This window comes from Cygnus olor, chromosome 17 (assembly GCF_009769625.2).
Source record: "Cygnus olor isolate bCygOlo1 chromosome 17, bCygOlo1.pri.v2, whole genome shotgun sequence".
Classification (NCBI taxonomy): Eukaryota; Metazoa; Chordata; class Aves; order Anseriformes; family Anatidae; genus Cygnus; species Cygnus olor.
Genome location: NC_049185.1, coordinates 13,239,470 through 13,463,856, shown reverse-complemented (window position 1 = coordinate 13,463,856; position 224,387 = coordinate 13,239,470). Strand labels below are relative to the sequence as shown.

The 224,387-nt window shown below is 49.6% G+C and overlaps 13 protein-coding genes across 49 annotated transcripts; 6 read left to right on the top strand and 7 right to left on the bottom strand.

Moving 5' to 3' along the window:
* Positions 1 to 602: 602 nt before the first annotated feature.
* On the bottom strand, positions 603 to 13,613 carry TRAFD1 (TRAF-type zinc finger domain containing 1). The gene is given in 15 exon segments (XM_040577580.1): positions 603 to 1,348; positions 1,706 to 1,778; positions 2,168 to 2,478; positions 2,773 to 2,905; positions 3,864 to 3,925; positions 3,928 to 4,078; positions 4,276 to 4,346; positions 5,192 to 5,455; positions 6,775 to 7,189; positions 8,157 to 8,210; positions 8,284 to 8,419; positions 9,523 to 9,586; positions 9,868 to 10,033; positions 12,690 to 12,755; positions 13,533 to 13,613. Coding segments are annotated over 14 exon segments (1,986 nt in total). The 3' UTR covers positions 603 to 1,348; positions 1,706 to 1,766.
* NAA25 (N-alpha-acetyltransferase 25, NatB auxiliary subunit) lies at positions 13,567 to 43,771 on the top strand. Its single transcript, XM_040576844.1, has 24 exons — positions 13,567 to 13,669; positions 16,653 to 16,738; positions 17,663 to 17,801; positions 19,254 to 19,372; positions 21,651 to 21,725; positions 22,522 to 22,629; positions 23,071 to 23,149; positions 23,584 to 23,695; positions 24,886 to 24,975; positions 25,336 to 25,505; positions 26,267 to 26,379; positions 28,126 to 28,333; positions 29,134 to 29,223; positions 29,989 to 30,169; positions 30,806 to 30,905; positions 35,215 to 35,366; positions 35,663 to 35,788; positions 36,079 to 36,322; positions 36,545 to 36,668; positions 37,035 to 37,100; positions 37,563 to 37,660; positions 37,898 to 38,008; positions 38,461 to 38,607; positions 40,552 to 43,771. The coding sequence occupies exons 1-24, from the start codon at positions 13,612 to 13,614 to the stop codon at positions 40,672 to 40,674; spliced, it is 2,919 nt and encodes a 972-aa protein (XP_040432778.1). The 5' UTR covers positions 13,567 to 13,611; the 3' UTR covers positions 40,675 to 43,771.
* A 495-nt stretch (positions 43,772 to 44,266) lies between these two features.
* Positions 44,267 to 49,474, top strand: ERP29 (endoplasmic reticulum protein 29). Its single transcript, XM_040576860.1, has 3 exons — positions 44,267 to 44,443; positions 46,246 to 46,384; positions 47,600 to 49,474. The coding sequence occupies exons 1-3, from the start codon at positions 44,321 to 44,323 to the stop codon at positions 48,100 to 48,102; spliced, it is 765 nt and encodes a 254-aa protein (XP_040432794.1). The 5' UTR covers positions 44,267 to 44,320; the 3' UTR covers positions 48,103 to 49,474.
* Positions 49,475 to 49,920: 446 nt separating this feature from the next.
* Positions 49,921 to 61,779, top strand: TMEM116 (transmembrane protein 116). Of its 2 annotated transcripts, XM_040576855.1 has the most exons (11): positions 49,921 to 50,060; positions 50,187 to 50,233; positions 50,354 to 50,417; positions 53,398 to 53,529; positions 57,298 to 57,402; positions 58,937 to 58,986; positions 59,419 to 59,502; positions 59,582 to 59,720; positions 60,275 to 60,419; positions 60,534 to 60,607; positions 61,154 to 61,779. In XM_040576855.1, the coding sequence occupies exons 1-11, from the start codon at positions 50,013 to 50,015 to the stop codon at positions 61,352 to 61,354; spliced, it is 1,089 nt and encodes a 362-aa protein (XP_040432789.1). In that variant the 5' UTR covers positions 49,921 to 50,012; the 3' UTR covers positions 61,355 to 61,779. The 2 variants fall into 2 exon arrangements, with proteins under 2 accessions (XP_040432789.1, XP_040432790.1); XM_040576856.1 differs by lacking the exon at positions 53,398 to 53,529.
* Positions 61,780 to 62,372: 593 nt separating this feature from the next.
* LOC121079488 (disintegrin and metalloproteinase domain-containing protein 20-like) lies at positions 62,373 to 64,706 on the bottom strand. The gene has a single exon (XM_040576847.1). It carries the CDS (start codon positions 64,704 to 64,706, stop codon positions 62,373 to 62,375), a length of 2,334 nt encoding a protein of 777 aa, XP_040432781.1.
* Positions 64,707 to 65,393: 687 nt separating this feature from the next.
* Positions 65,394 to 71,940, bottom strand: LOC121079487 (disintegrin and metalloproteinase domain-containing protein 21-like). Of its 2 annotated transcripts, XM_040576846.1 has the most exons (4): positions 71,802 to 71,940; positions 68,667 to 68,765; positions 68,282 to 68,461; positions 65,394 to 67,698 (listed from the first exon to the last, which is right to left on the bottom strand). In XM_040576846.1, exons 2-4 carry the CDS (start codon positions 68,681 to 68,683, stop codon positions 65,394 to 65,396), a joined length of 2,502 nt encoding a protein of 833 aa, XP_040432780.1. In that variant the 5' UTR covers positions 68,684 to 68,765; positions 71,802 to 71,940. The 2 variants fall into 2 exon arrangements, with proteins under 2 accessions (XP_040432780.1, XP_040432779.1); XM_040576845.1 differs by lacking the exon at positions 71,802 to 71,940 and having other exon boundaries at positions 68,282 to 68,749.
* MAPKAPK5 (MAPK activated protein kinase 5) lies at positions 68,803 to 91,439 on the bottom strand. Of its 4 annotated transcripts, none has more exons than XM_040576852.1 (14): positions 91,206 to 91,439; positions 87,875 to 87,948; positions 86,599 to 86,674; positions 85,406 to 85,503; positions 83,817 to 83,925; positions 81,107 to 81,196; positions 80,379 to 80,474; positions 79,075 to 79,155; positions 77,392 to 77,579; positions 75,038 to 75,158; positions 74,223 to 74,353; positions 73,459 to 73,574; positions 72,964 to 73,068; positions 68,803 to 72,269 (listed from the first exon to the last, which is right to left on the bottom strand). In XM_040576852.1, the coding sequence occupies exons 1-14, from the start codon at positions 91,239 to 91,241 to the stop codon at positions 72,175 to 72,177; spliced, it is 1,416 nt and encodes a 471-aa protein (XP_040432786.1). In that variant the 5' UTR covers positions 91,242 to 91,439; the 3' UTR covers positions 68,803 to 72,174. The 4 variants fall into 4 exon arrangements, with proteins under 4 accessions (XP_040432786.1, XP_040432785.1, XP_040432787.1 ...); XM_040576851.1 differs by having other exon boundaries at positions 73,453 to 73,574; positions 91,206 to 91,367; XM_040576853.1 differs by lacking the exon at positions 81,107 to 81,196 and having other exon boundaries at positions 73,453 to 73,574; positions 91,206 to 91,367.
* A 623-nt stretch (positions 91,440 to 92,062) lies between these two features.
* Positions 92,063 to 101,160, bottom strand: ALDH2 (aldehyde dehydrogenase 2 family member). Of its 2 annotated transcripts, none has more exons than XM_040576471.1 (13): positions 100,948 to 101,160; positions 100,060 to 100,164; positions 98,949 to 99,089; positions 98,642 to 98,721; positions 98,036 to 98,147; positions 97,025 to 97,153; positions 96,375 to 96,488; positions 95,902 to 96,004; positions 95,039 to 95,223; positions 94,520 to 94,684; positions 94,035 to 94,192; positions 93,403 to 93,517; positions 92,063 to 92,443 (listed from the first exon to the last, which is right to left on the bottom strand). In XM_040576471.1, exons 1-13 carry the CDS (start codon positions 101,080 to 101,082, stop codon positions 92,411 to 92,413), a joined length of 1,575 nt encoding a protein of 524 aa, XP_040432405.1. In that variant the 5' UTR covers positions 101,083 to 101,160; the 3' UTR covers positions 92,063 to 92,410. The 2 variants fall into 2 exon arrangements, with proteins under 2 accessions (XP_040432405.1, XP_040432407.1); XM_040576473.1 differs by lacking the exon at positions 100,948 to 101,160 and adding an exon at positions 100,686 to 100,704.
* A 420-nt stretch (positions 101,161 to 101,580) lies between these two features.
* Positions 101,581 to 114,828, bottom strand: ACAD10 (acyl-CoA dehydrogenase family member 10). Of its 7 annotated transcripts, none has more exons than XM_040576466.1 (15): positions 114,614 to 114,828; positions 113,158 to 113,335; positions 112,489 to 112,637; positions 111,510 to 111,708; positions 111,060 to 111,214; positions 110,130 to 110,289; positions 109,586 to 109,727; positions 109,176 to 109,244; positions 108,217 to 108,398; positions 107,487 to 107,637; positions 106,537 to 106,682; positions 105,867 to 106,040; positions 104,920 to 105,275; positions 102,856 to 102,933; positions 101,581 to 102,577 (listed from the first exon to the last, which is right to left on the bottom strand). In XM_040576466.1, the coding sequence occupies exons 1-14, from the start codon at positions 114,695 to 114,697 to the stop codon at positions 102,868 to 102,870; spliced, it is 2,211 nt and encodes a 736-aa protein (XP_040432400.1). In that variant the 5' UTR covers positions 114,698 to 114,828; the 3' UTR covers positions 101,581 to 102,577; positions 102,856 to 102,867. The 7 variants fall into 7 exon arrangements, with proteins under 7 accessions (XP_040432400.1, XP_040432397.1, XP_040432399.1 ...); XM_040576463.1 differs by having other exon boundaries at positions 101,582 to 102,577; positions 111,060 to 111,218; positions 111,514 to 111,708; positions 114,614 to 114,827; XM_040576465.1 differs by having other exon boundaries at positions 101,582 to 102,577; positions 102,864 to 102,933; positions 111,060 to 111,218; positions 111,514 to 111,708; positions 114,614 to 114,827.
* On the top strand, positions 114,715 to 130,014 carry LOC121079356 (BRCA1 associated protein). The gene is made up of 12 exons (XM_040576470.1): positions 114,715 to 114,922; positions 115,031 to 115,177; positions 115,725 to 115,926; positions 116,660 to 116,849; positions 118,223 to 118,336; positions 118,819 to 118,967; positions 121,133 to 121,208; positions 121,819 to 121,957; positions 122,464 to 122,573; positions 124,243 to 124,332; positions 126,244 to 126,347; positions 127,619 to 130,014. Exons 1-12 carry the CDS (start codon positions 114,841 to 114,843, stop codon positions 127,977 to 127,979), a joined length of 1,764 nt encoding a protein of 587 aa, XP_040432404.1. The 5' UTR covers positions 114,715 to 114,840; the 3' UTR covers positions 127,980 to 130,014.
* A 9,527-nt stretch (positions 130,015 to 139,541) lies between these two features.
* On the top strand, positions 139,542 to 195,126 carry ATXN2 (ataxin 2). 17 transcript variants are annotated; one of them, XM_040577609.1, is made up of 25 exons: positions 139,544 to 139,792; positions 146,671 to 146,707; positions 148,112 to 148,171; positions 148,849 to 148,920; positions 149,147 to 149,297; positions 156,376 to 156,500; positions 157,758 to 157,849; positions 160,333 to 160,530; positions 161,049 to 161,227; positions 162,753 to 162,962; positions 165,025 to 165,207; positions 166,733 to 166,921; positions 167,687 to 167,794; positions 168,539 to 168,609; positions 169,326 to 169,633; positions 170,120 to 170,183; positions 170,284 to 170,436; positions 171,750 to 171,816; positions 173,826 to 174,010; positions 174,568 to 174,700; positions 179,058 to 179,111; positions 184,361 to 184,506; positions 185,402 to 185,629; positions 189,022 to 189,190; positions 190,085 to 195,126. In XM_040577609.1, the coding sequence occupies exons 1-25, from the start codon at positions 139,614 to 139,616 to the stop codon at positions 190,111 to 190,113; spliced, it is 3,390 nt and encodes a 1,129-aa protein (XP_040433543.1). In that variant the 5' UTR covers positions 139,544 to 139,613; the 3' UTR covers positions 190,114 to 195,126. The 17 variants fall into 17 exon arrangements, with proteins under 17 accessions (XP_040433553.1, XP_040433546.1, XP_040433543.1 ...); XM_040577611.1 differs by having other exon boundaries at positions 139,545 to 139,792; positions 171,750 to 171,810; XM_040577619.1 differs by lacking the exon at positions 189,022 to 189,190 and having other exon boundaries at positions 139,542 to 139,792.
* Positions 191,733 to 218,886, bottom strand: SH2B3 (SH2B adaptor protein 3). Of its 7 annotated transcripts, none has more exons than XM_040577627.1 (8): positions 218,141 to 218,886; positions 209,459 to 210,241; positions 197,922 to 198,023; positions 197,572 to 197,663; positions 197,353 to 197,444; positions 196,910 to 197,124; positions 196,364 to 196,581; positions 191,733 to 196,059 (listed from the first exon to the last, which is right to left on the bottom strand). In XM_040577627.1, exons 2-8 carry the CDS (start codon positions 210,212 to 210,214, stop codon positions 195,663 to 195,665), a joined length of 1,872 nt encoding a protein of 623 aa, XP_040433561.1. In that variant the 5' UTR covers positions 210,215 to 210,241; positions 218,141 to 218,886; the 3' UTR covers positions 191,733 to 195,662. The 7 variants fall into 7 exon arrangements, with proteins under 7 accessions (XP_040433561.1, XP_040433566.1, XP_040433564.1 ...); XM_040577632.1 differs by having other exon boundaries at positions 196,364 to 196,535; positions 218,141 to 218,884; XM_040577630.1 differs by lacking the exon at positions 218,141 to 218,886 and adding an exon at positions 217,448 to 218,132.
* An 83-nt stretch (positions 218,887 to 218,969) lies between these two features.
* On the top strand, positions 218,970 to 224,109 carry PHETA1 (PH domain containing endocytic trafficking adaptor 1). Of its 3 annotated transcripts, none has more exons than XM_040577636.1 (2): positions 218,970 to 221,357; positions 222,338 to 224,109. In XM_040577636.1, exon 2 carries the CDS (start codon positions 222,349 to 222,351, stop codon positions 223,126 to 223,128), a length of 780 nt encoding a protein of 259 aa, XP_040433570.1. In that variant the 5' UTR covers positions 218,970 to 221,357; positions 222,338 to 222,348; the 3' UTR covers positions 223,129 to 224,109. The 3 variants fall into 3 exon arrangements, with proteins under 3 accessions (XP_040433570.1, XP_040433569.1, XP_040433568.1); XM_040577635.1 differs by lacking the exon at positions 218,970 to 221,357 and adding an exon at positions 221,373 to 221,920; XM_040577634.1 differs by lacking the exon at positions 218,970 to 221,357 and adding an exon at positions 221,373 to 222,166.
* Positions 224,110 to 224,387: the final 278 nt, after the last annotated feature.

Here is a 224,387-nt window from a genome sequence, read left to right as displayed (position 1 = left end):
TATCTTGCCAGTTTTCCCCAGAAATGCCATGCAAGGTTGGTTACCACTGTTTTTTAATACCTTTATTCTGCCTTTCTTGTATAAATAAACACTTACATTTTGGTGGAAGCATCCGTAAGATGTCTTTATTTTAGAAGCAGGCTCACCTCAGCGATCGTTAGCCTTGTTCCATGCTGCAGCTTGTGTGACACCGCTGGCAGCAGAGCTCTGGCCCTCAGCGTGCAGTGAGGCCTCTAATGCCAGCCTTGCCCTAGAAGAGTGTCTGGCTAATTAGCCCTGCTAATACCCATCTGCTGTCCCCAGTTTAATAGCCTGAGGCTGATGCCCACAGTCATTATCTACGCCCTGCCTGCTCCAGCCTGTGCACTACTCCTTCCCTTACGCTGTGCCAAAGCACAGGGGATGCTAACAGCTCTCATAAAGCACGTTGACAAAGACCTAGTGCAGGTAATAACGGAACACAAATTAGCGAAGCCTGCGCACCGTGATTCTGAATAGGCTATCATTAAGCCTGCAGCGATAAAACTTACCATCACAGAGCATTTGCACACCCTTCTGCCGTGTAACAAGCACTTTATGCAACAGATTTTACTGCACAACAGTTCAGGATATCATTAGATAAATTTATTACAAGGAGTTTAAAAAGCACTGACAAATACAGCATTAAAAAGCATTTCACTGCGCCAGCCCGGGATCAGAGCTCACCCACCACAGAACTCGGGGTTCCCCCAGCACGTCCCAGGCCCTCCGGTAACAAACCGGGACATGCAGCTGAGGGCGCAGCCCCCACCACAGCACAAGGCCCCAGCACGAAGCTGCTGTGCGCCATCCCCCCGCGCCTTTCGGACAAGGGCCTCTCAGCCCTAAGCCCCCCTCGTCCCCTACCGCATCCTGGCTGGGAGCTCGCTGTGCGTGGTCTTCGTGGAGCGCTGCTGTCTGCGGAATAACTAGCACACGAGCAGCAGGAAACATGCTTACAGAAAGGGCGAAGAAATTCTCCTTCAGACGGTGTTGCGGAAAAGCCATATGGAAACACGGACGATGGGGTTCCCTAGGCAGAAGCCCGTAGCAAACACGCAGCTTGGGCTGTTGCTTAGTGTAGATCACAGAAGTAAAAACCTGTAGTATACTCTCACAAATTAAAAATACATATAAAATGATCACTGCCCATAAAAATTTAAATTCATATAAAGTCTTCAGTGACATGGCAATGTAGCAATTACTTGCGCTCAGATAAATAAGTACTATAGTGCATAGTAAGAGTGCGTAGAGTGCTAGGCATGGTTTTCATATATGCGGTAGATCACTCCTCCTCCAGATAACCAAACTCAGGGCTTTGGGGCTTTGCCTAAAGGAGAGGTGAAAAAAAAAAATGCTATTTTCAAAGAGTACTGAATAAAAAGCAATGGATAAAACCCTCACTGCAGCAGAAAGGACTGCGAGTAGCTCCTCAGCCTGGCACAATCCCCACAGCAGGAGGCAGGTGGATGGCTCCCCTCCGCACCAACCTGGGGGATAACCACCAGGAAACATCCTCTCTTCCTAACCAGTCCCACCCAACGGGATGAGCCAAGCATGCCGCAAGCAAATCACCAGCACGTTAACACATCTGTACACTGAAAGACTGAGAGCTGGCTGCTGAGGTACTCTGAAACAGAAGCATCGAGAGCACGGAGCAGAGCACCGCTCGCCCTGGCTGCCTTACCTTTACATTCCTGCTCCTCAAGCCGCCTGGCACATCCGACAGCCCCAGACTCCTCCCTCCTTCATTTCTGATGCTGCAGAGGAAGAACAGGGACACTTTCAGACAAAGCAAGCCTACTGACTTGTGCTCTCACTGCCAAATAAGCACAGTCTCTCCCCACCAGGGAGTCTAGAAGCTCTAGGGAAAAGCCCTTAATTCTCCTGAATCTTAACAGTTATTTCCGTAGCGGAAGACCCAAACCCTCTATACAATTGCCTTTAAGACCTCAGTGATACACACGCACTGCAAGAAAAAACTAACAAAAACATAAGAAAAACCATAGGTGGTTCAGGCTACTTCTAAAGCAAGCTGGATTAAGCAGCAAAGAAAGCAGGCACTGAGCCGTGAAGGCATCACAACATTCCCGTATTTATGGCAGCTGCTTGAAGCAGTTTTCAGCACCTCAGCAAACAAAGGCGTTACCTGGGGCGGGGCTGGAGAAGTACCGGAGAAGCCGGACGTGAAGGCTTCCGAATGGAAGTTCAGGCTCGGTCTCACGCGTGGCGCTGTCCCGCCAGGTTCGCCCGCACCTCTGCTCTTCTGCCTCCCCTCGTTCCCGGCCACCTTCCTCGGCTTCCCCCTCGCGTTCAGAGCCTCGCTGGCTCTCACCGTTCCCGACGAGGTCGGTGGCGCGTTCCTGGCATTTGCCGCGTTACTCAGCGACCTGGTCCCTCGCGCAGGGTAACTGAGCCTCTGCTGCCTGAAGCCTTCTATGCACCGAGGAGAAACATCTCCTGAGAGGACACCAACAGAGCGCTTTAGGAACAGGAAATGCAACATTCATTCAGATAGCAAAATAAGACCTAACTTCCAGTCCAGCAGCTTAAGGCTCTATAACCAAGAGCTGCGAGGATACTGAATTTCAGAGATTTAATCCTTCCTGCATAAAACTAGAACAATGGGAGGTGATTGAAGACTTTAACACTTTGGAGACAGAAAAAGATAACGTCTACTCAGCTTGGAACACAAACAGCGTTCCTGCAAGTATAAAGCAAAGCAACATGCATAAAAATCTGTGTCACCCACACCTTGATGCCTGATTCGCCTCCGAACCAGCTCTGGCGATTCCCTTCTCTCTCTGTTGTCTTGAGGAGAGGCCGACTGCTGCGATGGAAAGCTGTCCGCTGGGCTGGCTGTGGCTGGGCGCAAGTCACATTGATCCTGGAGCAAACCACAGGGATTTAAATGACGGCTCGTTCAAATTTATTCTTGTAAAAACATCGCAAAGCACCACCCTCCAAAAGCACTAAGGCTATCAGGGGGTTGGCTTTAGGAAGAGGCATACACTGGCTCGTTGCGTGAGAGAAGGTGTGGGTGTCATACAGCGTAGGAAAAGCTGCTCGCTACCATCGGACCTAAGGCAAAATGCACCTGGCAGCATCAGCCAGCCCTGCTGAACAGAACCGCCCCGCAACGCGGGGCCTCGCTGCCAACCGACCGGTGACCATATGGTCTGTTATTGGGCGTTCTGAATAAGCACTAAAGCACCGAGCGGCCTACTTGGCACCTGTCCATCATTCTTAAAAAGCAGCAGCAGTTCCAGCAGTACCAAGAGCTGGTATTCTTTCCGGAGTAGAAGTATCGGGCAGCAACGTACGGAAGAAGCAGAATACCCTGAACAGCAATCTGCGGCGCCCACCACTTCATAAAGGCACCGCTTTTCTCTCAGGCCCAGCTTCAGATACATTCCTGCTTTCACCCTTACTCTCTCTTTACATCTTACCCTCCAAGGCATTTCTCCACTTCCCAGACTTGCAGTCTGCGTCGTCTCCTTCCTCTCTTACCTACGCAGGGTGTAGGCTTGCACGCCTCTCCCCCTTAGCTTCGATTCACACGTCCTGGTTTCAGCCTAACTTTTACACACAAGCCAAACATTTATACTGTGCAATTTCAGGGCCTTTTCTTCAGTTTCCATATGAGCTTTCAAAGCGATTGTTCCTTTTTCAGTAAGAGCCCCAGCATACCACAACAGATCAGACGGAACCAAGAGGCTTCAGGAAGACCTGATACAGGGGACAGTTGCACTGATTCCTGAAACGTCCCACCCCCAAAGGCACAGCACTTGGAATACTTCTTGAACGACTACACGCAGCAGAACAGATCAAGTTCTGTTTGTTACCTGATGATGGAAGAGGATCTCCTCTTCTAGCTGGATGCCACAAAACTCACAGGGAATGATGAGTTTGCTTCTGCCTGGACAGCTTGGTGCTGGGGCAAATAAACAGACCTACAGCTTTTGGAACCGAGATCTTGCAGCCCGTCGCATTTCCGTGGGTTTGGAGAGGAACTTCTTTTACTGAACGAGGCAAAGGCACTTGCTGGGTTACAACCTGTCTGTTAGGCAATTAAAACAGAGAAGTTAGCTACCACGTTTAGCATATACGGGTTTTAAAAAGCATGCTATGCAAAGATAAAATTGCTAGGCTCCTGACAGTATCTCCGAGTGAACACTGCGCCCTTGTTCGGTCACAGTAACAGACAAAAGGCTTAACTGCAAGTCCCTGGGTACAGCACAAAGAGAAGTACTACACCTGATGAAGAATCAGATCTTCAGCAGGGTAGAGCTCCTCACAAAACTCACACGGCAACATGATCTCGTCACCTGCAAAGTAACGACAGTTATATCCTCTACCACAAAAAAGTCAGCTGCAATCGGATCAACTCAACTTCAGAATCCCTACGCAACAGATCTCCGTTGTGCCACAGGACGGCAGCCAGAGCAAATGCTAAGGAAAACGTTACTCTAGTTCCACTTGCTGAATTTCACGAGCAAGTTTCACATCACCCAGAGTCAGAACAATCTTTTGGGGTCAGAAATACGTCAAATGGTTTGGTACAAAAGCGTATTACCACCTCGGGTAAATCCTTTAGCACCATTTTTCCTTTCAAAATAAATCAGCACTTCAGGACTCACCCAGGTCTCCCTTCCCTGTCACCTAAAATTGCTATAAATCTCTCACCGCTTTCTGTTTCTAAAAATCACCCGAGAACAACATCAAGTTGGGTACAAAAGCGCTTCACTTGGAACTGAAGGCACTTCTGCATCCCTGGAATAGCATCACCCCCTTTCCCTTTACTGTTCCAAACTGTTCTGATTTGAAAAGAATTTCTGGGTGAACATAGCAAGACCAAAGATCCAGTATAGCTTTTATTTCTTCTTTTCTTTATTTCTTCCCTTGCTGTCTTTAGTTTCTTTCAAAGAGGCATTACTATTTTTGAGGAAGCAGAAGACAAAATCTAGGGAAGAAAAAAAGTCTAGAATATGGTCTTCATGGAGCATCTAATCTCCTACGCATTAGATATCTAAAAATGACTTAGAGGGAGTCTCAAAGACTCGTTTTGATGTTTTAAAGACGTCAATAGACAATCTTTGACACTCTGAACCCAAGAACTCTCTCTCCCCTCCCTCAAACTTTAAGGGAAAAAACAAACAGCATTTATACTTACTTTTTACGTGGTTTGAAGTGCTAAGAGACAATAAAGAGTCACAAGAAAAGATCTTTGAGTTGTCTGTTTCATCAGGGCAGGCAGATGGCACAGACTCTTTGGTGTAGTAGTGCTCCCAGAAGTCACTGTGAATTTCCGCGGCAGCATCGTCGTGAGGATTCTCATTTTGTAGGCTAAGGGCCAGCATGTAGTCTAAATTGGCGTTCCGCTCTCCACAAAGTGAGTTAGTGTTTTTATTTCTCTCCCACTGCTCCAGTTCATGCTCTTCAAAATATAAATATCATAAATTTTAGAGAACGTTAAGCCTGCAACAAGCAGTTCACTTAAGTACGTTAGACCAGTTCAACCAAGAGCGTTTCGCACGTGGACACTCAAGGAGTTCAGTGCTTCAAAGCCTAGGACACCCCTTGTATCAGCTGGGAGGAAAAAGGAAAACAGCCATCCTATTTTTGTTTGTAACAAGCAGATAAAGGGGGGAAAAAGAAAGCTGTTCCTCTTACATCAAAAGCTCAGGTAAGGCCTGAGCCCAGGCGTGATGGGAGCTAAATGAGGTCACGGGGAAAGCTCCGTAACCTACCCTCAGTTGTAACGCTGCGGTCCGGGCCTTTTCTTCAAGATACGGGTGGGGAAACTAACTCCTTGTAATACTGCATTTGACAGTAGGGGGGACTATACATGCACAAAATAAAAATCCCCAAAATGTTTCCTGCTAGTAAAGTTACGCTGAAAACAGCAGTGTTCAGAACAGCACCCAAGACGGAGCTGACGGTGTCCAAAGACAGGCTACGCTCCTCCCCTACACCACCACATTTCCAATATCGCTGGCATTTCACTCGTCCTGATTACACCAGAATTTTACACAAAGCTTACACGTGCATAAAAATCCTAACTGTGAGCACAGCTTGGGATTCAACACAAGTTGACAAGCTACAGCGCTCCACGCCTTTAGCTTCATGAACTAAGCCCAGAAGTTATTTCTACAAGCCAGGCAGTCCTCTACAGCCGACTGTAATTTAGTGTTCTGCAGTGTTAAACCCGCCGAGCGGCCCACAACACAAAGCAGAGCACACATTCAGCAGAGAGCTCGTGGAAAGGGCATGTCTGAAACGTGACAGGCCCCTCGGCACGTGGAGGTAGGAGATTAGAGGCTTAGGAGCGAGCAGAGGCGTTTCTACCAGTCTCAGCTACGTCCAGACAGGCTGTTACTGCAGAGACGCTGCGCACTAGGTGTGTGAACCCGCACACAGATCTTACCTACCCTTCTACTTAACTGAAGAAGAGGCAGCTGCTAAATAAAAATTGACTGAATTTGCAGTGAGCAAACAACTCCAATTTCATTTTTCAAGCTAGATACTTTCTGAGCAATAGAAGAGGCAGCGCATTGGGCTTTCGCACCAGGTATCTCAGCACTCCTCCGTCCAGGAGGCTTATACATTTGCAGTTCTGTTCCACAGCAAAACAGTAGCGGTCACATTGCCTCCGCAGCTTCCATTACTAAGTATTTCTCATAAATCAGTTACAAAACCTTTACTTGGGTCAGCTGTCAAATTAGAAGCAAACGGTTACTCCCATCTACACCTTACCTTGACTTTGACTTCTTTGTACTGCTGAAACATTTCTTCTCCTAATGTCCTTAATTGTTTTGTCTCCTACACAGCTGCTATAAATCTGCCTTTCTAGCACCCTGGGCATTCTCCACAAAGGCCCGGGGTAGTTATCTGATCTTAGCTGGTTTCTAATGTCTCGAAGGGCGCGCAAGTGCGCGTCCGCATCCTCGTCCTCAAAGCGAGGCACTGTTCTGCTTACTCTTGCTTGTTTCACCTCTTTCCCACAGACTCGAGGGTGCTCTTTCAGATCTTTTACCATTACGTTAAGACCACACCCACTACATATCTCAGTCCTAGCTCCACAGTAACTTTCATGATCCTGAAGCTTATTGAAAGTTAGCTGGATGTCACAATGCTGGCAGACTGCAGGACGCAAAGGGCACGCTGATGCCTAAAAAAAGAAAGAGAGATTATTCTTCACACATGGAAAACTGAGGCAGAGCTGGGGGAGGTTCTCAGTTCGCTGGAGAGCTGAGCAGCCCATTGTTTCTTTATCCAGATACAAAGCTACACCGAAGAGCAGCCTGAAATAAGATACTTCGTGAGAATAAAAGAACAGCACGTTGTATAACCTGTGTACTCATAAAGATGCCAGCTGAAGCACTCCAAATATTCAGAATATTGTCTAAATCTGTAATGCTTGAACAGCAGATTCACACAGTGCTTCTTGAAGCTAGAGTTAGATGTGGTATTGACAACCAGCACGAGCCACATTTCACTGAGCACAGCTAAAAAAAATGTGTTATTGTGTTATATCGGGGAGCAGATTTACAGCACGTTTACTACACGCACACTTGCGGGATGAACTACTTCCAGTCCTCTGGACTGGACACATCTTCAAAGAAAGTAATTCTTTCCTCACCAATAAGCAGACCTGCAGGACACTTCCAGAATTATCTTTAAATAAGCCCAAAGGAAGGTAAAATACCAAAAATAACAAGATTGACTGCAGCAGCAGAGAACTGGATTCAGTAACTCAAAAATAGCACTGGTTTTTAAAAGTCTGTTTGGATACAGCAACATATTAAAACTCACACAGTGACAGCAATAGAGACAGAAATGCATAACGTTAATGGGATAAAAAAAAAAGAGTTAGTTGTACCCTGTACTTCTGAAGTATTACACCATTTTTCATCTCAGTCACTAACAAGGACAAAAATACCACTTTGATACGAAGGCTTGAGCCGTTTCCCACCAAATTCTTTTAAAGCATATGAATTTAGAAAGCATGGTTAAATAAAAGTGATGCATAAATCGCAGGTTGGAATCCAGGTCTTTGCTGACAGAAAGACTCAAGAATCAGTGCTCGGAAATACCAGAGAATCTTCCAAGTGGCCGTAATTATAAAGTGCACCAACCTCATGATCCTCCAAGAGGCTTTTTTCTACCTTCATGCTACACTTGCAGGTAACCTGCAATAAACAGATCTCATTACATTAACTGCCGCAGAAATCAGCAACTTTAGGGGAGAACTGCGTTCGTCACCTGCACGTGTTCCGATTCGATGTGGTTCTTCATTTCAGACTTGGGGATCGATTCACTGCAGTAGCGGCACACTTCGAGGTTTCTGCTACAGTGGATTTCATGAATGGTGAAATTAGGAACAGGAATATCCTTTTTGCTATGAGAAGAATCACACAGGTTAGGTTTCAGAAAACACACTGACAACAATTTTAAGCTTTTATTCAAAAAGCTTTCGTACGATTTTTTCTTTATACGATTTCATAGTTTATAGAACCAAGCTACTAAAAAGAAAGATGAGCCCAACCAGACTTCCAGGTTCCTACGTAATCAGGATATGAATGTATTTAACATGCAAAGGTCACAACTTATCTTACGCGTGAAAATTCATGGCACATTAGTTTCTTTACGTGAAAGATAAATTTTACAGCATATAGAAGCTACCACCGCGTTTGAGTTAATAGATTTATCTGAGAAAATAAAAGTTTCTTCCTGACAAGAAAGGCATAGCTTCTCATAGCTCGGCAATGAGAAGTCCAACACTGAAAAAAATTCAGTAACTGATTCTGTTGTGCTGGATCTTTACCTTTACAGCCTACTGCTTTGTACCTTCCCCTGCCACAAGGACAAAACGCTACATCTGATCACTCTTCTCCCCTGCCAGGCCCCAAGAAGCAAGCAGCCTGGCAAAGCAACAAAGTCCAGCAGCGGTGCCTAAGCTGCACATAACTTCTGGCAACCAAACCAGATGGACACTGCAAGAAGCTGTGCAGATTCCAATGTCCTCTTCGGAAAAAAAACGCGATGTTTATTTGCTGGCAAAGAGATGATACAACTGCAAAGTTGCATACAGATGATACAAGTTGCAAAGATGCAACTTCTGAAATGACACCGTTATCAATAAATGTATTACCAACGCTGGAGCTTCTAAGGAAAGATAACTTATCAAAGCGGAACAACTGCCGCTTCACATACACCTACTGATTTTTTTTTTATTTTTTTTTAACATCTTTGCTTCTGAGCCACACAACTGTTTAGAAACCTTCAGGCCGCGCACTTCACGAACGCCTCACTGCCAACCAAGCCTCCCTTTTTATCCGAACGCCTCGGTTTCTGCCCAGGCGCGTCAGGAGGGCGAGTAACGGCTGGGCAAACCGCTCCGTAACGCGTTAACGCCTGAAGAGAGAACCCGAACCCCGGCACTCTCCCAGGCTGGGCTGACCGCTGCCTCCCGGCACCCCGCCGCCCGGTTCCGTTTCTTACCAGTTGCGCACAGCCGGGTTTCCCCCTCCGGCACCGCAGCCGTGGCCATTTTGGGGGGCGAGAGCTGAAGGAGAGGCTCGGTCAGCGGCCCCCACACAACCCAGCGGCCCCACACGACCGCCACCGCGCCCCGGGGCCGCCGCCGCGCCCGCTCCCCTCAGGCCCCGGCGCCCCCCGTAGCCCCCGGTGCCCCCACAGCCGCCGGCCCCGAGCCCGCCCGGTGCTGGGGGCTTCGTCCCCGCTCCCCAAGGCGCCTCAGCGGCCCCCGACGGCTCCTTGCCCTCAGCGGGGGGCGAGACCCCGACCCCCCCAGCCCCTCAGGGCCCGGCGCCCCCCGCCCCTCACCCGGCTCCTCCGCCAGCCGCCTCTGCCGGGCCCGGCCCCGCGCTTCCGACCGGCCCCGCCGCGCCCGCCTCCCACCTTCCCATTGGCTGGCGGCAAGCCCCCGCCGCCAGCTGATTGGTTTAATTGGGTGCCGGTCACTACTCGAACGGCCCTCGGTGCTGATTGGCTGGCGTAGACGTCACCGGGCTGAGGGCTCCGCCCCCCGTGGGGATTTGAAGTTTGGCCCCGCCCCGCCGGGCCCCGGCCTGAGGGGATTTGGGGGGGGGGAGCGGGGAGCCTCACCCCACCTCACCTCACCGCCCGCGGGCCTCGCGCCTCGAGCAATCCGGCTCTGTGTATAAATAAATATATATAAACATATGTATAAGCAAAATACATGTTTACACACGTGCCCCTTCCAAAACCAGCTCGCTCTTGTACCAAAGCCAGCCCCACCACGGCTCCCCAGCCACCTCAGTGGTGGTGCAGGAGGGTTCACTGCTTCCAGAGGTTTTGCCTTCCTAAACCAAACCCTGGCTCCTCTCACGTCTAATATCTGCTGCGGAGCCGTTCCTGCGGCCTCTCCTGGCGCCTCTCCAAACCGAGCGCCTCATTCTTGAGCAAAATGCATAAAAACCGGACCTGTCCCCGATGGGCCAAAGGGCTGTAAAACGGCCGGTGGTACCTCACCTAACCAATCGCAGCACCGTAGCATATTCTGAATTCCAGGATCAAACGCTGAGCAAAAGAAATCAAACTCCTTGACAGGTCTTCATGTTAAACTTCAGGAAAATTGCAGGTAACCAAGCATGACCGTGTAACAGGCTACGGAGCAAAATACAGCACAGCACTTAAAAGGGTGCAGTGACAATTTTGAAAAAGGCTACACTATAAAATTCATAACCTTCACTACTTTGAAGCTCTGATTTTTCACTTTGACGCCTTTTTAGGTGCCAATAACCCATAACAATGTATTTTCTCGGTTTTTGATTCTATTCCCTCCTGTACTGGGTTTGGGAGGGAATCTATACCTCACAAGGGAAGCTAACTGCATTTAAGATTCATCAAGAGAGTGTTTTCAAAGCATATCCTGAAGCAAACCAATGCCTTTGTCTCAAGGCACAAGGAAGACGAGCAGACCACATGAACACCACACATGTTTGGGCGCTGAAGTTCCGCATTTTGTCAGAAGGCATCTAGAAGTGTTTTTTCCACATGAAGTTATCGAGGGAAATCCCTCTCCCACACAGCACACAAGGTGCGATGTCTGGAAGGTAAGCACACAGCTGAACTTTGGAGGCACAAGGTCTGGGGAAGCCAGGAAAGGATCTTGTGGATGGGTGCCTGGGGGAAAGCACCATGGGAGCCACCCCGCCAGCACAAGTTAATCCCCTGCAAGACTTGTCTTCAATAAGGAAGTGAAGCAACCTCTGGTCAAACCCAGCTTTAACTTAAAAATGCTTGCTAACAAGTGCTGCTAATTGTGTAATCATCTAAAAGGAATCCAACTTCTCCAAACAAGTGCAACCACTGACAAACTTCCCTGCTCCTGCTTGCAGCCCTCATCTGATGAGGCACTGTCTTGAAAACAAAAGGTCACCGAGGCATTATAAGCCCTTGAAATAAAGGAACTGGCCTGTGCAGATTTCTGTGTATTATTTGTTTTTTTCCCCAAGTAAAACATCTGTTTTCTGAAAAGTGCATTAAACTAAGCAAGTCCACATCACGGACTCTACCAAAATTCCCCAGATTGGATGAATTTCTCACAGAGTGTCATTCCTATGACTTGATTGTGAATGTTTGACTTCCGATTATCAGTCTCTTGACTAAATGGTGAATTTCTCTATTAATTCCATTAAAAATTAGCAGGAAAGAATGTTGGTAAACACTTAGAGCATCCTAATCTCCTACATCATGTTCCCCTCAGTGGAAAAGTTGGACTCCTCTGGGAAACTGAGTTTATGGTTTCAAAAAAAATTACCTCCCATATTTACAAAGGAAAAGTCTAACACCTTTACTATGGTCTCGAGATATGCCAGTGTTCTTAAAACTTCAAGAAAAACAAAACGCATCAGTTTTGGCACTGTCTCGCAGGTATACCACGTCTGTGCCAGGCTCTTCAGGGAGCCTGGCAGAGGCCATCAGGAGAGCGCAGTCCCCCAGGCTCTGTGTTAGGGGACATGGGACGTGCTGGGAGGGTGCAGCACGCAGCTGCAGATGGCACAAATTTCAGCACTGACAAGCAGATGCAAGTTAATCACATTAATAACCCAGCCAGGATCAGGCATTCCTCCCTGAGTAATGCCTCACCTTGCCTTTTCTGAAACCTAAAGCAAACACGAGCCTGAGCTCACAAAAGAACGGTGCTGAGTTTCTGTGAGTAACAGTAGGAAGAAAGGGAGCTGGTGATCTGTGCTGGAAAAGGTCTCTGCAAAAGCGAGCTTTGCAATCTACAGGCAGTTACTACAAAGGAACGAAAAAGAAGCAAACAGTCACTATAATTTTTTAGAGAAATGATAATTACATCAAGTAAAAATTACAAAATGAGTTTCGCAAGAAACTAAGGATTGAACATTAAATTGAACAGAACAATAACTCCTGACAGTAGTTCCACTTGTATACACTGTCACTGCATCCATCAAGAAATGGGTGCTCACGCAAAGCTAACCGTATATTTTTGCATCCACAAATACTACCTAATGAGCACAGATGCAGAGAGTTTATCTAATTCAGTGTTTGTTCTCAGCTGTCAGTCAAACTTCTAATAGGTAAGGGAAAAAAGATTACCTAGAAGATGACATCCATCTTTACACTCCTTTCTCCTTAAGTGAAAGAACACATACTTTGTCTTCACCGCATTCAAGATGCAGGCAGATAGAAGATGAGTAATGACTAACAGAGTCAATCACCTGTAAATACCACAGAGAGTTTAAGTTATGAAGCCAAATTATAACTCAACTTACACGATGTTTTACAGGTTTTTGGTGTCCAGTTGGTATCTATCAGTCCTGTTCTTCAAGCACTAGTTAGACGCATCTTGCAATACAATATTAAATTATTCCCATAGATTCCTACTAAAGGAAAAGTATGCCTGCTATCTTAGGAATTGCTGACTTCTTGCCAAGACGCATGCTAGGGTCTGTGCATAGCGTGGCCAAGTGCTGCTCACAAAGGACACACGTGCTGCTTGTTCTCAGCTTCTCCCACCAACACTCGGCCTGGCAGGGAGCAACTTGAAGCCATGAGGTGTGCAGAAAGCGTGCAAAAAGCGCCGCTGAGTGCAGCAGGACCAGCCGGGGCACATGAACTAAATAAAATGAACTAAATAAAATCCAGCCTGACCCCCCGCTCCCACAGAGGCGCGCAGTTCAGGTGAATTTTCACTCACGTCACCAGGCAGCCTCCACGAGCCCTACCTACACGCCCCAAAACCAAACGGCACGGCAATTTTGCGACCAAAAAAAAAAAAAAAAAACCCAAAGCGTGGCAAAAAACCCACAGGCAACGGAGAGCGGGCGGCTGCAGGGGGGCACGCCAGGGCGGTCCCGGGGGAGCCACCCGCCTCTGCCCAGTCGTGCTGGCCGCAGGGAAGGGAAGGGAGGGGAAGGGAAAGCAACGACGAGGCACCCCCGGCGGCTCGGGAGCCCCCTGAGGAGCCGCCGTGTGGCGGCGCTGCGTGCGGGCACCCATCGGGCCCGGCCCGGCCCCTTCCCCCCGCCCCCGGCCCGGCGCGGCGGCTGCGCACTGCGGTTCTGCGCTCTCATCATGGCGGCGCGGGGCCATGTGCAGGACCCCAACGACCGGCGCCTGCGGCCCATCTACGGTACGGACCCCGCCGCCCCTTCCCCTGACGGCTCCCGGCGGTGCGAGGAGGCCTCGCGGGGCAGCCAGCGGGCCTCCGGGCAGCCTCTTCTCTTCCCTTCCCTTCCTTTCCCCGCCGCCCCCCTCGGCGGAGCCCCGCGGCCCAGGGAGGGTCGCGGCTCTCCCGGGGGGTTTGGGGGGGCTGCAGCGGGGGTCCCGGCTCGCTGCGGGGCAGGGCTGGGTCTCACCGCTTTTTTTTTTTGGGGGGGGGGAGCCCCGCGGTCCCTTCGCCTCCCGCTGAAGGGGAGCGGGAGGTGAGCGGGGCCCGAGCTCCGTCCTGGCGCGTCGGGCTGCTTCGGCAGCTGGAAATTAATTCTTTCTTCAGACACAACCGGGCGGATGCGTCGAGGTTGTGTGTTGGGGTGTAGCGGCACGGGCTGTCTGTATTACTACAAAAATCAATTTGAAGACGAGAGTGAGGTAGCTGCAAGGAGACGGTATTGTTAGGAAACCTCTTGTGCTGAGCCGTCCCTGAATGTTCCCAAGGTTGCTGCATGCAGTTGGGATTGCTTAAGAAATCGTAGGCAAGTTTCTGTTTATGCAGATGTAGGGAAAGAAAAGAAAAAACGATTCCCCAGGCTACGGTGTCATTCCTTCAAAAATACAAGAATGGATAGAGATTTCAGAAAATGTTCTTCCCCCCCAGTATCAGAAGAAAACTCTCCCTATAAACACACGGAGAGCTGCCCTTATTTTGGGATGAGCGTGCCTTGGGATCGTCCTTTGCTGCCCGGCACTGCTCTCGCAGTGAGAACCTTTCAATTTAGATTCCCATCTGTGTTGGGTCCCAGTGAAATCAAGGAAGGCTGAATGATTGCACTTTTAGTCAAACAAAATTGTTGTTTTAAAGTTTGTCGCGTGATTATGGTTGCAGTTGTGCAGTGTATTTAACGTTTTTTTCCCTAACTTTCTTGTACGTGCTGTGATTACACAAGTAATTGCACACTAATAAATACGGCAACGTCTGAAATGTTCTTAAAATAAAAATGTGTTAAATTTAACTGAGATTAAAGCAGGTGATGTTGAGATGTATTTCACTGTATGGACTTCACAGAGCGTGGCTTTTACTGAGAGAGCTTTAGAAGTGCTTTCTCCTAGGTCTGGAAAGCATTAAGTGCACCGTAGGATTGCAGTTCAGATTGGAATCATTCGTACGTGATTTCACAAAAGTCATAAACCGGAGATACACAGCATGAGGTTAAAAGTCTGATTCTTTACTTTAAAAAGTGCTTTTAAGGTTGCGCCTTGTGCCTTGATTGCTTGGGGTTCCTTGACAGGTATGTTTATCTTTCATCTTAATTTGTCTGCCTTCACCTGGAGGTTCATGTGTTGCGTTTGCAACCATCGAACGTGTCCACCTACAGACCTGCAACCAATATGGACTTAAATATTTTCCTTTACTTTGAATTTCTTTGGAAGTTGCCAGCTCCTTTGGCTTCCAACAAACTTACTTGTTGTTAGCAAAACACAGTCTTTTTATTCTGCTGCAGTTTAGAGAGGTTTGTGGTTTATTTGATTTACTTCAGAAGACCTAAAGCAGAGATCTTATCGGTTCAGCTCGTTGTTAGACAACTCCAGCACAGGCAACGCAGGCTGGTGGGTAATTTGTGTAAGTGAGCCATGCAACACAGATCCTTAAATCAAGACATCTCTGCCTGTGTATGGAGAGATCACCAGGATGCTCTGTTGCAGAGTTTTTAAAACTTTCTCACTGAGAAGTCTGTGCTGAAGTTTTAATGTTAAAAGGTGACGCACGGGCTTCAGTGAGTTAAAATGGCCAACTAACCCATGCGAAGGCAGAATATTAGGGTTTCAAACCATCTGTATATTTTACATCAACATTTTCTTTTGGTTAGTGTGGGCAGGCTGCCTCATTTGAGGTTTTGTCTGGATGGTCTCAGGAGTCCAATTAGCTCTACTTCAAATTTGTGCCACTTGGCTATGGAAGCAAATGTTAAAGCTGCTGGATATGTAAATCTCATTAGTGTAGATGCACATTTCGTACAATGTACCAAGGCGTTACTAAAGGCCACCTCTTGACTTAGTGAGAGCTCTCTCATAAGAACCACAGTCTTGAAGAAAGAGGTGTGTGATGTAACTTCAATGGTCTAGCATTATCTCTGCTCATAACCTGTCAGGGGAGAGGCCAGAACAGCGTGAGCAGACCCGTCCCTGTTGGCACGTCAGGTGCAGCTCAGCTTTTCTGAAGGTTTAGGTTAGCACGTGTGAATTTTGGAAGGAGGGGAAGCACGGAGGGTACATGTTCTAATCGAAAATTGCTGGTTTGTCATTGTCTGAAACATGATAACGTGCTGTAGATGGAGCTGAAATTTATAATACAAAGCTGAAAGAAGAAGGAAGTGGTCCTGAGGCAGAGCTTTTCTACAGCTGAAGCGTTACTGGGTAGTGGGATGTCCTCGCTCCACTTTTTTGGTTTTAAAACTTCTCTGGTTAAAGCACGGTGATACTCTGTTAGGGGACAGGCTCGTTCTGCTGAAATACAGACCATGTGGACAAGTAGGTCTTCTCACAGCACTTTGATAGATTGCGAATGTATGATTCCTAACCTGCTGTGTGTTAGAAGTCATTCAGAGTCTCCCAAAGGCGCACCAAATTAATTTCTGCTTTTACTGAAGCAAAGAGCGTAAGCTCCCTCGCTCGTGAAGAGCTATTGCAGCACAACTCGTTCTATTGTACAGCTCTTTTGTTGGTGTAATGAGCTACGTGGAGTAATTACAAAAGCTTGTTTGTGTGAATGACTAGAGATGAATACTCGGGCTACAAAGTGACATGTTTCCTGAATGTTTGGCTTAGTAGTAATTGTGCAAGGAAAATGGGTTTTGCACTACCGGCCTGACAGCACATACCCTGCGATAAAGTGAGAGGTAGACTTCCCGAATGGTCCGGTGGTCTGTTATAATTCTGTGTATGTTCTTCTTACGCAGATTATCTTGATAATGGCAATAATAAAATGGCAATCCAGCAAGCAGATAAACTGCTCAAAAAACACAAGGATCTTCACTGCGCAAAGGTAAGCGGGATTGGTGTTCGCTGAGCTCGTTTGCTGAGTGTGGTTTGAGACCCGGAGCGTTTCGCTGGCCTTTTCTTGCAGTGCCTGTGAGCTTCTAGAGACCACAGTGCGTTCCGAACCCTCAGGAACACAGAATTCTCTCAATTTTGTGTTTGAAAAATCATACAGATCCTCCTAGGGAGGTGCCTCTGATGACTGGTGTATGTGGCTACACCCGTGCTGATTGTCTAGAGCCCTGCCAGAGCCACTGCAAGCAACCAGGGCAGATGAGCTGTGCCTTAAAATGCCTCTTTTAGACATGAGGTTGAGGTGCTGCTTTGCAGTAGTTTGGAGCAAAGCTTTCACTTGGAAGGAGTATTCCTTAGTGAATCCTAGCAAGGAGGTTTCTGAGGCATCCACTCTTCTGTCTCGGTTGCTGCCCTCCTTGTGCCCCTGTTGAAGGGAAAGGAGTTTGGTTCCTCGCTTTCCTGAACATTTGAGTATCTTTCTACCTTTCTCTTTTCCCTGTGGATTTTCCTCTGCAGTTCATACCACTTCTACATTTTGGAAGCTTCCCAAGCTGAAGTGAGTGTCATTGACCTGAATCTCGTTTCTGTCACTTGTCTCTGGGCAGTTATTAAAAGGAAAAAAATGAAAATTGGCAGGACTGGTCAGTTTTCAGCCTGCAGGTAGGAGAATCTGAGCTGCAGCTGATGCCTTAGTGGCCTGCATGCGTGTTAAGAAATGCAAAGCCACACTATTTGATGCAGCTTGCATTTGGAAATTTTCCTGCGCAGCCATATGGATTAGAAGCTCCATAAAAACTTGAGTTCTGTAGAAGTAATTAGGTGCTTGGGCAAACCCTCTCCTCACGAGGAATGAGAGGATTTTCACTGGTAACTGCCAACTGTGTTTTTAACAGCTGTCTCTGTGTTGTATCAATAGGTTCTAAAGGCAATTGGCTTGCAGAGAACTGGCAAGCAGGATGAAGCGTATGCTCTGGCACAAGAAGTAGCAGCACTTGAGCCCACAGATGACAATTCCTTGCAAGCACTAACAATTCTTTACCGGGAAATGCATAGACGTAAGCTTTTTCCTTTGCCTCTCTTAAAAATCATAGTTATTTACATTTTTCTAAAGTGTATGTGACCCACAGTTTTTTGAGAAATGTGCAAAGTCCAGAGTTCAAGTATGGGCATATTATTAAGAGGTTCAGGGAATGTAAATGATGCCTGTTACAACTCTTTGTCATTGTATGTCATAGAGATGACAAATCCTACAGGCTATGATTTGGAGTGTGCTTAATGCTGTTAGGCTGTAGTTGAGGGGTTCAGGTCCTGAGAAGCTGTGTAACAGAAGGGAAATCCTGGCCTCTCGTTTGAATGCAGATCCTCATAGCAGTATGTTATTTTAAATCAGTAAATTGTGGATGACTGAGTAAAACTGCATGTCCTCTTCTGAGAGAAGCCAGAGCTCACATGCTGCTTATCTGCATCTCTAAACAGTTGTTGTTTCTGGCAGCTTCTTGTGGGTCTTGGTGGTGGTAGCAATGTTTACTGTTGAATCACTGGAGCAAATAACAACGGGGTGAAACAACTTTTGTAGAAATAGATGTGTTGTATCAATCTGCAACCATTTTTTGATGTATAGCAACTGCTTACGCCCTTCTACTGTATTTCTTTCTGTGTAGTTAAAGTGTTACGTTTTAAACACTACGAAATTTTTGTGTGCTGTGACCTCAAAATAGAGAAAACCTGGAAAATGTCAAAAGCCTTCCTGTGATTCTAAGCAGCTCGCTTAAACACTAAGCTCAGGTCTTTAACTTCGAGGTTTATAACTCAGAAAGGGAAAAGTGGTTGTTAAGTACTTCCACTTCTGGTCGTGTAAGAAAATCGAAATTAGATATCTTACATATGTACATCAGTGATATGTAAACCATGTGAAAACAATGAAAGACAAACTATATTTTGGTTTTTAATACTACACTGAGATGTGATTGTTTTTCATCCTTCTGTTTTTTTCTTAAAGTTTTACATATCATAGTATCATAAGTATTGTGTCATGATAGGCCTATTGTTAAGAAGTATGGTGTGAAGTATTTCACTTGTTAAAGGTATTAAAACAGGCAATTGAGAAAGAACAGGATATGACTAACATGGACGAACCTGTGATAAGAGTAAATAATTGGATATTAGGCTCTGAAAATGCTTTGTGTTTTGATACATAATTCACGTGGAGGCATCGTTCTGCCAGGACTGGAAGTCTTGATTTAGTTTAATGGTCCAAAATAGATAAACTTGCTTAAGGCAAGACTTAGAAGTATTTCTGATCAGTTGTTGCTGTTAAACTATTTTTGTTTCTTTGAGCACTTCCCCTGTTTGTAGTGCATGGGGTCTTCCGGGAGAGAGTACAATTTCTGTGGTCGATGAGCATAATTAGATTACTCTTCAGAGTATCACTGATGCTAATTTTAGGTAGCCATGCTTTAAATTTAATCCCAAATGTGTCTCAACTCAAACCTGTGGTTTTGGTTTAGCGGAGCTGGTAACTAAACTGTATGAGGCAGCTGTGAAGAAGGTCCCCAACAGCGAAGAGTATCACTCTCATCTCTTCATGGCCTATGCCAGGGTTGGAGAATACAAGAAGATGCAACAGGTACGATCAACGATTTGTGTTCTGGTTGTTCTGAGGTGTCACTTGAAGTCTTTATCGTACTGGTAAGGCTTCTTCAAGTTGCATGTAATCATCCAGAAAGCTAAGGCTGAGCTAGTGCAGGAGTTAGTCCCCTAGTTTTTACGGAAGGGGTGAGAAAGCCGTTATCTTAGGGAAAAGATTACATGAAGACGAACGCTTCCTTTTCCTCACAAGAGGTGTGATTAATTGTGCCTTTCGCGTGCATATCTGAACTGGCAGGATATGCTGACAATTTGGGGATGGGAGGTTTTTGTCAATTCGGGTTGCGCAGTATGGTAGTTACCTATGAGGCAGCGTATTATGAAGGAGTTAGGGAGTAGGTACAAGAAGATCTAGCGAGATAGCCTGATCCATGTTTTCAAACTTGATTTCTTCCTTAATTTGCTGCCCTGTTTAGGAAGAACTATCTTGCCCATGCTTTTGCCTCTGAAATCCTACATAAAAGTAGGCTTGTATAGGTCATAACTCAGTGAAGAGAAACTTAAAAGTGCTTTCTTTAAGTACACCGTCTCAGCTGGCAGAACGTTGTCGTACTGGTTAGCTTTGTTTTCAGCCCTTCCAAATTAGGTGCCTGGAGAATGCCTATAAATGGAAGATTCTTTTCAGAGCATGTGCGCTCACTCTTCTGTATAAAAAAGCACAGAGCCAAGTAAATGACTCTTAAACTCCCTGTTGCTCCCACTCTGTTAAGGTGACTTGAATTTTTGTACAAGAGTGGTTTAAATACCTCAAATGATATATTGAGCAGTAGTGGTGTTCTCCGTTCTAAGAATGCTGCTTGAGATCAAAGTATAGACAGGGACAAAGTTATTGATGTAAGTGAAATTTGCCAAGGTTCTTCCTGCTTGATATATATTGTGTAGCTGAATATCCAAAAAGTCAAGGTTAATTTAAACCATATTCTAGCTCCTCTCCAAGTGGAGCTACGTTATATCTGATAGTCCACTTATCCGTAACCAGAAATTTTCAGAGATGCTGTGATAAATGCCTGTATGAAGTTAGTTTTGGTCTCAATTTTTTGCTTGTTTCAGTTTGTTTTTATGTGTAGGCTTTAAATATTCTTTTACTGATCAGCCTGAGTTATAGTAGCTCAAATAAGAACTTTATATATGTTGGTTATAGCAAACCTAATACTAATAATGTCTTGTGTTTTTTTTTGGGGGGGGGGAGTGTTTCCAAAAATCTGAGCAAATTATACTATGATTTTTTTCTGATTAAAAACTAATTGTAGGTATTCCTGTCCATATATTCTGTTTTAAAGGCTTTATTAGCTTCAAGCGGAACATGTACTCTCCTTTCCTTATATTTTAAGGTTCAGAATTTCCTAGGAGCCTGAGATCACTGATATATCAGCACTAGGCTGTGTAAGACTGAATATCACCAGAGCCTTGCTTTAGCTGTAGTAAGGGATGTAGCACAGGGATGCTAACTGGTTGGAGAGTGAAAATAACCCTCAGTTGCCTGTGTTCTGGGTATTTCAGCTGAAAATAATGGGAAGTGCAAACTGAGAATACAGTCAGAAAATGAGCAGAGAAGTCCTACGGAAGGAATAGTATACTATTATGTATAATTTCTTACGATTAATTTTGTTGGGGAAAAAGCATTGTCTGTCATTCTATACAGACACTGGAAATCTGTGAGAGAAATGCTAGAACAACTGTTTCTATGCTAGGCTAGAAAATCTTGAATGCTTTAGTTCTGCTTTGATGCAGCCAAGCTTTCAGCTTGACCTTTGTGTAAGCGCTGCTCTGCGTGTACAGGTCACCTCGTATCTCCGGTATCTCAGTGCGTGTGTGTCTGAAACGAGTGAAGGGCAGTTGCTTACCTGAGGAAGGCGTGTGATTTTTAGTGTGCCTTTTAGCACTAACCGAGCGTGCTAGTGACAATCCACGCTGGAAACATCTCCCTTGCTCTTAAAGAATAAGTCTTCGGCTTCCTGATGCAGTTACCATTTCTAATTAAAGCTGTCATCTGTTCAGGCAGTCAGACGTGCACATGCTCACTGCTGTTCCTTGTCAGACTTGCACAAAGTATTTGATCTTCGAAATGGTTTCACCTTCTTTCTTCTTCTTCAGCAGTAAGTTAGGTATTGGAAGGGCTTATGGGTTAATAAAAATCCTCTGCTCTAGCTGCTAATTCTGAGTTATTTCTTGCCGTCATTGCTGCTTAACTTGTGTTGTCTGTCATGAGAGTTCGTAAACAGATGTGGTTTAGGATTATTCCATCTTCTATTTTTCAGGCTGGAATGGCACTTTATAAGATTGTACCCAAAAATCCTTACTATTTCTGGTCCGTGATGAGCCTGATCATGCAGGTAAGTACAGTGTTGCAAATGAGTTCGACTTTCACTGCAGGTATAGTGCAAACATAGAAATGCTTTGAGTGAAAATATAGAGATATTTTAAGTAAAATGTCTGTTTTAACCATTTTTGTATGATGCTGAGAGGATGGAACCCTCCTGAAACCACATTACTGAAATGGTCAAAAACAAATGCAGTGTTTTTTAATGCAGCTTAACTGGTCTGTATAAACATGGTTATACAATTTGAGTTCTTCTCTTATCTGGACTAGTACCCTACTGTCCCTTAAGTTAGAAAGGTAACGAATAGCATCTGTACCCCCGTAGACAGAACTGTTCTTCCCTGTCGCTAGGCTATAAAGGTTCTAGGAGTTCTGGGCTTAGCACGTCTTTCAGACCGCAGAAAGCATGCAGTAACAGCAGCTCAGCTGTGCTGCTGTTAGGTTGGTCGACTGCTGCTTGAATCTGCTGACAAAGTGTTGGCCAAGCAAAAAAAAAAAAAAAAAAAAAATAAGCACAGAGGCGTTAGTTACATTCTCTAAAATACCATACCATGGAAAATAAAAGTGTGTTCGTGCTACATGTTATTTGCTGGGCATCTTGCTTGTCTGGATTCTCTATACAATGTAATTGAGAGCGAGGGTTTCAGGATGCTTGTTTAAGGCAGAGAGAGCAGGGTTGCTCTCTGCAGGTTGTAGGTGGTTGTTCTGAAGGCGTGGGTTGGGGGTATGGGGTTAAAGCATCTGATTTACCTTCTTTCCTCTTCTAGTGGGGCAGTTGGAACTGTTACAGTATTTCTTCCTCTCTTTAGTCTATTTCAGCGCAGGATGAAAACCTCTCGAAGACGATGTTTTTGCCACTAGCTGAAAGAATGGTGGAAAAAATGGTGAAAGAAGATAAGATCGAAGCTGAGGCTGAAGTAAGGCTTGCAGATATTTTCAGCTTGACTTGAATGTTATTGAGACAAGGAATGCAGCGTTAAAGGAAGCTGATTATTTTAACGATTCTCTGAGATGATAATCAGTAGTGTTCTGGAAGTAATGCGAATGTGGTGGGACAGAAGGAAAACAGAGCAGAGGGCTGGGAGAGATGCGTAAGAGTGTGGCCAAGGAATTTTTTTGGCATTTGATTTGACAGATGAAGTACTTGTTTTTGCTCCCTGGGAGGCCCCAAGAGAAACTTTAGGACTGAGAATGGAAAAAAGACCTAAATTCCTGAGTGTTCCACCCTCTGGGATGCTAAAGATAGCTTTGCAGTCCTTGCTATCTCCTAATGACAGTAACAGGAGTCACTTTATTTCTTGGCATACCTGTATTTGTTTTACTAGCAAATTTCATTGCATTCTGAGCTTTCTTTTAAGGTCGAACTTTACTACATGATTCTGGAACGTTTGGAGAAGTATCAGGAAGCCTTAGATGTTGTGAGAGGAAAACTAGGAGGTAACTTTTTCTGTCAATTAATTATCACAGTTGTGTGGTGGAACAGTAGTTCTTTTTGCTTCGGGTTTGTCCACTGGCTACAAAAAAGCTGTAAGCAAGCCTGACTCTTAGCATCAGTTTCAAACATTGAAGCAAACTCTGGAGGTGATCTTCTGCAGTTTGCCTTTACCGAACTGCTTATGGTACCTAAGTGTTATATTCAGTGACGAATTTTATCCTACGTTCTTATGGACTCTTTCTGGTGATTAAAATGCTTTTGCAGTTTTAAGGAATTGGGATGTGAAGATTCCCATAGGAAATCTGGCCTTACTCTGAGGGCCTTTCTTCTGTTGCATTACTGCTTTGTATCCTTGGCTGTAAGAAGATGCTTTATTCAGAAAGTAGAGAAGGAAATGCATTGATTAATTAAATTTGCCCTTCTGTTTTTAATTTAGAGAAGTTAACAAGTGAGCTCCAAAGCCGCGAAAATAAGTGTATGGCAATGTACAAGAAGCTGTGTAGGTGGCCAGAGTGCAACGCGCTGTCGAGAAGGCTGCTGCTGAAAAAGTGAGATGATGATTTTGCAATCCTACTGTGAGAGCTGAAGGAAAAATCCTGGCTGGCTGTGAATTGCGTTGTTTAGTGGTTCTTATAAATGGTTGTTAAAGCAGAAGAATATCAGGTTCTCAGAGCATTTCCAAACATTCACACTCCAAAGCCTGAGGAAGAAGGCAACAAAAGAGAATGCTAAAGGACAGTGGTGAAGGTCGCAGGGAGAGTCTGTGTCAGTAGCGTAGTTGCTTCTCTTTGACTGAAGGCTGAGTTCAGTGACATGTTCATGCAGTAAACTTGTGTTTCCCTTCTTATTTCTGAAGGCTGTGCTGGCTGTCCAGCTCTTTTTTTTTTTTTTATGGTGGGAGAGGAGAACAACTGCATTTGTGTCTAATTTTCTGGTACTTCATTTCTCTCACTTGGCCAGACTTTATCCTGGGACTTGCATGCAATGCTTTGAACAGATGCATCAGAAGAGAGCATGCTAATAGACCAAATCTGTCTCTTGGAACTGTCAGGAGAGATTTGTCGTTTGGTCTTTGTATTTAGCTATGTCCTAAGCTTAACTACAAGTTAAATACAGAGTCTTGGAGATTAGAAGGTCCTGTATCCACTGTCCAAAGAGACAGCAAAATGCTTCTTCCCGAGAAGTTGTTCTTGGTACTACTGTTTGATAGATATACTTGCAGAAGGCAGAACTGGAGGAAAATAAGAGTCTGTTTTATGCGACACTTGAAAGTAGTAAGGGGAGAAACCATCTCGCCACACTGACAATGAGTAGAACTAGTTAGTATAAGGACATTTTATTTGCAGCTTTACCTCTTTGTACGTGACATCTCCTATTCTGTGCTCTGGAATTGTTCTGAACACAGGGAGGTGAAACTTATGGTTTAGCATTTTGTGGAGATATTCATGAGCTGAGTCCTCTGGTTGGAATGTAAATATTAAGCTGACAATTTGTAACTTGTCTCAATTCTTTATGGAAATTGTCTCCTTTAATACATTTCAAGAAACTCAGGATAATGGCATTCTTCTCAGATGTGAGACCTTTTAAAGGAGAAGTGATTCTTAGTACGCTTGTGTTTTTTGTAATATAAATATGATATTCCTTAAATTCAGTTTTTGCAAGGAATGCAGTTTTAGAAGTGAATTACTGTTTTGGCAGTTCCCTAAACTTTTTGTTCTGTGCCTGCTTTTTGTTTCAGCTCAGATGATTGGCAGTTCTATATAACTTACTTTGATTCAGTGTTTCAACTCATAGATGAATCCTGGGCACCTCCGCTGGAAGAAGAACAGTAAGTTAACAGTTCTGCAGTGGATTTGTTTTTCCTTTGTGATACAGAGAACTTCTTGCCTTCATGTACTGAGTATAGTGTTGTCCCCGTCTTTGGGTGACTTCCTGGCGTCCGGCTCCAAATGATGTCTTCTCCCTGTTTTATTTTGGAGGCTGGCAATAGTCTGTTGGAAACAGTTGTATAAAGTGTTTTGTATGCTATAGAGCTCTTCCAGTTTGTATTTTTCACGGTGATTGAATTAGAGAATCCATCGTGCCAGATTTCCTTAAGAGTGTTCTGGGAATATGCTGAGCACGTGTTTTCAGTGCCCTAGGAATGGGGAAAGAAATCAAGGAATCTTTTGCTTCTGTAATTGCGCAGGTCTTTGGAAGGAGAGGTACACCATTCTATAGAGCAAGCTGTGAAATTTATAGAAGAGAGGATAACAGAAGAATCCAAGAGTGCTCGGCCACTTCGGGGACCATATTTAGCTAAACTGGAGCTGATTAGACGTTTGCGTTGCAGAGGTTGTAATGATGAATATAAACTAGGTAAGAGCCACTAACTGGATGATGAATTAATCTTTGGGGGAGAACTCAAGCTCTTTGTATTCAGTGTGAATTTAATTCAGTAACGTGGTATTAAAATCTCTGCTGGTTTCAGTATGTAAAGAGTTTTGAAAGCATTAGAAGACAAGGCTTGAAGAAAGGAAGGTAGTTCAGACTACTCCAGGCTTGTAAAAGCAATCAGGGAAACATTTAAAAGGACCTACTGGATTTTAAGAGCATATGATCCATTACGTTTTGATGAAAAGTGCATTCCTGATGCACTGCTTTTGTAGAAAGTCATTCTGTTTAGCTGTAATAATCTCTGGGTGTTCGTTCTTTTTTTTTTTTTTTTTCCCGATAATACCAGGATTTGTTTTCTTAACAACTTGCATTTAAAAATTGCAGTTAAGGAGTCGGTGAAGGAGAGAGTATGATTACAGCAACATCTGTGCTTACTGGTTCCTTCTGTATTTTCATCCAAAAATAACTGACTAGATAAGCAGAGACACTGTATGCATGCCCGTTATGCTGAGCTCTTATCGGCCAAAGTAGCTTGAATGAAGCTCTTAGGATTTTGTCTCTCTCTCCTTGGTTATCAAAGACATTGAGCCTCTGGTTAAAATCCACAGTAGTGTGCGGCTATTTATTCTGTAACTCAGTTTGTGATTTCAAAGAAAAAAATGAGTTAAAGATTTCTCACAGTGATTTCATAGGTTCAGCTTTTAATGGAGCATATTAAAAAGATGAACTGGCCTTTTTCCTAGGTGATCCAGAAGAACTAATGTTCCAATACTTCAAAAAATTTGGGGACAAACCCTGCTGTTTTACTGATCTCAAAGTATTTGTGGATCTCCTCCCATCCAGCCAATACACGAAAGTAAGTAAAGACTAAGATGGTGGCAGGAACTGCAGCGCTTGTTTGCCCTCTTGTACCTTTCTCTTGAGACACCTCTGGGTCATATTAAGAGAGAGAAAAGCTGAATTTGGGTCTGTTTGGAATAGCGAATAGGAGAGATGTATTTGCTGTTACACAAAGCATCCTTCTCCTTTCCCTTCCTACCAACGCCATGCTTTTCCTGTTAAAGTTGTATGTTGAATTGGAAAGATCCACTTTCTGATCGATGCAGGTAGGGTGCTACTTAGGTGTCTTGCTTGGCTCTGCTGCAGTGCTGAAGAATTGGCACACTGATGCTGATCAAGGGGAGACCGAGGGACCTATTGCAACTTATCCAGAATCTTTCTGAAACAAGCTCCCTTTAATTGAAAAGCCCATTTGTGCAGAGTCATGAGCAGCTCGTTTAATGACTTCAGCAGCTGGGAATCCCGTCACCCTTTCCCATTGTTTCTCTAAGCCATTGTATAAAACTTAGCGCTGGCTAAGGCTAGACAGCTGTTGATAAAATGTTTGTAAACAAAGTGCAGAGAGTGTTGTTGGTTTCCATAGCTTATTAAAATATTTTTTTGACTGGTAATGTAAGCTCTTCCTACAGCCTTACTAATAAGGAGAAAGATGGCCTTGGCCTGTATGTGTTACTGCTGATATTTTAAGTCAGAAGGTGTGTTCTTACCCCACTGGCAACAGATGCGGTCAGGAGTATAATTAACTCACAGTTCTGGAAGTGAGGGTACCATTGCAAGGTAACCTGTGAGTCTGGAAGCATTGAACGAGTGTTGTTTTTTTTTAAGAGTTCTTAACAAAGTTACAGTTCAGTAGCTGAGAATGTGGTGATCTTGCTGGGCCAATATGCAGATACTCCAAAAATAATTGCCGTAATATCAATCTTGAATTTCTGGAGGCATGAATTGAAGTATGCAATGTAGTGATTTGCTTGCCCTTGCCCACCTCAGTAAAATCTCAAACTGAAAATATTTTCAACAAAATCTTCTTCAAAATCTATGGGAAAACTAGAATTTTTGTGCATGGCCATCTGTTGCTTTTACCTAGATGTCATGAATGTTTTGTTCTATTTCTGTTTTCCCCAGAATTTGCAGTTCTTGCGTTTCAAGACCAAATGTAGTAAGGCTGAATTCATTGGCTTTAACTCATTTTTAAGTCTGTTAATACTACTGAATTTTAAAGCAAGGAAAAAAAAACCTGTTCACTTCTCGTTGTGAGAAGCCTGCTGTCTCCCATTAAATAAAGTTCTAAACAAGAGGCTGCTTTTCTTACAACTTAATTTGAAAAAGTCATTAGTCAAAGATGATGACCTCACTGGGCGCACTGCATTGCTTCAGAGTTGAGAGAAAATATAGCTAGTACACAACCACCATTTCCTGTAAGCGTGCTGTAAAGCCTTTTGGTAACTATTTTAATTGCATAGGTTATTAGTGTGAGCGTTAACAAGTGCTTGAGATCCCTGTGTGTCAATGTATTGGAAACTTTCCTGAGATTTTTTTTTTTTCCCCTCTGCTTGATGAAACTCACTAGGCTGTTAAGCAAAACCCTAACGTGCTCGTCACCTCCTCCACGCAGGTCCCCAGAAAACCACTGATGGCAGTGTGATGTCAGGGTTTATACCGACACTTCCACCTCATTTCTTTTCTTGGTTTGAGGGAGGAAATGTCTTCTGTTCATGCAGTCCCAGAGGCCCTGCAGAATTTAACAACTGTGTTTCTCTTTCAGTTCATCAGTCAATTGCTGGAAGTAATCCCCCTGTCAGCGACAGCAGAGAGCGAAGTTGCACTGCCAGCTGATATCAAAGCCCTCCAGCAGCACTTGTGTGTGGTGCAGCTCACCAGGTTGCTCGGGATCTATCACGCCATGGATAAGAAGGAAAAGCTGACTGCGGTCCGCGAGTTGATGTTAAGATACCGCCATGGATTGGAGTTCGGTGAGGAAAAAATCTTGAAACTAGTGGTTGCAGTTCGCTCGCAACTCTTTGTGAGTAAAAATTCAGTTTTTCCAGGGGAACAGAACAACACAAGCTCTGGCCTGTATCGCTGGTGTATAGCAGCCATCGTGCAGCTAGATAGTACTGTGCTCTCCTTTCTGGCTACAACCGTGGTGTACCTCAATAAATATATTTCCTTTTAATTTTCTTTCTTTTCAATTGTAAAGAAAATGAGGCATTCCTGTGTAGCTCAGATGGTCCATTTGTATGCTTGCAAACTTGCGTGTGCCTTTAAGCAAAGCCAGGTTTTATCACTGGTGTATGTAGGACAAAAACATAGGCGTTAATATTTATTTTTAAATCTTGCAGTCGTAGAAGTCCTTTCTTATTCCATCAAGTGTCAACGTATGAGGTGGCCAGAATTATTTTTCAAAGTCATGAGCAGAAATTTCATCATTACCAGAAAAAATAACAGAGTTTGTTTGAAGAGCTGTTTTCTTTCAGTGCTTCTATCTGGAGTTTGAATCCAAGAACAAAAGAGCTACAATGGGAGACAAAAAAATGTGCTGGTTTCGCATTTCAAGCAGAATGAATTGGAAAAAATGTATGGAGAGATATAGCATGTGTACAGCTGTTTCAGTTATAAAATCCGGAGTTTTCTTTAGAAATTAAGCAGTGGTTATCATCTGCCAGATGGCTGTGTCACTTGATAATGCTGGCAACGTGAGAAACAGCTGACAGCACTGTAGTGACAAATATTTTAACTATGCAACTCAGGGTGACTTTGTTTTTCTTTTTAGGGAAAACATGTTTGAAAACTGAGTTGCAGTTTTCAGATTATTACTGTCTGCTTGCAGTTCACCTGCTGCTTGATCTGTGGCTAGAGGAAGGTATGTTTGTAAAATTGCTTAATGCTACCTGGGATGGTTGTGGTAGGGAGACTTGGGTCCCTGTGCCCGGTGTGTACCTGGCGTGCCTTGTTAGTCCCGTAGCTTTCTGTATTTTTTTTCACTCGGAGGTATTTCAGGAGCTTCCTTGTTCAGCTGGCATTTGAGCTTAATATCACTGACCTCTAAAGGAATTTTTTTGATTAATTTGTGTAGGTCCTGGCAGAGCTTTGCTGCTGACTCCTGCAGCTCAGTGCTGTCCCCAGGAGTTTGTTCTGAGTTTCCCACGTAGATACTTGTTTTTTCTGTCCCTTTGCACGAGTTATGCTGACAGCTCCCTTCTGATACCGGAGATGTTTTGGGAGTATTTCTTTCCCTCCCTGACATACTTTGTCTTCTGGATCCCTGGCTTCTAGACGTTTGCTGGGATGTGCTGCTCTGTCTTCAGTATTCCTGTATGCCACATCTGCTCTGCCCGTTAATTCCAGAGTCTGTCCCCAGCGTGTGAGGGTTGTGCTCTGCAGGTTTGAGCTGGATATTCCCTGTGCAGAGTTACTTTTCCACCTTTCTTTCAGAGAACAGCTATGATGCTGGGGTGGGTGCTATGTTGTAAGGGCAGCAACATGACAGATGAATGTCATCCCCATGTTTAAATGTTGAGAGAAGTGTAAAATGAGGAAAGAAGCTTTGATGCCAAGGTGAATTGTGCTGTCAGTGTTACGTGTTCCTCCCTGATCATACCTGCATGTGTTTTATCTTTGTCACCAGGTGAAGAAACAGCTGTGTGGCAGTGCCTCACTTTCTTAGAAGAAGGGTTATCTCATAGTCCTTCTAATGCTCAGTTTAAATTGCTGCTAATTCGAATCTACTGCAGGCTTGGTGCATTTGAACCTGTTGCGGAGCTCTACTCCAGCCTTGATGCAAAACACATACAGCACGACACCATCGGGTGGGTAGTATATACTGAGAATAATTGGTGGTGGTCATTTCCACTAACAAGTCCTGAGATCTCCCGTTGTCTATGCTGCTGAAAGTTAGCAGATTGTCAGATTTTTACAGTGTTCTGTAAAAGTATTCTGGAATTATGTGAGACACATCTACCACGGTGTGGTCCGCCTCTAGTGGAGTATCTTTCCTGGGTGATTTTGGTCAGTTCTGTATCTTGAGAATATTAACTAAACAATCTGAAACTTGTGAAATGTGTATATCTTGATGTCAGTTGTAGCCAGGTGTTCCTGCTTGTGTCATTGCTCAGCAAAGTGTGGGAGTGCTAGTTAAAGCAAACACACCAAATGTCCTCGCCTTGGTTAGTGTGTTTGTGGGTATCTAAATAAGTAAAATTTGTGCTCACTTAAGCTGGATGGAGGAAGTCTTTTTTTGTTTGTGTTAGGAAAAAATAAATTCCTTTCTTTACTGTTAAAAGCTTAAATCCTAACACGAACGTTGTGAATGCTCCCCTGTTAAAGTCTCCAGAGTCTTTAATAAAGCTGAAGTAGGCTGCAGGTCTCTGTTCAGAGCTGGATTTGAAATTAAGGATTCCCCAGCACGTGTGCTGATGTTTGACTTGCGTTGTGTTGTGTTGCAGCTATCTTCTGACACGCTATGCAGAGTCGCTGGGCCATTATGCTGCTGCATCCCAATCCTGCAATTTTGCACTCAGGTTTTTCCACTCCAACCAGAAAGATGTAAGTTGAATGAAACTTCTGCATCCTTGTAACAGAGCGGTTATGTTGAGAATGCCTTAACAGAAGCCTGTGTCCTATGTAAGGGCTTACAGAACTGTAGTGGGTAGTAACACAGGAATAGTTCATGCAACTTTGTGTTTTTACAAGAATTTGTAATGTACTGTTTGATGGAGTTTTTCTTTAGCTTTCTATTTATACAAGCCAATTTGAATACTTCTCAAAAAAAAAAAAAGGTATGATTACTTTTAAATGAATGGATTGTTATTTAAGAAAGTAAGTGAAATGTAATGTGGTAAATAAGTGCCAGAAGTCATATGACAGCAGGACTTTGGAAAGTCGTACAGTAGCCTCGGAGATGGTGGGTCAGGATGTTGATGGCATATGTGCGAGTCCTTTGTATCACACTCACCGAAGCAGAATGTCTTAGGGATGACTGTCCTGGGCACACAGCGGTGTTGGAGGGACGCACATTGTCATAAAACGTAGTGAAAGTGCAAGGAACAAGGTGGGAGAATTTCAGAGGGGAAGAACTGACTTTTGAACCGACAACTCTAACTGCATTATTTTCAAGTGGTAGGATCAAATTGCAAAGCCTGGTCTTGTATTAACGGGAGCGACCTGCTTTGTTCAATTTACCCCCAGAAAGTGGTGTGGATTAAAAGAAAGTGGTCTTGAATGAGAACCTTGGTACTGGAATGGAGGAGACAAGGGAGGAGAGTAGCTGAATTCCTCCAGGAGATCAGGTGCTTCCTAAGATGCGTGCCATGAGCTAGGCATCTGTCATACTCGTAGCTTGCTGCTTAGTAGCTGTGCTTGTCATTAGTCTTGCTTGAAAAGAACACTGTGAGCTACATTGACAAGAAAAATCAATTCTGTTTCAGCATTCCCATGGAATCATGAAAAACAGGCTGGGTAGGGGAACAATGAAATAACTCACTTCTGAAATCTCAGTGGAAATGCATCGGGCAAATAGAACCAGCTATAGTCCAGAATAGTGGTAGGGAACTACATGCACAAGGCTAGTCCACCTCCCTAAACCTTGCAAGGCAGTCCCGTTCTGAGGAGTGGGAATATGTCCATGTATTTATGTCATACGGTCTGATCCTCTGTGAGAAGTAGGTGAAGAAAATACTCAGTTTATGTTGTAAGAAACAAAGGTGTGATCCAATTGTAACTCTTCCAGTTACAGAGCCTTTGCAGCAGCTTAGCCAGTGGTCACACAACTTGCTTTTGCACCGTCGCAGCGGTAGGTAACATACAAGAGCTGTCTGTACTGAATAGTAAAGATGCCTAAAGATGCTTAGGCAGTAATCCCTCAGAACAGTATCCTTGTGCTGCCGCAGCCCGGGTTATTCCTAGGTACAAATTACCAGTTGCCATTTACCTGTGCCTGAAAGGTAGCTGCTGAGTTACTGTGACCTGTCTGACACAAATTTCACTGTAGGGAGGGGGATGCACATGGATCATGAGGTTGGAGCTTGCTCTCGTCTGCTTCCCTCACTTGCTGATTGTTTAAGCACTGATTCTACTTGCTAAGATTCTTGGGGTTCCTGGGTGCGATGTGTTGTGCTGGAGTGAAGCTCTGGATCCAACCAGCTTTCTCCTAAATGTCTGTTGTTAGTACTGGCAGCTTTTTTTTTAATGAGGAGTGACTTGTTCAGTCTCATTTAACATCCACCGAGTGACTTTTTGACGAAAAGTATACCTGGAACCAACTGTCCAAATAAAATGTTTCACTGCAGTGTGCCAGGTGAAAAAAGTGAACTGAAAAAACTACCAGATGTGATTTGTCTGCTTGGGAGCGCTGTGTTGTAAAGCAGCAAGGAATCATCTCTCCAGGGAAAACCCTCTGAGTGAAGTAGAAGAAGGTTATTCTTTTTGGCATGAATGGTGAAGATGCTAGCGGAGCACAAGCTGACTGACTCCAGCAGCTCAGCATACATACGCTGAAAGACCCACTGAGCCACGTGCCAAGTGCTGTCGCCAGGAAAATGCTACTCAACAAACAACTGAGAAATGCTGAAAAAGCGGTGCCTGAATTGTTCGACCTGCCTCGCTACCACACCTTAAAAGGCTGAAATTGCAAGAGCAGGGAAAATGACGCAATAAGCATCATATAATGCTTCATGCTACACGACAGGGATGCGTCTCTGGAATCCACTCGTGTCGTGTCTCTTCTTGGAGACAGTATTGCAACCGGAGGACTGTGAGCCATTGTTGTTCTTGAGGAGCCGAATCTCTCGTGTTCTGGACGATTCCAGAATTCAGAATCATCTTTTTAGTGGGAAACTCATCAAAAGCCATGTTCATTTGCAAATAGCAAGTGTCCGTAGAAACAACCATGAGGTACAAATTTCAGAAGGAGAATGCTCAGTGCAGGGCACTGCTCATCTAAGATGATGGCGTGTCAAGAACAGAGAGGAAAAAACAGGGTCTGTACCGTAAGATGTGTCTCTGGTATCACAAGGTCAAAATATGCCACCAGTTTCCGTGCTCCAGGGGTTCTGCTGGGGTTGCCACTTCACCCTCAGGGTCCTGATAATCACCTTCCCATTCAAGTCCCGTAACAGTATCTAACTGCAGTGTTAACGGAGGACTATCCTTTCAAGGTTACCTTCTTACCTGAGTTCGGCTGCTGCCTGCCCCTCTCTAGGGTGTTTATGCTAGCTGGAGTGTCTGCTACAAGGTAGAGAGCGTGTCCCGTGTGTTCTGTGCATGGGGCTCTGCTTAGAACAGGAAGGATGGGGTATGAACAAATCTGATAGAAAAAAAATATAGCTACTGATTCAAAGTGATTTGCTTTGTATAAGTAGGTTTTCCTTCTGACTTGGTGAACTTAACGGTCTGAAGTGAATCCTGTTTAAGAGTGGGTCACGTAAGTAGCAGCCATCTAAGCTGCTGTGCAATCCTGACATAATATTTCTGCTCTGGGAGAGGATGCCAAGGACAGGGAGGAGAGAGAAGACGGTATTGCTATATTTGGCCAGTGCTAAAAAGGCAATTTCATCCTTCTCAAGATAGTCCTCCTTTAAATATGCAGAATCACAAGTAATCTCTCTAATTTTCTTGTGTCCGTCCGTCTTTAATTTCTCCAGATACTGCAGGCAAACAGAGCACCAACGTGTCCTATGGGGATTTAAAAACCACGTCGATGCAGTTGAATTAGCTACCATAGCGCAATCCCGTAGCCTGACAATGAACTCTGCAAGGCTGTATATCAGAGGGTATGTTGCTGAATATTTGGCATATTTTTTTCATACAGTACAAGTAACCAAATTGCTTAGGAAAAAGACAGAGCTACCTAGAGGACATTTTGTATTTTGGAGGGAGGAAAAAAAAAAAGGTGGTTTTTATTTGAGTGTGCTAGCTTCTAGTCTGTGAGCCTTTCCGACAGGTTGAGTCTGCTAGTACAGTACAGATTTCCATTATCCAGGGGTCTTTTTGGTGCCTCTCATCTTCGGTGCATTCCATAGTCATATTCAGAAGAAAATATTTGATTTGCCAGAATTTCTCACTTGTGGAGTAATTCTGATTTAAAAAGACAGCCATCTGTCTTGACTGGGAGCATAAATTGTTCACTCTGTCTGTGTGGTTAGAAATTTTCGTTGAAATATGGTGCTTGTTTGGGGCTCCTTCATCACATAAATCTCCTTCTGGAGATTGCTTGGACTTATGTGAAATATTAGTTGCGTGCCTCGTATAGCTGCATTTCATCAGAAGGGAAGCAATCTATCTTATGGACCCTGATAGTTTCCTTTGGTGCTTAGACTGTATTGTAATATGTATGTGCTTCGTGATGTTATTTTGTGATATTGTATTAAAAATCTAATAAAAAAGAAACAAAAAAAATGTGTGAGTAATTTTTTTAATCTGTGTTGTGGTAATGTGTGATGCACATCCAAGTCAATTCCAGGAAATCTGGGATGTATTTATTTTGTCTGAAAGTACTTCTTAAAATGAAATAATGATTTGAAAAATGCATCTTTCTTTAAAAAATAAAAAATAAAAGAGCCTTCTAAAATCATTTTTCCCCATCTATAAGTATCTTTCAGTTTGTGGCTACAGGAACCTGATCTTGTTCAGTGTTGGTCTGGTTACCAAATGACACTACCTAGTGGAGTGGCTGAGCATTATTAAATTAAAGCAGCAAAACTACAGGCTTCTCCCAGGGTCTGAGTATCTGCCAGATTCTGTACCTCGGGGTTAATGAAAGCCATAGAAATGCAATTTCTTGGCAGTGACCTTGTTAAACTCTTGTCTTGAATTTATAGAAGTAACTAATACAGAGCTGGTGTGTGTTTTCTTGTAGACCTCAGAATATATCATTCAAGCCTACAAGTACGGCGCGTTTGAGAAGATCCCGGAATTCATTGCATTTAGAAACCGGCTGAATTCCTCCCTTCACTTTGCGCAAGTTCGCACAGAACGGATGTTGTTAGACCTCTTACTTGAAGCAAATATGTAAGTACAGCAGCAGTGAGTGTAATACCTTGCACAGGGAAAAATGAAGATCGATGCATAAGTAAACGTTGGCCAGATGAGACCTTAGTAAGTTGTGCTTGCGGCTCTTTGGCAGAAAGTGAAAGCTACTCTCATAGTTGCTGTCTCGTTGAGCATCCTTCTCTGTACGGTGTGTAAGTAACATTGCTGACATCTGAAGAGTTGAGATTCTCTCAGTGAAGAGAATGCGGTGTGTTAGCTGTTATTTTTGTTTCCAGTGATCAGATGTTTGATTTCACGTTACTTGCCCTTACCAGATCAACCAGTTTAGAAGAAAGTATCAAGTCCATGAGTCTGAGTCCAGAAGAGGATGACATTCCGTGGAAAGATTTGCGTGACAACAGAGACCTGACAGTCTTGTTTAATTGGGATCCAAAAGACAGGTGAGTAGAAATATTCTCAACTGCAGTCTCGCACCTTTTCCTACAGCATATGGTGAAGGAGATCCTTTCAGGGCAACACCCGTACTTAAATGTTCTCTAGGCTGGCTAACTGCAAACTTAACCTTCATTCATCGCTTCTAGCAGTGCTGCCTTTTTACATATTAATACAATTTTCTGAATTTCTGACCACTTCTTCCTCTTAATGCATTATTCAGTAACTTTGGGATAGGCTTTTGTACCTGAGTGCAAACTTTTGCATTTTCCTGAAAACGTTTGGTGCCTTTCTCTAGGGACATTTCTGAAGAACATAGGAAACTCTCACTGGAAGAAGAAACCATGTGGTTGCGAATCCGGTCTTTAACTTTAAGGCTAGTAAGCGGACTCCCAACTCTTAGTCACACTATTCAACCAAAGAACTCTGAAAAGACTGCAGAGAACGGCGTCTCATCCAAGATTGATACAATTCGATCTCTGCTTCAGCAGCTGGAAGCGGCAGTGGATTCAGGGAAGAAGTTTCTAGAACAAAAAATTCAGGTACCCATTAAGGAAAAAGCTATCCTCAAATATTAAATGAACGTGAATGCAAGCAGAGAAACTGAATGCATCTGGTAACGTCCAGCAGGCTGCAGAATGCACTTAACTGACCCTGAGTTTGTAGTGTATGAATCTGACTGAGAGATGTGCCAGAGGCAAACACTGTGTTCTGGATAAGGAAAAGCTGCAACACCTTTATCTTTTTCTTTGCTTCTTGCCTAGTATCCTGTCCTTGGCCCTCCTCCTACCCGAATGGCTGGCTTCTTCAGTAATGGCAGCTGTCAATGCCAGACTAGCTTGTTTTATCTTGTTAGTGATATTTATGAACTAGATACCAATGGCTTAGGTAAGTGTTTGAGGGGCAGGGGTGTAACCAGATTGTCACGATGTGTGGTGGGAGGGTGTGATATGTCTCCGCTTGGTTTGAAAACTGTTAGGCATTGGATCATGTGGACCCAAACTGTTACTTGCGTGTTAATTTTTGAATGACACTTATCTTGGAGATGACACCTTAATTTAAAGTTTTATTGGACTCTTCGTTTTTGTACAGTGTATGTTGATATAATACAAGATATTCTTTGAAAGCAGTTGCATTGGCTTTTCACTGCTGACACTTACATTTAAATGCCTCTTGGTTTTCTGAAAGCAGAAAATGCAGAACTTGTAGTTTAGAATTACTTTTATTCATTTATTTGTTTTTATTTTCTTTCAGAAGATTCAGCAGAAATCCAGGAGAGGATAGGGAATAGTTTCAAATCTTTAATAGAACGACTAACAGGTAAGTAGTAACCCGAGAATAAGTAGTGGTAGTTACTGCTTCATGTTAAAAGGTCCTGAGTGTGCCGCAAATATGTAAAAATGCGTTAATGCATCTGCAGACCCTTTTGAAATGTGCTTGAAAGCAAGGCTGAGCATCCCCGTGGCTTGTTTGATCGTGAAGTTGTTGCATGCCAGAGATGTCATTATGCTCTGTCACTTCATTACCTTACAGCTTAGTCTTAGCAACTGTTGTCTCCCTGGTACTTGGTCCAAGCGTGGTGTGGAGATACCATTTGTAACGAAATACAGTTTAGAGGAAACTTTACAGCTAGACCTACTTGAGAGGCTTTGGCAAAATTTATCACTATCCGTGCAAAGCTATCAGAGGACTGATAACTACACTGAGATGCGTGCTGCACAGAAAATGAGCATTTAAGTTCATCTGCATGTCCTGAATAAGGCTTCTCTTTTTTCTTTTCAGACTTGTTCAATAAATGTAAAGGTGACTTGATTGAAGTCAGAGATGGCACCTTGAAAACTCAGCCAAACCTGTTAGAAAACTTAGTCTTCTTTGTTGAGGTATTATTTTTCTTTGTTGGAAAATGGAAATTTTGGAGTACTTCAGAGTGGAAATGTTGGGACTAAAACAGTGAAAGTTCTTTGGTGTCAGTCAGTCATGAAAGTGGAGCTCTTGTGTATTCTAACCACTCTTATTCTAACTACTCTGAGTCTTTTCACTAGGTACAGTAAAATAAGTTTAGAAGCCACTTTCTAAAGTAAATGCAACTCGTAACATACTTGTACCTCTTTTTCCAGACGATCTCCATCACCCTGTGGGTATCAAGTTACTGTGACAGTGTCCTCCGACCTTTTAAATCCAACCTGCAAAAAAAGAAGAAGAAAAAAAAAGAAAGCAGTGTAGCTATGGTAGACAACATGCCTTTTTCTCTTCTGCCCCCATCCCTCAATCCAGTAATTTACACTGAAAGAAAAATCAGGATAGATGACATTAACTGTTTTGCATAAACTTTTTGCCTTGTAGAGTCTGATGTAGGTTAAGAGTTTAAGTAGTTTACTGATTTTTTAAAAATTCCTTTTCTGTTTAAAATCAAATAGCAAGTGTGCCACATCTCTGACATCACGAGAGCTTTTTAATTAAAAATACAGCTTAAATTATCACAGGCCTTCCTTCCTGAATGTGCTACAGTAAGGTAGTTAACTAGTAGCGTTTCTCTGGGTAGGTAGGTTTAGGCTTAGCAATGTTGTGGGGGAGGAGTAAAATGAGGTAGGTGTTACAAAGTGAGTTGTAATACAGAATAGTCATTTGAAGAGGCATTGACATATGTTTATAAATTAAAAGGATGTATTTGTTTTTATAGCCACCTGTATTTACACACTTTCTGGACTATGTTACCGAACTACAGACGTTAACTTCCAATGTAATAGATCACATCAAAGGGCTTGAAATAATTCTGACTGCACTAAAACTTGAAGAGTTGTCCCTCAAGGACACTCTGCTTTTACAGGTAAGAACTGGCATTGCTCTGGAGTGCTCTGTATACTTGTGTGACAGATAGAAACCTGTTAGGATTGACTTAATGACTGTTAACCAGATATGAGGGACCACATTGAGTTTTGGAGTGGTAAATTAGTTTTTTATAGTTTGTCATCCGGCAAAGTGACTTTTCCTCCGCTGATCAACTCTTGCTCCCTATGCAGAATAATCTTAACAAATGGGATTTAAGCGCAGGGGTTTTTAATTAGTTTCATTTTATATGATAGTGAAGAAAATCATAAGTTTTTAACATTATTTTTGTCTGTGATGTGACTTACTCTGTTCATCTGTCTTTTAGTATGCCATAAGGGATGCAAAATACTTATTCCGGGAAACTTTTGAGATTCGTGTACTGCAGATTAGTCACTTCCCTGGTAACATTTAGTTGATCTTTATGGAAAAATGAGTGGCAACTTTTTTTCCCACTTCTGGCTATGTAGGGAAAACCAAAAGCAGGGGAAATAGGCAGTGTGCGTGCCAAGCCACATGCCAAATTTAAACATATGAAACATAGGCCTAGCGAGAAAGATTGGCTTCTTATGATGATTTCCCTTGTCTTGTTACAGACTGATGTAGAAGTATCTTAAGTATATATAAAAATAAAAAATATATAAAATATATATACTTAAAAACAAACAAACAAAAGCTGATAAAGCAAGGAAATTCCTTAGACTGTACTTCTTGTAAATTTGAATAAAAAATAAAAAGTACATGTTCTTAATATCAAAAGTTTCAGCTTTAGAGGGCTAGGTTGTTTTCAGGTAATTGTTGAGATCTTTGTGATTATTCTGGTTCTTTGAGTCAGCAAATTCCTCCATATTCCCTTCCTCATGCAAGGCATCAAATTGCTACACAAGGCAGACTCGCAAAATCCACAGATTAGATTCATGTAGATTTGAACAGAAGCACCTGTGGGAGTCTGACTTTTCCTGTGTTTATTCATGGTTCCTGTTCCATTTGGTTTTTGATGTTGTCACAGTAAACCCAGGTACAGGCCATCTGTGTAGCTCTTATCAAAGCCAGAGCTGTGTTTGCAGCCCTGTGTGTTCAGAAAGCACTTTCAAAAAGTACTTGGGTTCAAGAGTTAGTGAAAATTCTGCTGTGATTCAGGAATGGAGTGTTACTGGCGATGTGCCTGCCAAAACTTGCTGCTGATGTGAGACTTTTCATGCATCAGAAGGCACTCGGCTTTCCTGATTACTGCCTGTAAAAGGGTCTGCAAAAGACATCCTGGTAGCAAGTCACCTCTTGACAGAACAGCCGTTCTGGCTGCTGCCCTGAGTACCAAGATTTGCTCCTTCTGCATACAGAAACACCATCGTTCGTGCTAGGTCAGTGTTGACTAACTTTGCTGCCCACGCAGGAGCAGTGCAAGCAATGTCTCGTGATGGTGCCCCTCCCAAAAGCCCCTTAGTTTGGGGTAATAGAAAACTGCATGTGGAAGGGAATTTAATCCCTTTGGGAAGGACAGGGTACACCAGTGCTGCTGAATGGGTGATACGTGAATCCAGTGCGACTCGCCATGCTTCTGGAATTTGGTGTAAGAGCGTTAGGTGGTCAGCATCCATTTGCTGTGTGATTTCAGCTCTCTGTATAAGGAATTCTCTACTTTAATACATACTGACTCAAAGTGCTATATGCACCCTGAATTTCAGCCATAAATTTCATGAGATTGTTTCCAGAGCTGTTGAAGAAATGATAACGTTACCAGACCTGTCTGGGGAATCCCAGTATCTGCAGGAATTACTGGTGCTGACCAGGTGCTGCTTACTCTTTCCTGATGATATTCCCTTTGTAAACTTACTGTGATCCTAATGAAATTCTTACTGGTGTTTGCTGAGGTGGTATGGGATGTTTAATCGTAGAATTCAAACAATTGCTGTTGAGTGAATGGTTTCTCTTTTGCATTTTGCAGGAAGAAAAAAAGTTTACAAAGACTGTGCAAGGAAAGGTCCAGAGCAGTTACCATCACTCAGTTCAGGAAATTGGAGAGCTGCTGAAAAAGAGACTTGACACTATTAAAAAACTAAAGATTTGAGAAATCCTTGACAGACTCCACAGGGGAGTGACACCAGAGTCCCAGACAGAAGCAACATCCGATATACCATCACTTTAATCCAGAACTTCCTCATAATGCATGAAGGACTTAAAATCATAAAACAGTTTTTTTAGGTATTACAGATGTATTCAGCTGACTTAAATTATTGTATATAAACAAGAAGCAGGGACCCTTCTTGGGGTTTGACCACTTTTTATACATGTTCATAAGCATATTACAACAGGAGAAAATTTAACTTTCTTCCCTTTTGATCTCTAGAAGCAACTGGAGATGGTCTTTAGAAGCAGCAATAGAAATCCAGTGTAAAGTATATATCTCAAAGGAGTTGTATTTTCATCACCATACAGTGTTTATAATTTTTGTATGGTCCTTGCCTTAGAAATGCAGAAATCGTAGATGCCCGCATTCAGCCACCCCCAATGAAACGAGCCAGTTTCGGAGCTGCCTATTTTGTCCACAAGCCGGCTGGTCCTACCGAATTCGGGGTGTTGGTCCAGCAGGGAGGTGCGAGGCCGAGCTGGGGGAACACCCCCTGCACGCAGCCGTCCCGCATTGCCCAGCCCTCTGCTGTAGGGTGGGAGTGAGCCGCGCCTGTGGCGAGGCACCTTGTGCTAAGGGCCGAGCGTGGAGCCAGCTGCTGGAGGAAAGGGGTGGGTTTGTGTTCAGAAGAACTGCAAAGCTGATGAGGAGCAAACTTGGCCGTTAAGTTCTAGAAAGAGATGGGAATTAGTGTTTCAGGAAAAAAAAAAAGACAAAACCAGAGACCGTGTATATAATAGGTGCAGTGAAGTCTGACACTGCGTTCTAATTTCATGTCAATTTAATGTAAAGCAGCAATCATCATGACTTCTAAAGAAGTGTATTTAGATTACTGAAACTTTAAGACTTAAATATTTTCATAGAAATTAAATCCTGTTGGCTTTGGTTTTAAGTTGGCAGAGGTAACTTTTGCTTCCGCTGTGGTATGAGGCTGAGAATACTTTTTATAACTGTATGCTTGCTTTTTGCAGTTGATCTTTGATTATTCGAGTACTAGCTCATTAGGCATTCTCTTAGAAAGTGCAATTGCATCATCTGCTCCTTCTGAATCTGCATTTCTGCTGTTTGTGTTTTTTTTTTTCATTTTAAAGGAGCAATGCAGCCTAAAACTGGTAAGCAAAAAAGTACACGTTGCACCTACAATCTGAGGGACAGGTCGGACTTCAACAGATTCCTCATCTTCTGATCTAAAGCAGCTAGTAACTGAAGTCTATATTTAAAGTTCTAAGAGAGCTGACAATCCTACTTTTGTCATCTCTTCCGAATACGTTTTGTTAGAAATGCTAGAATGTTGACGAGAGTATTTTTTTAAAATAAATCCCCTGTGTAAAAAAAAAATTCACATTGCTGCTCTTGCTGGATTTAGTTTTGCTTTTGCCCCATCCTGAAAGGGAAAGAAGGCCGTCTGCAGGTCGTCGAAATTGTAAGGGATGTCCTGGTGGTTTAACGGCGATGTCTGGTAAGTGCTCTGGGCTGGAGGAATGCCAAAACGTGTTAAGTCTGTTTTTAGAGTAATCCTTTTCCTGAACAAACTGAACTGTCTTATACGTTGTATAGAAATACCATTTTTGAAAGAAGGGTGTGTTCCTTAAAGCAAGACTGATGACTGACACTGATGCTTTGAAATGTGTAGGGTATGTGCTGAGATTATGCAACTCACGGAGAAGCACTGAGCCAGAAATCTGCACTGCCCGTTTTCGTTAAAGGAGACATTGCCATTGCTGATATTCCTGTCCCATCCCCTCCCCATGGCAGTGCAAACGTAGGTAGGGCTTCTTGCAAACACCAGCACTGAACGCAGTTGGCACAGCATCCTCGTCCAGAGGCTGACTTACGCTGGAGTTTCCTTGCACTGCTGCTGCGACAGGTTGAACTCGACCAGTTGTATCAATAAGCAACAGCGACAAAAGTGAAGCAGGGTTAACAAAACCAAGCTTTTAAAACCCTGTGGGCCGGAAAGCAGAACTTGCTTTAAAAAAAAAAAAAAAGTTTTCTGCATCAGCTCCCTTAAAAGCAGAATTGAAACTGCTGGGGGGAGGTGAGGGAGGGGATGTGTGTTGTCTGAGAAGAGATGACAGCGGGGCTCAGCTCTGGTGGCTGCTCCCTCAGACCTTCCACAAGCCAGCACGGGGGGAATGCTGACTGCGTGTGTTGCCTGCTGTCCTGCTTCCAGGTCTGGCCACAGGTGAATGATAAACTTGTCAAATACAACTTGGATTACTCAGTGTTTTATAAACCAGACGCCATCTCGTCGCACGCTGTAACTCCTCTCTGGGAGGAGTCGGTGGGGGTGCAAAAATGACTGTGTACCGATTATCTGGGGGCTTGCTTGAGGGAGAGGGAGAACTCCTCTCTCCTTATAAATTGTGTACAGTTAAATATATTATATATTTCTTACAAAAGAGCATTTCCCTTCCAGAATGTGTCCCACTGGGACTTGGTAAGAAGTTCAAGCTATAAACCATTGCTGCTGTTCACCCTTTTCCACTCTTGGGGTTTGTTTTTTGTTTGGTTTGGTTTGGTTTTGATGATGAATTGAAAAACATACTTAGAAAAAGCTACCAAGACTACTGTTTACAGACTGAAAAAAAATACTGCTTTTATACTACTGGGATCATGAGCCACGATCCTTTTACAGATTTCCTCACCTCTTTGCTTTAAGTTGGTATCTAATGTAGATGAAGGTCAGAAATCTCTTACCCTGCTTTGTCTACATACCGAAGAAAATGTACAATGCCTGTTCGTGTTCCCCATCATTTTTGTACTTTTTACCAATTTTAACTGTTCGAGAGTTGCATTTATATTTTGCAATCATTGATAATCATGATGTTATTTTAACCGTTAGTAATCTTAAATGGGATTTTTTTTGTTGTATCTGCAGCCTTATCTGAACTTTCTTTCCTTGATTATTCATTGTAATTTATGACTGTAGAAGATACGTATGCCTCAGCCTTCTACGGACTTAAGTGACACAACTGCAAACGATCTGCTTTAAACTGGATGGGTTTATAATTTATATAAAAGTCAGTTTCGTTACGAATCAGTCTTGCTGCCTCTTTCATTTTTCCATTTGGATGGTCGGGAAGTAACCGCAGCGCTCATCTACGCTCTTTTCCTTGTTAGCTTCTTGGTGAAGCCACAGGTTCTGGCGCTGGGCAAGTGGGAAATCAAGTTACCTGGGCTGAATAAAGAGGAAAGCGGGGGGAGAAAAATGCACCTTGCTTTCTCCTGCGTGTAGCTGGGGTTCAAAGCGCTGCCTGCTCGAGGGAGGAGGGGGGTTCAGGGCTCTGTCTTCGTGATTCCTCTTGGCCGTGCCCCGCTGTCGCTGCTGCTGAAGCTTTTTTTTGTCCCGCCTCTCGGTGAGGGCACGGGGAAAGCACCGGGGCTCCCCTCAAAGCGCTGTGACCCCACCCCCCCTGGGGCCGCTCAGGGCCGGCTGCCTGCACCCGATACCCCCTCCCCGTACCCCCGCTCCCCTCTTGGCCGCCCGGGGCGGGTGGGGGGGGGGGGGGGCCGGGCCCCGGTGGCGGCGGCGGGCGCTCCGCACGGCCACGTGACCGCCGCCCCACTCCCTCCGCTCTCCGCCATGGCTGCGGCGGCCGCCGCCGGCTCCCTGCTCCTCGGCTGCCTGCTGGGCCTGGCGCTGCCCGGCGGCCGCGCCCTGCACACCAAGGGCTCCGTGCCCCTCGACTCGCTCACCTTCTACAAGGTACCACCGGGGGGGCCGCCGGGCCCGCAAGGGTCGGGGATTGGAAGATTGGGGGGGGGGGCCGAGGCCGTGCAGGGAGAGCCGCCGCGCTCCGGCCCCGAGCGCCGCGGGGGGCCCGGGGGAAGGAGCCGGGGTTGGGGGCCGGGGAGCCGGGGCCGCGGAGAGGGGGGCAGCCGGGGCAGAGCCGGCGCGGCGCGGGGCTCGCGGGATGGCCGAGGATCCGGACGCAGCCAATGGGAGAGCGGCAGTGGCGGCGGGTAGCCAATGGCAGAGCGGCCGAGGAGGCGGGCAGCCAATCGGAGCGCTCCAAGTGGAGCCGGGGCCGCGGGGAGGCTCAGCGCGGCCGGCGGCTCCGCGCGGGGCTCGGCGCCCGGCGGGGTTCGGCTCCCTGCGGGCGGAGCAGCGCCGCCGCCACCCGGCCCCTGCCCTGCTCCCCCCGTGCCGGGGTCCCACGGCGAGGCAGCTCCTCGGGGCCGCGGGCAGTCCCCGCTCTGAGCCATTTCCCTGGGGTTTGTGTGGACGGAGCAGGAGGGGCCGGGCTGCTGGCGGGCGGAGGGGTTGCACGCTCGGTTGGGGGGTCTCGTCTTTATTTTTTTATTTTTTTCCCCCCCCCCAAAAAAAAATCGCTTTGATGAAAGTGTCTTCCAAGAGCCTGGAAGGGTTTTTAAGTCAGCAGTGACCAGTGCTGTGAGGGATGGCACAGCTGAGTGCTAGGGAGACGGACAGGAGCCCGTCGAAAGGGAGCCGTCGTATTGCAGGATCAACGCGGGCGCTTCTTTAGCGACGTGGGCAGGAGAGACAACGATCAGCTGAGCTGTTTAAAAAGTGTCTGCCCTAAACAAACCGCTCTGACACCAGCAACTAGCTCTTGCCACACGCCAGCAGCCCCCTCCCGATTTTTCTGCCGTGACAAACCATTTTTGGTGTTTTAAGGCTACTGCATTCTACAGCCCTTAGCTCCTTAGGAGGAGAACTTGAAGTAATTGGCAGTGTGCTGCAAGAGGAGCTTTAAGAGACCAGCAGAAATGGCAAAGCTGTAACACATGCTGCGTTCACTTCTTACAAGGACAGTAAATAAGCTGTGAGATCAACAGGCCCTGAGCTGGAGGCTCGTGAAGTGTTGCAAGCAGCTGCTGTGTCCCTGCTTGAGCAGCACTCGCAGGGTGCTGCGTAGGTGGGGACCCGCGCTGCAAGCCGATTGCGTTCACTAGAGGAAAGATGTTGCAAGGTCTTCTCCTGGAGGGAGAACAGAGCCCAGACCAGGTGGCAGATTCACATACATCCGAGCTCATTTAGCAGAGCGAAATTCAAAAGCAACGGCACCAGTGGAGAGGAATCGATTAAAGCACCAACACCACGTACTGAACCAGAGCAGTGTTTCCGCTCCTGCCCGTACCTCCTTTCTGAGCTGCAGTTCTCACGCTGGGACGCTTCGGAACGGCCTTAGATTTGTCCTTTATCCTCCTAAAGTCCCACTGGAAGCCTTTTCACTGACTTGCTTCCAAGGCACTGATCAGGTTTACAATAAGCAAATCATGTATAATTAAAATCGTTATCAGATCCCCCGAACCTATCGTGTGCCGTCTTTATCATCTGCTGTAGGGATACGTACACGCAGTTTTCGCTCATGCTGCAGTGAGTCACTTTTCAAAGGCTATAATTAAAAAATTTCCATCTCCCTCTGCACCTACTCATTGCGCAGGAAAATATGAAAAAGCTAAAACAACCTTAGGTGGCTTGTAGATTGCTCAAACCTGAAATTTTAAGTTTTGTCTTTTTTCCTCTCTTTCTTATTATTTTAGGTAATTCCGAAGCATAAGTTTGTCCTGGTGAAATTCGATACGCAATATCCTTACGGTGAGAAACAAGATGAGTTCAAAAAGCTGGCAGAGAGCTCAGGCTCCAGTGAAGATCTTCTGGTGGCTGAAGTGGGAATATCAGGTGAGGAGCTCTGAACAGATTCGTACGCTACAGGTTGGTGGCGAGAAAGTAAAATCCGCTGCAGTTTCTGATCAAAATAGGCTCTGAGGTAATTCTGGTAGTGGGAGACGAGATCGGCACGGCGCTGTCAGACCGAAACACCGAGTGTCCTCGCTCTGGCTGGTAGCAGGGCTCCGCCGTCGTGCCTCCTGCAGCAAGCGTGGGAGTGCTGCGCTCTGCTGTCGGCTGTTAATGAAGCAAGTCAGCCCACGGCTCGAGTGGGTGCCACCCTCCTCATTCACAGCGCTTTTCTTCCTTCCCTTTTTTTTGTTTTGTTTTTTTTGTTTGTTTGTTTTGTTTTTTGTTTTTCCTGAAATAAACCTTTTCGTCCATTTTCAGGGAACAGACCTTACAAGAACTGGGTTTTAGCCATAAGCCTGGTCAAACAAATCAAAGCGATAGGATTAATTCATTGATAGCATTCATTACTGCGGATAACTCATTACTGCTGCTAAGGCTCAGAAAGCAGTTGTTGCACTGTGGCTGGCGTAAGTCGGTGTTCTTGTTGTTGACTTCATTGGGAAAGCCGTGAGGAACGGATCATTGCCACCTTACTTGTTCTTGCTTTGCAGGTAGAATTAAGGATTTAAGCCTACAGAAATTGCCTAACTGGAAAGCTGAACCGCACTGGCATTGCTAAGCACACGTTGATTTACCTAAGCAGCATGGTTGACATCCCTTAAGTTATGGTTTTTGTCCTCAAGAATAAGTGGAATTTATGGGAGAAGTAAAAACATCCTGTTGCTTGGAATGCTGTTGGAACTAAAATACAAGGGGGTGTGCTCTCTGCACATAGACCAGGAAAAAAAAAATCCATTTAACTGTAATATGAAAGAAAAAACAAACAAAAAAAACCACCATTATTTTCCCATAACGATGACTGGGTTTGTTCCTGGAGGTTTTGGCGATGTCTTGTGCTAACATAGTCAAAGACAAACATGATTAGAATCTTTTATTTTTCTTGGGAAAACCTAATGATGGTCTGCCTTGCCCAAATGATCTTCTGGAGTGTTTTTTTTTTTTCCAGCGTATGGCATTTCCTGGCAAAGAGGTTGTTAGGAATTGTTGAAACTCTGGAGACAAATATTTGTCAGTTTGTATACAAGAGAATCCTAAATTAATTTTTTCATTAGCTTAATATACTGTGTTTTTCTGTGTGTTGTTTTCTCCTGACAGATTACGGTGATAAACTGAACACTGAGCTGGGTGAAAAGTACAAGATGGATAAGGAAAAGTTCCCTATTTTTTACTTGTTCCAGGATGGTGACTTTGACAATCCTTTACCTTACACTGGCCAAATTAAAGCCGGGGCTATTCAGCGCTGGCTGAAGAGTAATGGTATCTATCTGGGGATGCCGGGCTGCCTAAAAGAGTATGATGTGCTGGCCAGCAAGTTTGTGAGTACCACTGAAAAATCAGAGCGGCAGTCCCTCCTGAAAAAGGGGCAACAAAGTTTAGAAAAAGCAAAAGAAACTGAGAAGAAGTCAGCTGAGCAATACTTGAAAATTATGAGCAAGATACTGGAGCAGGGAGAAGAGTTTGCTGCTAATGAAGTCGTCCGAATCACAAAACTGATCGAGAAGAACAAAATGAGTGATGGAAAAAAGGAGGAGCTCCAGAAAAGCCTCAATATCCTTGCTTCTTTCCTGAAGAAGAATAACGAAAAAGATGAGCTCTAATATGTTGGATAACTTTGTACAAGCTGTGAAACACTGTCAAGAGTCCTAACCAGTTCTCCTTATGCAAGAAAACTTCCCGCTGTCTTCAAGAGAGCAGCAGATTTCCTTCTGATATTGTCAGTTATAAAATCAAGACATTCCTTAAAAATACAGTATTCTAAATGTTGGAAAAAATCACCTTAAAGCAAGCTCCCAGTATTGTGTAATATTATTAAATAACAGTGTTAAAGTAGACAAAAAAAAAATATTAGATTGGCCTGAAGCACATTCCTGGTGTTTTTTACAGATGTTCCCTAGCAAACAAATAGCAAAATTCAGTCTCACGTTCTATCTTACCTGTTTTAAAAGGTACAGACTTGATGCCCCTGTCCCCACCTTCCCCTGGTTTTAGTGCCCTGGGGTTTTATTCCCTTTACCCCTCATCCTACCTTTTGCCTTCCCAATAGGGCTTCTTATCCGAGTCTTGCTTTTCTTACCTGTTGTTGACCAAGAAACCCGGAGTTTCCTCTTTCTGCCTTCTCCTCCAGCGGCTCCTGTCTCTGTTTGCCTTGGGCAGCAGCCAGCTGCTGGCAGGCGCGGTGAAGCCGGGTCCTTTGCTACCAGAACTTGCCCTGCATCTCCTGGCCGGAGCAGCCGTTTTCAGCAAGCGTCCTCCTGAACCCCGTTGCAATGTCCTGGCTGAGCGAGCAATGTGAGTGGGGCGCAAGGGCAGATCGCCTCGAGGTGCTATCACAAGTAGACTCGCCGGTGCAAAAACATGCTTTTTTCAGAGGCTGATGAGGTAAATTCGGGTGAGCTTCCCCATGAAAAGGACATCCGGTGCCTGTGCTTTTTGCCCGTCCTTCCCGTCCAGTCTTCATCTCCTCGATTCGGAAGAGAGGGAGGCAAATACAGACACTGAAAAGTTCCAAGCGGTAGTCAATGTGAACAAAATATCTTCTCCAGCCCGGTCCTCAGAAGCGAATAGCACTCAAACTAAAGCTTCAACAGCATTCGGCAGAGTTTTAAGTGTTTGAAAACGAGGTCTTGTGACAGGAAGCAAAAGTATTAATTCCGTAAAAGCTCCACCTGCTTTCATGGAGGTACCTAGCCCAGGGGATCAGGCAAGCAGGTGTTGCGGGTGCTGCCTGCGCCCTGGGGAGCTCAGACGGCTGCTGTGAGACGCTGCGCTGCTGATCAGGGTCACAGGCTGAGAGGAACACCTGCTGCGCGTTCCGCCTCGAGGCTACGCTTCCAGCTGGGCAAAACTCATTTCTGAGGGAGCTTTGCTGCCTTTTGAATCTCGGGGTGGGTACAAGGAGCAGGCGTTGCTGCAAGATGAGATGTATTGAAAAATGCTGTAATAATAATAATAATAATAAACCGGTTCCAATTAATAGCTGCCGTTTAAACTGCTTTCTAGAGAAACTGCCGGTGATCTTCGGGGTCAGTGGGAAGGCAAAAGCTGAGCAAGGGCCCCGAGCAGGGTGGGAGCGGGGGGAAGGCTCCTGAGGAGACCGCGGCGGCCGCCCCCGGCCCCTCAGCGCGGGCCGCCGCCCCCTCAGCCGTTCCCGCCCACGGCCGCCCTCCGGTGGGCGCTACGCGGCGCGGCAGCGTGGCGAAGCTAAGCAGGGTCGCCTCGGGTCGGCTGCCGGAGGGGTGGCGCCGCCAACACTTCCCGCTCCGGGAGCCCCGCGCCGTTACCGCGGCCGGAGCCGAAGCTCCCGCGGGGGCTGCGGGGCCCCCACGCCGCCGCCACCGGCCCCGTTTCGCTCCCCCCTCGGCCGGCCACGAGCGCTGGGGGCCGGACCCGCGGGGCGGGCCGGGCGCGGTGTGGCCCCGGGGCGGAGCGCGGGCGGTGCGCGGAGCCCCGGGAGCGGCGAGGCGGCGGCGGCGGGCGTGGGTTCCCGGTGGGTGCCCGGTGGCTGCCCATGGCCCTCCCGGCGACATCGTCCCGGCTGGACGGGGGCTGGCAGGAGGTGAGCGAGCCCCGTCCCCTCATGGTCGGCCCCCGGGGGCTCGGTCCTGGCCCCCGGGGGCTCCCCGCGGTCGTGGGGCCGTGGGGTGCCCGCAGGAGGTCCCTGACGGTGCTCCGTGTCCCCCAGGTGTACTCGGCTCTGCAGTGGATCCAGTTCACCATGGCCATGCTCAGGTAACCGGCTTCATGGAGGTGGTGGTGCCGTGACGGCTTTTTTTTGGGGGGGGGGGGGAACCACAGAAATCTGCTCGTCCCGGTGAGCCCCCTGTGCCAACGTGGGCTTTGTTTTGTCAGCGTTACAGGTTCCAGCTCAATCATTGCCTACGCCATCTTCCAGAATGCAGTGAGGTCCCCCGAGGTAAGGACTGCGCCTCCTCAGAGCCACGGCGAGGAGCTGGGCCGCATGGGCCGCGGGCGCTGTGGTTAATTAAACTTTGTTTATTACAGCCAGGAGGCAAAGGGCTGGCCAAGAGCCTGTGTCCGTGCTGACACACGTGTGAGGCTGACCTTGGGCTGTACCTGCGCGGGGAGGAGCAGGTCCCTTAGCGCCGTCCTGCAGCTCCCGCCGACGTCCCGTGGATTTGGTTTTGGGGCTGGGGAGGTGCGCAGTGGGTGGGGATGCCCCTGTAGGAAACGCGTGCACAGGGGTATGTCTTTGGGTATGTCCGAGGCTTTTTGACAGGCAGGCGTGCAGCTAAAACTGGTGCTGGCAGAGGTGCTGCAAGGTTCAGACAAAACCAGACCGGTTTGTTGTGCTGAGCTCCCCAGGGAGGCCCTGAAAGATTCCCCTTGGCCGTGCACAGGAGCGGTTAACATTGCTCACGCAGCAGCGCCTGGCACATCCCAAGTGCATCACACGTGCAGATCATGTGTGCAGGGAATCCAGCACATCTGGGATGCATCGGGCGTGCTGGTAATCACAGACCTCCAGCCCAAGCTCGCAGGGCTTTTGCTGTCTACACACAGCCCGTCTGTCTGTCCGGGACTTATCGGTGCACAGAGCTGTGTGAAGCTGCAATTCTTTGTCTGGGATTTGCAGACGTCTGGCAGCCCGGTCTGTGGACCACGCAGATAACAGGTTACTGCTAAGAGCGGTAGGATGGTGAAGCTGGCAGCTATGTTGTAACAAAGCTGTCTTTGTACTTCCCTTGTCTTCAATGTCCATCATACATCGTGGGTTTGATCTGCAGCCCACAGACCAGGGAATGCAGTAAATTATCCTCAGAGAAGGAAGTCATGCAGTCAGGCTAACACCGAGACTTCGTTGGTTGAAGCAGTGTGGGCTGGAGAACCCGCGTCCAGGTTTCCAGGGCAAATTTGCACTGCTTGCAGCGTGCAGGGCAGTTTTGCTCCCAGGTAGCCAGAGCTTCATGGAAACAGCACATCCAGAACAAGCTGCGGAGATCTCGGTGCATTCCCAGGGAGGAAGGAAAGCTGGGACATCGCCTTGGTGCTGGGATGGACGCCTTCCTGAGCTCGTGCTGCACAAGGTGCTTACCAAAAGTGGTCAAGAACCCTGTGCTCAAGATCCACAGACCACATCGCCTGCACCTGCACAGCACCAGGCCTGGTTCTCCCCTGGGGTCCTCCCCTCTGGTGCGGCGTGGAGCTGGGCTTGGCAGGGGTCCCGCTGTGACTCAGCAGCCTCAGCTCGTTGACTTCCATGGCTACAAGCCCGCATCACTCGGGAGCCCTTGTGCTATCAGTCATATGATGTGGCTGCGGCCCGGGAGCTGCACTTTTGCTGTTTATGAGTTGCACATGGCTCTAAGTTGCAGATGGACCGTTCCTGCTCGAGGGAGTCCAGATGTTTCTGCTCAGATTATTGCAAATCCAGATAGGAAGGATGGATCCCAGCCAGAGTGACCCGTCGGCATCAGGCTTCCAGGCTGTTCTGCTGCCAGCGGGATCCATTGCTGGTGTTTCAAAAGCAACAAAATCTTCAGTAACTTCCCCATTCTCTTGTCCCCACATTTCTGGTCCTGTGGGCAAATTTGTAAACAAAGGGGCTGGAAGAAATCCATATCAAAGCTTGCCACAAATAGTTTATTCCCTGTGTCATGAGACTCCAGAGTAAGAAATAAACAGCTCTGGAGGCTGGGAGGAGAAAAATATTATAAACACTTCCCCTCCTACCCCCAGCTGAGGAAATCAAATATTGCGTTCTTGAAACTTGCTTTCGGTCTCTACGGAGTCAATAAAACTTCAGCATGAGCTAAATCATTCAGAAGAGATGATGGCAAGCGATGAACACGGAATTTCCTCTGTCATGTCAACAGGTTCTCTGCAGGTAGATGTCCCTGAGCGATGACCAGGCAGAGCAAGATCAACAGCTGTGCTCCAGCCTGGCAGCCCCTCTGAATGATTACGTCTTTACATTCCCTTCCTCTATTTTATAAATACCGTTTGTTTCTTCTTTTCCCTTCTGTAAGTGAGAACCATGCTGCCTTTCGCTTACGACTGTGCCACCTACTTCATTTAGGTCCGTGCCAAAAGAGCTCCTCAGCCAGTAGCGGTGCTTCCCTCCGAGGACACGTGGTGCTAGAGAAAGGGGTCTCGTGTTTGGGTGAGAAGGTTGCTGCTTTGCTTATTTGAGAGCTGCTTGGCCCTAACGTGCCGTGCTCGCAACCTGGAAGTGTCCCCAGCCTGTCGTGCCCCTGCCTGCTGGTGCTTCAGCTCTGCACCACCGAGGAAAAGCCTGGATTTATCGCTGCTCAGAGAGACGTTCATAAATGCAATGATGTCCAGGCTAGCTCCAGAACTCAATCTGCTCTCGGCAGGCATTTACTTAAAGGACAATACTGGGGCAAATTTCACCCAAAGGCTCAGTTCCCTGAAAAAAATCTCAAAATCAAGGCCTTCTGAAAAGTGTCCTTGCTGCATTGGCGTGTAAAATAGGTTCAGCCTTAGTCACCAGCTGAAATGCCACGAAACACATAGGAAAAATGCCCTTTTCAGGTTATTTCAGACCTGAAGGAGGGTTTGTGTTTCCTAGAAGTTTCCCTATCAATTGATTTCCTAGACAACATCGCTTCTCCCTGCACACCTGCCTCATTCTGCCAAGCTGTAGCACCGTAGGCCTTTGAAATACTTTCTGTAAGGTTTGATGCTGCTCTTGGATCCGGGGGCATTGCTACGGCAGAGAGGGTGATTAGGGCAGGGTGTCGGCACAGAAGCAGATACAAGAGCAAGAACGAGCAGGGCTTTTCTCTGCCGGGATTGCTGCCCTGCCAGAAGTGACAGCACATCTAGGCAAGGGGGACAAGCTGCTGCTGTCGGCGGTCGCGGGGCTGTTGTGAGCACCGCCCGGACCTGCTGACTGATTTCGCTTTCCCCAGGTTCGCCCTCTTTTCTACCTGAGCCTCTCCGACCTGTTCCTGGGCATGTGCTGGCTCACCGGGGCGCTGCTCTATAGCACACCGACCTCCAAGCACGATCTCATCTGCTACAACCTGCAAGCCACGGGACAAGTGAGTAGCCTTGGCATCACAATTCATGATTTTGAGCCCATTACTGTAATTAGCCTCGCCGGTGATCAGAGCGTGGCTGTGGGGAGCTGTTTCCAGACGGGCTTTGGCAGAGGCTCCCTGTGCGAACTCAACTTATCAGATCTCTTCGCCTCGTTTGTACGACAGAGATAACGGTGCTTGGTTTTAGGTACGGCTGGCTTGCGAGAGGCAATAAGGAAGGCAAAGAGAGCATGGGATTTTGTGGTTGCAGTGTTTGGGTTACTTCTGCAAAGTGAGTAGATGGGGCTTTATCTATTTCCTGTTGGTCCCGCGCCAAAGATTATCTCTGTGTCTCCCATGCTGCAGCTTTCCTATTTCTCTTCGTGCTTCCTCCAGCCTGGGCAGGAGCAGATCCATTCTGCCATTCGCTTGGGCTCGGACTGAACGCGTTTCTCAAAGAGCCGTGCCCTTCCTGCTCTCACTGACCTGGCCCTGTGCTCTCTCAAGTCCCGAGGATGTTCAGGGGCTGCTCTATCTGTGCAACCTCAGCCCCATGCCCCAGCGATTTCGGCTGCTTTCCAGCACTTTGGGATGATTTCTGAGACTAACTGGAGCGGAATGAGGGAAATGCTGTTTTCCTGACGGTTTGCTCTTGTCTCACCAAGTTCCCACTTCGACTTTAGGCCCTGTAAATCACTGCTCTTGAAAAGCTGCGGGGCACAGCTGAGCCGGGGCCAGGGCGGTGGTTTGTGAGCGGTGACCTCTGGCCTTAACAGTTTCCTTTTAAAGCGCCCACAAAAACGTGGCTGGGAAGAGCAAGTGGCTGTGGAAGTGCTCACACCGTGTGTGTCTGGGGACGGGTGTCTGCAGCCCGGCGTTATTTCACAGCTGTGTCTGGGTGATGTTGTATTGTGATGGTGAGTAGAGCTTAGAGAGCAGCTGCTCCACTTCTGGCTTCTCTCTGCTTTCTCAAGCTGTGCTGCTGGCGAAGCAGCGCAATATGTTCACCGCAGGGTGATTTGGTTATCTGGGAATGAAGCAGAACGGTGTCAAAGATGTCTTTTAGATGATGGTACAGGGGAAAGTGAGAACAGCTCGGGAGAGGCTTTTCAGAGCCTGAAAGCAGGAGGAGCCGGCAGGACTGAGGTTGCAGAGGGGTTGTAGAGATGTTTCCCTCGCAGCTTTGCCCTGGGGGACAGCTCTTGAAGTTCGGTGCTGCAGTGAGTTTCTTATGGCCTGGAGAAGACAGACTGCAGTGCTGGAGGAGAAGCAGCTTGGATATAGACAACACAGCATCATTTCTCAGTGCAGACATGGAGAACGTGCTATGACCTTGTGCACTTCTGGCTCTTTCCTGCTCTTGCTTTTCCAGCCTGTGTCCAAGCTTCTAAGGGAAGGGGCAATGCAGGAGCTTTATTTCCACGCCGGGAACAGCAGTGTGAGTAGGCAGAGCTGGCCCCGGGTGAATCCTTGCAGGACCTGCCTTCGTCCCAGCCCCACAGGGACGGTCAGGGTGCTGTGGGGCAGTGTGCGGGGTGCCTGCCCCATCCCGAGCTCAGCCACGGGGACAGCCGAGCCGGCTTGTGTCTGGCAAGAGCTCTGGCTGCTGTTTGCTCTGGGAGAAATTAAAACAAACGGAGCACTTGCCATAGCAACAGTGCCCGCACGGCGCACGTGACGCGGCGCAGGACACCTCCTTCCTCAACCCCAGCAGTGCCCGTGTGTGGTGGGAACATCTCGTGCGTAAGTAGGAGCCAGCAACAGGTTTGACCAGCGCCTTCTGAAGAATATAAGTGATCTGTAACCAAAGGAAATGAACAAATGGCTCCCGGCCCTGTCCAGCCTGCGCGCAGAGAAGTCTTGCAAGGGTTGCATTCCTGGATGTCTCGTAAATTCACCTGGCTGGTTTGCACACAGACACCTAAAAGCTGTAAAATGCGCTGAGTGACAGGGGTGGGACAGGCTCAGCAGTGCTTAGCACTGGTGTTTGCAGACCCACACCACGCTCCGTGTGGTTTGGTGGTCTCAAGGGATCGCCTTAGGATCAGGGCAGCGTTTTGGCTTATGCAAGCTGTTGATCATCACGTTGTCGCCAAGGGCTGAAGCTACTGCCAGGGGAACTCCCCTAGCATCCGTACCGTGTCGTGAAGGAGGAGGTGGCTTTATTTCATGGACTTTTCCTGTTTTGGCCCCAGGCTCTTGGTTGAACTCATGCTATTAAATGTAAATAGTGCCTTCTGCCATCCCTTGCCTTTGCTCTTTCCTTCTCCCTGCTTTGCCTTTGCATTGCAATGGTGAAGCCCAGAACAGAGGTTGTGGTTATAATTGCACGGTTCCCCCACATTCTTCCAGTTCAGTTCCAGTGGCCTAATAACGTCCTGGCAAGCTCCGCTCACGCCGCTGAGCACAATGGGGAGCCACAGAAGTGTTATAATGAAGGGCTCTGGTGTCTCCCTTTATCTCCTCCGGGTGAGCGCTGCAGGACTGTCCGCAGCCCCCGAGGTGGGGCTCAGGGGAGCAGAACTCCCTGCTCCTCCTGCCTTCAGGCAGCTTCACAAGTGGTTTTGGGTTCCCTCTCCCAAAAAAGAATGTAGCGCTGGCACTTTGTGAGCTCTCCGAGGCATTTTGAAGTGCGAGAGAATTCTCTTTGTGGGCTGCTTTGATGACCTTCTCTGGAAGTAATTGAAGAAGGGCAACAAACCCTCATTAAACCTCCTCTAATGAGCTGGCAAGTCACTGTAACGTTCGTGCTGCAGTGTTGCAGTCCCTCGGACTCAGCCTCTTGAGAACCAGCCAAGAGCGTTTGCACCCTCAGTGAAGGAGACCGAGTTTATTTAGTGACTTATTCCTGGACTTTGGTGATACCAGGCTGACAAACCTGGGCTCCTTGCTTCTCTGGCAGAGGGTAGCAACTCCACAGAAAAAATTCACTTGTCCAGCCCTTCCTCTTTGCCTTTGCCACTGAAGCATGTGTTTCCTGTAACAAGCCCAGCACACGCATATATATAGTAAGGTTAGGTGGCTCTGTTTGTACTTGGCTGCCTCAAGCAACCATGGCTGGGGATCCAGAAAAAAAACGCAAGATTTGTTCTCTTTACAGGAGATTTTAGGTATTTGGTTTTTCCTCAAGCTGCAATCAAGGGCTGGGAAACTCGTTGTGGGAAACTGTTTTATAGCTTTTCTTTCCTCTTTTTTTTTCCATGGAGGGAAAAGGATTCTTAGCATGTTAAGTCTGGCTCACTGTGCAATTGTTGTAGTCTCTGCCCCCGCTTTCCTCTTTACGTATACTATTGTTTTCCATTTCCGTGAATTCACTGGGCAGTGAGCTCACCGCATGAGGAAAAAAAAAATCTCATTGCCGTGTCTGTGTTGTGTTGTCCAGTGGATGCAGCACAGAGAAGGTCGAAGTGCCTTTGAACCTTTTTGCGTTGTCAGAATTTGGGGCAAAAAATGACCCAAGTCACAAAGATGTGTATTTGTAAGAGTCCTCCTGTCCCTGACTTGGGGCCAAAGTGAAGCCCCCTTTGTGCAGGACGAGGCGAGCCCCCCTCCTCTGCCTGGCTCTTCCCAGGCTGTGTCCCTCTGCAGCCCAGCAGACGAGCACAGGGGCTCGGGAGGGCTGTGGGTGCACATCCATCCTGCACCGGTGCTGTGTGGGACCCGCACCTTCAGCAGCCCACCACGCTGTTTAATACCCTGCCTTTGGCCCATCGTTCATCAGCCATGAACCAAAGCTGCCGCAGGAGCTCTTGTCAGAGGGCTGAAATCCTGGCTGTTTGTGTTCCTCAGGTGTTCTACGTGGCCTCTTTTCTGTACACTGTCAACTACACCTGGCATCTGTACAGGGACCTGAAGATGAAATACAATCAGAGCCTTAACAGGATGCCCCCCACGGTGAGTAGGGCTGACGTACAGCAGCCGCTGGGGACCGAGACGTACCTGAGGGGTTCTGGTGGGGTTTGGGAGGTGCGTACAAGGCAGCAGACCTTGCCACGGGGGTGCTGAAGGCCGGCTGGGTGAATTGGCGTATCTTGCCGTGCCACTGAGGTCAGCAGAGTTACAGCTTGGGCTGCTCTAGGATCTCGGTGAAGGATTGGGCTTGAAAGGCCAAAACAGGCAAAAGCAAACAGCAGTGTACATCTCAGAGCAGAGAAAGCTCAGGATCGGTGAAGTTCTCCCACAGCAGAGCAGTTTGCACCAGTCGAGTAGCTGGTTTGTTGCTGTCACTGCCTTCTGCCAGTGCATGGCAGGGCGATGACTCGCTAGGGGACAGGAAAGCAGAGGGAGCCTGGAGAGTCCGGAACTGAGAACTGGCAATTTCTGGCCTCCCCAGGTGTCGTACAGGCTTTGAGAGCATCAGCAGTGTATTGTAAGAGCTTGAGATGGGAGGTGTGACGGAAGGGAGCTAGTGATAAAAGGAGGGGTTGGCTCCGTGAACAACGGGCGGTCCTGCCTTCATCGTCGCTGACCTTTACAAAAGCCCATCTGGGAGCCGGTGCGATCGCTGGGAACCGAGGAACAAGGACGTAGTGCTCAAAAAATACTCGTTGACTTACAGGCTAAACAAACACTTCACTTGCCATGTGATCAAAATCTCTGCCTGCAGTCGTTTCGTTCCTCACACCTGGCTAAACAGTGAGGCACCGCCACTGCTCTAACTGCAGTTCCTCCTGCTGTGTTACTGCAAGACAGCAGACTCCTTATGCAGCTCTTCCCACTGAACACATCAGCCCCATCCCTGTATATAGCTTTTCTCTTCCCCAGACCTTTGCTGTGGGCAGCAAACCATGTCTCAGATCCTCCACCTGTCTGTGCAGGAGCAGCAGGCTGGGCAGATCGCTCTATTTCAAGGGCTCTTGTCTGTAGGGTTTGGATCCGCTTGCAGGATTGGTTTCCTTCCTGACTCCCATTCAAAACGCAGCACCTACAATAAGTTCCCCGACACTACAGCTGTGCCTGCCTTGTATTGTCACAGCTGGTGTGTGGATGCCAGCTACCAGAGGATTTCCTGGTGAGCCGAGGCCAGGACACTCCAGGCTGCCTGCATTTCTTCATCAAAACATGAAGTTTCTGAGGAACAGGGTTGGGTTGAATGAATGAGCAGTACGAAGAACGAGCAAGTTGCACCAGGGAGCTCACCAAGTGTCTGCCACTTGTCTGGCTCAAAGTGCCCTTCTCAGCCCTGGCTTTGAAGGGGAACACGTCAGTGAGCTGGTGGAGGTGTCGGTTGTTCCTTTGGCACATCAGCGCACACTGAGCTTGGCGGCGTTAATTCAGAGCAAAGTGGGAAGAAGCATTTGTACTTGGTCTGGGGATTAACCAGCATCTGTAGGATCCAGAGCTGCTGAAGCACTCCCTGGGAGCTGGTTCCTGGGAGCCAGTGGCTGTACGGAAACGGTCATTTAATTAAGCTCTTTGGACTTTGCAGGTTGTAGATTACGTGAGTTGCATTGGCCGAGCAGCAACGATCTTGTCCAGGTAAGATTCATTTTTGGCAGAACGATGCGGGTTTGGTAAACTGCAGCGTCCTGATCCCTGCTTCCTGCTTGTTTTGGAGCAAATTTCACTAAAACCCGTGTTTGTCAGTTAGCTCATCAATGACAGCAGTGACCTAACAAACTCAGAGCAAGAGTCTTTGGATGTAAGGGCCTTTCTCCAGCCAAGTTAGTTATAACTGTATAAAATAATATATATATATCTTTCTTTTTTCAGAAAGTGCTCCCTTTACTAATTGCCTATATGAGTGAAAGTGTGGAAGTTAGCAAAGCTGGTAAAATACTCCCCCAGAGCAGCATCAATAAAAACAATTTCCAAGTCCTCTGTAGTGACAGGAGACAGAACAAGGAGTGTTTGGCTGGGGGCAGGAGAATTGCAATGCAGTAACTGCACTGTTGTCCTCTCTCCTCCCAGCCTGGTCCCTTTTCTTCTCATGGTGCCTGTGTTTTGCCTGGGCAACAACAGCAATTGCTACCAGAACTTCAGTCAGAAGCACGGGTAAGCTTCAGGCCTCTCTCTGAAAGAGCCTCACCACTTCTGAGGCACGGCAAGAGCTCAGTTTCCTTTCTCCCCGCAGATGTCTCCTGATGCACACAGAAGTAGCTGTGCCCACCAGCGAGCCACTGACGTTGAATGGCTCTGTTTGCCATGTGATGCATTTCTATGGTGTGGGGGTCTTCCTCGTTTCCTTTCTGATCAGCTTCGTAGCCATTCTGGTAAGAAACGTAGTCCTTGCACGCTAGCGGTGTGAAAGATGGGAAGTTTTGCCCCCTTTCATCTTTACATGAGTAAGAGGTCACTTTGTGTGCATGTTCATCAGTCTCCCAAGTTTGCTTGGATGGTGCCATCGGCCAGACAATGTCAGGGGATGAACTGCGTGGTGCTGTTTCCCTTCTGGAAGGGGAAGGGGGAAGGGATAATTTCATTGTGCCACCATATAAATCCATCTGCAGCCCTGTGTTCTCTCAGCCCATCTCAGAAAGGATTTAGCAGGTAGAGGAGGCTCAGAGAATGGCAGCAGGGATCGCCTAGTGCACAGGCCAGCTCCTGTGCAAGAGAGCAAATGAATTAAGTGTCCTCAGTTCAGAAAAGGTCACGTGCAAAGCAACTGCTCTGCCCCAGGGAGTACCCTGTTGCACAGCGTGAAAAGGTTTCGTAGATTGAAATGAGGATTTAGCTAAAAAACATGGGATACTCTGTCCTAGATAAACAAGCGAGATCAGAGCATGTGTCCAAAATTCAAGCAGTGATATACGCTTATTTTTTTTAGGTTGTACTCGTTCAAGCCCGAGGTTTGTACAAGAGGTTTGTAAACTCCACAGGATTCCTGGGAGACCAGCAGTGGGCGATGATAAAGATGGTGGAACAACGCGTGGTTTTCTACCCCATCGCTTTCTTCTGCTGTTGGGCCCCAGGTCAGCAGAGCACTGAGTTACTTTCACAATATTCTCGGGAGACGTAGTGCCTGGCAATGAAACGCAAAAGAGGTGGGGTTAAAGCAATACCCTTTTGACATTCCCTTTTCACAGCTGTCCTACTTGGAATTCTGAAGCTGGCGGTTTCAACAAGCAGCAAAATCTACATGGCTCTTCTCATTCTACAGGTAAAGTCTTCATCTGCAACCTCCTACGTTTTGCCTTCTCTGCTTGGAATTATCGTCTGTTAATGTTTGCCTGTTTCTAATCTCTGCTCAACAAGCTTTTTTTCTAGCTACAAACATGACTGCTGTATGAGCTTAAGTCAGATTTATGCTTTTGGTTGGCAAAGATCTTTGTTAGTTGCTATGTTTTTCACAGGCTTAAAAAGGTCTCAGTAACCAAAATCACAGCATCGTGGAGATCATAGCAAATAGGACTGGAAGGGATCCTCAGAATTCAGTTAGGTTTTTCACTTTCTGTGAAAGTCTCTAAGTGTAATTCCTTCCCAACACTTGTCCAGCTGCCCGATGTGCCTGAGGCAGCATTTCGCAAAGATTATTAAAATAACCACAAGATTCCTGTATCGTATGGGGATGCAGATAGATAAAATCGTGCTGGAAGTGGGAGGCCTGACAAAATGTGCCAGGTTTGACAGCCTGGGAGGGAGCCTCTGAGTGCTGTGCAGTGCTGGCTGACAAGACAGCCCTGATCTCTGCTGCTGTCTCTCCCAGGCACTGACAGCAGCTTCCCAGGGACTTCTGAACTGCATTGTGTATGGCTGGACGCAGCACGTCTTCCTCTCTCTCAAACGCAACGCCTGCCGCGACGTTGACACTCAGACTCCTCTCCTGCGCTCCCAGAAGAAGTTCTACGACAGCACGCTCCCCGCCAGCCCTCCAGACGCAGAGGTGTCCACGTCCACCCTGCTCTGATGCATCCTGCAGCAAAAGGAGAACAGGCAGCGTGCCAGCGGGGCCTCATCTCATTTCAGCAATGTCAGCTAGAACTGGCAGCGGCTGTCTTGGTGTGCACTGTTGTCAGCAGCACAGGTAACCGTTGCGCTGGAAGAGCCTGAGCAGATCTGTCAGAAAAGCACTTTCAGTGAAGGTAGTTATTTATTTTACAGATTTGTATGGACTTTAAAGGGATTCTTTAAACATGGTCCATCTTCTTCAGTACTACAGAATTCCTCCTTATGGAAATATCTCTAGAAATGCATTGAATTATGTACAACAGCTCAGAGACCTAGTACAGCTCCTTTGAGGGCAGATGCTCAAAGGATGTTTTAATTTTTTAACTGTTTGTCAGGTATTTGCCATTACAAGTTATCATTAAAGCAAAGGTGAATATTTTTAAATCTCTGACTTTTGATTCAATATAAAAATAAGAACATGTACCCAGCTGATAGCCAACTGCACGGAATGAAAAGTTGTAAAGTAGCAGAAAAAAAACAGCACTCACTTCCATGCCTTGACTTTTCCCACATCTCCCTTCTGGTCTTGCCAACTTCTGCTCAGCTACAATACTCAGAAAAAGCTTCCTCAAGCCAGTGGAGCATCCCTCATGAACCAGAGCAGGACTTTGCATGAATCTGTCCGTGCTTGTCTAGATGCTCAAGTGAATTACTCACTAAGGCCCCACCATTCTATAGAAAATAAAACAGGTTTTTAGCTACATTGAGAGGAAAACAACCCTATAACTTTTATGCTCTTTAAATTCTCATAGCTTCACTTTTCAGTTCCAACCCAAATTTATTTACATAGTTGGTAGTACAAGAAGAGGAAATACTCAAGTTTTGTGTAAGTAACTTTTATACAGTTTACACAGTTACATTGTGTAAAATACTTTGTACAGATTTCCTGGGACTAGCAGTCTGGTTTCAGAGAGACCCATGGGGCCTGCACTCCTTTCCAAAGCTCAGCTGATGGGTCTCCCACCGCTTTCATTCCTTTAAACATCGTCGTCATCTTCCTTGTTCTGCTCCTCACCTTCAGGAGTCTCAGATACCTCTGTGGATGAACTTGTAGTGAAAAATGCAGCTATCACGTTTATGTATTTGATTGCAGCAATGAGGAGAGCGATCAGAATGATGGCAACGGGAACAGCGATCCCTATTGCAGTCCCAAAAGCTTTATTTTGGACAGCCTCTGCCGTGGAGATTATTAAGTGTGGTGGGGGGCCACTGTCCACGCTCCCTCCCAGGCCGTGGAACTGGCAGTAAGGGGGGGCCCAGCCAGGTTTGCAGTGGCAGTGTTCAAGGTTGTTGCAAATCCCTTTCCCCTGGCACAAAACGTTTGCATCACACTTTGTTCTGACCACGGCATCTGTGCACGTCTTGTTAATACAGATCTTTTCTTGACCACACTTGGTGCCATCAAGTCCTCCTCCTATATCAGGTGTATCTACGCCAGCACGGTAGGCTGTGCCCCAGCACCAACCCTCAGACCCTGGCATCTGAATGATGGTTTCAGACCCCTCCAGAAAGGGTATCCTCCTTACATTCACACACTGCAGCCTTCCGCACAGAGCATTTTGGGGTTTACATTCCACAAAAGCAACTTCATTCCCATCACCACCACAGTTGCCAAATCGATCCCCTTTCGTGTTCTGCTCTTTGAAGCAACTTTCTGGAGCACCCCGAGCTTCGTTCCCAAAGACTTTTCTGCATAGCTTGTCATAGGTTGCACATTTCCCACGGTAGCAGTAGCCATCGTCGCTGCATTGTGTCCCGTCATGCATGTACAGATCCTCTGGGCACCACTCGGAAGTCCCATTGCAATACTCGGGTAAGTCACACTCATCCACCTCTGACCTGCACTTGTATCCTGCAGCACGAAAGTGGCATTTCTGACAACACTGCCCAACGGAGCAGACAGCCCCCGGCTTCAGCCTGCAATCTTGGTAGCAGCAGGGGTTACCTCGGCAGTGCTGCGGCCCCCCGCAGTCACACTGCTCTCCCTCATCTATCACCTTGTTGCCACAATGCTTAAAATAGAAAAATCTGTTGGGCTCAGGGATGTTGTTTAAGCATTCACCGTCCCCTCTGCTGAGCAGGTCTAAAAAGCTCTGAAGGCTGCAGTTGCTGAAAGCTGCGGCGCCATTGAGCGACTCGCCCGTCATGTAGCACTTGGTGGCTTTTCCACACACACACTCTTTTTTGTCATGCTCCATCCCCAGATTGTGACCCAGCTCGTGAGTGAAAATAATTGAAAAGGTTACGAAATCTCTTCGTATGTGAGACACAATACCTGACTGATAACCAGGGTAGCAGATGCTACCTACGTAGGCCAGCCCAACGACAAGTCCGAAGTCTGTGTAAGTAAATAAATGTGCAATGTCATATTTCATCCTATTAGAAAGATCTATATTTCCCCAGTTATTAAAATCTGTAAGAACTTCTTGTATATCCAGGCTGTACCTGATTAAGTTGCCATGCGTCCAGATCTCCAGCCCAATCAGACAGATGCGAACCTTCAGAGGATAATAGTACGTTTCTGATAAATTGATTGTATCTGTAACCAGAAGCATCACAGAGGTTTCGTTGCTCCCTTGGAAAGAAAACAGCTGGTAGTCCACCACAATAAATATCTCGACATACCTGGTGTGCATCAGTCTCTGAGAAAAGTCTTGCTTCGTTGAGGGTATTTTAATACCCATCCAGCCTGGTTGCTTTTGGATCGCTTCAACAGTCAATCCACACGTCGAAGACTTGTCCTGGGTCGTCTTTCGTCGATAGAGAAGGTGCTGGAAGGTCAGGGACTCCGGCACAGGTTCGATGCCGTAGCTCAGGTTCCCGATTTTCAGCCGTCCCCTCAGACCCGAGCAGGTGCTCAGCGCCACGAGGGAGCCGGGGCTGCCCTCCACGTAGCCCAGGTAGTAGCACTCCTCGGGGACGTGGGGCTGCTCCACCACCCTCCTCCCTCGGGGGCTGTAGGTGATGACTGGCAGGTTTTTCACCACAAGTCCCCTCGTCTGCGTGAGGTGGACGACGCGGTTCTCACCCTCCACCCTGATGACATAGGACACCTCTCCCGATGCTGCCCGGCCTACCACGGGGGACAGCTTTTTTGGCCGGATTATCTCATGCACAGCGTAGCCGGGTGGCAGGCGACGGCTGCCTGCCCCGGGGAGGAGAGGAGCCGCCAGCGCTGCCCAGACACCCAGCCTGAGGAGCAGGGCTTTCACCCGGCCACCATGACCTGCCTGGAGCCACCTCACCACCACGGCCTTCAAAATGGAGGTCAGACACCTCGGTGAGGGCTCTGCCAACCCTTGTACAGCCATCTCGATCCTATCTCCCTTGAGGTGCTCAATTGGTGGCCATGGCAGAGCTGGCACCTCACAGCTGGTGCCCTGCAGCTGATCCCCTCAGCGCTGCTCAAGAAGGTTCCGGAAAGGCCGCGGCCCTCCTGGCCGCCATGCCGTGTGGTGACAGGAATGAAGGCCACACGGCCCTGCTACGCTTTGCTCTCTGGGGCACTCTGAGGGCTGAGGCAGCTGGGGAGCTGCCACCGCTCTTCCCTTGCTGCTCCGTGAGATTTGAGGAGCTGGGTGTCCTCAATACCCGCTCTACCTCCTCCCAAAAGGGGAATCCCTGCCCAAAGATCACCTGCGAAGCGCAGTTTCTGAGACTTAACCACAACAGCACTCCTCACAGTGCATCACCTGTCCCTCTACAACAACTGACGCCTGCCTCAGTCACGGCCGCCAGTGCAAACGTGCAGGAGCATTTCAAACTAACCTGAGTCCCTCTGTCATTTCAGTCAATTTCTTTTTCCTACTGAGGTGTATGAAAACAATTTTTTTGCTATTCTACAGCTATTCTAACTGTACACTTGAATGTAGATCAATTTTAAATATGTCCATTGCAGCTGTGAGGCTGAAGCTGAGTCCTGCTTTCCACTGCTGCCACATGAGGTCCTATGCAGGGCAGTTTTGCCTCTCAGCTGGTTTAGCGCTGTCCTCTTCCACCTAGTCCTTCACATCCCCCTCAGAAGCCTGTTCTCTAGACTGAAAGCATCCGACCGCCCTGCTTAATACTCGGGATGCTCTGAGCTTTCTCACACGGTCAATGACAAGTGCTGCGAGTACCACACCGGTAACGGTTAGCATGGTAATCCTGACGATGAATTTTAAAAGCCCCTTTTTAGTGACTGGCGTAGGCCCACTGTCGATGCTTCCCCCAAAGCCAACAAACTGGCAGTTGGGAGGTGCCCAGCCACTGTTGCAGTGGCAGTTTCCTTTGGTGTTGCAAATGCCTTTTCCTCCGCATGTTCTCTGGGCAGAACAGCTGGGTGCCAAGTACTTCTCCCTCAGGATGCACGTCCGGTTAATGCAGATCTTCTTCACCCCGCACTGCGTGCCATCCTCAATGACTCCAGCATCCATGGTGTCCATGCCCAAGTGGTAGTCTGTGCCCCAGCACAAGGTACCGTCCACTGGGGTTTGAATGATGGTTGAGTGCTCTTCCAGCCAAGGTAGGTGCCTAACATTAGTACACTGCACCCTCCCACACAGGACATTTTCTAGCTTACATTTCTGAAATTTGGTATCTAGCCCATCTCCCCAGCAATTGCCAAACCGGTCCCCTTTCACGTTCAGCTCCTTGTAACATTTTAGTGGAGCAGGCTCTGCTTTCTCGCCAAAGATTTTCTTACACTGTAACGTGCGTGATTTGCATTTGCCTGAGTAACAGTAGCCATCCTCAGCGCACACCGTCCCATCTTGCTTGGCCACATCCGCTGGGCAATGCTCAGATATCCCATTGCAATATTCAGGCAGGTCACACGGGTCGGCGCTCTCCCTGCACACTTCTCCTTCTGGGAGAGGCTTGCAATTCTTGCAGCAGAGTCCAGAAGTGCAAACGGCTCCTTCTTTCTTTTGGCAGTTGTTATCACAACAAGGGTCCAATTTACACTGTGCTTCTGAGCCACAGTCACACTCCTCCCCGAGCTCCAGGACACCGTTCCCACAGCGCTGCGGTACAAACGTCGTTACTGATGCTGGGATGTTATTCAGACAGTGTCCTCGCCCTGACGCTATAAAATCAAAATAGTACCTTGTGCTGCAGTTGCTGAATTCGTAGCTCACTGTGCTCTGTGCGTTCATGATGCATTTAGAGGCATTTCCACACCTGCAGTACTTGTCATCATGATCAATGCCGAGGACATACCCCAACTCGTGGGCGACATGGACAGCAGTGTCCATGTAAGTCCGCTTGGCAAACGAAACAACAGCAGAAGCGCGTTTTCTATCACAGGCACTGGCGAAGTTCGATTTGCCGCTCCTGTACAATGCTCTCGTGCTGTGACCAAAGTCCAACGAGGCAAACAGACACCCCACATCATGCGCAACATGCGTAGGGCTTTGCTGGATCTGCCAAAGATTAAAATTGTGAAGGACCTCAGTTACATTTTTGGTAATGCTGATAGGGTTCTTCTCTGTCCAAATCTCTAGCACAGCTAATAACACGCGAAGGCGGAAAGAAGAAAACAGCCCGTCCACCAGATTGATTATTTCAATAACTTCCAATGTCACGTTAGTTATATGTCCACCAAAAGCGTCAAACCCTTCCTTGTCCACCACGACAAGGAGTTCCAGATACCGCATGCGCCCCCAGGGCTGGAACTGCCCTTTTGCTGTACCACGACCTGGAAATTGTCTGCCTCTCTGGGGTGTTTTGTAGATCACCGTTCCAGGAACCGCCACCTCCCTCTGCAACAGAAGATGCTCAGATGCAGAGGAAGCTGCCAGGGGCTCGATGCTGTAGCTCAAGTTTCCAATCTGCAGCAGTCCTCTGAGCCCAGAGCAGGTAGTCAGAGTCACCGTGGAGTCTGGGATGCCTTCCACGTAGCCACGGTAATAGCAATCTGCTAGCACACGAGGCTGTTCGATCATGATTTTCCCTTGAGAGTCACGAGTGAATATAGGGAGGTTTTTTATTATGAAGTCTTTCTTCTGCCTGAGGTGAATGGTATAATTTACCCCCTGAATGCTGATGACGTAGGACACGCTGTCCCGGCTGGCTTTCCCTGCCTTGGGGCCAAGTTTCCTTGGAAATACTATCTCATAGGATGTGCTGCCCCAGGTGGGCCGGGGGCTGCAGTCTCCACATGGCAGCAGGAGCCCCAGGAGCAGGAAGCAGCCCAGCACGAGGAGAACCCTGCTCCCCATCAGGAGACACCTTGGCACGACCCACGGCTGCGTCCGGCTGGAGCCACGGCCACTGGCACGGGGTGGGAGGCGAAGCTGAGCCGTTCTTGGGGCTGGCGGCCGGCTGGAATGGAAGGGCCTGAGGAGAGGCCGTTTCTCCAGCTCCACTTTGAACACAAACATTCCACGGGGAGGACAGGAGCTGCGCTCCAGGCACCAGCAGGAGCAGCATCCCGTTAAATACCATCCCATCCCACCGCTAAGAGCCTGCTGCGCCCTGCTTGGGCTGACCCCGTTTGCTGAGAGCGTGACGAGCCAGCTGCTACAGCAATTTGGTTAAAAGGGGATTAAGCCTTCCTAAGTGGAAAGCAACAGAAGATTACCAGGAAAACAACGAGGATTTGGTTGCTAATGGGTTCGGTGCAGGGTGAGAGCCTGCAGTGGCTGTTGACAGATATCCTTGCAGGGCACATCACTCAGCTGAGTGCTTGTCACCACATGTTTTAACCGTTCAAGGGAAGTTTCCTAGCTGGAAAGGGAGAGGCATACCTTGGGCCAGGCAACCTTCTTCTGTGAGTACAAAAGGGTCTTTTCTTCTACTTTTATAGAGCATTTGGCTGCCTTAAATACACCTGGGATACTTGGAAATTGTTCTCTCACTCCCCTTCCCACCAGCCCGAACAAAGGCCAACCTACTTCTCACCTACCGGTTTCTCAGCAGCTGCCACTCCTGCCACAGTGCCCTGCCATGGTCGTCCTCCTCTCCTACAGACACCTGGAACGCTCTTGGCAGGATGGAGGAGTTGTTACACTCAACAGGGGGAATGTCATAAACACTAAGTGCTACTCGAGCTGCACAGAGCAATTTCCTTCCCTGGAAGCTGTAGCTACAAGAAAAAAAAAAAACAAACATAGACCTTCAGAGGTTAACCTGCAGCAGCGGGGATGTCCTGCTGCCATCTAATGGCATTTAGAGACGCTTTTCAGGCTACGTCACCAGGCAGAGCACACGAATTCCTAGGGCTTTACCCAGCCTATCTTGTTGGCTGCTCATTCACCTCAAAGAATTGTGTTACTGAAGCAAATGCCTACCAGCAGCGGTTTCTCATGGTGCTGAGGCAGCAAGGAGCACAGCAGCACAGCTCCGGGGCTCTGGGCACCACCGTCCTCTCCCCTTCTGTGCTAAAGAGACTTGGGGACCAAAAAAAAGAAGCCAGTAACTTTTAAGTTTAGTAAAATCATTTATATACATTGATGCGTAATATTTACAATATAATACTGATCCGAAATAAACTAACATGGTACAGGTAACACTGGAAAGGAGAAATGCAAACATTTTAATACACAGAAGTTAAACATGGCAGATGATGACAGATTCAGATTTCTTAAAGAAAAAACTGAAGTAATGACAGCAAAACTTTGACATGTTGCTATTTCCAATCAAAAACTCTTTCTCCTAGTCAAATTCTCCTAACTTTTCAACATATATACCTTAAAATAATCAAGTCACAGGAGAAGTCAGATATACATAAAAATTTGAAAAGGTCAAATGATTTCTGAGATTCTTGTCTTAAATAAAACTTTAAGAAAAAAAAACCACATAGCTTTCCCATATCCTTTTAGTGTTTTTACAAAGAATGTCGTCTTTGTTCCCACACAACTCTTCCATCTCAAGATATGTACAATATTCACAGTCTGCTGTAAAGCATCAGTAGATTTATTACAAACTAAAATGTTACATAATCAAGACAAGGTTATCTTGCATTTATGTCAACTGAAAAATACAAAACACAGGAAGAAGAAAGTAAAATATAACTTTAAAATAAGTCAATTAGATCCATTCAAGTCTATTTAATTTTGAAATCTAAAACAAGTTGTTTTCAAGAGTAAAATAATCAACTTTCTCATAGAAATAAAACCATTTGACCTCGAATTTTCAAATTGGATTTTCTTAAATCTGTCCCTCCCTACCTCCATTTCAGATCAGGCCATTCTTACTTCTCACAGACACTAAAATCAACAGTAAACCCATAAAACGCAGTTCCTCATCACAAAAGCCCTTAGAAATGTGACTTCCCTCCAGACACCAAAACACCTCACAGTCAATCACAAGTGTACCCACCTCACTACCAGTAACTGCTTGAAATGACTCTGTTGTGTACGTGTGGAGAGCATCAGGAGAGGAGGCACACAGTCAGATCCCGTCTGCTGATTTCTAAGCTGCCTTGGATGGCAGCGAGCAGCAGCTGCTCTCCCTCCAAGGTGCTCCCCACAGTACAAACCTCTCTTGGTACTGCAGAAGTAGGCTGAAGCCATGTCCTAAAGACCATTACACATCAGTGTACAAGCCTTGCTACTGTCATCGTTAACACTAGAGCAACCTGCCAGAGAAAAAAGAAGTCCCAGTGTGTTACACTCCGCAGTGCTCACAAGCTGCTTGGATCTCAGCAGACTGTGGCGTGGCAGTAGCCTGCTGAATGCACTGTGTTAACAATGAGAGTAGCTACAATCTGATCCGTTTTTCTGCTCAGAAGTTCTGACTCCCCAGAAACTGCCAGAGTATCTTCCTCCTCAGAGGGTAGAGCTGCAAAGTGCTTTTGTAGGGAGTTTTCTGCACTCCCGTTCAAACACAAGAGATTTCCTTGCTTATTTCTCTATTTTCCATACTTAAAAGTTCCCATACACTGAGATTTCCCAGAGGAAAAACAAACACACACACCACACAGATTTCAAGTTTAAAAGGAAATGATCTATACATTTCAAGACTGCATGGATGTTGACATGACCTGGAATTTAGGGCAAGGACAGAAATGCACATAGGGCCTGCAAACTTGCTGATACTACCAAGAAACGGCAAATACTCTTGTCACCTGCTAATTCTCTACAGTTGTCAATGCACGTCAGTACACAAATATTCCATGTAGTGTCAGAAGTACAATTCTGGCTTATGCAAAAAACTCCCCATTTCCATCAGAGAAAGTGATGGTTAAATAGGGACTGTGGTTCTTACTGTGGAATAAATCAAGCATTGGAAAACTCTCAACAGGATTAAAAGAAAGCTGACAAGGTGCTGACGAAGAATGGGAAATGAAGCATCTCCTTCATGTAGAAAAACTAAGTTACTGCTTAAAAAATTTCATAGAAAGAGTCAGACACTGGTTTGCCATCCAAGCTAAAGGTTACAAGGAAGTCTGTTATAGAAAAAAGACAAAAAAGAACAAGGCTGGACTGTCGTAAGAGTAGATTGGGAGATTCATGGCTCAGGTTTGTAAATGTAAACCCAAAATTAACGAGCTATGAAATATAACAATAATGTTCAAGAGTCGTTACTAATAGCCCTGAATTGGCACTTCAGTCTGCAGACCAAACTCATTCAATGTCTGCACAGGTTTAGTACCAAAATATCTCTATAAAAAGCCTTCGACCAGTCTCAAAAGAAAGAAAAGTGTCAGAAGGTAGAAAACTAGAAATATGTACAGATTCTTTTCATTTGTTTGTTTCATTAAAATAAAAAAGCAGCTTTTGGAGCCAATGTTCCAGACTAGTGTAAGAATCTGCCCTGGGCAGCCTCATGGTCCAGGCAGCGTAAGGACATGTGTCAAGGAGCAGCCCTGCATCTGTTGCTCCGCCAGGAGGAGCTCGAAGGCATCAAAGAGAGGGGGAGCTTGGACTCCAGATGGTGACACAAGAGAAGGATCACTGGTGGATTCACACAGCAGCACTATGACCCTTGCCAGGATGATCTCTTTCAAACAAGAGGACAAGTCTGAAAACAAAAGTTGGATCTTCTAGAGTGGAAAAAATAAGGTGGAAACAGAACTTCTGATCTGGGGACAAAAAAAAAAAAAATAGACCCCACGCTTACTGTTGTCTACAGAAGATCCCATCATGAAAATAAAAATAACTTGTACATAAGTAACTAGAACATTCTTTGATTCCGCCATTGAACGGTATGGTAAAAAGAGGAGTTTTATGCTGAATGGCCATTAAGCCTTAAAGTAGGTCCAAGGAAGATGGGTTACAGAAGAAAGAAAGAGGGCTACTGATCAGAACTGAAAAATGCAGCAAGCGTATGGACTCAGGTGCCCTTGGCAAGGCCAAGCACGGCTCTTGGGTCATCTAGCGAAACAGAAGGCTATTTTGTTGCCTCTACATGAAGACTCAGAATTTAGGTGCAAAGGGTAGCTAGGAAGTTCGTATTTCACAGCACTGGCTTCAAGTACTTACTGAGCAGGGTGTTGAGAAACTGTGGCTGTCTTGTTCACATATATAGTCACTGCAGCTGGCTGTATGTATAGCAGATGGAAGGCAGCTTCTGCAACTGGTTATTAAGAAAAAGAATGGTCTTTAACAATACAATTTGCCCCATCTGGGGGACTCATGATTAACAGTACGTAAGTGATCATATATACCTCAAGGAACTGAGTTTTAAAAAAATATTACAGTACCAATGATTTTTTGTATCTACAACTATACAGCATTTTCAAGCAGTATGGAAATTTCATGAAATAATTATGATTTATTAATTTACATAAAAATACTTTTTACAGTTAAAGAATAAATCTTAAATGGTAAAAAAAATAAGATTAAGAAGCTCCAGCTATTGAGAGTCATGGGAGTTTGTCTGCTCTTCAATAACTTGTTTTACTATTTCTGCCAGTTTTAGTCGATCCACTTTATCTGTGAATCCTCTGCCTGAAAGGAAAAGAAGAGGTAGTCAGCAGGTGCTGGGCACAAGGAGGAAAGTAATTATGGCTGGCATTGTACGCTGGCCGAACACAAAATACAGAGACACTTAGGACAACATTTGCAAGGCCACCAAATCAGTTAAGATCTCTAGTTCCATTAAAAAAGAGAACTTAAAAACTTAAATTAAAAATAAAAAGAAAAAAAATTAAGGAAGAGACATGGCCAAGCCTTGTGAACTTGGCTGGTGCCACTGCCCTGGTTTGTCACGGAGCCATCAGACACTCCCAAAAGCAGCTGGCCTAGTTTAATTCCATTTCCTCTCTAAATTGAACAGAAGAGATGTTGTGCTGACATAGATAAGGGCAGCAGCCTCCAACAGAAAGAGGATAATAAACAGCTGGAAGGAAACCAGCTCGGATCAGCTAAAGCACTTTCTGAAGTGATGATCCATCTGTGCTATTAAGTTCCCAAATGACTTGGTGCCTTTGAAAACTCTACCCTGAACCTCAAAGAGGAATTTTAAAGCAGAACTTCAAACCTCATTTCTAAAATAGCCACGTTGGAGAAGGGCTGAAACTGTGGAAACCTCAATCAGCGTGGCACAAACTCAAGTTTGTTTTCATTTCCATATAATAAGGTCCCTGCTCTCTCTCCTTCACTCTGCATTAGCACCACTCTGAATGAAAAAGGAGCTCCTCACCATTCCAGCTGAAGCTCTGAAGAGTGTCTCGCAGCAATTTACACTCCCGATTATATTTCCATGCCTCCTGCATCACTTCATTCAGCTTCTCATCTTCATTCTCTCCTGTTTAGGAGAACAAAGATGAACAGGAGGTTTGTCATTCTGCCTCTCAGCAACACTCAGAGCTTCAGTAAACAACAACACCTACAGTTACTCCCCCTTGCTTCATGCAAACTAAGAAACTGGCTTGAAAGCAGACACTCCTGTCTCAAAGTTATTTTAACAGCTCCACATGTTACTGTTGGCACTAATTATTACACATGCACTAAAACTAGTGTCCACAGAAACAAGACAGACTAGGACGACAGGAGCTTTGTCTTCTTTTTGAAGAAGACAGCTCATCTATCCTTCTTCACTGCTAATCCACTAATCCAGACTGATCGTGAGGCACAGCACAAAGTCAGTGCCTTGCATATTTACGAATGTAACTTTCTTAAAAGTGGCAACCTTTACCAGCCTGCGGTAGAATGCACTGAGCAATCACATCTCTGAGCTTTTCCAGAGCCACATTGGAATCGTTACTTCCATTCTCCGGGTCATGGATGTAAACACCATCCTTCGGCTTAGTGCTGCAGAAGGACAAGGAGGAAACAATTACAATTGGAATGCAACTCGAGTCCATTACACGTTGCGTAACTGTACCAGTACAGCTCTCTCACTGTCTGGAGAGCTGTGAAAGAGAGACAGATTTAGCATTAATTATTACAATGTGCTGCATTATGAGACCGCTTTAAATATGAAGAAAAATAAATATTAATTCAAATTAATTGAAGGATAATTCTAAAATACATTTTTCTATTTTTCAGACAGGTAACCCAAAGAGAGGTTACTTTATTATTTTTTTTTTGGTAACATAAATGTCAGATGTCAGGATCTGAAAAAAATCTTGGAATTCTTTAATTCTTTCTCCCAGTTTGCCCTTCCCTACTCAACGTGTGCCTCTTCTTCTCATAATGGATCTGTTCCACTGCCTGTATAATATAACAACACTACTCCATCTCCTCCCTGCCTGCACTGGCAGATCTTGAAAGAGGCACTGTATTATTCTAGTATCACTTGAATCCAACAATCCACTTCAGCATGAAGAGTGTGTAAACCAAATCAGAAATTTAGGAGCACGGTTACAATTGAATGAACCCGTAACACACTTTAAGTCACTCTCCAGGCATCACAGCTGCCTACATCTTGATCTTTCAGAAAAAGCTTTAGAGAGTTACCCCAGCAATTTCCTTTTGCGCAGGATGGGGTTGTTGACGGAATGAAGGGGTTTGAGACTGACTTTGAGGTCTTGGATTCTCATGTTCGCAAGTTGTTCTGCATGAGCCTGTTGTATCCCTGCAACCATCGCCTGGAATGAGAAGAGTTGTGCTTGATGTTATAATTAGCTCCTTTGGGAATTAAAGGACAATATATGGACAATGTTAGCCATGGACAGAAAGAATAAAGAAAAAAAAAAGCATCAAAATCCTATTCATTTATCCTATCCATTTCAGAGATGTGTAACAAAAATTAGGCTTGCATTACACAAGACACGTTTAGAACTGCCATCACTGACTGTAGTAAAATATACCCCAACCTCACAGAGGCTGAACAGGACGAAGAATCATCCCTGTCTCATGTTCATACGCTTATGAGAGCTGACTGTACTCCTATTTGTGCAGCATTTAAAAAAAGCAAGGAGGGGTACTCATTTGCTTCTAATTCATGAGGTCATAGCTATAGTCAGACATAAAACATGGGGAAAAAAGAGCAAAGACCTACAGAAGAGTCCGCAGTCATTTTTACTGCCGTACTCTGTTTTCCACTTGTTAGCACAGAGCTGCTCCTTACTGACAGTCCTGGAGATTCTCCTCCTGGCATGAACCTCAAACCAAACAGTTTCCATTTTCTTACAAATATCTCTGGCTCTCGTTAAAGCAGAAGGGAAGCTCTTTGTCTGCAGAACACTACGTGAAAGAAAACACTCAAACCACCCAGGAGCCATCCAGCTCCTCTGCGCAACATTCCTGATAAAACGAAACATTGCTTAGACCTTGTCCATCATCAGCTGGGCAGAGGGTAGGATGTTATCAAGTGCCTCCGTGGAGTTGAGCCAGGGATGGTCCAGCACACCTTCAATGGTCAGCCGTTCCTCAGGTTTGACCTTCAGCAGCCTGGGAGAGGAGTCAATCAGTCCGTAAAGCGGTCATTGTTGATTTACAGCACGCTGCTCTGTCTGGGATCAGAGCACTTAGCAATCTCTAAACATTAGAGAGACCAAAAAGGAAACCACTCCTAATAACTAAAACACGAAGCTGACCCCAAGGCAGTCTGACTTTCTGTCAGCCTCACCGCCCCTTGCTGCAGTTGATACTGTAATGCTCTCACAGCTCACTCGGTTGTATTCAGCAACTCAGCGTAAAGACAGGCACTGAAGACCATTTTGGTAAAACTGTGCTCAGCTGAACTCTGTATTAACATCCTCCCATGTGGGAAATTACCTTCCAGATAAACTGGAAACAACACGCTCTGCATGACAGTCTCTATGCATACCAAGGACTCCGGGCAGGGCGAAGCAAGGCAAAGTTTCAAAGCTGGAAACCTGTTCTCTGAGTTAGCTGCTTTCACCAGGCAACCCCTTGGCTTTTTTCCTTTCTAAAAGCCTCAAGCAACAGATGCTTTGACGAGCTACAGCAACTCGAAATAAAAAGTGAGATTATTCTGAAACCTCGGAAAAGCCCATGGAGTTAATTTTGACTGGAACGAGAACGTGGAAAGAGTTTTTGTGGATAACCTCACGTTCTCATGATAATCGTAACTGTTCAGTAAAAATAAGTAACATTTCACACAGAGCGCTGACAAGTTGTTCCACGTATCTAAATTAGAAACAGAATGACTTGATGAGTTTGTCGCGCTTTCTCAGACAGTGCTCTAAATCAGCTTCCTGGCTGCAGAGCAGAATTGTTTAATGCACCAAGGAAGTGGAAATAACTTTTACAAAATGTCAGCAGGACCACAGGCTAGCTCATAAATTTCACTGGCAAAGCCACGCTGCCAAACAGGTCGTCGGTTCAGAATTAATCCAAGACCCAAGACACATGCATTCCTTCTGCATCGGCTTTCAAAGTCCTAATCCATTCTCAAGCGCTCCAACTTGTAAAGCTTGAGGTCAGAAATCAACTCGACACGCCTGAAAGGAAGCGGTCACTTGAATGCAAAACGTGACCTCCAAAAGCAAGGCTCCACTCGAATAGCTGCATACATAAATAACGTGGAAAATCCTCCAAAATTCTCAACGTATTCCTGCACTGCAAACTCCAATTCAGACTCCGGATGGAAAAGACAGGCAGGCAGGAAAGGGAGCCCTGACAGCGTTCTTCAGAGAATCGAGTTACATGAAAACAAGTGACAACATTCCGCGAGCTGAGTTTCATGGCTATTTTAAAACACAATTACATCTTTTGACTGTTGACCTTGGTTTAAACAGAATTTTCACTGCAGCATAACCTGCAGTTTGTGTGTTGAAAGATTGCGGGCTCTCCTGCACTGCTATAAACAGGTCTCAGCACCCCTTCCAAACTGTGCTAAGTCCTTGGAGGCTTTACATTACATCAGAAAAGACAGCAACAGTTTTAAATTGTTTAACAGATTGTTTTTTTTTTCTATTTATATTGCTTTTATCCTCCCAGTTCCTCTGGTGATGCAAACAAAGGCAGTAAGTCCCTCTTGCTTTAAAAAAAAAAAACAGAAGTGAGGTCAGGACATTGCTTTCAAACAGGATCACTGGATCACAACGTGTGAAATGTTTGCAATCGAGAGACGTGTATTGCATGAAAAAACAGCTCCCAGAAGCTTTTAGAATAAAATATCAGTGGAAAACCTCATCTCGTAGTCTGACACCTTGTGACAGATCTTAACCCCCCTTCCCATGCCTCCCTCTCGACTCCTTTTAGGCTGTGTAGTGTGTGCACAGGCTTCTAAGGGACAGATCTACTGTACTCAGTTGTCTGGTTTCTATTAGGCCTTGATGTTAACAGGAGTTTAGACATTGCCACAGGAGATGCCCACGTAGAGCTGGCAGACGTGCCAGCCAGCTGCCTACATTCTTCTGAGGCAAGGCAGCGTACCCACTCCCTCCGCAGACTACGTGCGCAGTACTCTAGCAACTTTAGACACAGGAAACATCAAAATTTGCACACAACAGTTAGGGAGAAAAGAAAAGAGGGGGGAAAAAAATTACCAAACTTCTTTCGTGTTGAACATCGAAACTTTTTCAGCTGTATGTTCTGCAGACAGTTTACCCCGCCTTTGGAAAGATAATCCCTTTGTGACCATGCACTTTTATGTGATTTTCCGATTTCTTAATACAAGCAAAGAGCAATACCACATTTTCCTCAAGCGACTCACTTTCGCACAATGTCTTTCGCCATCTCTGAGATCTGGCTCCACTCCTCCTCTGGAAATTCAAAACTCCCTGTCATGATCTTTTTCCGCATGTCCTTTGGAATTGTCCGACTGTGGTGTTTGGAGTAGAACGGAGGGTACCCACACAGCATCACGTAAATAATGACACCCAGGGACCACAAGTCACAGCTCTGAAAGCAAGGAAACGATCACTTTGGGGCGCGATTTGCAGCAAGCAGTGGTGTACCTACGTTAAAAGCTTTACACAACTCCCTACAAAAACAGAAGCACAGCTCAGCCTCCTCCTAAAGACCCATCCAAACACCTTTACAGACTTGCTCCTCTTCTCTCCTAAAGTCAAAGTTACATCAGAAATAAATTTTACTAAGTATTTTTTTCTCCCCATCAGCTGCTTTATGTTTTATCCTCTCCTTTAAGAGAAATCTACCAGTTCGCTATTTCTACCCGGTAATTTGTTTTAAAAGTGTATTTTAAAATATCTTTCTGGCAAATATATAAGCACATGATGCTGCCAAACCAAACTACTTCCAGCACCCAAGCTCTCTTGTTTACAGAGCACACTCCTGTAACGCTCTGCTATGCGGCAGTGAATTGCCTGGAAACAGGCAGCGTGTCAGGCACAAGCCAGCTGCGTGCTCACTGCATCTCTTGGGGTATCTGAACCCTTCCCTCTGACCGTCAGAACGTGAATAAGAACGCTACATAGTCTGAACCCTTGTCTCTGACCGTCAGAACGTGAACCAGGACACTAGACAGTCACTTTTTTAAGAATGTGTGACTGAAATACCGAACACCATCAAATGAGCTGCCAGAAATACTTGTTCAGAGAGGTCTGTAGCAAAAACTGTGGAGCTGAAGAGGCTCCAGAAGGTCCGGAGCTGCACAGCTGCTGACGCTGTGCTCCCAACTGCCCTCCACGCTCCCCTCCCTGCCCCGCACCAGTTACTGCATGTGAGGTACAGAACAGGCCCAGCTGGGGGTGGATCCAGCCAAAAAGCACCTCAGAAAAGAAGCTGAAAGCCAGATCCATTCCCATCTGGATCACCGTGTGTTCATGCAACACCAGCGTGACCAAAGGAGGGAAGAGGGCCGCAGCAGCCCAGACTTTGACTGGACCCCATCCTTCAGCTCTGTCATCACTTGGTTTTGGCACGGTGCAGGCTGGGGCTGGAAGGCCTTGCTCTGACCCTGCTCAAGCAGCCGCAGTATTTCTTTCCTGCCAACACCAGCATTTGTGCGGCTGATCTTTCCTCCTCTCCTGGCTTGGGTTCCAGCCCTATCAGTCCTCCATGGGAACCCCGCTGGCTTATGCCAGTGCAAGGAGGGGCAGGAACACGCAGCCAAGTGCAAGGAGAATCCTGAACTCCAGGCTCAGGTGACGGTGGAAAGCTGCCCAAGGGCAGATTTGGGGAGCTGAGGGGCTGGAGAGGTTCTGTGATGGGTTTACAGAGAAGGTATTAATGTATCTTTAATGTACCTGTGTCATAGAGATCAAAACTTTATTGCTCCTGGTAATAACTGTGAAATTTGATGACAAAGTTTATTGTCTCAGGTGATAAACTGTGTCTATAAACTACATTTACAGCAGACACGCCTGTGGAGGGAAAAAAAAGCCAAAACAATATGCTTTAAAGATCTTGACATGTAGACTGTTTTATAGCTTACCTTGTTGTAAGTGTAAGGTGTCGGTGAGGTGGGGATAATACCGGATTTTTCTTTCTGATGTCGTCTTTGTGCCTCCAATACCTGTTGCAGTGAGAGGAAACAAACTGCAAAATACACCTCATTTACAGACACCACAAACGACAATGCCTATGCCAGAGATGTCTCATCATTTCCCACTGGTGGATTTATTCTGGCTACTGAAGATCCTACCAAACTCAAACTGTTCTAAGAAAGACTGAAACTTACTACATGGGGGAAAACTCCACCTCAAATATTTTGCTACTTTAGGTGAAGCCCCCAGCTGTGCCTGAATTAAAGCAATTGCTCTCACCTGTTTTGTCCAAGAAGTTCTAACACCTCCATGCTCTGGAACTGGAATTTGAAGTGTGTTTGGCGGGTAACCCTAGCTCCAGAGATGTCCCTTTGTGCCTCCCCCATGAACAAATCAAGTCAAATTTGCCCCTCCCTGATCAAATCTGTGAGTTTCTACAAAAATCTACAGTTTAAATATACTTAGGAAAAAACTTTATATGCTCTTGGTAGCTGATTTAGTTTTAAAAACCCTATCTGTAGTGCATATGCCCTTCACCACAAAGCTCCAGCTGAGGAAACGTTCAGGGCACTCAGCTGTGGCTGCACGGTCTGATCTTTGCAGCTGCTCTTCCTAGTCATTAAGGCTGCCGACATGCTCAGTACCATAATTAAGTATTTATCTGCTGTTTTCTCATCTTTTCTTCAGGATTTCAACACAAAGCACAAAAGAAAAAGTGGGTAAAGCAGCACTACAAAAACCAGCCTGTCTGTAACTATAAATTATGTCCTAATGCATAATGACAAGGGGGCCAAGTCAAAGGATAACCCTCTGACACTGCCCCCCTTCTAAGCAATTGCCTTTACAGCACCTTATTGTCTCAGCACGGTCATTCTGGAGCTCATAACCTTGTATGAGCCTGAGCTAGAAGGAGGACTGCGAAGCAGGGACTTTTCCAAACCAATTCCTTTAACACTATAAAAGGCCAGTTTTTAAAATGCTGGAGTAATCTCACTGGTAGGAGTCAGGACTGGGAGAGTCGAGAGGCATCAGCAGGAAGTCAACACTAAGAGCTCAGTCTGGGAAATCTGCCTCTTGATCTCATCACTGCAGCACTCAACCTTGAAAGGTGGCTCCTATACATCTCCTCAAGATTCCTGCACCCAGAAGCCTTCAATAAGACAGCAAGGGCTTTATAAATTACATTTTTTTGAAGATACAGGCAATAAAGATCATTATCCCCCTGTAACCTAGAACTGTAATCATTCATTACCTGAGGTGCTACGTAATATGGAGTGAACTGTGGTGTCATCAAGTCACCTTGGTCTACTTTGGCAAATCCAAAGTCACACAATTTAACAGGTGCATCCTAAAACAAGGAGAAGAGGTTTCAGCATAAAATCAGCTTTTCTACCACATCCTTATGGCTTCCTACTCATCTTCCCTTTGCCATATGTATTCCTCTTTTATATTTATACCTTTATCATTCCACAAAGCAGCTAAAAGATGGTAAAATGATCTTTGCAACAATCATTTTTGTCTTCCTGGGTGCTCTGGGTCAAAGCAGCCCCCTCTCAGCTTTGGAGAGCACTAAATGCATTGTAGGGAGGTCGCTGAGTATGCAGGGTGGTTATGAGCAAGAGAGGAAAGAAAGAGGCAGCATGGTAGCATGCTTCAGTCAAAGCACCTACACTGCACGTGTAAAACATCCTGATGACACGAGGGGCAGAAGTGGGCAAAGAGAATTTTCTCCTCATCCCAGCAGGATTCTGTGCTGAGGTGGAGAACCTGACCCACACTGAACACCAGCGGCACTGTTCTCGGATCTGTACTTGAGGCAGATCAGAGTATGGAAAAGCATGAAGCCAAAGAAATCGTTCCTTTTTGTCACCAAAACATTGCATTAATGATGGTTTACATTTTTAAGCTATTCTGAAAATCAACATTGAGCCATTTTACAGAATTCAGCAGTACAAAAAGAATATCACGTCTTAACCTTACCAAAGAGTTATCCTTGAAGAGGAGATTCTCAGGCTTGAGGTCTCTATGTGCAATGTTTAGTGAGTGGCAATGCTGCAAAGCCAAAGCTATCTGAAAAAGGGCACAATAAATCAACTACAATTACAGAACTCCTGCTTCAGGAGAGTTATTTTAGCTTGAAAAAGGACATTGCCGACACCGCTTAGGCCCCAACCTTTTTAATTCCACCTGGGTAGGATTCTCAGTGAAGACAACCCCGGCCATACAGAGCAATAGTGCAGGAAAGCGTGAGGACTGGGAAATGAAACCGACCGAGCTACTCAGTTTGCATTTCACTCAAAGCAAACGGAAAATAAAAGCTAAGTTATATTTGGCTTCCCAACCTCTTTAGTTTGACCAACTCAGGGCTTTGCCACAACCCCCAGAAGTGCAATGGATCACGACAGTGTCCCCTTATAAGCTGTGCCAGGCCTACAGGGCCACTAAACGTGCTTGCACGCTCTCCAGCGACAACATTCTGTTTAACAGTGAGTTCTTGCTTCAATATTTCTGCAAATACTTTATTGCATTTGTTACTGACTTAAGAGCCAACATTCAGGCAACGTTGTCCTTTAATTCTGGAAGGTAGTGCCTGCAGTTTATTCCTTTCATGTAGTACGACACAGAAATGCATTACTTGGTTCTTTGAAAGACAACTGCTTACGCTGCCACGGTTTAGAAGCCTGTAACCTAGTCGTGAAAGCTCTGCAGACCGTACATTTAAAAGTGCAATCAATTTAAAGAAAAACAAAGCATAAATACTTAAATAGCATTACTGAAGGAAAAGTAAGGCAGAGCCCCACAACCCTTATTTAGAGGTATTCCTGCTGGAGGACTGTGCCCACACACAGCACCCTGGGCAAAGTGCTGAGCCCGTAAAACACTGCAAATTACTGTGACGGAAGAACTCCAGTGTTAACGCAGCTCAGGAACAAACACGAGCACGCTCTCAGATAAAATGAGGTTGCCTCACAAGGTTTTAACTATTACTGGGTACAAGGAGCTAAGATCTGTAGTTGAAGACAGCCGTGAAGAACCACGAGGTGAAAGAATAAGGCTTTAATGTCTCTTCCAAAGTAAATTTGTATAAACAGTAATGCAAAGAGTTACTTGGCACGTGAATACCTAAGCGCACACAAAATCATCATTCAATTCAGATCTCATCTTTTTACATAGCTTTACAAGATTTTTCCAACAGGTTAATCCTAGAAACTGCCTTGCACTGCCAAAATCAAATCCCTCAAAAGACATGGCAATAAACTGTCAAGAGTTCGGTAATTCCTCCTAATTTCTTTGCCTGATGCAGCCAAAGCGGTAACAGCACAATTAGCATTTCATTAGAAAACTCAAAGCACAGGACAGAAAATTAAGATGAAATGATGGGGCCCTCCATTTTGCCTCAGTACCAAACATTATCTCCCCAGCTTAGGGGGAGGCAGGAGATCAGGATAGGGGTATGTTCATAAACAATCGTGTCAATTTACTTCAAATGCTGTGAGATCTCCTTTCAGGTCCTCTTTCCTTCATTCCCTGCAGTGACCACTGGTGTGGGAACAGGATATTCACTGCCTCGTATCTGCAACAGAGTCTCTCACCTACAGTTTGTAAATCTTTTGTTAGGAACGTCACTACCACCTCTGCAAGAAGCACACGAAGGCAACTCGGGCCCTCAGTTCATGCTGGGGTGCCGATTCCTGCGCATAAGAAAGGGCGCAGCCATTCTGACAGCAACATCTTTATGCCTTGCGGTTCCTTGCAGGAACATGCTGCTCCTCTGCTGGGGCTCCCTGGAGAGGACATCCCAGCACGCACCCACACCGCCTCTCCTGCAGCCTTCCCACTAACCCAGGCTCCCTGGCTGGCCACCACAAGTCACCCAACAGCTGGGAGAGGGAACAAGGCCACCTGGAACCGAGGCAAACTGACACTGAACCACTGCACTGAGTCCCCCAGAGACCCTTCTGCCTGCTCTAGCAGCGTTAGGTGCTCACAGCCAAGCCACAAACAGCCTATGGACACCCAGTAAATATCATGGAGCCTCTAAAAACACAGCTTTCAAGAACGAGCTGCCTAAAGAAACGGAGAGGGAAGAAGGAAAGCAGAACAAAGAGCACAGAAAACATGAGCTATAGCTATAGGATCCTTTCGGGACCTGACGTGACAGGCAAAAAACCAACACGCAAAACCAAACAGCACCCGGGTTCCAAACCACCAGCCCAGGGCACACGAGCGTTACTGCCTGCACTGCCCCACCCGAGGGGCGAACGAAACGCTCAGACCGTGGCGTGGCCAAGAGCCATTCCCAAACCGGAGCTCAGGAGCCTCGCGTTATCTGCTGAGAGCCTGCGGAGGATCGGAGGCAACGCTTTGAGAACAACAGCGAGGCATACAGCAGGAAGATTGTGAGGGAAGAGAGTTCTCTTCGTTCTGCAGACCACGTTAGGAAAAGCAAAGCTAAGGACAGCAGAGACATCAGGGTCCCAACCCAGCAGAGCTATCCCACACCTTCAGATTCTTTGCTTCTATTAAAACTCTGGCATTGTCAGGTTATAACAAAGCAGGCAATGATCATTGGATCAGAACGGAGGATTATTTTAGCTTCCTTTTTCCCCACTCCCCCCGCCCCAGGAAATTGTTAAATACTTTAGCCATTATCATTCATGGGTTCGCTTATACATGGATTATGACTTGCCTGCTTTGTTACTTGGCTTGCTTGCTTCTCAGTAAAGTGCCGGTGCTGGCTGATTCTGTGAAATAGCTCTCCCCCTTCCATCATCTCCATTACAATTAGGAGCCGAGCCCTGTTTAAAAGCATTTCATGTCGTTACATTAAAAATAATCAAAAAAAAACAAAACATAATTGCTAAGCTAATAACGCACACTTCGTATCTACTGATGCAGGCCAAAAGAGACACATACGCTTGCTGCTTCTACAGTCGTTCTAGCCATTTTGGGGCAGTAGTTTTGACTTTAACCACGCAAGCTGCAGGACTTTCTGGCTCCCAGCACGATCCGACGCACTGATGGTCAGCCAGGAGCCTGCAGTTTGCTCTCCGTGCTGGGCTCCCACCTCCAGCTGGAGCAGACACCGAGGACGTCTACGTGGATGCATTCGGACAGATGCAAGCTCCACTCCGGCTTCCCACCGGTGAGCCAGTCTGGGCCTGGAAGCCATCTAGACACATCGGTGTGTCATCTGCCCTCAGACAATAATAGGGCAGGCAGAGTCTTGCATTAAACACGTTAAACAGCTTCCAAACCCGGGCTGGCTGAGAGCACAGCCTGCACCCGTCTGCGCCCATCCTCGCAGACGCACCAGCTTGCCTAGCTAGCTGCCTAGGTGCTAACCGTGCTCGTGGCAACTGAGAAGCAGGAGGTCAAGAGTAATCCTCGATGCTTTTGAGTCTGGACACTCTGCTGCACCTCCCGATTTCAATTTGCAGCTCTACTGCCATCATTGTGAAGGACAGGGAATAGGAAGTGTGGCGATCCCCAAGAAACTAACTTCTAGTACTCACCACACAGCAAAATCATCAGACTAAAACAGGTCTCGGGTCTTTATTTCTCCCAGCTATCCCCCCCTGCCCCAGCTAACAACCAATATGAAGACTTCTTTTATCCCAGGCCACGTTAACGTATGAAAAATCACGTGTCTGGTTCACGTTTTGCAATGTTTGTTTCAAGCAGGACAATGTATTAGGGTTTACAGGGCAGGACCCGGTCTTTTTAGAAACAATTCTTCCTTTGTTTTGTTTTTAAAGGAAGACTGGCACTGTTTTCCACTGTCTCACCATCATATAAAAGGATCTCCCTTAGGATTCCAGGTAGCAACAAAAGTTGCAGCTCCAATCCTGCTTTAACAGTGCTTTGAAAGCAGAAGGACCCTGAAAGGTTACAAACAATTCAATTCAAGCTTCTAAAGTAATACTGAAGCAGGACAGAAGCTGGAAGCTATCCTATCCTCTCAGACAACGCAGGTATCACAGACTGAGTCAATGGAAGACCTAAGAAACGAAGGCGTATTCAAAACCAGCACTGACGGACGCAAATTCATTTAAATATGCAAAGGTTTGGGCATCGAGGGGGAAGGGTGGTGGTGGGTAATAAGTGTTGCGTAGCCTGAAGTACAAATATCATGTCTGGAAAGCTCCATAAATGTTCATTTTGGTTACGCGGTGATTAGGGGAAAAAGAAAAAGAAAAAAAAAAAGCCAACTCCACTATACCTTGGCCTAAACATGGAAAGCAAGCTGTGGGAGTGAATCACCCTATGTAATCTTACCTTGGGCTGGATTCATGTGGGAACTGCACACTGTTAGCATAAACTTCAATAATTTGAACAATATTGGGATGTGTTGCACACATCATGTGCAGACGTACCTTGAAGAGAAGGGAAGAAACGTTACTGTACGCAGCGACGCGCCCGAGCAGCTCTGCCCCCCTCTGCCCAGCACTCAGGAGCCCACCTGTGGCTCTGCTGTGCTCAGCACCACTCACACGCAGTTTAAAATTGCCCTTCAATTATTCAACAAATAAGAAACACCCCCAAGGATTTATATAGGTGACCAGCAGCCATTACACCGCTCAGACTAAGAAAGACATTTCAAGGTAGGACTAGCCTTAAAGCTGCAATAAAAATACGATTTCAACTGACAAGTATCTGGAAATTCGTTAATAAAACCCGAAATTCCATAATCCAACTGCTTTTATGGCCAAGTGGACTAGGCTAGCACTCGGGACACACGGAGCCTCATCTGTTCAGAATCGCTGAAGCAGGGACCTCAGGAATTCCACCCCATTTAAAGCTACCCGGACGGCCAGGTCAGGGCAAGGTCTGATGCTCCTTGTCTACCAACTTTTTTTCCCACAGGAATTTTAAATGAGAACTTGCTCCCCAACAGGAAGCGGAAATTGCTTAAAACTTTGAGGATAATAGTTACCGTTTCTTCACTTTCATGAAAACTTGAACCAACGCCTGTCACTCTGAATGGACTGACAGCTGACGCCTTGGCACGTCAGCCACAGAAAGTCACAAACAGCAGCGGGGAGCTTAGTTACTTTCTCACATTCAGCCAAACCCGTACAATTTAGAGCGCAACTTGAGGCATTCTTGGCAATTCTTACGGTACTGGCATCCGAGAGCGATGTATGGAAACAGAATTTCTTCTAAACTATTGATGTTACGTTGCGTGGGCCATGGAGAACTCTAGCTTCAAAATGCAGCTCTATAGGTTCTTCTTGTGCAAACACAGCTCACACCCATGGCAAATTCAGGGCCAGAAACCACCCCCCCCGTGTTTCACCCACCACCTCGTGCTCCAGGGACCGAGCGCAGCGAGCCTGGAGGACCAAAGGGGAGGAATCCTGCGCAGCGGGATCCGCAGAGCGCGGGGTTTGGAACCGCCGCAGCCGTTCCCCAGAGGGGAGAGCCTCCGCGGCGCGTCAGAAGGCAGGCAGTACAACCGGGAACCGTACCTCATTTCTAGCTTTTGGACGATCGAGAAGGATTTTCAGTGCAAAGCGCTCCTGAGAGGATTTTTTCACGCAGACTCTGGTATTACAGCAATAAAATCATTCAGTCAGCAGGGGCGTTAACGAGACACTTCAAGCAATTGATCTGCAGCTACGAGCTTGCTCTGCGCACGGAAATTAACAGGAATACCCACGGTCTGCAACGTACAGGGCACCTGCCTCCATGTCCCAGCCTGAAAGCCTCGGCTTTCGGCCCTCCACACAATCAGGCACGCTACGCCTGACACAAAGCTCTGTTTTGAGCAGCACAAAGAGAGAACTCAGAGCAACTGCGGGCGAGCTGAAGGCACTCCGTCCACTCAACGTGAGGAGTCACTTTTGACGGAAAAAACCCCAAACCCCACAGTGGCAGCCTGAGCATCCCCGGTGGAGGACGCAGCCTGCGATAAATAAAGCGTTTCTGAGTGGAAATCCTCGTTTTGGCGGGGCCACCAACTGTGCCGCACGCGTTTTTTTTCCCTCTTTCCCCCATTTAACGCTAACAATTGAGCTGCGCCAGTGGAGAGGGCCCACACGTTAACGGGCAGCGAGCAGCACCGAGAACAAAGGGGTATTTTCATAAAGATCACAGGCACTGCAGCAGCAGAAAATGGATGAGGAGAGAGCAACTGCCTCGACAGGAAGACGAATGGTGGCAGCAGACAATCGCCCTGCCGAGCGCCCAGACATTTGTTTCCCGGAGCCTGAGCACAAATCCCTGCTCCCAGAAGGCAGAGAGCTCGTCGAAAAGGGAACATGTTTTGTTTTACAGAAAGCACCCGGTGCCTGCCGCGGTTAGAAGCCCAGGGCGGGCAGGCCCGGTGCTGGGCGCGGAGCTGGTGGCGCTACCTGCCTGGGCCTCGCGCGATGATCTGATAAACCAGCTGGTAAAAATAGCTGCAGCCCCGAGTGACGACACCGGGGCCGACCTTCGCACCGCCCTGGCAGGGGCAGCAGGAGGACAAAGGTGTCTGAGCAGCGCTTGCTGGCGCCGTCCTCTCACAGCCGATTCCCGTGGCTGCCTTGCTTCAGGAGCACGGCAGCGAGACGGGAGCAAGCCGAATTCGTTCCTCGGCCGTACCCAGTAAAAGCCAACGCCTTGCTCACACACCCAGCGCGACCCACGCGGAGTGCACGGACATTTATTTGCTCAGAAGGAGCCTTCAGCGCCATCACAGCACTCTGCTGTTGGCTTCTCCCCGGCGGAGAGCACAGAGAGACCTGCGGCGCGGCGCCTTACCTAACGGGACCGCTGATCCCAGCTCCCAGCTTCTGCGTCCAGTTAATGTTGTACTCCTCTAAAATGGACGTTTCCTATGCGAGAAGGAGAAGAGGGAGGGAGAAGAGAATGAAAAAAAAAATAAATTACTGAGTCCCATCCAAAAAAACCAGCTCAGCAGACCTGATTTGCAAGATAGCAGAGCGCAGAAAGAGCCTGGGTTTTGCTTCCCCAAGGGGAATTAAGCACAAGTGCAAATGCTCACAAAATAACGCAGTGTATCTCGGCACAAAACAGGCTCTGTGCTGCGGGGACTGCTCGCCCCAGCACTTTGAGGCAGGATTACCGAGAGCAGCAAACAGGACCCTGTGGTTTTAACAAAGAAACATATAAAAGGCACTTTAAGAGTTGGGAAGGGAAAAACCAGCTTTCTGCCTACAAATGAGCAATCGCAAATTAATACCAAGGCCCAATTTCATCATTTTTACGTACTTTTGGGTCATACACTAAAAAGGCAAATCACTTTTCTGCTTTCTTCGGGTTTGCAAACCTTTGGCATCACGCTACTGTGCAAATACAACGCCGCGTGACTAGTTTCGGCTTGTCTGATAACGAGCCGAGCTCCTGTTCGTAATCCTTTTGTCCAAATCCACGCGAACAGGGCTCGGCTTTGTTACGACACAGCCCGGGCGCTGCCACGCTCCAACGCGTCCCCGCGCGGGCCGGGACCGCGGCGGCACAAACTGGAGTCACGGCGTAACACACGCCGCAAAACTCCGCATTCGTGCTTCTGTCAGCGTTGCTACACGCGTCGAGAAGCAGCTTTCAGAAAGGCGCCTGCTAAATCCCAACAGGAGCAGGCGGTAGCAAGAGCTGGCACCAGACGCACGGGGAAAAAAAACGAAGTTGCCCGCCTGCAAAGCAACCTCCTGCAGGTCAGCGCTCCCCCTTTCCTTAGCTTTCCTTCACAACCTGCAGCCCTTCGGAGGGAAGCTGATATTTAAGGCAGTACCTGAAGGGGTTACGGAGGGTAAAGGCAGAGAGGAATGGGAAAATTCGTTTTTGATGCAGTCTGCAGTGGGCACTGCGTAAATCGTAAGTGACCAGCGGGAGAGGTGGAAAGGAAGAAGTTAAGGTTTGCTTTTAACTGGAGATTTTTGGAAGGGTTTTAAAAGAAAGGGGAAGAAAAAGAAGAGTGGATCATACATGGTTTGTTGTTTCCAAGTAGAAGCACACAGAAACTTTCTCTTATCAATTTAATTAACACGAATTTTACCGACTTGTGACAGGCATGTAAGGGAAAAGCCGATTTAAGTTTCCCGCTATTCAGACACAGAACTGAAGGCATTACAGTTCGAATGAAAGCAGTTTCAGAAAAGCATTACTGAGCAGAGAAAGGCTTCTTCCAAACTGTCCAGCACTTTCTCATGCACGTGTTTTCAAGCTCAGGCTCATCTAATTTTTGAAGACAGCCAGCCTGCTGAACGGGTGAAGCAATGCTGAAGTGCTCTGGAGAAACACCACGGTTAAGCGATAACCGGTTAGGTTTTTATAGCAGAGCTTGGAAGTCTGCTGCTCCTGTTCCAAAACCGAAGAAGGGCTTTGAAACCACCTGCCCCACAGCTGTATCCATCTTTTCAGCTGCACAGGCTGGATTAAGAAGAGATCCCGTCTCCACACACAAACCCAATCTGGGCAAAACAGTTTCTGCCACCTCGTGCCCCTTCTGCTACGTCACAGAGACCGTTTTATCCATTTCAGCGAGGCAGAACAAAGACGATGATCGGAATTGGGAAGCGTGTGCTCTCTGAGTCAAATGACGTGAGAATAAGACCGGGCAGTTCTCAGCTCCTGAGGGACAAGTTCGATTACCACAGATCCGTTAATTTTTAATACAGGATAATTTATTTCTTCTTTCTTATTCTGGGCATTCACCGTTGTTTTAAGTAAAAAGCCAACTTTTTTTTTCCCCCCTGCATTTTTATGAGGATTCCAATCCTCACACAAAAGTAGCTTTAGAATTTGGCAGTAAAAACGAATGATCTGGTAATGAAGAGACACTATTCACCGTTCCTAGTGACGTGAAATGCAGTATTTGAGAACTTTGCTGTTCATCAGTGTAGAGAATTGCTTACATCTCCTCCTCCCTCAGAGGCAAGAGCTCCAAATCTAGCATCAAGGCTGTACGTTGATGCAAATCAGCATGGGTTCACAACATTCAAACTGCATGAAATATTTCAAATGTACGGATTAAAAGCTGCTCTCCGAAAACGTCAACGTTTATTTCGTCTAGCAAGCCTAAACACCTTGCCGTTTCCTTCAGGATGCAGGTGGAAAGGAACTTTACACCTCGGGTTGCATGCCAAGATCACCCCTCACATTAATTTCCAGCGGGCAAAAGGAGTAAACTAATTTAAAATACATTCGATTCCAAAAAATTAATGGGAGCAAAAAGGGCTGAGCTCTTTTCAACAGCTCAATTCCTTCTCGTTAAGCTCAGGGCACCCAGCACAACGTCTCGAGCTTCCTCCCAGGCCGTCAGCGACCCGGGGCACCGGCAGCCCGAAAGCCGGCCAAGGCGCTTCCCCGCTTCCACTGAGTACCGGGGGAAAGTTGGAAATAAAGTATGATAATAACCAAATAATAACCAGGTATTTGTGAAGCAGAGAACTCTGTGTTACGCCTGAAAGGGCTAAATTGCGTTCTGGACTCAGACAACGCCTAAAACCCCAAAACAATTCCCAGGATCTGATCTCAATCCGGACCCCTCTGAACTGAGAGGGGCAGGGGGCAGGTACAGGACCATGCCTGCGCATACACAGCAGAGCGGGGTTTTTGGGTTGTTTATTTCTGCGAAGATAAAGGCGCAGCGGCAGGTAGCAGGGAAAGGAGGCAGACACCGATATGTGGGAAGTTTTTGTGTACGTCCTTTCGAAACCCATCTCGTCAGAGGAAGCGTTTATTGACTTTATTTGCGTTTTTTGAGGCTCCTGGAGTCTGTGCGACAGCGAACGCTGTGCACAAGGCAAGGAGCCCCCAGAGAGCCTCCAGCGCCTCGCTTCCCTCTTATTTTACCTCAGAGCCGCCTTCACCTCCCCCCGGGAAAGGGCCGGAACCCCGGGAAAGGACCGGAGCGCCGGGGAAGCGCCGGGCTCCACGGGGGCCCCACCCCAACCCCGGAACGCCCGGAGCCGCGGGGCCCAAACACGGGGAGCCCGCACCTCACGGCCCCGGGGCTCAGCACCTCACGGCCCCGAGCACCGGGACGCCGGCCCCGTTCCCCCCCCGCCCGGTGCCCGGTACCGAGCAGCAGGCCCAGCCGGGACGCCCCCCCCCGCCGCCTCCCCCGTACCTTGATCGTCCTGTCCATGTCGTGCTCCCCCGACATCCTCCCGCGGGGCCCAGGGGACGGGCACCGGCACCGGGGAACGGGCGGCGGAGGCGGCAGCGGGAGGCGGCGGCGAGAGCCCGGGGGCCGCGCTAGGCCACGGGCAGCCCCGGCCGAGCTCCGCAGCGCCTCATCCCCGGCCGGGCGGGCCGGGGGCCGGCAGCGCCGCAGGGAAGGCCGCGGGCGGGCCCAGCGCCGCCGCTCAGCCCCGGAGCCGCCGCCCGGGAGCCAGGCATCGCCGGCACCTCCGCCGGGCAGCCCCGCCTGGCGGCGCGGCCAGCCGAGCGGCTCTCTCCGCCGCCAAGGGCGGCGCTGAGGGAAGGCGCGAGGTCTCCGCTCGCCGCTCGTGGCCTCCTCGGAATTTTCCGGGGCGCCGCTGAGGCGGGAGGGGGGGGCGCAGGCGGGCGTTGAGGGCGGCTCTGGAAGCACCGAGGGGCTGTGGAGGGCCCCGGGGGCCTGACTGGAGCTCGGTGCCAACTGATGACGTCACGCGAGGGGAAGGGCTGATGAGCGATGGAGGCGGGGCCAAGGGAGCCGTGAGGCCACGCCCCCTGTAGCCTCTTCCCCCCCTCTCCCCCACTCAGACGCGAAGTCTCGCGAGAGCTGAGGTGGCACCGCCCGCGGCTCTGAGGCGAGGCCCTGAGGGGGGGCGGGACCGGGCCCCGCCCCGGGAGTGAAAAGCACGAATAAAAGTGAATAAATCAATAAATCGCACACATGAAATCAATAATCGCACACAAATAATCAACAATCGCACTATATCCGAGTCCCTCCTTAGCTCACTGCCACCCCCCCGTGCTCCAACAGAAGGCAGGGGCAGCTTTAGTGACAAAACTGTTTATTGTGCACAGGTACAAAAGGGGAGCACCCCCCCACGCTGCACTGGGGCTGTGAAGCGCTTACAAAGCCTACCGCAAACAAGCAAATAAATGATTTTCTGAGGGAATAAACCCAACACTTTCATCAGCTGCAACAGGAGTACGGCCCTGTTACCAAGTGGCTGCAGTATTCTGAAGACAGAGCTCCTCCGGGCACCTTCCGAAGCATAATTTCTTAACGCAGAGTTACACGGCTGCCACCTAAGCTTTGCGTGTTAAAGAGGTTTGCTTTGCTTTATTTCTCACAAAGCTGCATACGTGTTCTCCAAACGTGGGGGAGGCTGTTGTCCTTTAGGAGTTTTTCTGCGGAATTTTGATCGTTACCTAGGGAAAACAAAAGTCACAGGTCACTTTCCTGCAGGCAGCAGCCAGTTGTATTCCCCTGAAGGGCAGCAGCACCGCACCGAAGGGAACCCGAGCCAGAGGACAGCGTGTCCCCGGCAGCGGTCACTGACCGGGATCAGGAGACCTGTCCTAAGAGGCAGGGGAAAGCTCAGAGGTGGTCCCTGCTCCTCTCCAGAGGTGTCCCTGCTCCTCTCCAGAGGTGTCCCTGCTCACTGGGAGAGAGGAGTCCCAGCAGAGCACAGCCGACCATGCCTGCTCCCACACCACACGAGCTCCCTGCCAGGCACACGCCGGAGGCCCTGAGCTGTTCCACACCTCGTGCTGGGTCGTGACTCGGGAGCCGCAGGCAAACCACCGCAGCCCACGAGCTCCATCACCTGTCAGACACCACAGCTGCGAGCAAGACCGAGTGCCAGCCCTTCTGCCTCGCCTTCCAGGAAATTACTCCGTCTGCGGATTGCCCAACGCCAGCAATGCTGCTCCAGAGAGCGGCATTAATGCTGGGGGTCACTGCTCAGATTCCTCCTCCTGAGCGGTAAGTGCCCAGTATTCATCTGCCAGTTTGGATACACAGAAGCTTCCACCCCACTGACGCTCGCCCCCAGCGCAGGCTCTCCACAAAATAAGCTTGCAGAGAAGCCAGCACGCTTCCACTCCTTACAGTGAGAGACACCTAAACTGTGCCAAGTGGTGCAGGCAATTGGTAATCACTCAGTCAGGTCACATACCCTTGTTTTCTAAAGCTGTACAAAACAAGACTAGCTTTCTGATTTAAATAGTTGCACGGAGTTTTGTTTGTGGTTACTTCAGAAGCGCAGCTCCAAGTTCGGTTCAAGCATTAGAAAGAACGGTAACTCTCAGGCCCACGCCAGCAGGTACAGAGACAATTTGGAGCTACAGCAGATGTTTGAGAAGAACTCACATAGGGGGATACTCACATTTTTCACCTCTACATATGCCTCCAGACCATATTCTCCCAGCTCTCGCCCATTCCCAGATGCTTTGTAGCCACCAAATGGGGCTTGTGCACCAAACACATCATAGCAGTTCACCCTGAAAAGGAAAGCATGAGTTAAGCACCTATAGCTTCAGAACAGGTTAACAGAAGAGCTTTTTCCACAGCAAATGGACATCTCAGCTGTTTACAGCAGAGGGACGGATGAATTTCTAGGCACGATTTCCCCATTTGTTAGTTATCTCAACCAGCAAATTTAATCAATACTGGAACCTCATCTTTATCAGCCAGGAAACAGAACACCATGAAATCAATTCGTGTCTTGCATCACACAAGCCCAGAGCCCTGCAGGAGCTGCTGTCATTGCCAACTGCACTGCTGGAGTTCTGCTCCCCCATCCCACTCACTAATTCACAATGAGAGCATGGAAACTTGATATTCCTAAATTTCACCAAAAGTAGCACTGCAGTTGAAGGTCTGACATTACATTCAGTGAGGTACTTGTAAAATTTGATCCAAAGCAGAGACAGGCTAACAAAGAGCAAGTGTAACAAGAAATCACAGCGCACATGAAAGCTGCCAGCAGTTTAAGGAGAAAAAAGTGTCAAGGCTCACCAAACTGTTCCAGCTCGCAGGGCCTGAGACACATAGTTAGCTTTGTCAAGGTCCTTCGTAAAGACTGCTGCTGCTAGACCATACTTGGAGTCGTTTGCTCTCTCAATTACTTCCTCAATTGTTTTGAACTTCAGAATCTGCATGACAGGCCCAAATATCTGCAAGATCCAAACAGATCAAGTGAAAAACTGTAAAGTGATCCCAGGAGAGGCTGTGGTTGGTGCTGGAGTTATGTGTGTATGTTGGAAGTTACACAGGACGCTACATTCAAAGTATCACTGTGGTCACTTCCCATATTATGAAGCACCCAGCATGTAATTTGGAGGGAATTTTGCTGCGGTAACTTCCTAAAAAGTGCCAAGTTTCTCTTTCTGTTCTCATTTTGTGAATGTCCAGTGCTTGCAGACCTGGTTCGTGTTACACCGGTGGGTGCAAAGCAACAAAGAAGTGCGAAGCTGACGGCAGAAAGGTGCCGCAGGTCTCACCTCCTCCCTGGCGATCGTCATGTTGTCCTGCACTTCGCCGAAGACAGTTGGCTGGATGAAGTAGCCTCTGTCTGCAGCGGGGCTGCCACCGCACAGCAGCTTGGCTCCTTCACGCTTCCCGGTACTAATGTAACCAAGGATCTTCTTATACTGCTCTTCATCCACCTAAGAGCCATCAGGACAGACAGGTCAGCTTGATGTTTGCTGGGGGTAAAAAAGGATTTGGCTGCAGCCCCTCCGGCATGCCACTGGGCTCTCGCAGTTCCCCATTTCAATAGGCTGCCAAGCAAGCTTCCAAGGGAGATGAGGATTTTTAAGTGCCAGTTTCAAGTGGAGGTTTTGGAATAACCAGAATGGTTAATTAACTTCTCCCTCCTGCACACGGAGGTAATGGGCACAGTTCAAAGGAGATTATTTGGGAGACTGGAGCATACCCCTGATCCTGACCTACCGATGCACAATGACTCAAGATTGGGATAATTTCATGAAATAACAGTTCCAGACATTTCCTGCTCTCACCTGAGGTCCCTGCTCCGTTTTAGAGTCAAACGGGTTTCCAACCACCCTGGACTTGGCCTTCTCAACACTCTTCTCCACAAACTCATGGTATATATCTTCCTGGACGTACGTTCGGGATCCGGCACAGCAGCACTGCCCTTGGTTGAAGAAGAGGGCAAAGTGGGCTTGATCCACAGCCCAGTCCACTAAGATGGGGGAGAAGAGGAAGACAAAACCAGCCCAAGTCAGTAAGTGACTTTTTTTGAACTATTATCATGCTAGCTACTGGAGCATCAGTGACACAAGGTCCTTTCAGCTGACGGGCATTTTCTATGCTTTGGTAGTTAGATACAGATTTAATCAGCATAAAGATCCATTAGTGCATCCCATAATAGAAAAAAAAATCTGATCTGAGGCAGATTATAGTTATTATTTGAAATTAACAGATATTAAAGATGAGTTGGTTTGGCTCTAGTAGAATTTCCTTCCTTACTAATGCATTTGGTTCATCCAGATCAAAAATGAACTCATATGCAAGAGATGAGAGAACCAGAACTGCATAAGAACAGAAAAGGGCGGTAAGCACTAAGAGAGAGAAAGAAAAACAGAACTGAGAAATCTGAAGGAAGATACTGAAACATTTCTCATTTGTTGATAACTGAGCTTCTTCCCAGTACTGGGAAAGAAGTGGGAGTGAAGAAGCCCTGATACACAAATGCGGCAGCTGCAGCAGGAGGCACAGAGACTTCACGGAGAGAGAACAGCCAGGTGGTGTCAGAGCTGGGGACACACGACGTAGGAGAGCTTTCTTTTCCCCTCCAGCTCTGCTTGCAGAAAGCCAGCGTGAAACGCACAGACCAAACGCTCCGCTAGCAGGTGCTTACTGTCGGCATCAGACATGATGATATTTGGACTCTTTCCTCCAAGCTCCAGTGTCACCCGCTTCAGGTTACTCTCTGCTGCAGCCTTCTGGATCAGGTGCCCGACCTGCACCAGGAGAAGAGGCGTTAGGGACTGCCTCCAGCCCACAGCAACACCCGGCAGGGCGGCTGGTTTTAGGTGGCAGTCAGCAGTTTGACAGTAATCCCTTCATTGTCAGGGCTTTAAGGGAAGTCCGCCTAGAGTTTCACCTCTAGAACAAAGCAGATCAAGGAAAACAATAGGAAATACTCTAAAGAAAGCACCTAAAAAGAGTCTTGCACAAAGGAGAATTAAATGTCACGCTGTAAAGTCAGCTGTATTTCTCGAAGGAAGTTGTAGAAGGTGATGCACCTCCAGTATTTTGTACAAAAGAAGCAATACAGACACGAGATAATCTTTATGTCCCGAGGGCTTAAAGGTAAAGCCCCCTCCTTACCTCTGTGGAGCCAGTGAAGGCCACTTTATCTACGTCCATGTGGGAAGAGATGGCAGCCCCCGCAGTGGGCCCGTAGCCGGGGATGATGTTCACCACGCCTGGGGGGAATCCGGCCTGCAGGTTCACAGCAGGAGAGGGCAACATTATTCCTCCCACGAATCAAGGCTTTCACCTACATTCGGCTGTTAGTAACGCTCCGAAATGCCTCCCACAAAGAACAGAGCCTTTCCTAGCTCATTTTCATTTCCCAGGTCTTCAGTTTTAACGTTTAATTTGCAAGAACCGGGACAACTCCTCGCCCCACCCTGCACCCTAAACATGGCTTGGAGTTATACGTTATTTTAGCTTTTATTTTAGCACATATTTTAGCTCTCTAATCACCCTGAAGTTTATTCAATTGAACCTCAGAGTCCTTCCCTAAATCCAGGAGGATGTCCTCTGCGTATGCATTTATGAGGATGAAGGTGTTTGAATGTGGTTTTTTTGCTGAACCAAACGCTAAGATATCCAAACGCTAAGATATCCAAGACAATCCAGCCTTTCTCCAGACCAGACAGCCCTCCTCTATTCCTGTCACGTGCCCTCCAGTTTGGCTGTGTTACCCTGAACTCCAGCGAGTCAGCCGATGGAAACCCAGCCCTTCCCCTCACCTCCTTGATCAGATTAGCTATGTAGAGGGCACTCAGGGGGGTTTGCTCCGCCACTTTCATCACGATCACGTTCCCGGTAGCCAGGGCAGGCCCCAGTTTCCATGCCTGCATCAACAGCGGGAAGTTCCACTGGAAAACAAGGAGAGATTTGCTGGTCTGAGCTTGCAAGTTCCAATTACCGAGCGAGTAACGAGCGAGCTTTATTCAAATCTGGAGGTGCAGCACCTATGGAAGCAGCCTCTGATCCTTCCCTAGCTGCGGTTTTTGGCTCCTTTTCAAGCACTGTCTTCTGCTTGCCCAGGAAAACTGTACTGACGTGTGAAGCCTCTCAGTACCACTGCGAAACCACAGCTTTTTTGGAATTAATCTTTACTCTCCGTTTAGCCATTAAATGTTTTTTTTTTAACGTGTTTTGAAAGGAACCCTTTGTAACGACATGGCAGTGCTCACAGAGCGGTGAGGCATTTCCATTCAGCTCTTGTGCAATGCAGACACAAAACCCGTGCAAACACAGCGTGCAACAACCAGAATGTGGCTACTCCTACAAGCAGGTATCACCGTCCAGGGATCGTTGCATACATGAGGCCTTGCTGTTGACAAACCTCTTTGCTCTGCTTGCTACCAGTTACAGAAATAAGACCAGTTACATAAAACTGAATTTCGCATGCTAGTGCTCCGTTTCCTCATTGTACAAACTACTACCTAGCATTAAAAACATAAGTTTAAACTTAACTGTGGCTCTGAGCTAATAAAGGGGCTAATATTCTTTTTTTTGCAGCAGCAGCAGCAGCAGATACAAAATAAATCTTACCCAGGCCCCATGAAATCAACAAGTAGGCCTGTGCTGCCAGAGCAAAGTAACAGCCCTCCCAGCTGGAGCCAGGATCATTTTATTTTTAGCATTGGAAGGAAGCAGTGCTTCACAACAGACTTGCACTTTAAGATACCTCTTCGTTGTAACACTCATTTCCTGAAATACTATTTCAAGACCTATGGATACATTTTACTTACCGGGATTATCTGTCCACAGACTCCCACTGGCTCATGTCTCGTGTAGCAGAAGAAGTCTCCGTCTAAAGGGATGGTTTTGCCGTGGAATTTATCAGCCCAGCCTGCAAAGTACCTGGCAACAACAAAGTTTTGGTCACTGAATTGAAAACAGAAAACAAGGAAGATTTCCTCCAGCTCTTTGCTTTCCTCCCTTCTTCGGTCGCTTCATAAAGTGCACACTAATGCAAGTATTTCCCAGGAAGGTGATCTTAAGAGTGGACAGTAAATGCAAACTTTCGTCTCGCACATTTGCCAGCAATTTGTATGGCATCTGTTGTGTCACTCCTGCACTGCACCGCAGATTTGTGCAAGTTCTGCATATGGTAAGAGAGCAGCATACATATAACAAAAGCCCTTTGGAAAAATCACAGGAAGTACAAACAAAAGGAATTTTCATAACCAAAAAAAAAAAAGAAAGATGGAAACAGAGACTGAAAGGGCCAGATAATACCAAGGGGTCAGAACCAGCCTGAATCAGAGGCATCAAAGGTTCACTTTCCACAGGCCAGCTAAGCAGGAGCTTGGGGCCTGAAGCGACCGCGCTGTCACCGTAGCCTCCATGCCTACCTGAGACATTTGACTACCATGTCCAGATCCACCAAGTAGGCGATGGAGTACGGTTTGCCATTATCCAGAGTTTCCAGCGCCTACAAAAGACATTGAGATTGCCTGAAGCACGAGACGAGGAATATCACACGTACAGATTTAGATTTGATTCTCAGTTTGCTCTTCGTGTCAGTTCTGCATGTTGGCTTTTGAACTTTCAGGTTCCCAAGCAGCTCAGAGTTAGCTGTGGCTGACGTCCTCACCACACCGAAGGGGGCACACCACCCATCTCTGCCCCGGCTGAGGGACCACGGAGCGCGATACGCACCGCCAGGTAAGCCCGGTCCCTCTCAATCAGGTCAGCCAGGCGATTCAGCAGCTTCCCGCGGTGAGAAGCGTCCATCCTCCTCCAAGGCGAGCCCAGCTGGAAAGCTGCCCTGGCTGCCTTAACAGCCTTGTCCACATCAGCCTGTAGAGGAGTCCAAGCAAGGGGGTTGAGAAGGGAGCAACCAGCCCCGGCCTCCCTCTCACAACGCAGCTGATGCCCTCCCTGGGCTCCAGAAGGAAACACCACCCGTGCCTCTTATTTCAGCTATGTGGAGTGCAAATATTGACGCTATTTCTGCAATATCATCTGCTGGGTTAATGTTTGCGTCCTAGAACAAGGCAAGGGAAGAGCTTTAGAAGTCTGCTTTGACACTCTTTCAGGATTTGGTTTCACTAGCACATTCTAAAGCACTTTTTTCCTTGATCAAGTATCTCTAATCCCTCATTTTGTCCAGTCGGGACATTAATTTGCTTTTAGTTGTTTTTCTGTTCTGCCTTGCTGTAATGGTCTCGCCAAGACAAGCCACTGTGCCGCGGACAAGCAAAAAACAAAGGGTTCCCTCGCTCACCCCTCCCCTGGGGAATACAGACGAGTTTCCAGACTGGAGGATGAGCCCCAAATTGCTGGGAAACAAAACCTTGCTGTGCCACAGACTCCTAGGAGGGCCTTGCATAAAGCACAGGGCAATCATATGGCTGCTCCCAACCCTTTTTCTTTCGTTTTTTTTACTTCCCTGGGCTGGGGACGGTCTCCCACTACACGTGTACAGCACGTGGAGGCCGTTCAGGCAACCCTGGCCTTCTGTTTCCTCTCCTGCCATGGCTCTGGGTCACGCTCCCACCACAGCAGGGGTCTCAGCGTTCACCCCTCCTGGCCCAGCAGCTTCCACCCACGGCTGCTCCTCCCAGCACAGGCTCCACTCCACACCACGTCTGTTCCTCCCCACCCTTTCCAGTCCCAGCTTGCCACTGGGAAGAGGCAAAGCCGGAGGGTTTTGTGAGAGCACTGCTCGGGAAGGACAGCAGCAGCACTGGATGCAGCATTGGTGCAGGTCAGCCGCTCCGCAATCCCTGCGTGCTGCAAACAAACAGACCTCAGAGGGAATATTTACCTTATCGCCCTCGGCAACCTGGCAGATAACTTCTCCTGTCGCTGGGTTGATAGTTGGGAAGGTTTTTTTACTGACCGCATCGTGCCACTCGTTATTTATGAAAATCTGTAAGGAAGAAAGCGAAGCAGCGTCACGCCTCGGAGCCAGACCTAGGAGGAATCGCTACGAGCTGTATTTGTTTGATGGCTTCTTAGCAGGCTGTTTAATTCAAGGGACTCAGCTTGCGGGGGCTCCAAAACCGCGCGGATCTGAAGGCGATTTTCTGGCCTAGGCGGACCAGCAGCCGCCAGCCAACAAAAAGGAGCCGCGCCGCGGCGGTTCCCCTCTCACCGGGTCCTTCCGAAGCCCCGGGGAGCCTCGGGAGAGGGGGGAAACGCTCCGGGCGCCGGCACCGCGCCCCGTTTCACCCGCGGCACTGGGGCTGCATCGCCCCGGCAGCGGGTGTCGGGCAGCCCGGGGACCTGCGGGGACCTGCGGGGACGGCCGGGGCCGAGGCAGCGGGGCCGGCCCGGGGCGGGCCCGCTCTCGCCGAGCTCCAGACCACGGCCGCGGGGAAGGAGCGCCCGGCCCGCGTCGCGACACCCGCCCGTGTCGGATCACCCACCCGTATCGGGACACCCACCCACCCGCGTCGGGACGCCGGCCCAGCCATGTCGGGACACCCACCCATGTCGGGACAGCCCCCAGCCGTGTCGGGACACCCACTCGGGACACCCACCCAGCCATACCGGGACACCCGCCTGCGTCGTGACAGCCTCCCGTGCCGGGACACCCCTCCACCCATATCGTGACACCCCCAGCCGTGTCGGGACAGCACCCCCCCCCCCGTTCCCCCCGCCAGCTCGCCCCCGCGCAGCCCTCGCCGCCCCCCCCCCGGGCCGGCCCTACCTTGTCGTAGGCGATCTCGGGCCGCGGGTTGGGCGCGGGGATGGGCGAGGAGGCGGCGGCGGCGGCCGAGAGCGGAGCCCCGGAGCGGGCCGGGCCCCGGCAGAGCCGGGAGGAGCGCAGGGCCAGCCGCAGCATCGCCGCACCGACAGCACGGCGCCGCCACACGCGCCGCGCCCCCCGCCGCGCCACGCCCCTTTTGCGTGGCCACGCCCCCTCCCCGCGGCTTAGCGCCACGCCCCCCGCCATTCATCACCGCGCTCCCCGCCATTCATCGCCACGCCCCCGCCGCTCAGCGCCACGCCCCCCGCCGCTCGTAACCACGCCCCCGCCTCGCCTCGCCCCGCCCACCCGCGTGCCCGCACGTGCAGCCCGAGGCCGTGCAGCCCGCTCCCCCCCCCGGGGGCTCAGCGGCTCCAACCCGGCCCCCGTTCGTGGGGTTCGCCCCGCGGGCACCGAGGAGACGCCCCCCCCCCCCCCCCTCCCGGGGAGCCCCGGGCTCTGAGGCTGGGCCTGGGGTCCCGCTCGCCTGCGGGACGAGGCGGCGGGAGGCGCGAAGGCAGCTGCGGGCTCCCGGAGTCCCCCTCCTTCAGAGCCGAACGCCTGGCGGAGGCAGGGTTTCGTCCCGCGGCTCCAGGAGGAGCGGCTCAGGTTAACAAGGCTCCCCGGCTGCCCCCCGGTCCCGGCGCCGAGCGGCCAGCGCAGCCGGCCCAGGGCCCTCCCGCAGCACCCCTCGTTCCCCTGGCAGCAGGGGCGCTGAAATAACGTGGTTTTGTGGACCCGGGCTGCGAGGGTGCTCCCGTGCTGGAGGAGCCGGCGCCGGGCGTCACCACCCGCGTCAGTGCGAGGACGCTGCCGCATCCCACCGTCCCCAGCGGAGTTCCCAACGGGAGCAAAACGGGCGGAGGATAGCGAAGAGATGAACTTGTTAAGCCGGTGAATGCCAAGAATTACGTCCAGCACTTTAATATTGAATTAATGCCAGAGAACACGTAAAGCGCCCAGGAATTACCACGATTGCAAAGCCCCAAGTCCTCCCTGCTGCTGGTCCGTGTGGAGCACTGGAAGCCCCCACTGATCTGCATCGCCCCAGGGAAACCCAGAGAGACCCACTGCAGCGCCGGGGCCGTGGAGTCCTCCCGGTGCCTCCCAGTTCCAGGGGTCTCAGCTCCGGGGACTCCCCAGAAGCCGGAGTCCTCCAGGACCTGATCCAGTTCCCCCACCACTGGAGTCCCAGTACCCACGGGGTGCTGGAGATGTGCTGAAGGCGAGAGGCTCTGCTCCATCTCCTTCATTTCCAAACCTGGCCCAGCTCTCCCCGCTGCAAGGCTCGTGCCTTCAGCCTCGTGACCCAGGGACGGAATTTGCCCCGCAGCTATTGAGCCTGATAACAGCAAACGCCACGGAAATTCAAAAGCTCCCAGGCTGCAGATACCACGACCCCTCCCACGCCAGAGGGGCCGGTTTAGCCTCACACCCGAGGCTCCCCAGCGCTGTCTCAGCTCCGGTTTGGAGCGTGCTGTCCTGTGAGGCACACGGGACCTTCGGCCAGACCTTCGTGGGACCTTCAGCCGGGCGTGGGGCTCAGGCCTGGGCTGGGGTCTGCACGGCTGCGACGCTCTGCTCCAGAGACCTGTGCGAGAGCGAGATCCACGCCCACGCAGGGCAAGTAAGGGACTGCAGGACCAGGGAAGCCCGGCAGCAAATGCCTCAGCTCCTTCCAAACGCCCTGGGGAAACATCCTCACCCAGGATCCCAGAGCAAACAGGACAAATCTCCCCTTGGGCTCTTTGGCCCCAGGCTGCAACGCCTGTGTGACATTCCCGGTGCGCCCCTCCCGGCCCCAAAGGGCAGGCGTCCCCCTGCTGCTTTACCTGGGCCACAGGAGGATCAGCTGCGAGGTGTACGTGCCTGCTCACCTGGCTAGCCTGATCCACGGCCTGCCCAGTCAGCATCGGAGACGCTGCTCTGGCTCTGGCACCCCGCCTGCTGGAAGAGGACGAGACACATTACGTCCTTCTCCGTCCTCCCCGTCCTCCCCTGGCTCTTCCCCAGCCGTGACACTGCAGCCGCGGGCCCGCCGCCTCGGCCAGAGGCACTCGTGTTTGCTCCGAGAGAGGCTGAGCTTTGCTGTGCTCCCCTCGAGAAGCCCTCCCCGGGGAACTGCGAGCATGGGCAGCCTCTGGGACCTGAGCGCTCCCGTGCAGGGCATGGCAGGATCAGCCCAGGCGCTGCCTTGTTCAGGCGAATTTCATCTCGCAGGGACAAGCCCTGCCCCCGCAGCGCCAGCTGGCCCCTTCCCTTGGCTCTTGCCCAGCCCGGGAGCGCTGTGACAGCCCTCGGCCGGGCCTGCTCAGCTCTTTAAGGCCCCACTGCTGTTATCTTTTCTCTGCAGGCAGCAGGATCCCACCCCTGGCCTCCTCCCCCCAGCTTTACGACGTGCTTCCACAGCTGACAGCGCAGGGGCGATGCCAAGGGAAGAAGCGGTGGGATGGACGGCAAGAAGGCAGGGACGAGAGCGACGAGGGGGCTCTGCTCCCCCAGGCCAGGAGCGGTGTCTGCACCACAAGCCCAGGGCATGGAGGAGGGACGGAGCGGCGGCCCTGGCGTTTGAAGATCTGGGGGCTCTCCCCCAGGTCTGAAGATGAGCGTCTGGAAGAAGGGCGAGGGGATGTGCTCCTCTCAGCACTTCCAAACTGCCTGCAGCCGGCTTCCTCTCCTCCGGCTTCTCCGGGATTAGCTGCTAAGCACCCTGAGAGGCTGGTTTTTGCTGCGTGAGCACAAGGAAACGTTTCTGAAAGGCTCAGCAGCAGACGGGATTGGTTTTTTGTTTTTTTTTTTGGCAGTTAAAAGGCAGTTAAGTAACCCACTGCATTCGATAAGGTCACTGGAGTACGTTAAGAGCCCAATCTCGGCAGCAACTCGAGGAGAGCGATGTTTGCCTTCATGACACGCGCTGGGAACGATTTACTTACGACACCACTCCCAGCAAATCCGTTCGGAGCACGAGCCAGCCCAGAGCCGCAGGCACACTGAGCCACCCCGCGTCCGCCAGCAGCACCGGGAAGTGGCAGCACAGAGAAATCGGTTTGCAGAGCCTGGGCAGGGGACCCAGGCGTCCTCGTACCTCTTTTTTGGCCTGCCCTGCCTTGCGCTGGCAGACAGAAGAGACGTGTCTTTAAAATTAATTAATTTAATTAAAATGCTGGTACTCCCTCATCTCTGCCACCGGCCCCAAACACGACCCGGTGAGTCATTTGGGTAGCTGCTTTCCGCCTCCTCACCGCCACACCGGGCAGAACCGACGTCCCTCCACTCCGAGGGGCCAGGGCTGCAGCAGCACCCGCTACGGTCGGGAGGGCCCAGGACGGTGGCAGGGCCAAAGTCCAAGCAGCATCCCAGAGCCTGCTCTGTCTGATCACACGCTTATCACCGGGCAGGGATAAGTTGGTTGCTGACAGGGGAGCCTGCAGGGACAGCCCCTGCCGGGAGAGCAGGCTAAGAGAACAAAAAGGAGGGAACGCGGAGCACGCCAGCAGCTCCCTGCCCTGCTGAAGGGCCATCCCCAGCCGGTGCACCAGGAGGCACTGTTACAAAGAATATTCACTCGGCCTTTCCCTCCCGGAGCCAGCCCTGCCGGGAGAAGGGAGTGAGCAAGCGCTGGGCCGGCAGCACGGGACTGAAAGGTCCCAATTTCTGGGCCTCCGTCAGCGCTGGTGGCAGCGCTCTGGGGGAGCAGCCCCATTTATCACAGCTGGCCTGGCCGTAACCTGCTAATCTGGGAAGGGAGCGCCAGCTTCTCAAACCGCTGGTTCCTAGAACATGAACTCTGTAGCCAGCAATTTCTCCAAGTCACAGGACTCTGAGTGCCAAGTGTCTGACGCGATTAGGAATGCAAAGGCACTTAGAGGCATGCCGCGACCCTCCACCCTGGTGTAAGGGAGCAGAGCTGCTTTCGGAAGGCAGATGGCTCACCTGCAGGTCTAGAAGAGGTCGCAGAGTCCACGTGGGCTGGGAAATCAGAAAACTCCCCTGGACATCCGAGATCCTTTCCAGCTTGCAGTAAAGACCCTGGGCCATCCCCAAGAAGCTGCTGAGGGAAGTGAGGGGGGGGACCTGGGGCACGGAGGCAGCCCCGGGACACGGCCAGGTGCCACAGCTCCTGCTGAGGAACGGCCCCTGCCTGGCCCAGGTGCTGTAACGCCGTGCACAAGGCTTTGCAGCAGGGAGGCTCTCAAACACACGGAATCCTTCTTTGATGGCAAAGTCCCAGGCCAGGTCTGCCACCAACTCTGCGTCCTCCGGGCGGCTTTCACCTGGCGCTGGCCTCCCTGGGGAGGAGAGAAGAATAAGGCACCCGTGTGACACAGCCACATCCCAAACAGAGCCACGTGTCCTCGTCCAGGCCAGCACAGAAGGACTCGGGGAGACTCTCTTCTAAGGAATTTGCAAATAACATCTTATTTTTCTCTGATAAAAACTCCCAGGCCAGACCTGACGTATGCAGATAAACAGCACCGAGAGCCCACACCACCTCCCTGCTTCCCGGTTGCTCTGAGGCTGGGGCTTACTTCAGAAGTCTGAGAGCTCCGCCTGTAGGACGCGTCTCTGAGCTCTGGCCTCTGCTGAGTCCTCCCAAGAAAGAAGTGAGCACCCAACCTCCGATCAGCACAAAAGGCAAACGCAGTCCTTACATCCACCAAAAAAGCAGCAGCTGGGGAAGCGCCCTCTGCGTGCCCCCCTTTGGACCTTTTTAATGTTTGCAGGACACGACTGGACCACAAAACGTGCTGTCCTCAAAGCCCAGGACTGCCTTGCTCTCCTGCTGACCCAGCTGCCTCTCAGGCACGCCAGGCTCTGCTTTACTGCCCGAAATTTCAGAGACCTAAGCAGAACTGGGCCGTGTTGGTTGGGCTCCTCACCTGCCAGAGAGCGTTTGTAGCGTCCCTGCAGCACTGCGGCCAGTCGGAAGAAGGCAAAGGCCATGTAGAAATGGAAGTTCTCGGGGCGCTCCACTCCCCTGTGGCCGCAGTACATCTGGCAATACTCCTCTGCAGTGGGGACCCCCAGGTGCCCCAGACCCCACCGCGCCGAGCCTGGAAGACACGAGGGGCAAAACGAGTCAGCAGGCACCGGGCAGCTCGGCCCTTCCTAGGGGAACCAGGAGCCTTGTGGCAGGGGCTGCAGGGAGAGGGAGAAGAATCCAGACTGATTTTTGAACACGGTTCTGCTTGCTAACAACGATCTGCGTGCAGGGACACAGGGCCAGCACCAAGCAGGATTTGTGGAGCGCGCAGCAGGGCTCACACCGGGGGCACTTCCTCACCACACGGGCGGCAGGCAGGAGACAAACTGGGGACGGGGTGATCGTGGCACAGGGACCTCTGCGGTGCAGAAAAATGCTTCTGCCCTGGAGGAACGTAGGGCTCTTCAGAGAAAGGGCAGAGCAGGGAATATGGTACACGATCCACAGCCCTTCCCAACTGCAGTGAGCCAACTGCCAGCTGAGCTCTCTAAGGGCAGGAGCTAATCTGTTTCAGAACTCTGGTTCCTCTCTGTGTGTGTCAAACGTGCCTTTGCCCCTCTCTGTACCTCTCGGTGCGTTAAAGTGAGGTGGCAGGAAGAAGGCCATACAGTTATTCGCCAAATCGGAGATGGGATCTCCTAGAGTTGAAAGCTTCCAGCCAAGGACAGCAAGGACTTCTGGCCTCTCTGGGTGAAAGACCAGGTTGTCCACCCTGTATCAGAGGGAAAAAAGAGATCAGAAAAGTCTCAAGAGGGAGAAAAAAAAATCCCAGGGCTCAGCAGCAGTAGGTACCTTCCAGTGCTCTTCACTCTGTGCAAAAATTGCTGAGTCCTCTGAGAGGTTATGCAAGTGAAATGTAATTTCTGCAAGCATAGGTCAAGGAGGACAGAGATTACTCAACAGCGAACTCCCTGGTTAATGATGAACTGAACTGCACTTTGAAGAACGAAACCCACTTATGTGGGGCCTTGGATCATTAACATGTTCCAGGACAGGCTAGCCAAAAAGCAAAGCTGGCAAATCACTGTCCACGGAGATCTTCTGGTCACTTTAAGGGCACGCAGTAACTCGAGGCCCTCCCCCGTCACGTTCTGCAGTTTGTGTGTAGTACGGCCTTCAACAATTTGACCCCCAGGAGAGGGCAGCAGCCCACTGAGGACGAAACAGAGAGGGCAGTAATCCTGCCAGGGTGCAGAGAGCACCTCTGATCCCAGCCACACCGCTCCTGGATGGCTGTATGTCTAAGGCTGGCAGCAGGCAGGTTTTGCCGTACCTCCTGCAACACCTCAGCAGCCTCACAAGCCCTGTAAACACCAAATATCATTGCTACCTGCACCAGCACCGAGTTCCGAGGAACAGCTTGTGATTCCCCAGCGTTAGACCGGTGTTTGTGCTGCCAGTTTCTGTCCCCAGTTTTCCCGGGAGAGGATCAGTAGGGGGAAGATGCGGGAGCACTTTTGCTCCCCCTCTACCACCTAGGAGGTGTTCCACAGAAATGCTGTCAGCCAAGCAGTACCTGAAGTCACCGTGCACAACCGTCACCTTCTGAGAGTCAGGAAAATGCAGAGGCAGCCACTTGATGAGCCTCTCCATGGCTGGAATGACATCAGTTTCCACAGCTCGGTACTGCTTTGTCCAGGAATCAACTTGCTGCTGAATGTAATTACCTGTAACGAAGGAACGAAGGCTCTCAGGGAAAAGAACAGGCACAAGGAGCTTTCAGAAGAGATAAATAAAAGAAATGTGCTGAAACAGTCAAACAGCCAAGCAGGTCTCAGTCCAGCACCCTGAGAGAAGCTACAAGAGTTTAACTGTGATTTCCAGGGGTCCCATACATTCATATCTGGGCGCTGGATTTGATATTCTGGTGGAAATAATCAAATCCTGGACAAAAACGTAACCTTTCCGCCAGCTCTGAGAAGCTGAGGTAGCCCTGCAGAGAATCTGGAGGAGCTGAGCAGAGTTTTGTGTGCTCAGAGATGGCAGCAAACGAGTCACTCCTACACCCACAGTGCAGCTCTTGCTGATGGCAGGAAGCTCCGGGGGCTACGAACAGGAAACACAGACCTGGAGAATTTGAAGCAGCTTTCCACGCCCTCCCAAGAGGCCTGGCGATGCAGGCACTCTTCCGCACGCCTTTGCAGGTTTCCCCAGGTTTGGTCCAAGTCCTGTACTTGAGCCTGTCCCTCGAAATGCTGGTACCCGGGAAGAGAAAACGGTGACAGGGATACAAAGCCTTCTCTCACCACGCTCCCCGTAGTCCTCCAGCCGGGCTGCTCCGAGGTCTACGCTGTGGATCTTGGCGAGGGCTTGGCTCATGGCAGCGTAGGCGGCCCCCCGCTGGCTGGGCAGCAGCGCTGCCAGGGAGGCGTCGCTGTAGATGTGGCCGGCGCAGTGCTCCATCAGGTAGAAGGGCGCGCCAAGGGTGCTGGGGAAGCAAGGTGGAACTGGTGTGTCCGAGGTTAATCCCGCTACCTAGCACCCTGCAGGTCTCACCTGCACCAGGAACAAGCCCCCAGACTTTACCTGCACTCCGAGGGGAAGAGCAGCCTCAAGAGCACTGCTCCCTGGGCGCTCACGCCCAGCTGTGGCCTGGGCTCAAGCCTACCTCGGGCTGCCAGCCGGTGGCACGTGGCTGTGGCGTGACCAGTGCAGCCCCTCCAGCCCCCAGAAGCTGGCAGTTAGAAAAATCACCTCCTTACCTGAGCACACCGAGTCAGTGGGAAGCACTACAACATTTTTATAGCTGCTTTTCAGGGGAAGAGAGCATTTTGATTAAGCGCTAAAATAAGGATGCGCCCAAAACGAGCCAAGACTGGGCAAACACTGATTAGATCGGTACAATTTAGAAGCTGGGGCTGGGAGACACAGCAGCTCCCGGGGCAGATCCCGACAGCGGCTTAGCAGCAGGCAGCGATGCTACCACGCGGCTGAGCATGGCAAACACCAGCACAGCCACGGGAAAGCAGGTGGGAGGGAGAGGGCCGGAATCACTCTGTGAACACTTCACAAAACCATCCTAGGAGTTGCGGGCCAGCAAGATCTGTCGCTGTGCCTTTGCTCTGCAAACCCACAGAACCACACATTTGCCTGCCTGGGTTCTTACACCTGACCCACCCTGACAGGAGCACTCCTTCTCCCCGCTTCTTGGGGGAATCTGGCTGAAGCTGTCAAGCGGAGAGGGAAAGCTGAGGGACAAGATTACCTGCTGTCCTCACAGAGAGCAAGTACAGTGGGAACGGGAACACCAGCCTCAGAGAGTGCCTTCAGTACCCTGCCAGGGCAAGTCAGAGAGCCGTTTCAGCACAGAAAGGCATTAGGGAATCAGTAACTGAACTGCACTGTCGCTAGGCAGATGCACAATATTAAAAAGAGCCCTGTGCTCAGTTTTACAGGCGCTAAAGTAAGGTGGCTCGAGGTGGAGGAAGAGAAGCACGCCAAAATCTTAGGCCCAAAGCCTCAAGACCAATCCAATACACTCTGGGAAATCAGGGGAATATCGGCACAGCCTTCCGCAAGAGTCCTGCCGAGGCAGAGATCTCTGGCACAGCAAGCTGGTTTGGGACTACAGTCTCTGCCAGCCAGCTGGCGTGAGGAGCAGAGCTGCCTTCTCACCTGTATTCTCTGCCGACAGCAGGGCCTGGGGGAAGCTGGCCCTCAGGGAGCTCCTTCTTCAGCACCAGCGAGCGGTCTCCAAACCGGACGTAATAGGTCCGGGCAGCCCAGCCGCGGCCAAACTGCCGTAACACCAGCGGACCTGGAGAGATCAGAGCAGAGGGTCAGGAAACACAAGCAATATCTGCGATTATTTCTCACCATTTCTCCAGGTTTTACTTTCCCTTCCCATGCTTGGTTCTGGAAACTCATTTGCAGCAATCAGGAACCTACACTTTGCTCCTCAGCCACAGACCCCTGGGGGCCACAGCAGCAGCTCACAGACGGACACAGGTCAGGAATATTCCTGGCATCTCTTTGGCAACTTGTGCTCAACGCCTCCCAGATAACGAAGTCCTAAAATGTTGCTTCCCAGTCCAGCAGTGACGGATCGCTGAAACCTTTCCTTAATATTATTTTCGATCCATCTGCCATATGACAGAAAGAGCCAATGGCTCCAGGATATGTGAGTGTTCAGGCTGGAGAGCAAAAAGTGCTGCACTACCTGTTGCCTGCTCGCTGAAGACATTTTCAAGGTACTTTTGCAGACGATCTTTTGGAATTTCCACGGTTGCTCTCACTGAACAAGTATATGGCACAAAGCCTTGTAAAGGAAAGCCCAGATGGGTTTCCAGCTCTTTGAGTGCTACTTCTAGATCATCGACCTGAAAGAAGGAGAGAGGGAGTTAGAAGGTAAACTTGCCTAGGAAAGGAGCTCTGCGCGCTTGTGATGCATTTATCTGTGAGCCTAATGGCACTGATTTAGAGACGTGCAGGAATTCACTGGTCAGCCTCAGCCAGCACCAAGTGTCATTACCAGCACTCGCTGAGCCTCCCACCTCGGTCTCTGTCCCCACGATGTACCTTTCGCAGTGACATTGGCACCGTGAGCTTGGGCTGGGATAAAAGCTGGAATTCCCCACGTGCCATCCCGGGGAGCAGAGTTCACTCTTCCCACCGGTCCCGTACTTACCCTTATCCCAGTGGTCCCCTCACCAAAGTAAAACCCCTGTGCTCTCTATCTCCAATATCTCTATCTCTCTATCCATGGCAGATTCTTGAAGCCTCAGTTCCCAGAAATTTATTAAATATGTTTTACAATCTCACATCAGATGGGTGTGGTTGTCTCAACCATACGGTTAGGGCTGTTTCTCTAACAGGGAAACGAGGTCCACGAAAGAGAAGCAACTTCTCCCAGGTTATGCTGGCTGTAGGGTTTAGAGCTATGAAAGAAACATGCCAGTAAGGATTCTGCCAGTAATCCTCCCCTTTAACCCTGCCACATCCTGGAGGAATAAGGACAGGCTGAAACAAAAGGCTTGGCAACGTGAGTCTGCCACTTTTCCATTTGAAAATCCTGGGCCACTCAAGTCAAACACAGCTGCTGGGCTTAGAAACCGTGCCCACAGCTTGACCTGGTTCCACTGCTTTGTACCTTCACTGTTTTGATGTCAAGCCGGGCCGCTGTTTGTAGGCTCTGGCTGCTGCTGTCGAGGAAGATGGATTCCTGAGGCCGAACGCCCAAGCGCTCCAAGCACAGCTCGTAGATACGAGGATCTGGCTTGCACTTTCCTTCCCGATGAGCTTCAACTACCTGTGGCGACAAGCAATGGGTTATGCACGCGTCTGCTGTGACCACAGCGTCTGTGCAGTGTTGGAAACGGAGGACAGGAGGGTGGGGGTGAGGCTGACAGGCGAAGGAATGTGTGAAACAAAGGACACGGGGACCAGAGGGCTGACAGGACATGATTCAGGTGACTGCTAATTGTACATCTGCTAATTGGTGCTGCTGGTAGCCTTTCCTTTGCTACCTGCATGCAAAGAATTTCAGTTACTGCTCTCTACAGTCCTAGCTTCAGAAACGCACCTTGTAATCCATCCAGGCTTACCACATCGAAGTGCTGCTGGTCTAGGGGCAGAAAGCTCTCTCCGTTTGACAGACGGAAGCTGTTGCTCAGAAGAGCTGTCTTAAGGCCTTCCGCACGGATACACTGTACTGCTTCTGCCATTGTGGGGAGCTGTTTTATCATCTCACGCCTGATTAAGTTGGAGAGAAAAGAGTCCACTGGAACACAGACGTTTGCCTAAGAAACCAGAGAAACCCCCAAGAATGATAATTAGCCATAAATGGTTTTTGAACAGGAAGGGAAATGAGAGCGGTTGGGTAGGTAGATTGCCCGATCATCTTATCTTGCTGCCCCGCTTCCTCTGGCAGCAGAAGGCAGACAGGGAATCTCCCAGCTAAATTGTTTAGACCAAATCTGGTTCTCAGGTTACTAATTCTACAGAAGCAGCAGAGCTAAAGAGCTGATTTTGGCAAAGAGGAATAGGCTAAAGCTGATCCTGTCATGGAATTGAGGCAGGTTAGAGATAAATACTGGATTACCGTTCAACAGGAGGGAGAGGAATCTGCATTTCAGACTCAGATGTTTCAAAAAGACCTCATCAGGCTTCTACTGATCCTAAGAACCCTACTCAGAGACCAGTCTCCATCTGTCAAGCACGTTCATGCATGACCTAGCAGCAAAAGCCTTTCAGCTGGTCTTCGATTCTCTGATTTCTCATCTCAGGTGATCCCAGAGGCATCTTCAAATCAGAAAGTTATGAAATATGGAGGAAGAAGCTGGTGGAAATGAAGGCAAATTCTGCTCACCATCCTGCCTGGGTAGCAGAATGATAATGGCAGTGAGAAGCCTGCCCTGATCAGACAGCAATGCTTCCCAGGCGGTAAATCCAAACCCTTCCATTGAAGGATTTATTTTAAAAGCTCCTCTTTCCTTACTGAACCACCAGGTTCCCACATTGCAGGATCCCCTTTCCACGCAGTCAGGAAGCACAAAGAGAGGAAGGGGTAGTTGGCTTACAATCTCAAAGCACTGCTGTCCCAGCTCCTGCAAAAACTCCACAGTCGTCAGCTCTCCTCTTGAGTACTTGAGAGAGGGACTGTTTTCCCCTCCAGAGGTTACAGCTCGTTGGATGGTGCCGGCTGGAATACAATTCCGGGCCTCCCAGTCTATGTAAAGAAAAGTAAGAAAGCGAGGAAGGAGCACATATGGCATCATCAGAACTGGGAAACTAGCTTGAAATCCCTCTACAAACCTAAAACCTGATAGATAAGACTAATGAGAATCGACGTGATGGGCTGAGGTAATTTACCAAGACACAGAGATAAGAGGTTTAGCATTTCCCCAGCCAAAGAACCTGATCTTTACTTTTAGTGTGGTACCCTTGGGGTGAAAACACAGCTCTTTATGTCCTGCAGGACACCAGCGTTAGGTGCTATCAACCAGTGCCATTACAGGGCCGTTTTATCACCAGAAGTGGCCTGGCTCTGGCCTGGAGATGTCGACACGGTTGCCAGCTGCTTCTAGTGGCGCAATTGGGAACGTCGCACAGCGAGCGGTGACCATCGCAGCCACCGCAGGCTCTCGAACATCTCACCTGCGGCAGAGCTGACTGCCAGAGACATGTGAAATGTATTTTGCCTACACGCACAGGAACGAGAAGACCAAATGAGAAACGAGAGCACGCACCCGCGGCTGTCCTGTGCGGGGCCGGGAGGAGCACCCCGCTCGCGTCCAAGACCACGGCTCTGTAAGGGCTCCGGCCGGATCGCCTCCGCCGGGCTGAGGCAGGGGCAGCGTGCGGCGGGGCCCCGGCCCAGCGCGGGCAGGGGGTGCGGGCAGCGTGCCTCAGGAACATGTCCCGGCCCTGTGGAAACAGGAGGGGGTCACGGCGACGGCCAGGGCAGCGCCCGACACCCAGCGCGGCTCTGAGGGGGCGGCGGGGCACTGAGGAGCAGGCGGGAGGGGAATGGACTGAGGCGTTTGGGGGCATTTTGAGGCGTTTGGGGGCGTTTGGGTCCGTTTTGTGGTGGTTTGGGGCGTTTTAGGGGCATTTTGGGCCGTTTTGTGCTGTTTCGGGGCGTTTGGGGGGCATTTTGAGGCGTTTTGGGCCGTTCTGTGGTGTTTGGGGCCGTTTTGTGGTGTTTTGGGTCGTTTTGAGGCACTTTGTGGTGTTTTGTGGCTCTTGGGGGTCATTTTGGGCCATTTTGAGGCACTTTGTGGTGTTTTGGGGTCATTTTGGGCCATTTTGAGGCACTTTGTGGTGTTTTGTGGCTCTTGGGGGTCATTTTGGGCCATTTTGAGGCACTTTGTGGTGTTTTGGGGTCATTTTGGGCCATTTTGAGGCACTTTGTGGTGTTTTGGGGGCATTTGGGGCCATTTTGGGGCACTGTGGTGTTTTGGGGGTATTTTAGGGGCATTTTTCGCCATTTTGTGGTGTTTTGGGGCATTTGGGGGGCATTTTGAGGTGTTTGGGGCCATTTTGCGGCGTTTGGGGCCATTTTGAGGCACTTTGTGGTGTTTTGTGGCTCTTGGGGGTCATTTTGGGCCATTTTGAGGCACTTTGTGGTGTTTCGGGGGCATTTCAGGGGCATTTGGGGCTGTTTTGGAGCACTTTGTGGTGTCTTGGGGGCGTTTTAGGGGCATTTTGGGCCATTTTGAGGCACTTCGTGGTGTTTTGGGGGTATTTGGGGCCTATTTGGGGTGCTTTGTGGTGTTTTGGGGGCATTTTGAGCGGTTTTGTGGGTGTTTTGTGATGTTTTGGGGGCATTTTGGGCCGTTCCGAGACACTTCGCGGTGCTTTGGGGGCGTTTTGGAGGCATTTTAAGGCGTTTTGGGGCACTTTGGGCGAAGGCGACGAGGCCTGGCCCTGCGGCCCACTGCGGCCTGTGGCTGTGGGGCAGCCTGCCCAGGCAGAACGACGACCCCCACCTCTCGCAGCGAGCAGCCCCCTCCTTGCCCCCACCCACACCCCCCGGGGGTCACAGAACGCCCCAGGGCCGAGGGGGGGGGGGGGCGACAACCGCGGCCCTTCCCCCCCCCCCAAGCCCCTCACCCCGCCCCCCCCTCAGGCCGGGCCTTGCCAGGCACCGGGGACGGCTTCACCGCGCCCTCCACCCGCCCCCAAAATCTCGCGAGAACTCACCGCCAACTCTCGCGAGGAGCGCGCGAGCCCCGCGGCGAGCCCCCTCTCCCCCTGCCACCGAGCCCCTCCCCCTCGTGACGTCATCGCGCCGGCGTGACCCGGCGGGGTCAGAGGGGAGAGGTGCGCGAGGCGGAAGCGGCGCCTCAGAGCTCCCCGGGGCGGCGGCGGCGGCGGCGGCGGCGGCGGCGGCGGCGGCGGGGCCGGGCGGGGCCGTGCCGGGCCCACCGATGAGCGTGTCGCTGGTGGTGATCCGCCTCGAGCTGGGCGAGCACTCGCCGCTGCCCGCCGGCTTCGCCTACAGCGCGGCCGGTGAGTGAGGCCTGGGCCCGGTAGGCCCGGTGGGCCCGGTAGGCCCGGTACCGGGTACTAGGCCTTGACGCCTTCTCTCCTTCCCCCCCCCCCCCCCCCCCCCAACAGCTCCCGACATGGCGGCGGACAGCAGCGGCGCGGCCCCGGCCTGCCTGCAGGGGAAGGGTCCCGGAGAGCGGGCGGCCATCCTGCACCAGCACCTGGGCCGCAGGGAGCTCACCGATGTCATCATCGAGACCATCCGGCCGCGGGCAGGTACGGGGGGGGTGCCCGGTACCGGCAGGAGCCTGCTGGTCCCGGTGGGGCTGCGGGGAGGGGCTGGCATCTAGAGGGGGGGGGGGCTGCAGGGGTTTGGGTGTGCCCCGGGTGGGGGTTTAAGGGCAGGAGTGCCCGCTCACGGCAGCGCCCGGGTCGCGGCGGTGTCCCCGCTGCCCTCAGAGCAGCACAGGGGGAACCGAAAACGTGGGGCTCGCCTTGCTTGTGCTCGGTAAAGCTGTGCGGGTGGCTCTTTGCCGGTACCGGCACCAGTCGGGGTCTAACGGGGCGCTGAACAGAACCTGCCCAGCTTGACTCACACGCTGGGGTCCTGCCGGGGGCTTGCACGGGGCCTTCGGCAGCTCCCGAGTTTCCCGCAGAACAAAAAAGCTGAGCTGGGGCTCGTTCTGCCACCTTCCAGGGGCACAATTTGCCTCCTCGCAGTTTGACTTCTCGCTCTTGTCGCGTTCGTGCAGGCTGTGCTTGGAGAACGTTAAGCATTTCTCGTTGCGTGGGTAGTAATCTGAAAGCTTTTGGTTTGTAAAAGATGAAACAAAAGGCGCCGTGGAAGGAAAGAAATCTTCGGAGGCGGCGTCTGCTGAGGACAAAACCAAACCCGACGAGCAAAGCAAAGAGTGCGAGGCTGCTCCGGACTCGCCTTCCAAGCAGCTCCCTGACCAGATCTCCTTCTTCAGCGGGAATCCCTCGGTTGAAATCGTTCACGGCATCATGCACCTGTACAAAACAAAGTAAGGACGCCTGACTCACGGTGAGGCCAGCAGGAAGGGCGGGTCGGTCGCCCCGGGCTGCGGCAGGCAGGAAGGGTGACCCCGCACCCAGGGGCCTGGGGTGGTGCTGGAGCTCGGGGTTGGCTCGGGGCTCCTGCCGGGGGCTGGCTGTAAGAAATGGGGTTCCTAGAAAAGAAAAAAAAAAGAAAAAAAAGACAGTTTTTCAAGGAATCCCGCGGTTAAATTGCGGTCCTCGGGGTCTTGGCGGCAGGCCTGAGGAGCTCGCTGAAGCAGGAGGCTTCGTCCCGTGTTTCAGGGCTTATAATTCCACTCCCTGCCCTGGCGATTGCAGGAGAAATTCCGTCTCGGGTCTGCCTGAGAGCTGTCGGGAGACACAAAATGAGCGTTTGAAATGGCAACAAACGTGGCTCGTTTGTTCTGCGAGTAGTTCTGAGCGTCTGTGGCTTGCCAGCTTCAACTGCTCTTAGAGAAAACCAGGTGACGGATTATTCCCGACGCAGCCGTTATTTATTGGAGGTGCTGTTTTGATCCTTTGCTAAAAAATGAGAGTTTCGTTGGGTATTTAAGGCTCCAACAGCCCCTTGCTTCTCTGTAACCGTTTATAAACGCGCAAAAGAGCGTTCAGATTGACGACAAAACTATCCTAGTGGCCGCGGCTGCGGGAAGGGTGATAAAAGCTGTGCCTCTGGCCCCTCTGGAGTGACGTGAGGCCGTGTAACCGTTCCCTTCCCAGCAAGATGACCTCCCTGAAGGAGGACGTCAGGCGCAGCGCCATGCTCTGCATCCTCACGGTGCCCGCTACCATGACCAGCCACGACCTGATGAAGTTCGTGGCTTCCTTCTGCGAAGTCATCGAGCACATGAAAATCATCCGAGACTCCACTCCCAACCAGTACATGGTGCTGATCAAGTTCAGCTCCCAGGTAAGAGCTGGAAGCCCCTGTGCCTCAGGAGGGCCGTACAGCTGCTGCGTGGCTTTGCTGGCCAGCTCTTAGCCAACCTCGTGCTTTACCCTCGGTGACACAGCTCTGTCCTACTGCCCAGCGCCTCCCTGGGGCTGCTCGCTGAGGTTCTTCCCACACCCTGACCCGCAGGGAAGCGTCTGCACGGTCTGTCTAGCCGATTTCTTGGCGGCAGGAGATTTAAAAGCTGTTAGGCCTACCTGGACACCCTGTTCTCTGCCGTCGGAGCACGTTCAGAGAGAAAGAGCCCAGCCGGGGGGGTTTTGTTTCCTATTCTAGGAAAAACTTGGTCTGCTGAGGAACCGCGTGGTTTCCCAGCCCCTGCCAATGCAGCAGGAAAAGGACAGTCTGCCCCCAAAACTGAGGGCCGGGTGGCACCGGGCGCTGCCCACTGCTCCTCTTGAACGTGGGGCTTTGAGCGTTCCCCCTGCCAGTTCCTGTGTGCACTCCCTCACCTGTACCCTCCTTTCACTGGCTGCAAATAACCGATTTTGGGGTCGGGAGGGACGTTTTGCTCAGCACTTCCCCCCGGCCACGAGGTGTTTTCTGCGCCTGTTGTGCGGGTGCAGTATTTGCGTGCAAGCCGTGCTATGTGCGGTGGCCGCGAAGGTGCATTTTGTGTGTCTCCGTATCCAGTTTCAAATACCGAGCGCTGAACAGCCTCGAAACCACGAACAAGTCGCCCTGAAATTCCTGTAAAGAAGAATCCCCCCAGCCCTGTTCCCCAGTGACCCCTGACGGCTGCCTGCAGGTAGCAAAAGCAAACCCCGTGGGTTTTTTAGTTACCTGCCTCCTGTGACGAGGAGCAAGGGAACGTGGCGTTCAGCTCCCCCCGTGTGCGATTGTCTGCGAGGCGAAGGGTTCGGGGAGGTTACTCCCTGAAAACGGGTGAGGTTTGGTTCTGCCTCTTTACAAGCAGCTCGGAGCCTGCCCGAGCTGCTGCGAGTGAATGGATCCTTGCCCTCAGTCAGCCCGTCCCCTTCCCTGAGCCCAGTATCGGTGTCCTGCAACGGGGCCCTCGTAAACTTTTACAAAGAGACCGAATTCGCTTTGCAAACGCCCTGAAATCGCTGACGAGGAGCGGCGCGGGTGCTGAAGGGAAATCCGTTGTTCCTGCCGAGCGCTCAGCGCGGCTCCGCTTCGTGTCCTCGGGTGGCAGCGCTGAGCCCAGCCCGAGGTGCGGTGCCTGCTGGCAGAACCCGTCCTCTGAAACCTCTGCGCTTCTGAGGCCCGGTGGAGGGGAGGGGAGAGGACGCAGCCGATTCCTCCTCTCCCTCGGCTGTCTCAGCTGCGAGCCTTCTCTCTTTAACCGCCTCCCCTCGTCGTGCGCGCAGGCTGACGCGGACAGCTTCTACATGGCGTGCAACGGCCGGCAGTTCAACTCCATCGAGGAGGACGTGTGCCAGCTGGTGTACGTGGAGCGCGCTGAGGTCTTCAAGTCGGAAGACGTAAGTTTTTGTTTTCTCCTTTCTTTTCCCCTGGACCTGGGAGGCTTACCAGGGTTACTCATGCCGGACGGAACGCCGCAAGAAGCGCTTCGCTGCTTCGATCCGAAGCCCGTTTCACATTCCAGTGCTGTTTCTGCTTGGGAGAGGTTGTTTGGTGACTCTGTAAGCTTCGTGCCTCGCTTGTGCAGCGTCTCTGACCTAACCCTGCCAGGTGCAGTGGTCTGGTGGATCCAAAAAAGGTGGTGGGACTGCAGCAGCCGCGCTGACCCTGCGCTGCCGTGAGGCTGTGCTCTGTGGAGTGCTGAATTGCCTCCTTTTCTGGTAAATTTCTCCCTGCTGCATAGGCTCACAGGATCGCTTGGTTCTGTTTTTGTACCCTAGTGCCACCAGTAGCGAGAGACGTTTGACCTCTCCCGTGTGGGTGCTTCGTTTGTGGTGATCGGAGGGCGCTGAGCAATTTGTCTCCGCTTGTTCTTTCGAAGGGGGCCAGCCTGCCCGTGATGGATCTGACCGAGCTGCCAAAATGCACGGTGTGCCTGGAGAGGATGGACGAGTCCGTGAACGGGATCCTCACCACGCTGTGTAACCACAGCTTTCACAGCCAGTGTCTGCAGCGGTGGGAGGACACCACGTAAGAGGCTTTCTTCTTTTTTTTTTTTATTTCCACATCTAAAACCCTGCTCCGATTGTGGTGGCTACGTGCTGACAAGACCGGTTCCTCTCATCAAAGTGTGGGGGCAGGAATTGCTGCCAGTTCTGATGCTCTTTTTCTTCCCATTAAGGGACTCCCAGGGAGAAATCTCCCAGCCAAAAGTAATTGAGCGATGTTTCCTGTGAGCCTCGCTGCTGAGGCAACGAGGCAGCTGTAAAATAATGCAGATTGTCTTAAAATGTAGGATAAAAATAGTGGGACAAACAGCATTGCACGCAGCCCTGTTTTGTGCAGCCTCCTGTGTCTGTTTGGGTGTCAGTTTCCCTGGCGTAGCTGAGGCTGCACTGCAGACAGACGAGCGCTGCTTGCTGGAGCCTGGAAATCCTTTCGGGAACTTTTGGGAACACGCAGGGCAGCAGCCTCGCCTCCCTCGCTTGGATGCTCAGAGGGTGAGGAAAAGCTGGGCTGGAGCAGGCTGTGCAGGGGGACGGGGCTGGAAAACCAGACTAATGGAGGCAGGGAGGAAAGAATAAGGACAAGATCACTCTGTAAATCAGGAGGAGGAGGAGGCAGCTGCTCTGGGCGGGCAGCGTTGTTAAAGGGGGCGTGGGCTGAGCAAGGGCAGGCTGTGCTCCTGGCGGGGGCAGCTGCCCTGTGTCTGTGGCTCAGGGCCACCACGGGGCAGCGCTGGGCTTGGAGCTGTGTCTGTCCTTAAAGCAGCTCCTCTTCTGGCCGCTGCTAACCCTTTCCTGTTCTTGCTCCTGCCATCCTTCGCGTCGCCAGAGGTAGGATTTCGGGTGTCTGAGCCCCCGGTTGGCACCCAGGCGTTATCAGTCGCGCACATCTGGCATTCTTCCGGGCACTGCTGCTTTCCTGCACGTCAGGCAGTCACAGGTACTGCAGCAGAAGGCTGCTCCTCTTCGCTGCGTTCTCTTCTCTGATACTGGTACCACCGACTGCCTGAGTCTGTGATAGACTGCGAGGAAAAACGCAGGCCTAGGAAATCATTTGTGAGGCAAAGTAAATGAACTTCGGTGGGATTAATCGGATTTGTAGCTGTTAAGGTTTATTGGCTGCTTTGCCCCATAAATCAAAACCAGTTTAAAGTTGAAGCAGTAGAGCTTAGCCAGTGTAGGATCAAGATCCAGAATAACACTTAGATATCTAATGTACAATTTCAGCAGAACTTCTGCTCCCAGTCTAGGAGAACAGTAGAGGAAAATCCCTGTCCGCTTTGCTTAGGTGCCTCAGAGGCTGTAAGTGCCAGAATTTGTATAGAAAGCTCGCTGCAATCCCGTGCTCTCCTCTCTTGAATATTTCTGTAGCTTATCCAGCAGCTAATGAAGAATACGTAACCAGTGCTGGCAGCAGGATCCCGAGCCTGAGTTACCTCGCTCCCCAGCTGAGCTTGTGGTGGTTGAGGCCTGGACAAACGTCCTTTCTGGTCCTGGTTCTGTCTTCCCGGCAGCACAGCGGTGGTGTTTCAGAAGAAATGATAGCAGGGTGCCCGCTATGGATTCTTCTAGGGTAGACTTAGACATTGTTCCAGAAGGGCTGGGCCTGAATCCCTTTGGTTGGGCTGAAATCGAGGCAGCAGTCCACCCCCCATGTCCTTAGGGATGTTTCAGCGCTAAGCTGTGTTGCAGAGTGCAGGCGCCTCGCTGGTACTCAGCTCCCCATAGCACTCTGTAGTTACAGCGTCCTTCCACAGCCGCGTGTAGCTGCTGCATGGAAACCTCTGCAATAATGGAGAATGTCCAAGAAATAAAGTGACGACGAGAAGAGAAGTCTCTTTATAATAAAATCTGACTGCCTTCACCGTATGAGAAGGGTGTGGAAGAGCCCTTCTGGGACCTGAACGTTGCTCTGCGCGTATCGCTCATGTCACTAGAGCGCTGACTTGAGACCGAAATGGCTTTGGAAAAACTGGCTTGTTCTTCTGTCACGTAGTGGCTTAAAAGCAGTAGCCTTTTGTGGAATGGAGGCAAGATTGCGAGGGCTAAATGGGAGCTGAAAGATGCGTGCGCACAGGGAGTGTCCCACAGCATAAGGCATTCACTCGGAGCTCTCTGGCTCTGGTTTTAATTACCTTAATATTAAGTTGGAGCACCGTGTGTCTGATCATGCTGCTTATTGCCCTCTAGGTGTCCTGTCTGCAGATACTGCCAAACGCCTGAGCCAGTGGAAGAGAACAAGTGTTTTGAGTGTGGAGTTCAAGAAGTAAGTAGGTGGGTGGATGGTGAGTGAGATCTAGACTAGATCTGACTGCACAGCTGCTCTAGTTGCTTCTGAGGGTACTTCTGTGGCTCCTTTTGGGTTCACTTCACCAGTCAGTGGTGTAGCTGCTTTCCTTTTGAGCTGGAATCGGTACTGGGAAGGGATGGTATCTCCCAGGTTTCCTGCTGTGACAAACGTTCTCAGTTCTTAGAGAGCGTTAATGCGTAAACTGATCGGTGCCTGAGATAAGATGTGTGTGATAGCAGGGGGCCAAACGAACGCTGAACTCGGTGCTCCCTTCTAGTCTGTGCTCTTCAGAGCTTGTTTTTGTGGTTCTGTCAGGCTGCCACCTTCATTAATCAAGGCCGTTCTTCCATCCATGCCTGTGGTAGTCTGTCAAGGTGCCTGGCATCTGCAGGCTCCTTCTCCTTACTCTTCCACCTGAATGAGGTTTCCTGGAGATGGGGGAGAAAGCAAACTGTTCACGTTTTAAGGAGGTTCCTGGCTGTGCACAGCATCAGCAGGCCGTTGGTGTCAGATGGCGCTTTCTCAAGGCGCCGGTGCCGCCGTTTGACGGTATTGCGAGGACAGAGCTTTCCCGTTCTCTCTGCAGAACCTCTGGATCTGTTTAATATGTGGGCACATAGGCTGCGGCCGCTACGTGAGCCGACACGCTTACAAACACTTCGAGGAGACCCAGCACACCTACGCAATGCAGTTGACCAACCACAGAGTCTGGGACTACGCTGGAGGTGAGCGCTCTGTCTTCCCCCACCCCCCTTGTAGGATGACCTTGGTTGTAAAACAGCTTCTGGGACCCCAGCAGTGTTAGGAAGAACGCTAGTGACAGTTTGCTTGGAGGCTAAGGGGTTTGCATCCGTACTAATCCTTCCTCTTTTGGGAACATCCATCTCCTCTCTAATAGCAGTTTTCGTGGGTCTGTAGCAGATGGGAGAGGGAGAACACGATTCCATAACGAACTGGAGCGGTCCTGTAGCCTCCGTGGAATGTGTTTGTTACTCCCTTTCCATCAATTTGCCCTCAGGTATGAGAATGGGCTGTGGTAATAAATACCCTGCAAGGTGTCTATGCAAAGCCTGCTAAATAACAAATACATCTGTTGTTGGCTTGCTGCCGTGCTAATGTGCTGCTGCAGCAGTCTGCATGGTTAATTGTGCTGCATAAAGTGTTTCCACTGGTGTCAACCTGGGTGTTCTTAAGCATAAAACTCCTTTTTGGTTGAATTTTCTCTCTTCAGATAACTACGTCCACCGGCTGGTTGCAAGTAAAACTGATGGGAAGATAGTTCAGTATGAGTGCGAGGGAGATATGTGTCAGGAGGAGAAAATTGATGCCTTACAATTAGAGGTAAATATTTTGGCTCGTCGGGCTCTGCTTTGTGCTGCCGTGTGGAAATGTTTCAAATCAGATATGAATACAAGAAAATGACATCAGCTTATGCAGCAGACCTGCTCCCTGCATGTAGGCAATCATCTTCAGAAAGAAGCAGGATATTTTTACTTTTTTTTAAAAAAAAAAAAAAAAAACTCCTTTTGGCTCTGCAGAGCCAATGCAGCTAAGAGTAAGCTGGCTGCAGTCTCGTCCTGTGTTCACCAGTAGATTGGAGATCAGCTGCTTATGCTGCTGCAAACACTGAGGTCATTGCAAAGAGAAATGGGTCCAAATGCCCGGACTCACTCTCCAGACCCTTCCTAGTGGAGCTGTGACTTGGCATAAGGCCCCAGGATGGGTGAGGAGCTGTTGATTTGATTAGTTTGATTTGTACGCCAAGCAAGTAAGTAGGAATCCATAGCTGCATGTCTACTTTGGCTATCAAAGAAAGCTGACAGCCCTGTCTGACACCAGCCCTGCTCTGCTCCCGTCCACTCAACAGACAATGATTTTTTGTGCCTGCTGGCTGGCTTCTCCCACACTAACTAGAAGGGTAAAACAAAGGTTCATGCAAGTTTTCCCTTGCCAGTGATCTATTTTAAAGGGAAACTCAAATTACCGCTTCAGTGAGCGGATATACTGCAGCAGGATTTCAGTCGCATTAGACGCAAGGTTATCTGTAGAGGAGAAGCCTGTAGAGACCAGCCTTTGTGAGCTTATTGCTCAAATAAATATTTGTTTGTTTTTCCCTGAGTTTTCTGTGTAACATTTAGATGCAAACCCAGCTATTTTTTAACCCTTATTGCCAGGAGGTCAGTGCTTAAAGTATGTCAAAGACCTCTCTGTCTGGCTTATGAGATCTAAATGTTTGCAGAGAGAATGAATTTGGCAGTGTGTTTTGGCCCCCTGATACTACTGAGAGCGTTCAAGGCTTTTTGCACATGTTTAATTCCACGGCGAATGCCTAATGCTCTGCTTCTTAGCCCGATGGTAAGAAACGATCACGTTTTCCAACCTTCTCATAAGTCATTTGCAGAACCAGGAGGGAAAAGAGGGGATGTAAGGCGCACATCCTTGTTCAAATGCCAGAATAACACTGGAATGGGCTGTACTTGTTGGAGAACAGTAAATGTGAATAGCTATACACAGCTGGGGATGCTTTGCCAGAGATGCTCTTACAGTGAAGCCAGATGTGTGCATTTACCCTTCCCCCTTGGGTTTTGGGCTAGAAATGGGGAACTTGGCCTCTGGGATCTCAGACTCATGGCAGAGATGATTGATGCTTCATTTTCCTGTGGAGTGCAAGATTTTGAGCCCTATTGTTACTACAGTGAGGGATTCTGTCTCTTTAAAAAGTATTTGGTGTGGTAGTGGGTACAGCTTGGTGGCACTTTCACCTGGTCCTTGCTGTTGTGCTCTGAGGACTTCACTTGATTCCAGAAAATCATGTGATTTAATTCTGAAATCAAATTGGTGAAACGCCTATCTGCTGGATCTGCAGATTGCACGTATGTTCAGACTGCCCTCTATGCTCGATCTCATTCGATTAAATTGATTTTTTACGTTGGAGCCTTTTGGGCTTCTCAGTCGGTGTGGCCACCCTTAGGAAAAGCTGACGGCTCTGCGCGTACTTCTGTGTTTGTAGTACTCCTATTTGCTAACGAGCCAGCTGGAATCACAGCGAATCTACTGGGAAAACAAGATCGTCCGGATAGAAAAGGACACGGCCGAAGAGGTGAGCCCTGCTCTGGGGATGTTTGGAGCTCCGCTGAAACAAGGGGCTGGCCGCTGGGAAGTCGGATGGGAAGTGGAGCTGCTCGGCGTCTCACGCAGCCTGCGCGTCGCGTGACGTGACCTCGCGTAGCCTGTTTCGCTACCAGCTGAGAAAATTGGCTCCGAGATGTATCCCTTATCTCAGTGCTCACATCTAGCAATTTGCTGCTCAGTGATGCAGAAGTAGGTAGATTGCCACCTAGATTTAAGGTTGATTTAAACGTGCTGCTCGGGAAGCTGCAGCAGTGGTGGAAACAAGTCTGCGCTGCTGCAGGATCCCTGCTCGCTGATGCCATCGGTCTCACACTGACGTTTTTCTCTGGGGAAGGTTAGTGTAGCATGGACAGTATGACTTTAATTTGCTCGGCTGTCTTTCTGCTCCAAATGCATATTGATTTGCCCTTTCTTTGTGATCCCCTACCTTTCCTCATCACCCAGTGGGAAAAGTTCACAGTCTCCTCCCATAAAGCATTCTGTAGGCAGGGCTGCTTCAAAATGTCAGGAGCAAAAATCCAGAGAGAATATTTTAATGCTTTTCACTCTACGTAGATCCTTTCAGCTAGGTTTGAAGTGAGTCAGGATTTAGGGTTGAGTCCTTATTTGAACTTCCTGCATGACTTCTAATTAACTATGTAGTACGTGTGGTTATGTAGCATCCTAAATGCAGAAATTAGGACCAGTGAAATAGTGGTCAGCGACTTTGGTCTAAAGAACAGACCCAGAAATCTCACAGACATCCCCAGAAAAGGTGTGGCAAAAATTGTGTTGCACGTGACCAGGAAACATGATCCGCAAAGCAACTGCAAAGTGAAACAACTATGATGAAACGACTGTGATATACACCTTAAATGTGGCTTTGCGTTTAAAGATCCTTACAGTTTATTCATGGCACTCACGCCGTGGAAGTCGTGCCTGGATCAGTGCCACTCTGCAGTGTATTCCATTATCAGTGCTCACGCTACTTCCCCAAATTAACCATCAGCTGCATAAACATTCGGTGATTAAGGCCGGAAGGCTTAAAACCTGCTCTGTACTGACTCTGGCACCAGCGAAGACAGCGTGTGTGCTGACACTGACATTTATCCAGATTGCTCCTCCAGGAAAGCATTTTTCCTTTAAATTCCTCTCTCCAGTACATGCAAGCATACTTTTGACGTTTATAGAGGGGAAACAAGTATTTCTGTCTATAGATCTCCTCTAAATCTTACGTTAAAAGTTTCGATGTGTTCTGTGTAGTGCCTAGAGAATGGGAGCATGCTTTTTTTCAGCAGCAGTGGTCTCTAGTTTTGGAGTAGAGGAGGAGACGAATCCAGTGTGTTTCCATTTGCCTTTGACATGAGCAAGATATTCATGTCAGTAGGTCACTGTCTTATGACAGCGCGCTGCTGAGTCAGTGCTGAGTGGAGTAGCACGTTTGTTTTCAGACTTTGACCATACTTATTTGACATTTAGTTTAAAATGAGCAAAAGCTCCGCATTGTAAAGCTCTCAGGTGGAAATTTAAGTTTACCGGTAGCCGTTCTCTCAGATGCTTTTTGTATAAATGCTGAACTGCAGTCACTAAGAAGTTCAGGAGCTGATATAGGTGGTGGGTTTTGTTGCTGTTGTTGAGTGGGGTCCCTGGCACAGCTCTGCAGCCAGAGTTGCTGTTCTGTAGGAGCAACTTCCACGGCAACGTGGTTCCTTGTCGGGCACCGCCAAGTGTAATGCAGAGGGTCTTAATCAAAATTAAGCCTTTTCTTGCCTCAAAGCTTTTGCTTACCTGGATATAGTAATTGGTCAAAGTCTAGAAACCACACCAGAAAAATGAATGTCATAATGAAAGTGCACAGGACTTTGATCTGTTTGAAATGCCTGTGTGTTTGTTTTTACAGATTAACAACATGAAGACCAAATTTAAAGAGACCATTGAGAAGTGTGACAGTCTGGAACAGAGGCTGAATGACTTGCTCAAAGAAAAGCAGTCTGTCGAAAGGAAGTGGGTACCGCTGCCAGGTTTAGTTCCATGCAGCCATTAAAGCTCTGCACGCTGACATCCAAAAAGGAGGAAAAAAAAAAAAGAATCTTGCTATTCTTGGGCAACTCTGAGCTATTTAAACTGGTTTACTGAGAACCCCGCTCATTTATAAAAAGCTCTCATTTCTGTAGGTGTTCCCAACTTGAAAGTGCCTGTTGAGTGGAACGCAGCTTTTGGGCCCGTGGCTCTTTTTACATGGTCTGCATATTTAGCTTTCAGTAATCCTTCCTCTGCCTGCTCAGAAGTAGACGCCAGTCTGTTTTGCAGTCGGTGGATGCATCCGAAGAGGAGAAAGGCAGCCCAACAGAGGCATCTCACCCGGCACCGAGAAAAATGTAGATCTTAGGAAGTGCTTAGATAAAGGATGTCAGGCATGGACAGAGCGCAGATCAGCGTGTTCCAGCTCCCTAGGTGGGGCTGCGTGGTCCGTTCTTCCCCGCCCGCCAGGCTCCTGGCATTGCTGCCTCTCCACAGCCCCGGTGGGAGCAGGGACTCAAACTAGTGAGTGGTAGCTCGTGAACCTCACCTTGAGGAGTGGAAAGCAGGGTCTGTGTGATGCCAGCAAACTTGCAGGGGAAAAGCACCGAGTTGTTAAGAATGGGAAAGAACTGTCTGTGGAGCAGGAAGGTACTGACATCCTTGTGGGAGCACCTCACTTCTGAGTGAAGGGCCGTCTCCAGGGTCTTGTACTTACAGTTTGGTAGGAGCCATTGTCTCCAATCCCTGGCTGCCCTTAGCTGTCAGGACCACTTGTAATTCCTGTGCCCGTTCTGGCACCCGTTCTTGGAGTTGCAGATGCACGTTCAAGGTTACAGTCCCGTGCTCCCCCCACATCCTGTCCGTTGCCTGCACTTTTGGTCTTTGGTACGAGGTGGAATTGCCCAACTCGCAAGGGAAAGGGCTCTCCTGGGTTATGCTGTTTGAGGGTCAAAGGTGTGGTTCTGCTCCCACAGCAACCTGGTTTATGTGCAGGTAGCACCGTGCAGGCAAGCGGGTGTTAGCAAGCATTAAACTGGGTAGAAATATCCTGGGGGGGGAGGTTCAGTCCTTTTGGGTTTCCTCCCCTTGCCCATCTGTTGCCAAAAGGCCCAAACCAAGTTCTGGGCGGTCTTGGTGGGGCTGGGGACAGTTGGGGAGACAGTTTCCCTAAGGACTGGAAATAAAAAGGGATGCAGTAATGTGTAATTTAGTGTAATACACTGCTTTTCCTGACTTGTGCTTCTACTTGCAAGGTGTTCTCAGCTGAATAACAAAGTGGCTAAACTTTCCAACGAGCTGAAGGAGGAACAAGAACTGAATAAGTGTTTGCGAGCGAATCAAGCCTTGCTCCAGAACAAGCTTAAGGAAGAGGAGAGAGTGTTAAAGGAAACCTGCGAGCAGAAGGACCTGCAGATCTCGGAGATCCAGGAGCAGTTGCGAGATGTCATGTTCTACTTAGAGACGCAACAGAAAATCAATCACCTCCCAGCTGAGACCCGGCAGGAGATTCAGGAAGGACAGATCAACATTGCGGTGGCATCTTCCGCCAGCTCCTCCACGGGGGGCACAGGCAAACCTTCTTCCAGGAGAGGCCGCGGCAAGAGGGGCAAATGAAGATCGGAACACGCTGCTCCCAAACTGAATCTGGCCGTGCTCGTGGTAGGCCAGGCCCGCCTCTTGGGACTCCGGCTGGGAACGCCCAGTTCAGTAGAGCTCAGCTAGAAATTGTCTTCAGAGCTTCTCATAAAACTGGCTGCCAGTCACTGGAGGTGTCTGTGGTATTTAAAAGCATTTCACTGCACTATTTAGCTGTTTTTAGGCGGATCTTAATGACCATTTTGCCTTCCTACCTTTTCAAAGCCCCCTCCTGTCATGCGTTTGACTTTCTTCTTGGAGAGAGTTCTGTTCTGGGGTGGGTGCGCAGTGTTCAACATCGCGTTCCCTCAGGGGTGCTGCGGAGTAGGCTAAGGCCCAGCGTGTAAGGCTTCTCGAGTTCTTCTCCCCACTCCTGGATTTAAAAGTATTCTCGATTAATAAATCCTTTTTTTTATTTAAGAAACAGTGTAAATTAGATTATATGCATCTCCTTGTAGTATGTGCAGACCAGACACTGCAGAACAGTTTGCGCAGGAGTAGAACTGTAGTTTGGAAGTAAAAAGGGGCGAGGTGTGGAAATGAAACCATCTCAGTGGTGTAAGAAACTAAACGAGTCCTTAAGGCTTGTAATCTAGGATATTAAACACTTTAAGGGACTTTGCTACTATCTGTTTCTTCATTTTAGAGATGGCCTTTGAAAGGCCAGTGGTCACTGCCTTTGGTACAGAAAGTATCAAAGGCTTTTTATTCTGGAAATTGTTTAACGTAGTTATTTTACAGGCATTTCTACAAATTAAACGGAGCCGTCTTTGCGAAGACTGGTCCGTGTTGTGTGCTGAGAGCTGCCAGAGTGTTCTGATCCTCCTGGAGTGGGGTGCGTACACTTTCCCTTCATTAGCTGCACTAGGAGCATGTTGGCATGAGCTCCAACGCTATCCTCAGAGCGAGGTGAGGAAAATAACTAACGCAGCGTTTTCACAGCCCAATTCCTACATGCCTGCACTCAGCCTTCGTGCCGCTGCCAGCCCCCAGCCCGCAGGGCTGCTGTGCTCGGGTTTGCCCGCAGAGCTCAGCGCGCTGCCCTGCGACCAGACCCTCGCCACTAGATGCAGCTGTTGTATCCAGTTACTGTGAGCCTGGCGCTGCCTCTTCTGCTCTGGAACACGGCTCTGTCCAAAATCCTGGCTGGCAAAACTTTTCTGTTACTTGCCCAAAAAGTGTGCCAACCCCACCAAGGGAAATCTGTGGACAAATCTTTTTTTTTTTTCTCCTTCCACTTAGAACATGTACCAGACTCGATGCTCTGGTTAGGCGCAGTTTTATCACGATTGGAGGGGCGACTGTTCTGTTTGCTGTGTTGTGCTCAGCAGCCTGAGCGTTTAGATGCTAATTCTTTTTTAAAAACGGCTGGGGAGTCGTGCAGTTGTCTTTTTGGACCACAGTGTGATCCTCTTCCGTGCTTAGAACTGCAGGAACAGCCTTGATCTTTAGTCTGTAGCACTGAAAATGGAGATCTGACTTCTTTGTTCCAGTTTGGAGCTAGTAAGTAAGACAGCTAGTCCTTTATTGATAGAAGTTGTTCTTTTTGGCCAAGCAAAAGGAACGAGTTACAATACGTAGAACGACTCTCGGAAGGTGAGTCTTTATAATCTGCTTCCTGACTTTATTGACTGGAGGTGTTAAACTTCCTCGCGTTGGAATACGCGGCGCTTGTTCGTGCACTCGCATCCACTGCTTTGGTTCGGAGATCTGCCCCAATCATCTGGAACTTCCACCTTTTCTAACTTTGTAGCATGAATGTACACTAACTCTTTTCTAGTGTGTGGATTGTACAACCAGGCCTCTGCCTTCTGTAAATTATTCTAAGGACCTAGAGATGTACAACACGGCTTGCTCTCCTATAGAAACTATTTTATTTAAGATATATTTTTACACCATCTTAAGATCCTCCAAACTTTTGCTGAAAGCTTGCTTTGTGTAGAACACTAAGATGCCGTACTGTATCTTGGAATTCATTTTCAAAAAATGTGATTGAAAATTAAAACAGCGTGCAGTACGTCTGTCTGTGTGCTAACTGGACGTGGAGGGAGGCGATGGCAGGGAAAAGGGCAAAATGTGTGGCCTGTTCTTTTTAAAGTCCTAACTTGAAGGCAAAGCTGCCCAAATGAGCTTTTTGTGATGTTTGGGGGAAGTTTCATTCAGCTGAGCTGATAGGAGATAAGGCAGGGTAACTACCTCCAGCTCAGAAGTAGGCAGCTCATGCAGAAAAAGCAAGGCTTGTTGAATACTTGTGTTAAATCAATTTACCCCGTCCTCCAGGAGTCCCCTTCGCTTCCTAAAATCATGCTGGGTGGCGAGGCAACCTGGGGTGTCCACCTGGCTGCTTGCCACCGCAGATGAGCGGGGTTCCCCCAGGCTTACGGCCCCTTCCCTCGCAAACCTTCCCCCCTGTGGGACCGTGCTGCAGGGTAAGAGGCAGCGCGGCTGTGGTTTGAGGCCACACATGGCCCGTGGTGGAAGGCAGAGGCTGCTCCAGGGCTTCCTCACCCCTCATCTGGACACCCAAGTGCCTGGAAAAGGCAGCGGGGCTCGGACTTCTCCCGCCTGCGGTCTGCTCAAACATCTGGTCAGATTTGTGGCCGGTGACTCAGGATCGCCACAGTAAAAGGTTGCAGCAGCACAAAGCTTCCCCCAAGCGCTGGACAGCCGAGAGCGGCCAAGCTCCTGCTATGATTAAGAGCCTTAAAATAGATTTTATATAAATGCTTCTAAAACCATGAAGGAAAACTCCCCACTACTGATCGGCGAAGGGGTCACGCTGCCTCCCCTGGTGCTGTGTTGGGTGTCCGGAGCGGTACTTCACCTCGGGCAGAGCCTGCCTTGGCACTCCGCATGGCGGTAAGAGGGGGCAGATGTTCCAGCAGGGGCAGCAAATGGAGGAGCTCTGTCCTGCGGACAAGGCAGGAAGGGCTGCCAGTGGCCAGCACGTTCTGTGAGACTTGCTGGATCCTGTCGTGGCCTCTTTGCAAGAGGTCCCTGATTGCAGGCTGGCAGAGAGGGAGGGGGACAGCAAAACGACTCGATTCTGTGTGTGGTGGCACAAGCGCTCAGCTCACCACGTGCAGCAAAAGTGTCCAAGGCGGCTCCAGAGCGTCCAGCATCACCCTCGTATCCCTGGGGCGAGAGCACCCACCTGCTCCGGGTCATCAGGGACCGTAGGAAAGGCTGCGGGATCTAAAACGGCCAGGGAGAAACCCAGACGGAGAGGAGCGGGAGCCAGAAGTTGCACCCAGCTCGGCAGGGTCCCCCTCGCTTTGAGGATGCCGACAGGATTCGCTCCAGCAGCTGCTCCCGGGGAGAGGTGGTTAAACGGGGCGGCGAGTTGACGCAGCTCCTCGTCATCCCTTCGGACTGCGGGGCCAGGGACTCGTTAATTTTTCAGTGGGCTAATTTGCCCCTTGGGAAGAGCGTGTCCCTTAATGCCAATTAATGCCCTCGATGACGCCGGCTCTGCTGGTTTAGGAGCCGAGGACCCGGGTGAGGTGACACCTCCGTGGTTCGTGTCCTGGAAAAGCCCCACGCAGGGCCACTAGCGGAGCGGACACGGAGGAACCCCGCGGGCGTCCGTCTGTCCGTCCAAGCATGACAGACACACAGTGCTGCCGGCGTCCCTCCGAGGGGCAGGGTGCCATCCTGCCCGCCGTGCCCCAGGGCCGGGGTAGCGGCACCCACTCCGCGCTCCGTTTATCTTTCCATCGGAGCCGAATTCCCCAAGGCCCCGTGGAAAATTCCTGCCTTGATCCGCACCGACCGACGTGTCCGTTCTCGTCGGAGCGCGGAGGAAGTGGCGCTGATCTCTCCTGCGCTTTTTTCCCCTCTTTTTAAGTAAGCGGGCAGTGTGCTCTGACAACAGGGGCTGAGGGCAAACCCACCCAGCCCGTGCCACCTTCCAAAGCATCCCCACGCCTGCCAGCAGTGCTTGGGGCCGTTCTGCAGCAGGGCAGCGACGCTCGCCACTCGCGTCTCCTCCAGGTTAAGTCCTGCACAGGTTATGAGAATCAGGAAAACCTGATGTACAAAATTCGGGGGGAAATATGTGAGCCTGGCCCCTCCTTGGAAGCATCTCTCCGTGCAGATCCCAGCAATTCAGCGGTAAAATTGCCTGCTGCTCCCAGCGTTTCCTGCTCGGTGACACCTCCAGCAGCGCCCAGGGAGGGCACGGACCAGGCCCACGCTGCCACAGCTCCCCGTGAAGCAGGAACCACTTCTTGACGTTTGCTTTCTTTAAAGTCCGAGTTACAGCCCCCGCGCCCAACTCTTCCTGCTCCCGTGCCACCCCTGAGCAAACACGGTTGGAGCAGCAGGCAGCATTTATAGCTTTGCCCCCTCTTGACCTGGAAGTAATTGGTTAATTGCGTTAGACAACAAACCTCGAGACGCTCACGTGCTTTCCTGCCACCTTCGCGCAGCCAGCGGAAGGGTCGCGCTCCTCCCGTCCCACGCTGCTAGAAACTTCGAGCACCTCGGAGAAACCAAAGTTTCCTTCCCCACCAGGCAATCGGTCCCAGTTGAGCCTATTTTGGGGCCAGCAGCTCCTATAAAGCTCCTGGAGGCTCTGCAGCCTCGCTGGAGCTGGCTCGGGGGCAGGCAGGGGCTCCCGGCGCAGGGGTCGGGCAGCAGGTAAAGGTTTTGGGGCTCACTGGTGCCAGCACACCACGAGGCGGGGATGTGGGCATTCGTGCAGGTTTAGCCACGCGATGGTTCTGTGGCCGTGGATGTTAGCGGGGTTTGTGGGCTCGAGGGCAGGGGGAGAGAGGCGAGGAGGAGCCGTCTGCTGGTTCGCGCTCTCTGCGCGTTGCTCCCAACCTGAGATCCCCGCGGGTGCTGGTGCTGTGCTCCATGCAGCTGCATCCCCTCGAGGCGACGCAGCTGGTGGGCCCTGCTTGCCCCTCGCTATCCGAAGGTGGCACTTGGGCGAGCTGCCGGGCCCTGGTGCCGGTGCTGAGCGTGGGGCAGGCCCCCAGAGCAGGTGGAGAGGGTGCAAAACATCTGCAAAAGCCATCTGGCTGCCCCAGGCGAAGCAGTCAGCTCCTTTATGCGCTCAAGGAGCGCTTTTTGGGGGGTATTTTACAACCTGGCTGCTTTCCTTTCCTGTTTTCAGTGTCCCTATGCACTTGGGGGACAAGGTCAGTGCGGGACGTGGCTGGATTTTCGGGGTTCGAGGCTGGTGACGTTCCTGCCAGCTGTCTGCACCCCTCTGCCTCCCTCTTTGCTCTCCCCTCTGCTTACGTGTGGCTTTACGTGATAGTTGCTGGTTTCTACTGGTGGGTCATTAGGTGAGGAAATGCCCTGGAAAGCAGAGGGGCACACGAAACAAACCCACCTCGGTGGTCTCCCTCTGTTTGGGGATGGGGGAGACCCCCCGCAGGTGTGGGTGAGGTTCCAAGAAACCTCACGGTGCTCACGTCTGAGCTCTAAACCTAAAACCACGGCAAAGCTGTTTGGGGTGTAAAACATGCTCAGATCTTTGGGAACAATTCCTGTACTCTACCAGTAAGCTCGGTCCAAGCAGAATTAACGCAGGCTGGAGAAATCCCAGCGCTGCTGGCGCGCATCCACGGCCTGCCTGGAGCCCCAGCCGGAAAACCATCCGTGAGGGCCGGCGGAGCCGAGCGGGAGACGCGGCCGAGCGAGCTGGGGACACCGATGGCAGGGACCTGGCTGCTCCCATCCTGCCTGCTTCGCTCCACAAGCACAGGGGCAGAGGGGGCTTTCTCCAGACAATTCTCCTTGCCAAATACTTCCAAATTCGCTCCGGCTTCCCAGGGGAGAAGCAGAAATCCCAGGAGCTCCTGGCCTCCCCCTCACCATCCTGCCCCTGCGGCTTCACGGCAAGGGCGACCCACCTCCGGGTCCCGAGGGGTCCGCGGGGGGACGGAGCCGCTGCGGGGCTGCCGAGGTTTGTACGCAGCTGGGTGGCACCGCAGGCAGCGCGCCGGGGCCGCGGCGCTTTCCTCTGCAGCGATCAGTCGTGCTGCAGGAGCGGTTAAGAGGATTAGGTATTCCTGATCGTGTTTGCAGCTGCGCTAGCCGTAACCGAGAGGCGAAATCCAAGTGCTTCATCTTGGGAAGCGACTCCGTGGGTCTGGAAGGGAATCCTCCCTCGGGACCCCGCATCTGGGTATGTTCTCAGACCCTGCTCTTCCACGGAGCCGCGCGTATTCGCAGTTCCTGCGGGCCGTAGCTGAAATTGTGCCGTTTTGGCTCCCTTGAAAGCCCAGGCTCTTGTGGAAAACGTGGTGCGAGCCAGCCCGGATGCAGGGCTCTGAGCTGCAGTCATGCCTCCAAAATGTCAGCTCCCACGCAGAAGGTCTATGGCTCCCAAGTGCCCCAGCCGAAACGGAGAACGCGTTGGAAAGCACGCCGGGTTGAAACCCAGACACGAGAAGGGAGACCCTCCCTGGACGTCAGCGCGAGGATTTCTTCAACAGCTCTGCTGCCATCATCCACGTTGTCTCAGCGCTGCGGCGCTTCGGCAGTGAAAACCGATTTCCCTGCATTCCTGCGCACAGCTAAGCTTCGGCGCCAGGTTCCCGTGCGCTCAGGGCTTTACCACCCAAAGAAAAACACCCGGCGGTTCCCTCTGCGGCTCAGCCCCGCGGAGATGCTGGTGGGGCGGTGCTGGTGCTCGGCAGGACGCCCCCTGCTCTCCCCTGGGGACACCGCTGCCGAGCCCTTGGCCCCGACCGCAGGCAGGATGGGCTGAGGGGGAGTATGGAATCCATTAAGCTTTTTTCCAACCTTAAACAAAAACGTGGCCTCGCAACCAAGAAGAAGACACCCCTCTTTGACACGCGCACGCTCGCTGGAAGCGCTCAGCGCTGCCAACAGAGGCTGGGCCCCGGGGGTTCCTGCACGGAGGGGTGGGAGCCCTTTCTCCGCCGATGGAGCTGCTGACGATGCTCCCAGGGTTCATCCCGAGCCAAAATCACCGATCTGAGCCTCAGGTGCAAGGGGAAAAATTCCACAGCTCCAATATTTCTGATGATTTTAGCAGGGATTTCTAGAGATCAGGCGGGGGGACGCCAGAGGTAGCAAATTCAGCCCTTTCCAAACCCGATCATGTGCCAAAAAACGTCAAACAAGACCCTAAGCCTAGGTTTGTCCTTTAAACGTACCTGTGCCTGCTCTGGAGTGGTTTCCTTCTAATCACTGGGGATTAAAACCAAAGTGCACCGAAACATCTGAGGTGAGGGGGCACGGTGGAAATTCCTTGCACGCTGGTAATAACAACGGAAAGCTGCTCTGTGAAGCAAACCTGAGGCTGACTTGGTTTTTAATGGACATCTGTCTGTAGGGGGAAAAAATGCCATGGCAACTGGCTTTCTTGTTGGCATGCCTGTCTCAGCAAAGGGATAGGGAGAGGACGGGTACTGAAGGGTCTGCGCGGCAGCGCTCGGGAAATGTGGAGGCACAGCTCGACGAGGCTGCGAGGCGAAGGTTGTTTATGCTCTACGAGCACCAGATCTTGAGGGATTTAAGAGCTAAATCTTGGCATAACGATCGCTTTGTCTGCTGCTGCTTAGCAGGAGTTAGGCTGGGTTCTCCCCTCCCCTTTGTGAAAAAGCTAAATCAAATAAATAAAACAGTTATCGAATAAAGCACGGGGCTAGGTCGAAGACCTCCTGGTGCTAGGGCAGAGCCGGGGGCTCCCCGTTTGCAGCCCCATCCCAAACCAACCACAGTGAAGCTGGGGCGCCTCCGAACAGCTCCTGCCTCCCGAGGAAGGGAAAGCCCTTGCTTAGTGACCGCAGCCGATGGAAACGGAGAGCGAGGTTCGTTAAGATGGTGGTTACAGGTGAAAGGAGCTCTGGCACTCGTGCCCCTCTCTCCCAAGCCCTGTGGACTTCAGCGTTTTCCCTCACCTCCTGTTGGTAGCAGGGAGGCAGCGGGGCGTGCGCGGCTCCGCGGCGCGTCTGCCATCCGCAGCCCGAAGGGAGCTGGAGGAGGATGTTGGTGGGCTGAAAGGAACTGGGAAGGCAGCGGTATAAAGGTGCACGTGTGGCTCAGAAACATGTGTCTGATGGGAGCTGGTCTCTTCTTGGAGTCGAGCTGTGACTTGGAGGGGCTGCAGGCATTGAAAAGACTCCGCACAGCGACTGGGGCGGGGAGGAAGAGCCGAAGAAGGCAGCGGTTGTCTCGCCTTGGAGCTGGGGCTTTGCTCAGTGATGTGCACATGCCTCTTTCAGGTTTGGCCAGTGGTGCGTTCATCAGTTAAAACTGATTGCAGCTCTGGTGACTAGCTGATACCGTATCTCTCCGGGAAGTGCTTCTCGTTTGTTAGAGTACCTGATTTGTTTTCCTAACGTCTTTCTGAGCGTCTGTTTGGAGATTCCCCGTGCCCATAGCATTGTTCACAAAGCTTCAGCCTCCAAGAAGAGGATTAGTGGTAATGGATAAATAAGAGAAGTCTTCAGGGAAAAGAAAACACACGTGTAGAAATTGTCAGGTCTGCGAGCTGCTCTAACAGCTGATTTTGCTTAAAATAAATGCTGAGGGCTCGTGTCGGCTGTCCCTCCACAGGCGTGCGTGTTTCATCACGTTGAAGACTGTTGAGGATCACCCTGGCTGGCTCGAGGAAGAGCACGATACCTCAGAGCAGGTTGTATCAAGGAAACGTTGCATCATGCAGCACTTCCGGGTAAGTAACGATGTTATCAGGCTCATTAATCTTCATGTGCAAATACAGCTCGCACATGTAGACGCAGAACTGAATGAAAGTAGTAGTCCGGAGAAAGACCAGCTCTAACCTGGGACGTGGACAGAAAGGGCAAAATAGGACGTGATTCTCCATTGGAGCTGGTTGCTTCTGTTTCTTGGCCACGGAGGATGTAACGTTGAGTCTGGAGTTTTTCTGCAGGCAGACCACTGCATCCAGGAAAAAAAAAAAAAAAAAAAAAAAGCTGTGTGCGTGTCAATAGAGCCAAATCAAATCATAAAGTAATAAAAACGGAATATTGGGAATCGCTGCCTGTAAAAGAAGAGCCGTACGCAGGTAGAAGCGGACGCCACGGGTAAAGGGAGCTGTGTGCCGTAACGGGAGCACGATCCCGTTGCACGGGCGCGTTGGGTCCGCCGTGGAAGCACACTCACAACGAGGGGCTGAAAGCAGCCCCTGCTGCCTCCGTCGGGCTGCGGCCGGGCCCGGTGCCCAAACTGCAGGTCCGCTGGTGGACGTCGCTGCCCCAGCCACTTCGGCTCGGTCACTGCTGCGTTCGCTTTGAAGTGTTTGTATGAAGATGCTCGACAAACAAAAACGGGAGGCACAATGAAAGCCAAACAGAGCTTAACAAAACAAAGAATACATTGAAGGAGAAAACAAGTCAAACAGCAACTGCGCTTGAGTCATTACTGCAGATACGAACACGAGAGCCTTATTCACACAACCACTTTCAAAGTACATAATGTTGCCCCAAAATATAAGTTAGTGTGTTCATATCACGTCTTAGAAACCATCCCTGCCCGTGGAACTTGCTTTTTGTGTTCCTGACATCCTTGAATATCAAGGGCTTCGTCTTTGCCAGCAGGACTCCACAGCATGGCTGCCACTTCAGCGCAGTGGAGGCTCTGTAATAGTTCTTAACCTTTACTCCACAAAGAGTGACTAATTGCCATGCACGTAAATGTTCCTAGCTGAAGAAGCATTGAAATAACTTCCTTTACATTAAAAAAAAAAAAAAACAAAAACAAAAGCCCTCTTAAGTGTCCTGGATGTGCTAGACGTTGTCTCTTATCAGACTTCCTTGGCTTTTTGGGAAATGTTTTTTAGCATGAGAAGCACACTGACGAAATCACTATTGAGTAAGGAGCCCTCTTTCTACCTGTAGCTTACTTGAATTCATTTCAAGGTGTATTTTGGAACCATCAGGTTCCTCACCTGCTGCGTTTCTCCTGTTGCGGTAGCACTTTGAGGCCCTCAGTCTGAGGTCCTTTGGGACAAACCGAAAGGCACAGAAGACCTTAGGAGTTTGGTGAAATGTATGTTTTTGTGTGTGCGCTAGTGGATTTTATTATTTTATTTATATATGTGTAATTTTTAAAAGCTGTTTCTTAGCTTTTCTTTTGGGAAATGTTAGTTTTTCCCTTTACTAGAACTTCCCCGACTGCAGAAATCCTCGATATCCTCCTCTCTCAATTCTGTGGCCGTGAAGTAGCAAAATGCTCAGCAAGTTCACTGAAGCGATGGGAAAATATAACTTCCTTGAAACTGCTGTCTCTGTTTTGGGCAAGTGTTTTCAGTGGAGCAATTCTTAGCGCTGAGCCCATTTCAGCCAGCACCCGGCACCTAGCGAACAACGCGTTAACCACAGGGTTATTTGGGCCTGTAAGGTAAAACAAAACCAGGAGTTTAACAGTCAAAAGTATAGGGAAAATGCTAATTTAAGAAAGCTGTTAAATATTGTTATCTTTTTACCACCGTGTGCTGCCACCCACAACTTTCAACCGCATGGGAAAACTGTTGCTTTACAAGCAAGGTGTATAAATAATGCCTGCCTAACAGCACCGCTCCTGCTTATTACATTTGAATCCTGTGGGATTTCTGGAGCATTTCTATGAATAGATTAGACTCTGAGCATTTTGAGTAACCATGGCTATAAATCAATTTAGCTCTTGGGTTTGGAAGTTACATCTGCTCTCGCTAATCCCGTACGTACACGGGCTCTTATCGGGACGGGGAGGTTTTATTTTGATGTATCAGCGTTCACTGGGGATCCGTGACAACACCCGGAGCCCTGGTGCCACCCCAGGCTCCTCGCTGCTGTCGGTGAGCGCAACGCATCGCTTTTTTTCTTCAGACTGCGGCATTTTTATTTTTTTTTTTTTGGGGGGGGGGGGGGGGGAAGACACCCCAGGATTTTGCAACCGTGAGGGGCTGCCGGCGGGGCCGAGCCGCACCACAGGGCCCTCAGCCTTCGGCCTCCTCCTCCTCCTCCTCCTCCGGGGCTTGGGCATGAAGAGAAGGGGGCGGCTGGGGCCCCGTGGGGCGGTGATGGGCTGGCGGCGGTGGCCGTGAGGGCCGTGACGGGCCCCGCAGCCCGGCGCCGTCCCGCGCCGCCTCACGTGTCCCCGTCCCGCCGCTCCCCCGCCTCCGCCCCTTCACCCGCCGCAGCACCGCCGCGTCTCCCTCCGACTTCCCGTAAAGAGTCCGCGGCCTCCCCCCCGCTCCATCCCCTCCCCCGCCGCCTCCCTTCTCCCTTTCCCCCCCTCCCCGTCTCCGCGGGGATCCCGGGGGAGCGGCGGGGGGGGGAGGTCAGCCGAGCCCGGTACCCCCGTTAACCCCCCCCCTCCTTTTACCCCCCCCATCGCCGTGTAGTCCCGGCTGCCCCCCCCCCTCCCCTCAGCGGCCGGATCCCTCCGCGCCGCGCTCCGCTCCGCTCCGCTCCCTCCGCCCCGCTCGCGCCGTTGGGGAGCTCCCGGCCGAGCCCCGCCGAGCCCAGCCCCGGCCCCCGACCCCGGCCCCCCCCGGCTCCCGTCAGCGCAGCGCGGCCTCCCCCCCCTCCCCCCCCCCCCTCCAAGCGGCCCGGCCCTCTCCTCAGCCCCAGCTCTCACCCTCCCCTTCCCTCCCTTCCCTCTCCCCCTCAGCCCCTCGCCATGTCCCTCAAGCAGGCGGCGGCGGCGGCGCAGGCCGCCGGCAACAACCGCAAACCCCCCGGTGGTGGCGGCGGAGGAGGAGGAGGAGGTGGAGGAGGAGGAGGTGGAGGAGGAGGAGGCGGCGGCGGCGGCCCCGGCCTCCCGTCAGCAGCGGGCGGCGGGAGGCAGAACATGGGCAGGTGGGTGCGCGGCGGCGGCGGGGGCTGCCCTCACGGCCCCTCGCGGCCCTGTCTCCCCCGCAACGGCCCCCACGGGCGGCGGCGGCGGCGGGACCGGGGCTGAGGCGACGGAGGGTGGGGGGGGGGGGGAGGAAGGAGGAGGCCGGAGGGAGGAGGGGGGGGGGGGGGGGGAAGCAGCGGGAGCGGGGCCGCGGCGCGGGGGGCTCCGCCCGGCGGGGCGGGGGAGCCGGCATGGCGGCGGGCGGGGCGGCCGCAAGGCCCCGCTCACGGCTGAGGGGGGGAAGAAGGAGGAGGAGGAGGAGGAGGAGGAGGAAGGGGGAGGAAGGAGGGGGGGGAAGGGGGAAGGGGGGAGCCCCGCCGGTTCCGCAGTGCCGCCGCCGGGGCGAGGCCGCGGCCCGGTGCCCTTCACGGAGGGCCGGGGACGCGCCGGGGCCGCCTCCATTTTGCGGCCGCGGCGGGGGGCGAGGGGCTGCCGCTGCGCTTCCCCCCCCCCCCCCCCTTCGCCCTCAGCCCTGAGGCCGACGGGAGCCGCCTGCAAAGGGGGGGGGGGCGGCGGGGCCCGATGGGGCCGCACGTGGGGGGGGGGGGGGGGGGGGGGGGACGGGGAAAAATGGGAGAAAAATGGGGGGGGGGGGGAGAGATTGGGAGCCCCCCCCCCCGGCATCCTCCCGCTGCGCCTTAAGCCCTCCCGATCGCATTTAGAAACGTTGAATTTTTATTTTTTTAATCTAGTTTTTAAATCTGTTATTTATTTATTTATTTATTTATTTAACACCACCCCCCCCCCCCCCCCCCCCCCGATCGCAACAAAACGCAGCGCCCGGCGGCCTGCAGCGATGGGCGCTCGCTCGTAGCAAGGCCGGGCCCTGGAGGAGAAGGGGGGGGGGGGGGAGGCAAAAGGGCCGGGTCCCTCCCTTCCCTTCCCGGTCCTCCCCCTCCCGGTCCCCCCCTCCCCGGGCCCCCCTTCTCCTCCCCCCCCCGGCTCTGCAGCCCCGCTGCCGGCCCCGGCCGAGCCGCCCGAGGGGACCAGGCCCTGCCTCTCGGCCTGGTTTTCCCCCAAGCTCCGGGGGTCCCAGCGAACAATCGGAGGAGGAGGAGGAGGATGGTGGCGGGCTGAAGGTCACCACGCTCCGGGCAGTTCCCTTCAACCTGGCCTTTATTTATTTTTTTTTTTTATTTTTATTTTTTTTTCCCCCCTCAGTTTGGTGCGTCCGCAATAAAAAGAGTTGACGGCGGCTCCATTGTTGCACATCCCTGAAAATGGAGTTTTACTTTGTTACCGCTCTGGGGAACTGGAAGGGGAAAAGCTTTGGTAGGGTGGAAAAGAACGAAATGAACTTAAATAGTATCAGCGGGCGCCCCAGCACTGAAATAATTCCCTGGTTTTTACATATGGCTGTCTGGGTTGCCCATGGTGTTTACTGTGCCTTGCTGAACAGTTACCCCTGCCAACAGACAGTGGCACTATAGAGGTTAACGTGAAGGACAACAAAACCCACAGCTTTTTTAACATTTTTATTTTGCAAAATTCCGTATCACTGTAAGCACTTGTCTCGGTAGATTAAAGGTGTGAGCTTCAATTCCTTTGTCAAGCTTTAAAATTAAAGCCATTGGGTTTCTCCTCCCAGCGTTGTTGCCTTTCTGCTTTTGTTGGATAGATTCCATTTCAGAACTTCCTAGGAAGTTGTAGTGGGACTGTTAAACGACCAACGTGTGCCCACAGTGGTGTTTATACCTTTTTTTTTTAAAAATAAAAATAAAAATTGATTCTTGAAGTTGGCTCTGAATGACAAGTCAGTAAAATCCCAGTCCCTGCGCTGGTGGAGCCCCAGAGGACACCTTCAGGGAGCTTTTCCTATCGCTACCCTGAAGAGAAGTCTTGCCTCTTTTTGGACTACAAACTTCAGGGTGGTTCACGCTGCAATTTTTTTCCTGTAAATGAAAAGCTAAGCGGCATTCCTGTTTGAAAAATCAAATTGCTTTTTAGCTGGCCTGCATCTTGCTTTCGACTCGAAGTGTTGTGTTTAACAGAAATTTAAACCTGTCCAGTTTTTGCCAGGCTTTCTTCTTAGCACTACTGCAGCTCAGTTCTCTGCAGCACGGGTATTCTTTTTTCTTTTCTATTTTTTTTTTCCTTGAGATGCGACAGAATGTTGCTTTTCAGGGCCATGTTGCTCATAAAGGCTTAAATTTGGGTAGAAAGTTGTTTGATAGTAAACTGTCCTGGGCTTAATTTTATGCTGGTTTTAGTACTGTAATACTTTGTTGGGCTAAGCACCTGGTAGTGAGCGAGGGTCAGCCTTGCTCCCTGGGCGTGTTTTCCGTGGTCTTGGAGCGGTGGATTTACGTCTTTCGTGTTAGAAAAGGTAAGATCTTGTGGGAAAGAGTGGGAAATTCCAGCGTTTGCTTTTCATTGTTATTCCTTCCCCTTTTACACTGGGGAAGAAAATCACAGAAGGAGGCTTCTTTACAGGTGTTCAAAAATTAAACAAGAAGAATTAATAAATTTTTATAAAAGAGGCAGGAAGTGCAGTAATTCTGCTTGTATGTAGTAGTAGCAGCATGTGGAATATGGCAGATGGGAAATTGGGCTGGAGGGGGGATGCCAATAGATGTCAGGCTGGGAAATAGACGTTAGATGGGGAAAATGTAGGGCCTCATCTACAAATCTGCCCCAAGCACCGGTCAAAACCTTACCTGATATCTTCGTTTTGAGGTTGAGTTCAGTTTGTCCCTAATACAACCACGAGAAGGCTAGCGGTCCCATGGCTGGAGGTTGCATTTGCCTCAGCCCGCCTTCAAACTCTGCAGCCTTTTTTTTTCCCCGGTGGCTTTTTGTCTGAAGGCAGAGCACCCTCAGCTCTGGTTTTGGAGGGTTACACGCCTGGCTACAATTGTGGCAAAAGGCCCTTTTCCTTTCTGTTTGGTAACTTTCTTGCCCAAGTGAACCTGGGCGCCCTTTATGAATATTCTAAGTTTCTGTCTTTTATACATTGGTTTAACCATTAAAAAGTTAAAAATGAAATTATCCAACGTTGCGTAGCTTGATTTTGAGGCTTGGCGCTTCTTGCCTGCTCTTATTTTCCTTTTTCTTGCCATCCTTTATTAGCCCGACTAAAGGCTTAAGGAAAGGCCAGAAAGGAGGTGTCGGTTCTGTTTGGGTAGAAACAATTGGGGATATTGACTACCGAGGCACTCGGAAATAACGCGAGGGACTGTTCTGGAGGCTTGGTCCCACATGGCATTCAGAGGTTTTCTAGTTCATTCTGATGTCTTTGTGTGTGTCGGCTTTAATGCAGCTGTGCTGAACTGCTGAGCAAAATAAACGGCTAACCTGCAGGTCTCTTTCCTTCCAGCAGTTAATTCATTTCAGAGTGATGTTACATAGCCGCTTTTGAGTAAGTTTTAATTTAACGACAGATTCGTTGCGAGGTGTCTGAAGGAGGTTCCTCGGTGACCAAGTCCATCAGCAGGCACAAGTGTGCACTTGATTCAGGCGTGCTTATCTGCTCAGGCACTACAGAAGTTGTCTTGTACGAAGACAAGAGCAGACATTTAATAACGTCAGCATCGGGAAAAATTACTGAAAACAATGCTGCGGTACTACTCACATGATCTTAATTTGACAGCTTTGCTTCATTTGACTCCTATATAGGCAATTTCTGCGCTTAAACGAGGTGTGAACTTTGTACTTGTGCTCCCTTCCTTAGAGGAAGGCTTTATCAGCTCTCTGCACGTGTAATGAAAGTTCTGTAGAGTGTCCTTAAATCGTTCTCAGAGCTGTAGTAGTGGCAGGGAGTGCTCCAGAAACTCCTATTCCCTCTGTTAAATTCCACGGTCTTTGTAGTTGCGCTGCTGCTGCTGTAGACATTAATTGCAGTGTGGGTGCCTCTGTTTCTTCTCCGTAGTCTCAGAGTGAAGATGCTGTTGGAAAGAAAACTTCGCATCCTGGAAAGACTTGCACTGGTTGTCACTTAACTGGAAAAATAGAAATGCGTGACCTTGTTTTGCTTATACAAACGCTCTGCTCGGCATGTAAACATAGGACGGGAGGCGAGCGAGGGCTGTTGAGGAGTAGGGCAGTGAGGGTTCATAAAAACAGAAAAAAAATCACAAGTTGCTTCCGGGAAAAAAAAAAATGTTTATTGTGCAGCATTTGAGATTAAGCCCTTGCGTAGACTTTCACTCTCAAGGTACAAGTACCAGCCTGCAGTGAGTTGGCTACCAAGATTAATTGCTCGGTCAAGTTACTTTGTCTGGTGCAGCCCTTTGCTGCCTGGGTGACTTTCCTACCCTGAAGCACTGGAATGGGTTTCCCAGTTTGATCTGCCAAGGTGCTGTGCCTTCTCCAAGGCTCCCATTCAACCACATTTCTGCAATACAAAATGCATTTTTAATTCACCCCGCTCATTATAATCAAGATGTGGTTGTAGGTAGCAGCGCACAATTGCTAACTGACCCTTCTAATTTCTCCCACCCCCATTTTTACTCTCCGGTTTTATATTGTGGCGAGCTGCTTCTGGCAAAGACCGTCTGCATTGGTGAAGGCCCTGGCTTATTCTTCATTTGGCGTGTCAAGGATGCATCAAAAGGTAGTCCGAACTGAGCCTTCACCATTGGAGGGTGACCTGCAAGTCAAAGCCTTGGTTCTAGCAGAAGGTGCGTGCAGGTATGATTGAGTTGTAATGTTGGCAGGATTGTTTAAAGGCTTGGTGAATATCTTTAGGGGTTTCCGTTCGACGGTTGTAGCTAGAAAACGAGGTCAGGTCTGCGAAGAGATCAGTCAGATCCGAGCAGCGCGTACAATTTGTGTAACTGCCTTAACTGTTGCTCTGATGTAGAACCTGCAGCCTCTTGGCAGCGTGGATGCGCACGATCACGTTGCTCCTACTCACATATCTATGAGAGACAGGAAGTTTGGAAGTGTGGTAGGAGATGGAAAATCCAGGATGCTTCAGGTTGAGTGCTGAAGCAGACTGCTGTGAGCTTGCTGACCAGCCTAGCAAGCCGGTTATTTAAGTTCTGAGAATACACGCCGCTCGCTGGGGGAGTGCTTTCCATTTCGAAGGCACCAAGCTCTCGTTTTGGCCACTTCTACAGCTGATGTCGGAAGGGGCCTCTTCTCCAGTCTCTGAGGCCAACAGGAGGAACTGGTGACATCGTTCACTTCCTCCATGTTCTTTGGCAGGCGGCTTTGGTGAAGCTTTTGATCATGACAAAAGGAAAACTCAGACCTGGCTTGTGCCTTTTTCCTTGGGGTCGTCTCACGTCTGGTGGGATGACTTTCCAGGAAGAGGATGGTTCATCTCAACATTGCGTGTTCCAGCTTCTCAAAGGGCTCACGTTAATGCCCTGTTCTAGGTGGTGGCCACCTGACAAACGGCAGACGTGTCAAAGGGTAAGAGCTGCTCCTCACCAGGGCAAGCCCGAAGTCGTGACGCTACCTTCTAGGAAGTTCAGGTAGTTAAAAAAAGGCTGTTTGCATTGGGATTTTTTTGTCAGATTAGTGCTTCGCAAGTATTCTGCAAATGTCAGCTTGACATCTGAAGTCTGCCTTTATTACCAATCAGCAAATGTCATCAGCGTGCGTGATGCTGTTTCTGTTGCAGGAGGTTGTTTTCTTAAACTGGTCAGCCGGTAGTTTGGTGGGTTTCCATTTCTTTTTCCCTGTTAAAGACTTTCACGATTCTCTGATGGACTTGCTGATTTCTGCCAAATTTGTCTTATCTGGGAGAACCCTTTGGTTTCTTGACCAACTCGCGAGTCCCGTGTATAAGGGCATGCTGTTTTGAGAGCAAGGTTGTGTTCAACCACAGCCCAGTGTTTTCCAAAGCAGCTGAACATGTTTGGCATTCAGTTGGATTTAGGTTTCGGTGTTGTTTGGATGTTTTGAAATACGAACATGATTCTTTGGGCCTCTCTAATTAAATGGATGTGCATCCGTAAGATGGGTCTGGTTCAGAAATTGATTTTTTGAAATAAAAGCGAAGACTGTTTTGCCTTACTTGCATAACAGTGCGCGCTCTAAGTCGTCATCGTGATACAAATCTAAATCCCGAAGAGAAACATTTAAGACTGGAACTTGCTGGTACAAGGAAAGCACTTTGGAAGAAGGCACGCCAGTGACGTTGAAGCTGTAGCTGGGGACCTGCTGGCTGCAGGGCCCCTCTTGGGGTGGCCATGGCCAAGTTGGAGCTCACAGGCCGTTCCATCGCTCTTCGCAAGGTGTTAAGAGCTTACAGGTTGATGTTAAGAGCTTACAGGTTGATTAAAAGCGTCTTGAAGCGTTGTGGATGTTACACGTTCATTGAGTTGAACTGGAAGGAGCTGCTGGTTTTTTATGGCTGGGGGACTGGTGGGCTAGCTGCCTGGGTCTCGCAGTGGCTGGCAGGTTTTGGGGTCGGGCTGGTTGGTCGGTGGCCCTCGGTCAGGGAGGCAGCGACGGCGCGGTTGTAATCCCAAAGAAGTGACGGGGATGGGGATGGAGCCCAAAAGTGCAAATGAGGTGGTTTTGCTTTTGCATGCCAGCAAGCTTTGGAATTCGTTTCAGCTATGGGATTGTGCTTGAGAGAGAATATTTGTGGAGTTCTGTAATGAAACAGTGTTAGCATTTTCTTTGTTTTGTCCTTTAATTTTTTGTAGGTAACCCTCTTACCTAGTAACTGAAGGTACTTGCTTGTAGGTCAGTATTTGAAGGAGAAATGCTGTAGGCCCTGTAACTGCCACGTTTGGCTCTAGGGAAGTGCTGTTTTCTTTTGCTCCCATTCTCAACACTACACGAAGTCAGGGTTTTGAATTCTTTGCTACAAAATTGATAAATTTTGGCAGTTCTTTTTTTTTTTTTTTTAATTGTGTCTGATGTGTGGATTTAATTTCAGAGGTCGCAGCAGTGGCAAAGGACCGCCTCAGCCTACGGTGAGTATTTTTTCCCCCTCATTGTACCTCTTGTAGATACAACGAAACAGCTTCTCTACCAGGAACTGGAGTAACAATGTGAAAATCGCAGATAGTGGAACATTCTCTCAAATTTTGGATACCTTGATGAATGTTTTAGACTGAGATATGCTTTTTTAAAGATATAACATCTTGCATTCATCTAAATCTCCCGGGAGGGCGAGGAGGGAAGGAACACTTAAACATTTGAACTATGTTAATATAAATCTCTTCTGTATTTTCTTGCGATTATAGTTGCAAATATGTGGATACAATTAACTTAGGAGCAAATTCAAGAGCATTGCTTTATCTGAGAACTATCTAATATTGGTTTCTCCTTTAAACAGATGACTAAAGATAGCAAGGCAACATATTTAGTTAAATAAAAGCAGCAATTTTGTTTAGCTTTCCTATGAAATAGCAAACCCAGTGTTATTATAGCTAACCCATTATTACCTGAGTGTGTAGCTTTAGTCGTTTCCAAGACTCAATACTGTTGAAGTATACATGTGGCTTGACTTGTAAAGCAGAATTTTATCAAAGCTAAAGATCTGGATCTTGATTTAGAAAATGGATCTTTGAACTGCACTTTGAACAACACCGAGTGTTGAGCATAGGAGTGTCTTTAAACACATACTGGATGTGTTGCTGGTTGAAAAGCTCAAAATATGGTGGGATGCTCGCACATTTCAGCATCTCTTCCTCGAAGAGCATGAGGTTGATGGGGAGAGATGCAAGATGTTGACAAAACACAGTCATCCTCCCTGCATCACCTATGCGTGCGCAAGCGCCTCACCTGGCAGCCCGGGGATGCGTGGTCAGCTCCCTGGGCTCGGAGCTCGGATTCTGAAACTGCAGAGAATTCCTTTGGGCTGGTTTTATGATAGGCTTTGTAGCTCTTTGGCACTTTGTCATCTGATGACCTTAGCTTCTGTTAATGAATGTCATCAGGTCCGTTAGCTGGAGAGGGGCCCCAAAGCACCTCTTTACTTCTCCAGCAGTTGAAGTACCTTATCCTGTTGATAGCTCTCAAACCAGTGAGGGGCAATGGCCGGGCTCTTCAGTTATGCTTCTCACTGTGGGAGCTTCACCCAGCCAGTAAGGGGATTGACACTGAGTGACATTAGGGACTCTATAAAGTTTCTCTTGTTTGGGAGGATGGGTGTTCAGAAGTTTAATTGATCAGAGAAAGGCGTAAGACTCCTCTGCTAATCTGGTGTGACTTAAGTTCAACAACGTGTGTTGGCCAAGTAAGGTTTTGGAGCAGTGAGTTTCTAGGAGCTAGCGAGTACAGCTGAAAGCTGGCTTTGTTTTTGTAGCATTGGCTCTTTGAATTGTTATGAGTATTTCTCGTATATTCATGACAACATCATTTTTATCTTTCAGATTTCTTTCGATGGCATCTATGCAAACATGAGAATGGTTCACATACTTACGTCAGTTGTTGTAAGTCTTCATTGGGAAGTAGGGTAAACTGTGTCTATAGTGACATAGAATTGTTAATATTACGCTAATTGTAATATTATGGAGTGAATACAACAGTATGCACCATGTTCCACGGTTGGAATTTAAACAATTGCAGTAATAACTTTTGTGTATATTTGGCTTGGAAAGCTACAAATTGTATTTGAACAGGTATGGCAAATTTCTGACATTCACTGGTCATATTCTTAATTTTCTGTCTTCAGAGAGATGATGAATAAATAACGAATTTATATAAGGGAAATCCCCATGTGCCAAAATTGGGTAACACAGACTGTCCCACAGCAGCTAGAATCTAGGATAAGACTTCATCCTTACTTGTACCCATGCACAGATTTGGTTTTGCACAAAACCTTGTTTGCATGCGTAACCGATCAAGAGTCTTGTGTGTACCAAAAATGCTTCTGCGATTATCTTTAAATCCCTTCAGAACAAATTGTGGTGCAGACCTAGGTGTTTGCATCTACAGAACAAAGAAGTGTATTTGTAAACAGGCAAATGTTGAATAAGTAGATTTGAATAAACACTAAGCTGTATTTTTACACCTTATACTTATGTAAAGATACGTTTTTGAGAAAATTGTTCAAATGACATTTGTCAGGCTGGTAGAAAACCACATTTTCATCTTTCTTGCATTCTAGGGATCCAAATGTGAAGTACAGGTGAAAAATGGTGGTATATATGAAGGAGTTTTTAAAACTTACAGTCCTAAGGTAATTTTTACAGTTTTGACTCTCCCTCTTTTCTTTTTCAAGACTGAATAACCAACGCTTCATTAAATGGGAATATTTATTATCAATTATTTTGACTATTGATGTCTAAGTTTACACAAGCAGATTCATTTTTTCAAACTATTGTGTCTGCTTTTTCCACTTATGTGAAGTTACCTAGTAGCTTATTGTGCATTAAATTAGGATATTCTTTATATATCTCTCTTAGTGTGATTTAGTGCTCGATGCTGCTCATCGGAAAACCGCAGAATCCAGTTTGGGGCCAAAACGTGAAGACATACTAGAGAGTATCTTATTCAAGTCTTCAGATTTTGTTATGGTGCATTTTAAGGATATGGATACCAATTATGCCAGAAGAGGTATACTTTTTTTAAGGTTCCTAACATTATCTATATCAAAGTTTTCTTTATGTTTTTCATATCTTTCTATGTCATGGAGTGAAATTGCGCATTTGTACGTTTTCAGGTTGATCAACAGTTGTCACTGGGAGCTAAGTGTTTATCGTAACACGTGCTTTATTCCCATGTAGCAGTGACTTAGGGGTAGGGATCTGTGGACATTTAAAGAGAGATTTTCACTCCTTTCACCTTGCGTTTGTACATCTGTATGTTCTTGCCTGACTTATGGCTGAAGGTTAAGACGCTTGTTTCAAGGAATTTGCTTTTCCTAGAAGAAGATACATAATGTCAGAGCAACGGTACCATTTAAATGCAGATAAGTTCCAGGTTCCGGATGGGACTTTGAGTTTGAATTACACCAGAGCTGTTTTATAATGGATCTGCTATGAACATAGAATCACTTTAATGTAAATGCAAACTGGGCTCTCTATTACCCAATTTTTGAAGATTTTTAGCAAACAGATGGAATGAAAAATACACTACTCTTCTAGGAATAATTACTCAATGGAAGTTTTCTAGAAGAAAACAATTGCTTTGGGTTGAACAGTCACTCGGTTTGCATTATTAGGTGGAATGCCTTTGCATCTAAATCTCTTAAGTAGTTGGAGAGGAGAGTTGACATAAAACTGTAGAGACAGAGCAAGATAAACTAGAAGGCTGCAAAACTTGATAACTCGTAGTGGGTAAATTAATCTGCTTTCCATTTTGTCTCAAAAACGTATTATCTTGAAACCACACTTGGAAGTATAAGTCAATCTCTGATCACACCTGCAAATTAGAGCAAAGAAGGGCTTTCTGCTTCTTGGGAAATAAAGTAAGCAAGGATTCAGAAGAATGGAAGTATACGAACATGCGTGCAGGAATGGTGGGCCTTTTGTTCTTATAAAGAAACCCAAACCTTCATGGTACAGAGTCAGATAAGCTTGTGTGATCTGCAGTGAGAACTGGGTCTGAACTTCTAGGTGAGGAGGTGGTGTTCCCTGCTGCATTCCTGTTGGGAAAGGTTACTGTCTGGCACCCAGATCCATTTGACAGTGTTGCACTTTGCGTAGAACAAAGACTGTTAGCTTCCATAGCTCTGGGAACAAATATTTTAACATTTCTTAGCCATTGATGTCCTGGCTGTTTCCCAGACAAGTTAGTGTACGGTTTGGACATATTTGGTGGAAAGGTAGCTTGCTCTCACTTCTTAAAAAGTGTAGTCAAGCAAAGGGGCACTCCACAAGCACTCGGTTGCCATAGGAAAAGCTTCCTGGGGTAGAGTTTGTTGGGGGTGTGGGTATTTGTGTAGTTTCGTCCCCCCTTACTCTTAGACAAATGCTAGACTGTTGAGGAGGCCTTGAAGTAAACTTACTTGCTGCAAAAGATACTAGTTTTGTAAATTTTAGTGTATCCTGTTTCTCTGGTTGAGTATAATATCTTGAGTTCTATGAATTTTTATTCTGGCATTTGCTTCTCTGCTGAGCTGGAGGAGCGCAGACGAGTGGTGCTCCTGACTCTGGGTATTGATCCTCGGAGTTACCCTCAGACCTGAATAGCAGAGATGTTCACCTGTCTCTGCCTTTTTGTCAAAGACTGGAAGAGTAGTGGTAAAGAGCAGTGGGTACGGAGAAAGCGAATGGGATGGATTCTCCTTTCAGAAGGAGTGGAAAATACAGTTATCTCTGAAAGAGCCATCTGCAGTGGTCTGCCAAGCACCTTTCATTGCTATCTTACGTGTGCAGCTTTGGAGCAGTGAGCCGATAATTCATCCTGCAGCCACATCAGTAGCGTGAGGACAGGGAAGGTAATGGCCGCATAAGCTTGAGGTGGGTGAAACTGCCCCGTTTGGAAGCAGCAGTCTTAGATTTGCTCATGCCAAGCGTGACATTGCACCTTCAGATGGATCAGTGGAGAAAGTGTGCTGTAGTAATTGGAAGGGTTGGGAGAAAAAAATAGCAGGTCTGTGTGGATAGGAACTTTCTGACAGCTTATGCTTAAAAAAATACACTACAAAAACTGTCCCTACCGCCTAGGCCCTTAATTTGCAACTGTCTGTCTGTCTAGACCTTTGTGCTCTAGTAGCTTTCTGCTAGGCTTCAAAAGGGGTCATCTGAGGGACCCTCGCTGTGCTGTTAGGGCTTTCTGCAGTACCGGCAGGCTGATGAAGGAAGCATGCATAGGGACACTCAGGTGAAAGTGCATCACGTCCATCTTCCCCCCTCAGACGATTCTGTCTGCATGGAAGGAGAGACAGGCAGTTTTCTGCATGTGCCAGTGGGAATCATCAGCTAAAAATCTACCCTAATGAGCCGGCTGACATCCTTGGCAGGGTGTGAACATGTAACGTCTCTGCTTTGCCTTCTGAAGCAAAGGTGAAGCGCTCGGATTTAGTAGTTGCTAGATGACTGGGGCTGCGTGATTGGAACAGGAGGGTATGTATGATGGGAACAGGAGGGTAGGTTTCCCCAGCGTTCTGCAGAACCAGCTTCTGGCAGTGTTTTTTGTAGTCCTAAGCGCTGATCAGGCCACTGTGCTACTTTCCATATGATTCAAATTTGACTAAGGCTTGAGTTGTCTTCTTGGCTTCTCTTTAAAGACAAGACAATTCAAGATCATAACTACTGTTAAAGTAATAGGCTTCTACTATGTTTTTATTGGTTTTTGGCACGGTTGCAGCACTCTGAGAAAAATATTACAAATCCAATGAAAAAAGGCAAGAGAGAATCGTCTATTTGAGTTTTTCCTTGAATTAGCACTGAAAGTGGCATCCTTCCAGAGAAAGCGTTGCAAGGGGAATAGCAGTAGGCATATTAGGAACAAAGGAAGGAAATGTTGGTCTGCAGAGCTGGTGGTGACTGGTTTCTATGTTTTAAATCAGTAGCGAGTAGTTTAAACAATAAACTCTTAGCTGTTTTGTAACATTTAGGCTGAAACCTCAGTTTACTTTGAGCCATACTACACTTGATCAAAGTTTGCTGTGCGCCATGAACACCTTTGGCACGTAATGCAGCCTGGCTTAATAGCTTTTGAACTGCAGAGTTGCTCTTAAATGCATGTTTGTGCTCTTTACCATTAGTAGCACAAAACATGTTTGAGAAAACAAGCTTTTTAAATGCTGAAATTAATCAAACCTGGACTCTTAATTGCTCTATTCTGGCAGTCCTTTCTTGAAGTCATTTAATAGCACACACTTGATGAATGTGCCCAAGCTGAGTTTTTCGTAGAATGTGTATATTTAATTCGCTTTTGCTTAATGTAATTTCTGTTGCGTAAAATTGTCTTTGGGATTTTTTTTTTTCCAGTTAGCAGGCTTTGAAACCAGAAGTGAGGTCTCAATATATCAAACTCCTTTGCTCAGGAGACTCCATGTTAAGCAGGTACAGAGGCAGTGGGGGGCTAGCTGAGCGTTAAAGCTCAAGCTTTTTGTACGACCAGTTTTCATTTGACCTTTGATTTGAGTTTTACCATGTATAAAAGGAATTGAATAAAAATTTGGCCATATCAGGGTGTCACGTGGATTGCTCCTTCAACAGTTCAGAGATAGGAGGCACCAGACAAGGAAGAGGGAGGGCGAACCTGTGCAGTCAGTATCTTGTCGGCTAGTGCTCTGCCAGTTGGTGCCTGTAGCAGCAGTTTGTTTCAGCCTCTACTTTCTTAATAATTTTAAGAGCAATGTTTTCGTTGTGGAAACACCGATTGGAAGAATTTTTGTGCGTTCTCGATTTTGTTGCTCATCAGCTTTGTTAATGTCTTGTTTGACTTGCCATGTTTTTAATCTTGGTGTCCCATGTGTCTGGCTGGCTGTTTGTTCCAGGAAAATAGCGACCTGTGCCTTGAGGTACCTTTCTGCTACATTTAAACTTTGTCTGGATGCTCATGAGACTGTGTTGTGTGACTAGAAGTCTGCCTTTGTAGCTTGAATTTTTCCTAACTCTAGACTTTTTTGGGTTGTAGAGCTTAAGCTGATGTTGCAGTCTCACTTGTGACTTAAAACGAAAAAGAAAGGAAGAGCAGAGAAGCTTCCCGTGCCCAGTGACATGCTGGATTCTGCTGGGAAACTTAGCATTGGCTGTTCAGATCTTACTCAGACCTATAGCATTCACTAGATAGTGGAGTTTCTGTTCTGACTTGTCCCCCCAGTTCATCTGTATCATCGTAATTTTTGACAGCACTCTGCTGATTTTTTTTTTTTAATGTGGCTTTTTAAATAGGAAAATTGGTGGGTTGAATGTATGAGGCTTATTAAGTTAGTATTTTATTTGGAGTATCCCAAATGTTGTCATTGCATATGGAGGTTTTTTGTCTGAAGTTATGTAAAAGAAATGAAGGAAACACCCTTCTAAAATACAGCAGATGACCTCCATCAGGTGCTGTCATCAGTCCTCATACCTCATGTTTATCCAGTCTCATCGGAGATTTCCCTATGCCCCAAATGAAGTAAACTTCGCCGTTTAAGTTACTTAAGCAACCTCCAACTTGCATTTGGTGTAAAATACCTGATCTGAGAGGATGAAACATCAAATTAATGGGATTGGGCACAGGAACAGCACTGGCCTGTCTAGATCAGGGCTGTGTTAGCTACAGGGGATTGTTAAGATAAACAGAGTTTCACATACAAGCTCCTTACTTTCGCTTTCCTTTTGAACATGCTCTCCTTACTCCTTAACTGTGGACTTAGGTAGCACTTTGTTATGTAGTTTCAGTTTACATTTAAACATAGACACTGTTTTTATAGCATATTTTAAAAGCTGTTTGTATGAAGGGAAACTGAGAGACGTTTTCTTTCCAACTGGTGTACCTTAGAGATCTGTAGGCTGTTTGGAGGGTTTGTAGTGTAGCACAAGGGGTTGTGAACAGTGGGAATGTTGCTGAAGTTTTATTATGGAAATGATCTTTGCAAGGTGGGAGATGTATAACCAGTGTGAATATGTCTGCTAGAGGGCCTGAAAGAGTTTAGCATTGCCTGAATTCAGCCATATAATGTGAAAAAAATCCACCTGTATTTATATCTGATGTCTTCCAATTTTTTCTCTCTCCATATCTGTTTGTAGTTCCTTCAGAAACAGGTAACTTTTTTGGCAGTCACTCTGTCTCTGCATCTTGCCTTTCATAATGCTTCTGTTACCATAATATATAATGGAAACTTAATATCTTTGCTCGCACATCTATGGCACTATAAAACATGCATGCGTAACTTCACGGAATCATTTAGAATATCTTGCAGTTAGTCGATGACTTCTGTTCTCACCCTTGATTTTTACCTCTTCTGAACAGTTGAAAATGCAACGATTGAAATATTGCATCAGCACTAATAGTTAGCACAATGGTATAATGGCTCTGTTTCAGAACAGTTTACATATAATCCTCGAATGTGCCTGCTGAAGGCATCAGGCTTAGTGAGAAGCTAAAATAATCTCACTTGAAAGTGTTAACCTTCAACCGTGTAGCTAGTATCGCAGCTTCGTTGGCGGAGTATGCAATGATGGCTCACAAGGTGATTGATGCAGGTTTTTGCAATTTCACACGAGCCCTAACAGTGGTTTGCCTCATTAGGTGGCCTTCTTTCATTTGGCTTTCTTTTTCGTATTTTACTGATTCCTTTGTATTTGACATGAATGTTTAGCTAATAAACTTCTTTCTTTTCATCCATCTTCTGTAACGTTTTGTTTCGCATATGCTTATTAACAATGCTTAATTGCTTATCCATAGTTTCTTTGGTCTCCGTGTATGAGTTGAGCGAGCATTTCATGAGATAGCTCTGTATGTTGCTAGACAGACTAAGCACAGTTCTGATAGATCATGCCAATATAAGTGCATATTTTAACTGTGAAGTTGGGGAAAACAGGAATAATGTGTTGTATTGACGGTCTATTAAAAAGAAATCATCAGTGATTATTTAAAATCTGTAACATTGTTGACCAACAAATCATATGTTGTGAATTCTTTTCATGATGGCTTTAAAATTCATTTCTCGTAATGAGATTTTAGATCTTGCCAAAAATTAATTGAAGCCATACTCTTTCGTATCTAGCACTGTCCGGTGGTTCGACCTCATCTTTTTTAAAGATCAGAAATGTTTGCTCCGTGTTTTTTCTGTAGATGTTGAGATGATGATGAGAAAGATAATGAGAAGTTCAGGACTAAGGGCACTCTAAAAAGCTCGCTTATTTTATTTTTAAAAATTTTAATTTTAAAAAATCCCTTCTGTTTAAGAAATTTTGGAATTTGCAGGCAACTCTGAGATTTAGTGGCTTATAAAATATACAAATTTGGCTTCTTTGATGAATGGCTTTGTACTTTTTTTTTTTTTAACAGTACTTCAGTATTTTAGTATTATTCCTTCAGCCATTTTCCTAGTCTGGTTTGGATGAAACATGAACAAATAAAAATACAAGCTCAGGATCTTTATTCTTACTTCTCTGTTCATGTCACATTGAATGGGTGTTCCAAGGTAATGGATAATTGAGATATACTGCAAAGGGAGTAAAAGTGTATGCATGCTGGTATGTTGAGGTATTGTGGACATAGAAGAAACTCAGGTATTCAAAGGGAAGCTTGTACTCTGCTTATTTAGAGAATGGGATTGGATGCGTTTATGCTTTTTTGTTATTTGCATAATATGTTAGTGTGTGGTTGTGGAGGCTTTTTTTGAAAAGCATATCGTACAGGTCTTGCGTTTTCTGTAGGAATGGGGATCCTTGGGTAGTCCTGTTTTTAGCAAAAACACACATGTAGTTTGTGTAAAAGATTTTGAAATAATTGAAAGTAATTCCTGCTGTTCTTTGATGCCTTGTCTCATACTTGAAGTTGCAAAAAAATGCACCCTGTAAACAGATGTATTTGAAGTCTGTCTGCACTTCCTAGTTACTCTAAGTATGAAGTAGATAGCTCTCTAACGTAGTCCACTGAACACAGCAACTACAAGTGAAGGTGACCGATGTTAATGTGCTTGTGAACCAGTTGTATTTGGTCGTTCCTCAAAAATAGTAGTGCATACAGTGTCTTCCTGTGCTTAACCAACTTGATTTCACCCCCATCCCTCCCCGCTCCCTTGTAGATGCTTTTACTGATTCAGCCATCAGTGCTAAAGTAAATGGTGAGCACAAAGAAAAGGATCTTGAACCATGGGACGGAGGAGAAAGCAGCGCTACTGAGGAGCTTGAGGCATTAGAGACGGATGTTGTAAGTACTGCTTTTTTATCGGTTATGACAGCCTCCAGAAAGCAAGCTACTTCTCTGGACATGCATTGCAACATTCCTTAATTTTAATCTACTAATGAACTTCTGGCTAAAAATGCTGGCCTACACAGGGGTACGTTCAGTCTTTGCTAGCAGCTGCCACAGTACTTTCTTACAATTTGAATAAGAATAGCTGGATTTCAAATGCCACTTTGGGCAAATATTGACAAATGGCAGCTGCTGTGGTAAGGGACGTGTTTGACTCAAGGACTGGCTGAAAAAGGAGCTTTTATTAAGGACTCCAAATTCAGCAATGCACTGAAGTGACTTATGTTTAATCAGAGCATTCCTGTCTGACTATCATTGCATTTGTAAGTTATGGTGAAATTGTGCTTAGCTAACTGTCTCAGGGCTAACACGAAGGAAATTGATGGAAGTCTGACCCATGACTTAATAAGCACAGATACAATCTCAGTAGATTATGAATTGTTAAATGAGGAGTATATTCTCAAATGAAGCTTCTTTATATATCATAGCAGTCAGCTTTTACTCAACCATGCATTTTTTTTAGTAAGGTATTCAGACTGCAGTATGTTAAAGAAGAGAATCTAGTCATGTTACTGTGAGGTTATTAACTTCGTCTGGGTAGAACAGTTACCCTGTCAATTCCAGTGTACGTACCGTACAGCTGAGATTTATTAGAATACTGAATACTGTCAGTGCTTTTATGAAACATTCAAAACATTTAGCATTTGTGAAGGTTAAATTCTTGAGTGCTGTAATAGCGTACTTCATAAAGTGGGGGAAGTTGCCCTGATCAACAGGGGTCTTCTGCCTGTGGTGCGTATCTCAGATAATTGCACTAATAGTGCTTTTGAATAGTTTTAGCACTTGCCACAGTGAGGGACACTTCTACTGTTTAGAACTGTCAGTTTGCACTTTCTGGAAAAGCATTCATGTGTGTATTACTTGTTAGCCACTGATCTTCTCTAATCATCTAGTACAGAGTACCAGGAGCCAACCAACCACAAAAAAAAAAAACACAGCAAAAAAGCAACCTGACTTTTTAGCCTAAAATATATGCATCTGATGAACAAAGATCCCTGAAATAAATTGTGGCTTTAGTAACTTTGTTACGTGGACAGTGAATTCATGAGCACAGGAAAATGGGCAAAAGGTTTGACTTCTGCCATCAGCCCTTAGTTTTAAGGGAATGTGTTTCCAGTGTCATTTTGAAAACCAAACATCATTCTCTTTTAGTCTAATGGATGGGATCCCAATGACATGTTTCGTTACAATGAAGAAAATTATGGTGTAATATCAACTTACGACAGCAGTTTATCTTCTTATACGTAAGTTTCAAAATATTTTGTTATCGGACTTATATTTAATGTTCTCCCTGGTTTGACAAAACTTGTATTCTCAAGATAATTTTATATGCTTTCTAAGGTTGTGGAATCAAATAACTGAAAAAGTAATGAATGAATAGTGCTTAAGAAACCTTGCCAGATTTCTGTGAATAGTTAGATGTATTAATCGGTATATATTCCCTTAAATGGGCACAGCTCATTCCCATTGCAACATTTTCTGAATTTAGGCATGCAATTATGCTTATTTCTTACAAAAAACTTTTACAGATAGGGTTGAAAATACCAAATTGTGAAACTATAATCTGTGTTTGCATAGCTGCTATACCCATAGTTTGTGTTTAACCTAACAGAACAATTTGACTAAATCCTAATTTGATTGTGACAATCAATTATGTAGATACTGGAATCTTGAAGTGTTGCTGATATTTTAAGGGGGCTTGCGAGCTGTGGTAACTTGTTTAGGAAACATATAAAGTGCAGTTTTAGTTACAATATAATAACCTGAATATAGAAGAAGTGTAAAGTCTGCTGCGGTTACTTTGGGAATGGATCCACGCTGCCCATAGTCTGCAGCTATCGTGTTAACTGCAACTGCAAAACAAACCAGTTGCAGATGTTGAACGACCATCATGAAATGTTTTTAATGTTTCCCCATTCTTTTTACCCCCAAAATAATAAACTGGTTTTGAATGTCCAGGAATTGCAGTGATTTTTATGCGCTGTAGAATTGGAGCGCTTGTCTACAAGTCTCCTGTTCAACAATTTGATTTTTACTATTTTGTTAAAATAGTAAAATAAAATATGATGATAAAGTCTTAACTGGCTTATATCTGAATCCTAGGGAAGCTATTGTTTGAGTGGTGAAGTATGCTAAAGTGCTCTTTATACTTTTGAACTTTAGTCTTCCATCCATTTTATGGTTATTGATGGAAACAGATCAAAACCATGAAGGTGGCTTTAAATCGCTGGAGATAAATTCCGTGCTGATCAGCTGCTGTATGTGCTTCTCTCATTGCCAGGGTTCTGAACAATGTCATCTTGCCTATTCCCTTTGTTTCATCTTTAATCGCATTTTCCCTTTTAGAAAATGTAAAATTGTTCTTACATTTAAGTTACCGGTAATGCCACCACATACACCCCTTAATTTTTTCAGTTACTTTAAATCAATGAGCATGTGTTGGGTTTCCCCTTTCTTGTCCAGGTTTGTATGCACTCTGTTCATGCATCTCTTATTTGTGAGCCAAAGCTTTATGCTGAAGGGCAAGGATTTTATTTCATACTCTTACAGTTACCATTGATAATGCCAGTAGGTGTTCCACCTGGCCAAAAGTGTGTGTGTGGGGGGGAAAACTTGTGGTGCAGTAGCTGAGTGCTGGCTTGGAACTGGCAAACCCACTTGTTTTCCCAGTTCCGCCTCCAACACTTGAGTAATCTTACAGACCAAGTATGAAAATATATGCATTTCCAATTACTTCCTTTGTTCTTTTTTTGTATTATTCAAAATATGCGCAGTAGTGATTATCTAATACCAAGTATTACGTTGTCAAAGCCTCAACCGTGTTCCCTGTGTAGCTTATTCTAAAGTAAGGTCGGATGAAACAACTTTTAGAACTCAAAATTTGAGTCAAAGCGCATAGTAGTTTTTGAAAACCTGATGCTTGAACAAAAATTAAAACAGGTAAAAAAAAAAAAAAAAAAAGAAAACCACAGATGGACAGAAGGAACTACCAGCTATGATGTCCTTCTGTACTTAGTTATTTTAGTATTTCATTGCTCATGTATTGAGTTCTTACTTGATGGTTTTCCCAAGAGAGCTACATATGCTTCTTGCAATATGGTATTACCTAATATCATAACGCATGGGATGAATGGTTTTGAGGTTCTAGGACATGGCAAATGAGTCATGGGTTTCTGGTCCCATGCTCTGATGTATTGCATCTCTTCTGCAGTTATTCATAACAGGAAGAGCCGAGATTCTGCGGCTGTAATTATCAAAGGATTAAGTTTGTAACTCTTAATTTCAGTAGGACTGGGGACTCTTACGTCTATTGTGAATGTGTAAATGGCTAAAGAAATTCAAATTTGGTCTCTTGCATTTGCTTCCTATCTAAACAATAGACTAGGGCTTTTTATTGCTAATGTACTCAACCGTGTTAAAAGTTGGAGCCTTTGCATAGCTTTAGGGACTGGGGAATCCACAAGTCGTACAGAAAATCTCTCCACCCTGACCATAGCTCTCTAGACAGGTAAATGACACAGACTTTGCACATAATGTCAGACCAGTCCAGGAATTTTGTCACACTTATACTAAAAAACACAGCAAGTCTCCTGGCTTAAAAGCAGTTTGTGTTTTATTTATTTATTTATTTAAACTTCACTTGGTTAGAATTAACACCGTAATTTTGTAGATTCTTTGTGCTTTTGAATGCATTTCTAAGGTTCTTTTCCTTTCCATTGTCTTTTAGGGTGCCATTAGAAAGAGATAATTCAGAAGAGTTTTTAAAACGAGAAGCCAGAGCAACTCAATTAGCAGAGGAAATTGAATCAAGTGCCCAATACAAAGCTCGGGTTGCCTTGGAAAATGATGAAAGAACAGAAGAAGAAAAATATACTGCTGTTCAGAGAAATGCTAATGAACGAGAAGGGCATAGTGTGAACACTAGGTACTGGCATACACTGTGAATAGTATTTTTATTTAAATGATGTACATATTTTGGTGAAGTAGCAATTTACTCATTGAAAATGTGCTTTTTCAGCAGGCCTGATTAGGTTAGGAATCTTGTGTAAACAATTGCGTGCTGTTTTTGGCACTCATGCTGACTTGTACACCTCTGCCTGGCCCTGTATTATCTGTAATGAAACAGACTTCTCCATTCTGATATTTCGCTGTGGTGAATTCATACCAAATTACAGGAAAAGGCAGTGGTTTCAGCATGTCACGGAGAATTTCGGGCATTCGTACTAAATCATTCAGTCTGTGGGCTCATAAGAAGTGGAACGTGTGGTAAGTGTCAAAGGGTAAATTCATGAGGTGATCATTAGGTCAACATCTGATTATAAATTAAATTTTTCTCGAGCTTGATTTGAGAAAGATAGAAAGTATCAACAGAGCCCTTGAACAGGTACTTTTCATTATCTTCTAGTTCTTCCTCAACGCTGATATAAATCTGCTCTGTTTCAGGGAAAATAAGTACGTCCCACCTGGACAGAGAAACAGAGATGTCTTGTCTTGGGGAAGCGGAAGACAAAACTCACCAAGGATGGGTCAGTCTGGATCAGGCCCACCAATTTCACGGTCTGGATCCCATACTTCAGATTTCAGTCCTAACTCTGGAGCAGATCAAAGAGTGGTTAACGGAGGCAAGTATCTGAAGTCTAAATGAATGTGCCTTATAAAATGCAGTCATTTATTTATTTATGTTGAAACTGCATATGATGTGGTTTTAGGATGTTTATTTCATAAGCTGGGCTAGCATGCATCATTTAACACAGAGGTGGTGAGTTTCATTTGGGTTTAACTTAGTGACAATGAAACATTCATTTGACTGCACTGTGCGTAGCTTTGCGGAGCAGAAATGTCACTTGGTTTCTACCTTTGTCTCAGGTGATGGTGCAGTCTGCAGTTTTAAAGATGAAAAATTGCTTTATGTATTTTTGTTTTTTTTACTACTGCTGAGCTCTGTCGAGGAATAGCAATACTGACATCTAGTGAAAGGGAGGTGGCAGCTGTACCGGAGGAAGTGTCAGTCTTCCTTCCTGGAGCATGGATCAATTCAGTGTCCTATCAAAAAGAATAAAGCAACTTGCTGACTTCACCACAACGTGGGTGGAGAAATCATTGATGGGAAAGTAAGAGAAGTTATTACAGGAAAAGTAATTGAGTCTTCTCTTCAAATAGCTATTTGAGTGTTTTCTGCTGTACACATGGGTAATGTAAACAGACATCACTAGGCACTGTATAGCAGAAGGTGGTGGTTCATAACCAAATACCGTTTTTTGAGAGAAGGACTTTAGCAGTAGCCCATCCTTGAGGCATTATTTTTATAGGTTAAAAATACTATTATATGAGATTGCTGTGATTTAAAAAAAATAAAAATAAAAATACTCAAGTGCCTCTATCTGGAGGGGAGGTCTGAGAAATATTTAAAGGTAAGTGAAGCTTTCTTCTTACATACAGCCAGCTGTATAAAGGACGTGCAACTGAGTCTTGCCCAAACAACGCTAAACTTTGAAATTCGTTGGTAGTATTTGTGGTTTGTGCCATCCTATTACTTCGCCGAATCAACATCATATACTCAGCATACTCAAAATGGCTTGTGAATTAAATTTCTCTATTTTGAAAACAATGAACCCTATACCCTAGATTAGAATACTACGTTAATACTGCAGATAACCAATAAAGGCATAAATGTCAAGATTCAGACACTGAACACCGCTGTTTTTTGTAAAGATACAGTTCCTAGAATTGATACTGCTCATCATTTGGTTTGGAAGTAGTAGTTTGTGCGTTCAATACTATATGTGAACCACTGTATGAGAACCTCTGGTAGCTGTTTAAGGACCTTGTCAAGACTGATGCATACTGTAGAACATATATATGACAGGCTAACAGATCAAACTTTACTGTCTATTCCTTAGTAGTATTTGTAGATCCTAATTAACCCTTTGGGGAGTTTATGACATTCAGATATTAAATTTGACTTGAAGCGGAGGAAATAACTTGAAAGAGACTTTTTATTGGTTGCAGAAATAAACTAATCTATCCCCAAAGGGTTAAACATGAAAAATCATTTTGTCATATTTTACTTTTTTTTTTCTGTTGACCTTTTTCCCCATAATTTTTCTTTAGTTTTTATACTTTCCTTCATATCATTTGTTCTGTCAGGTGTTCCCTGGCCATCGCCTTGCCCATCTCCTTCCTCTCGCCCACCTTCTCGCTACCAGTCAGGTCCCAACTCTCTTCCACCTCGGGCAGCCACCCCTACACGGCCGCCCTCCAGGCCCCCCTCGCGGCCCTCCAGGCCCCCGTCTCACCCCTCTGCTCATGGTTCTCCAGCTCCTGTCTCTACTATGCCTAAACGCATGTCTTCAGAAGGTACAATACCACAATTTGTTCATGTTTTTGTTTGTCTTTGTTTAACTCCTTTGTGAGTTTAATTACAAAATTGTTTTTCCTCTTCATTACTTAACCTATAATTTGTGTTTAACTTTAGTTTATCAGACTATTTCTATTAACCTTTTTATTTGAAGAACTTTACAAAAACAAAATAAAGCTGTGAAATTTCCCAAATTGGTATGAAATAAACTCAGCTTTGTAAACGCTGCTCAGTGTCTTAACTTAACCAACAGCAACATGCAGGACCTATTAATTTTGGAGGGCATTTTTAGGAATACAAATTTATATACAATCTCAAAAAATGTTAATACAGATGTTTCACAAAAAGCAGTCTCAAATCTAACTAAAATTCTCCAATTAACTTCTGTTTATTTAAACAAAAAGGCAAAAAAAAGCTACATTTAAAGAAGTGCACTGTGGAATGGGATAGGATAAGCTGCTTCGAAGGTGAATCTGTAGAAAACTTTACGTCTACGTTTGCATTGAGGCAGAGCAATAACTTAGCTCCCTGGTAGTCAGTAGTATGCAGAGAAAGTTTGACTCATGAGTCTTGGACAGTTGTATGCAGAAATACCTCAACTAAATTAATACGTACTCTGAATGTACAGTAAGGAACATATTTTTATTTTAAGTGCACTCAAAAACTAGCCTGCGCAGCACAGTCTAGCAATCCTGGAAAAATGTAAACTGATTATCCTAAGCTCACTGGAAATGTGCACGCTCTCTGCTGTAGCAGGCTCCACTGGAGCCAGGAGAGAGCCCGGTCATCCCGCTGATCGAGTCAGTAACGCTGCTCTGCAGCTTGCCTGATAAATGCTCGAGATGGCCCATGCCCATGGCTAATAGTAGACCTGCCTGTATGGTGTTCTACTGTCAATTAAATTTATCAATGTGAGATTTTTTTTTAATGTAAGATCCTAAGAATCCGCATGCAAATGCAGTTATTTTTTAGCACTTGGGATTGATTGTCAGGCATGCAGTGAACTGCTGGCTGCAACATTTAACTTCTAGTACAAGAAGAGGATTGCTGGAAAGTGTGTATTCTTTAAAACACTTGCCTGTATGCAATTTGGATTGAAGTGTGCTTTAGATTTATGGTTAAAATAGAGGCTGACGTTTAAAGATTTATATAACCGGAAGAGGTACTTGATATTTTTGAACCTTACATGAAACCAGAAAGCCACTACCTGAACTTCTGTCTGTTACTGACCTACATTAAAAATGAACTGCAATCAGCTAGGTTGTTCTATGCTCATACACAGTTTTTCCTTCTGAGATATCAGCATTTGAGTCTGATTTTGTTGTAAAGAAAATGTTTGTTAGGAGGTAGAAACTGTATTGCTGCCTGGACTTGAGCATAACTATTCTGTGGCAGCTGTATAAACTGTTCAGAATTACTGTTCACTTACAGCTCCAGCTTCTGATGTTAAACATGCATGACTGGAACCTTGGGATAACAATAACTTGTTTAGTTGTGATTTTGCTGACTTGTTAATGAATTGTGACCTGCTGCAGGCAATTTAGCCTCTGCAGAATGCTGTGCTGAAATTCCCCGAGAGAATTGGTCAGCCAGTGGTGACTACCCTGTAAATAAATGTTTGGTATCACTGACCACCTAACAAAAGTGATGCAATTCTTTTTTTCTTGGAAACGTTTGATAGCCCAGAAGTGTGCTTATCTAGAGGGAGCTGGGCCACTAACTTTTGTGACTTGTCTTGCAGTAGGCAATATTGGATACTTGGATTCAACTTTTTTAAATCCACGCTGTTTCAATTCTGATAAAGCTTCTAAATATCAACGAACATGAGCTCACATAGCAAGGTGAAGAGTTTGTTGGTAGTCTGGCTGGACCACTGGCGTGGCCTTTTTATTCTCACAGATCCCTGGTTCTAGTCAATGTCAGTGTAATTTGCTTGACTGTATTACTGCATTATTGAGAGTTACTACATGAAAGCCAATTTTAAAAACAGATAGTATGTTTGGGTATGCTTTGTGACGGATGTTAAGTACTTATTGTGTGGGGTTGTTTTCTTTTTCTCAGGGCCTCCACGGATGTCTCCTAAGGCACAACGGCACCCTCGAGGTCACAGAGTCTCTACTGGTAGGGGTACAATTTCAAGTGGCTTAGAATTTGTATCTCATAATGCACCAGGGGAAGCATCTACTACTGCAGTGGCACGAGGCAGCCCTTCAGGTGGGACGTGGTCATCAGTTGTCAGTGGGGGTAGGTAAAGCTTGGCTTATTGCAGATGGCTTGCCAGGGATACTTTAGAGTGTTAATGCTAAGCAGAATACTGTGTTCCTAGACAATTCAGGCTCCGAATACACTGGTCTGCTAACTTAGCTTGCTTAGATGAAGTGGGAGAAGGATGTTGCCAGGTAGCTTAGTAAAATGGCTGGTGAGTCAGTCCTTAAGGTGCAGTATTGTCTGAATTGCAGAGAGGATAAGTCAGTTGGTGTATGAAAGGAAGGGGGAATTAGTTGTTGAAAGAAATAATCTTCAGGAAAGTCACTGAAGGAGACAAAGTTATTTTCCACTGCATCACTGAAGTTGATTAGTGGCAATATAACTGGATTTTTATGGTTTACAGATGAATGAGGTGCTTGTATAGAGGAAGGTTGGCATTACAAGAAAAAGATGAAATGATAAGTGAAGTTGGATGTACTTTCTTTTAAAATGATGAAGGCTTTAAGTGGTTGTTTTGTGTTTGTCATAAGTACTGTAGTAGTAGATGTAGTCAGTGTCTTCTTTTCTGAATCAGTTATTTTTGTAATGTTTGACTTTATATTTAAAGCTCAGTCTTATGATACCAGCCCTGGTTTTGAGCTTTTGTGATTGGGACCATGTTCTAGTCAGTTGTCAGCTGCTGGCTGCTTTCTTGAGTCAAAGCACAAATGAGCAACAGTTTGGAGTCTGGTACTTTTTAGCGGTGTTAGAATTCTAGAGAAGAGTGGTGGGAATGCATTTTCAGAAAGCAGGTATGAATTATGTTCCAGTGCGTAGACAACCCCATAGATCTTGTTGCCTTGCAGAAAAGATTTAAACTCTTCTGTTCTGGCATTCTCTCTGACTCATCTTCCCTCCCTACCCTGCAGTTTATTTATCGCTGGCATGCAAGCAGGGCTGTTAAACAACTTACCTCTCTTTCTTCTTGCTCACTTGAAGTTTATGTGTGATGTAAAGCAACTAGCTAGCCACAGTGGCATGAGCAGGAAGCAGGAGGTAGAACTTTACTTGTAAAGAACATACAACTTCCCTTGCTGCTTTAACACAGGACCAAAAGTGGACATCAAATAATCTGCTTTCAATTGGATACGCTGTTTTTTTTTTCCCGCTGACAAACCTCCAAAGGAGGACGTTGTAAAATGGATGTGTTTTTTCAGCCTTTTAAAAAAATGTTTTACATCTGTTTATATGGAGATGATGACCACCTTTTCTGTTCTGCCTGAAACTGTGTTAATGTGAACTGTTGTATGCTGGGGGGCCAGGGACCATACTGCAGTTTCATGGTGGGACTTTAAGACAGTTGTATGTTAGGGGACAATCTGCAGGAAAATAGCACCACTTATCTGAAATGCTGTATTGTAAAGAGCTAGGAGATGTACCTGAAAGGTAAACAGGTTTTCAGTCACTATATGATGTTCCACTGAGTATTTTAAAGCATGTTCCTAGTCATTTTTAAAATAAGCAAACTTCTGAGCGGGTGAGGAAACTTATCCCATAACTGTTTTTTCCTGTTTGTTTCTAGTTCCAAGATTATCCCCTAAAACACACAGGCCTAGGTCTCCAAGGCAAAGCAGCACTCCCACAGGACCAGCTCTGCCTTCTCCTCAACCTGGTACTATTCCCACTGAATCTGTTGCCATGCCTGTTCCAGCTGCCTCTCCTACACCTGCCAGCCCTGCTTCCAACAGAGCAGTTACCCCTTCCAGCGAAGGTGAGTAACCCTCACTAGCTGGCAAATGCAACCCTTGCCTAATCCCTGAAAATGAATATGTCTATACAAGAGCAAAGCTACTTTCTAAATGGTGGGAAAAGTTCTGACTGATACATTTAATTTCACTATGTAGTGAGTTCCTTTTTTCTCATGATGATGGCTTTAAAATAAGATTGGAGAGGCTTTTAGTAAGTCTGTATGCTTAATTTCTTCTGCCTTTTGGGGAATATGGATGTATAGGTGTTTGACCTAGTTGAGGACTTTTTTCAGACAGTTACTTGGCTGTTTTCTCATTTAAAGAAACATAGACCACTGCTTTCAAAGAACATTTTAAGCCTCATGAAAGGAGAAAAAAAGAAATTCAAGAGCACAGTCATAAAGGTCTTAACTAACTCTCAAATCTCAGTAGCATTCTGCATGAAGAGCTTGGACTATGGAAAATAATTTGCTTTCGTTTTACATTTTCTTGTTAGCCTAGTTAAGGATCTGTGTGGTGGTGAGGGATGTTTGATTGGGACATTTTGATGTGTTTGATGTGGTGGTGAGGGATGTTTGATTGGGACATTTTCATTGGGCTTAATAACAGTAGGATGGGGAAGGGGGGAGGATAAGCCTCCAGGCCCTAACTAGGTAGCAGAAAAAGTGTAACAGGGATTTTCTTACGTAAGCTAAACACGGTTAAGTCTCTTCTGTTCTATCTTGTCATCTCTTTTTAATCAGCATGAGTTGTGTATGAGAGAATAACTTTGGCAATTTCTTTTCCAGCTAAAGATACTAGGCTTCAGGACCAGAGGCAAAATTCTGCAACTGGAAACAAGGAGAATATAAAACCAAGTGAGACTTCTCCTAGTTTTCCTAAACCTGAAAGCAAAGGTTCGTATCAAAAGCTTCTGTAAGTACTTGAGTAACATAGGATTCCAAGTGCTAAACCTGTTATATTGACTAGTTTAGTTAATATTTAAAAGAAGACTTGGAGGCAGTCTGTTTTGATAATTTGTAAGGAACATTTGATTGTGCAGTTCTGAAGAGACAGCTGCAATTTTAAGTGTTGGACTCATGGACTCATTTCATTCACCTGAAGTACAGAGGTGCCTATGTGGATGATGTTTGCATTTATTTATTTTATTTATTTCCTCCTCTCAAAGCTGTGTTTTTTCTTGTTTTTTTTTTTAGACCCTGGACACCTTAGTGTTTCACCTTTAATTGATATTATTTCATCAGTGTTTCACCTTTAATTGATATTATTTCATCAGCGTTTCACCTTTAATTCTTTAATTGATATTATTGAAACACTGGCATGTTATGTTTCAAGGGTTTTATTGTGTGCCTCTTTGTATGCATCTGAGTTCTGCAGTCCCTGTACCTCAGGGCTTCTCTCTTGGTGTGATGCGTTAGAACTGTAGATATGGCAGTTATGCAATGCCATGTTTTCAGAGTATTTTTGTTTGCTCATACATGTAGTTTATGGAATTAAACCAAATCACAGATGAAGTGGTATAGCTGTATTTTACTTCTAGATATGCAAATGCCATGTTTTTGCAAATTTAGAGATGTGGGGGTTGTATATAAAAACCTGAATTAGAAATGCTTGGACAATTGTGGTCTTATATTTGGCAGGTGTCTCTCCAATTGTTTCAGAACATAGAAAACAGATTGACGATTTAAAGAAATTTAAGAATGACTTTAGGGTAAGTTTCTATGTATGTTAACTTAATGTATTGTAGTTCTCATGTGCAGATTACTTTGATGAATTGAATACATTGCATGTGTTAATGGAAAACAGGTCCTTAAAACTTGTGTTCGATTTATGAAAATGTCCATGAGAATTCATGCTAAAACTCAATGCTAAGTCTTGTTTGTACAATTGCCTAATGCACAGGTGTGTATTTTGACTTAAATACTGTACACTGAAAATGTTGTTCAAAACCTGTATGGTTGTTAGGTACAAATAATTAATGCATTTATGCTCCGTATGGAAGAGCTTGTTTCAAAGTTTAATGGAGGGTTTTGCTGAGGAAAATTGAAGACAAGCATCTGCTGATCCATTGCACATTTCCAGGTTATAATTGTTTACTAAATCAGGTCAGCTTTTCAAGAGTTGCTGTTAGATCACATGGAGGGGGGCTGAGTCCAAGGGGTTGTCTTAAGCTTTCCTGTCACTTCCTAATCAACGTTTAGGTCAGTCGAATCTGAATAATTCAACTTCTTGCACAGCGTAGGCTTAAAACATTATCAGTGCTTGTAGATCCTTTTTTTCCTACTAGAAATGGAAATGTATGTTTGAAAAGGTCACTTCCAGGTGATTTAAGGCCTATGGGACTGTATCTTACTCTGAGATAGCATTAGATCGTCTCCTAGTTTTGCATACCAATCTAATGAATATATACCTTGGGTTTTTTTTCAGTTACAGTCGAGTTCCTCTTCAGATGCAGTGGATCAGCTGCTAAATAAAACACGAGAAGGTGAAAAACCAAGAGATGTAGTTAAGGAAAAGACAGAATCGACCCCTAAAGAATCTAGCATAGAAACTGGCAGTAATACTAACTCTAACGGTGGCAGTAGCAAACCTAATAGTCCAAGTATTTCTCCATCAATAAGTAATAATTCTGAGCAAAAGCGAGGGCCTGAGGTAACTTCACAAGGTGTACAGACATCTGGGCCTGGGAGTAAACAAGATAAAGAGGATAAAGAAGAGAAGAAGGATACTTCTGAGTGAGTAACTATGCCTTTTAGAATAAGCAAATCTGTTATTAGCATTTAATTGTGTGTAGAAAAAAGCTATTATGAACATGTAATATCTTAATGTTGATATGGTCAATGTAAGTTTTCTCGTAGTTATGCAGAGAAAAAAACAAATGATGAGCTTGTGCAGAAAGTCATCTCGTGAGTCAGTGGTAGAAGTGCATGTAGCACTCTGGTCCTCTCAATGCCTAGTTGGTGTCTAAACGCTTATTTAAATGTTTTCCTGTCTCGTGTAAGCTGAAACACCAACAGCAGGAAAACTTTATTGATGAGTATAGTAAGAATGCTGTCATTAAACAGGACTTTTTGTATATATGTATATTTGAGTTCTCAAAAATCTGCCTTGCAGATGGAAATGAGGCATTTCATATCTTAATTTTTTAATTGTTTAGGTGTTCTACAGATATGCTTGTAAAAGAATAATGCTGAACATCTTTTTTTGTTCTTCATGTTTAGGCAAGTTAGAAAATCAACGCTTAATCCTAATGCAAAAGAGTTCAACCCTCGATCTTTTGCTCAAGTAAGTTATTTGATACTGCTTATAAAGATCCACTCAAAGGCTTTTACTTGGAGTATGGTCAAGCTAATCTTGCATATGCATTGCTGAACTCTATTTGTAGCCGAAGCCTTCTACTACACCAACCTCCCCTCGTCCGCAAGCTCAACCTAGCCCTTCCATGGTGGGTCATCAGCAGCCAACTCCAGTGTACACTCAGCCTGTTTGTTTTGCACCAAATATGATGTACCCAGTTCCAGTGAGTCCAGGCGTGCAGGTAAAGTGCAGCATGTAATGTCAGTTTGTTTACACTTTTCAGATGATTGTCAGCCAACTGGGGAGACATAGGAGATCTCAGTTAAGACAGTGGCACAGTACTGTTTGTATCACTGTCATAAATATGGGCACAATTACATTGTTGTTCAGTTTTAGCTATGTAAATAACGACTTTTCCCAGTGGTCTTTCAATCTACATAGCATAATAGTCTCAAACACTTGTAAATTCCAACAGCTGTTACTCATATTTGTTGTGAATCTGTGCAGAATTCCTCCCCAGTGCTCCAAGCATAGCCTTACTTTCTTAAGTTTTAAGCAACCATTTTTTCGTCCTTAGCTTCCAGCTGTGTCCCACTAATTTCCGGTTGTTGCAGAGATTACTAGGATTTCAAATCTAACTCTGCTATAAAGCTGTCTGATTTAATACTTTGCTTGAAGTAGCAATACTAGCATTACTCGACTGGTTGTTGCAAACCATATGGTCTTGGTTGTTTGTACATTCAGACTTAATCACAGTGGTAGAAGAAAATACTATAGGTTAGGCAAAGTTCGCTAAACCATATTTGAAGTCTGGAGTGTTTCTTCCTTTCCTTATGGACCAAATGGTTGGTGGTGATTAAAAATTTGTGGCTAACAATCCTAACTGTGTGGTGGAAGGTTTGGGGTTTGGGGGAAGAATAAAACTTGTGCTAACTTTGCTCTCATAATGTGTTAAGAAAATACCCAGTATGTCCAAAATGCTTTAATAAGTAATTTAGTGATCAGCTTGCAAAAGGTCACAAGAATTCCTCCTAAAGAAACTTCTGTGAGACTTGAATCTTATGATAAAACGCTAGAAGAGCCAACAAACATCTACAGACTGCCATTGTGCATCTTTCCTAATGTTAAAATAGATGCACTAGAATGTTACTGGCTTGGTTTTAGTAACAGTGATTCTTTTCTAGTAGTGTATGTGACATTGGTGAAGAACTGAACTTGTAAATATTTTAACATCTAGCATTACATTTGTATGAGTTGCCTCTGAAAAGAGTTTGAAAGCTAGGATATGGTAACTCCTGTTGCAACTCATTTCATAGGGGAGACTTGCATAGCAGAAAGTTCTGATTATCATGATAATCTGTAATGTTTGTCACCTAATTATGACCATAAAGCTTAGAGAAAAAATAGCTTCTAATATCATTAGAGGCTAATGATTTCTTTTATTGGCTCAGAGTAAAACATAGCTGAGCAGGGCCCCCACCCCAACAAACAGCCACATGCATACACACACTTTTTAAAGGAATATCATAGCTTAAACTCCTGCTTCTGTTTCAGCCTTTGTATCCTATTCCCATGACGCCCATGCCAGTGAACCAAGCCAAGACATATAGAGCAGGTAAAGGTGAGAATAATACTGCCTGTTTGGTTCTTAGTCTGCATGCAGCATGAATAAAATAACAAATGATTGTTTTCTAATCCATGTTGATTGATATTTTAAATACTATTTTTAATAAAGGCAACTAAGTGGAAATACTTAGGCATTTCCAGATAAGCTAACGCAGCTCAAATCATAAGTTTGAGTAGCGTGGCGTTGCTTGTTTTGGAATTTGATTTGACAAACTGGAAAAGGTCTGTTACTTGGAACACTTGGGTAAGCTGATTTCTCCTATACTTCATAAGTGTTACAGAAATGTTAAAAAAGGGAACTGCTTTGTACTGGTGTGCAGCAGAGCCCTGAATGGTGCCTTAACGGGGTATTTTTGTCAACAAGAAAAATCTCTTTCTTCAGAAAGAGTGTGCTGTTACTCTTCTGCAAAGAGCTTATTGCTGGTTCCAGTTTGTTCTTTTGTATTCCTTCTGCAACAGTAGCTGAACAGCTGGACTAACAATACCGCATTTTTAACAAGTGACACCTGTGGCCGTGTTGATGAGAACGTGTGGTGGGATGCACTCTCATCTCTGCAGTGCAGTGTAGGAGCAGAAAAATGATGGGCCTGTTTTATAGTCATGTTTCAGATAATGCTCTAATTCCACGCAGTGCATGCTTTCTTGCAATGTTACACGGTGTCTCATGATGATAGACTCCAGTGCTGCAGCTTCCAGTCACTGGAAGAGGAAATTGTTTAAAAGAGCAGTTCTGCTGTTTAGAAATAAACAAGTAGCCTTTATGAAAGTAGGGAAGACAAAAACTTGTAATGTATTTCTATTTTAAAACGCACTAACTTTACTGTGGCCTGACTCATGAAATCTTGTGGTTGATAATACTGATTATTTTAATCAAAAGTATATTGCTGTCTATTCGCTTACTCTGTGAGGCTGTTCTCCTGTTCTGAATTCCTTTCTTGAGTGTCATTATTTCCTCCATATGTCCATTTTGTGTGCAGCATAGACCTGAAGGAGCTGCTTGTGTTAAAGTTCAGCGCCTTTACCCTGTTCAAGTTGCGCCCCGTATTTACTTTTTTCTATTGATTTGCAGTGTAAACATGATCATTATTGAGTGAATTTCCTGACATCTTCAACGTTTCCCTCTTTTCCTCTCTCTAAGGGGTCTGTCAACATTGCATGCTGCAGTGGACTTTACAGGTGCTTGAGTTAGCGTAGTTATTAGTTGCAGTCTCACTGCAGCAAGCTGGAGCTCACCTTGAACTACCATGCCCTGTTGCTTAGTAGGCTAAATTAGTGTGTTCCGAGAGTGCCTTGCTGCTGTGGTTCAGTTGGTCTTCTTACCGGGATAGCTCAGGTAGTCCCACACTGCAGTGCTCTGCTCTCTTAATCTCTCCTCCCTCTAATTATTCCTATTCCTTTTCTCCCTATAAGTTGATTTGTCCCCTTCAGTGTTGACTGTAACCTAAATGTTTTTGGCTATCCTGAGGGATAGCATAGAGCTTAAAAGATGCAAATACCTCATACTGCAGCTGCGTGGAGACCTTTATTCTATTCTCCTCAGCCATGAGCACAAGTAATTTTAACAGACTCAGCTTTCCAGTTGACGGAGCAGTTGCTGAGTAGTTCTGATAGTGGATAAATTAAGCCTTTTGAAGGGGACAGGATCAAATTTGAGTAATGTAGGTATCCTGGTATAACCTCTCTCTTCTGTTCTTGATTCTTGTCGGTCTTTTTCTCCCTGCACCTTCCTTCTTTCACAAAAAAAGGCAGGCCTGAGTTTGTGGCCATATACGTGGCAAAAAGGCAGTGATGAAAATCAAATGTGTGTTTGGTTTTTTTTGTTTGTTTGTTTTTTTTGATGAACTTCTTTTTGATAGAGCTCTAATGCTAGAGCTCTTAAGTGGTTTAAGGTTGAGGGGCGAGGATGTTCTACTTGGTCACATTGGCGTTGTAATGTAAAACCTTTCAGGAAGACTAACATTCTTTATCCTGTGTTTCTAATGTGAGGTGCTCTTTGCTTTGTAGTACCAAATATGCCACAGCAACGGCAAGACCAACATCATCAGAGCACCATGATGCATCCTGCCTCAGCTGCAGGCCCTCCAATTGTAGCTACACCACCTGCTTATTCAACACAATATGTTGCGTATAGTCCCCAACAGTTTCCTAACCAGCCTCTTGTGCAGCATGTGCCACACTACCAGTCTCAGGTAAGAGTCTGTTTAGCGGATGCGATAAGTCTAATAATTAAGTGGCTCAGTCCTAAATACCATATTGTCTCCAGTCATGTACTTGCTGTTGTAATGTGCTTCAAAGCCTGTAACAAATTCTACAGTCAGTTTCGAAGTTGTCACTTGTTATTGATACTTGTTATTGGTACTACCTTTTTAGCTTTTTGGGCAATTCCTTTTAGGTCATGGGCAGGGCATATCCTAGTTACGCTCTCTAAAAACAAACTATTTATACTTCAAGGGCTTTTATAAATACACATATGTAATTGCATAAATACATAATGATGATATTAGAATGGCAGAAATTAGATATGCTGGTGGTTTTTGTCAGTTTCTAGGCCACTGCAGAAAATGTCCTTTCGTTTTTAGAAACAACTGGGATAATTGTTATAGTATGAGATCTTCAGTTTGCTCTGCGTTTTAGTAAGGCCAAGCTATTGCTGTTTCTAAATACGCAGTTATTGTTTAGATCAGACTAGTTTCTTGTAATGATCCTCCAATTAACTGTCTGTTTTTCTTATTTCTGTTGAATGCAGCATCCTCATGTTTATAGCCCTGTAATACAGGGCAACGCTAGAATGATGGCACCACCAACACATGCACAGCCTGGTTTAGTATCTTCTTCTGCAACACAGTATGGTGCGCATGAACAGACGCATGCTATGTATGGTAGGAAACGTTTTGTGTTATATGTAACTTTTTAAGTTCTTATGTTGTGCAGGGATATGTTTAATCTCGAGCTTCAAATATGGGTATCATTCAGATTACACCAGTAGATGTGGTTTATATATCATAAGATGATGAGCAAAGCGTTGAAAACTGAGCCACCTGGTTAAAATGAAAACTCAAGTATGCTGATTTCAGTAGGATGCCAGTGACCAAGATGAAATTTCAAGCTGGGAGCTGCTAACGAATATCTGCTGAAAGAAGTTCGTTCAAGTTCTCTTGATGCCCTTGACACAACATCCCTTGATTGTTTCTTGTTTATAAGTAGGACTGGTTTTACCGCAAGGCTATGACCTCAGTTTCAAAACTTGACTTTAGTTCTGACAACTAGTGAAATGCTGTCTTTATGATACTACTAGCATTATTAACAGTATGAACACTTCTGTCTGAGCAAAATAAAACTTGTGTTGCTTACCTTTCTTTTTTGGTAAGTCAAGAATTAAGTCTATGAAATAACTCGTGTATTGCTTTGACTTTGAAAATTAGTCTCCAGCATTATCAGACGAGCATATTTCACTTACAGTGAAATGCTGAAAATGTGGGTTACCTTGTTACAAACTATAATGTGAAGAACTTCTAAAGCATTATAAATGTGTGATAAAGTAATGCCCAATTCGGAGGAAAAACCTCGCTGCAAAACATGCTATTGAAATAGGTAGAATCAAGGTTGCTAGAAGGCTTGGAAATTGTCATAAAATGTCAAAAAGACAGATGGTCTCTTGAAAACATGGCATTTCAATACTTGTTACAGCATCTGAGGAAGACTTTTATTGGGTCACGTATATTATTGACTTAGATTCTAATAAAAGATTTTCTGTACCTTTAGACATCTTTGTATGTTTTCCGGTGCTTAGTTTTACACTGCTACTTAATGGAAGTCCATGGTGTGTCTCGAAAACTTAACAAGGCTAAAAACAAAATTTAAAGTTTAGCGTGAAATTAATTTTGATTTAAACAAGTCGGTGTCTTACCCATCTGAAAACATCCTGTCAGGTCTCTGCAGTAGTGTGGTTTCATAGTTAAGAAACAAAAATAACAGAGGCCTGTTTTAACACTTGGAGAAAGAACGCTTCAGCTCATTCGTGATGAAGCTGAAATGGAAGTTACTCTTAGAGATTAAGTCCTTCTCTCACAGGTCCTTGCTAATTGTATTACTTTGATCTTTTCAACTCTTGTGCTTGAGGTGTCCATGTAAACAGATCTTCTGTTTGCTTTTTCATTAGATTAAATAGAATTCTGATTAAGTGAATGATCAAAGGCTTTCAGACCTTTACTGGTGAAAACCCTTCTCTCAAATCATGATTAAAATAAAACTAGACATGAGAGAATATGTGAGACTTCATTCAAAATGTTTGCTTGTTACTTCCTAGCGATTTCCCATTGTGCACCATCCTTATCTTCTGTAAGCACTGGGTTCTGCAGCATTGAAGTGTAAGCCCATTCCCTTGTTTAGCTTTGATCGGATGTCTGCATATTTTTTTTCCCACTGATATTCTAAGTCAACAGTTTTCATTTTGTGTTGGTTTTGTAGCTTATCTGTTGTAGGTAGGTGACTACCTACTGGTACACACAACTAAGCTGGGTCAAAATTTGAGAATTCTTCGGTATTTCCTTCCATGTAATTTAAACGTTACTTTTCCAAGAGCACCCAATTTACAGAAATTGCATGTCCTTCTGCGTTCTTTCAAATAGCTACTTGGTGGCTCTTCTAAACGTTCTCCCACCTTCCCAGTAAATGATCAAGTGCTTGAAATTCTTGTTTATAGAAACTATTCAACCCAGTAGGATCACGAACTCCATACGAGACACTTTTTTTAAGAGTATGTTCCCGCCGTGTGTGAATATGTGTATTGCCTAGTGACCATGAATTGGCTCAAATGCACTCTTAACCTACAAAGTTTACAGTTGGCTACACGTGAAATGGCTTCTGATGTAGTGTATCGCTGTCTCAATTCCCAGTTTTTTGCAAGGCTTTCACGTGCTGAATACTTGAAGACCTTGCCTAGGCTGATTTTTCTCCTTACAATGTGTCCATCTAGAAGATATTAACTTCAGCTTCCGTTTATCAATATGTGACTGCTTGGAAAAAGTGTAGACTTGCCGAAGGTGATAGATAAATGCTGCTTATGTAGTAAATGATGAGCAACGTGCTCGAATTGTTCCCATCTGACCGAGTGACAGGTAGTTCTGAATGGTAATACAAGGGAGTGTTCACAACTTATGTTCGGTATTTTGGGAATCTTGAGTTTATCCATGGTATCTCTGAACTAAATATACCAACACACACTGATTCTGAATCTAATCTGGTCCTCTTGTTAAAGCAGTTTGAAAATCCAGAATAACAACTTCCTATAACAACTGCTGCTGCTTTTGATTTCTGGAGCATTGGCTCAAGCAAGTTCTCAGATTTCCCTTTGGCTCTTTAAAATAGCAATCTGATCTATTTTTATTTTTATTCTTTGACTTCCCTCCCCCTGTTCATGTCAGGATTCAGTGGGTTACAGTGTCCTTTTGTCCTTCAAGGTACTGGTGCTTCCTTTGAGATAATTCTTGCAAAATTCACTCAATTTTTTCCCTGTGCATGTGGTAGAAAGAAGATGTCTACAAGGACAACCGCACTGAGACGCGGGGGTTGGGGGGCACTGCTTATGAGGTATTCTGAAGGTGTGAAGCGTTTTCTCATGAGATCTGGAACTCCATCTCCCTTAATGGTTTGGGATAAGTGAATGTCTGTGGCGAGCAGTAACTGCCTGTCAGTGAAGAGAAATGCTTGTTGATCCGTTAAGCGAACTGCCCTCACTGCCAAGAGCTTGGGTTTTGTTTTCCCTTTTGTCTCGTGAGGAGGTACCTCAATTCCAAATACGTGTAGTGACTTACACTTGTTGATCTGCACTTTTCCAGTCGAAAGAAAAATATTTTTGTCCAATGCTGTTTAATGGGATATTTCTGCGCTTCTGGGATTTCTTTGCCAGTCATTACGGTGCCTGCTTCTGCTTCCCAAACTGCTGACGAGAGCTCCAGAGAAGCAGAGTAGCTAAGCAGCGTGGTCACCAGCAGACCCACCTGAACGCACGGCAGAGGAGCATTTAAGTCACTGGTTTCCCCCCCTCAGAACACAGTGGGGAAGGACGGTGTTCAGACAACCATCTCTCTTCCCACCAACCAATGCCTATTGCACCTTGACTTGTAACTTCTGGAGATGCGAGCCGTTTAGATGGCCTTACCGAGGAAAGCTTTGCAGGTTCCGCTGGAGCAGAGCGGTACACACACCTTTAGCTGCCACACACACGTACCTTAACACCGGGTTGTTGCTCTCACCCTGCTGAAGTGCACGTAGGCTCAGAACGTAACATCTTTCTGGGAAGCGTTGGCTCTGCGTGATCCATGACGCGAGTATCGCTGCTCTGGTCGAGTTCGCTGGCCGTGGTTTGCAGTTTCACTGCTTGTTTCTATGTCGCACAGACACAAACTTGTCCCGTGGTGTTGGTAGAAAACCTGGTTATCTAAGCTGAGGGTGGATATTTCCCTGTGACAATTAATGCCTGCTAGTTTTACCATGTAGCTGCTGAACTGCCTATGTTTTTAGATAACCGGAGTCCTCTGAAAAACTTCACGTTTGTGTTTAAAAACAAAACCAAACAGAAACTTGTGTAAAACCAGGCCTTGGTTTTATACAGATGCATTTCCTGTTTTTTGTGCTCTCATTCCTGTCCCCGTTCTCCCTTCCTTTTTCCCCTTCTGCATATGTTTTACTGGTCTGGTATTGTCTCTAACTTTATCTGGTTTCTGTCTCAGCAGTAGAGTAAATTCTATTACCCTGATAGTACAATGGTGGATATAATATAAACTTCAAAGGATTCTCCAGGGACTAAGAGTGAACCAGTTACCAAAGGTGTCTTGGAACTGTTAAGAATGACAGTGACAGAGTTGAAAAAGCAAGGGGGGCGATTTGTTGTTTAATGTAATTAAGCTTTAACCTTCTTGTTACAGTGTATTGTAATAGATTGCGAATTGACATAAAGTTTATTTTCATGTTAATACTAAATTAAGAACCGAAGACCTCAGTATCAGAGTTTAGAAGGAAGGCTTACCTGAGACTTGTATTGTTTCATCTCCGCTCAGTTGTAAAAACTAAATATCCAACCCTAATATCAACTAAGTAAATAAAAATATCTGCATGATTCTACGATATATTTAAAAAAAAAAAAAAGGGAAAGAAAAAAAGACGCTGACCTTTCCAGAAGACGGGAAGCATGCACACGGCAAGAGGCTAATTTACCTTTCTATTTCCCAAATTCAGCATGTCCCAAAATACCATACAGCAAGGAGACAGGCCCTTCTTTCTACTTTGCCAGTGAGTTGGGTTTTTTGTACTAATTTTGATTGTACAGAAAAAGCACTATCTAAAGAACAGATGTTAAAGGAATGGGACGTGTTGAGGGAACAAGTTTCCTTGCACCAAACCAGCATGTAGAAAATGCAGGAAAGTTCCTTTCAGTAGAGGGGGGAGGTGAAGCTGAACGGATTTAATGTACGACAGGAAACGGATTTTTGTCAGTTTTCTTTTTAAACAGTGTTTTATATGCTGAGTAATCTTTTTCATTACTACCCAATCTCTTCATCTGCAACCAGAAGTGAGTGCTGTGTGCGGACAACTTTCGCTTAAAACCTAGGTGAACTCCCTCGGGAGTTCCAAATGGGACTTTAAGACTGTGAGTTAATGAACTTCCTAAAAGGAGAAGTGTCTTGTGCCTCATCACTTTAAAAAGCTGTGGCTCAAGCGCTGAGCCCCTGGGAGGAGTTAACCTGAGCTTCAGCGAGGGTGAAGGAAGCTTCCCACAGTTACTGCGGTGTCACTGGAGGCGTGCAGCGAGCCCCGTACTTGGTCGCTATTTCAACGAGTGACTGGATAGGGCCCCTTGCAGGTGTGTGGCACCGGGCGCTTCCTCCCCAGCGTCAGAAATACTGCCTCTGGTGTTCGTCGGAGCCCTCTGGGGAGCCTGCTGGGGCAGTCAGGCTCAGCGGGGCTGCAGGATGAGCTGTAGTTGTCAGCCAAGGCGTGGGGAAGGAGCACTGCGGTCTCAGGCTTGCTCCTGTCCTGCAGTGAGACTTGGGTCCATCTGCAAGTCTCTGCAGCCCATGCCAGGCACTCTTCTGGTTGTGGGTTTGGGTTTTTTTTTTTTTGAGCTAACTGATGGAAGAGGGGTGTGAGAAATACCATTTGTTCTCCAAAAATCTCGTCTGGAGAAGATTTCCTGTGTGTTTCTTGTACAGAACTGGTTTTATGTGAACTAGTGCTGTAGGATGCTGACCTGTACTGTTTTCATGCATCTTGGTTTGGTGCACTGAAATAACTGTAAGAAGCTCGTTCCTTCAGTGGATAATCTTTGGAGTGAAGTCCACTATACCTGTGTAAAATGCCTTCTGTAAATGTTTATATTATGAAAGAAACATTGCTATTTCTTTGCTTCCTACCATTCAGGTCTTTTAAATGTAGTTATCCTCACCATCTTACTGGGTCTGGCAATAGTTTTGAATTTTGTTCACTGGTCAGTTCTTGAAAATAGGCTCTTCAGTGCATCTTTGGATGATGACCAACGATGACCACCATTGGCAGCACTGAGATTCCTACCAGGGAAATAAGAAATTACACGATGTGGTTTCTGTATATACCCTTGCAGCCGGGAGTTCTGCTTGATTTCTGCTGTTCTGACCTCTTAATTTCAGCTCTTTTGCTGGGTTTGATAGCTGACTTCTTTTTTTGTTTGCCTCTCAGAAACATGGGCTGCATGTTTGTAGAGCTGAATTCATTAATTCAATGCATCTGATATTTTTGCTCACTTCATTACTGAATGACTTACCTTCACTGTGTCCCCTCCCAAGGTTAGTTCAGTTAAATATCTCATGTCAGGAAACGACTTGATCAAAAAGGCGAAGTGAAACAGGTTGGCTCAGGGAGTATTTCTTGGGGAGAGGAACTTCCAGCTTAATGGGTGCGAAGCAGTGTATTTCCGCTGGAATGAGCTGGGGTTCCTTACAGCAAGGAGCTACGCAGAACTGAGTTGTCCTCTCCTAGAGCTTTCTCGGTGCTTTCTTGGTTGAAAGATGGCCATTTGGAAAATCTCCAAAGTGCTGACACTGGGGGAAATGTTGGATAATTTGTGATTTTATTCATTATTTTTTCCCCCCTCCTTTCATGTCATTTGGTATTTGATACACATAGCAAGCTGTTTTCATGAACAGAGAAAATGTTGCAGTAAAAATGTTTTAGTTACGGCTTTGAAGGTGAATTTCTCATGACTGTTTTGCAAGGCTTCTTTCACAGGCTTACTAAATAGCTCATAGATTTCACTGATTTGTTGTGAACTATTAATTGCAGCAGCTAAACATGGAAATCCTTCTATTTTTCTAAAGTCGAAGTTTGAACGCTGGTTTTGAGCTAAGATAGATCTGGGCACCTATTTCAGACCTGCTGCCACTCTTCCTGAATCGCTCTTGATTTGTATACAGTATCTGTCCAGGATGTAGATAGGAGTCAAAATACCTTTTTTTGGAAACGTAGTTTTATTATTACTATTAAAACTTAATTTGCAGCATCATCTGAACTTGATTTAACTGAATTTGGAGAGGATATTAATTGGGGAGTCATTTCTAAAGACAAAATGGGGGAGAGGAGGAGAAGCTAGAGGAATGAATTCTGAAATTCAATGTGCAAAGCTTATGGATAGAAGAAATTAGAAGGTTATGGAAGCTGGTGCTATGGCACTTCACCCCCTCCCCTGTTCTTTGGGGTACCATTCCTCGGTTTGACTCGTTTCCTGAGCGTGAAATTCGTCCTTGTGAGGTTTCATTGTATAATGTATCTGCTTCAGAGTAACTTGGTTTATTATTCTCTGGGCTATAAAGAAATGAAGGATGAATCGCAGTAATGGTTTCAGGGAGTACCACATTATTCTGGGGCTCTTAACAAGTAGTGTGGCAGGATGTGGGAAGCCTCGAATATCTTATGACTTGAAATTAATTTTCACGTACACTTGAAAACCTCTTGAATGGGGTTGAAGGCAGTTTATAGTCAGGCATGCCAAATCTGTGGCTGAGGCAGCGGAACGAGAGCTGAGGAAGGCAGATTTCTGGTAGCATGCCCTTTGGCAAACAAGTGAATCCCTCTCTGCATTTATTTCTATTACTTTGACAGAGATAATAACTTCTGGCCTTCTTCAGAGTGTTGAATAATAATGAGGTTAAGAAATTTTCTTACTGTAGGAAACAGTAAACTTCGTACTGTGAAAACCATCGGTGTCTCTGTTGATAATTTTCATGTAGCCTTTGTAAGAAGGAGCGATGTTTGGAAGCTGTATAAAATACAAACGTGGTGCAGATGATGCTGCAAAATAAATTTTAGTAGTGATACAAAAAAACAATGACTTTTCTTGCATTTGGAAGTGTAACAAAGTGATCTTTGTGGCAGAAGATGCATAGTTCAGCTAGTGCCCATTGGAAATATTGAGGTGTTTCCAAAAACCTCCCTGAATCAGAAATGCTGATAATGTATGAGTATAGTCATGCATAAGTACACTACTGTGCAAGAATTTAGGGTTACAAATGTATATGAAATTCATCTGCATTAATGGCCTGAAGCTGTTAGACTATTGGCTCAGTGAAGATTTAGTAGAGCTTTCAAGACAGCTGGGTGGGATTAAGTTAAATGTGGTAAGCAGTTATTTCAAAAAGGAGAAACCTTCATAATGACGTGTACAAGGAGAAAAATCTCAATTAGGCAAAAAGATACTGTATGCATACTTCTGAGTGAATTTGAATATTTTAGCAGTAGTATTTGTAAGCTTTATGGCAAGCCAAACTGGAGGAAAGCAAGTATTTGCACGGGATGGTGGTGTGCCAAGGCACAGCGTGGTAGCTGAGACTTGCTTTTGGTCCACGGTATTGTGCTTTCAGATGCAGCTACGTTTTTGTGCATTTTCTCCACCCGTTTTGTCTTTCATCCTTTATATGTGTTCAGGCAGTCCTGTGCATTCATGAATGTAGAACCCAACGTAGTGAAGCTCTTCAGAAGCTGCAGCAAAGAGCTGCTTGCAGACGTGAGGCACTACGTCTCCCTAGCCAGGAACATGCAGGCAAGGTGGCTGCAACACCAGTTGCACTTGAAGTTACTCCCTGTGCCCTGCCTTTAGGGTTTGTTTACTAAAGGAAGAAAATGCTACCAAAACACACTTACCTTGCAAACAACAAAACAAACAAAAGTACTTCTAAAAGTACTCTGCAGAAAGGCACTTCGTCGGCCCTCAAATTCTCATGTACTACAATCCCCATGAAAGCTGTAACCCCGTAGTGAGCAGCGATTAACTGTGGTCAGAAAGACAAAAACATACGTGAACAACTAAGGAGCACGTGCAGGGAACAGGCTCAGGAGCAGGTTGATAGTTTGCTTTGATTATTTGTCTCAACAATATGGTCAGCAAAGCTAGCCTCGCTGTTCTGAGCTGCAGTGCTGGGAAGAGCAGTGCACGTTGTCCGTGCAGAAGTGTAAGAGCAGGCTGTGTGCTGGTTGTTGCACGAGATCTAAAAGTGACAGAGGGGATAGGCAGTGCATCTTCATTTGTTTTCAGGGTCTTGTGTTCCAGTTGCATGCTTTGTGTTTAAAGGAAGTCTTGCTGTTACGGCTTTTCATACCTTTTTAGATTCCTTCAGATTAAAAAAAAAAAAAAGGGGTGGTGTAATTCAGTGTGGCCTGTTTTAAAGCAAAACTGGGCAGGACTCCTCAGACAGGGGCTTGTTGATACTGGTTTGTTGTTGGAGACTGGTATGGCTATAGCAACAGATGGTTTTTCACTTGTGTGAGTTTTATATTTTTTCCCTTTTATGGAATTTCATACCTTATTTGCTACTGTTTCAAGAAATTAAGAATTTCATGGCAGTGTTGAGAAGCTCACAGAATGGTGGTGATCCAGAAAAGTACTGTAATTGGCCTCGAGGGGAAAGGAAAGATATTTTAGTGCAAGATACTGGCTTCCACAAAAATTAGACACTCCAGGAGTCTCGGTGTCTCAGCTGTTATGTATGTTCTGTGTGTCCCTGTAGCTCTTTAGTATACATGCAATGCATGTACTTTACATGGACTGTACTGTGAGCAATTTCCAGAAGAGTAGCATGGTGAGGTTAGCCAGGTATAAGGCCAAATAATTTTTTGGATGGTGGAAATAAAAATGGCTTGTAACAGCTTTTTAAAGTATATTTCAGGAAAAAACTAAATTGTATGGAAATTATAAAATTGATATTTCAAACTGGCCTGTTTAAAAAAAAAAAAAAAATGAAATACCACTTTTCTTATATGAAGTATCTGTTGCATTGTCAAACTAGGGAAGATGAACTGTCTAATTATGGTTATTTATAGACTTCCCTGCAAAATCAAACTACATGAACACAAGGTAAGATACTCAGCTATTTGCAAGATAAATTTTTTTTAGAAGGGGGAGGGAATATTCTTGCAGCGTGCTAGAGGTATAGTGAAATCTTCAAGTGCAGATGGTGACTTGATGAGGTGTATATTTTGTATCTGTTGTTAAATATTCTTCTTTTTCATCCTAGTTTCCACTGGCTCACTTGCTCAGCAGTATGCCCACCCTAATGCTACCCTGCATCCGCATCCTCCGCATCCTCAGCCTTCTGCCACACCAACTGGCCAGCAGCAAAGCCAACATGCTGGAAGCCACCCTGCTCCTAGCCCCGTGCAGGTAACAGCTTAATGGAGTGAATGTCTTTAAATTGTACTTAACACACCCTACTGGAAGGTATCGCATCAATCTGTTACTTTGCATTGATCTATTGATTTCTTGAGAGGAAAAACGATGGGAGCAGATGTCCAAACCACCTGCATGTGGTGGATCTCATGCAGGAATTGTCCAGATTCCCATGCTTTCTAGGAGGGAGGAAGCAGAGAGAGACCATCTCGTTCTTCTCTGCTTGCAATGGCCAGGACTCGAATGTTGTAGGCCCATGGCATAATGTGTTAGATAAGCTAGGAGGAAAACGTTTGTCAGTCCCTTTTCCTTAGCAATGGCCAGCATTTGAGTCTAACCATTCGTTTCTCCCTCTTCATGGGGGATGATGTACAGCTTGTTTTCATGTTACGATTAAGAAAGGCTTATAATTTTGTCACAGCGTAATGTGAGTGGAGTCAGAATTAGAAGTAGAAGAATAATGCTGAGAAGTGTTTGATTTGTATTTCCTCAAAGGCAGGCAGCTGAAAACAAAATAGTACTTCTGATAATGCTGCCTGCCATAGCTACCTACTGGTAATGACTTTGGGCTGCTCCAAGTGTAGCTGTGAAGTATATCCAGCTTCCAGGCTTCGGGGTCTCCTTGTTTTTACCTGGCAGCCACGGTTCTGGTCAACACACACATTTTCCAGGCTCCTGCTCACACGACTCTCTAGCTCAAGCAGAAAATGAGCTTGGAGGAATTGCAGTGAGTTTTCTTGTTACCATAGATTCGATGATCCTTAGATTTGCCACTTAAAAGATTGAATGTCAGGAGTTTTGCAAGCCTTTCTTACACTAGTTTCCAGAATAAATGTCTCACTTCTAGACCATAATGTAAACCTCACTGATGTACTATCTTTTTTTGCAGCATCACCAGCACCAGGCTGCTCAGGCACTCCACCTGGCAAACCCACAACAGCAGTCGGCAATTTACCACGCAGGTCTAGCTCCAACCCCACCTTCCATGACGCCAGGCTCCAATACGCAGTCTCCACAAAATAGTTTTCCTACAGCACAACAAACAGTCTTCACCATTCATCCCTCCCATGTTCAACCTGCATATACCAATCCGCCACACATGGCCCATGTCCCCCAGGTAAACACAGTTTAACAACCTTCAAGACTAAATGTCTTAATGCCACAAAGATAGGACAGTTGGGCCTGCTGAAGTGATTTCCATTCTGTCACCTCTCAGCACAAACCTACCTGTTGTGTTACTTTAGGTTTCTGTCTGTACATTGCCTTTCTTTTAGAATTTTACAAGATATTTGGACCTCAGCTTCCAACACCCAGTGCATCTACAACTGTAGTTTAATGAAGACATCTTAAGCTGGCACTGCTACCGAAAGAAGTTGAGCTCTCTTCCCAGTTCCGACTCCCATTCTTGTCCTGCCCCACCATTCTGCTCACAGGACTGTTTGGCCATGCAGCAAACCAGACTGGGGACGTGATTCAACTGAAGCGTGCCCCCCCCACCCCTATTTTAGGCTGCTTCTCAGTCAAATCAGTTCACTACTCGGGTTCACTGCATGATCACAGGAAGAGCTGGCACGCAGGAGGGTCGGAGGCGAGAACTGAGTGGAAGAAAGCTGAACTGCTGCTTTTGGTGGCAGTTGTAGGCTCTGCGCTGTAGCCGAATTTACACAAGTACATTCAGTAAAGGATATTACGAAGGATTACTGGGTAGTAATAAGGCTGCACTGCAATGGGAGATAGGTGAGATTCAGTTCAGATGATTGCAAGACAATCCTTGCTGAAAGAGAAAACCGTGTGTGTGTGTGTCTGTGTGGATCTAAATGTATTGCAGGAGAACCCCAATGATTGTCGGGCAACTTAACTACAGTCTTTGCTTCAGGATCAGAAACCCATTTCTCTTAACTGCTCTCTTGTGGTCAACTCACTGAAAAAAAGGATTTTGGGAAGGGAAGCACATGACTGATTAATCAAGAGCTCCGCATAAAGCAGCGTTACAAAGATTTTCTGATGTTTACTAAATCTCGTGGATTTAGTGAGCTTTGTCAAGGAGCGGACAGTTCATCAGTAATTTGCCTGCACAATTGCATCTTCAGATAAGTACTTGGTATCTGGCTTACGCCTTCTCATACAGGCTAACAGTAGTTTGGGATAGCAAGACTAACTAGTGGGTAGGGAGGTTAGTCTGATAGGTGTGCAGTCCCTTACTGAATTCTGGTAAAACCTTTGTTTTGGTTCCTGGCACGGCCAGTTAAGCAAACTAATTAGTAGCTGTTTTAAGAATTGTTTTACTGATGTTGAGTTTTTAGCTTTTTAATTCCAGTAGGCTTTTAATTTCTCTGCTTTTGTACTGTGGGAGGATAAAGAGGATGTCCAAACTTGACTACTGTTATTGTAGCACCTTGCCACATCCTCCCAGGCTCTGGTTTCTGCCAGAAGCAAGATTCTCTGCTTAAATGAGCTATTGCTCTGCTCTGGCATGATGGCACTGGTGTGAATGCCTAGGTTGTAGAGCTTCTCAAGATGCCTCGAAATACCGCATGTAGCCCTTCAGAAGGGTCTTGGAAGCTTGTGGGTGAGTGGCATGTTCAGTGCTGTGCCTTGAAATGTGAAACATGTTTGTTTCAAAGTCAACTTGAAGGTAAACCTGTAGAGGAATTGTGCTGTACACACTGTGGCCAGGCCCGTGCCTGCGCTGTAGATGCGGCCATTGTCTTCCTTCCGTGTGCCAAGCACTTCATCAGCAAACCTTGCTAAAGGAAATCAGATGCAACTTTTAGTCAGAACTGACTGCTTAGTCAGGGTTTTTTAGCAATCACAGGCAAAGCCTGCTTTATCCTTAATTTTTGACTTACGCAGTCTTTTCTGCTGTAATTTTTTAGGATGAAAACTACAATCCATAATCCACAATATTTGTACCAGGCTGACTTTTTTTGAAATGAAGTAGTTCCCTCAAAATTTTCTAATGAAGGAATAACTACAGTTCTGTAAGAAGTTTTAAATGCGTGTAATTATTCCATGGTGGGGAAACTAATCACTGGATTTAATAGCTTCTCAGTAGTGCGATTTCCAACTGCCGAGCACCATTGTGAAATATGTAGTAGGAATTTCAGTTCGGCTAACACAGGGGATCAGTTGAATTTCCCTTTAGGTTATCAGATGAACCGAGCTGTTAGAAATATCTCACTTGAGAAACAGTACTTGAAAATTCATTACAAAGTACTGTCAGCTTCCAATTTGTAAAGCATTCGAGCCACAGCAGAAATTTTTATCCAGTTTGTGTCTGTACTGAATACAACTGCTATATGAATAGCTGCTTTATAGTTACGGCTGCTATAATAGCATGTTTGTCAAAGTAAAAATGGTGCTGATCCTGAAAGATATTTTTGTTTCACAGCCTTATCTTCTAAGCCTTTTTTTAGAGCAAGAGTGAGATTTGAATTGCAGTTCCTGCCTTTAAAGGCTTCTCGAGTGCTATTAATAGAGTGTAAGTCTGATAAAGAGTTTGAGAAATGTCTGTGATGAGTCAAATAACCCTTTTGTCTTTAAGAAATAAAATTATAGCCACTACCTGCTATTTGTCTTTACTGGCCTGTGAAACTTGTGAGGCTGCGATTATTGCACCGTAGTGCCCTGTTACTGGGGTATGGTAGAAGGACAAAGCAAACCATAGATGCAAATACATTTTTTTCCAAGACAAACTGACCGAAAGCTCTAGGAGTTCCTTAATGTTTTGTGCTTTTAAGAAACTAGTGCTTACCAGATTTTTAAAACAATTGACAATCTCTAGAGTTCTGAACCACTCTGAGCTAAAGAAGCCAACTGACAAGTTACTGAACTTGTTTGCCAGAAGGTGATCAGCCATAACGAAGATTAACCTCCCTTTTTCTGCTGAGACTTAACTATGATTGCTTAGATTACTCAAGGACCTTAACTGTGATGAGCTTAACTGGAAACAGAACAAAGCTGACCTAACAGTATAAAGGGATGAAATCACTCATCTTAGAATGACTGCTTAGATGAAAGATAGTGCATGCACAGGTCACTGGAGAGTGGTTTCTAGGGCAGGGAGCCATGAAAGAATGTGGAGTTGTGTAATGAGAAGCCGAGGATGGGATGCCAGACCTCTAGTGCGTGTGAAGTTCAGATCTGTACCCGGTGCATTCTCTGCATAGGAAGTGCTTTGATCTAGGTTACTAACAATAATGTTTTTGAAGATTTGTTGCTGAGTTTTTTTTAAATATCCCACAGTTTAACGCTGTCAGTCTCTCCCAGTGTGCACTGTCCAAATTGCTAAAATTGAGAATGTTACTCAGAGCCAGCAGTGAGGATTTGAGCCCTTTTTTTTTAGCTGTTATTTTTGTGTTAAGATCTCTGACTTAATCCCTGTAGCTAATCTAGTTAAAATGGAGTAAATCTCTGGATTTACTGGTACAGCTGGAGAAAACTTGATAGTCATGTGGCCAGGAGTGATGCCTCCTTGTGACCATTATACTAAAGAGCTCTTTGTTTCAGGCTCATGTACAGTCAGGAATGGTTCCTTCTCACCCAACTGCCCATGCTCCAATGATGCTAATGACGACACAGCCACCTGGTGGTCCCCAAGCCGCCATCGCTCAAAGTGCACTACAGCCCATTCCAGTCTCGACAACAACACATTTCCCCTATATGACGCACCCTTCAGGTGAGGAGTGTGTGCCCGGGAGACCTGCACCTTAACTGAGCCAGGTCACAGTAGTGAGGAGGACTGTTACAAACCAGATTTGGGGAAAAGAACAAACAAACAAACTAAAAAAAAAAAAAAAAAAAAAAAAAAAAGCTGAAGATGTCCTTTTAGAGTGGCAGGCTGCTGAAGGCAGGCTATTTCTGCATTTAGCATTTATACTTTGCCAGCCCAAATGCCTAGGTAAGCATGCGAGATTTAGCTAATTTAGCAAAGACCTCGTTTCTCTGTAGCTTGAGTACAGAAATGGATAACTATGCAGACACTGGCGCTGTGGGACTGTATTCTTCCAGGTTTTGCCGTGGTTTTGCCTTGGGGGATGGACTGTCTGTGTAGCCTGTTCATAACGATCTGGGGGTTTATTAAATTTATAGCGATTTGCCTTGAGGATAGGAGTGAAAATGTTGCTCGGGGGTAGTGCTGTTAGACTTCTAATGACCGAAGTAAAATGACAATTGAAGTCTATTTAATTCAGAGTAACATTCTGCAGCTTTACTTTGGGGGAAAAGTAGATGCTGTGTGACTTCTTTCCACTTTAAATTTAAACATTGCCTAGGTTTCTTTATTATTATTTGTTTTCCAACAGCCTCTAAACTTTTCTACTGAACTAGATACCTGATTTTGTTTCTTGGGGAATGTGTGAGCAGAACAAAGATGCTTTCTGAGGGTTTAGGTAGGAAAAAAAAATATCCAAAGGACATCTTGATATGCAGAGTATTGTTTTGTTCTTAAAAAATAAAAATAAAAAATAATTAAAAAAAAAGTTCAGCTCAGTAGTTGTCCTGTGACCACTTTACTAGCAAACTGTTGTGTGGCTTGCCAATTTATTATTTACATTTGAACTTTTTTTTACAGTACAAGCCCACCACCAACAGCAGTTGTAAGGCTCATCTGGAATAACTGAAAGGCTGGATACCTTTTGTAGGCCAAATACCCTCCTTCTACTGCTTCTGCCAACTGGAAGCACAGAAAACTAGAATTTCATTTTATTTTGTTTAAAAAAAAAAAAATTGATTTCTTGTAACATCCACTAGGAATGCTAACAGTTCATCTTGCAGTGGGAGAGATTTGGACTGAGTAGAGGCATTTAGGAACTTGTGGGCTATTCCATAATTCCATGCACTGTATCTGAGTCCTGCAAGTGCCCCAACTCTGCTTGCTGAAAACTGGAAGTTATTTATTTTTTAATGACCCTTCAAAGTTATGAACTCATCAGCTAGCAAAAGAAGTAACAAGAGTGATTCTTGCTGCTATTATCACTAAAAATCAAGACTTGGAGATCCCTTTTACTTCTAACTAAACTTGAAACAGGTTCAGTAAAAAAAAAAAATTCTAATCGTCAAACTGATGAATTATTATTTATAAATCACGTTTGATGAGATAATCACTATCGTGAGACAGTGATGTAACTTTTAAGTTAAGAAAACTTTTACTTTGTAGATAATATAAAATAAAAACTTAAAAAAAAATTAAAAAATAAAAAAAGTTTTAAAAACTGACCTACTTATCGTTTGTGTCTTGTTTTACCAGTCTCTCTCTCTAATGTTTTCTCCATTCGTTCCCCTTTGGATCAAAAGCTGTTTTATTTAGCATCAGGTAAGCTTTGCCCTGTGTTTCTGTCGTGTGCTGCTGCTGTCTTGTGTGTGTGCCCCCCTCACACCTCGTGCTGTGAAACCAAGTCAGTCGTAGTAGACTTGTAGGGTCATTGCACAAAGTTGAAGGCTTCAGAAGCAGAATTTTGATACAGGTTTCAAAGAATTTCTTGCATTCGGACCCATTCCCTAATGGCTTTACACTGTTGTGGTTGGTGTACAGAAGATGTCCCGACTGGGCCTTGATGTTTAAAATAAAGCTGTGTAAGTCAGTGGTGCTGCTTGGAGACGAAGGAAGAAATCGGGGTAAGCGTTGCTTAACAAAATGGTGTAGAAAGGTGGGGAGAATGATAGGAGAAAGCAACTGACTACCCCATCCTTCGGCAACAGGCAGGGTAACTACCGCTGCTTAGGAAATGCTGTGGTCTTCCCAACTCTTGTAGGGTGCACGCATCCTAAAATGGCTAACCAGCAGATGATGCTGATTACACTGGATTATAACAGAGCTGCGTTTCAGAGGAAGGTCAAGGAAACTGTTGTGTGCGTGAGCTTACGTGGACGGCAGGTGACACGTCGCACCGCGGCTTGGCAAAAAACACCCAGGGGAAGACAAACACCGAGTAGCTTCTGTCCTATTCTGTTCACATGAACGGTGCCGTAAAATGGAGAGAATCAATGTAAGTAAATTCAGGTGGGCAGCAGGGGGCACAAGAACATCACAAGCAGTGGTGGTGACTTGGAGCAAGACTCCTTGAATGAGTCTTCTGCGAAGGAACAGCTTCCTCGCATGGGCTTTCTCCTCCTTTCTAAGGGAGGTTTCTGTCTTTTAGTAGCTGTTAACCCCCCAACTATTAAAATAGCACCCCGGCACCTACAGGGAATCAGACGAAATACTAAAAGTGAGAAACGAGTTCTAAAAACAGTTTATTAGGAGCAGATTTTTTTTTATATTATGGTAAATTTGCATTATTCAAGAATAAGTTACTTGTACAGTACATACAGAAACAATATATAGAAAATCTACTATACAAGAAGAACTCTTCTGTGCAGGTGAGAAGTAGAACTTTCAAATCAATGCACTTTTCGCCCAACAACCCTGTTGGCTTTAAATCATCCTGCTGAAGGCTGAGGTGGAGAGTGCACAGTCGGCTCCCCCGCCCGGGGTCGGTGCTGGTGAAGGTTGTGGTCTGTTCCGATCGAACGAGCTTAAATTAAAATTCGGAATACTGTACTCAAACCTGTTAGTCAAGATTTCAAGGTTTTATATGCTTGTTAGAGTAAAACTGCGTGGGTCGTACGATGGCAGTGTTGTGTGGTCCGAAGAAGGCGAGGAAGGAGAAGGCAGCTCGGTGTCACTTTGGCACGGGCTGGGCTGCTGGCATCTGCTCCTGGGGGTGGCTTCGGCCTCCCCCTGGCCCTGGACCTCCTCTAGAAGCTTTGCCACAAAATAGTTTTGATGCAAAAACGATCCGTGAGGCAACAGCGGCGTCAGTGTTTGGTAACCTGCTCTGCATTGCTGGGCCCCGGGCTGGCGCGATGCAGCAAGAGGCGGGGAAGGAAGAGATTAAATCCTGCTGAAATCACGGGCATCTTCTGAGCCTGTCAAGCACAAGGACGTGCAGAAGCCTCCGATGGGAAGCGGCTGTCAGCAAGCACCAAGTGGTTTCTGAAGCCGAAGATGGAGCTGAGGGGCAGAAGTTCTGCCTGGACCTAAGATTTAGCGAGTTGGGTTAGGTGCTAGCCCTGCTCCCTGCCGTGCTGGTCACACAGCGAAGGCACTGCCCCGTCCCTGTGGCCAAACGCGGTGTCCTGAGCAGCTGGAACACCCCCCCTGCCCTCAGCCCTCTCCAGAGCTTGCTGCGTTGGACCCCAACTCGTGCTGCACATCCCCAGGGCAAGGCGCGAGCTGTGCATCTGGAGATCGGCGCAGGGGGCTGCCGCTCTCCCTGGGGGCTCAGCAGGAGACGGAGCTGCGGCTGCCGAGCCTCAGGACTTCATAAATGCGCCAAAAGCCTGCAGGGGGCAGGGAGCTGAGCCCGCCAAGTCCTAAGCTCTTTCCTCAAGTTACTAGAAGGACGGAAACCTTCTCTAAGCCCGTGTGAAAGGAGCGGGGAGGTGGAAGTGCCCCTGGGGGGGTGCCAGCAGCAGCAACCTCGTGAAATACTCAGAGCCACCTCCTGCTGGAGGTCACGTCCGCCGGAGTTTGTTTGCACAGGGAAAGGGGATGCCGGCTGGTAACGAACCCGATGTACACGTTACTCATCAAGCACAGCGATTTCCATGTAAGCTACGGGAAAAAAAAAAACAACCTTTGCAGTTGTTTAATTGGCAGGTTCAAAACACCACGTGCGTGCGCGGTGAGCTGCTGGCGCTCGAACAACGCGGCTCGGCATGCCAACCCGGCCTGACAGCGGCACCTGATCTATCTGGCAGGGGCTGTGAATAGCAATCCCTTTTCCCGCCCCTCTCCCCGTTGCGGATGCTCCGATCTTGGGGCGATTCGGGTGCCACTACCTCATCTTTTGGGGAAAGCCGCGTTTAACGTGGCTGCCTGGTGATGTAGCAAGTGTTTTGTTAGGCTTGCAGAGCTTTGCTAAGGAGCCTCCTTCCCCACCCCCAAGTTAAAGCAATCTGGGAACGATGCACCAACAGGGCTAGAACCTGTGCTGCGCTTTCCCCCTTCCCCTGCTCCACATTAGCCACGAAGAGCCCTGACTTGCCTGGCAGAAGCCAGCCCGGTCCGCACGCTCCTGCGTTTCGGTGCAGAGGGACCCTGCTAACGCCTGCAGCCTTTGTGCGGCTTCGGGGAGGGAAAAAAGAGCTGCGGATACGGGTGAGAAGCCCTAGCGGAGCACAGGGGCTGCTTTGTTTCCCCTGCAGCCTCTCCGGGTTTGGCAGCCCTGGAGGCGACACCGTCCAGGGCGATTTTCTCTGAAACGCCCCGGTTTCGGGACTGGCTGCGATGGTGCAGGAGCGCAGCTCAGCACCATCCCCGGGGCAGGAGGGGGGGAGGCTTCGTGTGCCTGGCGTGCACAAACTGGAGAACGGGAGAGGGCAGAGGCGGAGGAGAGGGGAGGCAAGAAATCCCAAACATGCTCTCAAGACGCCGTATCCAGTCTCCCAGCCCTTTGCCTGCGCACATCACTCGCTTACGGAGACCGATTTGCCCTCGTGCCTGGAGCTGCTTGGCCCTGGGATGTTTCGGAGCCGAGGTTTGGGCTCCCACCCAGCTCCACCTGCCCTCTGGCAGCGAAACAGAGCAATTCTCTCGCCCTCGGGCTCCTGGCCTTGGGCAGAGCTCCGGCCCCTTGCTCTGGCACGGCGGGCGGCCTCAAGTCGCGGCGTCGGGGCCGGCTTTGTGCAACGACTCCCTGACTTGGGCCCACGAGGCTTTGTTGTTGTTTCCTTCCAAATCAGATCCCAAATTAATGCTCCTGGCGGCTCCCACCTCTCAGGCAATTTCAAGTGTGCGAGGGGGGGAACCAAAAAAAAAAAAAAAAAAAAAAAAAAAAAAAAAGGGCTTTCCTGCAACGTGATCTCAAGGCCAACTCTGCGTTAGAAATCCCGGGGAGTGCCGGGCGCTGAGAAATCTGGAAGTTGAGCGCTGCCAACATCCCCTCACGAGTGTCGCAACGGCTCCGGCCCCTTCCTTATTCTTAAAATAGCGGCGGATTCGAAGAAGTGGTTCCTCTCCCGAGGCACCGGCAGGTAAAATGGCACGGGGGCAGCGAGCACCCCCGGGGGGGGGGGGGGGAGGGGGGGCGGATCACACTCGCCCAGCGCCCCTAGGGAAAAACGCACGAAGGCAGCGAGGGTAAAGTGCCTGCTGTATTTGTCACTGCAGCTGTAGGATCGCCAAACCATCCTCATCCTCCTCTTGTAAGGCACATCGGGGTGCGTGGCCCCCCGCCACTGCAGGACTGGGGGGGGCTCAGCCTGGACCCCCCCCCCCCAAGCCCGCGAGGGGCCCCGTTGCATAGGTGGCCACAGCGGCATCCCCCGGGGCATGGGGGAAAAGCCGAGAGCGGGGGGGGGGGCAGCCGCCGGCACCGGCGAGGTAAAGGAGGAAAGGTGGGGAAACTCCCTTGGGATTTATGCTGGAAACGCTTCCGTCGCCGGGGGGGATTTCTTTTTTTTTTTTTTTTCCCCTGTCAGCCTCCGCGTTAGTCCTCGGCTGTTTGCGTTATTAACGGTGGAGCGGTGTTAGTGTTCACGTCTTAATTAACAAAGCTAACGGGGTAAGTAGTTCCCCGGCTGGTGCAGGGAGTGACTGCAACTGTGCTAGGTTTTGTTTTGTTTTTTTTTTTAAAAAAAAAAAGGAGCAAGAAAAGCCAGTTTTTGCCTTATCTAAAATAAAGAATAAACTCCTCTAGCGGCTTTGCACGACCCGAAGCTCGGCTCTGGCAGCTCGGGGCTTGCTGGCAGCTTTGTGCAGCGGCAGCGCATCCTGGGGCGGGAGGAAGTGGCTCTTCGTCGCCTGTGTGCAGCCCGAAGCAGCAACGTGTCAAAGAATTTATAATCCTCTTTTTCCTTTTTTTTTGTTTCTTTTTTCTGTTTGCTCCAACGATGCGGGTGCGACGCGAGACCCCGGTTCCTCCTCTGGGCGCCGTGGTGCCGAGGAGAGGAGGGGACGGAGCCCGGCTGTGCAGTGCCCCCCGTGCCGGCCACGCAGCTGGGAATGCAGGCAGGAGCGGTGTGTGTAAACAGTAACGAGAAAGCTCTAATAATACCCAAAAAAAAAAAAAAAAAAAAAGGCCCTTTAACAGGCCGAAGAGAGGGAGCACACCCGTACTGGAGTGAAAAATGACTCCCTTCCTTGCAAAATAAAAAAATAACAATCCCTAACCAGAAGGAAGAAAATAGTTACATTCTCGCTGGGACTCCCAGAGGGGCTCCAGGACTTCTTCTCCACCCAAAAGTGCGTCCCCGGGGCCCGTCAGAGCGGCGTGTACTGGTTGTCGATGGCACGCACGTGGCCCCGGCCCGGGGCTTCCACCTCGTAGTCCGACTCGCGGGGCCGAGCGCCGGGGGCCGCGGCCGCCCCGCTGTGCCGCAGGCTCTGCGCCAGCTCCGCCGGCGGTGGCACCAGGTGGAAGATCTGCTCCGGAGGGGGCTCGGCGGGGCCGCGGGGGCAGGAGGAGGAGGTGGTGGTGGCGGCGGCGGCGGGGGTCAGGCTGAATTCGGGGCTCCAGCCGGGGACGGGCAGCGGGACGGGGACTGCGGTGCCGGAGCCGGGAGCTGCGGACAGAGGGAGAGGCGGCCGCTCGGGGGATGCTCCTGCCCCATCGCCCCGCAGCCCGCACCGGGATGCTTCCCGTGGCCGTCGGTTTGGGGCAGCTTCTCCTTTCTCAGAAGGGGAAGCCGGGAGCTCAGGAGTCACCTTTCGGGGCGCTGCCTGGATGCTTCCGCTTCCCCCAAAAAGGTTCCAGCTGCGCCCATGGCCCCGGGGACCCTCCCACAGGGACAGGACCCCCGAGTCCCCGCACCCCACAGGGAGCTCCCCGTCCCCGTGCCCCAACCTTCAGCCCCGCCGTGCCCCTACCTGGCGGCTGGGGCAGGACGACGACGTAGCTGGAGAGCCGGACGTCGCAGGTGGCCCCGCACTCCAGCGGGATGGGGAAGCGGTGGAAGTGGTGCAGCATCTCCACGATGGAGGAGAAGCGCAGGTGCTGAACGCGGCACTGGCCCCGCTCCGTCAGCGACAGCCGCAGGTGCTGCGGGGAGGAGCACGGACCCGTTACCCTGCCACCGGCTCCCTTGCTGGAGGAGATGATGGGGGGACACAGGGATGTTTGGGGTGGAGGGTGGGGGGGGGGGGGGACAAACGGCCTTAGCATCATGTGCTGCATCCCCAGCCCGCAGTGCCCAGCCCGCTGATGTTTTGTTTTTTTTTTTCCCCCCCCAGGAATGGGGATGGAGACACCAGCCCGCTGCAAGCACTGGGGCAGGGAGAGGGCAAGGAGAGCATCCACTGGGGGTGGGATGGGACAGGACTTGTGCCCACCCACGTGTGTGCAGCTCCCGAGGGGGCTCCGGTGTGATTTTTTTTTTTTTCCCCTCCCTATCCCAGCCCCTCTCCCGCCCGTACCTTTGCTCTGCCCTGGAAGTTGAAGGTGAGCACGTACTCGCCGCGGCGCGTCTCGCTCTGCCGCACCAGGAAGACGCCGTGGCCCTCCAGCCCCCCCAGCTGCACCAGCTGAGCCGCCTTCATGCGGGAGATGGGCCCGTGGAACCAGGGGCAGGAGGACAGGAACTGCTCCATCTTCGGCCCCGCCGCCTCCACCGGCCCCCCCGGCGTCGCCCCTGCCCGGACAGGGAGGCCGGCGGGGGTGAGCACCCCGGGAACTGGGGACCCCTGCCCGGCCCCGCTCCATCGTCCTCACCCCTTCCCCTGTGGCTACGCCCTTGCCAGGTGATTTGAGGCCAGGGTTAACCTTAGCCAGCCCCAATGAGGCATGGGACCCCTCCTGGGGGGTGTCCCCAGCACCTCTGCCCTGTCCCCGGTGTCCCCAGGCATCCCCTGGTCCTCACCTTGGTTGGGGGAGTCGGTGCTGGTGGTGGGGCTGGTGGCCGCGGGGTCGGGGTGCCGGCACGCCAGGAGCTCGGGGTCGCCCGCGTCCGACCTGTCAGGGATGGGAGAAGCCAGGCTGAGCGCTGGGGGTGGGTGGCTGGCACGGTGCTTGGGGACACGGAGCAGCTGTCCCCATCCCCAGGGGCAGCAGGGCTCGGGGACCCCCGCCGGGTGCCTACCCCCTGTGCGCGCATTCCCGGATCTCGGCCGTCCAGGAGCTGAGCTGCTGCTCGTCCCCCGCCTCGAACAGCACATCGGTGGCATTGGTCACCTGGGGGACACCAGAGAGGGACACGGGGACATTAGAGAGGGATCTGCATCCCTATCCCTCCCCCAGCCCGCGCTTGGGGACCGGACAGAGCAGAGCATCCCCACCCTCTGGGCTGCCTCCCCGCCATCCCCGGCACGGAAGAGGAACCGAAATTTGGCACGGGAGCTTCCAGCAGCACATGCGCCCCAAGGGGTGGGGAAGGCGTCAAGGCCAGCTGCGGGGGCCCCCCCCCCCCCCCCTCCCCCGGTGGGGCCGTACCTTGAGGACGAAGGTGTGGAGGTTGTCGGGCATCTCGAGGCGCGTGCACCTCCGCACCTCCTGGACGGCGGAGCAGGCGGCGTGGAGCTTCGGCTTGGAGCCCTGCAGAGAGGAGAGCGGCTGAGCTGTGCCCGTGGCCCCCGTGCCCTAAAATGCTGCTCCAGGGGACGGGATCCAGCCTGCTGGGAGTCCCCTGAGTCATGGCAGAAGCTAGGAAATACCCCTCTCTGCAGGGAAACACCCTACGGGCAAGGAAATACCCCACCTGGCAAGGAAATACCCTGCACGGCTGCTGCTTCGAGGCCGGCACAACCGGAGCAGGGCACCCGCGGGGGGCTGAGCAGCACCCAGAGCAGGGACCCAGCCCAGCGGTGCCCTGAAGCAGAGGAAGGGAGGGAGAAGGAGTTTCCCAGCACGTGCTGGAGAAATTGCGTGCACCGGCGAGGAAAACATGTCCCGGGTGTCGAGCACACCCCTACGGGTGCGGGGGTCCTTGGTGGTCCCTGTTGCGGCGTGGGGCCGGCCGGAGGGCGCGATGCCCCGGGCAGCCCCGCACCCCCACAGTGGCGTGACGAGAGCTCCCCACTGCTGCCCGGCCAGTTTCGCTCTGACACAGGCACATGACAAAACGCTGAGCAGGCACTTCCATAAACTCTAATAATACCCCTCCCGGCAGCTTTCGGTTCCTCCGCCGCCAGGAGTGAGCTGCTGACCATCTCCATGCTGCGGCACCGGGGACCCCCACAGCTGGGGACCCCCCACAACTGGGGACCCCCACACCGGGGATGGAGCGAAGCCCTCCACACACTGTGTGCAGGGACGGCTCTGGGAACAGCACCGGGTCCTCCTGCCCTTGTGCCAGCCCCCGTGGGTGCAGCCAGCCCGGGGTGCGCAGCTCAGCGCGCTGGTTCCCCTGGGCTGGGCTTGCTGCCAGCTCAGCGTTACAAAATTTTGGCTGGCCGTGATTCATGCGACAGCTTCAGCATCCCGCAGGCTGAGTCTACGCGCGCCCGTGCCAGGCACCGCCGTCCCCTCCGGTTCCCGGCTCCGGGCTGATCCCGGATGACCCCACACATGGCCACCGGCGCAGGACCCATCCCTGCAGACGATGCCGGGCTGTGGGTGGCAGCCGGGGCCGTGCACGATGCTGCTGCACAGGGGAAGGGGCTGGGCCTTTGCTCTGAGCTCGCCCAGCTCCCACCGCAGCGCTGCTGCAAGGCGATTCCCATGAGCGGGGCTGCAGCGAGCCCGGCGCCTGCCGGCACTGGAAATCTTGCCGGCGGCTGGGTTTGGCAGTGCTTTTTTTTTTTTTTTTTGCCCCCCACTTCCTCCCTCTCTCAGTCTCACTCTCGACCAAGGACTCGGTGTACTTTGGGGCCGGAAACGCAGCGCGAGAAGGGCCAACCCTTATCAGCGCCAAGCTCCGCCGAAAGAAAGTTCTTAGAAGTCGCCCGCCGCGGAGCAGCGCCCTGCGAGGAGCCGGGGCCGCCGCAGCTGCACGCGCCCGCCCGCAATCAGTGTCGCTGCTGCGGGCTGGGGCAGCGCCGCACCGCGTCCCAGGGGTCCCTCGGAGGGTCCTGAGCAGTGTCCCATGCAGGTGGAAAGGTGCTGAGGGCACGCGGTGCCCGGCGTGCCCCCTTCCCCGGGCTGTGGGTGCTTGGGCCGTGACGGCCGGCACGTCCCCGAGCTCGCCGCGCGGTGCCAGCGTGGCGTGGGCGTTATCGGCACGCAGGGCCCGGCCGGCAGCACCGCCACCGCGCTGCTGCTGCTTTCTTGGGAGTATCAGTGGGGGAATTCCAGGAAAAGGGAGTTCGGCGAAGCCCTGGGCTCAGCTCCATCCCTCCCCGGGGCGAGCGCAGCCGGGGCGCGCGCGAGGGAGAAGGAAATGATGCAGCAGTGAGATACGGTGCCCGAAAGGCAGTCTGGCTTCGGAGAAGTGCCTACCGCAGGCACGGTGCCCCCGCCCCCCGAAACGGCACACCTGACCGCAAGATGCCCTGCTCGATGGCGGCCCTACCGAGAAATCCTTTTCTCGGTAAGCAAAACTGCACACTCAACACTCCGCGTGCCCGCCTGGCGCCCACGGGCTCCTTCTCGGCAGAGAGGTGCCGCAGCATCCCCGTGGGTGCCCGGGGTGCTCAGGATGGCACGGGACAGGACGGTGGCAGTGGAGGGGACAGGACGGATGGTGAATTCACCCCAAAGCTTCCTGTGGATGTGGGGGGAACCCCGGTGCCTGGCTAAGCACCCCCTGAAATCACAGGGGGCCACGATGCCCACGAAGCGCACGGCCCCCGCCGTGCCACTGCTGCAGTGTCCCCTGGTCCCCGCACCCCAAACCATCCATCCTGGGCTGCCACCTCCAGCTTTTAGGGCAGGATCTGTCCTGGCTCCCCTGATCCCCCTCTCCCTGCAAGGGCTGGTTCCCAGAAGGAACAAATATTACTAAAACCAGGATTTTTTCCCCCAAACGTTGTCACTGCGCTCTCAGGCAGCCAGGTGGGCATGGCACCCGCGCTGCCTGCAGCAGGGATTTTTGGGGACACCCCCTCACAATCCCACTGCTCCTGCTGCTCCCAGCCCCACCGCCAGCAGCGTCCGGCCGCAGGGAGCTGCGCTGCTGGGGACCAGGAGGTGGCAATGGGGACACCCGTCCTGCTGGCTGGGGACAGGGAGCCGCGCCAGCGCTCAGCGCCTGATTAAAATTAGTGCTGGAGAGCGGCTTCCTTCCACCTGTGGTCTGCCGAGCCCTGCCCGGTTTTATTTTTTGCTGTTTGCTCTCGCTGCTGATTATTTTCGAGTGTTTAAAAAACGCTGAGTGGGTCCAGCTGGGCCGGGGACACGGCGAAGGGGAAGATGCCGAGGGCGCAACCCTGCTCCCGGCGTCCCCCGGAGCCCCTGGGCCATGCTGCGCCCCACGTCCCCGCGCCGGGGACCTTTTCGGTGGATTTCTTAGAAAACCAGCCCCGAGTTTCCACCCTCCTGCAGCCTGGGGCGGGGGGGTGGGGGGGGTGGGGGCTGCGGGAGGGTTCCCACGGGCGGCACCCGCGGCCACCGCGCACCTGGCCGGGAGAAAGCGGTGCCGGCGCGGAGCGGCGGCGGTGCCAGCAGCACCGGCTGAAGGTCAGGCCAAGGTCACAGCTGCGCCCCGGCGTTGCAGGCGCCGAGCGGAGCTGCTGCGCTTCCGCCTCACCAATCCCCGCCGCCAGCCATCGCCGCAGCTCCTTCTCCTCTTACTTTCTTCCCCACCCGTGCGCCCGTGCCCGCCGCAGCCCGGCCGTCCCCGCCAGCGGAAAGCCGCCCGCAGGGGCGCGGGGGCTGCTGTGAGCAGCGGGCGAGCTTTGGCTGCCTGGGGAAAGAGGAAGGCAGCGAGCTTTCCAAGAACGAGAGTGAAATCGCAGCACCCGCTACCGACCGGCCGTGCCAGAGGTGGGCACTGGTGAGATTTGGCCCTCCTGGGAAACCCTGGAGCTCGGCGTGTCCCCTTACGCAGGGACAAAAACCTCAGCCGGCACGGCTCGGCCCCACCGGGGTCCCCCTAAGGCTGACAATGGACAGAGGGACAGACGGACGGACGGACGGACGGACGGGCCACTGAGATTTGCAGCAGCGTGGGCGCTGGGTTATGCCAGCCCCAAAACCACTTCCTGCGCTCGCAGCCCTGGGGGAGTTTTCTTAAGTTTCCCAGGGGCACAGTGGCACGCTGCCACGTCCCCAGCCCCGAGCGGGGGGACGTCCCCGTTGTCCCCACGCGGGGCAGCGAGCCAGCTGGGGAGGGGACAACGGGGGACGTACTGGTGGGCTTGGGGTGTCTGTCGGGCTCAGTCCTCGTGGGTTTGCACCAAGGGTAATCCCAGTGCTCATCCCAGGGGACTTTGCACCACGGCTAATCCCAGAGCTCATCCGTGGGGACTTTGCACCACGGCTAATCCCAGAGCTCATCCGTGGGGACTTTGCACCACAGCTAATCCCAGAGCTCATCCGTGGGGACTTTGCACCACGGCTAATCCCAGAGCTCATCCCAGGGGACTTTGCACCACAGCTAATCCCAGCACACATCCTGGGGGATTTCGCATCGCAGATAATTCCAGCTCTCGTCCTTGGGAGTCTGCACCGCGGTTAATCCCAGCGCTTGTGCTCGGGGAATTTTCACCGTCGATAATCCCAGCACGTGGCCTCGGGGTTTTCCACCCTGGTTAATCCCAGCGCTCATCCTCGGGCACCGGCAGCACCGCTAATCCCAGCGTTGGTCCTCCAGCAGCTGGTCACAGCTTTTCCATCCATCCCCGGCATTTCCCGGCAGCCTTTCCCCCGCTGACCACAGCTTCTCCCCGTGTTTGCTGGGCCCTGATCCGCAGGCCCTTCTCTCTTCCTTTAATTCTTCTCCTCCTGCAGCCTCTTCCTCTCCTGCCCCATTTCCTCCCCCACTTACAGAGGGATTTCCCACACGGGGTGTCGCTTCCCTCACCCTGTTTTTGGGCCATTTTCCTGCATGTTCCAACCTCCAGGTGCCTCTTGCACCCCGTGCCCGCTGCCAGGCTCAGAGTTTGTGGGAGGGGGGGGGGTGCCAGGGGTGGGCGAGCGGGCTGGCACATGGGCACGTGGAGGCTGTTCACTCTGAAACCTACTGACACCAGCACCAGGCATCTTCCTGGGGGGTTCTACATGGGATGTAAGAGCTTTCCTGCCCCTATTGAACAAAGCAAGGTGATTACTGCTGCGGTGGGGGAACTGGGGACCCCCCCCCCACCCAGGCCCCATCACCTCCCTCGAGGCATCACCCAAAAGACCCTCCCTGTGACCCCACCGCCCACTCCAACCCCCAGCCAGCGTCCTCAATCTGGCAAGACCAGCAGGGAAAACAAATTTCCCGGAAAGAAACCCCAGCTCCGCGCGTCCCCGCAGCCCGCGGTGGCACGGTGGGGACGGGGCCGTCCCCGAGGGGACGGGGCTGGGCGGCTACAAGGGGCCCCGTTGTGCCGGCTGCCTCGGGGGCACAAAGCCCCTTCTGTTCCCGGACGAGCAGCGCTGGTGCGAGGTGCTCCCAGCAAATGCGGCCCCACGGCGCCCCACGGCGCGGCGATTTCGCAGCAGGGTGCACACAGGGTGCTGCGAGATGCCCCCCCCCCCCCCAAAACGCCCGGCGCTGCATCAGCCCCACCGGGAGGGACGCGGGGGGCCGGCTGGATCCCCCCGCCCTGTCCTCAGGGCTGACTGGCGCCCTTTGTGCATTGATAAGGACGTCAATAAATAAGGCAGAGGCTGGCCTGCTTCGCAGGCAGGGCATGAACGAGTAAATATTCCCTCCTGAAAGCCCTGAAAACCGCACGCGCTTTCGCTGCCGCCGGCGCTGAATGTCGCTCATTCAGCCTCTGCACCGTTTGGGGGGATCGGGGAAGGGCCCGGGGTGGGATGCTTGGCTCCAGCCAAACCCAAAGCCCTGGGATGGCCAAACCCAAAGCCCTGGGATGGCCGAATCCAGAGCCACAGCGGCACCTCCGCGTAGGATGCGGCCCTGGAGGTGGACCAGGGATGCTCGGCCGGTGGGGAAGGCACAAAGCAGGGATGATCCGGGGCGCATGGAGATGCTCATGGCCCTTCCCAGCAGCTGGATGAGCTCGGACCACCCCCCCCGGCCATGAGAACTGGGGGGGCCGAGCGGCCGCCCCCCGAGCCAGCCCGGCCACATCAAGCGCCCTGCCCTCCTCCAGAGCAGCGTTTTGGAGAAGCGGGGCTATAAACAGGATCTTGAAACAGACGGCGCTTGCCAGCCGCTCCATTTTTATTTTAAGCCAAACTCGCTTCCAGCGTGGGCTGCTTTAATAATTTCCTGGAATAAATAAAGAGCTCGGAAAGTAAACAAGGTGGCCGCACGCGGGCGGGAGCCGGCCGCAGCCGGGGCTGAGTCACCCCCGGCGCTGCCGCCAGGGCCGGGGGCCGCAGGGGCTGGGGTCCACGGTCCCGCCGGGGGGAGGTCACTGCGTGTCCCTGTGCCACGCTGTCACCTCTTGTCCTTGTGCGGGGGACCCCAGGGATGCGCCCAGCGGTTGTGGTCCTGTGGGTCTGGCAGCTTGGCTGGGCTGCTCCTGTCTCTCCCCGATCCAGGCTGCAAGCAAAGACCCAGGGGTACAAAATCGGGCACGAGGGGACCGGGTAGGGCACGAGGTGGCCCCACAGGTGAGCAAGAGCTGACGGCACGACCCCAGGTGCTCCTGTGCCTGCTCCTCGTCCGCTCCCACGGGCCCAGCACGAGCTGGGCTCGGCAGCGCCTTGGAAAACTGCGAGAGCATCCCGAGCCCGAGTGGGGAAGCGTAATTCCCCCGAGGGTATTTCGGTCCCCCTGCCCAGTGCTGCTTCGTTTCGGCCACCACCTCGCCGTGCCGGAGCTGCCAGGTGGGAGTGGGCTGCGGCCCCCCGCCGCCCCGAGGGCTCCTTCCAGCCCCTGCGCCGCCTGCGCAGCCTCTCATAAATATTTACCTTTGAAAGAAGCAGCACTCAGCCTCGACACAACCACATCCTGGACCATCAAAAAAAAAAATGGCAGAAAGAAAGAAAAAGGAAAAAAAAAAAAAAAAGAGATACAGCCACCCAAAAACACTGACGGGCATCTTACATCTGCTGCCAGGGCTGAGCGGGTCCCACGCCTGCCGGGACCCTGAGCTTGCACACGAGGGAAAAGCAGCGAGGTTTGGGCGCATTCCCAGTCCTTTTTCTTGTAATTCTCTTATTATCTCCATTTTTTGCTCATTTCTTGGCTTGCACATGGTGTTTTCCTACCCAAGCAGCTTTAGAGCATCCCACAAGGCAGACGTCCCCGTCCCCATTCCTGAGCAGCAGATCGCTGCCACGAGCAAAGGGACCACAGCGGTGGGGCAAAACCCCCGCCAATTTTGAGGAACTGGGTTAAAAAGAAAGGAAATCCTCCCATCTCCTCTCCAAGCGAGGCCAAACAGCCCCAGAGCCGGGGGAAGCGGCAGGTTGGGGCTCCCCATCCTGCATCCTTCCCGGCACACACCAATCGAGCCCCAGCAGGCTCCATCCCAGCAACACGGTTTCCAAAATAAGAAACTCTGCTCTTCAGCAATTAACGCCGGGGCTGTGGTTACGTTGCTAAAAGTGTTTTTTCCGTGCATGACCAAGGATGGAAAAAGTTGTGGTTAATAAATGACAAATAACCTTTTGTCTCATCACCTCCCCCCCCCCCCCCAGCCGCATGCCCTCACCCTGAAATACGAGAGAGAAAAAAAAAAAAAAAAGAAAAAGAAAAATCTAAAAAGCTCGCCGCCGAAATCTCAAGAAGCCCAAGCTACGCCCAGCCCCGCGCGCCTTCGAAGAACAGCGGCGAGGGGACGCGCCACCGCCCTGCCCTGCTCTCTGGGGAAAGTCTGCAGGAGGCGGCGGGGGGAACGCAGCTCCCAGCTGGGAGGGGAAGGGAGCAGCCCCACCAACACGGGGTTGGTCAAGGGTTTTATTGCAAAGAGAGAGAAAAATGAGGCACGAGCCCCTGGGAAGCGTGTGGTGATGCAGAGATCACCGAATGGGATCCTGCTGGGCTGCGGCGTGCTTCTAGCTGGGCCAGGGTGGTGACGGGCACCGAGGTGCCTCCAATCCCACTGGGGCACCTCCATCCCCACTGGGGCACCTTCACCCCCACTGGGGTGCCTCCATCCCAACTGGGGCACCCCCATCCTCACCGAGGTGCCTCCATCCCCATGAGGGCACCTCCATCCCCACCAGGGCGCTTCCATGCCCACCAAGGCGCCACCATCCCCACTGGGGTGCCACCATCCCCACTGGGGTGCACCTCCACCCTCACCAGGGCACCTCCATCCCCACCGGGGCACCTCCATCCCCGACACCCTGCTCAGGTTTTGCTTCTCACGTGCGCAGCCCCGTGGGAGCTAACACCGGGGAGGGAAACACCTCCTGCCACCGCCTGCCACCGCTCTGCGTAGGAGCTCGGGGACACGGCTGGCAGGCGGGTGGCCGGGGCTCTGCGCGAGGTGACGGGGACATCTGCACTTCCAACGTGGCTTTGAGAGGATAATTTGTAATTGCTCCAGCAGTCACTTCTAAGGGTAACCTCATTTTGGCTCTGAAGCTATGGCTGGAAACGCGCTGTGCAGTGAAGGAAGGGGTTTGCTCCAGTCCCCTCCCGGGGTAGCGGTGCGAACGCAGCCGGCATGGCCGTGCCAGGGCTTCCCGCAGCCTCTCCAGCCCCTGCTCTGGGAATGGGAACGGTGTCACCGGGCTGTCCCCACGCGTGCCACATCGGCCCCGACTCTGCCAGTGTCAGACGGGAGCCACCCGGACCGGGACCTGCTGGCTCAGGGGATCGCAGTTCTCAGAAACAAGTTTCAGGTGAAAGGAAGGGGAAAAGGCAAAAAAAAAAAAAAAAAAAAAAAAAAAAAAAAAAGGAAGTCAGAGCAGTCTCGCACTGAGCAGAGATAAAAATACTGCTCCTCCCGCGGCCACGGCGAGGACGTAAGAGCCGTGACACAGGCACCGCAGCCTGCGCCGGAAAGTCTTCCCAGCTCAGCTCGCAGCGCAATCATTTACGGGATGTGATGGATTTCATTAAAACGCCATAAAGAGACCGGCGCAAATGAAAATCCCATTTCCCTTCCCCTTCCTGTACGAACATCTGGTCAACATAAACGGCTCGGGACATTTCCGTTGCAAATCCCAATTTTCATGGGGTTTAGGGCTCGGCCATAAAACATGTGCGTGGGGCTCGGCGGATGAGCGGGGCAGCCCCAATCCCAGCGAGCTCCGTCCCTGCAGCGGGGCAGCCCAGGGCAGAAACGCTTCCTTTGAGATTTCCAGAGCTACCAAACCCCTACAATTACGAGTACGCATGGCGGGGTAAAGCAGAAAGCCCTTGGTGCCTCCACAGAAGGCGAGCGCAACCCTCATATTAGACATCAGAGAGCCCACAGGGGCATCGTGCCAGGCCCATTCCCGGGGTCTCTCCGGTTCTCCCAAGCAGCAAAGGGGATTAAGGCCCTTCAAAGCGCCCCGCTCCATTTGATGCCGGGCACGTTACGGGATTACACTCACGGGCTTCTCGGGAGAGCTGAAAACGGAGGGGCAGCCTCCAGCAGCAGGAAGGGGCAGAGGCAGCCGAGGGCTTGGCGGGCGTGGGGGCCACACGCGCGGGGCCACCCTCGCCTCCTCGCCCCACGGACCTGGAAAATCATCAAATAGGTGGGGGGCGCGGCTGGATGCTGCCCAGATGGGAGGCTGAGCTGAATTTCAATGCACGTCGTGTTGTTTAAAGGGTAAAGGGGCAGGGAAGGAGGGGGCTGGCCCCGGGCAAGGCAGCGGCAAAGCCCCGCAGGGCTGGAGGGAGCCCAAGGTGGCAGCGAGGGCTGGGGAAGGAGGGGGCTGCCCCCAGCCCTCCCCAGGGGGACTTCTGGTTATTTTCAAGGAAAAAACACAAAGCAGCTGTTCTGTTTGTCCCAGCCGAGGCTTTGCCTCCTTGCTGGCGTTGGGGTGATGGTGCTGAGCTCTCCCCGGGGGCTCCCCAACCTGCACCTTCGGGTCTCGCCCTGCCCAACGCCCGGCTTGGCTCCAGCCCGTGCAATAACGGGGCCGAGGGGGCTGGGAAGCTGCCTGCAGCCCTCCTGCTGCAGAGGAGGAGAGGAGCTGGCCCCCGGCCAGTTCATTAGAAAGGAAGGACCCGCCCCGAGGATATTTTCACAGGAACCCAATTTACTGCTGAGATTTGTGAAACCCGGGCGAGGAGCGGCCCTGGCCTGGGGACGGCACAGCGGGACGGGAAACCCACGCACGGGGGGGGGTGTGGGGGGGACCCGGCCAAATCCCCGCGGGACGGGCAGCCACCAGCTGGTTGGGAACGGCCAGGAGCTGGGCTGCAGGGCGCATGAAACGCCCGGCTGTGAACGATTCTTGTGGGCAGGGGTCATCCCTGCCGCCCCCCGGCCTCGCTGCCTCCTCTCCCTTCGCTTTCCTCCTTCCGCGGGGCGTCGGGAGCGGAACAAGAAGCGGAGTTCAAGATTAAAGGTGGTCAGAGGCTGCTGCACCACCAGATGTGATTTCGAGCGCATCGCCACATCCTCCAGGGGCAGGGGTCACAGCAGGCGCCCTCCCCATGCCTTTGTTTTCACCTCTTCAGGCTTTGCCCATTTTCATCTGCACAAATCCCCGGGGAGCATCCGGACAGGGGTCACCGCGGATGAGGAGGAGCAAAGCCGGCAGCAGCGCCCCAAATAGCTCCAGCACCAACGCCCGTGTCGGGTGTGCCAGGGTATGGACCCTGCTGGCACCCATGGGTGCTGCCTGGCCTCGCGGAGCCCCAGAGCGATGCTACCCAGAGCCACACCTCCCCTGCAGCTGGGGACGTGCGCTGCCAAGGGGACGAGCGCGCAATCCTGAACCCCATGGAGCAAAACCAGGGTGGTGGAGGCAGGCAGAGGCGATGCCCCTGCCTTCAGCACCGAGCAGGGTGCTGGGGCTCATGGGTGCAGCCTCAGCCCCAGCCGGGCTCCTGCACACCCTCCCCGTGGGACCGAAAGCAGCGGTTGCCGCACCGCACGTGACGCCGAGCTGTGAAAAGCGAAAGCGGCGGCGGCAGCACGGGGCTGGCACAGGGACCTTTGCTCCTCGGCTCCCGGAGAGCAGCTGGGCTGCTTTCTGCTTTCAGACTTAGGCATTCGTAATTTTTTAAACACTGCTCTCCCTGCAGGTGTTTCGGGGCTGTTTGGCAGAAAGGGCGGGGATTCAGCCCGCTGCGGGGAGCCACCGGGCGCCAGGCTCCTCCATGCCAGGCTTCCTTGCTCCAGAGCACAAATTGCTCAAAGTTAAGTGAGAAAAAAAAAAAAAAAAAAAAAGGAAAAACCAACAAACCACACAAGAAAAAGCCCAGCCTGTTCCGTCTACGTAAGACCCGCCATGTGGAGGAACTGGCTTTTTAAAGATTAAAAGCCACGGCTGTCCCCCCGGCCGCCGCGCGGCTGTCACGCAGATCCGGCACCGCCGGCGCTCCCGCTGCTCTCGGCACCCCACAGCTCCCCCAGGATCCGAGGTTCTGGCTGCGGAAGTGCTTCCAAAAATAAAACTGAGCTCCCTACGGATCCCACAGGAACCGAGGAGGGCTCAGAGCCCATTTTGTGCTCCCTTTCTTTTCCTTTCCCAGTTTTCCCCAGAGGCTCCGGGTGCTGAAGCTGCAGCACCACAGGGTCAGGCACCGCATGAATTTGGGGTTCGCCAGACCCGGTTCCAGCACTGGTGACATCCACCTTGTGGGAACGGGTCCATGGGGATGGGGACAAGCGGTGTTTGCAGGCGAGGACACCAGCCCCGTTCCCCAGCTCTGCTTCCAGCTGGAAAAGCGAGGTTTGGGACTCCAGAGGAGAAAAATCCAAAAGGCATTGCGACTGATGGCAGTAATTTGTGCCCGCGTTGCCCTTGCCATGGGGTTGTGGGGATCTTCTGCCCTCTGAACACCCTGAGGGGAGCCCTGGGCAGCATCGTGCAGCCAAAACCTGAGTGGGGACGAGGCGACGGAGCCTTACCTTGGGTGGGTCGAAGAGCTCCAGGACGTACTCCTCGCTGTCGGGCGTCCCCGCTCTGCGCAGCACCAGGCGGCAGCGCTGCCAGCGCGTCCCGCTGTCCAGCGAGCTCTCGTCCAGCAGCCCGTACTTGAGCAACCCCTCCTTGCGCACCTCGGGGGGCTGCTCCCGCGACAGCCCCCAGGGCAGGATGCGCTTGCTCAGTCCCGGCTTGAGAGCGGCCTCCGCCGCCTCCCCGTCGGCCTCCGCCGGGAGGGCATCCGAGGACCGGCGTCGGAAGAGGCTGCGCCAGCTCCGGCGCAGCTGGCTGAGCGAGAAGGGTCTCCGCGCCGGCCCCGCCAGCTCCTCCGAGCTCCACGACTTGCGCAGCCCCGTGGGGGCCGCCTCGGGGGCTCGGCCGGGCTGCTCGGGGCGAGCGGCCAGCTCCGCCTCGGCTTTGGTGGCCACCGTGCCCAGGGAGGCGTCCGTGTGCCGCCGCTGCGTCTCCCGGTAATCCCGCGCCGGGCCGGCGGGCAGGATGCGGAGCTGGCTCATGGCGAAGCCCTCCTTCACCTCGTTGCAGAAGTACTGCTGGAAGAGGTCGGTGAAGTGCACCGAGAAGTTCTCGGCGGCCAGCAGGTCATGGTGCGGGTGCTCGGTGGCGAAGCGCAGGTAGTGGCGCGCCAGCTCCTTGGCGGTGCTGATGGCGTGCAGCTCGCAGAACTCATGCCAGCCCCGGGGATGCGCTGGCGTGCCGGCCGGCAGAGCGTGCCCATTCATTGCCGTGGCTCCAGCGAGGCGGCCGCGCTGCAAGACAGAGCACAGCAGTGCCGTCAGGGCGGCAGCCCCAGATGGATCCAACCCCAGTGCCTCCCCATAGCCACCTCCCTGGGCACCGCTCCCCATTTTCCCCCCCCCCTCCCGGGGCTCGCCGCGTGCAGCCCGGCCCCGGTGACCGGCGCGGCTGCCCGAGCGAGACACCGCGACAGCTCCCAGCCCGCTGGTGCCAAACTCAGCTCCACGTGCCCTGGCATCCCCGAGCACGCCGAGTGTGGCCGTGCCTCAGTTTCCCCACCCGGCCGGCACGAGGCGTCTGCGCAGCTTCCTGCCCACGCAGCCGCCTGCAGCTCCCCGCGGGACACGCGGCCCGGCCGTATCCGCTCTCATTCCGCCAAGGCTTAACAGCGCTGATGGGTTTCCCTCCAGGGATCTATTTCAGCTGAGCTGATAAAAATGCCGGGGGGGGGGGGGAGTAGGAGGGGGGAGGAAGCGAAATAAATGGCTGCTGAAATCCAGGGAAGGAGCTGCCTCGTCTGGCGTTCACCTGGAGACGCGGCCACGCCGCCGGAATGGCAGGGGATGAGCGAATGCCTCCCCGGGGGGATGCTTGGATGGGACGAAGGGGTCCGTCTGTCTGTCTGCCTGCAGGTGCCAGCGGTGGGCTGTGCCCCCCCATGTCCCTGCCACGTCCCATGGTCCCGCACAGAGCGACACGGCTGCTCTTCACCCAGGACCTTGCCCCGTGCTTGAACCCTTTCAGCAAGTGGAAACGTGCTTCAGGAGTCAGCTGGGACCCCAGCTGGAAACACCGCGCAGCTCCCCGGGCTTGCCAGGGAACCCCAGAACGCACACATCCCCCTCCACGTGGCTTGGGATATTTGGGTCTTCCTTCCACGGCCACATCCAGATGCTGCAGGCACCCCAAGGCCCTGCCCCGTGGCCGTGGCACTGCTTGGGGTGACCACAGGGCTCCGGCAGGACCTTATCGTGCCCGTCGACCTGGTGGCACCGCTCTGACAGCCTCGGGGACCATTTCAGGCCACCAAGAGTCATGAAGCCGTCCCGGCGAGCCCTTCGGTGGAGCTCCCCACAGCCAGCCGGGCTCCGTGGCGCTGTTTACCCCCGTACCTTGAGCTGGCACGCGGCATTTATCGGGGCCGTGCATTCTGCTCAGGCAGGAAACATCCTCCAGCCCGCCCGCATCCTGCCGGGACGGGGCAGGACGGTCTCGGCGGCCTCCCTGCCACGCAGCAGCGCCCGAGCTGCTAGAAGGGGAGGAAAAGTGATTGCATTTCTTGGGGCGGGGTGGGGGGTGGGGGGAGGAAAAATAATAAAATAAAATAAAAACGCAAGGGGCCGGGAGGAAGCGAGCGGGGAGATTTGGACAGCAGCAGCGCGGCGGATCTGGTTTGCAGACGGGGAGGCGATAACGCCGCGCTGCGCTGGGAACGCGAGCCTCTATCTCTGCCGACCCGCCGGGCTTCCTAGTACGTCCTCAGAAGTTTCTAGGCGAGGGGAGATGTTATCAGCCCCCGGCCAGCCCTGGCTTCTCAGAAGAGCCACGCGGGGCCGGCGGCGCTGCCGGGCGTGCGCCTGCCCGCGGCCGAGCCGAGGCGAGCCCCCCGGCGGGGCCCCTGCGTGGGGCCGTCTATCAGCACCGCCAGCCTGCCCGTGACTCAGCACCCTCCGCCTGCGCTCCTGCTTCCTCCGGCACCCGGGGATCGCCGGCACCACTCGGCCGGCCGCGGCGCCCAGGCACCGAGGGAAGCGCAGAGCCCCTGGGGACAGCGCCCGCGGGCAGCCGGGATGCTGCCGGGAAGGTGGAAACGTCTCCAAAGTTTTCACGCTCCGGCTTCGGGAGAGGTTTGCTCTGGGAACGCCGGGCTTCGCCCGCGCCACGTGGTGGGAAGCAGCCCGAGGCCGTTTCCAGCAGTGACGGGTGTTTTCCAGACGGGACCACGATGGGAAAAGCAGCCCCGGTGCTTCCTCCTGCTCGCGACACCACCTTCATCCCCACCCGGCGGGGACGGACGAGGATGGACGCTCAGCTTCGACCCAGCTCCAAGGATGTTTTTTTTTTTTTTTGGCATCGTGGCATTTTTACAGTCGTGCCCTCCAGGTCACCACCGAGCCAAAGCTGCGACGGCTAACTGCTTTCCTTTGCACTGGATGGGGAATCCTGCCCTCCCCGGGCACTGCACCGGCGTGCGGTGTCCAAAGGCTCCCACCTGGAGCCGCTGGAAGGGCTCGGCGCTGTTTGGGCAGCTTTGGGGCGCAGGGACAGGAGCGCCCAGCACCGTCTCTCGAGGAACGGCAGGATGGGACGGGGCGAGGCGTGACAGGACGGGACGGGGCAGACCGGCCGCGGGCGCGCTTTGATGCAGGCTGCGGCGACAAGCCCGAGCCTGCGCCAGGATCCGGCCCTGCAGCTGCGCCGCCGCTGGCGCTCCCGGGAGATTTAATTAAAACGCTTCCACCACCAACCCCATTGCCCAACCCGGCGAGTGTCGCGGTGGGTCCCGGCCCCCGAGGCAGCGGGAGGGCTGGATCTGGCACAAGGCTGCTTATTCCTTTACGGTAGCAAAAGGATCGGTGCGTACACGTTACTTCATTGCACCACGGGGCAGTTTTGAGGCCGGCAGGCCTTACCAAAAGCAGGCAATCCCAGCAGAGCTGCAGGATCCGGCCCCATCACGAACCAGCCCCAGGCCACGGGGCAGCAGGCAGAATTTTGGCAAATTCGGTGTCTGCAGGAAAAGCGTTTTTCCGGAGCAAAGCCCACGCCGCCTTGCCCCGTGCTGGGCAGCGCAGCAATCCGAAAATGAAAGCAGCCCCTCGCCGCCGGCATCTGAGCCAGGGGAACACGAGCCAGGAGCGTCAATAGGAAATTTGATTTGTGCATGGCTCACCCCGAAACAACCGTACCCAGACCAGAGGAAAAGCTCTGCATTTTTAGCCCGGGCAGCCTCCTTTTTGGAGCCTATTCCAAATTCGCCCTAGGGGCGATTTTCTGGAGGGGCTGGGTAACGCCCCGGCCGGCCCCGCAGCTCCCCGCTTCCCGAGTCACCGAAATACCCGGTTCCCACAATGCCGCGAGCGGGGACATTGTTCCTTCCCAGGATGTCCTCCATGAAAAGAGCTATTCTGAGCCAGGCAGCAGCCTTTCTTGGCACGGCCCCGCAGCCCGCTCGCGGGGCGGCTGTAAAAAGGCTGGCTTACAATGAACGGCACTTTTCTGTGCCACTGCATCCGGCTGGGGGGCTCGGGGGGTGCGGGTCCCGAGGGTGCTGGGCTTGCAAGGGCCAGGAGGCACGGGGCGTCCCCCCGACACGGCTCTGGCTCGGTCCCACCCTGCGTCCCGTCACTGGGTGGCAGCTGGATGCGACCCCGGGCGAAGAGCGCAGCTGGGAGCAGCTGTTTGGGGACGGCACCGAAACGCTGACGCTTTGCAGCCCGGGTTGAAGCAGGTCTGGGGCAGGGGGAGAGGTGGGGACGGGCCCTGGATGCAGCCCCCTGGTGTGGGAAGGGGGGACGGAGGAGGTAAGGGAGGAGAGCACCTCCACGGCACCCCCCGGGGCCTCCTCCGAGCCGGGTCACAACACACCGCGTCCTTTGGCCGGGCGCAGCCACGGGAAGCAGCCCTGGCTCCGCGCTCACATCCACCCCACGCAGTTTTATTGCTGCCTTTCAGCTCGAGTTCAGCCAAGCCTCCGCTCCCTCCCACCTGTTTTAGCAGTGGTTAAACACTGCCCATTTACCCCGGCGTGGGACGGAAAGCCCCAGCAGCACGACCCAAGAGACTCCATGGGAGGAGACGAGGGCTTCGGGGCCCCAACCACACCCCAGAAACGGGCACCCACACACACAGGGTCACCATAACGTAGCTGAGGACTCTTGGGACAGCTCGACGGCAGCCAAAAGAGCTCCAGCCCTGGCACTCGCACCCCTCTGCACAGCAGCACCCGCAGCTGTGCCCCGCCTGTCCCAGCACCCAGCCCATGCTGCTGCCAGGGACACGCAGGGCTGGCGGCAAGCACAGCCCCAGAGGACAATTCCCCCCTGGGGCTGGAAATGCAGCTTGGGAAGGGACGGGGACGCCAGACCCCGCTGGGAGCATCGCCCCATGGTGGTAGGGATTCCCAGGGGTCTGGCAGAGGCTGACGGTGCAACATCACGGCCCCAAGCAGCTCCACACTGTCCCTGTGTGGGGCCCACTGCTGTGCCACCCCATGGGGTCACCGGGACCTACTGCCCTTCTGCTGAACTGCAGCGACAAACCCACAAGGGGCAGGGAGCTTTGCGGGGCGGATTTCGCTCTCCTGTCCCCACTTTCTAGCAGGAGACACTCACACCGTGCTCCTGCCCGGGCTGCGCAGCACTGCAGGCACCTGCGAGCGCAGCCCGTGTCGAAGCACTTTAAAGCTGGGGGAAATCCGACGGTTTGGCTTCCCCGATCACCCCCCAGGTACAGAGGGGATGGAGACGCCCCAGCTGCCACCCAGCTCAGGCCAGACACAAGCTCCAGGCTCACTTGACCCGCAGGAAAGCACCGGGCAGGACCCGTGCACCCATCACCGCTGTGCCTGGCAGTCCACGGCGGCTCCCACCCGTTACGCATCGCACTGCTGTGGCTGCTCCCTGCGGGCTGCCCTCCTGATGGGCTTCGTGTCGCGATATTAAATGTATCGCTGCCACAGAGGCGTGGGAGACGCAGCTGCAGGCTCTCCCCCTCCGTGCCGCGGTGGTCCCAGGGCTGGATCAGGCCCTTCCTCCTCGCCAAGCCGCAGCGGCGCTGGCAGCACCACAAACCCTGCCGGCGCGCAGCTCTTGCACTTTCGCTTCGTCTCACTTGCTGGGATTTGTCCAAACGGCTTCGCCGTGCCCCAGTGCCTCAGCAAAGAGCCCCGACGGGCTCCCTCGAGCAGCCGGGGGGGGAGGCGAGAGGTTTGCCCCCGGGCAGCGGCAGCGACGCCCCTCGAAAGCCTCACAAACCTCTCCGGGGCGATATGTGGTGCGGGCACAACCACCGCCCCGCAGGCTCCGGCGAAACCAAAAGGGATCTTTTCAGACACAATAAAGATACAAAAGCAAAGGAGGAAAAAAAATAAAAAGCAGTACTTGGGGTAGGGGGGGGGGACGCACGAAGACAAAGCCCTCCTTGCACCACAAGCGAGTTAAAAAAGAAATCAGAGGCGCTGATCTAGTCCCAAACAAGTCAAAGCGAAAGCTGCCAGTAATTTCACAGGCCTTTAAACCCCGGCTCTCAGCCTGCCAGCACAGCCCGACGGCACACGGGACACGCGGGCGGCGTGAGGTCCCCGCACCGGCCACCTCTTCCTCCAGCTGCTTTCACTACCTAAACGCAGCAACCCGAAAAGTCCCCGGGGCCGCCAGCCCACGGTTCCAGCACATCTTGAAGCAATTTGCAACAACAAATGTCGAAATCGCAGCTCGACAACTCGCCCCGGTTTCCTTGACAGTAAATCCCAGCCCGGGGAAGCGGCGACCACGTTACTCCCAGCGCGGGAGCCAGCGGGTCGGGGCTCTCCGCGGGTGACCCCGCTTGGCGCGAGCGGCGCTCGGCACGCCGGCAGGGCAGGGGGAGGCCGGCAGGATGCTGCCTGCCGGGGCATTGGCCTCGTGCTCACGGCCCCCGTGTGCCTGCCAAGCCGGGCAGAGCCCGGGAGCCAACAAAGTCCACGGGGAGCAGAAAGGCAGAGCAGCTTGGCAGGCTCGGCGCTGGCACCTCCGCTCGGCACCCGCAGCGGCCAAGGGGGCAGAGGGGCGGGCAGGCGGGGTACAGCCCCCGTGGGTGGCGTGGCACCCCCCTGAGGGTGGCTGGGCATCGCCCCCAGGGTCCTGCACCCTCCCCAAGGGGCCACCGAGGGGTGCTGCAGGGCTCTGGGGAGGCGCGGGGGTGGTTGGGCGCGTGCTGCACCCATGGAGCAGGGGGGCCCGGGGTGGGGGTGCCGGGACCCCAAAGTGCCGCAGGGAACCCCAAAAAGAGAGGACCTAGGGGCAAAGGCGTGCTGGGAGGAGGGAGCGGCCAGGTTATGGGGGAGAAGGAGAAAGCGGGTCCCGGGGGTGCCAGAAGCCGGGAAGCAGGGGGAAGGGGACACCGGGGGAAGGGGGCGCGGGGCGATCGCGTCCCCGGTGGGGCGAACCGGGGGCAGAGGCTCCGCGCCCGGGGCACGGCGGGGGCTCCCCCCTCCCGCTCCCTTCCCTTCCCCGCCGCCACTTTCGCTTTGCAGCCGCCGCTTCCCGGCCCCGGCCCCCGCCGTTACCTGCAGGAGAAGGCGTCCGGGGGCCGCTCGCCCATGGCGGAGCGCGACGGAGCGCCGGGCCCGGGGCGCACCGGGGAACGGGGACGACGGGGCGGGCCGGGCCGGGCCGGGGCTGGACGGGGTGGGCTGGGCTGGGCTGGACGGGGCGCACGGCTCGGCACGGCACGGCTCAGGCAGGAAACCGGGGCAGGCGGCTCCGCATTTCCGCCGTGCGGAGCCGCGGCGGCGCGGGGCGCGGACCCCGGCCCCGGGCGTTATGTAAACGGAGCGGCCGAGGGCGGAGGCTGCGCGGGGGCGGAGCGGGAGCGGAGCGGGAGCCGCAACCGGAGCCGGAGCCGGAGCCGGGTCCCCGGCGCCCCGCACCGGTCGTTCCGCGGGTGCGCCCCGCTCCGGAGCCTTTATCTTATCGCCTCCGCGCCCGCGGAGCAGCCGGGACAAACAGCAGGCTGAGCCCTGCTCGCTTACAGCGCCGGCACGGGTTGGGTTGGGGTTTTTTTGGGGGGCTAAGCGAGTTCTTGAGGGTCTCCGGGGGGCGTCTGGGGGCTCGGGGTGGTGCAGGGAAATGGGGCTCGGTTTCGCAGCCGGGACGCGAGGGTCTCTGCGGGGTGGCGGTGGGTGAGCTGCTGTCGAAAAGCGCAGTTCTCGTAATTTTCCTCAGCTTTTAGCCAAGGAAATCGTCTTGCTGAAAAAGGGAAGGAGCAGGGCCAGCCGCTGTGCCCCGGCGCGGGTGACAAATGGCTCTGTGCCTCTGGTCCTGACCAGGGGGTGCCATGCCCTGAGCGGGAGTGAGGACTTGGTGGGTGCCCATGGGCCAGGTGCGGCCACCCCAGGGCTGTCCTGCTGCTGTCCCGGTGCCACCCTGCCCCAGGGGAAGAAGGACAGCGTGGTGGACCTGCGGCTGCCCACCCCATGGCATGGGAAACGGGAGGACGATAAACTTTCACTGCACCTTTTTCCAGGAAAAGGCTGGCTTGTGGTCTGTACCGTCACGTCTGGCCCACCGACATCTCCCACCCGTGTCACCGCCTGTCCCGAGAGCTCCTCCGGGGCCTCATCCTCCCGTGCCGCACGCGAGGGGCAGCAGCATGGGGCCGGATGGGCCCTCCCAGCCCCACAGACCCCCACGAAGGGCGCACCAGAGCCACCGCAGAGCAGCCCTGCCCAGGGGCTCGCCCAGCATGACAAACCGGGGAAACCCAAGGACGTGGCAGCCGGGGATTTATAGATGCCACTCGATTGATATGTGGGTGTCGGGAAGGCGGAGACTGCCGGGAGCTCAGCACCACCGCCGCCCTTACAGAGCGGGCCAAGGCATATGGGGCTGCTGGGGAGCAGGCGTTGGTGTGCCAGCACAGAGGGTCCGTCCCCCGAGGTGTTTAAAAACAGTCACTCGCCCCTTTCATGCCCAGTCTGGGCAAAAAGCCTCAATGGGAAACCCACCCTGTGCCGGGGTCGGACAGCAGGATGTGGTGCTGTGCCCTGTGCTGGCCCCGTATCCCCTCCAGCCTCCCTGACCCCCAGACGAGACAGAGCTCTGCTGCAGGGTTGCAACCCCACGGTCCCCTAAGGCATCGCCTGCTGCGGGGTCCAGAAAAACGCCACGTGCAAGTGGCTGGGAGTGGCCGATGTGGAGAGGTCTTACCTTAAAAGCTGCTTTTTAATTCCTCCTGCCGATGCTTCGTGCATGCTTGCACCTTCTGGCTGGGTTTCTGAGCACAGACAAGCGGGCGGCGGAGCCCGGCTCCTGCCCTCCTTCCTCCTGCCCCTCCAGTCCCAGCCCGGAGCTTTGCAGTTTTCTCGGTGATCTCCAGCTATTTCAAAAGCACCCTCTCAGTGTTCTCAGCCCCTACGTCTCACGATTTCTCTTTTGTTTTGCTTCCTGTACGGATTTTTTTGCAGTCCCCGACTACTAATTCACTCCCACTGACTTCTGCTTTTTCTGTTTGTTTGCGCCGAGCTGCGCAGATGCCCTTGTGCAGGCACACGCCGCCGCTTCCCTTCTGCTGTGCGCTGGGCTCAGCTTTTAACTATTGCAGCTTTCCCCTCCTGCAGAAGCCTTTGCCAACGTCCAACCATCCTCCCCACTTCTCTTTAACTCCCTCGCTCTCACCCACTTTGTTTTCTGGATGTGCTTTGGAAAGGCACATCTCTGTTTCCCAGGGTGGGATGTGATGGTGACCTCTGCCACTCCGGGCTGAGATGAGGTCCCCCCTCTGCCTGGAGGCTATTTTGGGGGGTGACAGCTGTAAATGGGGGGCTGCGGGGTGCGCTGGCTGAGCCCCCCAAAAAGCTCAGGCTGGTTTTTGCCTCCTCCTTCAGAGGGCGGGGCGGGAGGTGGGAAGGGTGGTGAGGGTGGTGGTGAGGGTGGTGAGAGTGATGGTGGTGAGGGTGATGGTGGTGAGGGTGAGCGGTGGTGACGGTGGTGAGGGTGATGGTGAGGGTGGTGGTGATGGTGACGATGGTGGTGAGGGTGATGGTGACAGTGATGGTGGTGGTGATGGTGGTGATGGTGACGATGGTGGTGATGGTGATGATGCGGTGATGGGGATGCAGGTGATGCCGATGCTGGTGATGGGGAAGGAGGTGATGCTGATGCCGGTGCCGGTGCTGCCACCTCGAGCCGTGCCCCCAGCGCCTCCTCAGCCCCGCCGCACGGCCGGGCTCCAGGTGCCACCTCCCGGGCGGCCGCGGCACTGCACGGCGCCGGGGCCCCGCTCTGCTCCGGGGCTCCCCCGGGCTGGGGGAGCCCGGCTCGCCCCTGCTGAGGCTGGGAGCACCCCAGCACCCCACGGTTCCTCGTTTGGCCCCGCCGAGCCAGCGCTGCCCGTGAATCAGAGGCTGCCTCGGGCATGTTGTGGAGCCACGGTGCCAGCTCGCCCGTCCGTCACCGCTCGTGGGAGCAGTGGGAAGAGGAGCCCGAAGGCAGTGCCCAAAAAAGGGTGCTCAGCAGTCTCTCTTCTCCTCTCAGCCCCTCTTCTTCTCCGTTTTCCCAAGTGCCAGGCGAGGTCAGGGTGGGCGTTCAGTTACCTCACTTGCCCTGCCTGGGGAAACCGAGGCACGGGCTCTGCTCCCCCGGCTGGGAGGCCGCTGCGGGGACACCAGGGAAAACATCACGGGGCTGCTTGGAAGGGGAAGTGCTGGAGGCCGTGCAGAGACACGTGGCCATCCCAGGGGAGACCCAACAGGAAGCAAAACTCATGGGGAATTTTGCTGGAGATTCTAGAGGAATTTGGGTGATTCTCCAAAGCAGCCGCCAAGGGGCTCTCCAGGAAGGGGCCGGGCACCCAGCGGGGGAACAATGTCTGCTAAAGTGGCTGCACGAAGCGGTCGGGGTTTTGGAGTCCTGGCAAACGACCGTGGCTGCTTTTTTTCAGTTTCCCAGGCTGGTTTAAAAAAGGTCTTGCTTCTCCCCACGGGCCTTCCCCCTCCTAATCTGGGTGTGTGAAAGGGCACCTCGCAGCGAGGCAGGGAGATAAGCGCTGCAGAGAGCCACAACTTCACACCAGCGGCCTTGAACAGAGCCACTCCGCTCAGGAGGGAAGATAAAGCCCGGATCGTTTTAGTGCTGTTTTAAATCCTTTTTTACAGACCGAAAGAGAAAGTCTGCAGGTGATGGAGGAACCCCTTGGTGAACTGAAAACCTCTGCCCCGAGCAGAGGTTGCAAAGCCTGGAGCACAACCTGCAGGCAACGGTTGTTGCTTACGGCAGGATTTCTTAATCAGTGTCCTTCAAAACAAATGCCAGCACCATTTTTGCTGAACCATACACATTGCTGAACAGGGAAATGAAGGAACTGCAGGAAACGGACAGAGATAGGGAGAGCAAAGCCTTGAAGCTGGTATTTATTGGGCACGGTGAGGATGGGAGCGCTGCCAAGGTAGCCCTTGGGCTGGTGGTGCTTTCAGCACGGAAGGCTTCTCCCAGCAAAGGTTTGTGGCTGTCCCAGGACATGGACGTCTCAGCTGGACCCGCTCACCCCTGGCCTGGATGGAGCAAGCGCTGGCCGCCTGGCCGAGCGCATCAGCGGCTCGAGTGCTGCGCGGCTTCTGCCATCAGGAAGCAGCGAGGGGGTCGCAACCCCTGCCCACGCAGTTGCACAACGCCCAGCGCCTCCAGTGCCTGCACCAGCCCAGCTAATGGCTCATCGCCCGCTGCTTTCCAGCTCCTCACACTGGTCATCACCTGCCCCCAGACGGCTGGCCAGACCGCTCAGCTTCTTCCTCAACGCCTCCTTTCCCCTCACATGGACACAGCCCCCTCTCCGGCTGCTTTGTCCTCTCCCAAGGACACGGCTCGGTGCGCAGGAGAGCAGCCAGGACTTGCAGCTTGGCACTGCACCAAGCAGATCTCCCACCCACGCAGGACCGGCCTCTCCCCTGCTGCCTTTTCCTCCAGCCCTCCCCGCTGAGCCTGTAGCACGCAGCCGTCCCTCACCCTCCGCCAGGCGCTCCTGGGTGCACACACCAAAGAGCTGACTCTAAAATTCAGCGTTGTCAGCTGCTGTCAGCACTGAGCTCCTGGTTTTCCACCTGTGCACCCATCCATGCATCTGTGCACCCCTGCATCCATCCACCCACACATCCATGCACACATCCATCCACCCATCCATCCATCCATCCGTACACCCATGCATGCATCCACCCCTGGGTGTGCGCCTCCCAGGTCTGCATTTGTGCCCCTCGCCGCGGCCCCCCGGGGGCTGGGGCCAACCCGGGTCCCCAGCCAGGTCCTTGGCGAGGGGCGGTGGAGGAGGAGGAGGAGTAAGAGGAGAAGAAGGAGGAGGAGGAGCCGGGAGGCAGCGCTCCGCCCGCGGCGCCGGCCCGAGGCGCGCCGGAGACCGGGGAGCCGAGGACAAAAGGTGGCCGGGGGGGACCGGAGCTGGCGGAGCCGGGACGGGGCTGGAGGCGGGGGCGGCGCCGAACCGAACCGGAGCGGGAACCGGAGCGGGAACCGGAGCAGGAACCGGAGCGGGAACCGGAGCGGGAACCGGAGCGCCCGAGGCTGGGGAAGTCGTGGTGGGGCTCGGCCGGGGCGGTCCCGGTGCCGCCGAGCAGGGGAGGGCCCCCCCGCCTCCAAAGGTGCACGGGACTTTGGGGTCCCCAGGGACACCCCCAGCAGCCGGGGAAGGGGCACCCACCCGCTCCCTTAACCCCACGGTGGGGCCGGGTGGAAGCAAGCACTGATCCTCGCCCGGGTCCGCCAGGTGCTCCACAGGGGCTGCTCCGAGGGTGCTGAGCCCTGAGGGACAGCGAAGTGCCACCGAGGGTGTCCAGCCTCAGGGGACAGCGAGGTGTCAGCCCCGTGCCAGCGGCCGGCCCCACACCCAGTGCTCCCGTGCCCCCCGCGACCGCCTATGTGTTGCTGATGCTGGTGGCAGCCAGAGCCCGGAGCTAGAGGCAGAGCCGTGCCCGTGTGGTCCAGGTGGGTGGAAAGAAGTGGACGGTGAGGCCACCGCTGCTTAGGGGACGTGGGGAGGGGGGGGCCTTGCCTTGGGTGACACGGTCCCCGGTGAGCCGGATCTGTGTCGTGGGCCATAAACCCTCCCCGCCTGCGGTGGGGAGGAGCGCCACGACACAAGGCAAACACGGCGATAAGGTCACCTGCGCCGGGGGACGTGGGACACTGGGGCCAGCCCTGCCCGGGTCTCCTCCATGGGAAAACGCTCAGGTAGGGGGAACCCCTCCCTGGTGACCCCCCAGCCAGCACCCGCCAGCCGCAGCGGGGTTAACGTGGCCACGGTGTTTTTTCTCCGGCTCCATTTCCTGGGTGCCAGGGCCACCAGGAACAAAAAGCCGGCAAATTATTAATGTGCAACCCCGGGCTCTCTCCTCCCTGCAGGGCGCGGAGCCATGAAGCTGAACGAGCGGAGCCTGGCGTTTTACGCCACCTGCGACTCCCCCGCCGACAACGCCGGCTTCCTCTACAAGCGGGGCGAGCGGCACACGGCCTACCACCGGCGCTGGTTCGTGCTGAAGGGCAACATGCTCTTCTACTTCGAGGAGCGCGAGAGCCGCGAGCCGGTGGGCGTCATCGTGCTGGAGGGCTGCACGGTGGAGCTCTGCGACTCGGCCGAGGAGTTCGCCTTCGCCATCCGCTTCGGCGGCACCAAATCCCGCACCTACGTGCTGGCGGCCGAGAGCCAGGACGCCATGGAGTCGTGGGTGAAGTCGCTGTCGCGGGCCAGCTTCGACTACATGCGCGTGGTGGTGCGGGAGCTGGAGAAGCAGCTCGAGGAGATGCGCTGGGGACTGGCTGCCGGCCGCCCGTGCTGCCGGCACGCTCCTGCTGCCTGGAAGCCGCAGCCCTCAGGGCCGGAGCAGTCCCAGGAGCGGCTGCCAGCTCTGCCCGCCGTGCCGCCGAAGGAGAACGGCTGCGCGGTGTGGAACAACACTCCAGGCACCGACCGGCTGCCCGATGCCACCAGCTGTGACGGCAGCGATGATGACACCAACCCGCGGCCACCGCCGTTGCCACCGCGCAGGCGGGCGTCCAGCGGCGAGCCGGGCAGCACCGGGGCTGCCACAACCGAGAGCTCCTCCGCTTTCTGCCGGCTCCACGAGCGGTACGGCCGGGAGGTGGCCCGGCTGCGGCAGGACTGGCTGAAGAGGCAGCGTGACCACCAGCCCTGAGACGTGGTCGGGCCCTGGCGGCCCGTCCCGTACCCTCGGTGCCACCTGGGATGCGCAGCCCCTGCGGATTTCATTTGGAAACACACACTGAACAAGGTCTGCTGGGAGCTCCTGATGCTCCTGCGGGGGGGTTATGCACCCGCGAGGATTTTGGGGAGGGTTCGGATGGGTGTTTCGCTGCTGGGGGGGGGCCTGTGCCGCCTTCCCCACCCTGATCTCAGATGAGTTCCCTTGCATCCCTCTGCTCCGGCAGGATGTGGTTTGAAGAACGAAAACATGGGCGCACGCAGGCCTTCCCCAGTGACAGCACAGCACGCAGCGGCCACCATGCAGCCGGTGCCACCGGGGGGCTTGTGCGCTGCCGGCAGCCTTGCAGGGACTGGGGTCCTCCGCAGCACGCTGCTCAGATTCACCGTGCTCCCGGCCACGTCCCTCAGGGCTTCGGGACGGATATTTCAGGGCAGGGCATCGTCCGTGGGCTGGCTGACAAAGGGGAAGCATCGCGGTGCCGAACAGGAACGTATGTGTCAGCGGTGGAGGGTGTCGAGTGATTCATGTGCCGAAGCAGAGCGTGGCCACCGCCGGCGGTTCGTGGGTCTCCTGCAGACGTTTCTCTGCTGTTTCCCCAGCGGTTTGCACCAGCACCAACACCGCGGGCACAGGGGCAGGGTGACACCCCAGTATCCAGCTACCCGGTGTGGTGTGTACATTTATGTGGATGGTGTGTTTGCGTTAATTTCTGGGCACGGCCCTTTCCTGTGCTTCGGACACAAGGGACGGTGCTGCAGCCGGGTGTTGCACCAGCTTCTCCTGTGCTGCCTCTGCTGAATCCCTCCCCTCGGGGTCCGCCCCCAGATCTGGGGAAAGAAGCACTGGCAGCACCTGGGGTTTGGCTGGGTGGCTCCGTCTCAGTCTCCCTCTGCCTTCCCAGAACTGGCTCGTGTTTTTCCTACAATAAACAGTTTCAGAATTTCCCTCCTAACTCTGATTCTCATTTGTGCGTTTGGCTCAGGTGGGAATTAACCAGTGAGTTTAACCCCAATCCTGTCCCTGCCATGTCCACAGGGCCAGGCGCGGATGCTGTCACCCCAGCAGGACATAGCCAATGTGGGGGGCTTGCCCCAGGTCCCTGCCTGCGGGGATGGGGAGGGGATGGGATGGGATGGGGAGGGGATGGGATGGGGAGGGGAGGGGATGGGATGGGATGGGATGGGATGCCCCCAGCAGCTGCTGGAAGCAGGCACATCACCTCACCCAGC

What these genes read in the sequence shown, in the direction of transcription:
- NAA25 (XM_040576844.1), top strand. Translation starts at nt 13,612, where the DNA reads ATGGCGGCGCGGGGCCATGTGCAGGACCCCAACGACCGGCGCCTGCGG. An exon ending in GCGCCTGCGGCCCATCTACG is followed by an intron (nt 13,670 to 16,652) that starts GTACGGACCCCG and finishes CTTCTTACGCAG; the next exon opens with ATTATCTTGATAATGGCAAT. An exon ending in AGATCGAAGCTGAGGCTGAA is followed by an intron (nt 22,630 to 23,070) that starts GTAAGGCTTGCA and finishes CTTTCTTTTAAG; the next exon opens with GTCGAACTTTACTACATGAT.
- ERP29 (XM_040576860.1), top strand. Translation starts at nt 44,321, where the DNA reads ATGGCTGCGGCGGCCGCCGCCGGCTCCCTGCTCCTCGGCTGCCTGCTG. An exon ending in ACTCGCTCACCTTCTACAAG is followed by an intron (nt 44,444 to 46,245) that starts GTACCACCGGGG and finishes TTATTATTTTAG; the next exon opens with GTAATTCCGAAGCATAAGTT. An exon ending in GGCTGAAGTGGGAATATCAG is followed by an intron (nt 46,385 to 47,599) that starts GTGAGGAGCTCT and finishes TTCTCCTGACAG; the next exon opens with ATTACGGTGATAAACTGAAC.
- TMEM116 (XM_040576855.1), top strand. Translation starts at nt 50,013, where the DNA reads ATGGCCCTCCCGGCGACATCGTCCCGGCTGGACGGGGGCTGGCAGGAG. An exon ending in ATGCAGTGAGGTCCCCCGAG is followed by an intron (nt 50,418 to 53,397) that starts GTAAGGACTGCG and finishes CGCTTTCCCCAG; the next exon opens with GTTCGCCCTCTTTTCTACCT. An exon ending in TCAGCTTCGTAGCCATTCTG is followed by an intron (nt 59,721 to 60,274) that starts GTAAGAAACGTA and finishes TATTTTTTTTAG; the next exon opens with GTTGTACTCGTTCAAGCCCG.
- LOC121079488 (XM_040576847.1), bottom strand. Translation starts at nt 64,706, where the DNA reads ATGGCTGTACAAGGGTTGGCAGAGCCCTCACCGAGGTGTCTGACCTCC.
- LOC121079487 (XM_040576845.1), bottom strand. Translation starts at nt 68,487, where the DNA reads ATGTTTGTTTTTTTTTTTTCTTGTAGCTACAGCTTCCAGGGAAGGAAA. An exon ending in TGGCAGCTGCTGAGAAACCG is followed by an intron (nt 67,699 to 68,281) that starts GTAGGTGAGAAG and finishes CTTCCATTCCAG; the next exon opens with CCGGCCGCCAGCCCCAAGAA.
- MAPKAPK5 (XM_040576851.1), bottom strand. Translation starts at nt 91,241, where the DNA reads ATGTCGGGGGAGCACGACATGGACAGGACGATCAAG. An exon ending in TCTTCAAGGATAACTCTTTG is followed by an intron (nt 80,475 to 81,106) that starts GTAAGGTTAAGA and finishes TCCTTGTTTTAG; the next exon opens with GATGCACCTGTTAAATTGTG. An exon ending in CCCAGCTGATGATGGACAAG is followed by an intron (nt 74,354 to 75,037) that starts GTCTAAGCAATG and finishes TTCTCATTCCAG; the next exon opens with GCGATGGTTGCAGGGATACA.
- ALDH2 (XM_040576471.1), bottom strand. Translation starts at nt 101,082, where the DNA reads ATGCTGCGGCTGGCCCTGCGCTCCTCCCGGCTCTGCCGGGGCCCGGCC. An exon ending in TAGCTAATCTGATCAAGGAG is followed by an intron (nt 96,489 to 97,024) that starts GTGAGGGGAAGG and finishes GTGAACCTGCAG; the next exon opens with GCCGGATTCCCCCCAGGCGT. An exon ending in CCTTCACTGGCTCCACAGAG is followed by an intron (nt 96,005 to 96,374) that starts GTAAGGAGGGGG and finishes CTCCTGGTGCAG; the next exon opens with GTCGGGCACCTGATCCAGAA.
- ACAD10 (XM_040576466.1), bottom strand. Translation starts at nt 114,697, where the DNA reads ATGACGTCACGAGGGGGAGGGGCTCGGTGGCAGGGGGAGAGGGGGCTC. An exon ending in GCTCCTCGCGAGAGTTGGCG is followed by an intron (nt 113,336 to 114,613) that starts GTGAGTTCTCGC and finishes CTGTTTCCACAG; the next exon opens with GGCCGGGACATGTTCCTGAG. An exon ending in GACAGCAGTGCTTTGAGATT is followed by an intron (nt 111,709 to 112,488) that starts GTAAGCCAACTA and finishes CTGGTTTCTTAG; the next exon opens with GCAAACGTCTGTGTTCCAGT.
- LOC121079356 (XM_040576470.1), top strand. Translation starts at nt 114,841, where the DNA reads ATGAGCGTGTCGCTGGTGGTGATCCGCCTCGAGCTGGGCGAGCACTCG. An exon ending in CTTCGCCTACAGCGCGGCCG is followed by an intron (nt 114,923 to 115,030) that starts GTGAGTGAGGCC and finishes CCCCCCCAACAG; the next exon opens with CTCCCGACATGGCGGCGGAC. An exon ending in AAGCAGTCTGTCGAAAGGAA is followed by an intron (nt 126,348 to 127,618) that starts GTGGGTACCGCT and finishes TCTACTTGCAAG; the next exon opens with GTGTTCTCAGCTGAATAACA.
- ATXN2 (XM_040577608.1), top strand. Translation starts at nt 139,614, where the DNA reads ATGTCCCTCAAGCAGGCGGCGGCGGCGGCGCAGGCCGCCGGCAACAAC. An exon ending in ACATACTTACGTCAGTTGTT is followed by an intron (nt 148,172 to 148,848) that starts GTAAGTCTTCAT and finishes CTTGCATTCTAG; the next exon opens with GGATCCAAATGTGAAGTACA. An exon ending in TGCCACACTACCAGTCTCAG is followed by an intron (nt 174,011 to 174,567) that starts GTAAGAGTCTGT and finishes TGTTGAATGCAG; the next exon opens with CATCCTCATGTTTATAGCCC.
- SH2B3 (XM_040577627.1), bottom strand. Translation starts at nt 210,214, where the DNA reads ATGAATGGGCACGCTCTGCCGGCCGGCACGCCAGCGCATCCCCGGGGC. An exon ending in CACCGACTCCCCCAACCAAG is followed by an intron (nt 197,125 to 197,352) that starts GTGAGGACCAGG and finishes CTGTCCGGGCAG; the next exon opens with GGGCGACGCCGGGGGGGCCG. An exon ending in ACTTCCAGGGCAGAGCAAAG is followed by an intron (nt 196,582 to 196,909) that starts GTACGGGCGGGA and finishes CATCTCCTCCAG; the next exon opens with CAAGGGAGCCGGTGGCAGGG.